Source organism: Meles meles, chromosome X (assembly GCF_922984935.1).
Source record: "Meles meles chromosome X, mMelMel3.1 paternal haplotype, whole genome shotgun sequence".
NCBI lineage: Eukaryota > Metazoa > Chordata > Mammalia > Carnivora > Mustelidae > Meles > Meles meles.
The window spans coordinates 89,469,637-89,757,994 of NC_060087.1; the positions used below are offsets into that span (position 1 = coordinate 89,469,637).

The window sequence follows — 288,358 nt, forward strand, 5'->3', positions numbered from 1 at the left end:
TTATATTTACATTTATTTTCCTTTAATCATAATAACTATTATTACTTTTATATCCATCCTAGTGGTTGTGATTTAATATCTCATTATGTGGTTTTTAAATTATTGAAGTATAATTGACAAATGTTATATTAGTTTTAGGTGTACTACATATTGATTTGACAATTCTGTATATTACTCAATGCTCACCACAATAAGTGTAGTCATCATCTGTCATCATACAATATTATTACAATATTATTGACTATATTCCTTATGCTATGGTTTTTATCTCTGTGATATTTATAACTGGACATCTGTACCTCTTTATCCCCCTTATCTATTTCATCCATCCCCCAGCCTACCACATCGCTGGCAACCACCAGCTTGTTCTCTGTATTCAAGAATCTGGGTTTTTTTTGTTTGTTTGTTCATTTGTTCTGTTTTTTAGATTCCACACATATGTAAAATCATGTGGTATTTGTCTTTGTCTGACTTACTTCACAGCTTAAAATACCTTCTAGGTCCATCCATGTTGTTGCAACATTCATGCATTCATGGTGAGGGTATAAATTGGTGCAACCACTATGGAAAATAGTAAGGAGGTTCCTTGAAAAATTAAAATTTAAAAATAAAATTTTTAAATTAAATTAATTTTTTTTAAAATTTATTTAAAAAATTAAAAATTAAAAATAGAAATACCATATGCTCCAGTAATTCCACTACTGGACATTTACCCAAAGAGAACAAAAGCACAAATTTAAAAAGATATATGCACCCTTATGTTTATTGCAGCATTATTTACAATAATCAAGATATGGAAGCAATGCAAGTTGCCACTGATAGATGAATGGACAAAGATGTATCTATATAATGCAAGATAAGAGTCCAAATTCATTATTTTGCATGTAGATATCCAATTGTCTCAGCACAATTTGTTGAAAAGGATACTAAATTGAATGGTCTTGGTATCCTTGTAAAAAATCAATCGACAATAGATGTATGGATTAATTTCTGGGGTCTCAATTCTAGTCCATTTATCTGTATGTCTATCCTTATGCCAGTAAAATAATGCCAGTTTTTATTACTGTAACTGTTGCAAGTTTTGAAATTGGGAAATATGAGTCCTCCAACTTTATTACTCTTTAAGATTGTTTTGGCTATTCTGGGTGCCTTATAATTCCATATAAATTTGAGTATCAGCTTTTACATTACTTTAAAAAAGGCTATTTGCATTTTCACATGGATTGCATTAAATCTGCAGATTATTTTGGGGAGCATTGCTACCTTAACGATATTATGTCTTCTATTCCATAACCACAGGATGTCTTTCTATTTATTTTGGTCTTTTACTTATTTCAGCACTGTTTTATGGTTTAAATTTTACTAGTCTTGTACCTCTTTGGTTACATTTACTTCTAAGTATTTTATTCTTTTTGGTGCTATAATAAATTGAATTGTTTTCTTAATTTCCTCTGGATTGTTCATGCTAATATATAGAAGAAATACAGTGAGTTTTTCTGTGTGTTTATTTTGTATTCAGCAAATTTGTTAAGTGCATTTGTTGCTTCTAACAGTTATTTTATGTGTGGATCCTTTAGAGTTTATATATCTATATAGATATAGATATATTTTTTCAATATATAACAATATTATTACTATCTATCTATCTATATACATAATACCATGCCCCATCTGTAAAGATATAGTTTTATATCTATTTTATACAGATAGTTTAACTTCTGTTCCACTTGGTAAGTCTTTTTATTTCTTGTCCAATTGCTTTGGCTAGAACTTCCAGTATGCCATTAAATAGAAGTGGCAGAAACCGGCACATTTGTCTTGATCCTGATCTTAGAGAAAAAGCTTTCAGTTTTTCATCATTGAGCATGATGGTAGATGTGGGATTTTTGTTTTTGTTTTGATTTTTTATAATGTTCTCTACTATGTTGAGGAAGTTCCTTTCTTTTTTTTTTTTAAAGATTTTATTTATTTATTTGACAGAGAGAGAGAACACAAGTAGGCAGAGAGGCAGGCAGAGAGAGAGGGAGAAGCAGGCTCCCCAGACATGGGTTTCCATCCCAGGACGCCGAGATCATGACCCGAGCCGAAGGCAGAGGCTTTAACGCACTGAACCACCCAGGTGCCCCGGGAAGTTCCTTTCTATTCTTAGTTTGCTGAATGTTTTCATCATGGAAGTGCATTGGATTTTGTCAAATTATTTTTTTGTCATAAATTGAGATAATCATGTAGTCTTTTCCCTTCATTCTATTACACTGGTGTATTACATTGATTTTCTTTTTGTTAATATTTTATTTACTTGAGGAGTGAGAGTGTCAGAGAGAGAATGAGTTGGAGTGGGGGAACAGAGCAAGAGAGAGAAGCCAACTCCCCACTGCACAGGGAACCCAATGTGGGGTTAGATCCCAGGAACCTGAGATCATGATCTAAGCCAAAGGCAGATGCTTAGCCAACTGAGCCACCTAGGCACCCCTGATTGATTTTCATATGTTGAATAGGCTTTTGCATTCTTGGGATAAATCCCAGTTAGTCATAGTATATAATACTCTTACTATGCTATTGGATTTGGTTTGCTAGTATTTTGTTGAAGAGTATAGCATCTACATTAATAAGAGATGTTGGTATATAATTTTGATTTCTTGTGGTGTTTTTTCTGGCTTTGGTGGCAGGGCAATACTAGCCTTGAAGAATGAGTTAGGAAGTCTTCCCTCCTCTTCTATTTTTGGAGGTGTTTGAGAAGGATTGATGTGTAAATTTGCCTTAAATGTTTGGTGGAATGTACCAGTGAAACCTTCTGGTCCTGGGCTTTTTTTGTTGTTGGGAGGTTTTTATTTACTGATCCAGTCTCTTGCTACAGGTTTGTTCAAATTTTCTAATTCAATTAGCCAACATATAGTATATCATTCAGATGTAGTGTTTAATAATTTATCACCCAGTGCTCATCACATTATGTATTTTTTAAAACAATTTTGGTAGTTTGTGTGTTTCTATGAACTTGTCCACTTCATCTAAGCTATCTGATTTGTGGTTTACAATTATTCATAGTATTCTCTTTTAACCCTTTTCATTTTCGTAAGGTCAGTGGTAACGTCTCTACCTTAATTTCTGAGTTTAGCAATTTGAATTTTTTTTCTTAGTCTAGGTAAAGGCATGTTAATGTTGTTGATCTTTTCAAAAAACCATGTTTTTTTTTGGTTGATTCTATTGTTTTTCTATTTCCTATTTTATTTATATTAATTCTAATCTTTTTATTTCCTTCCTTCTGCTAAATTTGGGTTTAGTTCTATTTCTAGTTCCTTAATGTGTTAAGTTGGATTATTGATTTTAGATCACTTTTTTAAAATGTAGGTGTGCACAGCTTATAAATATTCCTCTGAGCACCCTTTTTGATATACCTGATAATTTTTGTTATGTTGTGTATTTGTTTTCATTTATCTGCATGTATTTCTAAGTTTTTTTGACCCACTGATTGTTATAAAGTCTGTTTAATTTTCACATATTTGTGGATTTTCCAAGTTTTTCTCTTATTGATTTCTAGTTTCATTCCATTGTGGTTGGAAAAGATACTTGATGTTATTTTTTTTTAAAGATTTTATTTATTTATTTGACAGAGAGAGAGGTCACAAGTAGGCAGAGAGGCAGGCAGAGAGAGAGGAGGAAGCAGGCTCTCAGGGAGCCCGATGCGGGGCTCGATCCCAGGACCCCGAGATCATGACCTGAGCTGAAGGCAGCGGCTTAATCCACTGAGCCACCCAGGTGCCCCAGATACTTGATGTTATTTTAATAATTTTACATATACTGAGACTTGCTTTGGCCCAATATATGGTCTATCTTTGAAATTTTTCATGTGCACTTGAGAAGAATGTATATTCTGCTGTTGTGGGATGGGGTGTTCTATAAATATCTGTTAGGTTTAACTGGTTTATAAATGTTGTTCAAGTCTTCTATTTTCTTAATGATCTTTGTCTAGATGCTATATACATATCATAGGTGGGATATTGAAATATCCAACTATTATTGTTGAACCATCTACATTTCCCTTTAATTCTGTCAACTTTTGATTCATATATTTTGGAGCTCTGTTGTAAGATGTATATACATATATAACTTTTATATCTTGATGAGCTTATCTTTTCATCAGTATCTAATATTCTTCTTTGTATCTTGTAACAAAGTTTTGACTTAAAGTCTATTTTGTCTGATATTAATATATCCATTATAGCTTTCTTTTGGATATTATTAGCATATAATTTTTTTTCCATCTTCTACAGTTAACCTATTATAGTCCTGGAGTCTAATGTGTGTCTCTTTTAAACAGCATATAATTGAATCATGTATTATTATCCATTCTTCAAGTCTCTGCCTTGGATTGTTGGAGAGTTCAATCCATTTACATTTAATTTCTGGTAAGAAAGGACCTATTGCTGCCATTTTGGTTTTTCTTTTCTATATGTCATACCTTTTTTCTGTATATTTTTAGTTATATTCTTAGCAGTTACTTTGATAATTATAATTAACATCTTTTTTCTTCTTTCTATATTATAGCTTGATTGACATATAGTTCACATGCCATACAATTGCCCATTTAAAGTGTACAGTTAGCACCTTAACTTTGTTATTTTTTTCTGAATTAATACCTACTTTGTTCGATAGTATACAAAACTCTGCTCCTATACATTTTCATCCCTCACCTTTGTTATTACTGTCACAAATTACATCTTAGTACATTTGCGCCTATTAACATAAATTTATAAGTACTGTTTAAGCAGTTGTATTTTAAATAATATCTGAAAGGAGTTACAAAGCAAAACTACAATACTAGACTTATATTTACATACATAATTATTTTTCCAGTGTTATTTATTTCTTCATATGACTTTGTGTTGCTGTTGAGTATCCTTTCATTTCATTCTGTAAGACTTCCTTTAGCACATTTTATAGGATAAGTCTATTTGTAACAGATTCTCTCAGCTTTTATTTATCTGGAAATGTCTTCATTTCACCATCATTTTTTTTCCATTTTTAATTTATTTATTTTTTCAGCATAACAGTATTCATTGTTTTTGCACAACACCCAGTGCTCCATGCAAAACGTGCCCACCCTATTACCCACCACCTGTTCCCCCAACCTCCCACCCCTGACCCTTCAAAACCCTCAGGTTGTTTTTCAGAGTCCATAGTCTCTTATGGTTCGCCTCACCATCATTTTTGAAGGATTATTTTGTTACATCTAGAATTCTCAATTGACAGGGTTTTCCTTTCAGCACATTGAATAAGTCACCCCATAATATCTGATTTATATGGTTTCTGATAAGTAATCAGCCATTAATCTTATTGAAAACACACACTTGTACCTGATGAGTTGCTTCCCAGGCATTTTACATGATTCTCTGTTTTTGAACAGTTTGATTATGGAACTTTCATTGTGGATCTCTTTGAATTCATCCTGCCTGATGTTTGTTGAGCTCCCTGGATGTGCAGATTCGTATCTTTTATCACATGTGATAAGTTTCCAGGTGCAATTGATCTTCAGATATTCTTTCTGCCCCTTTCTTTACCTTCTAGGACTCCTATAATGTATATGCTGTACATTTTGTGGTATCCCACAGGTCCTTTAGGCTCTGTACATTTTTCTCCATTCTTTCATTCTGCTCCCCAGACTGGAATTTCAACCATTCTCTCTTTAAGTTCACTGATTCTTCTGTCTGTTCATATATGCTGTTGAATCTTTCTAGTGACTGTACTTTTTAGTTCCTGAATTTCTATTTGGTTCTTTTTTTATAATTTCTTTCTCTTTATTGACATTCTCTATTTGATGAGATCTTGTTCTACTTGTTTTCTTTGGCTCTTTTTGCTTGGTTTTTGCTTTAGCTTTTTGAGCATATTTAAGACAGTTGTTTTAAAGTCTTTGTCTTGAGTTTAATGTCTGGGCCTCCTCAGGGGCAGTTTGTAATATTTTTTCTTAAATTTTCTTGTTTCTTTGAATATCTTATAATAAAAACCGGATGTATTTTAAAGTATAACATGATAACCTTGTAGAGATTCCCTCCCCCCCACACACACCAGTTTCTTGGTGCTGTTTATTGTGTGCTGTTTATTTAGTGATTTTTCTAAGCTATGTTTATAATGACTGTGTTTTTTGTCACATGTGATCACTGAAGTCTCTGTTCTGTTATCTTAGGGACTTCTTTAAACATCTACAGCCAAAAAACAAAGCAAATAACAAACAAAAATACCATTTTGGATCTTTATAGATTGGCTTTAAATTGGAGCATTTCTTCAAAATTTAGCCAGACATTTACAACTCTGCCTTAGCCTAAATAGAAATTTAGCCTATTTCACAGAGGCTAAAGACTAGTCACAGGTGAAAACTTAGGGTATCTGAAGTATTTTTTGAAGATGAGTTTAGCTCTGAGCATTCACCTGGTCTTCTAGATCCTTCAATATATGCAGGAAATTTCCAAAGTTCTTATTACCTGCTTGTCCCTTATTCCCAAGTCCCTTCCTAGTCTTTTCAGTCTGTCTACTAATTGTCCATTTGCCCCTGCCTCAAGCAACTGCAGGCTTTAAATACTTTCAAAAAGTGCCACCCAAAATAAAAATCACAATGAGATACCACCTCCCACCCATTACGTGTGCTACCATTTAAAAAAAAAGAAATAAAAAAGAAAAGTTTTGACAAGGAAGTGGAGGAAATGAAACCCTAGGTATATTTTTGGTGGTAACATAAAATGGTGCAGCCACTGTGGAAAACAGTTTTCTGGTTCCTCAAAAAATTAAAAATGAATTATCATATGGTCCAGCAGTACCCCTTCTAAGTATATACCCCTCAAAATTTAAAGTGTTGTTTTAAAGAGATATTTTTCACACATGTTCACAACAGTATTATTCACAATAACTAAAAAGCATAGGCAATGCAAGTGTACATTGATGAATGAATGGGTAAACATAATGTGGTATATACTTACAATGGAATATTATTCAGCCTTTAAACAGGAAGGGGATTCTAACATATGCCAGAACATGGATGAAGATTGAGGACGTTATACTAAGTGAAATAAGTCTGTCACAAAAAGATAAATATTATATGATTCCACTTATATGGGGTTCTTAGAGTAGTTAAATTCATAGAGATAGAAAGTAGAACAGTGGTTGCCAGGGGTTGGGTGGATGGAGGAATGGGGAATTATTGTTTATAGAGTTTCAGTTTTGCAAGATAAAAGACTTCTGGATATGAGTGGGTGGTGATGGCCTCACAATAGGAATGTATTTAATACCTCTGAATGGTATGCTTAAAAATCATTAAGATGACAAATTTTGTTAAGTGTATTTTACTACAACAAAAAAAATGGGGAAAATGCTGCCCAGGAGGCTACTCCATCCTGAGATAACCTGGGGTGAGGTGGGAAAATCAAAAGCCAGTTCCTGAGCTGATCCCTTAGGGAGCCACCAGGCAGGTCAAAATGCAAAACTACGAAGGAGTCAAGATGGCGGAGAAGTAGCAGGCTGAGACTGCATCAGGTAGCAGGAGATCAGCTCGATAGCTTATCTAAACATTGCAAACACCTACAAATCCAACGGGAGATTGAAGAGAAGAAGAACAGCAACTTTAGAAAGAGAAAATCAACCACTTTCTGAAAGGTAGGACTGGCGGAGAAGTGAATCTAAAACGACGGGAAGATAGACCGCGGGGGGAGGGGCCGGCTCCCGGCAAGCGGCGGAGGAACGGAGCACAAAATCAGGACTTTTAAAAGTCTGTTCCACTGAGGGACATTGCTCCAGAGGCTAAACCAGGGTGAAGCCCACGCGGGGTCAGCGTGGCCCCAGGTCCCGTAGGGTCACAGAAGGATCAGGGGTGTTGGAGTGTCGCAGAGCTCGCAGGTATTAGAACAGAGAAGCCGGCTACAGAGACAGAGCCAAGGACTGAACTCTCAGCTCGGGGTTACCTTGAATTGGTCGCGGGCTGGGTGAGCTCGGAGCGCGGCTAGAGGCTGGGGATACGGGAGTGATTGGGTGCTGTCCTCTGGGGGCGCACTGAGGAGTGGGGTCCTGGGCTCTCGGCTCCTCTGGGCCGGAGACTAGGAGGCCGCCATTTTCATTCCCGTCCTCCGGAACTCTACGGAAAGCGTTCAGGGAACAGAAGCTCCCAAAAGCGAACCCGAGCGGATTACTTAGTCCCGCCGCCGCCGGTAAGGGCGGTGCAATCACACCTCGGGCAAAGACACTTGAGAGTCACTACAACAGGCCCCTCCCCCAGAAGATCAACAAAATATCCAGCCAGGACGAAGTTCATCTATCAAGGAAAGCAGGTTCAATTCCGAAGACAGCTGCGCAATTCCAGAGGAGGAGAAAGCAAAGCACGGAACTCATGGCTTTCTCCCCGTGATTCTTTAGTATTGTGCCTAATTCAATTTTTTTTATTTTTAAATTTTTTTTCTATTTTTCTTTTTTCTTCTTCTGCTAAATTTTTTAAAACTTTTACCCTTTTCTTTTTTAACGTTTTTTGACTAGTTTATCTAAATATATATATATTTTTTCTTTCTTTTTTACATTTTTTCTTTATTTGTTTTATTTTTTAAATTTTTTTCTTTTTTTTTTCTGAACCTCTTTTTATCCCCTTTCTCCCCACCACAATTTGGGGTCTCTTCTGATTTGGTTACAGCGCATTTTTTCTGGGGTCTTTGCCACCCTTTAGTATTTTATTTGATCCTTCATATCCTCTTATCTGGACAAAATGACAAGGCAGAAAAAATCACCACAAACAAAAGAACAAGAGCCAGTACCAAAGGCTAGGGACCTAATCAACACAGACATGGGTAATATGTCAGATCAAGAGTTCAGAATGACGATTCTGAACATTCTAGCCGGGCTTGAAAAAGGCATGGAAGATATTAGAGAAACCCTCTCTGGAGATATTAAAGCCCTTTCTGGAGAAATTAAAGAACTAAAATCTAACCAAGTTGAAATCAAAATAGCTATTAATGAGGTGCAATCAAAAATGGAGGCTCTCACTGCTAGGATAAATGAGGCAGAAGAAAGAATTAGTGATATAGAAGACCAAATGACAGAGAATAAAGAAGCCGAACAAAAGAGGGACAAGCAGCTACTGGACCACGAGGGGAGAATTCGAGAGATAAGTGACACCATAAGATGAAACAACATTAGAATAATTGGGATTCCAGAAGAAGAAGAAAGAGAGAGGGGAGCAGAAGGTCTATTGGAGAGAATTATTGGAAAGAATTCCCCTAATATGGCAAAGGGAACAAGCATCAAAATCCAGGAGATGCAGAGAACCCCCCTCAAAGTCAACAAGAATAGGTCCACACCCCGTCACCTAATAGTAAAATTTACAAGTCTTAGTGACAAAGAGAAAATCCTGAAAGCAGCCCGAGAAAAGAAGTCTGTAACATACAATGGTAAAAATATTAGATTGGCAGCAGATTTATCCACAGAGACCTGGCAGGCCAGAAAGAGCTGGCATGATATATTCAGAGCACTCAATGAGAAAAACATGCAGCCAAGAATACTCTATCCAGATAGGCTATCATTGAAAATAGAAGGAGAGATCAAAAGCTTCCAGGACAAACAAAAACTGAAAGAATTTGCAAACACCAAACCAGCTCTACAGGAAATATTGAAAGGGGTCCTCTAAGCAAAGAGAGAGCCTAAAAGTAGTAGATCAGAAAGGTACAGAGACAATATACAGTAACAATCACCTTACAGGCTAATAATGGCACTAAATTCATATCTCTCAATAGTTACCCTGAATGTTAATGGGCTAAATGCCCCAATCAAAAGACACAGGGTATCAGAATGGATAAAAAACAAAATCTGTCAGTATGTTGCCTACAAGAAACTCATTTTAGACGCAAAGACACCTCCAGATTTAAAGTGAGGGGGTGGAAAAAAATTTACCATGCTAATGGGCATCAGAAGAAAGCTGGGGTGGCAATCCTTATATCAGATCAATTAGATTTTAAGCCAAAGACTATAATAAGAGATGAGGAAGGACACTATATCATACTCAAAGGGTCTGTCCAACAAGAAGATCTAACAATTTTAAATATCTATGCCCCTAACGTGGGAGCAGCCAACAATATCAACCAATTAATAACAAAATCAAAGAAACACGTCAATAATAATACAATAATAGTAGGGGACTTTAACACTCCCCTCACTGAAATGGACAGATCATCCAAGCAAAAGATCAACAAGGAAATAAAGACCTTAAATGACACACTGGACCTGATGGACATCACAGATATATTCAGAACATTTCATCCCAAAGCAACAGAATACACATTCTTCTCTAGTGCACATGGAACCTTCTCCAGAATAGATCACATCCTGGGTCACAAATGAGGTCTCAACCGGTATCAAAAGATTAGGATGATTCCCTTCATATTTTCAGACCACAATGCTCTGAAGCTAGAACTCAATCACAAGAGGAAAGCTGGAAAGAACCCAAATACATGGAGACTAAACAGCATCCTTCTAAAGAATGAATGGGTCAACCAGGAAATTAAAGAAGAATTGAAAAAATTCATGGAAACAAATGATAATGAAAACACAACAGTTCAAAATCTGTGGGACACAGCAAAGGCAGTCCTGAGAGGAGGAAAATATATAGCGGTACAAGCCTTTCTCAAGAGACAAGAAAGGTCCCAAGTACACAACCTAACCCTACACCTAAAGGAGCTGGAGAAAGAACAAGAAAGAAACCCTAAACTCAGCAGGAGAAGAGAAATCATAAAGATCAGAGCAGAAAACAATGAAATAGAAACCAAAAAAACAATAGAAAAAATCAATGAAACTAGGAGCTGGTTCTTTGAAAGAATCAATAAGATTGATAAACCCCTGGCCAAACTCATCAAAAAGAAAAGAGAAAGGACCCAAATAAATAAAATCGTGAATGAAAGAGGAGAGATCACAACTAACACCAAAGAAATACAGACAATTATAAGAACATACTATGAGCAAATCTACGCCAACAAATTTGACAATCTGGAAGAAATGGATGCATTCCTAGAGACATATAAACTACCACAACTGAACCAGGAAGAAATAGAAAACCTGAACAGGCCCATAACCAGTAAGGAGATTGAAACAGTCATCAAAAATCTCCAAACAAACAAAAGCCCAGGGCCAGACGGCTTCCCAGGGGAATTCTACCAAACATTTAAAGAAGAACTAATTCCTATTCTCCTGAAACTGTTCCAAAAAATAGAAATGGAAGGAAAACTTCCAAACTCATTTGATGAGGCCAGCATCACCTTGATCCCAAAACCAGACAAGGATCCCACCAAAAAAGAGAACTACAGACCAATATCCTTGATGAACACAGATGCAAAAATTCTCGCCAAAATACTAGCCAATAGGATTCAACAGTACATTAAAAGGATTATTCACCACGATCAAGTGGGATTTATTCCAGGTCTGCAGGGTTGGTTCAACATCTGCAAAACAATCAGTGTGATACAACACATTAATAAAAGAAAGAATAAGAACCATATGATACTCTCAATAGATGCTGAAAAAGCATTTGACAAAGTACAGCATCCCCTCCTGATCAAAACTCTTCGAAGTGTAGGGATAGAGGGCACATACCTCAATATTATCAAAGCCATCTATGAAAAACCCACCGCAAATATCATTCTCAACGGAGAAAAACTGAAAGCTTTTCCGCTAAGGTCAGGAACATGGCAGGGATGTCCCTTATCACCACTGCTATTCAACATAGTACTAGAAGTCCTAGCGTCAGCAATCAGACAACAAAAAGAAATTAAAGGCATCCAAATTGGCAAAGAAGAAGTCAACCTATCACTCTTTGCAGATAATATGATAGTATATGTGGAAAACCCAAAAGATTCCACTCCAAAACTGCTAGAACTTGTACAGGAATTCAGTAAAATGTCAGGATATAAAATCAATGCACAGAAGTCAGTTGCATTTCTGTACACCAACAACAAGACAGAAGAAAGAGAAATTAAGGAGTTAATCCCATTTACAATTGCACCCAAAACTATAAGATACCTAGGAATAAACCTAACCAAAGAGGCTAAGAATCTATACTCAGAAAATGATAAAGTACTCATGAAAGAAATTGAGGAAGACACAAAGAAATGGAAAAATGTTCCATGCCCCTGGATTGGAAGAATAAATATTGTGAAAATGTCTATGCTACCTAAAGCAATCTACACATTTAATGCAATCCCTATCAAAATACCATCCATTTTTTTCAAAGAAATGGAACAAATAATCCTAAAATTTATATGGAACCAGAAAAGACCTCGAATAGCCAAAGGAATATTGAAAAAGAAAGCCAAAGTTGGTGGCATCACAATTCCGGACTTCAAGCTCTATTACAAAGCTGTCATCATCAAGACAGCATGGTACTGGCACAAAAACAGACACATAGATCTGTGGAACAGAATAGAGAGCCCAGAAATAGACCCTCAACTCTATGGTCAACTAATCTTCGACAAAGCAGGAAAGAATGTCCAATGGAAAAAAGACAGCCTCTTCAATAAATGGTGCTGGGAAAATTGGACAGCCACATGCAGAAAAATGAAATTGGACCACTTCCTTACAACACACATGAAAATAGACTGAAAATGGATGAAGGACCTCAATGTGAGAAAGGAATCCATCAAAATCCTTGAGGAGAATGCAGAATGCAGGCAGCACCCTCTTCGACCTCAGCCGCAGCAACATCTTCCTAGGAACAACGGCAAAGGCAAGGGAAGCAAGAGCAAAAATGAACTACTGGGATTTCTCCAAGATCAAAATCTTTTGCACAGCAAAGGAAACAGTTAACAAAACCAAAAGACAACTGACAGAATGGGAGAAGATATTTGCAAACGACATATCAGATAAAGGGCTAGTATCCAAAATCTATAAGGAACTTAGCAAACTCAACACCCAAAGAACAAACAATCCAATCAAGAAATGGGCAGAGGACATGAACAGACATTTCTGCAAAGAAGACATCCAGATGGCCAACAGACACATGAAAAAGTGCTCCACGTCACTCGGCATCAGGGAAATACAAATCAAAACCACAATGAGATATCACCTCACACCAGTCAGAATGGCTAAAATTAACAAGTCAGGAAATGACAGATGCTGGCGAGGATGCGGAGAAAGGGGAAGCCTCCTCCACTGTTGGTGGGAATGCAAGCTGGTGCAACCACTCTGGAAAACAGCATGGAGGTTCCTCAAAATGTTGAAAATAGAACTACCCTATGACCCAGCAATTGCACTACTGGGTATTTACCCTAAAGATACAAATGTAGTGATCCGAAGGGGCATGTGCACCCGAATGTTTATAGCAGCAATGTCTACAATAGCCAAACTATGGAAAGAACCTAGATGTCCATCAACAGATGAATGGATAAAGAAGATGTGGTATATATACACAATGGAATACTATGCAGCCATCAAAAGAAATGAAATCTTGCCATTTGCGACGACATGGATGGAACTAGAGGGTATCATGCTTAGTGAAATAAGTCAATCGGAGAAAGACAACTATCATATGATCTCCCTGATATGAGGACGTGGAGATGCAACATGGGGGGTTAGTGCAATAGGAGAAGAATAAATGAAACAAGATGGGATTGGGAGGGAGACAAACCATAAATGACTCTTAATCTCACAAAACAAACTGGGGGTTGCTGGGGGAGGTGGGATTGGGAGAGGGGGAGGGGGGTTATGGACATTGGGGAGGTTATGTGCTATCGTGAGTGCTGTGAAGTGTGTAAACCTGGCGATTCACAGACCTGTACCCCTGGGGATAAAAATACATTATATGTTTATAAAAAAAAAATTGGAAGGGGAGGCGAACCATAAGAGACTATGGACTCTGAAAAACAACCTGAGGGTTTTGAAGGGTCAGGGGTGGGAGGTTGGGGGAACAGGTGGTGGGTAATAGGGAGGGCACGTTTTGCATGGAGCACTGGGTGTTGTGCAAAAACAATGAATACTGTTACGCTGAAAAAAAATAAATAAATTCAAATCCATTCCAAAAAAAAAAAAAAAGAAAAACTACAACTCTTTGAAAACAAGATCTGCATTGCCTCCTTTGGCAACTGTAAGCCCGCGCAGTTCCATGGCTATCGCTGAGCTATTGACTGGGGGATGTTTGGCAGGTAAGTAAAAATGTCATAATGCTCTCTTACTGAAAATCAGGAGCTTCTTTCTTCATAAGCACTACCCTGGTTGTTGTAAGCTGTTTTTGTTTTTGTTTTTTTAATTTCAGAATTCCAAAAAAGTTGATTCTAACAGTTTTTTCCTAGCTTAAACATTGCATTAGTAAAAGGATAAATCCTTGGCTTTCCCTACTCCTCCATTTTTAGTGACATCACTCTCTGGAGTTTGCTTTTCTTTCTTACTAATGTGGAAAGTTGTTAAAGGATTTTAAGCCAATTAGTTACAGGATTACAATTTTTATATATATATATATATTTAAATTTATTTATTTATTTTCAGCATAACAGTACTCATTGTTTTTGCACCACACCCAGTGCTCCATGCAGTACGTGCCCTCTCTATTACCCTCCCCCTGGTTCCCCAACCTCCCACCCCCCCGCCCCTTCAAAACCCTCAGGTTGTTTTTCAGAGTCCATAGTCTCTCATGGTTCATCTCCCCTTCCAATTTCCCACACCTCCCTTCTCCTTTCCATCTCCCCATGTCCTCCATGTTCTTTGTTATGCTCCACAAATAAGTGAAACCATCTGATACTTGACTCTCTGCTTGACTTATTTCACTCAGCATAATCTCTTCCAGTCCCATCCATGTTGCTACAAAAGTTGGGTATTCATCCTTTCTGATGGAGGCATAATACTCCATCGTGTATATGAACCACATCTTCCTTATCCATTCGTCCGTTGAAGGGCATCTTGGTAAGATTCCTCTCAGGGTGCCAGGGTGGTTCAGATGGTTAAGTGCCGCCTTTGGCTTAGGTCATGATCTCTGGGCCCTGGGATCTAGCCCTGCATGGGCCTCCCTACTCAGCAGGGAGTCTGCTTCTCCTTCTCCCTTTGCCCCTCCCCCAGCTCATGCTCTCTCTCTCTCTCTCTCCTTTCTCTCTGTCTCAAATGAGTAAATTTTGAAAAATCTTTAAAAGACTTTTTAAAAAATAAAAGATTCTATGCTCTTTGAAGAATGGATTGTAAAGAGATAAGAGTGGAACAAAGGACACTAGTTAGGAGGCTTAAGTGGTAGTTCATCCTATGGGTTGGTCTAGGATAGACTGGATTGGTAGTAAACTTTTTTTTTTTAAATGGGTGATTCTTCAGTCAGAATGGCCAAAATTAACAACTCAGGAAACAACAGGTATTGGTAAAGATGTACAGAAAGGGGAACCCTCTTATAATGTGGGAATGTAAGCTGGTGCAGCCACTCTTGAAAACAGTATGGAGTTTCCTCAAAAAGTTGACAATAGATCGACTCCACAATCCAGCAACTGCACAACTAGGTATTTATCCAAAGGACACAAAAATACTGATTCAAAGGGACACGTTCACCCTAATACTTATAGCAGCAATATCCCCACTAGCCAAAATTTGGAAAGAGCCCAGATATCCATCAACAGATGAATGGATAATGAAGATATATACAAGATATATATATCTAGATATATATATATAATGGAATATTAGCCATCAAAAAGAATGAAATCTTGCCATTTGCAATGATGTGGGTGAAACTAGAGGATATTATGCTGAGTGAAATAAGTCAGAGAAAGACAAAAACCATATGATTTTACTCATATGTGGAATTTAAGAAAGAAAACACATGAACATAGGGGAAGGGAAGGAAAAATAAGATAAAAACAGAGAAGGAGGCAAACCATAAGAGACTCAGCTATAGGAAATAGAGGGTTGCTGGCAGGGAGTGGGTGGGATGATGGGGTAACTGGGTGTGATGGGCAGTAAGGAAGGCACTTGATGTAATGACCTCTGGGTGTTATATGCAACTGATTAATCACTTAATTCTACCCCTGAAACTAATAATACACTATATGTTAACTAAATTGAATTTAAATAAAAAAAATAAAGAAAAAACTAGGTGATTCCTGGTATATTTTTGGAAATTAGCTCTAGGTAATCTCCAGGATTGCTTATGAATATATGTGGAAAGTGAGAGGACAAAAACAATGAAGAACATACTTAGAACTTGGATAATAGTGCAATTTTACCAATGAGGGGGGCTAAAAAAATGACAGGTTGGGGAGGTAAATATGCAATGTTACATTTGAGATGGCTTTTGACATTCAACTGGCTTTGTCAGGAAGTCAGTTGGTATAAGAATCCAGAGCTCAATAGAAAGATCTGAGCTGGAAGCAGATTTGGCGTCATAAACCTATAGCTAGTAATATAAATTTGTGAAACTAGGTAAGAACTTTTAGGGAGAACATGAAATCAGAAAATAATAGGCTAGGTAAGGAACCTTGGGGCCCAATAATATTTAGGCAAGCAGAGAAGGGGCCATAAGACAACTGGGAATATATTAGTGAAGTAAGAAGAAAACCAGGATTATGGTGTTACAGAAGCCAAGACAACAGTGTTTCAAGAAAGAGAAAGTGGTAAACTGCATTGAATGCAGTTAAGAAGTTGAGATATAATGAGGACAGAGAAATTACCATTGATTTGGCAAGATGGGGTAGGGGGTGTTACAAAAGACCTTGTCAAGAGTAGTGCCTTACTGAAACAGATTTAGGAGAAAATGGGAAATATGGATACAATGACTATAGAAAACTTCAAGAATTCTGTAAAGAATAGAAAAATGGAGCAATAGCTTGATGGGAATGTGAAGACATGGAAGTTTTGTCTTTTTTAAATGAAGAGGATACACAAGAATATGCTTATATGCTAATAAAAATGAAACTGTTGATGTAGAAAGAGAGTATACTTATATGTGTTAGGTCCTTGAGAAATCAGGGGACTGGAATCCAAAGCACAAATAAAGGGGATGGCCTTAAGGATAGGATAGGAGCAAGGATACTCCATCCATTTTAATGATAATCTAATATCTATTGAGCTCTATGTACCAGGTACTACTTAAAACACCTTACACATATTCATTTAATGCAACAAAACTGTGAGGTAGAAACTTTTACTGCCCTCATTCATTTTAAAAATGAAAAAAAGCTATAGCCTAGTACGTTTAAATAGTTTAGGCAAGTTCACACAACTAGTAAATGGTAGAGTCATGATTTGTACCCTGGGAGTATGGCATTAGATCCTACACCCTTAACCACTATTCTATACAGTATTACAGTATATGGAGAAAGCTAGAATGTGCACACAAATTAAACAGATGGTAGATTTGGTTAAAAAAAGAGGAGGAAGTTCTCATCTGATTGCTTTTATTTTCTCAATAATATGAAGCAAGGTCTATATCAATATCTATAGCTGTCTCATTCCTTTTAATGCCAACATAATACTTTATCATATAGTTGTACCACAATATAGTTATTTAACTAATGAGTTCCCTATTGATGAAATTTTGTTTTCAGGTTTTTGTTATTACAATGCTGCAATGAATATTTCTGTGCATATATCTTTGAGCGTATATATAAGTATTTCTGTATAATGGATTTCTAGAAGTAGATTTTCTAGTTCTTCACCATTAAAATTTTAATAGATATGGCCAAATTATCTGCTCAAAAGATTACCCTTATTTATACTTTTATCCAAAGTACATGGAAGTGTTTATTTTCCATACCCTTGGAAACATTTCCTGTTATCAATCTTTATAATACTTGATACTCTCATGGGTTGCAAAAAGAACACCTAGTGCTGAGGTCTTGGTTTCTAAATACTGTTTTTCCAATCAAATGAACTAGGGCTCCATGTAGAAATGGTTGATCCCAGCACTGGGTTAGGAAAAATAAGATTAATCTGGTACAACATGTGGTGCCAGAAAGTAAGGAAGTAGTCAAATAATGGGGACCTGTCAAAATGACATAGAAGCTCTCAGTGGCCAAAGTTGAAACAATCTGAACAAAATAATGGTAGTATTAGGTTATAAGTCAGAGCAAAATAAACATCCATCTAGGAATGCATCTATTATAAATGAGTAAATAAGTGGGGGAGATGAGATATCTTATAGAATTTCAATTAATACATATAGAAGGAAAGAAAGAAATTAAAAACATCAACATTAGGTAAACAGTCATAACTGTCACTATCAAGAACAATTGATGAATGCTAAAATTAGTGAGCAAAAGTATGATGAGAAAGGTATTTGAATAGTCTCAATGTAACGTCCTACAAGATGTTTATTAATTATAAATAGGAAAACAGTAACTTTATAGTGAAACTTACCAAACACTACCTTAACCAAATGATAAGGTTAATATCACCAGTAATAAGACATATCAGCATTAGCTATCTTCTGATATGATGCACTAAAGAGGACAAACAATGGGAAGGAGTTAAGATGACAGAGGAGTAGGAGACCCTAAGTTCATATTGTCCCTAGAATTGAGTTAGATAGTTGTCAAATCCTTCTAAACACCTGCAAAATCAACTGGATCTGAGAAAAGAAATGCTACAATTTTACAAATAGAAAAGTGACCACATTTTGGAAGGTAGGAGATGCGGAGACTTGAATCTGGGGTGATGTCAGAAGATACTGTGGAAGGGAGGGAGCCAGCTTAAGGAGGTTACCACAAAGTAATATAAGCAGTGGAGTGCAAAATTGGAATTTTAGACGTCTGCTATGGGGACGGGGTGGCGGGGTCGGACATCCCTGGCTTAAAGGTGCCCAGGTGGTGAAGCAGGGTGTAATCCCAGGTCTGACAGTGTGGTCTCAGGATTCCCAGGGTCACAAGAAGAAGAGGCGTGCCTGAGTGCAGCAGTTTCCAGGCATCAGAGCACGGAAGCTGGCTGAAAACCATGAGTCTAGGTGCAGGCTTTCTGCTTCGTGTTGCCATAAAATTTGAACTGCTGCACGGTCATATGACCATTTTCCTGGCAGGGGCCTGACAAAAGGCAGAAGCCTGGTGAGACACCCATCTTCCCCCAGGGAGAAGAGTGCAGGTGTGTGCTGCAGGAGCCCATGAAATTTGGTCTTGAAATTCAGTTGTGTGCCTGAGATAAAAATGCTCAGTCACAGGCTGGGTGAATACAGAGTTAGAATGGAAACTGAGGAGACAAGAGTGATGATTGCTTTTCTATGAGGGCTCACTGAAGAATGGGGGGCACAAACTTTTACCTCTGGGACTACAGAGCAGGATGCAGCCATTTTCATCCCCAATATCAGTGCTGAAAATCTTCAGGGAGCAAAACAGTGCCACATAGTGGAATCCAGAGCTGCTTACACTTAGCCCAGCTTGCTGGCAAAAGCAAAGCCACATGAGAATCAGTGGATTAGGTGCCTACACTAGAAGGCCAATAGGAACAACAGGCTAGCACCAAGTCTACTGATCACAGAAAACTGCAAAGCCTCAGCTCTTAGGGAAAACAGTATACAGCATTCGTGGTTTTCTTTATTCTCTCATCTTTCAGTATTATTTTTTCAGCAATTTTCTTATTTTTTCAATTCTTTTTAAATTAATCTTTAATTTTTATTTATATATATTATAAATTTCAATTTTTTCTTTCCTTTCATTGTATTTTCCTATTTTTGAGTTTATATACGTTTTTCTTTCTTTCCTATTTGGGGATCCAGTTTCTTTTAACAAGCAGACCAAAACACTCCCAGGACCTAAGATATTTTTGTTCTGTTTCTTGTCTGATTTTTTTCTTATTTTGTTTTCTGTTGTTGTTATTACCATCTTTTTCTTTCTTTTATTCTTTTCTGAACAAAATGATGAAATGGAAAAATTTACTCCAAAAGAAAGAATAGGAGGTAGTACTCACTGCTAGGGATTTAATCAATATGGATATAAGTAAGAGATCTGAACTAGAATTTAAACCAATGATTATAAGGATGCTAGTGGTGCTTGAAAAAAAGCAGAGAAGACACTAGAGAATCCCTTACTACAGAAATAAAAGAACGATAATCTAGTCAGGCCAAAATTAAAAATGCTATTACCGCGATGCAGTCCCAAATGGAGGGTTTAAAAGCAAGGATAAACAAGGCAGAAGAGAGAGTCAGTGATATAGAAGATAAAATAATGGAGAATAAGGAAGCTGAAAAGAGGAGAGCAAACAACTACTGGATCACAAAAGGAGACAGAAAACTCAGTGATTCTATAAAGCAAAACAGTATCTGGATCATAAGGGTCCCAGATGATGAAGAGAGGGAGAGAGGGGCAGGTTTATTTGAGCAAATTATGACTGAGAACTTCCCTAGTCTGGGGAAGAAAACAGACATTCTAGTCCAGGAGGCACAGAGAACACCCCTCAAAATCAACAAAAACAGGTCAACACCTCAACATATAATAGTAAAGCTTGCAAATTTCAATGATAAAGAGAAAAATTGAAAGAAGCTCAGAACAAGAGATTCTTAACATGTAACAAGGGTAGAAATGTAAGTCTGGCAGCAGACCTGTCCAGAGACCTGGCACTCAGAAAGGACCAGCATTCAACATGCTAAAGGGGAAAAATATGCAGCCAAGAATATTTTATCTAGCAAGGCTATCATTTAGAATAGGAGAGATAGTTTCTAGGACAAACAAAAACTAAAGAAATTAGTGAAAACTTAATCAGCCCTGCAAGAAATATTAAAGGGGATCCTTTGAGCAAAGATAGAGTCCCCAAAATAACAAAGATCGAAAAGGAACAGAGACAAACTATAGAAATAGTGACTCTACAGGTAATACAAAGGCACTAAATTCCTATCTTTTAATAATTACTCTGAATGTAAATGGACTAAATGCTCCAATAAAAAGACATACATTATCAGAATGGATAAAAAAAAAAGACCCATCCATATGCTGCTTTAAAAACACTCCTTTTTGACAGAAAGACACCTCCAGATTGAAAGTGAGAGGTGGAGAACCATCTATCATGCTAATGGAAATCAAAAGAAAGCTGGAGTAGCCATACCAATATCAGACAAACTAGACTTTAAAACAGAGACTGTAATAAGAAATGAAGAAGGATATTATATCATAATAAAGTGGTCTATCCAACGAGAAGATCTAACAATTATAAATATTTATGCCCCAACTTAGCAGTAGACACATATATAAAGGAATTAATAACAAAATTAAAGAACTCATTGATAATAACACAATAATAGTAGGGGATTTTAACACCCCACTCACAGCAAAGGACAAATCATCTAAGCAGATCAACCAGGAAATGATGGCTTTGAAGGACACACTGGACCGGATGGACTTCACAGATATATTCAGAGCATTTCATTCTAAGGCAGCAGGATACACATTCTTCTCAAGTGCACATGAAATATTCTCCAGAATAGACTACATACTGGATCACAAATCAGATCTCAACTAGTACCAAAAAATTAGGATTATTCCATGCATATTTTCAGACCACAGTGTTCGAAAATTTGACATCAAACACAAGAAAAATGTGGAAGGAACACAAATACATGGAGGTTAAAAAGCATCCTACTAAAGAATGATTGGGTCAGGCAGGAAATAAAAGGAGAATTTTAAAAACTACGTGGAAACAAATGAAAATGAAAACATGACAGTTCAGAACTTTTGGGATACAGCAAAGTGGTCCTAAGAAGGAAGTACATAGCCATACAGGCCTATATCAAGAAACAGTAAAAGTCTCAAATACACTACCTAACTTTACACCTAAAGGAGCTGAGAAAAGAACAGCAAATAGAGACTAAATCCAGCAGAAGAGAAACTAAAGAACAGAGCAGAAATCAATGATATAGAAATTAAAAAAAAAAACAACCCAGTAGAACAGACCAACAAAACTAGGAGCTGGCTCTTTAAAAGAATTAGCTAAATTGATACACCACTAGCCAGACTTATTAAAGAGAAAAGAGAAAGGAACCAAATAAATAAAATCATGAATAGAAAAGGAGAGATCACAACACCACAGAAACACAATTATAAGAGAATATTACAAGCAAGTATATGCCAACAAACTGGGTGTTCTAGAAAAGATGGACAAATTCCTACAAACATATAAGCTAGAAAAGCTGAAACAGGAAGAGAAGGAAAATTGGAACAGAAAAAGTGAATTGGCGCAAATCAGAGGGGGAAACTAACTATGAGAGACTGGACTCTGAGAAATAATCTGAGGGTCTGTGGGGGATGGGAGGGATGGGCGAGCCTGGTGTTTGGTATTAAGGAAGGCATGTATTGCATGGAGCAATGGGTATTGTACATAAAAAATGAATCTTGGAACACTGCATCAAAGACTAATGATATGTTTTATGGCGATATAACATGATTAAAAAAGCAAAAAAAAAAGGATGAATAAAGAAGTGGTATAGGGCGCCTGGGTGGCTCAGTGGATTAAGCCGCTGCCTTCGGCTCAGGTCATGATCTCAGGGTCTTGGGATCGAGCCCCACATCGGGCTCTCTGCTCCGCAGGGAGCCTGCTTCCTCCTCTCTCTCTGCCTGCCTCTCTGCCTACTTGTGATCTCTCTCTCTGTCAAATAAATAAATAAAATCTTTAAAAAAAAAAAAGAAGTGGTATAGACATATAGATAGATATATAGATATTATAATGGAACATTATTTAGCCATAAAAATGATAGAATCCTGCTGTCTATGACAACATGGATAAATCTTGAGGGCATTATGCTAGATAATATAAGCCAGACAGAGAAAGACAAATACTATATGATCTCCTTTATATGTGGGATCTCAAAAAATTTTAAAAACCAAACTCATAGAAAAGGGGATCAGATTTGTGGTTACCAGAGGCAGGGGGTGGGGGGAAGAGAATTGGGGGAAAGGTGGTCAAAAGGTAGAAACTTACAGTTACAATGTAAATGAGTAGTAGGGATTTAATGTACAGTGTAACAACTATGGATAAAACACTTCTATAATATATGTGAAAGTTAAGAGGGTAAATCCCAAGAGTTATCATCACAAGGAAAAACAATTTGTGGTTTTTTTTTTTTTTTTTGCTTTCTCTTTTTAGTCTATCTCTATGAAATGACAGATGCTAACTAAATTTATAACAGTGATCATTTCACAATATATATAAACCAAACTGTATGCTGTATATCTTAAATGTATACAGTAAGAAATGTCAGTTATATCTCAATAAAACTTGGGGGGGGGAAGAAAATTTGAACAGATCCATAACCAGCAAAGAAATTAAATCAGTAATCCAAAATCTCCCAAGAAACAAAAGTCCAGGGCCAGATGGCTTCCCAGGGGAATTCTACCAAATATTTAAAGAATTAATAACTATTCTTCTCAAATTATTCCAAAAAATAGAAATGGAACAAAAACTTCTAAATTCCTTCTATGAGGCCAGCATTATCTTGATTCCAAAACCAAAGACCCCACTATAAAGGAGAATTACAGGCCATTATCCCTGATGAACATGGATGCAAAAATTCTCACCAAAATACTAGACAATAGGATCCAACAGTACATTAAAATGATTATTCACCACAACCAAGTGGGATTTACTCCTGGCTGCAAGCATGGTTCAACATCCACAAATGAATCAATGTGATGTGCCACATTAACAAAAGAAAGGACAAGAACTGTATGATCCTCTTAATAGATACAGAAAAAGCAACTGACAAAATACAACATCCTTTCTTGATTAAAGTTCTCCACAGTATAGGAATAGAAGGAATATACTTCAATATCTTAAAAGCCATATATTGAAAACCCACAGTGAATATCCTCCTCAATGGGGAAAAACTAAGAACTTTTCCCCTAAGGTCAGGAACATGAGAGGGATGTCCATTCTCACCACTGTTCTTCAACGCAGGGCTGGAATTAATAGCTTTAGCAATCAGACAACAAAAAGAAATAAAAGGCATAAAAATTGGCAAAGAAGTCAAATTCACTCTTCACAGATGACACGATTCTCCATGTAGAAAATGCAAAGGACTCCACCAAAAAATCACTAGAACTGATACAGGTATTCAGCAAAGTCACAGGATATAAAATCAATGCACACAAGTCAGTCGCATTTCAATACACTAACAATGAGGCAGAAGAAAGAGAAATCAAGGAGTCGATCCGATTTACAATGGCACCAAAACCCCTAAGATACCTACGAATAAACCTAGCCAAAGAAGTAAAAGACCTGTACTTTAAAAACTATAGAACAATTATGAATGAAATTGAGGAAGACAAAGAAATGGGAAAACATTCCATGCTCATGGATTCTAAGAATATTGTTAAAAGGTTTATGCAACCCAAAGCAATCTACACATTCAGTACAATCCCTATCAAAATACCATCAACATTTTCCACAGAGCTGCAATAAACAATCCTAAAATTTGTATGGAACAGAAAAGACCCCAAATAGCCAAAGGAATGTTGTAAAAGAAAAGCAAACCTGGAGGCATCACAATTCTGGACTTCATGCTGTAATACAAAGCTGTAAAATCATAAAGACAGTATGGTACTGGTATAAAAACAGACAAATACATCAATGGAACAGAATAAAGAACCCAGAAATGGACCCTCAACTCTATTGCCAATTAATCTTCAACAAAGCAGGAAAGAATATCCAATGGAAAAAAGACAGTCTCTTCAACAAACAGTGTTGGGAAAACTGGACAGCCACAAGTAGAAGAATGAAACTGGACCACTTCCTTAAACCATACACAAAAATAAACTCAAAATGGGTGAAAGACCTAACTATGAATTCATCAAAATCCTAAAGGAGAACACAGGCAGCAACATTTTTTTTTTAATCTCAGCTGCAGTAAGTTCTTGTTAGACATGTCTCCAGAGGCAAGGGATACAAAAGCAAAAATGTACTACTGGGGCTTCACCAAGGTAAACCGTTTTTGCACAGCAAAAGAAACAGTCAACAAAACTAAAAGTCAATCTACAGAATGGGAGAAGATATTTGCAATTAAATGTCTTATCAGATAAACGACTCATGTCCAAAATCCATAAAGACCTTACCAAACTCAACATCCAAAAAACAAATAATCCAGGCAAGAAATGGGCAGAAGACATGACCAGACATTTTTCCAAAGAAGATATAAAAATGGCCAACAGACACATGAAAAAATGCTCAACATCACTAGACAGCAGGGAAATATAAACCAAAACCCCACACCTGTGTCTCACCTGTGAGATGAGATACCACCTCACATCTGTCAGAATGGCTAAAATTAACAACTCAGGAAAAAACATTTTGGTGAAAATGCAGAGAATGGGGAACTCTCTTACACTGTTGGTAGGCATACAACTGGTGCAGCCACTGCTGAAAACAGTATGGAGTTTCCCCAAAAGTTAAAAGTAGAGCTACTCCACAACTCAGCAACAGTACTACTAGGTATTTATCCAAAGGATACATAGTGATTTAAAGGGGCACATGCATCCAAATGTTTATAGCAGCAATGTCTCAAATAGTCAAAATTTGGAAAGAGCCCAGATGTCCAATGGCAGATGAATTGATAAAGAAGTGGTATAAATGTAATATTACTCAGCCATCCAAGAGAATGAAATCTTGCCACTTGCAATGACATGGATGGAACTAGAGGGTATTATGCTAAGTGAAGTAAGTCAGACATGGATGGAACTAGAGGGTATTATGCTAAGTGAAGTAAGTCAGTCAGAGAAAGACAAATACCATATGATTTCACTCATATGTGGAAATAAAGAAATAAAATAGATGAACATAGGGGAAGGGAAGGAAAAATAAGATGAAAATTGAGAGGTTGAGAGGAAGGCAAACCATAAGAGATGCTGACCTACAGGAAACAAACTGAGGTTTGCTGGAGAGGAGGTGGGTTGGGGGATGAGGTAATGGGGTGATGGGCATGAAGGAGGGGTTGATGTATTGAGAACTGGGTGTTCTATGCAACTGAGGAATCACTAAATTCCACCTCTGAAACTATTAATAAAAGGGGGGGCACATCACTTCTCTGGTATTCTTTTTTTTTTTAAGATTTTATTTATTTATTTGACAGAGGGAGATCACAAGTAGACAGAGAGGCAGGCAGAGAGAGAGAAGCAGGCTCCCCGCCGAGCAGAGAGCCCGATGCGGGACTCGATCCCAGGACCCTGAGATCATGACCTGAGCTGAAGGCAGCGGCCCAACCCACTGAGCCACCCAGGCGCCCCACTTCTCTGGTATTCTTAACAAAAACACATAACCTCACTCTGATCACAGGAAATCATCAGATAAACCCTAATTAGGACATTCTACAAAATAAATGCAATAAATAATAAATGCAATGTGGGATACTGGACTTGAACCTGGATCATAAAAAGGCATTAGTGGGACAAGTAGAAAAAAATCAAATAAGGTCTGTAAATTAGTTAATAGTACTGTAGTGATATTATTTTCCTGCTTTTTGATAATTATACTGTGGTTATATAAGGTGTTAATATTAAGAGAGACTGAGTGAAGGATATATGGTAACTCTTGCTATTTTTCTAACTTTCCTATAAGTCTAATTTTTTTTTAAAAGAGAGTTCATTGTCCTAATTTTTATTACTATTCTGAATATTTTTAATTAGTCATTTATATTTGTTTCTATAAACTTTTTACCCACATTTTTCTTGCACTGACTTTTGTATTTTAAGAAAATCATATATATTGTATATTAAGGAAATTATCTCCTTGTGCATGGCAAATTATTTTCTAGTTTGTCTTCTGATCTTTTTATGGTGGGTTTGTGTGGGTATATATATACACAGATGTTTTTAACTAATGATTTCTGTTGACCTGTGTGCAAAAAATAAGGAATAGTAGCTAAGTGGCTTTAAGTTTTCCATGTAATCAAAAGACCACAGAATAGGAACAATACTTTATGACTTCTCTCCATTAAAAATTACATTTATTTAAAAATTCACATATAGTAAAATTCATCCTTTCTGGCATATAATTCTAGTTTTGACAAATGCATACACTTAAGTAACTATAATCAAGATACAGAAACTTTCCATTATTAAAGCAAATTCCTTGTGCTACCATTTTGTAATCAGTCTGCCATTATTAACCCCTGACATCCACTGATTTGTTCTCTGTTCCTACAGTTTTGCCTTTTCCAGAATATCATATAAATGGAATCAATCTGTAAGTAGCCTTTTGAGTTTGGCTTCTTTTACTTAGCAAAATGCATTTGAGATTCATCCAAGTTGTTTTATGTATCACAGTTCATCATAGTTTTTATTGCTGAGTAGGATTCTGTTTTATGGATATACCACAGTTTGTTTATGCACCAGTTGAGGGACATCCTCCATTTTTATTTTCCTCTATTGTTAGAGATCTGCAGGTCTAGCAAAGGGCAGAGGCGAGATATTCCACTCAACAGAACTAAGTTTCTTCTGAAAAGTCCAGCTTAGAAGTATGTTCCTGGGTAACATGTGCAAGAGGTTATATCAGGATAACTTAACTTCTTCCTCTTACACTGTATTTAAAATTGAAGAGTTAATCCTAAGTGAGCACTATATCAAAGGAATAGGAGTTTGTCCTGAGTATAGTTAGATGATATCCTTAGAGCAGGCCTGACAAGTATTCTGGAAGCCAAGTCATTTGTAGAGTAGTAAAAAAAATTTTTTTAATTAAAAAAAAACCTGAAAAAAGTAAAAATTGCCCCCAAATCATACCACTTTAAAAATTTTATAAAGCAAAAAGTCCCCTTTCAGTCTATCTAGTCTCACTTCTAAAAGGTTTACAATTTGGTATGTATATTTCCCAGCTTTTTCCTACATTTATTCAGAAATACCTATATACACATGTATCGTACATATACAAATGCTTTTGTTTACAAAATGCATTCACATTATACCATTTCTTGATTTTTAAATTAATACAAAATTCTGCATATCATACAGATCAGAATGTATTCACAGATATATCCCATTATTTTAATGGATGCATAGTATTCCACTAAATGAATGTGTCATGATTTATTTATTCATTTTCCTATTGATGGACAGTTAGGTTTTATCCAATTCCTTTTTTTGTGACTTTGAGATATAATTCATAAAAAAATTCACCTATATAATGTATACAATTCATTATTTATAATATATTGATAGAGTTGTACAATTTTCACCACAATCAATTTCAGAACATTTTAATCAACCTCTAAAGAAACCTCATACAATTCAGCTATCACCCCCAGCCCTGAGCAACCACTAATCCACTCTCTGTCTCTACGTATTTACCAATTCTAGTCACTTCATATAAATGGAATCATATATAGTCTTTTGTGACTGGCTTCTTTCATTTAGCATGCTCTCAGGTTCAAATTAGAATATGAACACTTGTTTGGAAGAGTATGCAAAGAATTTGTATTAATTCCTTTTTAATGTTTGCTAGAATTTATCTGAGAAGCCATTTCAGCCTAGGTTTTTTCTTGTGGGTATTTTTAAGAGTTATTTATTAACCTCTTTGTTATACATATTTTCAGATTTTGTTTTCTATTGGTTCCAGTAGTTTTTGTGTTTCTAGGAAATTTTCCATTTCATCTAAGTTATTTAATTTATTGTTATATAATTGTTCATAGGGTCCCTTCATAATATTTTTTATTTCTAGAAGGTTGGTAGTAACCTTCCCTCCTTCACTTCTGATTCCAGTAATTTCAGTCTTTTTTTCTCCCTGGTTAATCTAACAAAATGTTTGTCACTTTTGTTGATCTTCTTTTATAGAACCAACTATTAGTTCCATTGACATTCTCTACTGTTTTTGTATTCTCTGTCATTTATTTATCTAATCTTTTTTTAAATTTTATTCCTTCTGCTTACTCTAAGCTTAATCTGCTCTTTTCCCAGGGTCTTAGGCATAAAATGAGATTATTGATATGTGATTATTCTTCTTGTTAAATATAGGCATTAGTATTAGTATTTATAAATTTTTCCCCAAGCATTACTTTAGTTGCATCTCACATTTGGTATGTCAGGTCTTCATTTTCATTCATCTCAAAGGATTTCCTAATTTTCCTTGTGATTTTTTATTTGACCCATTGGTCATTTAAAAGTATGTCCAATTCATGTTTCTGAGTTCCTCAACTTTCTGTTATTGATTTCTAATTCCATTCCATGGAGTCAGAAACATACTTTGCATTAAATTTACTGAGGATTGTTTTATGGTCTATGATATGATCTATTCTAGAGGTATTTCATGTGCTCTTGAGAAGAATGTGCACTCTGTTCATGCTGGGTATAATGTTTTATAGATCACTTTAAGGTCAAGTTCATTATGGCACTGTTCAGGTCTTCTATTTCCTTGTTTATTATCTAATTGTTCTATTATTGAAAATGGGATACTGAATACCCCAATTCTTATTGTAGACTTGTGGATTTCTCCCTTCATTTAAATCAGTTTTTGATTCATGTATTTTGGCACTCTGTTGTTACTGCATATATAATTTCGCTCTTTCTGATGGGTTGACTCTCTTATCATTGTAAGATGTCACTATGTCTAATGACATTTTTTGTTTTAAAGTCTATTAGATATTAGTACAGCCACTCCAGCTTGCTTACAATTGCCATCTGACTGATAATTCTTTCTATCCTTTTACCTTCCATCTGTTTTTACCTTTTTTAAAAGATTTTATTTATTTATTTATTTGACAGAGAAAGAGATAGCAAGGGGGGGAACACAAGCAGGGGGAGTGGGAGAGGGAGAAGCAGGCTTCTCACTGAGCAGGGAGCCTTATGTGGGGCTCGATCCCAGAACCCTGGGATCATGACATGAGCCGAAGGCAGACGCTTAACAGCTGAGCCACCCAGGTGCCCCTGTTTGTATCTCTGAATATAAACTGTGACTTCAACAAATAGCATAGAGGTAAATCTTGCTTGTTTTTCCAGTCTAACACTCTCTTTGACTAGATTGTTTAATCCATTCATATTTATTGTTACTATTAATATAGGTGGACTTGAGACTGCCATTTTACTATTTGTTTCCTACATGTCTCTAGGGTTTTTTGTTTTTGTTCCTCTATTCATCCTTTTGCATTGAATATTTTCTAATGAAAAATTGAAATTTCTTTAATAATATTTTTACTACATATTTTCAGGTAGTTTCATAGTGGTTGCTCTAGGGTTTACCATACAAATCTTAACTGAATTGACTTCAGATACATAGAAACTTAATTCCAATGATATAAACACCTTATTCCTACATTAACCTATTTCTTTCCCCACTTTTTTGTACTATTATTGTTATACATATTATTTCTACACATTATTAACCCAACAATACACTTTTATAATTATTACTGATATAATTTTATGTCTTTTAAAGAAGCTCAGAGAAGAAAGAAGAGCAAATAAATATTTGATGTTTTTTTATATTTACTTTCTTAATTCCCATTTCTTGTTCTCTTCACTTGCTCCTGTAGATCTAAGTTACCATCTGGAGTCATTTCTATAGTCCAATACAGCCCTGCCTCACCCACCTCCTATGGCCTATTATTGGCAAATATACTGCAGTTTTATATGTTATAAACCCAACACTGCAACTATGTACATATTATTTTATAAAATTACTTTTTCAATCAAGTAAGAGAAGAAAAATGCATTTAGACTATCTCTTATGTAATTACCTTTACCCATGCTACTTTTCTATATGTGTAGATTTAAATTATTATCTGAGGTCAATGATTTCCACCTGAAGAACTTCCTTTAGTATTTCCTGTTAAGTCAGGTCTGCCAGCAACAACAGCTTATGATATGTGGGAAGACTTACATTTTATCTTCATTTTTTAAAACACGGCTTTATTGGATACAGGATTCTATAATGACAGTTGGTTTCTTTGAGCACTTTGAATAAGTTATTCCACTGCCACCTCCATTGCTTCTGATGGGAAGTCAGCTGTTGCTCTGATTGGGGTTCTCTTGTAAGTAATGATTCATTTTTCTCCTGTTGCTTTCAAGAGTTTTTCTTTGTCTTTGACTGTTAGCATTTTTATTACGATGTGTCTGTGGATTTCTTCTTTATCCTACTTGGGGTGTGTTGAAATTCTTGGATGTGTAGGTAATGTTTTTCATCAAATTTGGGACATTTATATCCATTATTTATTGGAATATTTTTTCTGCTTCTTTCTCTTCTCTTTTTCTGGTCCTTTCATTACAAGTATGTTGGAGTGATTAATGGTCCTACTCTCTGTTCAACCTTCTTCATTTTTTTTTCTTCCTGTTCTTCAGCCAAAATAATATCATCTCATTTAATACTTATAACCCAATGAGGTAAGTAGTATTATTATCCTCATTTAATAGATGAGAAAACTGAGGCTCAGATAGTGACTTCCCAAGGTCATGAAGTGATAAGTGTGGCTGTAAAGTTCAAACATAGGTCTGATTCCAAAGTTTGTACTACATCCTCTATATCATATTTCCTTTCTATTCTCCAGCAACTAGAAACACACAACTGAGGGATTTGGGAATGGGTGGCGCTCTTCTAGAGACTGCTTTCTTCCCATCCTCCTTTAGGGCAAATTCATATACCTAATGGTAAATTCATATACCTAATATATAACATATATTAAATAGTCATTCAATGTTTATTGCTTTGAATTCAATGATTACTCAATGGTAGCTAGCTTAAATGACTATGAGAACATCAATATTTTGATCTAAATGATTTCATTAGAAAAATATATAGCTTTTTGAAGACACTGATAACTTTATGGGGAAGCATTCATTAAATATGTAGATTTATGAAAATACATATTGTCACTGCTGATAGTTCTCACTCAACAGCATTTGTTGATGTTTAGGCCTGGGGTGTAGTCCTTTATTTACTAGGTGGTTATAATTAGGGATAATAGGGACCTCTAGTAAATAAGTATTTCAACATTTAATTAGTTTTTTAGTTCTGCATATAGGAGGCGATATTGGAAAGAATGTTATCTTTATGGACAAATACTGAAGACCCCAGATAAATTACAAAGATTTAAAAAAAATCCTTAGAAATAATCATTTGTAATTTGTCCTGAGAAAATGATACTTTTTGTATCCTAAACCTCATACTTGGCATGTCTGTCCTATATAGTCTTTGATTATAAAAAGTGTTTTCTACCAATTCATCCTGAAACTGAGAGGGATTATCTTAATTTTTCTCTCCCTCAGTTTCTCTTCTTCAAATCCAAACAAACTCTATCTATACACAAATTCTAGATCCAAGATTCTGATGCAAGGAAGACCTCCTGGGACTCACCATCTATATATCTTTTAGCTACCACTGATTTCTGTCATGTTATCTGTAGCAGATGATATGAGAGAAGCAGCCTGGAGATCTGACCGTTGCTTTTTGTTCTTTCCAAATTCTATCACCAATATTTTCCCACGTAGTTTATATCCATTTACTAGATATAATGCTTGTCTTGCTATCTCCTTATCTAAAAGAGAAAGAAAAAAAATATCAATTTACATAGGGCTCAATTCTATTCCAAGTCTAGTTTATTTTGTTTTGTCTCAGAGTTAAATGTAGGCTATAAGGTTATATAGTTATTTAATTTTATTCTCTTTTCCATAATTTCAAATTTGTATACTCAGCAAGATTAAACTAATGGCTAAGAATAATGACAATAAAAACTTAAAATGGATGTATGAGAGTACCTCCTAATTCAAAGATAAGGTTAAAGAAATAAGAACATAGACAGTGTGCCAAAGAAAGCTACGCTAAGCTATAAATAATAATATATGAACTTCTTAGATAACAGATTACAGGTATTGTGATAATGAAATCATTTTCAAAAGAGATGACATGAATAAAAGATGTTATCATGTTAACATTTTGTTACTTTTTTCTTTTGATGGAAGAGTGGGAACCCTCATTAGGATAAGTTTAAGAATTCTTACACCCAGGGGCGCCTGGGTGGCTCAGTGGGTTAAGCCTCTGCCTTCAGCTCAGGTCATGATCTCAGGGCCCTGGGATTGAGCCCCGTATCGGGCTCTCTGCCCAGCAGGGAGCCTGCTTTCCCCCCACCCTCTCTGTCTGCCTCTCTGCCTACTTATGATCTCTCTCTCTCTGTCAAATAAATAAATAAAATCTTTAAAAAAAAAAGAATTCTTACACCCATATGGATGCTTGAGGTATGGGAGTATACAGTATATAGCAAGAGTTTTCAATTTATGGGCCTCAGAGCCTGGATGTGGGAAATTTGGAAGTGGAATTATTGCCCAGAGTCTGTGAAATCACAGGCAAATAAACAATGTCTTTAGACTAAACCAACTTATGTCCCACATATGTATATACTGAAAATTTTCAAATGTTAAACTGCTGTTACTAGTAAAACAGCTATTTACCTTAAAGTACTTAGTTTATAAACTCTTTTTATTATATATTTTTTCAATTAATGGGTCATATTAGCTTGAGATGAATAAAATATATTTAAGTTTAAAAAGGGCCCTCATACCTGAAAAGACTGAAAACCACTAGTATAGAAGATCCACAAACCTCCAACATGATAGGAAAGATGGTATAAGAATGTATGAAAAAAGTGGAGGGGAGTTTTGGTACTGCTTACATGTAAAAGCACTTGCCTATACACGGACTACTGGGCTGTTTATAAGTAATGATAGTTTAGGAATAATGAAAGGTATAGCTCCTACCCAGATTCCACCAAAATAAACAGTCTGGTCTGTTATAGAAAATGAAATTCCTATATCATTATTCTCTTTTAATTAGATTACTGAAGTCATGTATTAAGATAGAAACAATTGTTAAAATAATTTAACATCATTTACTAGTTAATTATGGATTATTAGTGAATTAGCACGTTAACTTATAGTCTCTTAGTCTCAAAGGAATAGGGCATAAGGCAAATACAAGTATTCTGACCAGAATATCAATATATTAATAAGTAATATAACTTCAACTAGAAATACTGCCATCAGCAAAGGGAAGGTACATTTTGATAGAAGTGCCAAGACTAGGGAAAACTGAGGACAATGGGATACAGTGGTCAGTCATGTATTGTCAACGGAGGAAAGGAAGCACAGAAGGGAGGATAGAGGAACACTGAAAACACATTTCCCTTACTTCTCTTTCCTTCTTCCCATGTGCTTGTTCAAGCACATACTTCTTACGTACTATGGAGAAATCAAAGGGCTAGGTTTAAATTAGAGGGGGTATAAATAATCTCCAATGAACTGATGCTATAATTAATTGTCCAGATAAGGCTACTTACTAGGAAAGGTGATAAAAGCCTGCCCCCTCATTCGTCCAGTCATCATTCGGAATTGAATTGGAGGTCCTTTTTTCTCCTGGAACCGAGCGAACAATGAGACAAGATCTCTTTCGGTCACTCGAGGGCTAAGGTTCTTCAAGTATAACACCTAATATAAACCGAGGATCAACAAAAATATCACATGAGGAAGGTAAGGCAACTATTTCACTTTGGTCAGAATTAGTTCCAGATAAAGATGGCAGATTGAATACATGCACCTAATTTCACTCCCTCCAGAAAACTCTCTAAAACTATAGGGACTTAAACACACAAACACACACACACACACACACACACACACACACACCAGAAAGAACAAGGAAATGAAGCAATTAGCAACAATATTCTGGAAACTGAAAAATAATTAGATAAGTGTACTAAGAAAACTGAATCTTAAACCAGTGTTGAGGAAAGCCAGAAACCAACCCAGTACACACCTAAGAATCCTCAAATAGTTTAGATAGCTTCAGGTACCTCTGGGAATGAATGTACAGGGATAAGGTTAAGATAAGGTAGGTAGGTTGAACGTTGTTTAAAAGTCAACTAGATCTTGAATGCCTTTCCCTAAAATTAGCTACTAGGTAAAGGCCAATCCCAACCCTGGTGAATAGTGGTAGCTCATTTGCTGAATATGGGGAATGCCAGACACAGATGAGGGTGTAAATACTATAACTGAACACAAGGAGATTAAGAGAAATAATGCACACTAAATATGATGAGCCCCAAGAGAAAAGATAAAAAAAAAATACTGGTTTGGCATCGGAAATTTCTCCAACAAATAGACCAGCCAGATCATTTTAAAATGAAGCTAAAGGTCAACAAGGACTGCTCATGTGCTCAGAACTTCCAATCTGCTTTTTGGCCCCCTACTCATAAATATGGGCACGGATTACCAGGAATCTGAGGAAAGCCTCTAATGTCAAAGAGAGAACAGAACAAACCGAAATGAAGCAAATGAAAAAAAAAAAAAAGCCAACAGATCATGCAGGGTGAAGAAAACTTCAAAAAATCATCACTAATACTCTTAGAGAAATGAGACAATATTCTATTAGGAATGGGATGCTATTAAAAAAAAGAACATTCAAGAAAACAACAAAGAGTCCTCTAATGCAATTTAAGTTCTGATCAGCTTAAAATGATTGTTATAACTATGTTTTAAGGAAGCCCCATTGTAACCCTAAAGAAAATACCTATGTAAGATATGCAAAACAAGAAAAGGAAAAAAGCACATCACTACAAAAAAAATCAATGAAACACAAGGAAGACTTCAAGAGAGGAAAAGAGGGACAAATGAGCTACAAGACAGAAAACAAATAATAAATGGGGATAGTAAGTCCTTCCCTATCAATAATTACAAGTAAGTATGTTAAACTCCCCAATCAAAGACACAGAGTGGCCGAATGAATAAAAAAACAAGTTCCAACTATAGCTGTCTACAAGAAACTCACTTTATATTTTAAGGCCACATATAAACTGAAAATGAAAGGCTAGAGAAAGATACTCCATGCAAATGATAACCAACAGAAAGCAGGGTTGGCCATACTTCTTTCAGACAAAATAGACTTCAAGTCAAAATTGTCACAAGAGACAAAAATGGATACTATACAATAACAGAAGGGTCAATTCACCAAGAACATATAACAAGTATAAATATATATGTACCCAACATCAGAGCACCTAAATATATGAAGCAAATATTGAGAGAACTGAAAGTAGAAATATATAGCAACACAATAATACTAGGACATTTCAGTACCTCAATTCCAATAGCAGAAGGAAAAGAAGAAAATTTACAAATATGTGGAAATTATATGTCATACTCTTGGGTCAAATGGGTCAAAGAAAAATAAGAAGAGAAATTAGAAAATATCTTTAGACAAATGAAAATGAAACCACAACGTAACATTAATGGAATGCAGCAAGAACAGTACTAAGAGGTAATTTTTTAAAATTTAATTAATTAATTTATTTTTTCAGCATAACAGTATTCATTGTTTTTGCACAACACCCAGTGCTCCATGCAATACATGCCCTCCCTATTACCCACCACCTGGTTCCCCCAACCTCCCACCCCCGCCCCTTCAAAACCCTCAGGTTGTCTTTCAGAGTCCATAGTCACTAAGAGGTAATTTTATAGTCACAAATGCATAAATTAAAAAAGAAGATCTTAGGGGTATCTGGCTGGCTAAGTCAGTCAAACATGCAACTCTTGATCTCAGGGTTTTGAGTTCAAGCACCACCTTGGGCTTTGGAGGCTACTTAAAAAAGATAAGAGGAAAGGAGAGGAAAAGAGAGGGGAGGGGAGGAGAGGGAAGAGAAAAAGATCTCAAATAAGCAACTCTACAACTTAAGGAACTAAAGAAAGTATCAAAATAAGCTCAAAGTTAGTAGAAAGAAAGAAAGAAAGGTTAAAGCAAAAATAAACAAAAGAGATTAGAAAAAAAAACAACTAAGATGCTGTTTTGTTTAAAAAAAGATCAACAAAATTGACTACCTTTAGCTCAACTGAGAAAAAAGAAGACTCAAAATCAGAAATAAATGAAATGTTACACCTAATGCTACAGAATTAAAAAGGATTACAAGAGACTACTACCAACAACTATATGCCAATAAATTGGATAACCTAGAAGAGAAGGACAAATTCTTAGAAACATACAACATACCCAGACTAAATCATGAAGAAAGAGAAAACCTAAAAAGATTTAGAATTAGCAATGAGACTGAATTAGTAATCAAAAACCTCCCAGCAGGGTGCCTGGGTGGTTCAGTGGGTAAAGCCTTTGCTTTCCGCTCAGGTGGTGGTCCCAGGGTCCTGGGATCCAGCCCCACATCAGGCTCTCTGCTCCGCGGGGAGCCTGCTTCCTCTCCTCTCTCTGTCTGCCTCTCTGCCTAATTGTGATCTCTGTCTGTCAAATAAATAAAATCTTAAAAAAAAAAAAAAAAAAAACGCCTCCCAGCAAAGAAAACCCCAGGACCAGATGGGTTCATGGGTGAATTCTACCAAACATTTAAAGAAGAATTACTGCCAACCCTTCTCAAACTCTTCCAAAAAACTGAAGAGGAGGGAACATTCCCAAACTAACTTTATGAGGCCAGCATTATCCTGATACCAAAAGGAAAAAAAAATGACACTATGAGAAAACTACTGGCCAATATCCCTGATGAATACAGATACAAAAATTCTCAACAGAAACGCAGTAAAATGAATTCAAAAACACATTAAAAGGATCATATACCATGACCAAGTGAATTATCTCTGAGATGCAAGGATGGTTCCACATACAAAAATCAGTGTGATATGCCACATTAACAGAAGAAAAGATAAAAATCACATGGTCATCTTAATAGATGCAGACAAAGCACTTGACAAAATCCAACACCCTTTCATGATAAAAATGCTTAAGAAACTAGGAATAAAAGGAATTTACCTCAACACAATATAGGCCAAATATGAAAGGCCCACAGCTAATGTTATGCTCAACAGTGAAAAACTGGAAAGCTTTCCCTCTAAGATCAGGAATAAGGCCAGGATGCCCACTCCTGTCACTTCTATTCAACCCAGTTCTGGAAGTCATGGCCAGAGCAATTAGACAAGAAAAAAGAAATAAAAGGCATCCAAATGGGAAAAGAAGAATTAAAATTATCTCTGTTTGTATATGACAAGATCCTATATGTAGAAAACCCTAAAAACTCCACAATTAATTGTTTTAACACAAGTAAAACGAATAAATTCAGTCAAGTTGTAGGATGCATACGAAAATTAGGAGCAAACAAAATCAGCAAAGTGAAAAGGCCATACACAGAATAGGAAAAAATATTTGAAGATCATATATCTGATAAAGGATTAATATCTAAAATATATAAGGGGCTCCTAACATGAAATAACAAAAAAAAAACCCCAAATAACCCAATTTTAAAAATGGGTAAAAGACCTGAAAGACCTGAATAGTCATTTCTTCAAAAAAGACATACAAATGGCTAACAGGTATATAAAAAGATGCTCAATATCACTAATCATCAGGAACATACAAATCAAAACCTCAATGAAATATTACTTCACACCCGTTAGGATGGCTATTACCAACAATAACAACAAAAATAAGTGTTGGTGAGGATATGGAGAAATTTTAAACCTTGTATGCTGTTACTGGGACTGTAAATGAGTATAATCACTGTGGAAAACAGTATGGAGTTTCCTAAAAATATTAAAAATAGAACTAAAATATAATCCAGCAATCCACTTCTGGGTATATATCCAGAAGAACTGGAATTGGGATCTGGAAGAAATATGTGTATTCCCTTGTTCACTGCAGCATTATTTACCATAGCAAAGACATGGAAACAACCTAAATGTCCACTTACAGATGAATGGATAAAGAAAATGTGTATAAACACAATAGAATATTATTTGGCCTTAAAAAAGAAAATCTTGTCATTTGCTACAACAAATCTTGGAAGACATTATAAATAAACCAAACACAGAAGAACACATACTATATGAGAATTTGTAGAATACTAAATAGGAATTTATATCAGGCATCTAACATAACCAAACTCATAAAAGCAGAATAGAATCATGTTTTCCAGGAGGCTAGGAGGAGGGGTAACTGGGAAGATGTTCATCACAGTGTACAGTTTCACTTATGCAAGATGAAGAAGTCCTATACATCTACTGTACAGCATAGTGCATACAGTTTTCAATACTGTATTAGATACTTAAAATGTATTAAGAGGGTAGATCTTAGTTAAATGTTATCCAAGAAAAAGGAGGGAGGAAATTTCTAGAGGTGATGGTTAAGTTTAGGGCATTGTTTTGGTGATGGTTTAATGGTGTACACTTATTTTCAAACTCATCAAGCTACATAAATTAAATATATACAGCTTTACTGGGCATTATATGTAAGTGATGAATCACTAAATTTTACTCTTGAAACCAACATTTCACTATATGTTAACTAACTAGAATGTAAATAAAAATCTGGGGCACCTGGGTGGCCTAGTTGGTTAAGTGTCTGCCTTTGGCTCAGGTCATGATCCCAGGGTCTAGAATTGAGCCCCACATTGGGCTCTGTTCTCAGTTGGGAGCCTGCTTCTCCTTTTCCTTCCCACTCATGGCCTCTGTTACTATCTCTGTCTCTCTCTCCCTCAAATAAATAAACAAAATCTTTAAAAAAAATTGATACTAAAAAACCCAACTGAACAAAAAAATGTACAGCTTCTTATACATCAATTATACTTCAGTTTAAAAAAAACAATGAAGGAAGTTAAGGACTTGTACACTGAAGACCACAAAATATTGCTCAAAGAAATTAAAGACACAAATAAATGCAAAATTGTCCCATATTCATGGGATGGAAGACAACACTGTTTAATTTTACACATTACCTAAAGTGATCTACAGATTTAATTCCATCCCTATCAAAATCTCAATAGTATTTTCTAGGGATAGAAAAAAAAATCCTAAAATTCATGGGGAACCACAAGAGACCCCCCAAATAGCCAAAGAAATCTTAAAAATATAACAAAACTGGAGACTTCACACCTCTTAATTTCAAAACATATTACCAATCTATAGTAATCAAAACAGAGAACTACTATAATGACAGTTATATAGACCACTAGAACAGAACAGAACCCAGAAATAAACCCACACATTTACAGTCAACTGAGGGGCAAGAAACACAATGGAGAAAAGATAGTTCCTTCAACAAGTGGTGTTGGGAAAAGCTGGTATACACATGCAAGAGTAAAATTGGACTCTTAATTTGTATCACACACAAAAATCAACTCAAAATGTATTAAAGTCTTAAACATAAATCCTAAAACTCTAAAACACCCAGAAGAAAACATAGGGGGAAAGCTTCATGACATTGCCTTGGCAATGATTTCTTGACTATTACATCAGAACCACAGGAAGCAAAAGCAAAAATAAAGTGGGACTTTATCAACTGAAACACTTGTGTACAGCAAAGGAAACAATCAGCAAAGTGAGAAGGCAATGTACAGAATGGCACAAAATATTTAGAAACCATATATCTTATTAGAAGTTAATATCCAAAATATATAAGGAACTCTTACAACCCAACAGCAAAAAGACTACACAATTTTAAAAAAATGGGCCCAAGACCTAAGCATTTTCCCAATGAATACATGTAGGAAATAAGTTGAAAAGGATGTAGATAAATCAGAATTCTTGCACACTGTTGGCAGAATGTAAAATGGTACAGCTATATGGAGAACAGTATAAAGGTCCTGCAAAAAAGTAAAAACAAACTACTACATGATTCAGCAATCCCACTTCCAGATACTTATCCAAAGAATTAAAATCAGAATATCAAAGAGATAACTGAATACACACATTCGTTGAAGACTGTTCACAATAGCCAAAAGGTAGAGACATCCATCGTGGATGAATTGATAAAGATATGATATACACACATACAGTGGAATATTATTCAGCCAGAAAAAAGAAATCTGGTCATATGCTAAAACATGGGTAAATCTTGACTGCACTATGTGAAGTGAGATAAGCCAGTCACAGAAGGACAAATACTATGTGATTTCACTTGTATGTGGTATCTACAGCAGTCAAACTCATTGACGAAAAATAGCAGTGGTTGTCAGGGACTGGGGAGAGGGGGAAATGGGAAGTTGCTGTTCAATATTTATACAGTTCAGTCATGCAGGATGAAAAAGTTCTAGAGATTTGCTATACAACACTGTGCCTATAGTTAACAATACTCTAATGTATACTTAAGATTTTGTTATGAGGGTATATCTCAACTTACATGTTTTACTACTATAAAAAAAGATGGAGGAAAAATCTCTATGTGTTAGCTGGAATAAATTATATCCTTTATAGTTAAATGGAACTTGAGAAGAATTCAGACAGAAGCAGCATAAGCAAACAGAAAACAGAGCCCACTTAAATAAGTTAATCACTGAAACATGAATAAATATATTAAACACTATAATAAGCAAGAGACTCTATGTCTCATAGACTTTAGAAGCTAGATAGTTACATATTTAGCATTTAACGATACTTGTAACTTAAAGGCAAAGGCACAGATTAAATGACCTGTGATTCACTTAAGTAAATTCAAGTGTTCTAGAGTTTTGGCTCTGAAATACTTAACGTAAAAGCATCATCAAATTAAATAACTATAGAAAGGAGTATGTGGAACATACTGCAAGTTTCTCACCAAATAGGAAAGATCCATACTAAGATTGTTCCCTTTGATATGAACACTTTTAAAAAAAATCAAGACTTCTGGTTGAGGTGGCTTGGTCACTTCTTGCTTGGGAGCATCTTCTTTGCTCCAAACACACACACACACACACACACACACACACACACACACACACACATCCATCTACATGGATATAGATGTATGTATGTATTAACAACACACATATATATTCATATATATAAAGGTATGCACAACAATACAGCTAAGTTCAAAAACAAGATAAACATTTCTGTGAAACAGAAAAACATATTCCAAGTGATAATACAAGATGAAACTTCTGGGCCTCCTTCTGCAATATACAGTATTATTTTGTATGTTTTGAACTGTATATAAATAATATATTGTATGTACTCTTCTGCAGGTATCTGTTTTAATGTTTAAAAAGGAGACTATTTTTAGGACAGTTTTAGATTTACAGAGAAACTGAGAAGATAGTACAAAGAGTTCCTGTAACTCCACATCCAGTTTCCCCTACTACTAACATCTTACATTACCATGGTACACTGTTAAAATGAATGAATGATTACTGATACCTTATGATTAACCAAAGTCCATAGTTTATTTAGATTTCCTCAGTTTCCCCCTAATGTCTATTTTCTGTTCCAGGATTCCATCCAGGGTACCAGAGTACATTTAGTTTTCTTGTGTTTTAGGCTCCTCTTTGGTTGTGGTAGTTTCTCAGAATTTCCTTGTTTTTAAAAATCTTGACAGTTTTGAGTACTGGTCAAATATTTTGTAGGATGGCCCACTACTAGGATTTTTTTGTTGTAGTTTTTCTCACGGTTAGACTGGGGTTATGGATTATGAGAAGGAAGACCAGAGGGGAAAGTGCAGTTTTGATCACATATCAAGCATGCATGCTATCGACATTATTAATGACTGTTGATGCTGGCCTTGATTACCTAACTGAGGCAGTGTTTGTTAGGTTTCTACACTGCAATATTATTCTTTTGTCCTGCCTTTCCACACTGTACAGTTTGAAAGTCACTCAAGAGCTCAGAACTAAGGAGTGGAAAGTTATGCTCCCCTAGTTTGAGGTGGAGCATCTATATAAATTATTTAGAATTCTTCTATGTGGGATATTTGCCTTCTCTCCCCTAGTTATTTGATTTACTCAATCATTTTTATTATCAGTATGGAGTCATAGCTATTCATCCTATACTTTAGGTTATAATCCAGTATTAATTTACCCAAGTTTGCTGCACAAATTGTTCCAATTTTGGTCACTAGAAACTTTCAGTTGGCTCCTGTGCTTCTTTGATGTATACCCAACAATGTTTTTATGTTGGTATGTTCAGCACTTTCCTACTTCCTGTCAGTACAAAATGCTCAAGTTTCATCTTGTATACATCCTGCCCCAGTTCTAGAGCCAGTCATTTCTCTGAGAAACCCTGGTGACTATATATATGTGCACACATACATACATAGAGTGCAAGCAGGGGGTAGGGGGGCAGGGGCAGAAGGAGAGGGATAGGGAGAGAGAGAATCCTAAGCAGGCTCCATTTCATAACCCTGAGACCATGACCTGAGTTGGATGCTTAACCAACTGAGCCACCCAGGTGCCACCTTGATTCCTTCATTAGAGAATGGCATTACAAACTACAATTTGGGTGCTGAACGTGCTTGTTGCTACTGGAGTATCACTTCATTTAGAAGTAACCTCCTGAGAGGTCAGCTGACAGAGAAAAAATCGTGTATTTATACTAACCTGTGTGTATATACATATCAATAAATATTTTATATGTAACCATCTTTATCTATGTCAAGTTAAACATGATTTCATACTGATGTCTCTAACTCTAAACCATTGAATGAATCATTCCAGCTTCTTTCTGTAAAATTCCACCAGTGAGAAATCTGGCTCCCAACACCTGCCATTCATTTACTTAATTGCTCCATCTCATTATACACATGAATCAGTATCAGGATTGCTAACCAGTACCCCCATGAGACGCAACCTTTTTAACTAGGGTACAGTGATTATATGCAGTTCTGTTTTTAGTCTTCTAGACTCTACATATTTCCAAAGATGCTTAAGTCAGTAACTTTCACCCCCCCATACCTTCACTGAAGTTGCTTCACGTATTTGTAACATAGATTCTCTTGTCAGAGTCTGCATTCTTTCCTGGGGTTCCCCTACCTCTCAAATGGTTTTTAATATTTGTGTACATTAAGGGTCACTCTTTATACTGTACAGTTTTATGGGTTTTGACAAATGTGTATCTTGCGCCCATTATTATATTATCATATAGAGTAAGTTTACTACCTTAAAAATCCCCTGTGCTTCACCTATTCTTTTTTCCCAACCCCTTAAACTCCTGGCAACCACTGATCATTTACTGTATGTTTTTGTGTTTTCTGGAATGTTATATAATTGGAATTACATAATATGTAGTCTTTTCAAACTGGTTTTCACTTATTAATATACTCATAGTTCCTCTATGTTTTTTTGTGGTTTGCCAGATCATTTCTCTTAATTGAAGAATTATATTCCACTGTATAGATCCAGCACAGGTGAATGTCTCCATTCATCTACTGAAGGACATCCTGACTGCTTCCAGTTTTGGGCAATTGAGTAAAACTATTATAAACACTCGCATGCTGGTTTTTGTATAAATAATAGTTTTCAAATAAATTGGGCAAATAACTAAAAGTGTAACTTCTGGATTATATGGCAAAACAATGTTTAGCTTGGTAAGACTACACAACTGACTTCAAAGAAGTAGTACCATTTTGGATTCTCAAAAGCAATGAATGAGTTCCTGTTGCTCAGCATCCTCAATAGCCTTTGATATTGTCAGTTTTATTGTGAATTTTAGCCATTCTAATAAGTGTATAAAGGCATCTCATTATTGTTTTATTTTGTAATTCTCTGATGACAAATGATGATGAGCTCCTTTTCATATGCTTATTTGAGATGTATATAACTTCCTTTTTGAGGTGTCTGTTCTTTTGTCATTTTTTAATTGGGTTGTTTTACTACTGTTGAGTTTTAGGAGGTCTTTGTATATTTTGGATACAAGTCCTTTATTAGACATGTTTTACAAATTTTTTTTCTAGTCTGAGGCTTGTCCTTTGATTTTCTTTAAAGTGTCTTTCACCTAGCAGTAGTTTATAAATTTAACAAAGTTATGATTTTTCAATTGTTTTCTTTCATAAATCATGCTTTTGGTGTTGTATCTATAAATGTATCACCAAACACAAGGTCATTTAGATTTTCTATTTTCTTCTAGAAGTGTTACAGTATTGTGTTTTACATTTGGATCTATGATCTATTTTGAGTTAATTTTTTTTAAAGAACGTAAGATCTGTGTTTAGATTCCTATTTTGCATGTGGATAACCAGTTAGTTATTATAGCACAATTTCCTGAAAAAACTATCTTTCCTTCATTGAGTTGCCTTTGCTCCCTTGTCAAAGATTAGTCCATTATATTTGTGTGAGCTTATTTCTGAAGTCTCTATTCTGTTCCATTTCGGGAGTATCTTTTTTTTTTTTAACCAAAACCATCCTTTTTGATTACAGTAAATCTTAAAGTTGGGTAGTATCAGTCATCCCACTTTGTTCTTCTTCAGTATTGTGTTGGATATTCTGGGCCTTCTGTTTTTCCATACAAACTTAGAATCAGTGGTCTATATCCACAAAATAGCTTGCCAGGATTTTATTGGGATTGTGTGGAATCTACATATCTACATATTGGGAAGAACTGACATCTTAACAATATTAGGTCTTCCAATTCAAGGACATAGGATATCTCTGCATTTATTTATGCCCTTCTTTAATTTTTCAGCACAGTTTTGTGTGTATAGATCCTATACATGTTTTGATAGATTTATAATTTAGTATTTCACTTTTTGTGGTGCTTTCATAAAAAAGTATTGGGTTTTAAATTTCAATTGTTCATTTCTTAGTAGAAAGAAAAGCAACTGGCTTTGTATATAAACCTTGTATCCAACCTTGCTACGCTCCACTTATTAGTTCCAGTAGTTATTTCACATTGTTGTTATTGTTGATTCTTTGGGATTTTCTACATAGACATACATGTCATTTGTGAAAAAAGACAACTTTATTTTCTCCTTCTCGATCTGTGTGCTTTTCCTTTTCTTATTTTACTACATTAGCTAGCATTTCTAGTACAATACTGAAAAGTAATAGCGAGGGGATTTATTCCTGATCAAAGGGGAAAGCACTCAGTTTCTCACACTAAGTACAATGTTAGCTGTAGGGTTTTGTAGATATTCTTTATCAAATTGAGGATATTTTCTTCTATTCCTAGTTTGATTAGAGTTTTCTGTTACGAATGGTTTTTGGATTTTGTCAAATACCTTTTCTGTATCAACTGAAATAATTATACGATTTTTCCTCTTTCATTTGTTGATATGGTGGATAATATTAATTGATTTTCAAATGTTGAATCAGCCATAGGTACCTAGAAAACTCCTACCTGATCATGGTACATAACTATTTTGATACACTGTTGGCTGTGATTTCTTAATATTTTGATTTTTCAATCAAAATGTTTTAATCAGGGGCGACTGGGTGGCTCAGTGGGTTAAGCCTCTGCCTTCGGCTCAGGTCAGGATCCCAGGGTCCTGGGATCGAGCCCTGCATCAGGCTCTCTGCTCAGCAGGAAGCCTGCTTCCCCCTCTCTCTGCCTGCCTCTTTGCCTACTTGTGATCTCTATCTGTCAAATAAATAAATAAAATATAAAAAAAAGAAAAGAAGCTTTAAAAAATGTTTTAATCAAATATTTTTATTTTCCTAAAATTTAGGATTTTTGCATCTATGATCATGATATTGGTCTGTAGTTTTGCTTTATTCAATGACTTTTTTATCTGGTTTTGGTATTAAGCTAAGGCTGGTTTCATAAAATGAGTTAGAAAGTGTTCCCTCTGTTTCTATTTTGTAGAAAAGATTGTAGAGAACAGGTATCGTTTTGAGATTCCATTTTCACCCCTTTCAGCATATCAATTACACTTCATTTTATAATTTTTAGTGGTTGTCTTAGAGTTTACAATATTCATTTACAACTAATCTAAGTCCACTCTCAACATTACACCATCTCACAGGTAGTACAGATAACTTGTAACAGTTATATACGCCAAATACTAATTCCTCTCTCCTACTCTTATAACATTACTGTTTTATAACATCCATTTTCCCATATGCTATAATTGCCTAACATACTGTAATTATTACTTTGAACAGTCACCTTTTAAATCACTTTAAAACGAGAAAATAAAAGATTTTATTTTATCTTCAGGTGTTCTTTCTCCTATACTCTTCTTTGAAGAGATCTGATTTTCTGACCTATATCATTTTCCTTCTCTCTGGAAAACCTTTTTTTAAAAAAATAAATATTTCTCACAAGGCAGATTTACTGCTGACAAATTCCCTCAGTTTTTGTTTAACAAAGTGTTTTTTTGTTCACTTTTAAAGGATTTTTTTTGCTGGATATAGATTTCTAGGTGGATGGGTTTTTTTTTTTTCCTTTGATACCTTAAATATTTCACTCTTCTTGCTTGCATGGTTTCTGACCAGAAATCCAATGTAATTCTTATTGTTCTTCTATAGGTAAAGTGTTTTCTCTGGGTGTTTTCAAGATCTTCTCTTGTCTAAGTTTTCTGTGTTTGAACAAGATATGCTTAGGCGTATTTGGGGGTATTTACCCTGGTTGGTTGTCTTTCCAGATCCTGAATCTGTGGTCTGGTGTCTGTCATTAATCTTGGAAAATTCTCAGCTATTCCTACTTCAACTAGTTCTTCTGTTCATTTCCTTTATTCTTCTGGTATTCCAATAGCATGTGTGTTACAGCATTTGAAATTGTCCCACAGTTATTAGCTATTATTTTCCTTTTTTTACAGTCTTTTTTCTCTTTGCATTTCAGTTTGGGAAGTTTTTATTGACATGTCTTCAAGCACACTGACTCTTTCCTTGACCACTCCCAGTTTACTGATGAGTGTATCTAAAACGTTCCTTTTTAGTGTTGCTGATTTCTTGTATCTCCTTTTGATTCTGAGTTTCTATCTGTTTACATTACCCATCTGTTCTTGCATATTGTGTATTTTCTCTGATAGACTCTTTAGCATATAAATCATAGTTATTTTAAATTCCATACATCTTGTAATTCCAAAACCTATATATCTGAGGAGTTTGGTTCTGATGGTTGCTTTGTCTCTTCAGAGTGTTGTTTTTCTTTTAGCATGCCTTGTAATTTTTTTGTTGAAAGCTGGACATGACGTATAAGTTAAGAGGAACTAAGGTAAACAGGGTATTAGTACAAAGTTTTGTTACTCTGGCCAGGAGTTGTCAGTGCTACACTCTAGCTGTAGGTGACACAGGTTTCAATTACTTCTAATGTCCTTGTTTATTCTCCCCCTCTTTTGGGGGGTTTCCCTAAAAACTCCTTAAAGTCTGAGCCTTGCAAGTCTTTTACCTGTAATCCATAGCTATTGCACTGAAGCCCTATTGATGTAGTGGTAAAGTGTGGAGCAAGAGAAACATTCTGTAATCTCATAATTAAGTCTCAAGTCTTTTACTATGCCTGTGTCCCCAGCCTGTAACCTTCACAAGCGTTTCATAGCTTTTTTTCCTCTCTCTTAGATGAGACAGGAAGGCTAGAGGCATCTGGAGTTGGGTAATTTCCCTTCTAGCAAGCTGAAGGCTTTGGCAAAGTTGTTTCACTTGCTGGGTATCCCCCTGTTAGTCGAACCTCTGGATATATTTCAAAATGATTACTTTTTCCTTCTCCATGCCAGGAACAGGAGATTGTTTCTTGGCCCTTCCCCCCTTGAGAACCTAGTGGAGTTCCTGCAGCTAAAAGTAATGCAAATGTGAGGGCCCTCACAGACTGAGGCCCCTAGAGTTTGTCAAACAATCTACATTCTGCTTCCAGAAATTTGTCGAGGTTACCACTTGTTCCTACCAGTTCATGGCGCCAGTGCTTTTTCATCCTGATAAGCTGTGGTTCTCTGTAATTGCCTGCCTCACCAGATTTGGGGGTTGCAGTTTGCTCTGTGACTTCAGTTCTCTGATGGGTCCAAGAAAAATCATTGCTGTTTCCTTTGTTCAGCTGTTTTTCTTGTTATAAGACATGAGTGACAACTTCCAAACACTTTACATGTTGGAGCTGAAACCAAGTAGCTTTTTTCATTCAATATTGTTTGTGAGTTTCATGCATGTTGATACCTGTAGTTCTATTTTATTCATTTTCTATATTGTACAGAATTCTGCTTTATGAATAAACCATGCTTTACCCATTATCCTGCTGATGAACAAGTGTGTTGTTTATAAACAATGCTACAGTGAGTGTCTTCAAAGTATCTCCTAATGTGCATACTTAAGAGTTCCTCTAGGATAGATACCTAGGAGTGGGACTGTGGCCTTTTAGTGTACAAGCATCTTTTATTTTACTAGGAATTGCCACAACATTCATAAAAATGATTGTCTTCATTTATATTCATCCAGCAGCATATTAGAGTTCTTACTACTCCATATGTTCACCAATACTTGGCATTGTCAGGCCTTTAAAAGTATGCCAACCTCCTGGATTTGCCAACCTCCTAGGTTTTCACTGTAGTTATATTCTGCATTTCTCTGATCACTAATAAGTTTTGTAGTCAATTGGCTATTCATGTTTTTTCCCCTGTGAATTGCCTGTTCACATCTTCTGGTCATTTTTATTGGGTTGTTTGTATACTTCTTATTGGTTTGTAGGGAAAGATTTCCTTAAAATGACTCAAAAAGCACAAACCATCAAATAAAATACTGATGGCTTGATTACATTAAAATGACAGACTTCTATTTAACAAAAGACATCAGAAATAATGTTCAAAAGATAAGCCACCCATTGGATGAGTATATTTGCTAAATAAGCAACATATGTTTGCATCCAGAATTTAAAAATAATTTCTTGGGGCACCTGGGTGACTCAGTTGGTTAAGCATCTGACTCTTGATCTCAGTTCAGGTCTTGATCTCATAGTCCTGAGTTCAAGCCCATGCTAAAAAAATTTTTTTTTCTGTAAATAATATGACAAACTAAACAATCAAATAATAGGCAAAGAAAATAAACAGGCAAAACACACAAGATTACTAAAAAGCTAACAAATGTATGATTACAAGCATAGCTTCATTGCCAATCATAAACATGCAAATTAAATCAATGAGATACCTTCAAACATTTTATACTGGCAAAAATAACAAGTCCAATACTGAAGAGTCTTGGCAAGGATATGAAAGAGATTCCTGAAACCTGCTCATGGTGTTGAATATATACATATATATATATCATTGTAATTCCACTCCTAGGAATGTAATCTAGAACGGTAATTCTTAAATAGTCACTCTTAGGCCAGTAGCATCAGCATCTCATGAGAACTTGTTGGAAATGCAAATTCTCAGGCCCTACTCCAGGTCCACTTAATAAGAAATTCTGAAGGTGGAGCCCAGCAACCTGTCTTTTAACAAGCCTTCCAGGTGATTCTGGTGCATACTAGCATTTGAGAATCACGGCAATAGAACAAGATTTTTCCAACTTTTTTGACTGAAATCTGTAGAAAGAAATGCATTTTACATTCTGGCCCACATACATACCACACACACACACACACACACACACAAACACACACACACAAAACCAAACCAAAAGCTCTTTCCAGAAACAGTAATCACCCTTACTCTCTAGAATGTACTTTGATATTTTCTATTCTATTCCATTTTGTTTCATTAAAAAATTGCTTGCTGTGACCTACTAATTCTAACCTAAAGTTTGGAAAACTGTTCTAGAGAAACTCTTGTACATGTACAGTAGGAGGTACATACAATGTTTGCTGCAGAATTGTCTGTAATAGCAAAAATAAAAAGAAAATATCTTCAGGAGAATGCATAAATTATAGTATATTTCTACAATGGAATACTGCATAGTTCCTTATATTATTAAAATAAGTTTCAAAAACATTTTGTATATTGAGTTAAAAAAGCAAGTTGTAAAAGGATATGTAGAGTATGATATCATCTATATAGTTTTAAAAGATGTAAAACTATATGTTGCTTATTAATATATAAATATGTAGTAAAAATATAAAACATGCATCAGAATGATAAGTAACAAATTCAGGATAGTAGTTACCTCTGGAGAGGAGATCGGGAAATGGGATTGGTGAGGGATACATGGAAGTCTTCAGGTCTATCTATAAGGTTATATTATTTTCCTAATTAAGCAACTATGGAAACTACCAAGAACTGATGAAGATGGTTGGCTAGGTATAAGGGTATTGCTATATTATTCCCATTTTTAGTATATGTGCTGCCGAAGCGAGCACGCTATATTATTCCCTATAACTTTTTGTATAGTAGAAATATTTTATAATAAAAAACACAAATCAAGCTGCCCTTGAACTAACAGCAAGAATATATTAGAATTGTAATCACTCAAAGGAAACTGCTTTAATATCCCTCATCTACAATGTATTTTTTTCTTTTTTTTTAATTCAGGGATAGCCAGAAGCTAACATTATTTTGTTTTGTTTTGTTTTTTAAAATAAACACAACCAAGTATATGCTCCAGGGGCTTGTGCTGCCTCTTTGAATGACACAACAATAAAGTTTTCCATTCTGGATGTAACATACACCAGTAATGTGAAATAATGATGTGATCAATAAAACAAGGATTATTTGCAATTCTACTTATATATTTGTTAATTTCTCAAGACTTAGAGATCCTGCACTTTCATTTTGCTGCTTAGTATCAGAAATTTAAAGTCATGTCATATGAAAGTCAGGGGGAGCATTCTAAAGAAAAATACTCATGTAGTAACAGTAGACCCTACTCACAACCAGGTGGCCACTTATTTATTGACTAATTACAGAGGCACAATGGCTACCTGATACAGTGATCCTATGAATATTACTTGATTTATTACTAGCCTAGGAAACTGGAAGTTACTTTTCCTTCAAGACTCTAGTAGATGAGGACTAGAGTCTCATCAAGATTTCTTTAAAATTCTAAGGGTAGCTTAGGACCTTAGGAAATCACAAAGAACATCATAGGAAATATGCTACATATATAGTTCGCAGAGAATTAATAGTCAAAGTCAAGGAAAAACACAATCACAGTGTCTATGTCATGATTCCTTGGTATAACCAAAGCTAATTTAAAAGTGTTAATTTAGGTAGAGGTAAAGAAAAATGAAAACAACCCATGTTTTTTTTTCTTGGTTTGGCCTATACCTTGTTTGGCTCCCCTGGATTATATGAAGAAAACATAGGAATTTTTCGGATCTCTTCCTCTGACAAACGATTTCTCTGGATCTCATCTTCTGGGACAAATTCTATTGGCTGCGTCAGCTTCTTAGGCCCAGTCCAACACTGCTCAGGTGAATTATCAATAACTTTTGCCACATGGAGACTGGGACCTTTACCCTGTGCTGCCTGTTTTCCCTTGTCCTGGAGTAATGACGGGTTCTCAGCTGTGCCACTATCTCCCACTGATGTAGCTGAGACCAGTGAGTGGGAAGCAAAGGGTTCACCTCTCATAAGTTGGAACTCTTCAAGACGTTTTTTCATTATCATCTCTTGGTAAAAACTTTCCAGGTTGTTCATGGGATCACCTTTGTTCTTCTTTTGGGGTTCATCTAGATCAAGACAAAGAGATAGGGAAGTTCTACAAAGCCTACCAACACAACCTTTGACAAATAAATAAAATTAAATCTTGGATCTCAGACACAGAACTTCGCTGGGGCAAGTTTGACAAATAACAATAGTATAAAGCTATTTTAATGTGGTGCATCTCAAGCAAGGCTGGAACTACGGTGAAGCAGGTGAGGCACCTCAGGTGCAAAATTTAAGGAGGTGCTCACTCTCAGATTCATGCAAGTACATGCACCTAACTGATAAAGACATTAAAAATGTAACCAGTATGGCATTATTGCACTTGACAAAATTAATTCTTAGTATCATCTACTACTAAGTTCATATTCAAATGGCTCTGATTATCTTAAAAGGTATCTTTTTACACTTGGATGTTTGATGCAAAATCTAAACCAGGCTTTGGCTGTTTTATCTTTTAAGTCTCTGATTTTAAAACAGTGCCCCGTCTTTTCTACCCCTCCAACTCATTTTTTCTCCATCTTATTGAATTATTAAAGGAACCACATCATTTGTTCAGAGAACAAATGTAAATTGACATTGTTGCTCACATTATTGTTTAACTTGATCCCCAAGTTAACTTGATCCCCTCTATTTCTTACAACTGGCAGTTAAATCTAGATCTATGCTGTCTAATACAATAGTCACTGGCCACACAAATCTATTTAAATTAATGTTCTAGATGTCAGTTCCCCAATTAAACTAGTCGCATTTCAAATGCTCAATAGCCATATGTAGCTAGTGGATACCATAATGGGCAGAATAGATAGAAACCATTTACATCATTGTGGACAGCTGCATTAAGGTAGTGCTGATCTAGAGATTTGATTAGATTCAAGTTCAGTATTTTAGGCACCAATCATCCATAGGTAGAGGTGTACTCCCTATTACATCATGTCATAAGGCACATAATGTGTGGCGGTCTCACTTTAATGACACTAAAGTTGATCAGCATATTCAGGTGGTATTAGTCTAATCCCTCCATTATAAAGTTTTCCCACTCAACTAATGGGTTTTGTATCCATTAATGACCATTGCCTAGATCTGTTATTTATTATAAAACTGCAAAATGGAGGTCCCCAAATTATTTTATTTTGTATTTATTAATTCTATTATTTCTTTTGTATTTATTATCTGGAAATCTATAATGAACTTACTGTCAATTATTTGGTTTCCCCATATATAGCTCATATAGGAAAGGCTGGACAAATGCTTGCTTTTTTTCCCCCCAGTATTTACCAACTACAAAAGTAATGAGTTGGTACCTTAGAAATTTCCAATGGTGACCAATGATTATTTTTAGTATAACTGTAAAATCATTTTTATATGTTGGATGTACTTCAATTAAATGTAATTTATTTCTTTTAGTGGTCAAATTATCCCACTTGGGACCAATAAGTCCCTTCAAATTGGCTTCTATGTTTTCCTGTTTTTTGGCACAGAAAGATGTCACAAGTTCATTTTGAATATTTCCTGACTCAAACCTAGATTATTTCTCCAAGGATCCCTGGCTCCTTTTAATTGGAAATAGTATTTAGAAACCACAATGTGTTGCTAGTTGTGTTCATAGCTGTTGAGTTGTTTTGTTGCTTTTAGGCCTTTTCAGAGGAAAAGCTAGGAAATTCTTTTAAAAGAAAAATAAATCATGAGTTCCTACTGGTATTTCCACTTTAAATTTAAGATTACGAGTTTTTTACTCAAATGCCTTGATTTTAGACTTGTATCTCTTTTCACCTATGCTTAAAATATGGGCTCAATGATATTAACAAACTTATTTATTAGCTTTTTCCTATAACATATTTATAGAATTTTAAAATATCAAAAACAATACTAAGATAACTATTAATGATAAAACTACTAAATGCAGTTTCATACATCTTTGCAGTTATTTTTGTCCTTAAAATATATCAAATTAGTAATGTACAAATGTTGTTCTAAAGTCCCTTTACACAGTTGTTTTTTTCTATATGGTTACGTTACCTATACCTATACCTATACCTATACCTATACCTACGTTATAGGTAGGTTTATTTGCTTTGGGTTATTTATGTATTTTAGGAATTGATTTTTCCCTTTTCATTATTATGCAGAACATTTATATGAGCTTAAAGTGAAAACTGTGTTATACGTTACCTTCACAGAAGTCTCACCTCCATCTCTGTCCCCTTCATCCCATTCCTTTCCTTCTCCATAAGTAATCATTTTTATTAGGTTTTGACATTATGTTTCCATTATTTCTTTTTTTAAAATATAAGCTAATAGGGGTGCACACGCAACACCTATATGTGTGTATTTATATCATTCGTTATTTACATCACTTTCTTACATAAAAGGTAACTTATTATAAATACTGTTCTACAACTTACTTTTTTGCACTTAACAATATATCCTGGAGATAACATATTAACATACAGAGCTCCTCCCCTTCCTCTTGATAGCTCCATAGTACTCTATGAGTACTATATCAACTACTAGTTTATTCTAGTTTATTCAACTACTCCCCTCCTGAGGCACATTACTGTTATATCCAGTCTTTTTTGCTTTTATGAATAATACCCTAACAGCCTTGTGCATACATGATTTTATATTTTTCCAGTATATTTCTGAAACAGATAATAAGAGGCGGCATTGCTGAGACAAAGGGTAAATGTGTATGTAATTTTTCCTAATATTGCTAAGTTCCACTCTGTAGGAGTTGTATTATTCCTCATTTCTACCAGCAAGGTGTAAGAATATTTATAGCAGGATTTCTTAAGACCTCATAAGCATTAACCATTAAGGAAAATATTGACAAATTCAACTACACCACAATTTAAAACTTCTGTTCATTAAAAATATTATAAAGAGAAAAGTCATAGAATGGGAAAAATATCTGCTGCACACATAACTGGTAAAGAACCATTAAGAAAAGGGGCAGACAACTGAAAAGATGCCTCACAAAAGAGAAAATATACATGGCTAATAAATATACACAAAAATGCGCAACCATACTGGAATTCAGGGAAATGCTTAAGAATGGGTTGGGATATTAATAGGAAACTGCCAGACTGACAAAAGATTAAAAAGAACACCAATATCACATGTCAGTGAAATTGTAGACAAATGACACTCTCATACATTGCTGGTAGGAATGTGTAGCCACAGCACAAATCACTATAACATTATCTACTGATGTTGAATATATCATAATATGACCAATCAGCTCCATTCCTACAAATATACCCTAGGAAACTTAGGCATATGTGTACCAGGATACAATAATAATAATGTTTAGATCAGTGCTATTTATAAGCAGCCTGAAACTGGCAAAAATATAAATGTCCATCTAAGAATCAATTATAAAACTGTAGTCAGTTCATATAATGAAATACTATATTCTAATGAAAGTGAACAAATTTCAGCTACATATGACCAAGTGGATAAATATTCTAATGTATACATTCAAAAATATATATTCAGTGACTATTATGATTCAGGTACTATTCTAGATTCTTGGGATATATCAGTAAATAAAACAAAGATCCCTATCTTCATAGAGCTCAGTGAATTATATAGTATGTCAGAAGGTTATGAGTGCTATGGAAAAAACAGAGCAGTATAATGGGTGATTGGAAGTGCTAGGGGGTTGTAGTAGTAGTAGTTGGAATTTTAATGCTGGACTCAGTGTCTCATTAAGAAAGTGACATCTGAGAGATATGACTTAAAGAAAGTGAGGGAATCTATCATGCTAATATTAGAGTGAGAGCCCCAAAGTGAGGAATACATCTCAAAAAACTTAAAAAGTCTGAAATCATATGAGTACATATGAAATCACATATGAAATCTGAGAAAACTCAAATATTTAGAAATTAAACAACACACTTATAAATTACTCATAGGTAAAAGAACTCATAAAGGAAATATTTTAAAAATATTTTCAACTAAATGAAAAGGAAAACATAGTGTATCTAAATTTATAGATGCAAATCAAACAATGTTAAGAGAGAAATTTATAGCTTTAAACACCTGTATCAGAAATGAAGAATGTTTTTAAACCCACAATCTGAGCTTCCAAACTAAGGAAACTAGAAAGAGAACAAACTACACACAAAGCAAGGAAAAAGAAGAAAATAATAAAGATTAGGGAATAAATCAGTACAATAGAAAATAGAAAAAGAGAGAAAATCAATGAAACCAAAAGCTGATTCTTTGAAAAGTTTGGCAAAATGGCAAACCCTTAGCTAGACCAACCAAGAGAGAAGACAAAATTGACTAAAATCAAGAATTAAAGATGAGGCATCACCCAATGTTCATAACAGCAATGTCCACAATCACTAAATTGTGAAAAGAGCCGAGATACCCTTCAACAGACAAATGGATAAAGAACATGTGGTCCATACACACAATGGAAAATTACTCAGCCATCAGAAAGGACAAATACCCAACTTTTGCCATCAACATGGATGGGACTGGAGGAGATTATCCTAAGTGAAATAAGTCAAGCAGAAAAAGTCAATTATCATATGGTTTCACTTATTTGTGGAGCATAAGGAATAGCATGGAGCACATTAGGAGAAGGAAGGGAAAAATGAAGGGGGCGGAATCAGAGTGGGAGATGAACCATGAGAGATTATGGACTCCGGGAAACAAACTGATGGTTTTAGAAGGGAGGGGATAGGAGGATGGGTGAGGGTAAGCCCGGTGATGGGTATTAAGGAGGGCATCAAAATGAAACAATATTTAAGAATTAGTAAAAATATAATACCTATAAACTTAAAACTATAAAACATAACTGAAATAAATTATAGAAGAGCTAAATAAAGGAAGAGACATTCCATGTTCATGGACTAGAATATTCAATATTATTAAAATGGCAGTTTTCCCCAAGTTGAATTACAGATTCAACACAATCCTTATCAAATATCAGCAGACTCTGTTACAGAAAAGTTGACAAGTTGCTTCTACAATGTACATGGAAATACAAAGGGCCTAGAATAACCAAGGCCATTTTGAAAAACAGGAATAAAGTAAGGAATTACACTATCTGATTTCAAAACTCAAATAAAGGTAGACATTCAGAGTATAAGGATAGGTGTATACATCAATGGAACCAAAACAAGTGTCCTGAAATAAACCCTTACATTTATGGTCGATTGATTTTCTACAAAGGTGCCAAGACAATCCAATGGAGGAAATAATCGTCTTTACAATAAATAGTGCTGGGACAGTTGGACATGCATATTTAAAAATATGAACTTAGAATCTTTATCTCACACACAAAAATGAATTAAAAACAGATAACAGATCTAATTGTAAGAGCTAAAACTATATATATTCTAGAAGAAATCACAGGAGACTATCTTTCTGACCTTGAGTTCAGTAACAATTTCTTACACATGATACCAAAGTGCCCAAGTCATAAAGAAACAAATCGATAAGTGGAAACTTCATTAAAATTAAAAACCTTTGTGATTCAAAAGACACCATTAAGAAAATAAAAAATCAAGCTACAGACTGGAAGAAAATATTTGAAAATCATGTAACTTATAAAGTACTTATATTCAGAATACATAAAGAACTCTTAGCACTCAATACTAAGAAAACAACCCCATCAAAAAATGGGTAAAAGAATTCAATAGACACTTTATCAAAGAAGACATAAAAAAGGCTAATAAACACATGAGAAACATTCATGATTATTTGCTATTATAGAAATTCAAGTTAAAGCCACAATGAGATATCAGTACACACCCACAAGTATGGCTGTTAAAAAAAGGGGAATAACAAGTGTTGGTAAGGATGTAAAGAAGTAGGAATGCTCATACATCACTGATGAGAAAGTAAAATGATGCAACCACATTGGAAAACAGTTTGGCAGTTCCTCAAACAGTTATATAGAGTTACCATATGACCTAGAAACTCCATTCACTCAAGAGAAATGAAAACATATCCACACAAAAACTTGGACATGAATGCTCATAGTATTATTCACAGTAGCCAAAAAGTGGACAATAACCCAAATGCCATCAGCAGCGAAAGGATAAATAAAATGTGGTATTTCTATAGAATGGAAAAGTATTTAGTAATAAAAAGGAATGATTGCTGATACAGGTTACATGATACCTGAAAGAAGCCAAATTCCAAAGATCACGTATTGGTAAGATTCCATTAAATGAGACACCTAGATACAACAAATTTATAGAGATAGAAGGCTTGGGGAAGGCACGGGAGTTATCTACTGCAAATATGTTCATGGGAATTTTGCAGAGTGATGGAAATGTCCTAAAGACTGGATTGTACCAATGACTGCATAAGTCAATAAATTTACTAAAAATCACCTCATCAAATACCTACAATAGGTGAATTTTACCACATATAAATTACATACCTCAATGAAGCTGTTTAAAAATCAAGAAAATAACCTATTCGATTTCACAAAATGACAGAACAGAAAATAAGGAAAATATATTAAAAGACATAAAAGAATAATTAAATGAATGAGAGGATATAGCATATTCACCTTTGAAGATCTGAAGATTCATACTGTAAATATGTCAATTGTCTTCAATTCATTTAAATACTTGATGGCATCTCCGTCAAAATCACGTAAGAGAATGTGTGTGAGTATGAGTGTGTTTAACTTGCCAAGCTGATTCTAAAATTTCCATGGAAAAGCAAAGTATCAAAGTATACAAAACACTTTGGAATAAGAACAAGGTGGAAGGAATTGTTTTTTTTTTATTGTACCAGAGATCAAGACATTAAAAAAGCTAAACTGTCATACTAGTTCTGATATACTGATAGCCGAAAAGACCAAAGGAACAAAAGAGAGAACCCATAAAAACACCCATGCATATGTGAACACTTGATATATGACAGAACTAGCAATATAACAACAGTGCAGGGACATTCTCAAAATATAGTATTGGGATAAAGGGTTATTTATATGGTAAAAAACAAAACAAAACAAAACCTGAAATCCTATTTCATACCATATACAGAAATCAATTCCAGGTGGATCAAAGACTTAAATGTGAAACGCAAAAACATAAAGCCTTCAGAATAAGGAACAAAATCTTCCTGAGCTCATGTAGGGAAGGATTCATTAATCAAAGCACAAAAATTATGAAGTAGAAAGAAAAATTAATAGATTTTTATTACATACAAATGAAGAACTTTTTTTCATCAAAAGACACCATAAAAGGAATGAAATGAGAAGCCACAAAATGGAAATAGGCATTTTCAACACATATAGCCAACAAAGAGCAAGTATCCACAATAATAAAGAACTTGTACAAATTTATAAGAAATGCATGTAAGATGAGAGACGGAATTTGAAAATAGAATATTCAGGACATAAATCACAACACTTTACTACTAGCTCCCATTTCTCTGTAGCACTACTGAAGGTAAGTAGTGATCACTGAGATCTGCCATATCCCAGGGCTTTGGGGCTGAGCCACTGCTTTGATACAGGCCTAAAATGACCTCTGAACCAAGACTGCACCTGGACACAGATATGAACAGATGGAAAGATATTCAAGCAACATTTGTTAAATGGACAAAAGAACTGAACAGTCATTTCACAAAGGAGGCTATCCAAATGGTCAATTATGTGTGAGAGGGTTTCCAACCTCAATAGGTATCAAGGGAAGGAAGTTAAAACCATAATGAAACAAACAAAAACAAACTGAACTTAGACTCCTAAAAAATATCAATGCCTGCAAGACTGACAGACAGACACACACACACACACACACACACACACACACACACACAGAAGAACTGTCATAAAGCAAACTAAATGCAATATGTGATCCCTGATTACAACCTAAATTTAAAATTGAGAAATCTAATTAGAAACTGTATTATTAGATAGTATGTGTAATGTTGCTAAATTGCTTGAGTGATCATAATACCATGATTATACAGGAGAATATCTATTTTCTTAGAAGATACGTAATGGAAGTATTTAAGAGTAAAACCGCTTAATGTCTGAAATTTATTTTCAAATTGTTTAACAATACACAAACTACACAAACACGCATTCTAGTGTAGAGGAAATTGGTAAATGTACATGAAGGATGTGGGTGTACTATTCTTTCACTTTTTCTCTATATTTGAAAGCTTGAGGCAAACAAGACCTTACTAAACCCTACTCAAATAAGAAGTCATATAAGTGAATGCTAATTAAGAAAGGGAAAGATAATATGCTGAAATATAAGTAAATACCCATCAGATTGGAGTCTGACAATACCCAGTGTGGACAAAGACATGGAGCAACCTGAACCTTCTTCGCACGTGGTTGGTAGGTTTTTAACTTGGGACAATCCCTTCACAAAAGAGGTAACATCTATAAAGTTGAACAGGTAGGAATTCTTCACCCCTCAAGTCTACTCCTAGGTATATATACCAAGAAACTCCTGTACATGTGTCCCAAATACATGTACAAAAATGATAACAGTAACAGGACTGATATTTACAGCACCCCCCAATGGAAACAACCCACATGTCCAACTACAGTTGGACAAATAAATGCTGATATAACCATAGAAAGGAATACTATACTACAGTGAAAGTCAATGAACTATGGCTATACATTGCAGTATGGATGAATCTCACAAATTTAACAGTAGGTAGAAAAGGAAGACCCAGTAGAATACGTACAGTACAATTTATTGATATAATGAATGCTTAAAGACAAGCAGAACTAACGTCTAGCAATATGTATGGTTGGTAAAAATAGAAAGACATTATTATCACAAGTCAAGACAGTGGTTGGATCTGGAAGGTAGGGAGATGTGATTTCCAAAGAGCATACAGGGACTTCTGGAGTATTGGCAACGTTTGACTTCCTGACTTGACTGACCCTATGTATTACCTACTCTCTGGCATGATCCATTTCATTATTAGAAATATTGTTTTAGGGACACTTGGGTGGCTTAGTTGGTTGCATCTGCCTTCAGCTCAGGTCACGATCCCAGAGTCCTGGGATCAAGCGCCCCATGTTGGGCTCCCTGGCCTGCTTCTCCCTCTCCCTCCGCTCCCCCTGCTCATGCTCTCTCTCTCTTTCTCAAATAAATTTTTAAAAATCTTAAAAAAAATTTTTTTAAGTAAGTGGTAAAGAGGAGATAACTCAGTATACCAGGTTGAATAGTATCCCCCCAAAATTCATGTCCACCCAGAACCTCAGAATGTAACCTTATTTGGAAATAGGGTATTTGCAGATACAGTTGGGACAACCCCTTCACAAAAGATGAGGTCATACTGGATTAGAGTGGGTCCTAAATTCAATGACTGGTGTCTTTTTAAGAAGGCCACGTAGAGATGCAGACACACAGACATACATGTCACCTAATTGTAGAAACAGACACACAGACATACATGTCACCTAACTGTAGAAACAGAGATCGGAGTGATGCATGTACAAGGCAAGGATAGCCAGCAACCAGTAGAAATTGGGACGGGGCAGGGAACAGTTTCTTCCTCAGAGTCTCCAGAAGAACCAACCCTGTCAACATCTCAGTTTGAACTTCTAGCCTCCAGAACTGTGAGAGAATGCATTTCTGTTGTTTTGAGTCACCTAGTTTATGGTACTTTGTTACAGCAGCCCTAGGGAACTAATACAGATTTTGCACTGGGAAATGGGGTGCTGCTGTAACATATAGCTAAAAATGTCTAAGTGCCTTTGGAAATGAGTAATGGTTAGAGGTTGGAAGAACTTTTGAATTGCTTGACAGCAAAAGGTCAGTTACCTTAAAGACTGTCAGTAGAAATATGGGTGTAAATAGCAGTTCTGGTGAGTGCTCAGAAGTACAGAGGATAGTAGAGAAAGCTTCTACCATCTTCGAGAATACATATATCATCATGAACAGAACACTGCTGGAGATATGAGCATTAGAAAATGTACTTCTGGTGAGGCATTAGAAGGAAATGATGAACATGTTATTGGATGCTGGAAGAAAGGCAATCTTTATCATCAAGTGGCAGAAACTTGGCTGAATTGAGTTTTGCTGTTGGGTGGACTTCACTTAAAATTGGATATTTAGCTAAGAAGATTTCCCAGCAAAGTGTGGAAGATGCAGCCTGATTTCTCTTTGATGCTTATAATAAAATGATGAGAAAAGAGAGATAAATTGAGGAAGGATCTGTGAAAAAAGAAATCAGCACTTGATGATCTAGAGATTCTCGTGTATCTAAACAATGTGCTCTGGAAACAGGCCAATGGTGTGTGGCTGGACAGACTTTCACTGAAGAGGTTAGGTGTGTGACTCATGGATGCAATCAACCATCTCATCAGAAGCCAGCAAGAGAGGGTTATCCAGAAAGGACTGGAAACCCTTATAACTGATTATATAGGGTTTTTTTTTAAAGATTTTATTTATTTATTTGACAGGCAGAGATCACAGATAGGCAGAGAGACAGGCAGACAGGCAGGGAAGCAGGCTCCCTGCTGAGCAGAGAGCCTGATGCGGGGCTCGATCCCAGGACCCTGGGATCATGACCTGAGCCGAAGGCAGAGGCTCTAACGCACTGAGCCACCCAGGCGCCCCAGGTCTCTTTTTTTTTTAAGATTTTATTTATTTATTTGACAGACGGAGATCACAAGTAGGCAGAGAAGCAGGCAGAGAGAGCGGAGGAAGCAGGCTCCCTGCCGAGCAGAGAGCCTGATGCGGGGCTCGATCTCAGGACCCCAGGATCATGACCTGAGCCGAAGGCAGAGGCTTTAACCCACTGAATCACCCAGGCGCCCCTATATAGGTCTCTTGACATGCATGAGATCAACAAGGTTTTTAGAGAACTGCATACCAGCAGAAACCCCAGCCTGGTGCGAAAGTAACAAAGATGGGACAAGATGAAGGATGACTGCAAAGGCAAAGCCACACATGCAAAAGCAAATAAGGGTGGGGCTACAGCCACCTGGTAGTCTGAGAAGGTGGGGCTATCCCAGAGGACCCAGAGAACAAGACCACCCCTGGGGGCCAGAGGACAGAGCACTGAGCCCATTTCATTATTCTCAGGCTCTGAGACCGAGCAGAATTTGCCCTGTTAGGCTGTTAACTTGCTTTAGACCAGTAAACCCTTTATTTCTTCCTTTCTGCCCTTTCAGAGCAGGAATGCCGATCCTCTGCCTGTCTCACAACTGTATTTTGGAAGCAGATAATCTATCTGGTTTCACAGGTCTCTGGACAGAGAGGAATTCGTCTTAGGGTGGAACATACTCAGGGCCTTGCTGACACCTGGTTTTGATTATTTAGATAATGACACTTGAGACTTTTTGAGTTGATATTCAGATGAGCTTTCAGACTTAGACTTGATGCTGGAATAGGTTAAGACTTGTGTGGATGTTACAATGGGGTGAATGATTTTGTGTGTGAGATGGATATGAATATTTGGAGGCGAGAGGGCAGACTATACTGGGTTGAATAGTGTACCCTCAAAATTCATGTCCATGCCAAGCCTCAGACATGACTTTACTTGTAAAGGGGGTCTTAGGAGATGTCACGAGTCAGGATGACATTACATTGAATTAAGGTGGGCCCTAATTCAAATGACTGATGTGCTTATAAGGAGGCCATGTGAAGGAACAGAGACACAGACACATACTGAGATCACCATGTGATGACAGAGGCATAGACTGGAATGATGCAGCTAGCTAGAACGCCAAGGAATGCTGGTAAGTGCCAGAAGCTAGAAGATACAAGGAAGGCTTCTAGAGACCTTTGGAAAGAGCATGGCCCTGCCGACACCTTGATTTCAGACTTCTCACCACTGTGAGAGGCTAAACTTCTGTTGTTCTAAACCACTAGATTTGCGGTCATTTGTTATGGCAGTCCTAGAAAAAGAATCCAGTGATTTTAGAAAATTCTTCTAAGAAATTTTGTTGCAGAGAGAAGGAAAAACGACTGACGTACACAATAGGAATGGATCTCAAAAACATATGCTCAGTTAAGGAAGCCTTACAGAAAGAACACAAAGGATATCATTTCAATTATCTGAAGTTCTAGGACAGGAAAATCTATAGTAAAAAAAAACCAAAACACCAGTTGCTTCTGGGAAATTGCTGACAAGAAGTATGATAAAACTTTCTGGAATGGTGGTAATCTTCCACGGATTAGGTTACATAGATGCAGTGGTATGCTAGAAATGGCCCAATGATTAGACTCATGTCTTCCAGACTCCATTTTCAGTGATAACACTTTGGTAGCTTAAAAGTTGCCATGCAAGTATATACACCATGGAAACTGGCAAATGGAACAAATCAGAGCCTTTTTACTTTCTGGAGAGCCGGCTGTTAAACATTTGCCAATACATCACTACAAAAATGTATACACTGGTCAAAAGTTCACGGATGAACACTTGAAATTTGTGCAGTTCATGACATGCAAATTTTACATCAAAAGAAAAAAATTTAAATATTTAATTCCAGTTAACAATATGCATACTGAAGCATTTAGGGGGATATGTATTTACATTGGCAATTTCTTTTTATTTAGTTTTAAAAAGATTTTATTTATTTATTTGACAGACAGAAATCACAAGTAGTCAGAGAGGCAGGCAGAGTGTGTGGGGGGGGAAGCAGGCTCCCTGCTGAGCAGAGAGCCCAATGCAGGGCTCGATCCCAGGACCCTGGAATCATGCATGACCTGAGCTGAAGGCAGAATCTTTAACCCACTGAGCCACCCAGGCGCCCTTGGCAATTTCTTTTAAATACATCAATAAAGTAAGATGGATTGATAGATGAATGGAGGGATAGATATGTGATAAAATATTAATGATAGAATCTAGTTGGTGATATAATGGGTGTTTGTGATAAAATTTTTTCAACATTTCTGTGTGTTTGAAAATTTTCATTAAAGACTACGGAAACATCATTTCCTATATAGATATCAAAACAATATTAACATATGTATTTAATTCTATCATTTTAGTATTTCAATTTTTAAAACAAGTGCTACTCATTACAGTACAGTGAAGGCAGAGAATCTAACATATTGTTAGCTCAAGTAGCTAAACAACTGAAGGGCATTTTTGTCTTTATCAATTTTTAAAAAATATTTTATTTATTTATTTGACAGACAGAGAGATCACAAGTAGGCAGAGAAGCAGGCAGAGAGGGCGGGGGAAGCAGGCTCCCCGTTGAGCAGAGAGCTCGATGCAGGCCTCGATCCCAGGACGCTGAAGCTGAAGCTGAAGGCAGAGGCCAAACCCACTGAGCCACCCAGGAACTCCTGTCTTTATCAGTTTTTTAAAGATAGCTCACGGTAGGAGTATGCACACTACGGAAACCGTCAGGTAGTAAAAAGCATATTAAAATCCTGAAAGGAGGGGCTCCTGGGTGGCTCAGTCAGTTGGGCGTCTGCCTTCAGCTCAGGTCATGATCCAAGGGTCCTGTGATCAAGCCCCGCATTGGGCTTCTTGCTCAGCAGGAAGCCTGCTTCTCCCTCTCCCTCTGCCTGCTGCTCCCCTTGATTGTGCTCTCTCTCTGTGTCAAATAAATAAATAAAAGCCTTTTAAAAAATCCTGAAAGGAAAGAAGCAATACTGGGGATAACTGACAGATCCCTTGGGAGATAATAGGGCTAGGATCCAGCACAAATGTGTAAAGATTAACTTCAGGCACAAAGGATGTACCTATACCACTGAGTTGAGGTGGAAGAAAATAAAGACTCAGGATGCAGAAGTTAGCAGAGTCAGGCAGAAAGCAGATGAAGGCTCTTATCAATGACAATTGTTCCTTTGAAATAGGAAATCTATCTGCTAAAAATGATGAAACAGTAGGATGGAAAGAATAATGAATATCTAAAAGAGTATATGGAAGGAATGAAATGGAGAGCAGACCAGGGACCAGGAGATAGACTGCTGAACAAGGAAGAAGGCTCTAGACAAGATCAGACATGAGGAAACTGCAGAGGCATTAATCAGTAAATTATACAATTGTTCTCTGGTAATGCTGGAAAACTATCCTGCAGAAATAAAGAAGGCAATTAGTTGGATTGATTCAGGGTTGAGGTTTTTGCCAGTCGGGTATGGCACACAGACAAGGAAACAAAAAGAATGCTTCACTGGCAAGAACATGAGTAAATAATGGGTGAGGGGGTCTAAGTAAGATGTGGAAGGAAAAGGAGACAGGAAGGGAATGACAGATTGGGAGAAAATAAAAAGGTCAAGGAACTGGAGATTTCAACAGGGTTGAAGAGAGTTACAAGGGCCAGAAGTATAAGAAAAAGGCTGTGGTCAGAGTAATATACTGGGGTTAAGAATTCAGAGGAAGTTTATTTCTAGAGATGATGTATATTGTTTTCCCACTGACTTAAGGTTAGAAGATGGGATATGTGTTACTCCCCCAAAAATGTTTTTCTCAAGATCAAGCAAAATCAGAGGCAGCTGGGTGGCTCAGTTGGTTGAGCATCTGCCTTCAGCTTGGGTCCTGGGATCAAGTCCCATATCAGACTCCTTGCTCAGCTCCTTTTCCCTCTCCCTGCTTGTGCTCTCTTGCCCTCTCTCTTTCTCTGTGTCAAATAAATAAATAAAAACTTAAAAAAAATACCACAAAATCACACTTAATAAACCAAAAAAATCTTCTCAAATCCCCTACACAGATGCTATGATCAAGACCACTGATGTTCACATAAGAACAGACCTAGATTTAAGTCCTAGCATGGCCACTTATCAACTGACCTTGAGAAAGTTGCCTACCTCCTCAGAAGCTCAATTTCATTATCTGTAAAATGGGTATAATACTGCCACCATCTTGTAGGGTTATTATGAAGGTTAAATGAGCAAACATACAAAATGCTTAGCACAATGAATGGCACAAATAAGCCCTCAAAAATTATTAGCTATTAGGAATTCTGTTTCTATGTAAGAAGTAACCATACCTCACCCCTACCTCTGGCACTGAATACAATTCTAAAACCTGGCAAAAATTCAGGGAACATTTGATGACTGCAAAAATTACATAGTAGCAGGTGGAACCGGTGAGAATTCGAAATAACAAAGAACCCATGCCCAGACACAGCATGATCAGTTTGCTGAAAAGTAAACAGAAAGAACAAAAAAGAGTAGAATAATAGAGAGCATTTAAAAACCCTTATATTTAGGGCGCCTGGGTGGCTCAGCGGTTTAAAGCCTCTGCCTTCAGCTCAGGTCATGATCCCAGGGTCCTGGGATCGAGCCCCGCATCAGGCTTTCTGCTCGGCGGAGAGCCTGCTTCCTCTTCTCTCCCTCTCTGCCTGCCTCTCTGCCTACTTGTAATCTCTGTCTGTCAAATAAATAAATAAATCTTAAAAAAAAAAAACACCCTTATATTTATAGTCCACTGGTTTTCCACAAAAGTACTAAGACAATTTAACTGGGAAAGGATAGTCTTTTCAACTAAAGGTGTCAGGACAATTGAATACCCATAATAGATTAATGTAACCCTAACTTTATATGACGTGTAATTCAGCAATTAATTCAAAATGGTTCATAGACCTAAATGTACAAGCTAAAACTGTAAGTCCTGCAAAAGAACACATATGAGAAGATCTTTGCAACCTTGGGTTAAAAAGAAATCTTAGTTATAGGACCAAAAGCAAAAGTCATGAAAAAAAGTAAATTTGACTTCACCAAAATCACAAACTTTCAAGCTTCAGAAGATATTGTTAAGAGAGGTGACATCAGTGAAAATGGCAGAGTATGGACCTCCTGATATTTTCTCCTCCATAAAAGCAATGAGAACACTGTCAAAAACCATCAGGATCAGCTTCTCCAGGTCTCTAGAAATTAACCAAAGGCCTGCAGCAATCTGGGAAATATGTATTCAATAAAAATAGCTAAACCTCAGCAAGAATAATAAATTTTGTGGCATTTTAACTCACCCTTTCCTTGTCCTTTTTTTTTTCCAGGTCCGTGGTAACCTTGAAAACCAACAATGTGAAATCACAGTGAAAACCAGCAGCCTGGCAGCTACCAGAGAGGGAAGAACGGGGCTGGAATTCCTCCAAAGCACCACTGTCAGAGAACAGTCATCTAGGTGGCCTTTCTCGTGGTTTCCTAGAAGATTCCACAGGCAAGGCTCTCCTTGATGTAACTCAAAGTTCACCAACCAGTGCTCAGGGCCTTCTTCCCCAGAACTTTTGTTAAAAATAAGCAAAGGCAGGAGATGCCTGGGTAGCTCAGTCCATTAAGCATCTTCATGCTTAATGTAGATGACCTTCAGCTCAGGTCATGATCCTGGCGTCCTAGGACCAAGTCCCACATCAGGCTCCTTGCTCAGCAGGGAACCTGCTTCTCCCTCTGCCTGCTGTTCTCCCTGCCTGTGCTCTCTCTCTCTCTCTCTCTGACAAATAAATAAATAAAACCTTTAAAAAATACTCAGAGGCAGTTGGTGAATTCTTCCCCTACCTGAGTTGGTGGAGTTGGGATAAACAACAGGTTAACCAAAAACGCCTAGACAGAAATTTCAGGGAATGGAATGTCCTTAGAGGGCAGTGAAAAGCTCCAACATATTCCCAGGAATCTAGAAGGCCACACACGTGTACATGCCTGTCCTCATGGCTGGAGCTGTATGCATGCTCAGGAAAAACTAGAAAAAACCCTAAGCTCTTACCTGACTAATCTTAAGTCTCCGCATAAGCAGGAAGTGAGGGTTAAAATGGAGTTATAAACTGCTTGGCTGACTATGGAAGATGTGCTCAGTTTGCATACAAATCCTCCAGGACTAGGAAATCCCTTAGTTCTGGGAAGAGTACTAGTTCTAGGAATAATTAAAACACTGTGTTAGGTAAGTTAAAGAAGGTCACATGGTCCCATTTATAATGAAATGTCCAGAATAGGCAAATCCATAGAGAGGAACAATAGAATAGTTGCTATCTGGGCTGGGAGAAGAAAAAGGGACTGAGAACCATCTCTCGGGTGATGGACATGTTCTAAAACTAGATTGTGATGATGGCTGACCAATTCTGCAAATTTACTACAAGTCACCGAATTGTACATTTAAAATTAGTGAGTTTAATGCTATGTCAATCATAACACAATAAACAAGTGGGGGGAAAAAACGACCCAACTACATTCTATAGTAAACTCATTAAAAAAATGAAACTTACTTTCAAATATAGTAATATAGATAGGATAAAAGTAAAATGGACAGAAAGTAGTTCTAGAATGTTGGAGTAAGGACCTTGAAAATCCGCTCTTCCATAAACCCAAAACTCATTAAAAATTAAACTTTTGATAAGCCTGGAAATTAAATAGAGGCATATAACAATAGGAAGAACAGTTACTCAAGAAAAACAGCTGATTCTCACTAAGAACAGTAAGATTTACTGCATTTCAAAATTTCTGTAATCATGATTTCCTCTCTCCAACTTTGCAGTAGCCTTGAAAGCCAACAATCTTGCAACTGTGGTAACTGTAAATAAAACAGCAGCTTAGCTGATATTATAGGAAGTAGAGCAGTTCTGAAGTTCACCAAAAGCCCCATCCTAAGAGAACTGTCACTGCTTGACCAGCCTAGTACTTCACTGAAAAGCTATAATCCGAGGGTTTGTCTTTGACTTGGTTCACATCTCACTCTGCAGGAACAGCCCAGCCCTAAGGCATTTGTCAAAAACGTGAGGGTTGTTCAACACTGTAGCTGCTTGAGAAAGCATTACCAGTTGGGGCTAACAAGAGAGGATGACAAAAAAGTTAAAAGAAGACACAGGGAATGAGCACACACTTACGGTTTTCAAAAATATACTACAAAGCTATAGCAATGAAAACAGCATGGTACTGGCATAAAGGCAGACATACAGACCAATGGAACAGACTAGAAAGCCCAGAAATACACCCTCACATATATGGTCAACTGGTCTTTGGCAAGAGTGGCAGGAATACACAATGGAGAAAGGATAGTCCCTTCAGCAAATGATGCTAGAAAACTGAATCTCCACATGGAAAAGAATGAAATGGGGCCCTTATTTTATACCGGTTACAAAAGTCAATTAAAAATGGATTGAAGATTGGGGGCACCTAGGTGGCTCAGTGGGTTAAACCCTCTGCCTTCGGCTCAGGTCATGATCCCAGGGTCTTGGGATCAAGCCCTGCATCAGGCTCCCTGCTCAGCGGGGAGTCTGCTTCCCCCTCTCTCTCTGCCTGCCTCTCTGCCTACTTGTGATCTCTGTCTGTCAAATAAATAAATAAATAAATAAATCTTAAAAAAAATTTTTAAATATTTTAAAAATGGATTAAAGACTTAAAAAGAAGACCTGAAACTCTAAAACTCCTAGAAGAAAACAGAGGAAAATCGTCTTGACATTGGTAGTGGTGATGATTTCTTAAATATAACTACGTAAGCACAGGCAAGAAAAGTGAAAATAGAATAGAATAGAAAATATATCAAACTAAAACCTGCATAGCAGAAGACATAATTAACAGAGTGAAAGACCATATATCCAATAAGGGGTTAATATCCAAAACATATAGGGAACTCCTACAACTCAACTTAACTATATTGGAATTCAAAATTTTTAAGATTCATTTATTTGAGAGAGAGAGAAACAGAGAGAAAGCGTGAATGGGGGGAGCGGCAGAGGGAGAGACTCTTTAAGCAGTCTCCCCACTGAGTACAGAGCCCAATGCAGGGCTCAGTCTCACAACCCATGAGATCACGACCTGAACCAAAAGCAAGGGTTGGACACTTAATCTACTGAGCCACCCAGGGACCCCTGGAATTCAAATTTTTTAAAAATATTTAAAAATTAAAATAAAAAAACCTGGGGCACCTGGGTGGCTCAGATGTTAAATGTCTGCCTTCCGCTCAGGTCATGATCCCAGGGTCCTGGGATAGAGCTCCATATCGGGTTCTCTGCTCAGCAGGAAGCCTGCTTCTCCCTCTCTCACTACCCCTGCTTAGGTTCTCTCTCTATGTCTCTCTCTGTGTCAAATAAATAAATAAAATCTTAAAATAAAAAAAATTAAAAAATTTAAAAACCTGATTAAGAAATGTGCAAAATATTTGTATAGACATTTCTCCAAAGAACATATACAAATGGCCAACAGGTATATGAAAAGGTGCTCAAGAGCATTAATCATCAGGGAAATGGCAATCAAAACCACAATGAGATATCCCCTCACAACTGTTAGGATAGCTAACATCAAAGAAAACAAAATATAACAAGTGTTGGTGAGGATCTGGACAAACTGGAATCTTCGCACACTTTCAGTGGGAATGTAAAATGGTGTAACTACTACAGAGATCATTTAGGTTTCTGCAAAAGATTAAAAATAGAAATACCATGTGATAAAACAACCCTACTGCTAAGTATTTATTCAAAGAACTGAAATCAGAGCCTGCAAGAGATATCTGTACTTCTGTATTCAGCGCTATACTGTTCACGACAGCCAGGATGTGGAAATAACCTAAATGTCCATCAATGAATGAAGATAATGTGGTATATACATACAATGGGATATTATTCAGCCTTAAAAAAAGAAGAAAATCCTGCCACCTGACAACACAGATGAACCTTGAAGACATTCTGCTAAGTGAAATAAGCCAGGCACAAAAGGACAAATACTGCCAACTTATGTAAGGTATATAAAATAATCAAACACATAGAAGCAGAGAATATAATGGTGGTTGCCAGGGGCTGGGGGAAGGGGAAAATGGGGAGTTATTATTCAAAGGTTATAAAGTTTCAGCTGTGTAAAATGACTAAGATCTAGAGACCCACTGTACAACATTGTGCCTATATTTAATAATACTGCATTGTATACTCAAAATTTTGTTAAGTGTTCTTATAAAAAAGAAAGAAAAATAGGGAATGAGATGTCCATAAGGGACTTTGAGAAGTTCAGACATACTCCTAGGACTCTAGAAGGTAACAAACATGTGCTGGGCTATGTGTGTGCTTAGGAAAGTTAGAGCCTGAGAAGTCACTAATCTCTCACCTCTGGCTAACCTTGAGGCTCTGAACAAGTAGGAAGTGAAGTCTAAGGCACAGCTGCAAACTGCCTGGTGGGGCACTGAAGGAGGGACCCAACACACACACCATCAACAAAGGCTGGTAGAACTTTTTGGTTCAAGGTACTTAAGGAAAACTTTCTCCACTCATTAGTGGACCACTCTGCTAACTGAACAGACTTCAGCAGCTGCACATGACAAAGAATTCAAATTTACAGCATTAGTCTAGGACAGTCACTATACAAATATCAAGAACTAACCCTGGGTGTGTGAGGGAAAATGATTTTCAGAATTGTCACATTACATTATTTTAACTGACTCATTTGCACCAAAAAAAATGTTAGATTGCTATGGACTAAATATTTATCCCCCAACCCTCAACAAGTATTTTGAAACCGTACTGGTGATGTGATGGTAATAGGAAGTGAAGACCTTTGGGAGGTAACTGGGATTAGATAAGGTCATGAGGGCTCGGGATCAGTACCTTTATAGAAGTCAAGAGAGAACTTGCTTCCCCTCCCTGTTCTCTGACATGTGAAGGTTCAACAAGAAGTTAGCAGTTGCAACTTGCAGCTGCAACCCAAAAGAGGGTTCTCACCAGAACCTGATCATAATGGAACCCTGATCTCAGACTTCCGGCCTCCCGAACTGTGGGAAACAAATCTGTTGTTTATAAGCTACCCAGTTGATGGTTCTTTGTTACAGCAGCCTGAGTTGATTAAGACAAAGACATTGAAAAAAAGGGAAAGAAAAGGAGAATATGGCCCATACACAGGAAAGAGAAACAGTCAATAGAAGCTTTCATGAGATAGCACACTGGGTTTCTCAGACAAAACTTTTAATCAGTTGTTGTTAAGTTCTTCAAACAATTAAAGAAAACCATGTATAAAGAACTAAAGGAATGTTTCAGAATGCCTTACCAAGTAGGGAATAAAAATAAAGAGACAGAAATTATAATAAAGAACTAAATAGAAATTCTGGAGTTGACAAGTACAGTAACTGAAATGAAAACTATACTAGAGGGGCCCAACAGAAGATCTGGGCTGATAGAAAAATCAGCAAACTTGAAGGTATGTTGACTACTCATCTAAAGAAGATTACTTAATCTGAGGAGCAAAAACAAGAAAGAATAAAGAAAAAATTACAGCCTTAGAGACCTGTGGGCAAGCATCATGCACACCAACATATCCATAATGGAAATCTCAGAAGAAGAAAGAGCACAAAGAGTATTTGGAGAACTAATGCCTGAAAACTTCTTAAAACTGATGAAAAGCATTATCTACACATTACAGAACCTTGACAGAATCCAAGTAGGAAAAACTCAAGGGACCTATTTGGAGTCTGTCCAAGAGACATTCAAACATGTAGCCAAATTGTCAAAATCAAAAGATGAAGATTGAATCCTGACTGTAGCAAGAGAGAAGAAACTCATCATGGATAAGGAGTTCTAAATAAGATCAACAGTTGGCTGCTCAACATGGCCAGAAGGCAGTAAGATGACATATTTGGTGTGCTAAAAGAAAAAGACTACCAACCAAAAACTTCAGTCTGGCAAAAAACTATACTTTAAAACTAAAGGAGAGGGGTGCCTGGGTGGCTCAGTTAGTTAAGCGTCTGCCTTGGGCTTGGGCCATGATCCCAGAATCCTGGGATCGAGTCTCAAATCAGGCACTCTGCTCAGAGGGGAGCCTGCCTCTCCCTCTCCCTCTGCCTACTTGTGCTCTCTCTCTCTCTCTGTGTCAAATAAATAAATAAACAGACAAACAAAAAAACTTAAAAAAACAATGGACATTGGGGAGGGTATGTGCTATCGTGAGTGCTGTGAAGTGTGTAAACCTGGCGATTCACAGACCTGTACCCCTGGGGATAAAAATACATTATATGTGTATTAAAAAAAAAATTTGGAAGGGGAGGCGAACCATAAGAGACTATGGACTCTGAAAAACAACCTGAGGGTTTTGAAGGGTCAGGGGTGGGAGGTTGGGGGAACAGGTGGTGGGTAATAGGGAGGGCACGTATTGCATGGAGCACTGGGTGTTGTGCAAAAACAATGAATACTGTTACGCTGAAAAAATAAATAAAATGGAAAAAAAATAAAGAAGAAATTAAGACATTCCAAGATAAGCACAGACTAAAAGAATTCATCACTGTAAGACCTACCCTGTGAGAAAAACTGTAGGGAATACTTCAGGCTGAAATAAATGAAAGCTCTTCAGGAACTCAAAAAAAAGAACACTATAAAAAGTTGACTATATAGGTAAACATTAAAAAAAAACACATAGTATATATGTATTTGTCTTTGCAACTCGATTTCTTGTCCTGACTTAGGAAATAACTACATAATAAAATAATTATAATACTACGCTGATGAGCTTAAAATCTATAAAGATGTAATTTGTGTGACAGTAATAGTACAAAGGAAGAAGGAGAAAACAGATAAACAGGACAAAGTTTTTGAGTATTTCTGAAATTACATCAGTATTAATACAAACCTTTTTTTAAAAACTAAGATGTTAATTATAATCCCCAAGACAACTATTAAGAAAGCAACTAAAAAGATAGTAAGAGAAGCAACATGTTAATTAAAATTATATACTGGAAAAAACTATTTCATGTGAAAGAATAAATGGAATAACAGAGGGGAAAAAAAGAGATCGAAGACATGCAGAAAACAAAGAGTAAAATGGCAGACCAAATCCTATTTTAGCAAAAGATTCCAATTACATAGATTAAATATAAATGAACTAAACACTCAATTGGAAAAGTAGATTTTAAAAAATGGAAAACACAACCTAACTATTTGCTGTCCATAAGGGATACACTTTAGGGCGCCTGGGTGGCTCAGTGGATTAAAGCCTCTGCCTTCGGCTCAGGTCATGATCCCAGGGTTCTGGGATCAAGCCCCACATCGGGCTCTCTGCTCAGCAGGGAGCCTGCTTCCTCCTCTCTCTCTGCCTGCTTCTCTGCCTACTTGTGATCTCCATCTGTCAAATAAACAAATAAACTCTTTTAAAAAAAAAGAGAGAGATACACTTTAGGGGCGCCTGGGTGGCTCAGTCAGCTAAGTATCTGCCTTCAGCTCAGGTCATGATCCCAGGGTCCTGGGATGGAAGCCCTTGTTGGGCTCCCTGCTCAGCCGGGAGCCTGCTTCTCCCTTTCCTCCCTGTTCGCTTGTGATCTGTTGCTATCTCTGTCTCTCTCTCTCAAATAAATACAATCTTTTCAAAAAAGAGAAAAAGATACACTTTAGACTTTAAAAAAAGTTGAAAATAAAAGGACAGAAAAACATGTTCCATGCAAATAAAGAATCAAAGTAGAGCAGGGTATAAGAAATTCTTCATTTTTCTTATTTCCTTGGTAAGTCTAGCTAAGGATTCTGAATTTTGTTGATCTTTCTGAAGGACCACTTTTGGTTTTGCCTATTCTCTGTATTTTTAAAAATTATTTATTTATTTATTTATTTATTTATTTATTGCTCTAAGCTTATTATTTTCTCCCTTCAGTTTGATGTGGGTTTAGGTTTCTCTTTTTTTTTGTAGTTTCTTTTTTTTTTTATCAGGACTTTACGTTTTTGGAGAAGTTACAGGTTCACAGCAGAATTGAGGGGAAGGTACACAGATTTCCCACATAACCCCATTCCCACACACGTATAGCCTATCCCATTATCAATATCCCCCATCTGAGTGGTACAGTTGTTACAACTAATGGATCTACATTGACCCACTATGATTACACCAAGTTTACAGTTTACATTATGGTGCACTCTTGGCATTACACAGTCTAAGGATTTGGACAAATTTTTCTAGCTTTTTAAAAAAAAAATTACAGGTCTTAAGATGAAAGTTTTTGGTTATTAATTTAAGAGCTTTCTTCTTTATTAGTATTTATTAGTATAAATTAAATTTATAACTATAAATATCCCCCTAAGCCCTGCTTTTACTGCATCACATAAGTTTTGGTATGTTAAGTTTTGTTTTCATTCACCTCGAAGTATTTTCTAATGTCCCTGGTGACTTCTTTTTGATCCATCAGTTATTCAGTAGAGTGTCATTCCATTTCTGCATATTTGTACATTTTCTAAATGTCCTTCTATTACTGATTTCTAATTTCATTCAACTGTGAATAGAACTGGCAAGAGTGCACATCTTTGTCTTATTCCTGATACTGAGGGAAATATTTCAGTCTCTCACCATTTATTATGAAGTTAATTACTAACAGAATTATTAACACAAACATATGGCCAATTTATTTCTGACAAAAATATGCAAAGGCAAATAAATAGTAAATAAAATAAATAAAAAAATACTCTCTTCAACATACGGTGCTGAAACAACTAGAAACTCACAGGCAAAAAAGTGAACCTTAACCTAAACCCCACACTTTATATAAGCATCAAGACAAAATAGATCATAGATCTAAAGGTAAAATATACAACCATTAAACTGTTTAAAGAAAAATCTTATTCATAATCTGCTGTCAGACAAAGAGTTCTTTGACATAAAAAAAGTATGATCTATAAAAGAAAAAAACCTGATAATTGGATAACTGGATTACATCAAAATTTAAAACATCTGCTCTGAGGCAAAAAAAACCTTGTGTACTAAAAACTACAAAATGTTGCTAGAAGAATTCAAGATACAAATAAATGCAAAGATACCCCTTGTTCATGAACTGAAGACATAGTGTATCATTAAGATGTCAATATTACCCAAAGTGCTATACAGATTCAGTATAATCCCTATCAAAATCCCAATGACATTTCTTCCAGAAATAGAAAAATCCATCCTACAATTCGTATGGTGTCTCAAGGATTCCTAAATAGTGAAAATCTTGAAAAAGGACATAGTTGGAGGTCTCACACTTTCTGATTTCAAAACTCACTACAAACCTATGGTAATTAAAACAGTGTGGCACTGGCAGAAACACAGATATACATACCAGTGGAATAGAATGGATAGCCTAAGAACAGACTCATATTTATGGTCAAATAATTTTTGGAGAGGGTGCTAAGAACATTCAATGGGTAAAGGACAGTCTCTTCAACAAGTAGTATTGGGAAAACTAGGTTATCAACATGCAAAAAACAAAGTTGGATCCTTACCTTATAACATATATAAAAAATTAACTCAAGATGGACCAAAGACCTAAACATAAGGGCTAAAACTATAAAATGCTCAGGAGATAACATAGGAGAAAACCTTTATGACATTAGATTTGGCAATGATTTATTGGCCATGACACCAAAAGCATAGGTAACAAAAGAAAAAAACTGACAAATCAGACTTCACCAAAATCAAACTTTTGTGCATCAAAGGACACTATCAACAGAGTGAGAAGGCAATTCATGAAATGAGGGAAAATACTGGCAAATTATTGATCTGATAAGGGAACTAATATTTAGAATATACAAAAAAAAAATCCGACAACTCAACAAAAAATAAACAACCAGTTTAAATAATGGGCAAAGGCCATACACAGACATTTTTCCAAAGAAGGTACACAAAAGCCAAAAAGCACATGAAAAAGATGCACAACATCACTAGTCATTAGGGAAATTAAATCAAAACCACAACAAAATACCACTTCACACCTATTAGGATGGCTGTCACAAAAAAGAAGAAAAGAAATTAAGTGTCGGGCAAGGGTGTAGGGAAATTGGAATCCTTCTTCATTGCTGGTGGGAATGTAAAATGATACAGCCTCTGTGGAAAACGGTATGGTGGTTCCTCCAAAGATTGAACACAGAATTGCATATGATCCTGCAATTCCACTTCGGGGTATATATGCAAAAGAACTGAAAGCAGGGACTTGAACAGACACTTGTACATCCAGTCTCACAGCAGCATTATTTACAATAGCCAAAAGGTAGAAGCAGCGTAAGTGTCTACGGACAGACAAAGGGATAAACAAAATGTGGTAGGTACATATAATGGAATATTATCCAGCCTTAAGGAAGGAAGGAAGTTCTGACACATGGATGACCTCGAAGACATGAAGTGAAATAAGCCAGACACAAAAGGACAAATGTATGATTCCACTTATATGAGGCACCTAGGGTAGTCAAATTCACAGAGACAAAAGGAATGGTGGTTGCCAGGGGCAAAGGGGAGGAGTATAAGGGGAAAGGTGTTTAATGGGTACAGAGTTTTAGTTTGAGAAGAGAAAGAATTTCTGGAGATGGATAGTGATGATGGTTGCAGAACAATGTGAATATACTTAATGCCACAGAACTGAAAACATGGTTAAAATGGTCAATTTTGTATTAGGTATATTTTACCATGATTTTAAAAGTTTGTTCTGCAAAAGACACTGTTCAGAGAATGAAAAGATAAGCTACAGACTGGGATAAAATATTTGCAAATCATATATCCATCAGAGAACTGCATTTAGAACATGTAAAGAACTCTCAAAAGTCATGAAGAAAATACACAACCCAGTTAAAAACCAGCACAAGATTGGAACAGACACTACAGCAAACAGGATACAAAGATGGCAAATAAGCACATGAAAAGATGTTCAACATCATTAGCTACTAAGGAAAAGCAAATGAAAACTATGATGAGATACCACTGCACGGCTACTAGAAGAACTAAAATAAATACCAACAATACCAAATGCCGACAAAGATGTAGAGCAACTGGAACTCTCATACATTGCTGGTGGGAATGCAAAATGGTTCAGCCATTCTGGAAAATGGTTTGGCAGCTTCTTATAAAGTTAAACAAACACTTACCATATGACCCAGTAATCCCACTCCTTATTTACCTTAGAGAAATAAAAATTTATGTTCACACAAAAACCTGTACAAAAATGTTTGTATCAGTATTATTCATAGTCACAATAACCTGGAAACAGCCCAAATTGCACTTCAATGGGTAGGTGGATACACAAAGTCTGGAATATCCACACAATGGAATGCTACTCAGCAAAATGAATGAACTATCAATACACACGACTTAGATGACTCTCAAAGGCATTAGACTAAATGAAAGAAGCCACACTTAAAAGATGTCGTGCTGTATGATTCCATCTTTATGACATTCTTTAAAAGACACAACCATAGTGATGGAAAATAAATCAGGGATTGCCAGAGATTATGGGTGAAGTTGGGGGTGACCATCAATGGATGGGATGAGGGACTTTTAGAGTGATCGAGCTGTTCTCTATCCTGATTGTGGTGGTGGTTACATGAATTTACATGATTTACATGATTTACAATTCATGGAATTGTACACCAAGAAAAAAAAAAGAAAGAAAAACAGACAATTTTATTGTAAGTTCATTTTTAAAATAAAAGAGAATATTGCTATTATACCATCATCATCATAATAGTTCTACTTTAGTGATTAATAAAAATATTCAGAATTAGTTGTGAAATAGAATCCAAAAATCATTAAGGTCATTTTATGTCTGGTACAATAACATAAAGGTATAGAGAAAAAAATCAACAACACTAAATGTAAAAGTTTTGCAACTAATAACTCCTCTCTTTAATATTCTTTATCAGGATAAATGGCTCCCTCTGGATCATTTCCTATAAACATTGTCATATACTGAATATGGAATTAAATAAGCACTCAACTCAGAAGTCTGGGACCCTAAGTTACATTCCTAAATCTAACACTGTAAGAAAACTCTCGACTTGCCTTTTGTGCCTAATTTTATCTTCCTCTTCATTGAGGTCATGTACTTGTCTGCACTTGTCTTTTTGTGGTATGCTGTGAAGGTTTAAAGCAAGGAGTTTCAAAGATAGGAAACAGAACAGATTCATATACCACCCACCCACCCCAAATACCAGGTACTGCTCTAAGTGAGTTACATGTATTGCCTAATGTAGGTATTATTAATATTCTCATTTTACAAGATGAAGACACTAAAGTGGAGGGTGGTAACTTGCCCAACATCTTACAATAAGCTAGCTAAGTGGGGGAGCCAGGATTTTTCCAGCAGTCTGCCTCCAGAGCCCATGCTCTTAATCAGTATACTAGGGCTCTCCACAAGAGGCTGTTCACTTGTTGTTCTTTCATTCCTTCCTTCACCACTGCTCTTCCACGTCTGTGGTCTCTGTCTCTAACAAAGCATTCATTCATGCTCACGGCCTTTACCTGCCTGCCACCTGAGTGTCCGTGATTCCCACGTCTATGCAGCCAGCTCTGACCATTCCACTGAGCTTCCCTGCTGCATTTCCAACCGCCTTCTCAATATGTGCATTGAATGATTCTGCCATTCTTACCATTTCTTACATGTTTCAAATTGAACTCATCTTTCATCAGAAACTCCCCATAAAGACTTTCTTAATTTTGCCAGTTGTTAAAAAGTCACACAGGCTTGAAAACATCTGGGTTGTCTCTGACCTCACCTTCGACCCTCCTCCTTCATTCTCAGGCAGTAAGTCTAACCAGTTCTTCCTTTGTGATGTCTCTTATAACCACATCTACCTCTCTTTCCAATACCACTGCCATCATTCTAGTCTAGATCTCCATGCCTAGATGACCATAATGCCTCCTAAATCATTCTCGCTGCTTTCAGTTCTTTCTCTGTCTCATCCTGGTTTTTTGGCCACCAGATTCATCCTTTTCAAATACTGCTTTTATCTGGTTACTCCTGGCTCAGAATCCTTTCACCATATCCAAACTACCTGAATAACTGACTCTGTACAGGTCTCTACTACCCACCAAATAAAGTCTAAAACTTTTAGCTACCTTACTAACCTGGTCTTTCACAAGAGCCCCAAACATGCCATAGTGTTCATACCATCTGCTGCATATGAATTGCCTTTCCTTCTCCTTACTACAGAATAGGTAGTATTAAAAGAGCACTGAAATCTTACCTCCTCTGAGAGGCCCTCTTCAGTTATGCCAAAGCACGGTGGCCTTTCTCTCCTCTGAACTCCTGTAGCACTTAACAACTATATGCAGTGTTGTCGCCAAATGTTACATGGCTCTCTCTCCAACCAGACTGTAATTGCTACAAGGTCAGGAACGACTTCCTAAACTTCTGAGTGCCTCCCACAGTGCCTAGCAAAACTTATCTGTTAAACTAATACTTTCTGGTTAAGATGCATACCATTTATCTATGTATTTTGTGCTCATTTACAGTTCAGCCCAAAGACCCTTCACAATCAAGCCTCACCTCCCTTTCCAGTGTCACCCCCTCTCATCCCCCGCTGTGTCCCATACTTCCTGCCACAATGAACTTCTCATTGTTCCCTAGATGCACCATGTCCTTTCGCAGACCTGTTCCTGTTCACCTACTATCTGTAATGCCCTCTTACCTTATTACCTGACAAATGACTGTTGCTCTATCAAGGCTTAGTACAAATGTCAACTCCTGACTCCCCACAACTCGACTTCCATGTTCAATGTTCTGTGCTCCCTTAGCATTTTATTCACATCTCTGTATCAGTGATTTCCATGTGGTATCACAACTAACTATGTACGTATTTGTCTCTGCCATGGGCATATACATTCCTCAAGGAGACTGATCGTTTGTCCTTCCCCTACTCCCTTCACTAACTCTTCATATTTAATGTCCTGCTGTTAAATCTTTCTCTCAGTGAAAGAGCACATTAAAGTCAGTGGCAATCACATACCTTGGTAATAAAGAGCCTTGAGGAAGGAGTGCCGATCGGCTCCCTGAAATAAAGACTTTTCGATTTCCATTTCTCGCCGGGTCAGCTGTTTGCTCTTGGCAAATCTCTGTGGTAGGCAGAGGATGCGCTGACGCTCCGAGATCTTTTCTTCAATATCTTGAAGACGGTTCTGGATTGCTTCCGGGGTTGCCCTCAGTCTTGTCCTCTGAAACCAGAGAAATGAGATGGCATGTGTCATAGAGAACACAGCCTGAAAGTGATGGTCTAATGCCTCAGATAAGAAAGAAGCTGGTGAAGGACCAGAGGTGACTATTCATAGACATGTTAGTGAAAAAGTCAAGTAAGACAGTCTCTTTGCCAAGACCCCTATCACAGAAACCAAAGAAAACTCACATGCAGAGCTCAGTTTTGTAAGAACTAAAAATGAAAAGGCTCTCAGTGTTAAAGGAAGTGATCTTCCCCTTGACTCTTTAGGAAAAATAAAAATGGCCCCACTCACCTTTTCACCTGAAACATGGCTCTTCCAGATCAAGATTTCTGTTTCATTGAGCCCTAGTTCCCTGAGAGAAGCAGTTTCCTGGTCCTTCTCATGCAGTGTCTGGAACTGGGACAAAGTCATAGTCCCAGCTGCTTCCTTCCCAAAGGGCTTGTACATAGTACCAGGAGCAAAACTCTCTTTCTTAGACACACATCTGCAAAACAAGCAGGAAGCAAGTTAAGAATATCTTCAGGTTACCACAATTTACAGAAATGGGGCTAGCCATTAAAAGAGGCACAATGAAACTTACTAGCGATTTCTCTCTCATGTCCTATTTCTAGGCTGAAAGCACCACTGCCATAACATGGAATTCCGTCCTTATTCCCCTCACCCAGGACCAATAAATGAATGAATCAAATATTTACTGAATACCTACTATACATCAGCCACTGGGCCAGGTACTGAGGATTTAACGGCAAAAAAAGATAAAAATGGTTTCTGCTTTTGCAGAAGAGAATCAAGTAAACAGGCAATGATCTTATTGGGTTTTAAGTATTATGTATGTTAAGGGAAGACAGGAAAGGCACCCAGCCCAGACTTAGTGGGATATGGGAGGCTTCCCAGAGGAAGAGACACAGAAGCAAAATGCTGTCCAATAAGTAGAAGCTGGCCAAGGAAAAGGGAGTGGGAGAGGAGTGTTCCATCCTGGCTTTCAGAGGCCTCCGCCACCTGGAGGTGAGGGTCTATAATACTCTACCTGTTTGCAAAATCAATACCTACTCCTCAATGGAGACAGAAGTATCAAGTTGATGCTGAAGGAGGCTTTTCAGCTGCCTCTCCCCTTCTGTTTCCAACTCTTCCAGGACATGCTCACCACTTTTCACACAGCTATTTACCCTGGAGCAGATATAAGAATGTATACAGAAAGAAGAAGAAATAGTCAATCTCAAAACATGTTCTTTAGCTTTTATTACCTACCAGTAGTGACCCCATTTGTTTGAAGACACACTTCTGTTTGTTGCCCTTCATCATTCATTCATCCTACAAATGTTTACTAATTACCCACTTCCAAGCAATGCACTGTGCTAGGTACTTATGCAGTCAAAGACATTCAAGGCACAGTCCCTATCCTCAAGAAGCTTGCAATTTATTTAGGGCCTGTGTATATGTGTTGTGTTGTATGCCTATGCAGGAAAGGAGGGAGAGGGCAGGGGAGAGAGGGAGGAAGAGAAAAGTAAGAGATAACTGGGAGCTAGGATGGTAAATGAAGACTTTGGAAAGGTAATTCTTAAACTGGCATTTGAAGGACGGGGTATGATGAAGGAAAGAACAGGGAGACTGAGTAAGAAGAGACAGAAATATGTTCTGGGAGATAAGTTCACTTTAGTCGGCATTCACATATAAGCACTAGGAGATAATCTTGGAGGGGGTAATTAGACACAGATTATGAATGGCCTTAAATACTCCAACTAAGGGGCCTAGGTCTTCATGTATAGGTGTTAGAAAGCAATTTATTAGGCAGTTAAGTGGCAGGGTACAAATGATGGTTTAGGAAAATGAATGTGGTTATACTATGTCTTGTGGATTCATAGGAAAGAAACCAGAAGAATGAGTTGGGAAACTCTTTAAATTTGTCGAGCATAACACAAAGAAAGTTCAAACTGGAGTAGTAATAGGGGAAACAGAAATGGAGAATTAGATGAGCGAGGCCTTTTGAAGGTAGGAGTAAGGAAGAAGTCAAAGATAACCCTGAAATTTCAAGCTGTATAACTATGAGAATAATGGTACCAATGAAGGACAGAGGAAAATCCAGATGGAATAAATGGTTTCGGAAGGGGAAAGTCAGTATTGTCTTAGCCATGCTGAGTCAACTACCTATTACAACTGACACACCAGCATGAAATATCAGGAATGCCACAAAGACATACTGAGTCTGAGGTGACAGTATAAGTGATACTGGCTAACAGGAAACCGAGAGATGGAAGAATGTACAGGTGAGAGTCTGAGGCTGGATATGGAAATCTCGAGTCATCTGTGTTGGCAGGATCTGGAGCTGTGAAAGAGGTGATCTCCAGAGAGTATAGAAACAAATGCAAAGAGGGTCATGACACTTTATAGCTGAGGCACTACTCTGTAGAAATCTAGGTAATGCTATAAACTAGCCAACCCTAAGTAACTGAAAAACTCATACTAGAATGTAAATAGCAGGACCAGTAGAGCATGCAACAACAGGTGATAATAGACAAAAGTGAAATGAGTTAATTCCAAGAGAAAAACAAGTATGAAATACCTTCTTTATAAAATAGTCCTTTACCATCTGGGTTATGAGCAAGATCCCCATACTCTAGAAAGACTGAGGCCTATTTTTAGAAAATTTTAAAATATCCTTCCATAGGCTCATGGTTTTAAAAAACTTCCTTCTAAGTATCTCAATTTTTATTTATTATTTAAAATTCTGAAAGTTCTTACTCTGTTTAAAGTGGCTTTGAAAGGAATAAACCCTAGGTAACTACATCGGTACACATGAATCTCAAAAAGAAATGCTGAGTGAAAAAAGCAAGTCACAGAAAAATTCATACAATCTGTATCCATTTACATAGAGTTCAAAAATGGATAACACTAGCAACATTTTGTTTAGAGATAAATTCATCTGCGGTGGACCTATTTTCATTTATTTATTTATTTGTCAGAAAGAGTGAGCACAGGCAGACAGAAGTGGCAGGCAGAGGCAGAGGGAGAAGCAGGCTCTCCGCCAAGCAAGGAGCCCCATGTGGGACTCGATCTCAGGACGATGGGATCATGACCTGAGCCGAAGGCAGCTACTTAACCAACTGAGCCACCCAGGCATCCCGGACCTATTTTTTTTTAAAGCAAGGCAATGATTAAAGCCAAATTCTGGACGGTGATCCCCTCAGGGAGAAGCAATCAGGGAGGGGCACACAGGGGACTTTAAAAAATTTTTTATTTATTTGAGAGACAGACAGAGGGAGTGAGAGAGAGAGAGCACAAGCAGGGTGAGGGGTAAAGGGAGAAGCAGACTCCCCGCTAAGCAGGGAGCGGGATGAGGGGCTGCATCTCAGAATCCGGGATCATGACCAGAGCTGTAGGCAGAGGCCCAGACGAATGAGCTACCCAGGCGCCCCCAAGGGACCTATAAGATACTGCTAATGTTCTATTTCTAAAGCTTTAGTGGGTCCGAATCTATTATTATTCTTTAGATTGTATATATACATTATTTTGCATGTATGAAATATCACAATAAGCATTTTTTAAAAGTCATTTTGAGGCAGGGAAACGGTTTTTATTTTTAAAGATGCAGAAACCAACAATACAGGAGAGCATAATATCAGAACTTTAAAAGCACCGCTCTATTCCAGAGTGATTATTCTACTTTGCAGTGAATCCAAAACTAATTTAATGAGGATCCTTTAAAAAGCCATTGTGTACTGTCAACAACTGTGAAGCTCTGGCTTTCAACAATGACCAGCCAAGTTAAAGCTGCCATTTCCTGCAGAACCAGTAGGGGGAACTGCTTACAGCGCTGCTTTTCTTTTCCTATGATACATTGAGCCCGCTTTGTACTTTCCGTCTAAATTTTTAGAAACAAAGTACCAGTAGCTTAGGTTAAGATTTGAAAGCTCTACATGTTCTCAGGGCCCGAGAAAATCTTCCTTAGTAAACAACACTGCAAAAAAAAAAAAAAAAAAAGACACCCCCCCCCCCGCCCCCACCGTGCGCCTTTCCTAGGATGAGATGGAGATAGGGCGGGACGGGGAAGAGCTGGCCTGGCTTTCACTGGCACTGGGCATCAGCTGGCCAAGACCCTTTTACCTGGGTGGGTCCGTCTGAAGTAGTAAGAAGCCACGGCATCCGTGCAGCTCCCGGGGCCGGAGCCGTGGCCTAGATGCCTGTGCTGCCAAGGCATTCCTACGGGAACCGGCGACGGAGGCCCTTCCTGAACTTCGCCCCACAGGCCTGTCTAGCCCGTCTCCCCTCCTCCCTCCTCCTTTGTCTTCCCGCTCACACGAAATCGCATCCCGACAACGTGACATACCCCAAACACAAAGTCATAAAAGCCATTTTCAAAGTTAAAAGGTAGATGAGAGCTCCCTTCGCCGCCTGCTCTCAGACAAGCCCTTACCTCTTCATGTTTCCACAGGCCCCTATCTCTAACTTGGGTGAATAGGCCGCGGACTTCAAGTCCCAGAACTCTGTGCGGCCGACTCTAAGGGGATTGTGGTGGAGTGCGGGGCTCTGGGAATTGTAGTCGCTCAGAGCTAAAGAAACGGAGAGTACGTACTCTACTGAGTAAGGTGTTGTAAGTTGTTTAAATATTTCTCCTACGGGTTAACGGCAGCTCCCAAAATATCCAGCTCATAAAGCTAGGAGTCAACTGAGACTTCTTGACTGTCTCATTCAAAATAGCCAAATCCTGGCTCCTCTACTTTTCCTCCAATGTATGCCTATTAACCCTGCTTCTGCTTTCAAGGACTTAGTATCAAGCCTACCCACTGTTTCCAGCTGGGCCGCTGATCCATCCTCTGCAGTGTAGTCCGTGATCGGACACAAGTTTGACCAGATCACCTGCACTAACGGTTTTCCTCTAACTGTAACAGAAGCTTAGGAGATGTTGTACTTCCTATCCTGAGAATCAGAAGTCCATATGAATGTTTTGTTGAAAATTAGGTTGAATCAAGAGAGAGGTATAGCATAGTCGTTAAGACCATGACCTCTGAGCTCCCAGAAATGGAAATACAAACGTCCCTAAGTGTATGAAAAGAAGTTTAATCTCACTTAATAAGTGCGATGGAAATTTCAAAGTACAAGGACTATAAAATATATGACCTGTACTCCTCAAAACTGTACAGGTTATCAAAAACGTGGAAAGTCTGAGAACGTGTCAGCGAAAGGAACCAAATGAGACATAATGACTAAATGTAATGTGGTATCCTGTATGGGACTCTGGAACAGAAAAAGGGCCCTAGGTAAAAACTAAAAAAATATGAATAAACTATGCACTTTAGTTTATAACATTCATTAGATGTGACAAATATACCAGAATTATATAAGATGTTAACTAACACTAGAGGTTAAATGAGTGGAGGTATATAGAACTCTGTACTATACAACTTTTCTATATATCTAAAACTGTTCTAAAAATAGTTTATTTTATTTTTTTAAAAAGTTTATTTTTTAAAAGTACACTAAAATAACATTTTCACCTACAAGATTAATAAAGATCCAGAAGTTTGAGGGCACATTACTTTTGTTGAGATTGTGGGAAAATAAGAACTCTTATTACACACTGCTGGTAGGAACACAAATTGGTACAATCTCTATGGAAGGTAATAGGATACAGTTGAAACCATAAATCCCCATTCCCTTTAGAACAGAAATTCAACCTCTCTGAATAGGATCCTCAATACTATATGTCAAGTGTGTGTGTATAATATGTATATATATGTACATATGTATTTTGTGTGTATATATTTCATACACATATACAGGTATATATGTATTTTACATGTAAAGTTATTCACTGCAACATTGTTTATAACAACCAAATTTTGCAAACATAAAATACCCACAAATGTAATAAATCTGTTCAATGTAAAACTATGCAGCAGTCCTAAAGATGACAGAATTTGCTGTGGGCTGCTACTGAACAATCTAAATTATGTTTAGTGGAATAGCCAGGTGCAGAATAGTATCAATAGTGTGCTTCCATTTGTGTAAAAAAAGGGGGGGATTATATGTATGTATTTGCTTGTGTATGCATCAAATACCTCTGGGAAAACATAGAGACCAGTGATAAATGAATGCTTCCAGGTAGGGGAGCTGGATGATTAGCAAAAAGGGTGGGGAAAAACTTCACTTTTTGTACCTTTGATTTTTGAATCACATGATTATATTTATTACCTAGTCAACATTTTTTTAATTAAAGGTAACTCTTCTTATACCACAAAGAATCAAAAAAGAAAAAGATCATGTGTTTGGGGGGCACACTGTTTTGATTTCTCAGTTCCCATAGTTAGAGAGAACATAGTGGGCAGTTTAGACTTGATCTTTTGCTTTGGCAAGTTATAAGACTATATGAGTTTCAGTAAGTGTCTTTAACTGGCCTAGGACAGCTTCCTCATCTGTAAAATTGGGAGAGTACCTATGAATATGGTGACCATAAAGTGTTACATAAAAGTATGGTTTTAAAGTCACTTGATAGGTGGTCATCTACGAGCAAATATTCTGTCATCTGGTAGAACTTGTTCAAACTTTCTGTACTCCCATGCTCAAGTTAGAGGATAAGACAAAGAGCAGCTCCTGGAAGACACTGTACTTCCTAAGAACTTCTTACAGATTGAAAAGGTCACGGAAAGTATCTGAGTTATCCAAAACCTGTTATATGCCAGTGAGTATGTTCTTGAAGGACACGGGTGAATGAATGCTGGTATAACACGTACTATTTTGTGGCTCCGGCAGAGAGCACAGAAAGAATGTAAGCGTGCACAAAGTGTGGGTCATACCAAAGCCTGTACCAGGTAAACCCTATATGATGGTGAGGCTGAATTCTGCTGCTCAACCAAACTGTCCAATGGATGCATCAATCCATAAGTAGATGGGAAAATCTGCCAAAGCTGCTGGTGTGTTTGTCCCCTGGGAAAGTGGCAAAGGGTGGAACAAATGCTATACCAGACATGTGTACAACTTTGAATAAGACATACATCCTATTGGCCCAGAAGAGATACACACTTCATTAGGAATCCACTAGGTGGGATGAGTGAAGAATAAATGGCTAAAAAGACATGTAGGGTGGAACTGCAACTCAAAAGCAAGGGCATGAGGAAGTACTCTCTGTACCTATGTATAACTGTAGCTAGTCCCAGTGGTTGGTAGCCAGGGACAAACATTCAGAAAATTGCACTAGAAGGAAAAACAGGCTATTTCAAGCTCTGCCAAACTTATTAACTGTGGAATAATAGCTATTTCTTTTCCCACAGCATGCCTTTCCCTGCTTTAAAAGGAGACAGTGTATAAAAGCTTTGAGACAGTTCACAAAAAGCTTTGAGAGTTGTAGATGTTATTCATGGGCACAGAGATCTTACCATGAGGTAATTTCACAATTTCATCCCAGAAGAATTTATGACAAACTGAAAAATATGCCTCATTTGTCTTTCTGACAATTTAATAAGGTTCATTTAATTAAGCCAGAAGTTCTTCCTTAACATAGACATATTTTCAGTGTTTGTCCTTCTCAGATGCTTTATTTGCGGCACATTTCTGATGAACACATTATGAAACAATGAGAATTTCCAGATATGGAAGAAGATGCTAAAACCAAAACTCTTTTCTAGAAGAGGGCTAACATCACTCATCCAATATTAAGAGAAATCAACTGTTCATGTCTTTCAAATACCCCAAATGAGATAGCATAAATGCTGTTATAGAGAAAATAAATACAGCATCTTTTTCAAAGGACAAAGAAAAGTCTACAAGTGTCAAATTTAAGAACATGACAAATTTAAGAAAGTTTCCTTCAGCTAAATCCTAGCTGGTCTTGAATAATGGTTAGAAGAGGCTCAAGACTCCAGTACCTAACAAAAATGTTGCCTTAAAATGGGTTATTTGCGATCTTTTAATTAAGATTTGTTCAGCAATGTCATGTTCTCTAGATGCATGTTAGAATCCAAGTCAGAAGGAACCTTAGAGATGAATTAATCCAAGGCTCCAGATTCCAGTACACTGAGATTCTGCCAGTAAATCTTATATTGTTAACTGCATTGATCTGGAAGCCACTCTCCACCCACCGTTTTTCCAGCTCTTGGGGAAAAAAAAAACCCTAGAACTCTCTGTACAAATCCAGCAGGAGTACTTGAGCCTCTCATTTCACTGAGGAACATTAGAGTAAGCATGTATCATTTGTGAAAGGACATAAAGGAATCACAAAACTTCAGAGAAATGAAAACTCATTTCTTTTACTTAGAAAGACCTTATTCATATGGTTAAATGCTTTCATGGGATAGATGAAAGATGATACTCAAAATGAAATTATCTGTCCAGTTAATTAAGTAGGGACAAGACTAAATCCGGTGTTTCCACTAACATACTATGTATCTTTTACTGAGTGTAGAACTTAATTCATACACCAACTACTTTATAAGAGTTAAATCTCCAAAAACAATAAGGAATATGTCTTTATCTACAGTATAACAGAAATAACACTAGGCTCAAAAATTGGATATTACTCAAAATTATAGCCAAAGGCTCTTTGCCTACAGAAATCATCCACAAAATTAAATGGTCTCCGGATTATTTTCATATTCTAAAGTTTTGAGTGGTAATAAAAGCTTACCTGATAAGTTGCTACTTTGAGAAGTTTGGGTAGGAATGAAAAGGCCATGTAAGTTGATATTTAGTTTACTTATAAGGTGGTGAAAATCACTAGTATTCATTTCAAAGATATTTTCTTCCTGTAATAAGTGCAGGACCCCCCAGAATGCTCATGTGCAGTCACAGAAATTTAGCTCAATAATCATAGTCGACTAAGCTCTAGTCACTTAAGAAGTAAGTAAGTTTTAAGTAAGTTTTTAAGTAAGTTTGCTTTCACATTTTACATTTATTTTTAAGAATATCACCTTTATTTATGACAGGTAAAACATGTAACACAAGAGATCAGACTGTTCCCAAGCTAAGAACAAGCATTTTTCTTGAAAAACAAATACCCAAAAGTCAGCAACTATATGCTAAAACCAAATAAAATAACAGACTATCTGTACATCAAAATTAATGAATTGCCTGAACCTTACCCTTTTAAACATAACCTAATTCAAGAACTAAATCCACTCTAATGTTTCTTCTTCTCTGAATTTCTATAGCACACTTTCTATACTTTATACCACACTTCTTTGTATTATCAATACTGTTTTCATACAGACGGGCATTAATTATACCTCAAACTAGACAGTAAGCTCCTTTGAGGAAAAAGACTACAGTACCTAGCACTACATGTTGAAAGCAGGCACCCAGTAAAGACTGGCTGGATTCTATTTCTTGATGATCTGGTTAGAGGAAGAAGGACAATGTGTGCTGCTGGTAGAATATGGGATCTAGGAGAGTTTAAGATACAAATTACACACACGGAGTCAACATGTAATAGGTTACTGCCTATACAATCATGATTTGCTACTACTAAATCCAAACTACAGTATAATTCTCAACAGCACAATATTTAAATGAAAAAAAAAATCAAACCAACCACAAGAAAACTTCATTGCAACCAAAGACTAAGTAGTTAATTGTGAATACTACTCTATTTCATATCATAACAACTTGTAGATAATGTATAATCCCAAAACAGCATGCTGAATATATGGTCGTTCAATCAAAAGCAATTCTGATATTGCGTTCTTGCTCTGCACGACGATGATCCTCAAAAACACGTGTTACCTCTTCTACCTTCTTCTGCAGCATGCCTATAGGAGGAAAAGTCATGCATCATTAATCCGAGGTCAAAATGTCCAAGGAACAGGATAGCTTACATTCTCACTTCAACATGACTTGTAGAACATCAGTTTTATTTAATAGCTTTAACTATTAGAATATACAGGAAAAAATAATCTGTCTGTTTAGAAACTATGAAAACAGTGGACAAGACTGTTCTTGATTTGCTCTAATTTTCTGGTAAATAACTGTCTACTTGACATTTATGTTTTGTTGAAGAGAAGTGAAAACTGCTTTTTACTCATTATAGCTTAAAAGTGCTATACAAGGTGGTCATTAAATTGAGGGTATAGGTTCTGGTAGAGGTCTTTGCTGTCCATAAGCAAGTTAGTACACGTAGTATATTCACATTTCTGTTCCTTTCTAATGGTTTATTTAACTTGGTGGTCCTCAATTTGCTCAGGGGCAGAGCAACACAAAATACCATTAATTTTACCATATAAAATGGCAATATTCTATAGTAAAAATAAGCTGTCAAAGTAAGAACGATAATCTAGATTTTTCTATTAATGTGCAGTTGGTCATTTGTTTTAGTGTTCATTAATGCTTACTAGTCAATAAGCAATAGCTGCTACCAAAGATTAAAAAAAAAAAATCTCAAGAGAAACACGAAAAATTTGAAACAACATACTTCAGTTTTCTTCAGCCAACTGGAAAAGCCCCAATGTTATTCCATTTTAAAGTATAAGAATACATCATTCTATCTTATGACATACAGACATTTTACAAGATTACACCTTAAGAACAAGTATTTTAAATGATGGTTGTATACTGAAAGGCTAGAAAAACAGTGTACAATGAGCCTGGCAAAATACATCTCCTTTTTGTTCTAATAACTGCAGGGTGCAATTTTTTTAACCACTAAATAACATTTTTCAGTGTGACAGAGGCACAATGAGCACTATAACAAACCATTAACTTGAGGCCAGAATTGTCACCATAAGCAAAATCTACTTAATTTGCTGATTGATAATGTATTAAGGAATACATTTATAAAAATTTTTAAAAATCAATGAAATGTTGAGCAACACAAGCCAGCATTATTAAGAGAGCTTTACTATAAATATTTTGTCATGTCTTCAAATTAAATTCTCAGGACTATTTCTATATTAACATACTTTATATTTTTTAGGAGTTCATTATTTGAGGGCAAAAACTGCTCCTACAATTTAACTGCCCAGAGTTCAGTTCTGAAGATATGCATTAGGGACTGGTTCCTGTAGGCCTATGAAATTACATACCATACTAGAAGATAAATGCCAGGAATAGTCAATATTTGGGGGAAATACACCATATACATTTTGAGATTAAAATGAACTGTACTGGGCACCTGGGTGGCTCCTCCTCTCTCTCTCTGCCTACGTGCCATCTCTGTCTCTCTGTCTGTCAAATAAATAAATGGGAATCTTAAAAAAATAAAATAAAATGAACTGTACTGAGCAATATGAAAATGAAATTAAGAAAACAATTCCATTCACAACAGCATCAAAAAGAATTAAAATGCTTAGAAATAAACCTACCAAATGGAGTATAAGACCTGTACACCAAAACATACAAAACATTGCTAAGAGAAATTAAGATCTAAAGAAATGAAGAGGAATCCCATGTTCATGGATTGAAAGACTCCATAGTGGTAAGATGGCAATCCCTCACAGGCTGATCTACAAATTCACTGTAACCCCTATGAAAATTCCAGCAAGCTATTTTTGTAGAAATAGAAAAGCTTTAAAACTCCCATAGAACAGACCCAGAATAGCAAAGCAATCTTGAAAAAGAATAATAAATTGCAAGAATTACACGACACAATTTTAAAACTTACTACAAAGCCACATTAACCGAGATGGTGTAATACTAGCATAGGATAGTCATAGAGATCAATGGAATAGAAATTCCAGAAATAAAACCTTATATTTATGGTCAATTCATTTTTGATGAAGGTGATAAGGCAATTCAGTGGGGGAAAACATAGTCTTTTGCAACAAATAGTGCAGAGACAACTGGATACCTACATGAAAATGAAGTTGAATCCTTACTTCTTAACTATGCACAAAAAACAACTCAAGGTGCATTACGGACCTAACTTTAAAGGAAAACTATATTTGGAAAATAAAACACAAATGTCAATCAGTTGATGATCAGATAAGCAAAATGTGGATGTCTATACACTGGAATGATACACAGCATAAATGGAATGAAGTACTGATATGTATTACAACGTAAATGAATTTTGAATCCATTTTACCAGACAGCAAAGGCCACATATCATATGACTCCATTTATATAAACTCTCCAGAAAGTACAAATCTCTAAAGACAGAAAAAGTAGACTACTGGCAGGAACAGGGATCAATTGCCAACAAGCAAGGGGGAATTTTTTAGGGTAATAGAAATGTTTTCAAATGTTTTGTCTAATGTTTGCGCAACTCTGAGCTTTAAACAGCCATTGGTTAAGATGATAGATTAGTGTGTTTAAAATATTTCCTAAAAATCACTTGCACCCCCCAGAAGATTCTGGTAAAATTGCTTCTAGCCAGTCCTATTCTGTGTATGGGACAGATGTTTTCTTCATCTAAACCTACTTGCAAATATTTTAGGTAAAGATTAAAAGACATTCATATAAAGTTATGAAAATAAGTGAGTTGATCATTAAACCCTAACAGTGCTCTACTATAATTGTTTTTATTTTAAGATACACATATAAAAATTAATAGATAATACTAAATCATGGTCAAAGGAAACAATGTACTTTCATAAACACTGCTATAGTACAACTCTTATTTTCCTTTTAGAAAAACAATTGGGGCAGTTGGAGGGGAAAACATACTGAAAAAATGGTCAAAAGATACAAATAAGCAGCTTAAAAAAAGGAAATATAGATTATTTGTAAATATTTAAAAATACTCATCTTCACTGGTAACCAGAAGAATGCAAATGAACAATGGAAATATTTTCACCTATAAATTGTAGAAAGGAATGATGACTGTGGGTAGAATTCTAAAAGGATTTGGAATTAGCAGAACTAGGTAATTCAAAGTAGTGCTGAAAGTGGGACTGTAAGCAGTCAGTAAGAGGCAGATCTCTCCATTCCGCCACATCTGGGTGATTCTCCCTAACCAAGCCTAGCAGAGGACTTTTTGTTTAGAGAGGGTAAACCAGGTGGGCTGTGGCTCAGAGTCACCAGGGAGAGCTGAGGACAAGGTATCCGTACCAAAAATATAAGTGAAAGTTTGCAAGGGATGAAGTAAAAGTCTACAACCTCAACACTGAGCTCCAATCCCTTCTTTAACAGCCCCAAGAACACTGGCATACCACTAGGTTTATTAGTCTCTAGCCAAAAGCTGAAAGATTCTTCTTTGGAGAAATGACCAACTGAAGAGACAAACCCTAAAAATTCTAAAAGTAATGGCTGGAGATCCTCCAAAAAAAAGGTCTTGCCAAATTATCCTACAGTAAATTAGCAAGATCCAGCTATGGTTTAATGTCTCATTCTTGAATATAAATGGAAAACCAAGAATTGCCAGAGAGTTGAAGAATATCTTTAATATAAGAAAGCCCAGGGACACCTTGGTGGCTCAGTAGGTTAAGTGTCTGACTCTGGGTTTCAGCTCAGGTCATGATCTCAGGGTTGTGGGACTGAGCCCCATGTTGGGCTCTGTGTTCAGCATGTAGTCTGCTTGGAATTCTCTCTCTTTCTCTCCCTCCCTCCTTTCTCCTCTCTCTCTCTCTCTCTCTCTCTCTCTCACACACACACACACACACACACACACACACACAAATAAATAAATAAATAAATAAATAGAAACACCAAAAGACTAAAACAAAACAAAGATAAAGAAAGCTGGAAGACAGAATCCAGGAAAACTAAAATATTTGTTTAAGATTTTTTAATTTGAGACAAAGAGAGAGCATGAACAGGGGGAGGGGCAAAGAGAGAGGGAGAAGCTGACCCCTCACTGAGCAGGGAGCCTGACATGGGGCTCAATTCCAGGATCCTGAGACTATGACTCAAGCCGAAGGGAGACACTCCAGAAAGTGAGCCATTTAGGTGCCCCAGGAAGAATAAAACATTTTTAAAAATCAGTAATATCATCATAGAGAAGACACTGAATCCATGAAATAAGAACTGGATGCTATTTAAAACATACACACACACACACACACACACACACACACAATAAAACAGTACTATAAGCTCTTGCGAACTAAAAAGTGTAACAGGAAGCAAAGATCAGTAGAAAGACTGGAATAAAAAGCTGAGTACTTATCTGAGAAAATTTAACAAAAATACAGCAGAAACCTAATTCCAGAAAATTCCCCCAAACTGACAGAAATCACCTTCTTGATTGGAAAAGCTCATTGAATACCATCTCAGTGTATGAATTAAACCTACACGGAGGCACATCTGAAATTTCAGTATTGTGGGAAGATCCTGAAAACTTCCATATGGGAAAAAAAAACCCAATATGAAAACGAAGGGGTCACATTAAAGGTTCAGGAGTCAGAATGGACCTCAAATCTAGAAGACAACAAAATTTTCAAATGTTTAAGAGAAAATTATTTCCAAGCTAGACTTTTTTTTAAAAAGATTTTATTTATTTATTTGACAGACAGAGATCACAAGTAGGCAGAGAGGAAGGCAGAGAGAGAGATGGGGGAGCAGGCTCACCGCTGAGCAGAGAGCCCGATGCAGGGCTCGATCCCAAGACTCCGGGATCATGATCTGAGCCGAAGGCAGAAGGCTTTAACCCACTGAGTCACCCAGGCGCCCTCCAAGCTAGACTTTGATAGCCAATACTATCAATTGTGAGGGTAGAATAAAGACCTTTCCCCAAAGAAAACAAAAAAAGTAATTTGGTTTTTTTTAAAAGATTTTATTTATTTATTTGACAGAGAGAGATCACAAGTAGGCAGAAAGGCAAGCAGAGAGAGGGGGAAGCACGCTCCCCACTGAGCAGAGAGCCCGATGCAGGGCTCGATCCCAGGACCCTGGGATCATGACCTGAGCCGAAGGCAGAGGCTTTAACCCACTGAGCCTCCCAGGCGCCCCCAAAAAAGTAATTTGAAAAGACATATGCACCCTTATGTTTATTGTAGCATAATTTACAATACCCAAGATGTGGAAGCAACCCTAATGTCCATTGATAGATGAACAAATTTTTAAAAATGTGGTGTATATATACTCTGGAATATTACTCAGCCCTAAAAAAAAAACCCTGAAATCTTGCCATCTCCAACAACATGGATAGTCCTAGGGTATTATGCTCAGTGAAATCAGTCAGAGAAGGTAAATATCATACGATTTCATTCATATGTGGAATTTAAGAAACAAACAAACAAATAAAAAGAAGAGACAAACAAAAAAACAAGACTCAACTACAGAAAATAAACAGGTGGTTGCCAGAAGGAAGGTAGATTGGGGGGTCGAGGTGAAATAGATAAAGGGGATTAAGAGTATACTTACCTCTTACCTCTTTTTGAAAGATTTTATTTATTTGAGAGAGAGTATGAGCAGGGGGAAGAGCAGAGGGAAAAGGAGAAGCAAGCTCCCTGCTGAGCAGAGAACCCAATGTAGGTCTCAATCTCAGGACCCCAGGATCGTGACCTGAGCTGAAGGCAGTCGCTTAAACAAATGAGCTACCCAGGCACCCCAGACATCACTTCTCTTGACTGGGCACTTAGAAATGTATGGAATTGGGTATGTGCTACGGTGAGAAAAAAATATATATAGAATTGTGGAATCATTGTATTATATACCTGGAACTATTATAACATAGTATGTTAATTATACTTGAAATAAAAAAGACCTCAGATAAGCAATGTCTCAAAATATTTACTTCCCATGCATTCTCTCAGGAAGCTGATGAAATACATGTTATACTAAAACAAGGGAATAAACCATAAAAGGGGAAATATAAGAGCCATGAAAGAAAAAAGAGATAGAATACAAGATTGCTGTAGAGGGAAGAACCTAGCTGAGTAGTAAACCAAGAGAGCAACAATACCAGATAATAGATTAGGGATTCAGGATTAGAGGGATTAGAGGGTTTGGGAGAAAGGAATCCAAGAAGGTGAAATTGATGGATTTAAAGAAAAAGCATAGAATCAGAGAATGAACTACTTACTGGTAAGAATATAGAAAATTTAACAAATGATGAAATAAACTTCAGAGGAAAACAGAAACTTGTAAAAGAAGTAAGATAGTGGTGCCTGGGTGGGTCAGTTGGTTAAGTGCCTGACTCTTGATTTCAGCTCCGGTCATGATCTCAGGGTCCTGGGATGGAGCCCCACATTGGGCTCCATGCTCAGTGGGGAGTCTGCTAGAGATTCTCTCTCTGCCCCTCCCCCTGCTCGCTCACTCTTTCTCTCTCTCTCTCTCATATAAATAAATAAATAAATAAATCTTTAAAAAAAAAAGAAAGAAGACAATATAATATGCTACATGGCCAGGCTGTGAATAAAATTTATGCAATGTTAACTCAAAACAATAAATATTTTTTATGTGTACTTTATGATATGGTTATATTGGTAAGATGACAGAAAAGTGTGTTTACATGCATATATTTATATGCTTCTGTAAATGTAATATGTACATATACTGGGGGGGCAGTATGGTGGTATATTGTATTGTACACACATACATGTATACACAAAATGAGGGTGGTATAGAAGAATTAAATCCTTACTTCCCATTTGGGGAAGCCAATACAGAAGCCCTAAAATGGAAAAACTAAAAAGTGAAGTATACATAGTATTTAGAGATCTAGAAATATTTAAAAAAAAACAGCTGAAATAATTGAAAGTGATTGCTTCTAGGGGGGTGGGAAACAGGGTATGGACAGAGAAGCTGATATTTTTCATAAACCTTTTTTAAAAACTTTAACCTTGGGACGCCTGGATGGCTCAGTGGGTTAAAGCCTCTGCCTTCAGCTCAGGTCATGATCTCAGGGTCCTGGGATCGAGCTGCGCATCGGGCTCTCTGCTCAGCAGGGAGCCTGCTTCCCCCTCTCTCTGCCTGCCTCTCTGCCTACTTGTGATCTCTCTCTGTCAAATAAATAAATAAAATCTTAAAAAAAAAACTTTATCCTCTACTTTCAAGGTGGTAGATGAAAAAGACCTGAAATAAGACAGTGATGGTAATCTACTGAAAAGAAGATTCAGGAGCTATTAAGAAGTATAATCATCATCACTTACTGAAGAAATAGAAATAGTCTACCATAAGTCCCTGAGCAAATAATAGCAACTGTTAGCTGAGAAAGAAAAGTTGAAGGAGTTGGAGTTACTGATCTGGGAGGCCCAGGAGAGAGTGAAGATAATGAGTTTAGCTTTACACAAGTTTAATTTGAGGCGCCTTTGGGGTATCTATGTGCAGATGTTTGTTAACATAGAGCTTTATAATGCAAAGTAAAAAAAAAAAACATTAGTAAAACTGATGGTTAGAGATGACAACTGAGGTTTAAGAACTGCTGATATTCAGAAGAGCCTTAAAAGAGAACACTATTAGAGATAAGGGGAGGTCTCAAATCAATAATCTAAGTTCCTACCTTAAGAAAATAGAATATGAGCAAAATGAACCTGAAGCAAGCAAAAGGAAGGAAATAATAAAGACTGGTTATTAATGAAACTGAAAACAGAAACAGTATAGAGAAAAATCAATGAAACAAAAGCTGATTCTTTGGAGAAAAAAATTAATAAAAATTGATTAACCTCTACCAAGACAGAAAAAAATAAAAATAGAGAAAACACAAATCAGCAATATAAGGAATAAAACAGGGCAGATCACACAAACCCTGTGGTCATTAAAAGTATCAAAAGGAAATCCTAAGAACAACTTTATGCTTATAAATTCAACAACTAAGAATTGTACCAACTCCTAGAAAACCATAAATTACGCAAATTCAACCAAGATAATCTTAGGAGAGAAGGAAACAAGCCATAACTGACGCTTAAGGACAGGGAACAAACTGAAGATTGATGGAGAGGTGGGTGAGGGGTGGGCTAGATGGGTGGTGGGTATTAAAGAGGCCACTTGTTGTGATGATCACTGGTGTTGTATGTAAGTGATGAATCACTGAATTCTACTCCAGAAAGTAATATTGCATTATATGATAACTAACAAAACTTAAATTTAAAAAATGTATCAATGCAATCCACCATATCAACAAGTTAAAGAAGAAAAAAAAACACATGATTATATCAATTGATGCAGAAAAGGCATTCAACAAAATCCACTATCCATTCATGATAAAAATTCTCAGCAAGTCAGGAAGGGCATGAAATTACATAAACTTGATAAAGAGCATCTACAAAAAGTCTACAGCTAACTATAGTTAAAGTGAAAGACTGAAGGCTTTCCATGGAAACTTAGGAACATGACAAAGATGTCTGCTCTCATAACTCTTATTCAATATAGTACAGGAAGTTCTAGCCAGTGCAAAGTGAGGAAAAGAGATAAATGGTGTACAGATTGGAAAGGAAGAAATAAAACTTCCCCTATCTGCAGATGATATAACTACCTATGTAGAAAATCTCAAGGAATAAACAAAACAAAACAAAAATTCCTAGATATAAGAAGTAAGTTCAGCAAGCATACATATAAGAAAGCATACATACAAGAAAGGCTAAAATTAACAAGACAGGGAACAACAATGTTGGAGAGGATATGTGGAGAAAGGGAAACCTTCTTACACTGTTGGTGGGAATGCAAGTTGGTATAGCCACTCTGGAAAACAGTATGGAGGTTCCTCAAGAAGTTAAGAATAGAGCTACCCTATGACCCAGCATTGCACTACTTTGGGGTAATTACCCCAAAGATACAGATGTAGTGAAAAGAATGGGCACCTGCACACCAATGTTTATAGCAGCAATGTCAACAATAGCCAAACTGTGGAAAGAGCTGAGATGTCCTTCAACAGATGAATGGCTAGAGGCGCCTGCATGGCTCAGTGAGCTAAAGCCTCTGCCTTCGGCTCAGGTCATGATCCAGGACCCGCACTGGGCTCTCTGCTCAGCAGGGAGCCTGCTTCCCATCCACCCCTCTGCCTGCCTCCCTGCCTACTTGTGATCTCTATCAAATAAATAAATAAATAAAATCTAAAAAAATTTAAAGAAAGATTTGGTTCGTATATATTACTTAGCCATCATAAAGGATGAATACCTATCATTTACATCGACATGGATAGAACTGGAGGGTATTATGTTAAGTGAAATAAGTCAATCAGAGAAAGACAATTATCATATGGTTTCACTCATATGTGGAGTATAAGAAATAACACAGAGGATCATAGGGGAAGGAAGGGAAAACTGAATGGGAAGAAATCAGAGAGGGAGACAAATCATGAGAGACTCTTTTTTTTTTTAATATTTTATTTATTTGACAGAGAGAGAGGTCACAAGTAGGCAGAGAGGCAGGCAGAGAGAGAGGGAGAAACAGGCTCCTCACCGAGCAGAGAGCCCGATGCAGGGCTCAATCCCAGGACCCTGAGATCATGACCTGAGCTGAAGGCAGAGGTTTAAACCACTGAGCCACCCAGGTGCCCCCATGAGAGACTCTTGACCCCAGGAAATAAACTGAGGGTTGTAGAAAGGGAGGTGGGTAGAGGAAGGTGGTAACTGGATGATGAACATTAAGGAGGGCACATGATGTGATGAGCACTGGGTATTACACACAACTAATGAATCACTGAACACTACATCAAAAACTAATGATGTACAATATGTTGGCTGTTGCATTTAAATAAAAATAAATAAAAACAAATTGCATTTTTATGTGCTAGCAATGAACATATGGAAACCAAAATTTAAAACATAATTTGTAATTACTACAAATAACATAAAATAGTATAAATCTAATAAAACCAAAACATATATAATGTGGATGCTGGGAGTTACAAAATGCTGGTGAATAAATAAAATGGTGGGCTATGCCACATTCACGGATGGAAAGATTCAACATGGTAAAAATGTCAATTCTCCCCCAAACTGATCTATAGGTTTAATGTAATTTCTATCAAATCCCAGCAATTTTTTATGAGAGGACAAAGGAATTAAAATGGCCAAAATAATCTTGATGGAAAAAAAATAATGTGAGAGGAATCCCTCTACCATATATTAAGGCCTACTATATAGCTACAGTAGTGAACACAGTGTGATATTAGTGGACGGAAACACACATAGATCTATGGGATAGAGAGCCCAGAAGATCCATATGCCAAACTAATATATGACAAAGATACAAAAGCAATTCAATTGAGGAAGGATAGTCTTTTCAACAACTGGTATTGAAACAACTGGCTACCCATAGGCAAAAAAAATAAATAAATAAATGAAAGAAAAAAAGAACCTTGATCTAATCCTCACATCTTAAAGAAAAACTAACTCAAAAATGGATCACAGCCTTAAATGTAAAATGTGAAACAATAAAACTTACAAAAAAAAAAAAGGAGAAAATCTTTGGGATATAGTGCTAGGCAAAAAGTTCGTAGATTTGACACCAAAAGCATAATCCATAAAAAAATGGAGAAACTCAAAATTAAAAACTTTTGTCCTATGAACAGCTCTATTAAGAGGAATAGACAAGGGGCACCTGGCTGACTCAGTGGGTTAAAGCCTCTGCCTTTGGCTCAGGTCATGATCCCGGAGTCCTGGGCTGGAGCCCCACATTGGGCTCTCTGCTCAGTGGGGAGCCTGCTTCCCTTCCTCTCTCTCTGCCTGCCTCTCTGCCTACTTGTGATCTCTGTCTGTCAAATAAATAAAATCTAAAGAGGAACAGACAAATGACAGACTAGGAGAAAGTATCTTCAAACCACAGAGCCAACAAAGGACTAGCATATACCCTAGAATATATAATAAAGTCTCAAAACATTAAAACAAATGAACAAGGGGCATCTGGGTAACTCAGTAGGTTAAGTGTCTGCCTTCAGCTCAGTAGTAGTGAGTAGCCAAAAACTAGAAACATCCCATATATCCTACAACTGGTAAGTGTGTAAAATAACCTGTGGTGCATACATGCTATGGAGTAATTAGTCAGCAACTGAAAGGATCAAACCATTGACACATTTAATTTAGATAGATTTCAGGGGAATTACACTGAGAAAAAAAAAGCCAACCCCATGTGGTTATATGCTGTATGATTCCATTTATATAGTATCTTAAAATGATAAAATTTTAGAAATGAGTGAATAGATTGGTGGTTTCTAGCAATTAGGAACTGGGTTAGAGATGTGGGAGGAAAGTGGGTGTGGCAATAAGAGGGAAATAGGAGGAATTCTTATGGTAATGGAACTGTTCTGTATTTCAACTATGGTAATGCATACAAAAACCTACACGTGATAAAACTGCGGATAACGAAACACACACAAATGCAATATAAATAAAACCAGGAAAATCTGAACAAGACAGATTATGCCAATGTCCATGTCCTGGTTACTGTACTACAGTTTTGTAAGACATTAGCACTGGGGAAAACTAGGTATTATTTCTTCAGTACCTCTTTATGATTTCTTACTAGTACATGTGAATGTATAACTCAAATTGTAAAATGTGTAAAAATTTCAAGGATGAAGACTAACACACACAAATAAGGTTTGGATTCCCTACCTCTTTTCCCAGAAGTGCCTGCTCAATAGGCACATAGTATGACCCCCAGTTTACATGATGTGATAGTTTAACAAATCTGTTCTCGCTATTTAATATGGTTGGCCATCTTTTTAGCTTTATGATCTAGGTTTCCTCATTATTGCATGCCTGTTAAGCTAAAGCCATATATTAAGGTTTTATATTCAGTTAGGATGCTGTTTAAAAGTAACCTTGAAATCTCAGGAGCTGAATATAATTAAGGATTATTTTTCATTCATAAAGGGGAAGAACGAGATAGGAAGGGGGCGAGGAAAGAATAGAGAGAGAAGACACTGTCCTTCTATTTGTCTTAGGTACTTTTAAGAAGATTCCCAGCTTATTAAAGTTGAAGTAACACTCAGAATAAATATACTTGAATTCTCAGTACTATGGTTTGATGGGAAGAAGAGTGCTTGTAGAGAACAAAGCTCTCATCTCTGCTATGGGAATGCTCATCCCAGTCTTGCTACTGACACATTAGGTTGGTGATGTGAAGATACTCTGCTTGTGTATAGCACTACCCCTCACACAAAATTAATAAAATATACATTTCAAGGAAAGGCATAAAAAGAAAAGATGGTGAAGGTATCCTGAATTCTTGGAGACGACATGGCAGAAACAAGGTAGTAGAATTATTATTACATTACATCCTAAGTGGTCCTCAGACAGTCATCTTATTGAAGTATCACTTACTATTCAAGCCTTGTTTCAATTCTACTTCTTCCAGGAAATCAGCTGAAGATTAGGTTTCTCTTTCTTTGCTGCCCCCACCCCCGCACACTTTGAACCTGTTCAGGGCAGTGCGCCATTGATGTTTATACCTCCTACACTGATTAACAGTGCCTCCTCCCATAATAGGTGTTTTGTATTTAAGAGTCACAGCTATGTGGTTTTAACTTGTATGTGAGAGAACACATTCCCATTATACAGTACTTCAGTTTTCAAAATGGCTATACCTATTACCTTATTTGAGTCCCACAATATCCATCAGGATAGAGAGAATTAAAAAGTCAAGAAGGTAAGGTTCAGTAGCTTCCCAAAGTCCAAAGCTCATGAAAAATCATATCAGGATTCATATCTTCAGACTCCCATCTATGAGTGCTTTTTCTATTACAGTGTGCCTGTTTGTCAAATGCTGTGAGGGGTTTAAAGAAAAATACTACGCTGAGCTAATAATTGCCACCACAGAATAATACTATTTGTTGTCCATTCAAACACTGAAGTGCTCAAAATAAGGCAGGCCTATTTGAACCCCATCTAGGGAGAAACTTCATCGGTGAAATACTATCAGGCCATTTTATCTATGAGATGGTCATAGAGCATGGTCCCAAAAATAGCATTATAGTAAGACGCCAGCATATTTATAGTTTTTAGTCACTAACAGGAAGAAAATTGCTTTGGAGAAAAATCTGTATATCTCACAAACAATATAAATCCTGCTATTTGGGAGTGATTTAAATCATGCTACATATAATTCATCTAGGGAGGCTCTCCTGCTGAGGAAATTCACTTGGGCACAAAATGTACATAAGCAGGATTAGTGAGAAATCTAATTTTGCAGATGCATTGAGTGTATTTCAAATCTGGATTTACATATGGAAAAGGAATTGTAGAAGTGGAGCTCTGAGAATGTTAACCATCACGCACTATTTCCTAACAGGAGCTAAAGACTTCATCATTTTTAACCTTCACACCCTAATCTTACCTACAAGAGATTATTTAGGATCAGGGAACAATAATGTGATGATAAATCTATCTTGTCTGTAAAGGGCGGTGGAGACAAGGAGGTAGCTCATTAAACAATGGAAAGACATAAAATACCTTAAGTTAACTGCAATGGGAAGAAGCAAGTACCTGTCTCTGTTGAACTCAAGAGACCCTTAGAGTGAGTAGCCACATCTCTGGCAGATCAAGAGCATTTGCTTCTCAAGTATCTGAAGTGGAACGCTACACTCCAGAGCGCAATAGATGAACTCACTGATCAACCAATGTCACCAATGTCACCAAGACTTCTCAAAGAATTTAAGAAAAAGATGATGTAAAAGAAGCCACCAGATTTTATTTTAGAGGATGAAAGAGAAAGAAGATATTTTATTTGGAATTCAAAGGCATCTTTTGGCATCTCAGGATTTAATGCTCTTCAGATAGAAGAGGGATCAAAGTAAACTAATAAAAATAGTTTTAAAGCATTTATCTGGACCAAGCTTCTTTAAAAAAAATATGGCACTGTGAAATATCAAATTGCATATTTGAAAGTTCCTAAGAGGGATGCCTGGGTGGCTCAGATGGCTGGGCCTCTTCTGCCTTTGGCTCAGGTCATGATCTCCAGGTCCCAGGATCGAGTCCCATGTTGAGCTCCCAGCTCCAGGGGAATCTAATTCTCCCTCTCTCTTTGCCTCTTCCCCTGCTTGTGCTCTCTCTGTTTCCCTCTCTCTTTCTCAAATGAATGAATAAAATCTTTCCAAAAAAGTTTCTAAGAAAGCAGATATTAAAAGTTGTCATCACAAAATTCTTGTGATGAGAAAAAAAACTTTTTTGTAATTATGTAAGGTGACAGATGTCAACCTAATTGTAGCAATCATTTCACAATATATACAAATATTGAATCATGGCACTGTGCACCTGAGAATAATATAATGTTATACGTCAAATCTTCCTTCATTTTGTCTTAAAAAAAAGGTTTAAAAATACCCAACCCTGAAAACTCTAATTTAATATAATCCCCTCAAATAATAAATATTAACCTTGGGTAAAAATGAATTACAACTGTGACATATCACAAAAAACTGCTTCTCTGAAATGATCCTGAAGGCATTTTATTCAAGAGTTAGTCACACCACACTAGATAACTGAGAATGTTTTACATCGAAAAGGAAAAACAGGGTGATCAGAGACCCGGTGCTAATGGGACTGTCTTTTGGAAAGAGCACAAAATTCCTTATGGCATTTTTAGTTACTCCAAGGAGTTTTCTCTTTCTTCCCTAAATAGCAGTCAAAGTGTTGTGAGTGACTATAAAATAATTATAGTCTGCAACTATAAGAGACTGCAAAGATCATGGGTGAAATATATTTTAGTCGTGATACGTTTGGACACCTCACCAAAAAAGCAAAATGCCATGAAAATATTCAAGGAACTTCTAAATAATGATAAGTTTAAGATTTTCATGCTGTCTATCCTTTTATTGTGGCATGTGGTAAATATTAATGTTATAGACAATGGTTTGGTATAAGGAGAAACAAAAAATGTCTGTCCTTCACCCCTACTTCCCCCACTCTCTAAGAGAAGGAGCTCCATATATTTAAAATGAATAGCAAATTAGCCCAGATTGATTGTCAACTCTGTCCTAAGTGGTCCCAGAAGAGCTGGAGCTGCTGCAGTTTCAGTGACTGCCAACTCAGAAGACAGATGTGTGACTGCAGCATTGCCATCAAGCAAACCTTGAAATAAGGCCATAAATTTATACAGAGAAAGACAAGAGAGGAAAGTGGTATTTGACTATTGCTACTCTTAACTCTCAATTATCTATACTGATTAGGAAGAAAAGGCACAAAGATGATGTTAAAAAATGGATGACTATCAAATTTGAGAACAGGTCAATATCAGCACATGTTCAGACATTCCCTGACTCATTGCTCTTGTACTTCTCTCTGACCACTTTCCAGCTCAGTCCCATCACGGTTCTATGGAGGTTAGAGGGGAAAGGGGGCCTGCTTCTTCTCTATAATTAACTCCTGAATACTGAACAGTTGATTGGACAGTGCAATCTTTTAACATGTTTAAAGTATACTGTGATAAGCCAATTCTTAAGTTAAATACATGATCCTATTAACATTACAGTTGCTATGTCTTACAATAGGAAAAAAATTCATACCAATGTTAAGGATATTAAATCACAAAAACATTTTCCAGAAACCTTTTAAGATACAGATTTTGACATTAAAATCATTTTTAAAAACCTATATAGTTATGGGCGTCTGCCTGCAGCTCAGATCATGATCCCAGAGTCCAGGGATAGAGTCCTGCCTTGGGCTCCCTGCTCAGTGGTGAGCCTACTTCTCCCTGTCCTTCTGCCCCTTCCCCTGCTTCTGCTCACTCACTCTCTCTCGCAAATAAACTCTTTAAAAAAACAAAACTACACAGAGATTTTTCTTCAGGAAAAAATATATTATTTCCACTGTTAAAATGACACATTAATTCATTTTTCTAGAACTATTACTTGCATGTGAGTAAAAGGACTTATTGAGAAGTTTAACCTTAAACTTCTCAGTCCATAGACCATTTCAGCAGATATGATCTCATTAACTATTAAAAAGCAAAATAAACCACTACTACCACCAAGAACAAAACAAAACTCTCTCAGTATAATTGAAGCCTGACACTCTCAATTACTTGATCATGTTGTTTCCTGATATGAAAAGAAAGATTCCTTGGGTAGAAACAGCAAAAAGGACTCCACAGCATCAGGAATTACTGGGCTTTCCCCCTCTCTTCATCATGACCTCCACTGTCTCAGTTGAAAACATAGGGAAAACCTCATTGTGTCTCCAGCTCAACTTAATTTTAAGCAAAAAAGTAACTCCCAGAAATCACTACCATCCATAGTCTTACTCTTTTTACCCTGTATTGACTAGGAAATTTACCTAGACACTTAGAAAATATGTCCCACACAAAGTACTACCACTATCATACTTTTAAAACCCTTCTCCTCTAATGTTGGTACATGATTAAGATTTTTTTTCACATCCAGTGATGCCTATATTAGAATTGTTTTGAGAGCATAAGGACAAAAAACACTGTTCTGGTAATCAGGAAATTTGGATTCTGATCCTTGCTTTGCCCGTAACTGTGTGTTCTTAGAGAAGTCATTTAACCTGTCTGGGCCACAGTTTCTTCATTTATATAAAGTAAGTCCTCTGCAGCACTAGCAACCTTAACTTTATTAGTAGGAAAGCACTGGCTGAGAGTCTTGATATTTTACTTATGACAAAGAATATCCCAGCCAAGAGAAAAAAATTACTGTTATCTCTCTTTACAGCATATTTACATTTTTTACATCCCCTAACTCTACCCAAGATGCACTGCTCATTGTAGGAAAACATGCAACATACAGGAAGACAACAGAGTCAAACTCTGCATAATCTTATTCCTCAGGGTTTTCCAGTCACTGACATTCTCCCACACCTCAGCCATTCGTAAGTTGTAAAACTTCTTCAAGGTAAGTAATTTTGAGTGATAATCTTCCTGGAACTGCCTCCTAGGCCAATTTAATAGCTACCTTTTGAATCAAATGGGTTTGTTTTCTTTCTTTCCCTCTCTCTCTCTCCTATATACACAGTAATCTCTGATAACCAGTTCTGCCACTGTTATTTACTGACTGCCAACCTGGGCCAGGCACTGCTTAAGGAAAGTTCAACATTGTTTCTTTTAGTCCTTATAAAAAAAAAAAAAAACCCAACCCTGAAGGGTAAATATTCTCCCTCATTTTTCAAATGAGGATATAGACTCAGAGAGATTAAGTAACAGTTAAGGTCACACAACTATTAAGTGGTAATGCCTTGACTTGAACCCATCCAGAAACTTCTCCCTATCAGGTAATGAATACTAAGGCAATACAGAACTCAACTCTGTTAAGTTCTATAGAACTCTGATGATTCAAAAGAGTTTAGAAAAGGATAGTTTCTATACCTAGCTGAGGATGGTATAGGTATGTCTAGAAAGGAAAAAAGGTAAAGAAGTTCATGGTTGATGTCCTCTATGAATGAAGAGAGTGAGGATTCGGGAAATGAGAAATGAGAAAATTTGTATTATTTTCATACTACATCTTCAAAAAGAGTAACAACTGATTGCCTAACTAGCCTCCATTTATCTCAATTACTGAGGTCTCACTAATATTCCATATTTTAGGCAAAAGCCTATAAAAATTATTTCCCCCATATTTTTATTTTAAATCTATAGAACGTTGAGAGAATAGTAAAAATCACAAACTTGTATATCCTCTATATAGATTAATCCCCCGTTACTATTATGCCTCAAATTGCTCAATCTCTTTCTTTTCACAAGATTTTTGTTGAACCACTTGAAAGAAAACTAGACATGACACTTCTCTAAATAATGCAGTATACAGCTTCTAAGAATAAAATTGTTTTCCTATACAACCACAGTAACACATGTAAAAAAATAAAAAAATCATTAATATCATTTAATACACAATTCTTATTCAGTTTCCCCAATTGTTCTAAATAACATCTTCTTGAGAAAACATAGGTGATAACCTCTTGACATCGGTCTTGGCAATGATTTTTTTGGATCTGACTCCAAAAGCAAAGGTGACAAAATAAAACAACAACAACTACAACAACAAATAGGACTATATCAAACTAAAAAACCGGCACAGCAAAGGAAACCATTAACAGAATGAAAATGCAACCCACTGAATGGGAGAAGATATTTGCAAATGACATATACAATACAGGGTTATTATTCAAAATATATAAAGAACTTATACAACTCAATACCAGAAAAACAATCCAATTAAAAATGGGCAGAAGACATGAATAGATATTCTTTCAAAGAAGACAAACAAATGGCCAACAGACATATGAAAAGATGCTCAGCATCAGTCATCATCAGGGAAATGAAAATCAAAATCACTATGAGGTATCACCTCCACCTGTCAGAATGCCTATTATCAAAAAGGTAAGAAATAATAAGTGTTGGAGAGGACGTGGGAAAAAAAGGACCCTCATGCACTTTGGTGGGGCTATAGGGATATAAGGTGGTGCAGTCACTATGAAAAACAGTATGGAGGTTCCTCAAAAAATTTAAAAAAAGGACCACCAATGATCCAGCAATTCCAGTACCACGTGTTTATCTGAAGAAAATAAGAACACTAATTTGAAAAGATACACATGCCCTATGTTAACTGCATCATTATTTACAATAGTCAAGATATGACCCTAATCTTTAGTGTCCATTGCTGGATGAATGGATAAAGAAGATTTGGAACACAGACAGGAGGTAGGTGGGGGGATGGGTGAAATACGTGAGGGGAATTAAGAGTACACTTATGTACTCATGATGAGCACTGAGTAATGTACAGAAATTGTTGAATCAGTATATTATACATCTGAAACTAATACAACATCATTATTTATACTGGAATTAAATTTTTTTAGAAAAAGATTTGGTATACACACCACACACACACACACACACACACACACAATGGGATACTACTCACCCATAAAAAAATGAAATCTTGCCATTTGTGACAACAAGGATGGAACTAGAGGGTATTATGCTATGTGAAATAAGTCAGACAAAGACAAATACCATATCATTTCACTTATATGTGGAATCTAAAAAACAAAACAAATGAACAAACAAAACAAAACAAAACCCATAAATACACAGAACAGCACAGTGCTTGCTAGAGGGGAGAAGGCAAAATGGGTGAAGGGAGTCAAGAGGTACAAACTTCAATTATAAAATAAATAAGTCACGGGAATGTAATGTACAGCATGGCGACTATAGTCAGTAATACTGTAGTGTATATCTGAAAGTCGCCAAGAGAGTAAACACTGAAAGTTCTCATCACAAGAGAATTTTTTTTGTAATTCTTTATGATTGGTAACTAGACTTATTATAATGATCATTTCACAGTGTATATATAGAATCATTATGTTGTATACCTGAAACTAACATAATGATATAGATCAATTATACCTCAATAAAAAATAAGAAGAAAGGAAGGCAGGCAGTAAGAAAGGAAGGGAGGCAAGGAAATAGAGGAGGAAAGAAAGCGAACAAGAAAGAGAAAGAACAAAAGAATGAAAGAAAGAAGGAAAGAAGAGAAGACAAAAGAATAGAGAAAAAAGTCTTCTTGGTTTTGATCCAGTATCCAAAATTAACATAATAGACTTAATTGTTATGGTTCTTTTAATCTGAGACAATCAATCCCCTTAACTTGGCTTTCAATTCTTTTGTTTCCCATGACTGACTTTTTTTTAAAAAGTACCACATGTTTAACAATGTGTTACACATAGAATGTCTAATTATTTTCTTGTGATTTTATTCAGTTAAACTTTTTTTAATAAGAATACTACATTATCTTTCAAAATGTCTCACCTGTAGAATGTCTGATTGTTTTCTTAAGATTAGATTCAGATGAACCGGTTTTGATAAGAAAATTACATATATGATATTATATATTTCTTATCATGTCAGATCAAGAGGCACGTCGAGTTATTCCACTGTTAGTGACATTAAACTTTATCACCTGGTTAAAGTGGTACTTGTCAGGTATTTCTGTTGTAAAGGTGTTCCTCAACAATCTTAAACTCAGTAGTATTAGCATTCACTGATGACTCTTGCTTGAATCATCATGATGCTGGGGAGGCAAAATGGTGACTTTCTCACTAAACTATACAATTAGAATGGGTGAAATTTACGGTATGTAAATTGTACTTCAACAAAACTGCTTTTTTAAATTAACTCAGTAACATGCAATTTGTACTTGGTCCATTCCTTCTGGCATATTTTTTCGGCCAAGAAATGACTGACAGCTGAAACATTTTATAAATGAGGCAAGGCATTCAAGACCAGGGTAGGCTTAATAAAAATGCTCTGTTAAAAATTTTTTAATTGCAGTTCTCTAATTCTATCATTCTCTCTACAATTATTAGCTGGCACACTTCTATAAAGGCTTTTCCCTGCACATCCCATTTCTCTCTCTCCCTCCCCTCTGACCCCCCATCACTGCAGATTCATGGGTATCTCCCCTCACTGTATTACAATAATCCATTACTGATATTCTTTTTGATGTTCAAACTATCCTAATTTGGCCAACATAAGCCCATTCAAGCACAATGGGCTTGCCCTGATATAACCCCATTAGTGTTGAACAATCTATTTGCTTGCATAAAAGGTTCCCAGGGTACCTGAGTGGATCAGTCAGTTAAGCATCTGACTCTTGATTTCCACTCAGGTCATGATCTCAGGGTCATGAGATCAAGTCCCAAGTCAGGTTCTGTGCTGAGCATGGAGCCTGCTTAAAATTCTCTCTCCCTCTCTCTTACTCTGCTCCCTCCCCCCGTGTTTGCTCTCTCTCTCTCTCTCTCTGTCTCTCTCTCTCTCAAAAAAATAAAACTTAAAAATTTCCAAACTCACCCTGCACATTCCCTGCCTGAAATCTGAGATTAGATATTTCCCCAAGAAGCCTTGGTTACTTTTAATGGAAATGGTATTTAGAAACCAAGACTTAGGTGCTTGATGTGCTGTTCATTGCTAGTGGGTGTCATTGTTTCTTGGCCCTTTCTATAAACAGAACAAGGGAACAGGAAGTCATACTAATATTTGCATCAAATTTACGATACAAACATAAAAGAAGGAACAGAATAATATCTTCTATTTTATCTTGTCTTCCATTACCATCACTATCCTTATGCCTCTGTTTTATCCTACAATATATAGGATGGCAATAATACTGTTATATTAGAATATATAGAAACATAATATAATATAATTCTGAAACTACCAATAACTTTTTAAGAAAGTTTAAGATTTCTTTGTAGTTCTTTCTGTCCTTAAGATTATATCCTAGTAAGAATGTACTATCAAGAACACCATGTTCAAAAGTTATCTGAGCTGCATGATTATGTTACAGTTATATAAGTTTGTCTGGTTTCAATTTGTATGTATTCAATTTAGCATTTGTCTTCCTTCCCAGTATTTTTGGCTTAATTCTAATTTTTGAGTATTTAAACTTTTATGTGGGCCAGAAAGTCAAAACTATACTAAGATATAAACATAGGGAAGTCCTGCTTCTGTCCCTATCTCCTCCAACTCATTCCTATACAGCCCCTATTTTCATTAGTTTCTAGTTTATTCTTACCATGTTCCATTTTATAAAAACAAGCAATTATAGTTCTTCAGAATTAATGTAGACATACTGTAAGTTAAGTAATACCCCTATAACCAACCTCTCATTTGAGCATGGTCACGGTGCACAAAACCTGACTTGCGTCACATCTTCTTTTTTTTTTTTTAAGATTTTGTTTATTTATTTGACACAGAGGTCACAAGTAGGCAGAGAGGCAGGCAGAGAGAGAGTGAGAAGCAGGCTCCCCACTGAGCAGAGAGCCCAATGCACAGCTCGATCCCAGGACCCTGAGGTCATGACTGGAGCCGAATGCAGAGGCCTAACCCACTGAGCCACCCAGGCGACCCTTGCATCACATTTTCTAACTGCAGTAACAGATAGCTTCACATACAAACAAACTCCTACCTGAATTCTGATTAATCCACTGTAGAGAGTCCATATGAGCATTCAGGATCTTGCAGATCTGCTGGAGCTAAACACACATACAAAATTTTTAGATTATGATAATTCTGATATGATAAATAAAACAAACATAAAAAATTGAAATTAGGAAGTGACTTTTCATTTTTTTTGGTAAGAAATGGACTGAGGATATATAAAATATTAATGGCTTTTTCTGCTATTTCATATTTGTAATGTTCATTACATCTTTATATTACTTCAATCTATTTTGTAACTGTTAAGAATTTGATTCCTATAATTTAATAAGACACTGACTACCACAGTATAAAAATAACTAAAAACAAATATTAAAAGACATTTCACAAGACAAGAAATTCATAAAATTCATAAAATTGAAAACATTACTTTTTTCAACCAAATCAGCAAATTTTGTTTATTAGTTTCAGGCATTTAACACAATGGTTTGCTATTTGTATATATTGCAAAATGATCACAATGTCTTTGTTAACATGCATCACCATATGTAGTTAAAAACATTTTTTTCTTGTGATAATAACATTTAAAGATCTAATCGCTTGGCAATTTTCAAATATACAATACAGTATTGTTAACAGTAGTCATCATGTTGTACATTACATCCCTGTACCTTATTTTATACCTGGAAATATGTTCCTTTTGACCCATTTCATCCACCACTCAACCCCTGCCTCAGGCAACCACCAATCTGTTCTCTGTATTTACAAGCTTGTATTTTTGGTGCTGGCATTTTTAAATTCCACACATAAGTGAGATCATATGGTATTTGTCTTTCTCTGTCTCACTTATTTCACTTAGCATAATGCCCTCAAGTTCCAACCATATTCTTGCAAATAGCAAGAGTTCCAAGTCAGCAATTTTTAATAAATGGTAATACTCAGTTGTCAACTGTGTGGAGAAAATAGGTGCATGCCTATACAGCCTATAGTAATAAAAATTGACCCAGCCCTTCAAAATGTAAATTTTTACAATATATATCAACAGTCTTAAAATATTCATACCTTTTAACTCAATATATTCTATTTCTAGGTATCTATCCAGAGGAAATAATCAAATCTAAACATAAGTGGTCATTAGAGAACAACTGTATAATGGTGAAGTACTGGAAATGATCTTTTTACCAATTTAAAAAAGTAATTCAATATATTATGGTAAAGTCACCACTAATGAAATATAGAGTCATTAATATTTCAAAGATTTCCAAAGTTTTCAAAGAATGCTTCAAATTTTAGGAAAACACTGTGAAAGAATATGAAATGAAAACAGAATATAAAACTGTATATATGTATGCTTCCAATGCTATTTAAAACAAAAGGATAATTTTTACCAGCATAGCAAAAAGACTTGGAAAAAATATACTAATATATTAGCAGGGTACTGCTAATAGAGATGATTTAATTTTCTTCACAGATTTCTATATTTCCCAAGCATAATACATTGAGTAAGTATATGTAATAACTTTGTAATAAGACACACTAGACATTCAAAATTTTAAAAAATACTTTTGATGACTATTCTAGTAAAGTCCAGGATAATAATGAAAGTAGGAGGAAATGAAAATGTTACTACACTTAAAAGAACAGTATGTAATGAAAACAGAAATTTAATGCATTTTAACATAACAAATAGAAATACAACTTGTAGCGGGAACAATGAGTTTTTGTAAGAAAATATAACTGAAGACCATATACCATAATATGGATCTACTTAATAAAAATTTTAGGTGTCAGGTGGTCTCTCCCATCTCCTCCGTACCCCCTCCCCTCTACCCCTTCCTCCATACCCCCTCCCTCCATCCCCGCCCCCGCATAAAACAGTAAAAATAACAGGTAAATCCCATCATTGTGAATACTATTAAACACTGTGGCTATTTTTCTACCCTGGTGTATGCCCTATAGTAAGGAAGCTTTGTTGATCTGGTTACAATAAATTATCTTCAGGAATATTATTGTTCAGCAAATGTTTTCTCTGCTTCTCACCCAATCATTTATGCTATCTGAGAAAAGAGATGATTGTTGCTGATCTCTTGCTTCTTTTTTTTTTATTTTAGATTTTATTTATTTATTTGACAGAGAGAGAGATCACAAGTAGGCAGAGAGGCAGGCAGAGAGAGAGAGGAGGAAGCAGGCTCCCTCCCGAGCAGAGAGCCCAATGCGGGGCTCAATCCCAGGACCCTGGGACCATGACCAGGACCCTGGGACCATGACCTGAGCCGAAGGCAAAGGCTTTAACCCATTGAGCCACCCAGGTGCCCCCTGATCTCTTGCTTCTTTTGTCCTGCTATGGAGCAGCAATTATCTTTAATTCACTCATCTTAAACATCTCAATCACCCTTGTGACAGAAAAACAAAAACAAAAGACTCACACCATTTACTCCCACTACCAAAATAAAATAAAACAATCCAAGGCTAAGTAGAGAAAAAGGATAAGGAGAGGATTATAGTCCCTTTTCACTTACTATGTTCAGAAACTTATTTTATTTCAACACAGAGAGACCAGACATCACCTCTGCCTCATGCCTAAACCCGCATGTATTTATTTACACATAAAAATTGTTTTATAAAATAATTATGGACTTTATAATTAGAATGGTGAGCTAATATTTCATAAAAAGAAAACTTATATTCTGTCAACTCTTTGATCATCTATATGAACATAAGAAGATGGTAGCATGGATAATCCCAGACTAATTTATATTTATCTTTATTCAATTTTAGATTCACCCAAAGTAGAGAATGGCATAATTTTTATAGCTAGAGGGGACTTCAAGATCATTTAAGTCGACCCTTGACATTTTGCAAAAGAAGGAGCTAAGATTCAGAGAGATTAAGTGACTTAAATAAAATTCTAATGCTTTCTCAACTATACCATGCTGTCTCTTTATAATTAAAAAAGCTAGTAATGTGTAAATAGATAAAGAACCATCTGTACAATTGGACAAAGAGCTTACTAAAGAATAATCACAATACATACCCTTTGTCCTCACCAACCCAGATCTTGGTCCCATTCCGAATTATACTCAACAGACAGAATGTACAATGGCAATTCCTAAAATGGGAAGAACTCCCATGGAGTGAGAGAGGGGAAAAGAAGAACTCCCATTTAGTTGCTAAGACAACTTGGAAAGGTAGAGGAAATAAGCTCTTTAATTAGACCATAGATAAAGGGGAAAAGTACCAAACGTTTCTTATGGCCAAAGTAATTCAAAACATCTCAACTCTAATTGGAGCCTCAGTTTTATTTTCCCATGCTAAAATACACTTACATTATGAGGTAGGTAGATCCTATGAGGCAGGTGGAAACCTAATAACCATATCTAACAAAGTCTCTATGAAAAAATGTATTTTAAGACTCAAGTAGTTGACTTATCAAATTTTTAAGACATAACCCGGTCGTAAGTTCAGGCCTGCCTGGATATACCTAATAAACCCAAACACATATACTCACAATTATATGAATACACAGAAAAATATGTAAAAGGAGGAATGAATTAACCAATGAGTAAGGGAACAGAAAAATAAATACAGAGACATATTTAGCTTTGTGAAGAACAGGGAGAAACCCCTGAAAATTTAGGGAGGAAAGTCCTTTATTTTACCCTCCTGGGAATAATCACAAAAATTCATAACCTTAGGGTGCCTGCGTGGCTCAATTGTTGGGCATCTGCCCTCAGCTCAGGTTATGATCCCTGGGTCCGGGGATCAAGCCCCTCATGGGGCTTCCTGTTCAGCAGGAAGCCTGCTTCTCCCTCTCCAACTCCCCCTGCTTGTGTTCCCTCTCTTGCTGTCTCTCTCCCTGTCAATTAAATAAATAAATAAAACCTTAAAAAAAAACTCATAACCTTTTCTGCTCCTAAATATTTCTTGCCCCACTTAACGATACCCCAAGTACATACCTACAGAAGCAGGTAAGGAGCACAAGATGACAGGAGAAGGTGACCAGCTAAAGGAACTCACAGAATGCTAATTTCATACTAAATCTTGGTTGTCTGAATAGATAAAGTAGTTCACACACCGGGTCAGTAGAGTCAGCAGGACTTCCAACTGTATTCAGGTGCTCAACAATGTCCTTGAGATCTTGGGCCATTCGTTTAAGCTGAGCATCTATATTTTCTGCTAATTTGTAACTGAAAAAGCAGGTAAAATAAAGAGATTAAAAAGAAATGCTTTCTCCATTATGTCTTGTTACTGACATACAAAGATGATACTCCCAGCTGGATTTGCACCAATTCCCCCTGCCTTCTAAGTAGGTCTCAGTTATGACAAATGGCACATTTTTATGTAGGCAGCATTCATGACCTTATTATTACCATATTCTAAAAAGACTCCATAGGTGAAGGCTTTTAACCAACTTAGCATTTTTATAGTCACCTATTTACCTTCTGGATAATGTTCCAGGGACCTCCGAAGCAACAAAGCTCTTTTTAGCTCTTAAAATGAACTCATAAGACATTTAGATACATAGTAAGTTATTTGGTGTTTAGGTGTATTCAATAAGTGCTGAGATGTCTTCAATGATTTTAAATAAATTTTCAAAGTAAAACCTTACATAAATATACTCCATCATCCAACAAAAGATATTTTGAGGAATGAGATTAACAGTAATCCAAGGTAGAAAAATATCCTAAGTACACAGCAAATATTAGTTGGCTAAATTCCAAACTAGATTTCCACACAAACTATTTACACACATACATACACACTTAACCTAGTCAATAATATGTTTATGAATTAAAGTGATCAGAGTTTTTCAACTTTAATATCTATGAAGATTAAAGGATTCAATGAGATTTATTGTTAACTATTTATTGCCTTTCTGTCCCAGAGTATTTAAAGGTAATTAGTTTCCTTGATTGCTGAATATCTTACTGAAGATTCCATCACAATATAAATCTGACTACATAAAAATAATTGAAAAGAACTACGTTTCTATTATTCCTTCAAATTACACTTAAGTACTCATGTCCAAAAATGTAACTCTCTAGGCTTCAAAAAATGATAAAATGCATAGAAACCAATGCAGAGGAAAAAAAGATTCACAAAGGGTGAAATACAAAAGCAGAAATAGAACTAGAGTCCAGGATAAAGAAGATGTGGTATATATATATAATGAAATACTATGCAGCCATCAAAAGAAATGAAATCTTGCCATTTGCAATGGCATGGATGGAACTGGAAGGTATTATGCTGAGCAAAATAAGTCAATCAGAGAAAGACAATTATATGATCTCCCTGATGTGAGGAATTTGAGAGGCAAAGTGGGGGGCTTGGGGGATAGGGAAGGAAAAAAATGAAACAAGATGGGATCAGGAGGGAGACAAACCATAAGAGACTCTTAATCTCTCAAAACAAACTGAGGGTTGCCGGGGAGGGGGGTCGGGGGGGATAGGGAGAGAGTGGTGGGGTTATGGACACTGATGAGGGTATGTGCTATGATGAGTGCTATGAAGTGTGAAAACCTGACGATTCACAGACCTGTACCTCTGGGGCTACTAATACATCATATGTTAATTTAAAAAAAAAAGAACTAGGGCCCATACAGATTAGCTGTATTTGCCATATTTCATGCAACTACAAAAAAGTTAATTTGCAAGCCTTTAGAAAATAAGCTGTCTTAACTCACTAATAATCCATTACCAAAGGGAGTCTGATTTGGTCTCAGTCTGGTTTATGTAGCACATTTAGATAATACTTCATTATTTGGCCTGATTACCAAATTTCAGTTCCAGAGAAATAAAGTTACTGTGAGGACACTTGCTTGGTAATATTATCAACAAAAAGACTGAATCACACATGTGCGCGCATCGGCACACACACACACACACACACACACACATTCAGCCCAAGACACTGACAAAATCATTCAATTTTTGAAAGCTATGCAGTCTGCCCCCAGATTAACAAATTGCCTTTAAAGTAGCCAGTGATTTATCACTGAAAGCAACTGCATGAACATTAGGTTTAAAAGAGTCAATATAAACAGAAGACCATAAATATCCCATGGTACTATGACACCACACACATAAAACTTGTATTTCTAATTTAAGAACAAACTTAACAAATATAAAAACTTTACAGTGGTCATGTATAAGCTTGAGATTAGTAAGTGTACAAAATGCTATAAAACAAAACTGCCAGAATGATTACTTCATTTTTAAGCACCCTGAAAAGATAATTGGAAAACAGCCAAGTAAGTTGATAAATGGCAACTTCGAGAACTTGTCCTTTTCTACCAATTTTTATTCCCTGCCCTTCAATTCTATTTTTTCCTTTTTTTAAGTAGCTAAGTCTTGCCCCATTCCCTGATCTTTATTCAGTTACTTACGTTTTCCCATGATCCTCATCTGCTAGCTGCAGATAAGGAGCCCCACTGTGGTCCTTCACAAACTCCTCTAAAGGGGTCAAGAGATCTTCCAGTTCCTTCTGCTGTGATAGGATAAAATCCAATTCTTGTTCCAGCCTGAAAAAACAAGTCAATGGAAGGGCTGATGAAAGGAACTTGGAGTGTCATAATAAATGTCAAAAACTACAACAAGGAAAAAAGAATGAACAAAGAAACAGATCTTTAATCTTTCAACATAGGGAGTCTAAGGTTCTACCTCTGCTGATCCAGTTTCACTTTTTCCACTTCTCCATGTAAAGTAGTAATCTATAAAGGAACACAAGAATATGATAATGTAAATATTTGAATTTATGTTATAATTTTAAGGCAATACTAATTTTTCTCATATACACTTCAAATATCAACAATTTCCTAATTCAGGACACTCATTACATAAGGAAAACGTTTTTCAGTTGATCACCAATATTGGGATAGAAAATTAACCACAAAACAGGTCTGCGCTCTTATACAATGCAGGCAGACTACTGAGACTTTGAAAATACTTGTACAATACAGGTAGATTAATGAGACTATCTTCTTACCTTCTCGCCATTCTCAATCAAGGTACGATCCCAAGCATTGACCTGAGTGGCCTGGTGAAGAAAGTACTTCTCTTGATCCTCTAAATCAAGGTTCCATTTGTTTATCAGACCATCCAGTTGACCGTAAGTCATCACGGGAGTTACAATTGAACTAAAAAAGGATATAATAAGACTATATGATCACATTTTTAAAAGTATAACCATATTTTTTAAATGAATAACACAGGAGGACTTAGAGAAGAAATTATCACATGAATTTTACAGAACTGCTTCCCAACAGAACCAGCATAGGTAGTCAAGATTATTTTTAAAACAACCATTTTAAAATCTTTGGAAATTATCCTAAAGGAATACAGCAAATAAAAAAATCTATTAAGAAATCTAACAAATTTCAGTAAGAACAGCTAAATTCTGTGCCACACCTGCTAGCTTCCCTTGCCCTCAGCTCAGCATGATGCAAGTTTCATCCTGGGTGCATGTGGCCAGAGATAGGACTCCCTCTCCCCATAGCTCTTAGTGAAAATTATCCATTCCAAATCCAAGTAGCATCCACAAAACAAAGTAGGCAGCTGATCGTCCAACCTCCACTGGGCAGAACCAAGTAGAACTCTGATTCCCCTGCCAGGTGGTATCAAATAAGCTAAGCAGGTAGCTGAAATTCCAGCCTGTGATTGGCAGAACCAGGCAATGCTCTGATTCCTTTGCTGGGGCAGTGTCAGCAGGGCTAAGCAGAGAGGTAATCATCAATTCTCTGCTCAGGAGAGGCAGGTAGTGTTCTATTTCCTCTACCAGCGTTATGTCAGCAAAGGCCAGTGACAAGCTGAATCTAAATACCCACCCAACGGCAACAAGACTTAATAAAGCAGATCGAGAAAGGATTAGTTACCATTAGGCTTCACCACTTGTCTTCAGTGTCAGTGAGACCCAATGGGGAGCTTAACCACTATACCCACCTGGCATCACTGAGACAGCACAAAAAGCAATGCAAGCTGGAGCTAGTAAGGACTCCATTTCCCACCACCCCTGGTGTCAGCAAGGCTCAGTGAGGAGCTTAACCTCCACACCTACTGGAGAAATCAAACCTGAATGAGGCGGGGCAAAGCAGAGCTAGTCAGTACCCCAACCTCCTTCTCCCCAGAGCCTGTGTCCGTGAGGCCTAATGGGGAGCTAAGCTTCCATACCAAACCAGCATCAAGAGGCTGAATGAAGTGATAAGATGCCGAATAGTTGATATCCTGCTTCCTCACTCCTTTTCCACCAGTGGTGCCCAAAAGGTAGTTGAAATTCTGCCTCTGCTCTGCAGCAACTAAGCAGTATGAGTTAGTCTCCTACTTCCTCTTGTTGTGGTGTCCCAGGGACCCAGCTGAGGTCTGAGCTTACATCCTCACTTGAGGCAATGAAGTGGTGTAACCAGCTGCCCCACTTTTATGGAGAATGAGTCAGCTGGGTTGAGGGGGTAGCTGAACTTCCATACCACTCATCTGCATTGAGGCAGTATGAGTCAGTACTCCACTTGTCCTGGGGTGGTATAGGCAGGGTCTAGTAGGAAGCTGAAGATGCAAACACACCCAACCCTTGTACTATACCCCAATGAAAGGATTACTTGATATGAAAAAATTAAAATTGGACCCAGGCTCCCCTAACATAATAGACATAAATGTCTAGGATACAACTTAAAATTATCCGTCTTATCAAGAACCAGGAAAATCACAACTCAAAAGAGAAAAGATAAGCCAAAGGCACTGACACTGAGAGGTATCAGATACTGGAATACTCTAAAAGAATTTCAAAGCAACCATCAAAAAAATGCTCTAACACGCAATTATGAGTTTTCTAGAAACAAATGAAAACTAGAAAATGTCAGCAAAGAAACTCAAGTTATGAAAAACAATCAAATGGAAATTATATTATAATTATATTAATTATATTATAGAACTGGAAACTAAAAAGCTCACTTAGATGGTTTGATACTAGAGTGAGAATGACAAAGGACAGAATCAGTGAACTTGAGAGTAGATCAATAAAATTTACAGAACAGCAAAGAGAAAAAAGACACAAAAATGAAAAAAAATTAAAAGAACCTAGAGGACAATAACAGAAGAGATAACATTTGTACCATCGGAGGATGATAGATTAGGAGGAAAAGAGAAAATGGGATTGAAGAAGTATTCTGAAAAATAAAGGTGATAACTTCCCAAATTTGGCAAATGACATAAATCTACAAATTCAAGATGTTGGGCAAACCCCAAACAGAATAACTCAAAGAAATCTGCACTAAGACATATAATACTTAAATTTCTGAAAACTGAGGATAAAGAAAGAAAAAAAAAATCTTGAAGGTAGCCAGAGAGAAACAACACATTACTTAGAAGGTACTACCAATTTGAATGACAGCAGATTTCTCATCTTAAACCATGGAGGCTAAAAGAAGTGTCACAACAGTTTTCAAGTACTGAAAGAAAAAAAAACAACTTGTTGACCACAACTTCTCTATCTGGTGAAATGTCCTTCAGAAGTGAAAGGAAAATAAATATATTCCCTTGCAAGATTTTTGTTGCTGGCAAACGTACCCTTGAAAATTGGCTAATCAGAAAATAAAAATGAAAACAGAAGAAGGCTTGGAACTTCTTAAAGGAAAGAAGTCAAAATGAGCAAAAAGGGTAAGTATAATAGACTATCCAACTTCTCATGAATTTTAAAGTCATATTTGATGGCTAAAGCAAAAAGTATAATAGCACATAATGCGGTATTCAATGTACACAGAGGAAATACTGGAGACAATTAAAAGGTAAGAAGAGATAAGGGTGCTAAATAGAATTATCGAAGTGGTAAAATGTCAACATGAATAGACTATTAGAAGCTACATATGTATACTGTAATACCTAGAGCAACAGTAAGAAAATTATATAAAGCAATATGCTCAGAAACACTATAAAAATAGAACAAAATGGAACCCTAAAAAATGTTTGAGTATCCCACAGGGAAATTAAAAAAACAAAAGAAAAACAAAAACAGAAGTAACAAACAAAAGACAAATAATAAAATGGCAGATTTGAGCCCTAACATATCAACAATTAGCTTAAATGTAAATGTGCCAAATATATCAACTAAAAGGCAGAAACTGGATAAAAATTATGATCCATCCATATGCTATCTACAAGAAACTCATTTCAAATACAAAGACACAAATGGGTTGAAAGTAAAGTGATAGAAAAAGACATACAGGGGTGCCTGGGTGGCTCAGTGCATTAAAGCCTCTGCTTTCGGCTCAGGTCACGGTGCCAGGGTCCTGGGATCAAGCCCCGCATCAGGCTCTCTGCACAGCGGGGAGCCTGCTTCCCCCTTTCTCTCTGCCTGCCTCTCTGCCTACTTGTGATCTCTGTCAATTAAATAAATAAAATCTTCTAAAAAAAGACATACAAGTAAGATTAATTTTTTAAAAGAGATGGCTATATTAATAGCAGATAAAGTAAATTTTAGAGCAAAGAAAATTACCAAAGAGGGACACTGGATAATGATAAAGGAATCAAATCACCAGGAAAGGCCAACAATCCTAAACATGTAGGCAACCAAACAGCAGAACCTCAAAATACAAAAAGCAAAACTGTTAGAGCTAATGGGAGAAACAGAGCATTCCACAATTCTAGTTGGGGATTTCAAATTGCCACTCTCTACAACTGAAAGAAGGAATAGAGAGAAAAGCTGCAAGGATACAGATCTGAAAATACAATGAAGCAGGAACTCATCATCACATATAGAACACACCACCCAATACAGAAAACACAACTTTCAGGGACCTGTGGAACAGCGACCAAGAAAGACTCTTATCTTCATCATAAAATGAACCTGAACAAATACAAACAGACTCAAGTCATACAGAGCATGTTCTCCGGCTATAAAAGAATCAAACTAGAAATCAATATTGAAAGAAAACAAGAAAATCTCCAAGCACTTGGGAATTAAACAACATGTTTTTTTTTTTTTTTAAGATTTTATTTACTTATTTGACAGAAATTACAAGTAGGCAGAGAGGCAGGCAGAGAGAGAGAGAAGGAAGCAGGCTCCCTGCCGAACAGAGAGCCCGATGCAGGACTCGAGCCCAGGACCCTGAGATCACGACCTGAGCCGAAGGCAGAGGCTTAACCCACTGAGCCACCCAGGTGCCCCTAAACAACATGTTTCTAAATAATCTATGCATCAAAGAGGAATTCACAAAGTAACTTGAAAGGTAGACAGAACTGAATGAAAAAGAAAATAAAACATAATAGAACATGTGGTACACAGGGCACTGAGGTGGCTCAGTCGGTTAAGCATCGACTTCAGCTCAGGTCATGATTTCAGGGTCCAGGGATCAAAACCCTTGTCTCTCTCCCTCTGCCCCTCCCCCCACTCATGTGCACTCCCGCTTGCTCCCTCACTCTCTCCCAAATAAATAAATAAAATCTTTTTTTAAAAAAAGGATATGTGGTACACAGCTAATGCAATGGTGAGGATATTTATAGCATTGAACATTCGCGTTAGGAAAAGGGAAAGGTCTCAAATCAATAATCTAAGTTCATGCCTCAAGAAACTAGGAAAAGAGCAATATGAAGCCAACACAATCAGAAGGAAAGAAATAATAAATAGTAGATATCGATGCAACTGAAAATGAAAACAATAGAGAATAATCAGTGAAATAAAAGCTACTTCTTTGGGAAAGGATGAATAAAATTGATAAAAGATAGGTACAGAACACCAACAGAAGAAATGAAATAGCTATTAAAAGCACAAAAAGCAAATACCAACAACTTTATAGTCATAAATTCAACAACTTAGAAAACTAAACCAATTCCTTGAATACCACACACTACTAAAATTTACCAAAGATGAAACAGATAAACTGAATAGTCCTAGAACCATTAAAGAAATTGGTTTGTAACTTAAAACCTTCCAAAAAAGAAATCCAGAGGTTTCACTGGAGAATTCTGCATACATTTAACAAATACAATTTTTATACAATTTTATACAAATCCTTCTATAAAACAGAAGAGGATACTTCCCAAATCATTTTATGAGGTTAGAATTATCCACATACCAAAAGCAAAGACAGAATAAAAAATTAAAGAAAACAAAGCTATGGACTAATATCTCTCATGAACTTAAATAAAAAAGTCCTAAGCAAAATACTAGCGAACTAATCCAAAAATATCTTAAAAAAATTGTATGTCATGACCAAGTCAAATTTATCATATGTATGTAAGGCTGGCTCAACATTTGAAAATCAATCAGTGGAATTCACCATATCATTAAGCTAATGAGGAAAAATCCTAAAATATTGTATCAACTGAGGCAGAATAAACATTCGACACAAATATGTCCAACTGATTTTTGACAAAGGTATACAAGTAATTCAATGGAGGAAGTTGAAGACTGTCTTTCAACAAATGATGCTAGAAAAACTGGACACCCCAGACCAAAAAAAAAATGAACCTTGCTCTAAAACTCATACTTCATACAAAAATTAACTGCAAAATATAAAACTGTAAAAATTTTAGAAAAAAATAAGAGAATCTTTGGTATCTAGAGTTATACAAAGAGCTCCTAAACTTGACATTAAAACATGGTCCATTAAAGGAAAAGCTGATAAACTAGACCTCATCAATTAAAAGTTCTTGTTTGGCAAAGTACCCTATTAAAAAGACAAGTTACAAATTTAGAGAAAATATTTATAAACCACGTATCTGACAAGACTGAACCTAGAATATATAACTCTCAATACTTGAAATTAAAAAAAGAAATTCAAGTAGAAAACAGACAAAAGACATGACATGAACAGACACATCACCAAAGAGGATATGCTGGCGGCAAATAAACACATGAAAAGATGTCCAACATCATTCCTCATCAGGGAAATGCAAATTAAAACCACAATGAGATAACATTTCACATATATTTGAAGGGCTAAAATAAAAAATAGTGACAACACCAGATCCTGGTGAGACTGTGGACAAGCTGGATCCCTCATACATTGCTATCAAGTGTGTAAAACGGCACAGTCACTCTGGAAAAGAATTTGGCATTATCTTAAAAAAATAAACATGCAACAACCATACCACCCAGTAACTGCACTCTGGTCATTTATCCAAGAGAAATGAGACTTACACCCATAAAATAAAAAAAACCTGAACACAAATGTTCTCAGCAGCTTTATTCATAACAGCCAGAAACTGAAAACAACCTAGAAGTCCATCAACAAGTCCATCAACAAGTGAACTATAGTACATCTACAATACCATGGACTACTATTCAGAAATAAAAAAGAACAAACTATTGATGCACATGACAAACTCAAGGAAGTACGACTAGAAAAAAAAAACAATGCCCAAAGATCACATAATTTAGAACTTATTTGTGTAACATTTTTAAATGTCAAGATTATAGAAATGGGAGAACAGATTCATTACTGCCCAGGGTCAGGCAAAGAAGGGGATGGTAGTGAGTGTGGCTATAAGAGGGCAAGAGGAAGGATCCTTGTGCTGATGGAACTGTTCTATATCTTGATGGTATCACTTGTACCAACAGCATTGCAAGATGTTATTATTGGGGGATACTAGGTAAGGGACACACAGAATTTTTTGTATTACTTCTTAGAAGCACGTGTGAATCTACAATGATCTCAAAATTTAAAAATTAATTAAAAACCCCAAACAATTAGAGAAGAACATGGCATAGATTCAACTGCCTGAATTTTAATCTGGGCTCAACCTTTACCAGGGACAGAGTATAAAATTGCTATGTGCTCCAGTTTTCTCATCTATAAAATGGGAACAAAAAAAGCACCAACTTCATAGAGTTATTGTGAGGATTAAACGATATGATGTTTGTAAAGCACTGTCACTTAGCTAAACATACAATAATTGCACAGTGAATGTTAGCTAATTAGATAATTAGATAATATTATTAGTAATTAGTAATTAGTAATTAGTAATTATTAGTAATAATCATATTATAATGGTAATAAAACAAAGGTGCGCTATCATTCCACTTCCTAAGCTACAGAAATCCATTATCTGCTCCTTCGACTGAGTCATTTACCTAACTTTCAAACACTATTCTAAAGCTGTACAAGAAAATTATACCTTGTACATGATAAATAAAATGAAATTCACATAGATTTTCAAAGAAACAGTCTTACTTAACAGTCGAAGTAAACGGTAGCGAATTAATACCAACTGGAACAATGTTATTAATCCCACATGACGTCAGTGACCTTAGGTTCAAGGTAAAGCCACTGGTGGTTGTGGTAGTGGTGGTGGTGGTGGTGACAGTAGTGGTGGTTGTCGTTGATGTTGTAGCTGGAAAATAAAATGCAAGTTAGTAAGAAATAAGAGACTTATTTTACTTAGTCCTTGATCACTCAGGATAAAAGCTATGGAAACATTTTTTTAAATGTGAAATTAAAGTTGTGTGGATTAGCATTCAACACTGTTGTAACATGAAGTGATATACAGCAGGCCAGACATCCGGATTAACCTTTCTGCTAAAAATTTAAAATCCTGGATATGTGTGTTGAAAAAGAAAATTTACAACTTAACCAGACCTATAATCACTAAAGAAACTGAATCAATCCTCAAAACTCTTCCCATAAAAAAAAACCTTCAGACCTAGATGACCTCACTGACAAATTCTACTAAACTTCCAAGGAAAGAATAATTGCAATCTTATACAAACTCTCTGTACATCTATGTCTATGCATACTTACATGAATGTACCTGTGTGATTAATTCCTAGAAATGAAATTGCTGGATCAAGAGTCAGCATGCTATAAATTTTAATATATCTTACCATATTGCCCAACCAAAAAGATTTTGCCAATTTACATTCCTATCAGTAAGGGAGAGTTCCTGTTTCTCAACGTTATAGCCCATACTAGGCATATATCTTCACCAGCCTAATAGGTGAAAGTCTCTTAAATTTTCATCTACAGCCCAGACCTCTCTCTTACATGTCTTCTTCCCTGTACGCCTACTAGAATACCTAGCCCTCTCTAGATGAAATCCTCACTATATTTCATGGCCTAACTCACATTCTTCCTTCCCTCATATTTGTCACCCACTTCTCTTCTACTCCATCATCATCCCTTGGTTTTCTGAACTTCCATAGCTCTTTTGGTTTTTCCTACACACTGAGCACTTAAAGAATAATTCTCAGAAAACTGTAGTTGGTGGGGACTGCAAATGTTTTCTTCTTTTTGGTACTCTGTGTTTTCAAATGTTCTTGGTTATCAATAGATGCTGCTTCTGTAACAAGAAATTTGTTATAAAAATACATTATAACATGTACACAATTGTTTGTTTTACATTAGCCTTGCTTTCCCCATTAGCAATATTTTCAGGGTAATGGCCATATGAGATAAATACATAAATCACGCTGCCTGCCAAAACAGGCACAGCCTATACTGAGGGAAACTGGTCTACTCCATTCCTGTTCAGAGATCAAGCTCAGATACTTTTTCTTTATTCCAAGAATTCTGTCCTTTGCTCCTGGTTCACAGCTGATTGGGACAAGGGTGGGTATCCAAAGCATGGTATCCATCTCACATACTACTGGCAGCCTACACAAGTCTGGCACAGAAAGCTCTAGCCAAGCAGGGATAAAATAGGTCAGAATCTCATTTTTAAAAATTTAGAACTATGGAAAGAATCAGACTATAGGTAGAAATACAGAAATATTTCCAGAAATATGGTAAGAATCAGATGGTAAGCAGAAATTTGGAAATGTTCCCAAAAGTGTAGAAAGAATCCAACTACAGGCAGGGGGGTTGAAAGAACCAACAGAGAATGGATATGAAGTAGAATTAAGGCTTCTGAGCAAGTCAAAATGAAGAATAAGCTAAGGGGCACCTGGGTGGCTCAGTTGGTTAAGTGTGTGCCTTCTGCCTTCAGCTCAGGTCATGATCTCACGGTCCTCGGATCCAGTGGCTGCATCAGGCTCCCTGCTCGGCAGGGAGTCTGCTTCTCCCGGTCCCTCTGCCCCTCCTGTCGTCATGTTCCTGCTCACGCATGCACTCTGTCTATCTCTCTCTATCAAATAAATAAATACAATCGTTAAAAAAAATAAGCTAAAATAGTAAGGTAGAAAAAGAGGTAAGGAAACCAATGGGAAGTTAGAAAAGAAAAGACTAAGGGAATAGAACTGAATTATGTTTATCCAATAGATTTAGGTCCCTATTCCTTTAGAATAACTCCTAAATTCCATTTCTTTAAAGTTCAGTGCGATGATATTACCTGTGTTACATTTCCAAAAGATTCCATTTCCCTTTTGGCCACAAGAATCCTTACAAGAATTCTCTGATTCCTTTTTTTTTTTTTTGTAAGATTTTACTTATTTATTTGAGAGAGAGAGAGAGAGAGAAAGCATGAGCATGAGAGGGGTAAGGTTAGAGGGAGAAGCAGACCCCCCAACTGAGGCAGGGACCCTGATGCAGGACTCAATCCCAGGACTCCAGGACCTGAGCTGAAGGCACTCAACCAACTGAGCCACCCAGGCACCCAAATTCTCTGATTCTTTGAGTTAGCCTTTGTGAGGGTGGAATGAACACCACAGGGAAAGAGCATATCCAGTCACAAAGGAATGATTCCTGGGGTCACTTAATCACTCAAAACACTGGGAAGATTATAGATTGGATTCCATGTGGCATTCTTTACAGTCCTATGTCATCAGTCTTCATCTGAGAATAAAGTCTTATCTGAAAAGAAACCCTCCAGAAATACTGAAACTTAATCACACTATGGAGACCCCTCCTTTATTAATTCATTCAAAAACGGTGTAACTACTACATTCAAGATGGAAAACAGAAAAACAACTAAGAAAGAGTCCTTCTTAAAAGGCTTTTCTTCACCCAAGGGTTGTTTTTTTCTTTTTTTTTTTTTTAAGTAATCTGTATTTCCTAGCATGGACAGATGTGCAAAGATGACATGTAAGAAAATCGCAGATTCTAGGATTATATGTATGTGTATTTATAATGATCCCATTTTTGTAAAACAAATTCAGTGCATGTTTGTATGTGTTTGGAAAAAAAGGCTGGAAAGATAAACACCAAATCATTCACTCTAGATACAGTGATATACATGTGTACATGATTTTTATTAAAAAAAAAAAAGCAACCACCATCACTACCAAAACATCTCCACAAAGATGATGAATAATACCTTCAGGAAATTAATACCTGTCAACCTAAACACAAAAGAATCTTGAGTCATAAAAAAAATGGTATGATTATTTTAACCTTTTTTAAACAGTATTTATCTTTGTTCTTTATTTTTTACGGTATTTTAAAAGGTGTAAATTAGCTCTGGCATAGAAGATAATACTCAAATAACAAAAGTATTTCAATTAATAACAAAAAAGCAATGGATTTAAGAATGAAAGATTCCATCCCAGTTTGATTTTGCGGTATGACTTTGATCTAAACTAAATACAGTCAACTCTACATTATGTGCATAGTAAAAAGGAAGCACAGTTCTATAAAAAATACAAAATAACTGCATACCACATTTGCATTTAAATAAATCTCATTCTGATGGTCTTAAAGATTGTTATATAGAATAGGGAAAACATCCTTTAAAACATCCTACTAACCAATTTTCCCATCCAAACAAACATCTTCCACACAAAAGATATAAGACTGATAACAAGCAACCTTCTCTTAAAACTTGCTGATTATACTTAGGGCAGAGAATAATCCCAATTGACAATAAATCTGCAGACACAGACACTTGAAAGCTGCCCTACAAGGTTGATTTGTGAGGTGAAGAGTCTGAGCAAGAAAATATGCTTGGGGAGAAGGAAAGGTGACTAGGGGGAAAAAACCAACTCCAGGTTAAGGGTGTCAAGTTGAGATACATCTAACAGGGAGATGGGTATATAAATTAATGGTGGATGGAATGGCCAGGAGGGATGGGTTAGTAGCAAAGGTACCAGTTTGCAGGAAGGAATCTGAGACCTAGCGGGGGAGGGGTGGGTTATGGCAGAGTCACTGAAGAGCCTGCCAATTCATACTTGAGTGACTTAACCCATGGCTGAAAGAATCAGTTTTGTTCAGCATTTTACAGAGAAAATTATGGGTTATGGTATTTGCAAATATGGTAACCTGTAAAGTCCTCAAGACACACTCTTCACAACTCTCATAGGTTGGCCAGCTGCCTAGTACACAGCAGACTGAACTAAACACAGCAGACACAGTACATGGATAAGCATCACTCATGCAAAAGAATAAAAAAATAGATAGTGGACATCTCTGTTTAGGAATAATTATTTTAAAATTAGAAAAGAGTGACTTTTAATTTATACCAGGTTTGAGGAAAGACTTATTCAGCCTTCTACAAGCTTTTAAAATAAAACAAATAAGACTTTCCCAGAATGGAGAATGACTTAAATGGTAGGTTTGAGTAGAAACTGACCCCTAACCACCCAGCTCACCATAAGCTACAAGGCTACAACTAGCCATGTTCTCTTCAACCTACAACCTAAGTAGCTCCTAACTGGCAAAAACAAATTTAGGATGGGAACTCCTGTAATCAGCTTTAGGATACGGTCAACTTTAATACAGGTCAAAACTTAAATTATGTTTTAGGGAAAAAGAACTATCAATGCCAACATACTGGATCGATGTAAACACTAAGATCAATACTAAAACTTCTTCAATTTAAAAGTTGACAAGAATTTGATAGCAGTGTTGAGTATGGTCATCTCAAAGAAGCAGCATCATTGGTATCAAATGTCTCACTATACTTTGGCAGTCATCACTACTGGTGTACCTTTTGCATACTCTGATTAAATGATCACAACTTACTTAGACAGTCCTAAAAGCTATGGAACACAACTTACTGCTTGTTATACAGTGCATTTCCACTGAGCATCCAAACACATCACACACCCCAATAATTCTCAAATCTTACTAGAAGCAGTATGAGCTGCTCCACCTGCTCCAGGGACTTTTAATCCAAATCCCAAAGTTATGCCACCAAATGTTCCAGTCGAAGTTGTTAGAGCACCAACTGCAGAGAATAACATAATAGTACCTATTACGCTTTAATTTAAAAACAGTGAGCAATTTAGATATAGTCTCTTTCATCTGAAGAGTCCTTTAGAAACTTTTGGCTGAACTCCAAAATCCTACAGTCAATCCATTTATAAGAAATATCCAGAAAAGGCAAATCTATGGAGACAGAAAATAGATTAGTAGCTATCTGGGTGGGGCTAAGAGATCTTGTTTGGAGGACAGAAATGTTCTAAAACTGGATTACAGTTTGAGTGGTCGTTATGCAATTCAGCCTATTAAAATCACTGAATTATTACATAATTCATTTATTACATAATTCAATTATTACATATTACACTTAAAATAAGTTAATTTTATATGTAAGTTATACCTCATTAAAGTTAATTTTAAAAATACTATGGTCAAGATTTCTTTTCATTTGGTAGGCAAACATCAAAGACAGAAATGAAAACAAGCCTGTCAAAGGTCAGAGGGCAAGTCTGATTGAAAGTGGAATGCATTAAACTTCCAACCTCAGACATGGTCATATTCTCAAAATCTGTTGTATTGGAGAAGGACATCACTTACATATATCAAAAGGCTTCCAGAATCCCGGTCACATCTCAAAATTGGAAGTCTATTTGGTAGAAAATACAATTCAAGTGGTAACCAGCAATTCTAACTAATGTTTGCCTATTCCAACTTCACAAGAGGACAGGGACAACAGACCACTATTTTTCATCCTTAAATAGGCATGAGCAATTCCTGGCAAGTTTTATTTCTAGGAATGGTGACAACCTTGCTCTAATAGGCCTGTGGGGAGACCATATTACAGCTAGAGTTACAATAACAAAGTCTAATGATAAATGGCACAGCACTGTGAAGATATCTCAAAAGCAGAATCAATTATATGGACCTGTAAGAAAGAACTGCTCAACACTTACTGTTATTGTACTAATGGAAGATACATAGCAAGGAAGTTGGGGTTACAAGATAATTAATATCCCACTTCTCAGCTCAAGGCATCCAGATGTTCCTCTTCAAGGAGAGAAGCCACAAGGCAACACATGGTGTTAATTAAAACCCCAAACTGGTCCTTTTGTCATCCATCACTTCTGAGAGGTAAAATGTAAGGACCACAAACCTGGTCTATCTAGAAGAATACATGATAGCAAGGCTCCAACATTTAATTCCTATTTTATCTTACTCACATAGATAATAAGACTTCTTCTCTTCAGACATAACTTGGCAAAACTCCCACTCTTCTTACTCCCATTAGCTTCAAGAAGTTGTTTCAAAATATTACAGCATTAATGAATTACATGCTTAAAATTATCACTTTAAGCAGGAATAATCATGTTAACATAAAATTCACAGCTAAAGCCATGACAATTAGGTTCTTAAGCAATGCTACTATTGATAGCAGCAGTTACAGATGGGTTCAAGCATAATGATAATTTATGAGATGCAAGAGACCCATAGCTTATATTGGCAAATTGAGTTAAGTGGCCTGATGCGAAATAAGGGTATTTTCTTTGCAACCAGTAACTTACAAGAGAGCCCAGTAGCAGCAGCGGAAGTCGAAGCATTTGACATTGCAGTAAACAGCATGGTGCTTGAACAAGTAGTGGCGTCAGCAGTCGATGCTGAAGCCAAACCTAAAAATCAAAGTAATAAACAGAAAAATATGTCACCAAAGAACAGTTCTTTAAAAAATAAAATACCATTATAACAAGGTCCATTTATAGGAGAAACTGAAACAGAGCAAGGAAAATCAGATACTCTAATATCTAATAAATAAAACGTAATAAAAGCCTGATTTAGGGTGCCTAGGTGGCTCAGTTCACTGCCTTCAGCAAGATTCAAGATCAACACAGAAAAATGAATTACAATTCTGTATACTAGCAATGAACAATCCACAAATGAAATTGAGAACGTCATTCCACTAATAATTGCTCAAAAAAATACTTAGGAGAAAATCTAACAAAAGAAGTGCAAGACTTATAACCAGGAAAATACAAAACATCACTGCAAGAAATTAAAGACAGACATCCTAAATAAATGGAAAGATCTCATTTTTGTGGATCAGAAGATTTAGTATTGTTAAGATGGTATGGTAGGCAGAAAAATGGTCCCCAAAGATAGCTGCCTCCTAATACCCAGAGCCTGCAAACGTATTACCTTACTTGACAAAAAGGCCTTTACAGTTGTGATTAAGGTTCAGCACCTTGAGATATGGAGATTATCCTGGATTATCCAGGTAAGAAAAATCTAATGATATAAATCCTTAAAAGTAGAGATTCTTTCCAGGCTGTGGCCAGAGGGAGAGGTGACTACAAAAGAATGGTCAGAAAGATGCCAAGCTGTTGATACGAATGGCCATCTAACACATGAAAACAAACTCAATGTCATTAGTCATTAGGGAATTGAAAATCAAAACCACAATGAGAGTCTACTTCATACTGACTAAGATGGCTATAATCAAAAAGCCAGAATAAATCAAGCGTTGGTGAGGATGTGGAGAAACTGGGAACCTCAAACAATGCGGATGAGCACGTAAGATGGTACAGCCACTTTGGAAAACTGTCTGGCACTTCCTCAGTGTGTTAAACATAGAGTTACCATATGACCTGGTAATGCTACTCCTACGTATCTACACAAGAGAAATGAAAACATATATCTGCACAAACACATGTGCGTGAATGTTCACAGTAGCATTACTTAAAACAGACAAAAAGTAGAAACAACCCAAATGAACATGGACTGATGAATGGCTAAATAAAATGTGGCATATCCACACAATGGAATTTTATTTGTCCTTAAAAAGGAAAAGCAGCACTGATATATGATAAAACATGGATGAGCCCTTAAAAACATTATGTGGAGTGAGAGAAATTAATCACAAAAGAGCACATATAGTTTGACTCCTTTTACATAACATGTCCAGAACAGGGGACTCTAGAGCCAGAAAGCAGATTAGTGGTTGTCAGGAATTGAGGCAGGGAGGAACGGACAGTGACTGCTAATCGTTATAGAGTTTCCTTTGAGGGTAATAAAAATAGTCTAAAATTGACTGCAGTAATGATACACAACTCGGTGAATATACCAAAATCCAATTAACTGTACATTTTAAATGTGCAAATTATATGGTATATGAATTACATAATATTTTATGAAAAATAATACTCATATAATATTTTACGGAAAAATAATAAATAGAAGTCTGAAATAAAGCTTCAGAAAACAGACTACCTGCCTCTTGCTTTAAAATTTCAAATAAAAAGTATAAAAAAATAAAGCTAGAGAAATGAAGTATATAAAGACACAAATGAGATTCACTGGTTAACTAAAAACAAAGTTTATCTTTTCATCCTCATTGTAGATAATTGTACATGGCATGTGGTAATAAGTACTCAAAGCTTCTGCTTAATTGAACCCACTTTTTCCAGACTCCAATACATAATGACATTCTATTTCCTCTTCAAACGGAAAAAGTACTTAATAAGTAACTGCACTTGAATCTGTTGCTGCCTACATCCAACTGCTGAACAACTCTTGGCAATATATAATGTAAGACTCTGCTATCCAAAAGATCTAAGGCCACTGAGGGTGAAGGGTACGAGGAGGTGCTGGGAAGGAACCGGGAACATTACAACATACCTTCAGCTATCTAAAATGTGTATTGTCGAATATCCCCATGTTTCATCTAGAAAAAGCACCACATGTAGTATATTTTTAAAGAGACGATCAGTTTTATAGCAAAGGTGTTTTAATATTTGTAATTCATTACTAACACGTGAGGCTTTATTTTTACTATGGGTTTAATGGCTACTTTAATTTCCTCATCCAAAACTGCCTATTTATGTCATCTGCTGATTTTCTCACTAGAGTATTATCTTATTATTGAAGTGTATATCAAGGCTATTTATTTAGTCAAATGTGGTGGGGTGCCTGGGTGGCTCAATCTGTTAAGCAACTGACTCTTGATTTCAGCTCAAGTCATCTCAGGGTTATGAGATCGAGCCCTATCCCTCTGCCCCTACCCCTCTCTAAAAAAAAATGTTGCAAAAATTTCTCAGCCCCAGTTTGACATTTTTTTAAATTTTGGTTTTCTTTTTTTATGTAGTCAAATCTTTCCATCATTTTTTTCCTTTATGGTTTACGTCTCCATGATATGTTTCAAAGGCTTCCCCTCTTAAACATTACAAAAGGTGTTCAACCTCATTTTTAGGAGAAAATCACAAATTATAACTATATTGAGAATGAGTTCACCAAACAGATGGGAGAAATAAAAAACTAGTAACACACTCTGTTAAGGACACTGTGAACAGACAAGCAGCCTCTGAGGGTCCTAATGTAAGATTTGTAAGTATAAATCGGGTACAGCCCCTCTGGAAAACAAGTGGCCAATGTTTGAAAAATTCCAAATGAACCTAGCTTTTGGACCAATAATATTTCTTCTCACAATTTATCCACAAAGATCTACCTGCACACCTGTAAAATGACATGTAAAATAAGAGCCATGACATCACTGTTTGTACTAACAAATGAGGAAACAACCTAAATGCCCACCAGCAAGGGACTGAATAAATAAATTATAGCACATCTAGACCATGGAATTCTTTGATACTACAAAAAAATACTGAGGGAGTGGTCTATATACTGACTGATATGAAAAGATCTATCTCCAAAATATTTATAGTAAGTGTATAAAATTTGTAAGTTTAGGGCACTTGGGTGGCTCAGTTGGTTAAGCAACTGCCTTCGGCTCAGGTCATGATCCCAGGGTCCCGGGATCAAGCCCCACATCCAGCTCCCAGCTGCATGGGGAGTCTGCTTCTCCCTCTGACCTTCTCCAGTCTCATACTCTCACTCTCTCTCTCTCTCAAATAAATAAATAAAATCTTAATAAATAAATAAATAAGATTTGTAAGTTTAAAAAGCAAGGTATCTTGGAACACTGAAAAAATAAAATTAAATTTTAAAAAAGAATGAGAAATATATAGAAAAAGCAAAGTACAGAGCACTGCGTATACTATCATTTATGTAAAAAAATAAAGGTAGAGGGCTAAGAATATTTTTTATTTGCTAGCAAATTCATGAAGAAACTCTAAAAGGATACATACAGTCACAGTGGTCAGCTGAATGGAAGGGGTGGAGTGGGTAGGGGTAATGCAGGGTAGATGGAGTCCGGTATACCCATGTATACTATGTATAGTCTTATTTGTAAACCATCTGACTGAATATGTTACATATTTTAAATTATACAAAGGTTCTTTCCCCAACCTAAGATATGTTATTTACATATTTTCATATTTACCTGAGCTTTTTAAATGTTTATGGCTTCATTTTCTACCTCTAATTCAGTATTTCTTTTGGTTGACCTTATTAAAAAACAAAACTCAGTTGAGTAAATTTGAAGATCTAACTGGCTTTATTAAAGAATTCATGAATCTGGAAGTAACCCATCTAACAAGCAGAGGGGTGCTCACAAGAATTACATAAAGTGGAAGGTTTTTATAGGAAGGAAGGTGGGGCAAGAAAGTTATAAGCAAAAGAAGAAAGAATTGTTTCTGGCAGGATCACCTTCTCTTATTGGGAAGGGCAGAGAGTCTTATTATGCAGATGCCCATGTGACAGATGACCTCATTGGTGCTTATCAGAAAATTCCTGACAGACCAGTTAAAACTTACATTTCTGGGAGATTAAAACTGCAGTTAGATTAGGTATTAAGCCCCGGTTTACTGACTTGGGGCCTTAACCTAAATGACACCATTTTGGACCCGTGGTGGTTTTCTTTCTAATGATCTTCTCAGACAAAAATTTATCCCCATTCCCCCAAATCACCTGGCTAGCCAGCTACTACAATTCATTTACTCACTACCCCATCCTCTCTCCCCACAGATTTGAAATACCATCTTCACAGACCCAGGTTTGTTTCTAGACTTAAAAATTTTTCTATCACTGTTCCCCAAGGAAGTTTCAATTACTATAGCACGAGAATTCATGTGCTCTTATATTACACAACATAAGAGAATAAATTTAACATAAATTTTCATGTATTTTCCTTCAAGTACTCCATCATTACTTTCCTTAGAAAACAAAAGAGTTGAGGGGCGCCTGGGTGGCTCAGTCGGTTAAGAGACCAACTCTTGATTTTGGCTCAGGTTATGATCTCAGGGTCATGAAATCGAGCCCCACACTAGGCTCTCTCCGGGGCTGGTGTGGAGCCTGTTTAAGATTTCTCTCTCTCGGGGCACCTGGGTGGCTCAGTGGGTTAATAATCCTCTGCCTTTGACTCAGGTGGTGATCTCAGGGTCCTAGGATCGCCCCCCCCCCCCCCCCCCCCCCCCCCCCCCCCCCCCCGACATCGAGCCCTGCATGGGACTCTCTGCTCATCTGGGAGACTGCTTCCCCCTCTCTCTCTGCCTGCCTCTCTGCCTACTTGTGATCTCTCTATCAAATAAATAAATAAAATCTTAAAAAAAAAAAGATTTCTCTCTCTCCCTCTGCTCCTCCCCACCTCACTTGCAGCACTCTTTATCTCTCTGAAAAAAAAAAAGAGTTGACTAAACTCGTGCATTTATTCCCCCAAATTCAACTATACTCAAGTCCCTCTTTCCTTTCCTTCCTCAAAAAAAAAAAAAAAAAAATCCATTAAAAAAAAAAAACAAGCCCAATTTGGGAGTCACTTGTCCCCCACCACAGGAAACCACAATTTAATTACAGTTCCAATCTATTCCAGAAATATGACCTTTCAAAAATCGATCTGAAATTTCCTGATCGGCACCAGGAAAGTAATCTGCATGATAAAAAAAAAAAAAACCCTGCTGTTCCCTACCACCCAAAAGTCCGGCCAGAAACAATCCTTTCTTTTCTTTTGCTAATAACTTCTTGCCCCACCCTCCTTCCCATAAAAACCTTCCATTTCGTACAGTTCCTCACAGCATCTCTCTACTTGCTAGATGGGAAGCTGCCCAATTCATGAATCAATTAAAAAGCCAATTAAATCTTCAGATTTATTCGGTTTAATTTTTCTTTTTAACAATTCCAACTGTGGTTTTATAAGAATTACATTAAATGTGTAGGTAAATGTGGAAATATATGACATTCTTGTATATGGAATCTGCACATTCAGTGGGTATCTTCATTTATTCATGTCTCCTATTCCAAGGTAGAATTTTGAAGTTATCTTCATATAGGCCATGCACATTTTAAAAGTTTATTGCTAGACACTTTAAATTTTTAGTTGAAATTGTTAATGGGACCTTTTCCCATTATATATATTTACCAACTACTACTACTTAAACATGGGAACACTTGATTTTTGTATTTATAACTTGCCATATTATGGAAACTTCTTCACTAGTGCTAATTGAATTTGCACTTGATTTATTCCCATATTTTAAATTCCTGATTTGTCTTGGGTACTGGCATAATTTCAGGGCCTGACCCTCAATTACATATGCAGAGGTAAGGAAGGTAAGGAAGCAAATGCCATTTAACATGATTTGCTTTTAAGTTAAAGGAATCTTATTCTTAAAGGATTTAAGAGACAGTCTTGTTTTCCTAATCATAGAATTACAGCAGGGTTTTTCAACATTTGGGGTCACATAATTCTTTGTTGTGGAGGACCAGCCTATGCTGGGATATAGTAAGAATTGAGTATTTGGTCTGTGTCCCCTTTCCTGGACAAATCCTAAAACCCTTGGAATTTCCTAAGTGGTAAAATTGTTAGAGGCATCTTTTGTCATAATATTTGGTTTTTGTCTCGAGTTCCTGAAATAGCTCCAGGAACAATAAAGGTGAAAGGAGCCTATGATTATTTATAACAAACCCTTAACAACCAAGCCTGATTTATGTTAATAAGGTAAAGTTTAAAGAGCCCTTAAAAATGAGAACTGGTTACAAGACGGACCAACCAAGTGATTACAGGTTAGAACTTTCACCCCACCCTCTGACCTCCGGAAAGGGGGAGAGGCTGAAGATTGAGTTCAATTACCATTGGCCAATGACTTAATCAATCATGCCTACAGAGTAGAACTTCCATCAACACCCTAAATGAAGGGGTTTGGAGAACTTCTGGGTTGGTGAACACATGGAGGTGCTAAAAGGGTGACCGTGCCTGGAGAAGACTAGGAAGATCTGGGCTGCTCCCCCATACTCGCCTATGCATCTCTTCCATTTGGTTGTTCCTAAGTTGTATCATTTATAATAGACCAGTAATTGTAAGTAAAGTGTTTTCCAGAGTTCTCTAAGCTGGTCTAGCAAATTATTGACCCAAGGAGAGGGTCGTGGGAACCCCCAACTTCTAAACAGTTGGTCAGAAGTACAAGTGACAACCTGGGGCTCCCAATTAGTATCTGAAGCAGTCTTGTAGGGCTAAAGTCTTGTAGGACTAAACCCTTAAAATGTGTGGTCTGTGGTAACTCCAGGTAATGAGCATCATAACTGAATGTAGGAAACCAAAATCCAGCTGGTGTCCTGGGTTATGGAACTGGTTGGTGTGGGAAGAACCCTCCATATTTGGTGTCAGAGGTACTAAGTGTAGGGGACACAAGGTTTTCTTTTATATGCACTGCAGGATATTTTGCACTGTCAAACGGAACAAAGGAAACCGCATTTAAAATGGGGTTGGGAAAAAAAAATAAAAAAAATAAAATGGGGTTGGGAGGCCAGAAGGGGGAGCTCTCACACCATATCACTTGTTGCAGCCTTTTGCAGGCGGGAAGAGGGGGGAAAAACCTTTTACTACATGAGCAGGAGGAAGATTTTCTCCTGGCTTAGCAACAACTTGGCCAATGAGACAATTCACAACTCAAGCAATTAAAAGCCACACTTCCAACTCCCATTTTACTCCAGTGGACTTTTTGTTTACAACAGCCCTTCCTAACTCCCCCCCCTTCCTCTATAAAGGAGCTTTCTTCTCTTTTTGTTCTCCAGACTTGTCTGTGGCTTTAACACAGCTTGCTTGTCCGAAATTGCAATTGCTCTGCTATTCAAACAAACCTATTTTGCTAGCAAAATAACTGGCTGTTTTATTTTCAAAGTCAAAAGCAGCATCCCCAGGCTCTATCCACTAGGTGCCAGTAGTACCTCCCCAGTCTCAACAACCACAAATGTCTTCAGAAATTGCCAAATATCCTCTAGGAGAGGGGGCAAAACCATCTCCAGTTGAGAACCCCTAGACTAGAGGAAGGGTTCAATATAATTTTCTCCATCCAGTGCTATAAGGATACGTAAATGAGCCTTAATTCCTCGATGTTTAAGAACATAAGAAAATGCCAACTATTTTAAAGATTTTATTTATTTGTTTGAGAGAGCATGAGGGAGGTGGGCAGGGGCAGAGAGACAAGCAGACTCCCTGCTGAGTGGGAAACCCGATTGGGGCTGACCAGGACTATGAGAGCAGGGACCTGAGCTGAAGTCAGGTGACTGACTGAGCCACCCAGGCAACTTGCCAACTATTTTAATAAATTATTGGCCCTAGAAAATAGCCACAATTTTTTTAATAGGATTTTTTAAATAGGATTGGGAAAGGTGGCCCTACACTATAAGATAGTGGGGCATGCTACAATAACTAAAATGGTGATACTAGAACAATAAATGGCAGATCAATAGAACAGAATAGGAAGTCCAGAAGCAGAAATAATCATATATAATAATTTTCTGTATGTGGAAGGCAGCATCTCAAATCAATAGGAAAAGAATGGCTATTTAATGAAGTATAATGGTTTTACTCACTAATCATTTAGAAAAAAAAATGATTGCTATAAATATAAACCCAAATAAAAGTACAAAAAGAATTAAGAATCTTGAGATGGAAAAGTCCTATTTGTCCAGAGAGAGAAACTCAGAAGAATAAGAGATATGATGATATAAAAATTAAATTAAGGACATCTAGGAAAATGGGATATATGTACTTTTCCATATTCAAATAAAACTCCTATTCAACTAAAACATTATACATAAAACAAACATAAGAAGACCCCAAAAAGTTGTAAGAAGCAGGCAAACCAGATAGGGATCTTGAGACCCAAGGAATGATATATGGTGGTGGGTTCACAGGATTTCTTTTTGCTTTGTATTTGCCAGGCTTGGGGCTGAATAGGCTAGCAACCCAGAAATACCAAGGGATATAGACCCTTCTCATAAAGGTCCCAACAAAAGCCTGATTAGTATACAAAAGACAAGTAAAGGGGCAGACTAATAGGACAGAAAACCTTTAGACAATAACCACTCTAATATAACCAATATCACATAAAAAACTGTGGCCCCATTTCCACATACTAAGCACTAAACACTAAGAAAGGAGCCTAAACTTCTACCCATGTGAGACTGTAATGAAGTGTCCTAATACCCCTACCAGAGTGGTCAAGTATCAGAGAAGGTCAAGTAGGGAGCCAGGTTTTTATCTCTGCCAGCAGTTTATGAACCCTTTCCTTACAGTGAAAATGGAAACCACACTGGGAGCTAGAACTTCCACCTTTGCCCACCAGTAACTAACTGGAAAACCCTTGCCTTGGGTAACAATGGAGACCAAGGGGGAAAATGAAGTTCTACTCCCACCTTAGGGTAATGAAGCAGTACCTCTTTCTTCCTTTGCTACAGCAATGTCAAATAAAATCAGCTTAAGGAAAAAAAAGGTTTAAATCAGATTCAGTCTCATACTATAATAAGAAAATGTCCAGGTTTCAATTAAATACTCATCCTAAAGAACCAGGAAGGTCTCAAGCTGAGTGAAAAATGACAATACCAAGATGACAGAAACGTTCGAATTAACTGACAAAGATTTGAAAACAACCATGACAAAAGTGCATTAACAAGAAATTATAAACCCACTTGAAACATGTGAAAAGAACAGCCTTACCAGAAAAAATATAAATGACAAGAAAACCTTAGCAAAGAAATAAAAGATATAATGAACCAAATAGAAATTTGAGAACTGAAAAAGACAATAACCTAAACACAAAGCTAAGTCAAAGGATTCAACAGCAGAATAGAGCAGATAGACTAGAATCCGTGAAATGGATGACAGACCATAGAAGTCTACACTAAGACATACAGAATAAACAAACTTCTGAACACTAAAGATAAAACTGTCTAACTTATAAGGGGGAAAACTATTTAAATGACAGATTTCTCATCAGAAACCATGGTGGCAAGAAGAAAGTATCACCGTATTTTTCAGGTAATGAAAGAAAAGAACTGCCAACCCAGAATCCTATAGCTAGTGAAAATATCCTTCAGGAATGAAGAGGAAATTAAGATACTGAAAAGGAAAACTCAGAATTTGTTGCAAACAGACCACCTTAAAGAACAGCTAAAGGAAGTTCTCTAAACAGAAAAGGATTGACAAAAGAAAGAATCTTGGAACTTCAGGAAGGAAGAAACAACAAATAGAAAAGCAGAAACATGGGTAAATACAATAGGTTTTCCCATTTGTCTCAAGTTTTTAAAATTGTCTGATGGTAGAAGCCAAAATTATAACCCACCCTGATATGGTTCTAAATGTACGTAGACAGAATATTTTAAGACAATTACATTACATATAAGGGTGAGTTAAGGGACATACAGAGAGAAAGGTTTCTTTTTTTTTTTTTAAAGTAGGCTCCACCACCTGTGTGGAGTCCAATGTAGGGCTTGAACTCACAACCCTCAGATTAAGAGAGTCAGATGCTTAACAGACTGATCCACCCAGGCACCCTGGGAAAGGTTTCTATACCTCACAAAAACAGGTATGATGACAAATAGACTATTATATATATATACACTATACTATATATGTTATATTACATACATATATATATAATATTTAGAGCAACCACTAAAAAAGCTATACAAAGCTGTACTCTCAAAAATACTATAGTTAAACCAAAATAGAATTCTAAAACATGTTCAAGTAATCAATAGGAAGGCAAGAAAAAGAAAACAGAAGGATGACAAATATAAACAAGTTTCTAATCAATCACCCAAATTCCCACCTGAAAACCTAATAAAAGAGCAAAATAAACCCAAAGCAAACAGAAGAAAGAAAATAATAAAGAGCAAAAATCAATAAAATGGAAAACAAAAATAGAAAGAAATCAATGATACAGAGTTGATTCTTGAAACATCAATAAAATTAACAAACCTCTAAGATTGAAAAAGAAAACAGAGAAAATGCAATTACCAATATCAGTAATGAAACAGGATATCATGATACACCATGTAGACATCAAAAGAATAATACTATGCCCACAAATTTGATAATTTCAAATAAATGGTCCAACTCAAAACATACAAATCACCACAAGTCACTAATATAAAATAGATAATTTGAGTAACCCTATAACTTAAGGAATTTATTCATAATTTTAAAACTCCTAAAAATCAAATCTCCCAGTCCAGATGGTTTCACTGGAGAATTCTACCAAATGTTTAAAGAAGAATCTCTTTCAGAAAATAAAACAGGAGAAACACTTCCCAACTTAATTTATGTAACCAGTATCACACCCTGATCGAAACCAGACAAGCAGTATAAAAAAGAAAAACTGCAGGTCAATATCCCTTATGAATATGAATGAAATAATTTAAAAAATCAAACAAAATATAAGCAAATAGAATTCAGCAATGCATAAATTTAAAAAATCAAACAAAATATAAGCAAATGGAATTCAGCAATGCATAAAAAGATTAAAGACTATGACCAAGTGGGATTTATTCTAGGGGTGCAAGGTTGGTATAATATTTGAAAATTCAATCAATGTGATCCATATGACCATATCAACTAATGAAGAAAAAGCTTTTACAAAATTCAACACCCAGTTATAGTAAAAGTCTCAAAAAATGAGGAGTAGATAGGAACATCTTCAACATGATGAAGGGCATCTATTAAAAAACTACAGCTAACACCATACTTAATGAGAAACTAGATGTTTCTCCTTAAGACTGAGAAAAAGGAAGGATGCCTGCTCTCATCACTCTTATCCAATACAGTACCAGAACTGCTAGCTACTGCATTAAAGCAAGGGAAAAAAACTAGATTGAAAAGGAAGAAATAAAACTGTTCCTATTTTCAGATGACATGTCTGCCTTGGTAGAAAATCCTAAGAAATCTACAAAAAAAAAAAAAAAAAAACCTCCTAGAATAAATGAGTTCAGCAAGGTCACAGGACACAAGATAAACATACAAAATCAGCTGTATTTCTACATACTAGCAATAAGCAAGTGAGTATGAAATTAAAATACAATATCATTTACAATCACTTTAAAAAAGAGAAATACTCAGGTATAAATCTAACAATAAGAGAAAAAAAAATCCCAGTTGATCAGCACTTCTGTCTTTTGTAAAACCCTATTATTCACTGAAATTTTCCAAGTCCCTATGTAAAAAGAACCCATATAATACATTACTATTTTTTAATGCTTTTTTTTTTTCAGACTCTAAACGACATGAACAGATTGGATATACAGATGACAAATAAGCACAGGAAAAGATGTTCAACATCATTAGCCCTTAGGGAAATATAAATAAAAACCACAATATGATATCACTATTTGCAAGAATGGCTAAAATGAAAACTAATGATAATACCAAATGATAGTGAAGAGCAGAGAAACTGGATCACACATACTTGCTGATGGTTATGTAAAATGGTACAGCCATTCTGGAAGACAGTTTGGCAGTTTCTTATAAGACTGAATATACAACTACCATACGATCCAACAATTGTATTCCTGGGCATTTATCCAAGAGAAATGAAGACTTATGTTCACAAAATAACCTGTACATAAATGTTCATAGCAGCTTTATTCACAATAGCCAACAAGTAGAAACAACACAAATATCCATCCATGGGCAAATAGTTTACATAAACTGCAGCACATCCATACCATGGAATACTATGCATCAATAAAACAAACAACTGATACACACAACAATCTGAATGAATCTATGAAAAATTATGCTGAGCTAAAAATAGCTATTCCTTTAAAATAAATAGCCATTCCTAAAATATCTCATATTGTATGGTTCCATTTATATAACAGTTACGATGTTACCACTAGGAGAAAATGGACAAAATGTATGTGGAATTTCTATTATTTCTTACAACTGCAAGAGAATCTATAATTATGGCAAAATAAAAAGCTTAATTTTAAAAAATTAGGATTTTTAATGTCTATAAAACTCATAGAAAAATAAAATGCAAACAGGGAAAACACTTCTTGTACAAATATCAAAGACTTAAGATACTGTAACTGCATTATCAAAAAAAAGACAAATGTCGTATTAGAAAACTGAGGAAAAAATACAAACAAGGAATTGATTTAATTCTCACACACATACACAAATATAATTACTCAATAAATAATGTGAAAAGGAGTCATCTTACTAGTAATCAAAGAACTGTAAATCAAGATAATGCTGATATTATTTCCACTACAAAGCTTCTCCATGTCCTCATATCAGGGCTATCAAATCAAAAAACACACAAAAAGGAATAGCCAACATACATAACACTCTAAGGAAATGTACATTCTCACAAAAATGATAGTTACCCATGAGTGCCTATTACATGTCAGACAAGGTTCTAGGCATTTCACCTATATTAACTTATCGAATCCCCACAACAACCCTATGAGGTAAGTGTTGAGCACTTACATATGAGCAAACTAATCATTGAGAGGGTAAAATAACTTACCCAAGGTCATAGAACTAGTAATGAACAGAGCTGAGACTCAAACATTTAATTCCTAGATTTTTAAAATAACAGTTATGCATTATAACACCAAAAATTCACTTGTATACAATTACAGTGAAGCTCCCCCCCCAAGGCAGTGACCAAATATTCCAGCATCATAATTATTTCAATGTTCCACTTCATCTCTTTATATCCTATAATGTTATACCAACCAAACTTGGTTTTATCATTACTACAAATTATAAATAAGTTAGTTCTATATTATCTGTAATTTAAAAAAATTTTTTTCCATTTTGGTTGTTTCCCAAAGCTCTGAAATTATTACTATGAGTATCTAATTTAATAAAATACACTATAAAATAAAATGTATTAATATCTTACTCAGTGTATTTCCCAAATTCTAAAATATCTGAGGCACCTACAATAAAACCAAGTTTATATGGCTTATAAACCAGAACTCTTTACTAAGCGTGTTTTGGTTTAGCAAGATCCTAAATGCCTTCTCATTAATGTTCAATATAGGTTAAATGTATTCTACTCAATCTTAATTATTTGGAAACTGGTAACCCACACATGTAAGCTGTTTCTACCAGTCAAAATATTTCACCATCCCCCAGCCATGCCATATAAGTGACTTATTGCATTATTGATATTCTCTAAAATTTTATATCGCCCTAAAGATATTTTGCTGTTCTATTGTACCTCCTGATAAATTTTATTTCAGGAGTTTTATTTTCAAAACAGAAAACAGAACATACCAACAGATTATGAATAAAAATAAAAATGCTAAACACAAGCATTAAATAATTGATCAAAACATTTCAGTATAACTCACATTACTAAATGCAGAATTATCTCGACTGCTGGTTTCTCAGAAGGTTGTAACTTTTTCCAAAACAAACATTCTTTGGTTCTAAACCTAAAACACCAGAAGGAGCAGTGTGGACTTAATTTCTATCACATTCATCAATAACATTAAACTCCAGCAAGAGAAATGAGTCATATTTGGATTTGAAGCAATCCAAACAAGAATCTCAAAATCGGTCTTGAATGCTGTGCTTCTCCACTGGAGAGCAGAGTTCCAGCCTTACCTGTCAGCCGTCCACGGATACTGAAAGGCACAACTGGTTGTGTAGCAACTGTGCCACCAGAGGCAGAGTAGCAGGAGTGAGTGGTAAGCCTGCAAATGCTATTGGTTGAGCTGCATTCTCCACAGCAGAGACAGCATTGAGACTGGCCCTCCCAGCCTGAGGTGTACTTCCACTGATGAAGGAGAAACCTGTGGCAGTTGCAGTCCACGGATACTGAAAGGCACAACTGGTTGTGTAGCAACTGTGCCACCAGAGGCAGAGTAGCAGGAGTGAGTGGTAAGCCTGCAAATGCTATTGGTTGAGCTGCATTCTCCACTGCAGAGACAGCATTGAGACTGGCCCTCCCAGCCTGAGGTGTACTTCCACTGATGAAGGAGAAACCTGTGGCAGTTGCAGACTGAGTAGCAGAGCCAAAAGCAAAGGGCTGGATGCTGTCACCCAGTGTGATGGGATACTGCTTGGCACCCAGCCCAAAGCCCCTGTAACCACTGCAGGCTGTGTGAGAGCATGTGCTGCTCAAGTGTAATTTTTTTTTAATATTTTATTTATTTGACAGAGAGAAATCACAACTCAGGCAGAGAGAGAGGAGGCTCAAGTGTAATTTTGGTGCATTTATTTAAATAGGAGGAACAAAATCAATGTAATAGTTCTCTGATACATTGAATGGCAGCTAGATAATGTAGTTCCCACCAAAAGAAGTTTTAAATATAAGCAGTTTATGAGATTTTGTTAATAGGTTTTATCTCAATACAGAAGGAAAGATGACCAAATATTACAAGTTGTTAGATAACAGAATCAGGGAGAATTCTAGAGAAAATACTCCAGCTTTCATTGGACCACCAGGTACTACCAAAAGAAATGGCTGGATCCATCTGGATTTACATAGAAAGGCATGAAAAGTGTGCTCCCTTTAAAATTCTGAAATGCTTCTCCCTCTCCCACTCCCCCTGCTTGTGTTCCCTCTCTCGTTGTCTCTCTCTCTCTCTGTCAAATAAATAAATAAAATCTTAAAAAAATAAAATTCTGAAATGCAGGAGGGAAAAATGTACATTCAAGGTCATTACAATGATCAATAAAGATCTCTCGAGAGAGACTTAATAAGCAAGTAGCCTGATTTCAAGATGAACTATGTCCAAAACTCAGTGAGTACTCTTCCTATGGCTCACATAAAATGAAGAGAAATCAAGATCAGAATTCGATGTGTCTTGTGCCTTAAATCTCAGATGGTTTCAATTTGTAAGACGATCTTGGGAATGAGTAGCATAATTCCAAATAGTTGACTTAGAAATGCCATACCATTTCTTTGGCCTTTCCATACTCTAAATGGCAAGTTTGTCATTGAGAGATGATTACCTTTGTCACCACTAAAAGAATCAAAAGGTACTGCTCTTACCCTACAGAAAACCCAGTTGCTTCTGGGGCAGGAGTTGATACAACTGGTATTCCTAAGCTGAATTCTTTAGTCTGTGGAGCTGGAGCTGTGTTACTGAATGAGTACAGGCCAGTAGAAGAGGTACTCACCTATAATCAGTTGAGGTGGAGTCTCAAACTTCAACCCTCCTGCACCAGGTACAGAGAATGTAAACCCAGTAGTTGAACGGGTAGCTATTGTCTGCAGAGCCAAAAGTGAACCCACCTGGAGGGATACCAGTTCCTCCAAAATGAAACCCACTTAAGACTCCAGACACTAGGGGCACCTGGGTGGCTCAGTGGGTTAAAGCCTGTGCCTTCGGCTAAGGTCATGATCTCGGGGTCCTGGGATCGAGCCCCGCGTCGGGCTCTCTGCTCAGTGGGGAGCCTACTTCCCTTCCTCTCTCTCTCTGCCTGCTTGTGATCTCTGTCAAATAAATAAAATATTTTAAAAAAAAAAGACTCCAGACACTAAATGTGGGTAGAGAGGCATGGAAGAAAACAAATTTCGGAAATGTCAATGATCCCTTCGAGTCAAGATGTTAGCTAGAAGCCACATTGGAATCACTCTCTTGTACTCCAAACTCCTAGAAGTATCGGTTAAAAAGCACTTCATAAAAATGTTTTTAAAAGCACAGAGCAGAGGTTTTGAAGACACAGGACAATTTTTCTGGGACCAGACAGAGAAGGAATTCATATCTATAAGCAAAATCTGAAGCTGCTTAGCCCAAGGGGGAGACCTGAATGAGGTATGTGCCTTAACAGCTAGAAATATGCTGGGTTATGGGTACGATCTGAGGCCACAGGGTAAGGCTCCTCAATCAGCAGAGGCCTCGTGAAGCTTAAATCTGGGAAAGATCTACAAGAGAATGGAAAAGGCAAGGGAAACATGTAGGAATCCCAAGCTGGTGAAGAAGACATGCATAGATGGCTCAAATTCCATTTATCTTTATCGAGTAGAAATTTCAGGCTCAAAGGATAACATAAAAACTGATTAGGAGCTGATGAAACCTGCAGGGCCAAGTAGGTTGCTCAGACATTATACAACAGAGGTGCCTCCTCTACTTCCTAGGTGACACAAGGTCAGAAAAAGCCCCCAAAGAATTAACTCATAGACACGAATTATAAAACCTCTATGTAGGCAGTCTATAGTCCTGAAAAATGAGAGAAGAGATATGAAAACAGAAGAAAAGTTTCAATATGTATCCAGAAAGAATATAAGAAGGAAAAAAAAATAGAATGGCAGAGACAAAACTGAAAGAGTTAATAAAGGAGTTTGCTGGAACTGAAGAAAAATGAGTCCTCAGGTTCAAAAGGCCACCATGTGCAGGCAGGCAACCCCTTCCCACCATCACCACCAACACACACATACACACACATGCACACCCTTTATATACAATATACTGAAATATTAGAATATTAAATACAGAGAAGAAAACCTGAACATCGCCAGAGAGAAAAAAACAAATTTACCTAATAAGGACTAACAACCAGTTTGACAGAAGGCTCTTCATTAGCAACAATAAATTTTAGGAGATGATGGAATATCTTTAAAGTGTTAAGGGAAAATCACTGTGTACTTAGAATTCTATTCGAGCCAAGATTTATAAAATGGGATGTGTCTAAAGATCAATTTTTTAAACAATAGCTCTGAAAGGCAATTCTAAGAAATCAGTTTCAAAAAATATTTCATCAAAGTTAAGAGCCCCATTATTTTATGCACCAGTAAGAAGAAAAAAAAAACCTGTCACAACTCTTTATCACTAAAATTTTTTTATACTTCTTGAAAGAGCTCTTTTCAATGTAGACAGATTTTAATCAAACACGCATACCTTAAGAAAAAACTATTCAGAATCCAATTTTCAACTCAATTTTTTTGATGTCTTCTGTGCCACCAGGAATACTATTGACACAGTATTAAAACCATGGTGATGGGGCACCTGAGTGGCTCAGTTGGTTAAGCATCTGCCTTTGGCTCTGGTCAGGATCTCAGTCCTGTGATTAAGCCTCACATCAGGCTCCCTGGCCTACTTCTCCCTTTCCCTCTGCTTGTTGCTCTCTCTCTGTCTCAAGTAAATAAATAAAATCTTTTTAAAAAAAATATGGTGTGTGCCTAGGTGGCTCAGCCGGTTAAGGGTCCTGGGATTGAGTCCCGCATTGGGATTTCCTGATCAGCAGGGAGCCTGCTTCTCCCTCTGCGGCTCCCTCTCCTCCCTCTGCTGTTCACTTGATCTCTCTCAAATAAATAAATAAAATATTTTTTAAAAATGGTGACAACAATGAGTTTTTTAATCAAAATTTATGATATTATCATATAACTTTATATCATAAATATGTAATAAATAATTATATGCTATATGATATGTAAAAATATGCTATTATAACATAATTTGGGGAAACATAACACTTAAAACCTCAGCAGGGTGGTACCCTTGGGAATTTAAGATTAAATACAGCAAAGGAACTCATTAAGAAAACTAAAAGCCATTTAACTATGCTTTCAAGTCAGCTTTGCAAATATGTAAACTAGCAACATTTTGTCTTTCATTTTAGCATAATCAGTAACTAGATCTGGTTAACAATCTCCACCATTCTCTCCCCACAACCACTGGTTTCTAGGAGTTAAAGGTGAACCCCCGTTGTCTCAGGGCTTCCACCCAAGCCGCCCATTAGGAAAGTTTTGATCCTAGATATTTTGATATTACGTGTGCATACAGGAGCAACTATGATGCTGCAACTGCCACCTGGCCAAAAGGGATTGTAAAACACCAACGACCATTCAGACTCTTTTCAACTTCAGAGATGTTAAAATATGAAAAACCATACCTCTTAAAATGGATGAAATATGGTATCTTGAGTAGTATTTGTGGCATGGATATAAGTTAACATATACCCCAGGGTAATGCTGAAGGACAATATTTAACTGAATGGGTTAGTTGCAACATGCTTATTTTAAAGCCATATATACATCTTAAACCTTTTAAAATGTAAGCCCCAAATGGTCATTTCAAGTGTAATCACTCGGTTCTAGAAGGCACAGGAAGAGAGGCACCTTGAGCAGAGGAAGAGTTTTTGCTGTATTTATTCTTACGTTCCCAAGGGTACCACTCTCCCAAGGTTTTAAGTATTGTGTTTTTATAACCTATATTATAATAATATATTACTATTACATGATACAGTTATATGTATTATATATTTATGAAATATAATTATATGATATTATAAATGTTGACAGAAAAATTGTTTTGTCAAGCCCTGGTTGTAAGGCTGTAACAGAAATCGACACTTTGGGATTTATGTATTGTCAATGTCACGTTGCAGGCCAAAGGAGTCCTTTCTGGTAGGCAACAAAAGGTGGAATGTTTCTTCCTTTCCCCTTGCATTTGTGGACCTTCTATTCTTTTGGAAGTAATTTAAGAATCTTCCTGTTAAATGTAGCATGTACCTTTAAATCTTTCTTACCTAAAAAATTTGAGAAACAAAAAAAAGGGTCAGGGGTGGGAGGTTGGGGGAACAGGTGGTGGGTAATGGGGAGGGCACGTTTTGCATGGAGCACTGGGTGTTGTGCAAAAAGAATGAATACTGTTACGCTGAAAAAATAAATAAAATGGAAAAAAAAAGAGTCACATTTGCACTAAAAATGCATTTTTGTCACTAAGAATTTGGCATCAAAGATTCTCTCCCTTCCATCTCATTTAGATCTTAAATCTTTCATATTATACCTTCTCATTTTTCAATCTATTTTCCTTAACCATTTTCTGACAAAGGTGTTTTAAAAGTCTCCCTTTATTATTAGGGGCTGTCAATTTCTCCTTACAATCCCACTGCTTTTTGTTTTATGTATTTCAAGACCATGTTGTTATGGGCATAGGTTCGTGGTTGATAGCCTCTTGGAAGGTTTTCTTCCTTTCATCAGTGTGAAATGTCTGTTTATTACCAAATTGTCTTTTTTTTTTTTTTAAAGATTTTATTTATTTATTTGACAGAGAGAGATCACAAGTAGGCAAAGAGGCAGGCAGAGAGAGAGAGGGAAGCAGGCTCCCCGCTGAGCAGAGAGCCCGATGCGGGACTCGATCCCAGAACCCTGAGATCATGACCTGAGCCGAAGGCAGCGGCTTAATCCACTGAGCCACCCAGGCGCCCCATGTTTATTACCAAATTGTCTTAAATAATATTTTGTCTGACATTAATGCTGCCTCCCAATTTTTCTTTTGGTTGGTATTTGCCTATTGCATCTTTCTCCATTCCTTTGTTTTCAACCTTTCTGAATCATTTTAAGTATATTTTTGTAAACAGCAAAGCTGCAAAATTTTAAATTTAATCTAAGAGTCTCTTAATGAGTGACTTTATTCACATTGATTTTAACTATTCAGACTCTTAGACTTACCTCTTTCATCTTATTTTATGTTTTTTATTTGCCACAGTATACATCTTTTATCTTTGTTTATGTACTTGGATTCATGGAATTTTTATTTCTTCCATGCTTGGAAATTGCATATTCTATTAATTTGTATGAAGGGTTTTTTTAATTCTTCCTTTTAACATACAGACTTAAATTCATGTTTTTCTAACAGTCTGAAATTAATCCATATTCCCTATCCTTTTTAACAGGACCTTAGCACACTTTAGCTTCCCTGTGTATATCACAGCTTTATTAAAAAATGGAAAACAAGTCTGTACTTCCTATATATGGCTATGAGGGGACGTAGCTGTCTCTGTCATTGATGAGTTCCTCCAGCCAACCTCTATTTCTCTTCATCCACACTACCTGATGATAGGAGTTTAAAGTTGACAAAACTACAGTTTCTTCTGTTGAGCCCAGCTCACAGTTCTATCTTGGATGCCTTAAACGCAAGCACACATGTTCAAAGAAAGAAATACCGAATGGTAAAGGATTTCTGCAGAAAACCCACTAGGCCCAAAGAAATCATCAGAGCTCACTGAAAATGTTTGTAGAAATGGGCAGATGCTCCCTGCCAGACAGTCCAAACTCAATGGGGCTTACTCAATTAACTCAACAGCCGAATGGGAAGAAAACCATTCAGTGAGTACTGTTGCCCATCAGATTGTACTAGTCACTTAAAAACACTGGAGCCTCAGTTTGCAGACCTTGACAATTCGGGCAGGGCTATTGGGAAACTGGGCATCTGGGCAGAGGGACCCAAGAGGGCAGAACACTGAGTGGGGTGGGGGGATTTGAGGAAGGGGGAAAGAACAGGGTTATGGGGAGGAGGGAGGAGAAAGAGAAGAGAGTAAAACACTAGAGAGAGCTAGTCAAACAAAACAAAACAAAACAGAGGAATGGCATTCAAATGCAAAAAAAAAAAACCAACAACCAATCCAGCCTCAAAGGCATACCATCTCCCCAAAACACTGGAGAAGTAGAGCAAAACAAACAAACAAACAAAAACCCATAGGCTTCTGAAGCACAGTATGCATAAAAACCTCATACAAGTCTGCAAGTAATAGCAGTCATTTAAAAATTTCAAAAACTATCATTTTACAATGAAAAGTAGATCTGGCTAATATCACTTAATTAAAGTTCATTTTTTAAAAAGATTTTATTTATTATTTGACAGTGAAAGAGAGAACACAAGCAGGGGGAGCCGCCAGCAGAGGGAGAGAAAGAAACAGGCTCCAGCTGAGCAGAGAGTCCCATGCAGGGCTCAATCCCACGACCCCGGAATCATGACCTGAGCCAAAGGCAGACTTTTAACCAACTGAGCCGCTCAGTCATCCCAATTAAAGTTCATTTTTAAGAATAAAACTCACTTCTCTCAGTGCTTCACTCCACATAAAACAAGGCAATCAAGTATATGCCTTTGAAAAATAAGCATAATTCTTAGGTTTGTCATTTGTGATTGTGGTAAAATATACATAATTCAAAATATACCATTTTAACCATTTAAGCACACAGGTCAGTGGCATTAAATAAGCTCACAATGTTGTTCGACTATCACCACTATCCATTTATGAAAGCTTCTCAATGCCAGAGTTGGGCACTGAAAAATAATTCCCCTTTCCCCACTTTCACTTTATTTTTTGTCTCTATGAACTTGTCTATTCTAGGAACTTCATATTAGAACCATATAGTATTTGTATGGCTTATATGAATATTTGTATACTTGAAACAACCTAAATGTCCAACAACAATAAGGGAATAGAGATTTTTTAAAGTGGCATAGTTACATGATGGAATACAGCAATATAAGATACTTTATCTTTATCTATATTTAGCAATTTGGATAAATCTCAGAAACAATGGTAACCCAAAAAAGTTGCAGAAGAGTAAGTAAGTTGAGAAGACAAGTATGGAACACTGTTGATGGAAATGTTAAAGGCACACAAAAGAACAGATTATAAATCAGAGGCGCCTGGGTGGCTCAGTTGATGAAGCATCTGCCTTCAGCTCTCTCTCAAATAAATAAATAAAATATCTTTTTTTTTAAAAAAAAAGAACAGATTACAAATCATTTATGGCCATCGATATTTGAAAACATTTAACACAGATTGGGAAAATAGACAACAACTTCAGAAGGACAATTATCTCTGGGATGGAAAGAAATGAGACTGGGAAGGGGTACAAAGAGTTAACTATATAATGTTTTAGTTCTTTAAAAAAACAATACCGAGGGGCGCCTGGGTGGCTCAGTGGGTTAAAACCTCTGCCTTTCGCTCAGGTCATGATCCCAGGGTCCGGGATCGAGCCCCGCATCGGGCTCCTTGGCTGGGAGCCTGCTTCCTCCTCTCTCTCTCTCTGCCTGCCTCTCTACTTGTGATCTCTGTCAAATAAATAAACTCTAAAAAAAAAATATCGAAAGAAAATATGGCAAAATGTTAACAACCATTAAATCCTTGGTAGGTATGTGGATGATGGTGTAGAATAGTCTCTGTACTTTTGTCTGAAATACTTTATAATTTTAAAAAGGACTAGTTAAGTGTTCAGAATGACAGAAAATAAGATAATATGTGCACTTTGAAAAGGGAGATGTGCTAATAAAGGCCAATTATAGCTTTTATTCTCTCAGTCAACTTAATTGGCTCCTTTATAAAAAAAATTTTATAATTACAAATGAATACACACTCATAATCTTTGGAAAAGATATTCATAAAGAAAGCTAATCAGAATGAGTGTTATTATGGCACTTGAATCTGCTTGAATCTGCTATGATTCATACATCTTTTAAAGTAAATCATTTGAAAATTATTTAAAATGTCTATACCTATTAAATATATTTATAAAGATAAAAATGTCTATACCTATTACACAAAAAATACATTCAGTCTAATTCATATGCACAATAGATATCATGGTTGATCACTGCTGCTCTAGCAACAGAAAAGTAGATAGGTAAATTCATACATCTAACTGGAGCCAAAACTAGCATCTCAGGTCCAGATCCCTGGCCATCCTGTTAGGATTCCTCTTGAGTTTCATGGAAGGTAGAAGTTATATAAATGATTTTAAATAACTCAAATTTTACAGCGTTATTGATAAGGTGGAATTACCGGAAATAAATGTTCTGTTGTTGGATTAGTTAGGCTGAGTGAATCATGGGGCCGTCTTACTCTATGGAACATTAGGAGGCTATTACCAATAAAAATTTGAAAACTATCAACCACATAGAAAAACTACCCAGAACAGTATTAAATAAAAGGAACAAAACTTATATAAGAAAGGATTAAGATAATTCAAACATATGGGTACATATGGGGTGCCTGGGTGGCTCAGTCAGTTAAGCATCTGCTCTCTTTTGGCTCAGGTCATGATCCCACAGTGCTGGGATCAAGCCTAAGTGGGCAGGCTCCCTGTTCAGTAGGGAGTCTGCTTCTCCATCTCCCTCCGCAGCTCCCCCTGCTTGTGCTCTCTCACTCCTTCACTCTCTCTCTCAAATAAATAAATAAAATATTTTTTTACTTGGGGCGCCTGGGTGGCTCAGTGGGTTAAAGCCTCTGCCTTCGGCTCAGGTCATGATCCCAGGGTCCTGGGGTCGAGCCCCGCATCAGGCTCTTTGCTCCGCGGGGAGTCTGCTTCCTCCTCTCTCTCTGCCTGCCTCTCTGCCTAGTTGTGATTTCTCTCTGTCAAATAAGTAAAATATTTAAAAAAATATTTTTTTACTTAATGTCTTTTAATGCTGGCTTAATGAATTACTTAACTAGTGTTTTAAGACAGTCCTATATATTATAGAAGAATTAGGTAAACTAAATCCCTTTTTCATAGCTATAACCCACAAAAACTTTTAGGTGTATTTTTTACTTTTTAGATCTCTCAAGTTTCATTTCATTAAAGCGTGTCAAAGCTCGAAATTCTGTAGACTCTGCAAGTCAGAGAAGCTCTCTTCCTGTTTCAACTTCTGCCTCTAGATCTGACCTGCTATCAAGATTAATCTTCAAAAAAAAAAGAATATTAGACTTCATTAAGTGAGTTCTATCTCTGCAATCCATTTACTGACAATGTGATCCTGGGCTAATCACTGAAATGCTGTAATGTTTGTATTCTTCTATCTCTAAGTTTCTGTATTTACAAAATTCTCCATGGAAGTCAAGTACTCTTAAGATTCATCTCAGATCCAGGACTCATTCCCTAACTTTCCTACCTCCTAAACCTCGGGAAAAACAGCGCTTAATATCAATTGCATCTTGTTAGGGGCAGACCAAACCTTGAAGAGGGAATTGTATCCCCAAAGATAAATAGCATTTGTTTCCCAAAAAGTAAACTATTATTTACCCAATACTTGAATATCTGGCACTGTACCAAGCACTTCAAATATGTTACATGAACCACCTTCCCAACCACAGACACAGAACCAATTCCTGGAGCCAGTGAAATCTATATATGCAATTTAGGGGCGAAGGGTAGACTGCCCCAAGATGAGCCGCTTTGGCATGAAGATTATGCTGAGCTGAAAACAAAGTCCAAAGACTCAGGAAGAAACTGACCTTCCCCCCCACCACAGCAGCCTAAAAGATTTTAGATAAAGGACCTGATCCGGCAAGAGAGCTATCACCACAGATAACATTATAATATGAACTAGGTGTAGTAGTAGACAGGAAGGAACCTAGCAAAACCTGTTTGATTAAAGTCCTCTCTAAGTCCTACAGTTTCTAAATGGTGCAGCAAACCTTTGTTTACCAAACATATATTCCTTTTCATCTTCTTGTGAGTTGTGTTCCTTCCCTTTGAAGTCCCTTTTTCTCCTTAGTTCTGGATGACTTTTATACCTCATTTTTCCTGTCTGAAATTTCATCTCTGTAGATTCCCCTTATGTATAAAATTAAATTTCATCATCTCTCCTCTTAATCTGTCTCATGTCAATTTAAGTCTTAGTCCAGCTAGAAGAATCTTGAGGGGGGTGCCTGGGTGGCTCAGTGGTTTAAGTCTCTGCCTTCGGCTCAGGTCATGATCTCAGGATCCTGGGATCGAGCCCTGCATGGGGCTCTCTGCTCAGTGGGGAGCCTGTTTCTCCCTCTCTCTCTGCCTGCCTCTCTGCCTACTTGTGACCTCTCTCTCTGTCAAATAAATAAATAAAATAAAATGAAAAAAAGAAGAATCTTGAGGGACAGAGAAAATTTTTCTTCCTCCCCCAAAGTGAAAAACATCCTATGGGCTTCCTAAATACATACAAGTTTGAAAACCAAAAATGGAAGGCCAGTGTTTTTCAAACTGTGAATAAGAATTCATTAGTGGATTGTGGTCTACATTAAAAATACATGTATATAATGGAGAATACCAGAGTGAATTGCATGTAGTAAGCATTGTTTTTGTGAAATGGCTGTCAATTATATATTGTATACGTATATACTTGGCAACAACATAAAATTTATTTCTTACTGTGGTCACAGAAAAAAGATCTGAAAAGTACTAGCCAGGCATTACTGACTTAGGATAATTCACAATGAGGCAGAACAGTAATAAAAAAAAAATCAAGAAAGGGGCACCTGAGTGGCTCAGTGGATTAAGCCGCTGCCTTCGGCTCAGGTCATGATCCCAGAGTCCTGGGATCAAGCCCCACATCCGGCTCTCTGCTCAGTAGGGAGCCTGCTTCCCCCTCTCTCTGCCTCTCTCTGCCTACTTGTGATCTCTCTCTTTGTGTGTTTGTGTGTGTGTGTGTGTGTGTGTGTGTGTCAAATAAATAAATTAGTAAAATCTTTAAAAAAAAATCAAGAGAGAGCATAATGGGCGCCTGGGTGGCTCAGATGGTTAAGCCTTTGCCTTTGGCTTCAGTCATGGTCCCGCGGACCTCGGATCAAGTCCCGCATGGAGCCTCGCACAGAGCCCTGCCTCTGGTCCCTGCGCTGCGGGAAGCCTGCTTCTCCCTCTACTTCTACTGCTCCCCCTGCTTGTGCTCTCTGGCTCTGTCAAATAAATAAATAAAATCTTCAAAAAAAAAAAAAAAAAGAAAGAAAGAAAGAGCATAGCATGTAGAAAAGTTCCACAAATTTCTAGAGAAACAGAAAAACTTAAGAGACTTAAACTCTAATCATCTATAGTCATAAGGGATATTGTGGTATAATTAATTTGGCCAAAAAGCCAGTAACTTTACTTTTAGCCAATAACTTAAATATTTCTTTTGTTTGCTGTGGTAATAACAAGTAGAATGGACAGAGTATTCAAGCTTGACCGTCGCCTTTACCAGAAAAGGTGGAAGCTAGAAAAACATGACAGCCAAAAGAAGGAAAGCAGTTTAGTTAACTCATTAATCAAATTCCAATCCGTGAATAATCAAAAGTAACCATCCATTAAAGCCACCCTGTCTCTCTTTGATTACAACACTCAAATAATGAATTAGGGGCTCCACCATCCAACAAAACTAATCACTTCCGAAAACTCCAAATGCTTATTAAGCCATCTCTTTTTCCCCCCCTTTTGTTTAAAACCAAACCACGGAATTCACGGGAAACCAGTGTCACAACTGTACCTCTACGTGAAGTGAAGACACTCAGATTGCCAAGCAGTGGCAAGCCGGCAGCGCGTCGGCGTTTCTCCACTCCAAGGCGGGAAAAGAAGCGCACTGGGTCCTCTATGTTACTGAGTGGGCTGTAGGTCTGGTGGCCGCAGGGATGCACCCCTCAAGGGTTCGGGCCCAGAAGTCTTGCCCGCCGCAGAGAAAAAGAAGCGCGATCCCACCTTACACACACACACACACACACCCTCACGCGAGAACGCGCGCACACACACACACACACACACACACGACGAGCTAAGGAAAAACGCGATCCTAACCTACCCAACACGCCCCCTCCCCACACACACAAGCTGGGCTGAGGAAAAGAAGCACCATACCGCCTTACCTGCGCGCGTGGGTATAAACACACACACATAAACACACACACACACACACACACACGCACACACTCTCTGAGCCGGGAAGGAACCACAAAACGTGTCTCTGTCGCGGGGTGGGGAGGGGGCGTGGGGAGCGCGTGCAGAGCTACAGCAAAACCTCAACCCCCTGGCCACCAAGCCTATCCTTCCACCCCGGCTGTCCCAAATCCACGGGAGGAATTGTCCAGTTTGGAATTCACGTAAGGGAAAAGCGTAATGAGCGAGCCTGCAGAGGACTGGGACAAACAAAATCCCCGCAAACTTACCTTTGTGCCTGCCGCCGCCGTTCGCCGTCACGGACCCAAAGTAAATGGGTAGGACCTCCAAGACTGTCTTGCAGCCAGAGAGGCGGGCCTCGGCCTAATCCGAGCAGGAAAATAAAAACGGCCTCCACAGCGGGCAGGGTACCGCTGGAGTGACGCTGAGACAGACGCTTAACTGGGGTCCAGCTAGTTAACTAGAGAGGGCGGCCATTGACCCTGACTGGCACGCGATCGGATTGGTTGATTCTCGGGCTGTTTCAAAGGAAACTCTTCTGTGATTGGCCAGGAAAGTCAAGCGGGAACCCGGAGGTGCTGGGTGGACGGGGCAACAAAATTGTTACCTAGGCAACAGAGAGACGCAGCACTCTCAGCTGTCTATTTTCGGAGCCCAGCCAGCGACCCGAAAACTGACCCAGGTGAGGAAACCTGAACCTTAGGAAGGGGAAAGAAAGGGTCCCCAAATGCCCTGGCTATCGGGAAAACTAGAATGAACTCTAGAGTAGTTACGACTCTGAAAGCTACCCAAAAAAAGCCACAAGTCGCAAAGAGTACACACCTTTTCCCTAAGTTTCCCTTCCCTAGACACTAGAAGCAGGAGGCAGCTATAACAAAACTCAGTCTATTCAAGATGTGAGTGAGAGATGGGTCAATTTTACCATACAGGGGAATAGATGCTGTTCGACCGTCTGAAGGCCAAAATGAACACACGAAGGCTTCCCAATGCCTGTGTCAACTCGCACACACTTATGGTTTTAACTTTGAGAGTGAAAACTGTCCTTATAGGTGGATCTGGGTGCCCCAAGGCACCCACTGTTCCTTTTGTTTTACACGTACAGGCATGATCTACCCAGAGTGCCTTGGTTAGGATATAGATATAGATATAGATATAGATAGATATCTATGTAGATAGATATATATCTAAGTAGATATGTAGATAGATATCTATATATGTGTAGATATGTATCTATGTAGACATAGATATATATATTTTTTAAGGGGTATAACGTTGTTCAAAGTAAAAAAAAAAAATGGCCGGTGCCACTTTCTTCGTGGACAATATCCTACGTGCGAGAATGTGAACACTGTGGCCTGAGGGTTCCAACGGCCATTTGTCAGATCCGTTGAGGATGGAGAAGCAGTCAGACTATGCTTGAGTGGGCTAAAGCGTCGTGTGCAAAACTACTTGTACTTACTTCAGCGAGGCTGCTACTCACCTACAGTTGATCGGAGAGTGAGTATTCTATGTCGTGGGACTATACCTGTTAAAAGGTAAGAAACAGTGTCCAAAAAATAAAATCTGTGTATGAGGAGAGAACAGAATTTGATCAGAGAGTTAGGGGTCACTTCTCCCCAGAGCTTCCTATTGTGACAAGAATTCAGAACAGAGACTGTTTCCCAAAGAAATTAAACAAACAAGCCTTTTGATTTAGGGAGAAAATTTCAAAGTACTGAAGGAAAATTTGCTGTCTCAGCTCCTTTTTAAAAGATAGTGGTGGAGTATGAGAATGAGAGAAAGATTACTGCCAAGTGTATTAAGTCTGTCTAAAATAAAGAATAATAGAGGAAGTATTAAATCAAAAGAAGGTCATATATGAAATATTCCAGGTATTTCCAAAAATCATCTTCTATTGAATACATTTTAAATTTGTAAGAAAACCCTGTTAAGTCCTCATAGTTACTTAAGATTTGGTACATTTTATGACATTCCTAAAAAAGGAAATCGTTCTTTGTATTATAAAGACAAAGTCAAAAATGAATTATTTTTACTAATCATTGATGTGCATAGATGTCAAAAATGTTTTTAAAAAATAGCCAATACACTCCACAGCACTCACGATAGCACATATACTGTAATTTAATTCAGACATAGGCAGCATCTCTGTTTTCAAAAGAAAATTTTTGTGTTTTCAGAAGAATTTTAATACAGGAATTGCCAAATGAGAACTATGTAAATAAAGTTGCAGAAGAAATGCCAAATATACTTAAGAGAGTAAATCGATTTTGAATAATATGAAATCATCCAGCTGTAAACAGTGCTTTACATAGGGGTATGTGTTTACCTATTAAACAAGTTCCCAAAGGATATTATGTGGTAGTTCTTTATGACCCTGTTTTTATTTACTATATATATTTGAATTAATAAAATATTTCCTTTTGAATAGTCTGTAATTCAGGGTTTTCACTAATTTCACCTAGATTTTTCTCCAATTAATTCAGGTCAAAGAGCCATTCCTACAGACACTGTGGGTGGAGGCAAATGAAAAAGAAGGCACAGCCCCAACCCTCATAACCAGAGTCTGACTTAATCTCTGGTTACTGATGCTGCTTCAGTGCCAGGGGTCTGGAGCCATCCTGGTTGAGCTTGTTTAGTCCCTAACTGGTTTCTCTGTTTCCATAACAAGCTGTTTCTGAAGTGTCTGTCTTTTTAGCTCTTTGTGGCTGGTACCAAGAGAGATTCCCCCAATCACACCTTTATGTATGAAGGCCCTAAGGGCTGAAGTTGATATGGGCAAATCATAGGCTCTATCTGGAAAATGTTGCCTTTGGAATTTGCCTAGCAAAGGAGAGTGAGAGAAATAAAAACAAAGGGCCTAGAAAATTTATTTTCTTCATCTTTTCTTTTAAATTTTTTTTTAATTTTATTTTTTCAGTGTTCCAAGATTCAGTGTTTATGCACCACACACAGTGCTCCATGCAATATGTGCCCTCCTTAATAACCACCACCAGGCCCTCCCAACCCCCCACCCCCTCCCCTCCAAAACCCTCAGTTTGTTTCTCAGAGTCCACAGTCTCTCATGGTTCATCTCCCCCTCCGTTTACCCCCAACTCACTTCTCCTCTCCTTATGGTCCATATATACAATGGAGTATTATGCCTCCATCAGAAAGGATGAATACCCAACTTTTGTATCAACATGGATGGGACTGGAGGAGACTATGCTGAGTGAAATAAGTCAAGGAGAGAGAGTCAATTATCACATGGTTTCACTTGTGGAAAATTTATTTTCTAAGAACCAAATCTCAAATCGATTTAGCAATATATTTTGTTTTTAATGAAATTACTACTTAAATTTTTTTTTAATTTCAATTTATTCTTGGCCTATTTAAGTGGTAATACCAGATTCAGGCAGTGGCACTGTAGAATCTTCTCCTTCTTCTTCTTCTTCCCTTTTTTTTTTTTTAATCACTACACTACATTGAGTAGGCAAAAGGAAGAATACATTAGGTATAAAGGCAGGAGACTATAAATTCTTTTTTTAAGATTTTACTTGGGGAGTGGGGAAGGGCAATGGAAGAAGGAGAAAGAATTCCAAAGCAAATCCCACAACCTTGAGATCATGACCTAAACCGAAATCAAGACCCGGACACTTAACCAACTGAGCCACCCAGGCGCCCCACAGGGTATGTTTAATAAGCACTTCAGTTTTTAACAGAACATAGATTGCATGTAGAAGAATAAGTAAGAAGTGGCAAAATTAGGTTGGGTTGATATCTTACAGGACCTTGATTGCCAGGCTTAAGAGGAACCTAATGCATGTCAAATTTCCAGGTGAAAGATATCCCTACAAATAAATAACACTGTAAAAAGGCATCTTGCTTTAGTTTGTCCAGTTGATCTGTTTCTGCCAAATAAATGTTTTCAACAAAACTTAATAAATTATTGTTAATTTTTAGATTTCTAAAAAAGGTGGCAGAATCTGTATTTCTATTAAATTTAGACTATTTTTTTTCCAAAAGTTCACATCACTGTTTTTCTCTTGATCCTTTGAACTATTTAGTTATTCACAAAGTACTGGTGATTCATTTATTTCTCAAAATATATCAACAAGCATATCTTGATTTCTTATTTTGTGTTTGCAGGTTAATATTACAGTTGATATAGTAAAAATATTTTTGCTAGAGAACCAATTTCATTATGACATCTCTACACCCATTTAGCTACATATGAATCTGTGCCATTTTATGCTGGCCTAATTTGGAATTTAAGAAGTCTAAGTCCTAATGTGCTTGGGATATATAGAGTGTTACTATAAATTATTGTGAATGATTTGCTATATACTCAAACATACATCCCAAGAAGGGGCATCCTTTGAAAGCAGTCACTTTGGGAGTCTATCCACTTGCTGTTGCTATGGCTTAAATTACCTTTGACAATACTCTTAGAATCGCCTTGAGGCCTGCAGCACATTCTTTTGAATCTCCTCAAAGTAGCAAATCTTCATATTTTGAAAGTAGATGTGATATCTTGATACATCTAGAAATCACTTGGAGACAAATCTGTTGTATAATCAAACTGAGTGATACCATAATGATACCTGTTTTCTTGGTGATACATATGAAGGCAATTCCAAAATATTTTGAACACTGATAGCATAATTTACATCAGCGTATAACCTTCTAAGGTGACTACTTTGAAATACAATAGCCGTGTGAATTTAATCATGTTTCATTCAGTATTCATAAACTGCTGACTCTCTGCCAGCTCTGGTTTTTGAGACTCTCGGTTTAAAGGGATGGCTTCCCACTGTCCACACTGCCCTGCCTCTCACCAGATGAGAGCCAGGTCAGAGCTACTTCCCAGTTGGTAGGGATTTAGAATAAATCTGCTTTCCCTAAACCTAATATCCACTGTACCCACTGAACGACAGACTCACTTCATAATGTAGCTGCCCAGAGTAACATGAGAAAGCCTATGATTTGGTACCTAGATTTCTTTTCCTGCTGTGATGTTGAGCCCTGCCCTATTCTGAACCTTCATCTAGCTGCCAGCTCCTCAAATATCGTCAAGAGTCAGATCCTGCCTCCTCTACCCCCACCTATGGACCAGGGTTCTTCTGTTCCACCTAAACAGACCTCCCTGCAACCATGCTTATTCAATCTTTCTGCCCCGAAACACTGCTCATTTCCCCAAACTGCTGCCATGTCCCTGCCAAGCAGATGAAAATATACGAATAGGAGTTCTGATTGCTACCTCAGACCTGGTATTTGGGACTTCTGAATACCCTTCTTCTGGGTTTGCTTTACCGGTTCCAGTTTATTCCCCTCTCACCAGCCCACCATTAAGCTCTCACAAGACTTATCATCAACTATCTGTGTATGCAGGCACAATGTATGTGCCAAATAATAATGATAATTTTATGCAGTTTTTCATATTTTAGCAAACTCTCTCACCTACATTGCTATTAATAATAAGGCCATCACAGGGGCGCCTGGGTGGCTCAGTGGGTTAAAGCCTCTGCCTTGGGCTCAGGTCATGATCAAGCCTGCTTCCCTTCCTCTCTCTGCCTGCCTCTCTGCCTGCTTGTGATCTACCTGTCAAATAAATAAATAAAATCTTTAAGATAATAATAATAATGGTAAGGCCATCACAACAATTTTGTAAGGGGGGGAATGCTGGAATGATAAAGCAGTTTCTGCTATATTTGTTTTATAAAACCTCATTGTTTGTGCAATCTCAACTCGAAATACTGTTCATATTACTGCATCTGAGACCTGGATCCATTTCCCCTTTTGTTGTCAAAGGTAGAAAATGTGTCAATAAATTTTTTGCTTTTAATGTTCAGTAAATATTTAATGAACACATAATCAACTAGAACTTTTGAAATATAAACAAGAGCCTCTTTGTTTAATTTAATATGTGTCAATTATTCATTTCCATAGCAGACTACCAGACCATACTGTGAGAGAAGATTGTTTTATCACCATTTATTTCACCTTTTCCAATTTAATGAGTTTCCAATGTAATGAGTTTTATTATTAACTTATTTGACTTTATTAGAAGTGATATTCATGCTCAGCAAAATTAAACTTTTAAAGGACCAATAATAGCTAACATATGTTGAGGGCTTACGATGGTTAGAATGTGTGCGAGGCACAGTTCTAAGCTTTTTGACGTGTGTGAAGCTACTCAATTCTTGTAACAACCCTATGAGGAAGCACTACGATTATTCCTATTTTACAGGTAAGGAGGATGGGGTGTATAGAGTTTAAATGATGTGCGCAACGTCACAGTGCTGGAAAGTAAATGATAGATACATATCTAGGCAGCATGACTCCGGAGACCTTACTCTAAACCACTCTGATATACTGCCTCTACACTAGACATACAAGGCTATTTCACATGTGTTTCATACTCTTGACATCTTAAATAAGCATTAAGATCAGTTTTCCATTTAAAAAAGAAGGTCAAAATAATAGTAAAACATAATAAAACAGAAGGTTGGTAAAACACCATCTGCGTGCAGATTGATTTTGACAGGTGATTTTGTACCAGCACACATTTGAGAATCCATTTGTATTACTGTTCTAGGCACAATGCAGAAATTTTAGTGGATCATTTAATAGCAGCACTAAAGAAGTGTTTTCTGTGAGTTAGTTTTATAAAATTATGTTTGAAAAATATGAGCAGAGATGTAGAAAAGATTCCTATTATATTTATGCCCAAATCATTAACAATAAGCATTAGGCAGGTCACTCATTAAAGTCTGTGACATTTCCAAGATGTTTAAAGACCCTGAATTCCTACCCTAAATGTGACTATAAGGATTATTTTTTTTTAAGATTTTATTTATTTGACATACAGAGATCACAAGTAGGCAGAGTGGCAGGCAGAGAGAGAGAGAGGAAGGGAAGAAGGCTCCCTGCTGAGCAGAGAGCCCAATGAGGGGCTCCATCCCAGAACCCTGGGATCATGACCTGAGCTGAAGGCAGAGGCTTTAACCCACTGAGCCACCCAGGTGCCCCTATAAGGATTATTTTAAAGGCTGAAGGTTGGTAGGATTATAAATCATGGTGATCTTATTTACGTTTTTAATGTGTTATTTCCTAAAATTTCTGTTATAGACGTATATAGTATCACTATGATAACCATAAAACAGTTCATTTATTTTGTGTGAACTCTTCACTAAAGCCAATGAACCAACCCACTAGAATTCTCAGATAGCGGTATAATGCTAGGCATCATCAAGGGCTGACTAAAAATTTAATCTTTGGTCTTCAATGAAACAGAAAACCAAAATATCTCTTTCTGATTATCTTCCTCAGAACATGGATTCTGAAAATATGGAATCTGAAAATGCAAAAACCAAAAATATGGAAACTGAAAATCTAGAATACAAAAATATGGAAATTGAAACCATTTCTTCAGTTTCAGCTCTGCAAGCCCTCTCTAAGCTACTTTATCCCGAAGAAGAGGATGATTTTGAGCCTGGACAGGTGGTTGTACACTTACAGATGAATTAGTTCTATTCATGTTAAGTTGTTAAACTGTATTTGAACAACTCGTTCCAACCTTGCTGTGGGAGCAAGGTTGTGTCATCCAACAGGAGGTTGCAGGAGTGATTATACATGAGAGTATAACCTCTGGTTCATTCCTAGCAAACATAATTATCTTTTTTCTAAATTATCTGAACACTCAATAGGAAAACAGTTCTGTAACTATGGTAGCAATAGCCACATTTCAAAATGTTTGTCATTTATATTTATGGCCAAAGAATGCTTGACAACCATTGCAGAGAGTGGTAACTTGGGATTTTAAGCCTAGACAGTATTTCTATAAAACAAATAATTTCCATGAGACAGTGTTAATTAGGCCCCCACCAACCAGCTCCCTTAATTTTTAAAAATTTGTCCACAAATGACAACAGAACAGAGAACAATGTGACCCAAATAATGGGATAAGCTACTATAATTTTAGCTTATTAAAATTGACTTCCGGGTATATGCTCACACATAGCTGTGGAATCTAATTTGTTGGATAGTGTTTGGGATCATGGCAGGCAGCCCCAGGGAGGCTTGCTGCAGCAAGGTGGGCTTCATTTTGGGTAGGATAGTTCCATAAACTGACCTTCAGTCACTGCCCATATTCCCAGAATAATCAAAATACTTCTATGTAACCCCTGCTCTCCATTCTCCTGCTCCTTAGGTATCAGCAAACCTCAGCTATCAGACTGCCTACATGAAGGCAAACAAAATTTGGGCCAGAAATCTCACACAATGACAGAATATATCAATTTGCTTTACATGATCTTAGTGAATTTGTTATTATGACCAATTTTCCATGAATAAACCATCTCCAGTGTGCTCCTCCCAAAAATTCTTTTCTGTCATTGTGTGGAAAAACAAATGTAATCTGAATAGGCAGCAGTGGCTCAGATCAACACTCGATGGAACTTCCACCCTCCAGGAAGAGTTTAGGTGAAAGGCACAGAATCAAGGAAGATGTGCAATGGGAATAAAAATTTTAGATGGAAACTGAATCAGCTTGGAGCCAGAATCCAAGAAGTGTTAGTCAGGGAAAAGTTAGTGGAGGCCAAACAAAAATCAGGACATTAATGATAGCATTGAATATATACGACACACAGGACACTGGAGAAAAATTTAGGAGCAAAGTACCAATGAAATTGGGAAGGCAAGTTCATTTTGGTTACATTAAGCTGAAGTAGAAGGATACATCCTGGGAAGGGTAGGATTATGTCTTATGCAAAAGGCATATTAAATATTTGAGAAACAGCAATCTTGAAGAAAGGTGAGTGGACCTTGTAACTGGGACAGATTCAAAGATAAAAGATTTACCCTGGTTACAAAGCCTGTTCTCTTTGGCCTTTACATATGGAGTTTTTTTTTATTTTTTTAATTTTTTTTCTACGTATGGAGTTGTTTATTTGCATCTAGAGGTGATTCTAGGAGAAAGATGAGTGATTATGAGAATAGACGAGGATAATTTTATCAAATTGTACAATTCATAGAGGAAAATTACTGTAATAATGTATGATTCTGTATATCTGGGTTACCAGCAATTTTGAGGTAATTGGTCACTCAGACACTGGAGTATAGATATCATTAGAGGATATAGAATTGGAGTATCAGAACAATGGGGAATAATTAATGTTTCCAATGAACTCTTAAATTTTCCAGGAGAGAAATTATTTTTCATTTTTTAACATATATTAATCTTGGGAACTGGAATGATTACAAGAGTGATCTGTTTTTGAAAATGCTCTCTGAAAACAACATTAGAACTGTTGTATACACATTGGCTTATTTACATCGTCTCTACCATGAATTGCTAAGAATCTGGGAGACTAGGAAGAGAGTGTTTTTTAAACTCACACGGGAATCTTAACACCTGTAGGAAATAAGGTTCACCACTCCACAGACACTGTAACCAAGTTGTTCTAACTCTCTTACCTATTGCAACGTGGCATGAACTGCAATGATAAATTTCTCAGATAATGGGATGTGGCTCCATGGTAAAGGCTGAAATGATATTTTCATGGAAAACATTTGCAAGATGGTTTTTAATATTTTTATTATCCTCATTTTTCATTCCACTTGAAATTTGTTTTTAATCATTTATTTTCATTAAGTTAATAAACTGAGACCCTCCTTCACTGACCCAATCATCACTGTGCATGGAGAGAATACCAATTTTTGTTAGGAATGTTCAAGTTTTCCTTACCATGGATTTTAATTTTCCTTGGAAGGAGTCACTCAACAAAACAAGAAGCCCTCATGTTCCAAGAAATGCTTTGCCCTGATTGACTATTAGTATTCTGACGATTAATAACTTAGGGAAAGCGCTACTGGTTTATATGACCTTATATGACCTTATATGACCTTATATATGACTGGTTTATATGACCTTATATGACCTTAGTGATTAAAACAAAAAAAATGTGGAGTACCATTTTGGGATTTCCACATAAAACTGCCTGTAACACATTAACCAGAGACATTGCACTTTTGAAGCATCTTTTAGAAAGGAATGGTTACTGTCTTAGAAGCCATTGAGATGTTACAGATTAATTTCTGAATTATAGCTGTTGGAATAGTTTAGCATAATAAAGACACAGGTGAGTTTTTCCACCAGCTTTCAAGGACAGACACTATTCCTCTTGCCCAAACAGGACATTGTAACTCTTGTACATACCTGAAGTCTTGGGAGATCCAGGCAGGGGCCTGAGAAAAGAGAGCCTCATGTGCTAGTTTGCCAGGATCCAGGGAGAGAACAATGTTTTGACTGTCAGCAATGGAGTAAACTGGAGCTTCAGAGTCTGGCATCAGCAAGAACATTTAGGAAAATATTGGGATTTCTTGAATTATCAAAAGACTCCTGAGAGGGACCAATGAGGTGGTTGCCACTATTCTGATAGTGTAATATGTATCATACTTAGTTGAAAAAAGGAAAATTGTTCTAGTACTGGTGAATAGAGGGGCAGTCCTATGGGGGTGTGTTTGCTTGCACAGGGGATGGCAAAATGAATTTTCATGATGACTGAAGTGGTTCAGCATATATTTGACACTCTTAATTTGGGGTTGCTGTTTAAATCCATTAGTTCAGTGTCATGAGGTGGCGTGACAAAGTGTTTTAGGTCCCCAGAGGAAAAAAAGTAAAATCAGTTACCAGGAGTTTCGAATGAGTCCTTTGATACCTAAATACTTAAGACCCTATTTAGTGGTTTGTTTTTGTTTCTATGAAACTTTCCCATCCTTTTCCATCCCCCATCTAATTCTGGCAAGACACTGCTGAAACCCAAAAGTGTTGGTGCTTTTATACTAATACTTGGTTCTGACCTTCAAAGAGATGAATGCGGTTCATTCCGCTATCCGCAGGGATACACAATTCACTGGGCCGGAACTGGGGATTTTGTCTGATCAAAGATCAGTTCTGCCTTTGGGTCTATTAAACTAAATACCTTTTGAAAGGAAAAGGAAAACACGTTCTAAATAATACTTGGCATCTGTCGCTCTGTTGTATAACAATGATGATTAAATGAGAAGCTCTATGAAATTTTATATGGAAAGCTTATCAATTTAAAGCATTACTGGTCATAAAGGTTACACAAGTAATAATTACTTGTTGGACTTTTTTTCTTCTCTCCCAGCCAAATTGCTCATCTGTCCTTGGAGCCATGGGTCCTGGGAATATTGGACCACCAACAACAGAAGAGCTCCAAGGTAAGTTATTTAACAAAGCATATAGATCAGTATAATCAGTAAAATCTTTTCTCTGGGAGCAAAAGTATAAGGAGAGTAATACTAACACTAGAATTTGTCAGAGATGAACTCAAATAATTGTGGAAATGATGAACGGCCATTTACATATAAAGATGCTGTTTTTACTCTACTGTTACCGGTAAGTTGTTTTTATATTAATGGAAATTAATTTGCCTTGAATTATTCACATTCACTTTTTGGTATATTTCCTGAGAAATAAAACCAAGAAAATCATGTGTGGTTAAACAACTTTTTTGTTACTTAAAGTCTAGTTACCAAGATGCTTAGTTTCTTCATCTTCTACCCTGCTATATTCTGGCAATTTCACAGAATTCATTAATTCATTCAACAAATATTTATTGAGAGCCTGTTGTGTACCAGGTAGTAGGACCATCTCTGCAGCTATGAGGAAGATCAAAATAGAAAGGTCTCTGCTCCCATCGAGTTAATAGTCTTTTGGAGAACACAATAAATAACTACACAATTTTATCTTATATCAAAATGCTTATAAATTAAAGCCCATGAGGCGATGTATATAGTCACGGCTTCTATAAACTAGAATAACTATTTGGGGGAGATTTTCCCCAGCGTTTTGGCCCATACGTTTTCACAGAGTTGAGCATTTTATACATCTTCAAAAATATAGAAAGCTCTAATTCTGTCATGATGACAGTTACCAGAAGGTGAACAGGGAAAGGAAGTGAAGTTCCTTCATCAGTTTAGCTGATTGTTAAAGATTTTATCTGGAAAATGTTTAAAATAATGACTAAAATGAGGTCTGAGGGGATGATGTTAAAATTTCAGTTATTATCCTCTACATACTCAAGAGTCTCTTTGCCTCATTTAAGAGATGTTGGAAGGCTAGTTCAAATTTTGATGTGTTTCTATGCTGCCTGAATTTCTGATAGTGTATGTCTAATATCCTCTAAATTCTGAGAAAAATGAGTCATATGCAAACTATTTTATATGAAATCTGTAATTAGGCTTTGCAAAGCTCATGCTAGACAGAAGCAGACAATTACAAAAGATTGGCAGTATTGAAAACCTGGTAATCAGGTGCATTTCTGGGGATGCTTAAAAGGAGAGCTTGAAATAATGTTCTGCACCTAATGTTGGAACAAATGTAAGCTGGGCTTTTCCATGCCTCACTTGCTTTTAAATATTTAAAGATGGCATGTAAGAACCCAGGTATATGCTTAGTCCTACATAAAGGAGAAGTGATAGAGATTTTCTTTGAGGCTCACATCTACATGAGGAAAATACTAGATTAAAAAATTATCACTGGGGTGCCTGGGTGGATCAGTGGGTTAAGGGTCTGCCTTCAGCTTAGGTCATGATCTCAGGGTCCTGGGAAAGAGCCCTGCTTTGGGCTTGCTGCTCAGTAGGGGGTCTGCTTCTCCCTCTGCCTCTTCCTGCTGCTCCCTCTGCTTGCGCTCTTTTTCTCTCAATCTCTCTCTCTGTCTCTCTTTTTCAAAAGATTTTATTTATTTATTTGAGAGAGAGAGTGAGAGAGAGCATGAGAGGGGAGAGGGTCAGCTGAAGAAGCAGACTTCCTGCTGAGCAGGGAGCCCAACTCAGGGCTTAATCCCAGGACTCCAGGATTGTGACCTGAGCCAAAGGCTGTTAGTTGCTTAACCAGTTGAGCCATCCAGGTGCCCCAAATAAAATCTTCTTTTTTTAATAAAAAAATGATCATTATATCCACTCTTTTCAGTTTCTATAACTGATGTTTTCTAAGAATTATGTCATGCTTTCATGGCACAGGTATCAAAGTGTTTAGATAGTAATACACAAAGCAAGATAAGACATTGGCTCCCCAGATCAGATGATTGTATGTTTGATTGGTTCTTTTATGTAAATGTTGGACATAAGATCCTATTGATGTTTCTGAAAAAATGTGTAATTTTTCTTTACATATGTAGGTTATATATAATGTTTCTTATAAAGTGTTCTTTCACATACAGAGTATGTGTTATATGTTACATGTGTACACACACAGAGGCTAGAAAGATATAGACCAGAATGCTATCATTGATTATCTCTGGGTAGTTGGATAACAGATGATTTTTTCTTCTTTTTGCTTACATGTTGTTTCCAAATTTTTTACAACTGTTATTACAATTTTACAATGTACTGGTTGTGGATTGATTCAAAAATTCTACATTTTTTTTTTTACTAATTTAGCTTATTTGGACCAAAACACAAACTAGTAATTACAAATAGAACATGTTTTACTTCGATGATCCCAAACTGAGCATGAAGAATAGAAACAGCCTCAGCTTTATCTTCCCTTTCTCCACAGTCATCCCTCAAAGCAGTGATGAAAAGGGCGAGGATATCTGGAATTCAGAAGAGGTTCCAGAGGGAGCAGAGCATGAGGACATGTGGGATGTTAGAGAAATACCAGAGTAAGTCAGATGAGGCCAGGAATGTGTTTGGGGCTTAAGGTAGATGTGTCATCTGATACCATTCTATTTTTGACAAGATTCATAAAGTAACTTCTACCACATAAAAGATAAAACTATGGTGACACACAGAAGGCATGTGTAATTGATGATTTTTTTCCTTCTGAAGCAGAAACAAATAGTGAAATATAATACCTTCCTTTCAGTTATTATCAAACAAAAACTGAAAAATACAGTTATTTCCATTACATATTTATATTTACTATTGGCTAGTTGTTTAATGTGGAACTAACACTGGGAAAGAAAACCCATTAAGTTACAAGCATTCATACAGGCTAAATTATTTTACCATGTTTATGTGTCAAAGACCTGGTTTTAATTATTCAATGCTCCACAATTGTGGTAAAAGGCTGTGTTTTCTCTCCAATTATCTATTATTACCTGGACCTATTTACTAGTTATTTTACGATTATGTTTAACATATTTTGCAAGCGGTCTTGAAGCCTCACTTTGTAGCTTTTTCAATAGGAATTATGAATATGAATTGTAAATATGAAATTTAGGATTATTATCATGAATAGCCCTTCACTCTGATGAAATAAATCACCCACAGTTTCAAGGAGTTAAAAGTATGTTCACATTCATAATTGAAATTAATGGTTAAATACACTAAGCTTTAAATATATGTATTCTAAAATAAAATCTTGATTGAGTATTTAGAATAACTTGAAAAACCAAGGCAGTACTTACTAAATTATAATGTATTTTATGAATTCTTGAAGACTTCTATGGTAAGTAATCTGACAACTTATCTAATTCTGACTATAAAATTGTGTCCAAGTTTTTTTTTTAAACCCATCCCTCTCTTTTGTCCTCTACATCAATTCTGAAAGTAGAAGCAGTGGGAGACTGCAGATAATTAACTGGAAAAATGTATCCAGCTTTCAAATAAACAATGTCAAAAAACCCCATAAACCTCATAAAAAAGATCAAAGCGGATTTTAAAACATTTCTGTGTGTACCTTAAAAATGAAGAGTAAATCTCAGGTTATGTTTATACAATGCCCACACATCCAATGAAAGGTATGAAGTAAGCCACTCATTCGTCATATTGTCTAATGAATGTCAAACATCCATATGTGGCAAGTTCCAAATTTGAGTAAATTTTCACTTCTCATCCTGATGTTTGATGTTCTGTAGAAAGAACATCCATGAAAGTTTTAAATGAATAAGAACTCCAGTCAGGATATGAAGAAAATTATAAGATTTTTTTAATCTTTATTATCTATCTTATGCAAGTACATTTCAAAATGTCCCAGTGGGTAAAGAGGAAATTGGGAAAAAAGGGGGATAGGCTGCTCACACACACAAAAAAAAAATCACAAGTGACCAAATAAAAAGTAATAAGGACCTGAGCTAAGTCACTGGCCTTGGGAGAAGTATGAGGGCCTTTGAGAGATTCTTAAAGGAATATATATTATTTGATTAGATATAATGAATGACAAGAAAGCATCAGAAATGATGCTGAGGGTACTGACTAGGGTGAGTGGGTGAATAGTGAGGCCATTAACTGTGACTGGGAATGAAGGTAGAGAGAAAACAATGAGTTTGGTTTTGGATGTGTGGACTCTGAGGTGCCTTTGGGACGTCCAGGCAAATGTATATAGTAGACAGTTGGAAAATTACATCTGGAGATGGAGAGAAGAGCAGCAGCTAGAGCAAATCCATTTGGGAGTCATGGGCATATGGATCAATACCTTTCTGTTTTGCTTTAACCTGTCTTCACCTTTGTAAATATCAGGTACATGTTATAGTCTATTAAGAAAAAAGTGCCCCATATCAAATAGCTACTTATTGTTAGTCCTGTTCAAACTCAGAGAAATCCCTTTTCCATCCTTGGGCTTTCCTATTTGCAAGCAGAAGTTCAAGGTAGTCCTTTAGTCTTCCTATCCAGAGAGTTACTGTTTCTTCATTAGGGGAGAATTAAAGGGTAAAGATCATCTGTAAATGTTTGCTCACTTCATTCCTTCTAAAAAGATATAGGGTACATTATGGCTGGGTGCTTCTTTCTATAAACCACTCTATCCCTAGGGACCCAAATGTGGGGGCAAAGAAAGATTTGTGAATTATCTTCTTCTGTGAGGTGAAATACCAGGAAAATCTTTCATCAGGGTAAGAATTCTGTAGGCCTAGATTCTAAATACTGCAATGTTGTTGTGCTGACCACATTACCAGTGTTTCTATTGTAGACTTTTAGACCTGGATAAAATATTGTAGAGATCACTGAGTTCAAACCTACCTCTCTTCCATAAATTGTACAAATCTGGAAGCAGAGAACCCCATGAGTTTGTTATTTGACCAAGGGCACACAGTTAATGACAGAAAAAGAACTACACCTGGATTTTCTAACTCTACTCTGTGTCCCAAATTTAGCAGACAAGGATTTCTATCTATCCATCAAACTCTGGGTTATGGGCCTACTATTTTTCTGAGCCATTGTTTTCCAAGAAAAAAGACCTTTTTTTTCTTGTGCTTTTAATCTTACTAGAAGTTCCCTCAATCCATTTTATTTGTATAGCTCTGAAACAATTACACTTAATTTTTCAAAAAGAAGTAGATACAATATAAATCCTGCTTTACAGTATTAGGTATATATATATTTTCATGTTAGGTATTTTTTTACTGAATTTTCTAGACTTCTATTCCTTTATGATTCTGCTACATGCTTGAAGAAATGGTCAGCACCTTATTTAGTCCTTTTATTTTTTGTAATAGCATTCATCATAAGTTTGTAGTTTTGGGGGGTTGTTTTTCTTTTCTTTTTCTTTTTTTCTTTCTTTTTTTCGCTCTGGGATAGAAAATTGCTTTCTTTTGAGTCTCTGTATCATTGACTTTTTTTTTTTTAGGTATGAGATAATATTCAAACAGCAGGTGGGAACTCAGGATATTTTCCTAGGATTTTCGAGAAAAGACTCTTCAACTGCATGTTGTGAAGATCTAGTGGTGAGCCTCTCTATCTTCCCTATGACCATTCTGGCTACACTGACTGGCTTTTATATGCATAATACCGTAGGCAAGGCAGTAAACTTTTTAAAAATGTGGTTGCTATGTTTTAGGTACTAGGGAATAATGGGATTGACGATTTAAAATTGACTAATACATACAAAATAAACTAAATTTACACAATTTACACATGTGGATAAGATTTATAAACAAAATAGAATCATAAGATATAATACACTATTTCTAGTCCTGTGAAAACTGTCCTTCCCTGAATCTCTCTTATCTCTTATATCTATATTTCTTCTAATGACTCAGCTTACATCGTGCAGTTTAAAAAGGGTCTTTTTCTTAATTTTTGGACCCAAACTTCTGATTTAAAACTCTAAAAAGACACTAAAATGTTATCTTGTTTCCCTTATCGGAATGACACTAATTCTATGTAATAACAATAGCAATACCAATAAGATCAATGAGATCTCCTTACTTCTGCTTATTTAAGACTCAGAATGATCCTGTTGAAAAGTCTGGGCTGAACCAAAGAAAGAGTGGATATAACTGGTTTTGGCAGCAAACACTGGTAATTCTGGTGTGGAGAATTCTTTTCCTGAGATCAGTGGCTGTGCATCTATCTTTTCCCCTCTCTGTCTCACAACACTATACAGTATGGAGTACTGAGATGCCCATTGGAAATGCTTAATCTTTTTTCCTTAAGCAAATGATAAATGGAATCTCTCTCTTGCATGAACTTCAGGTTTTCTTTTATTAGCAAAATCTAAGACATCCAATTGAATCAAGTAACATAATGGGAGTAGTGAGTTTAAGTAGCGTGGGAGATTTTTCAAACTCTAATGAGTTAAGGTTTCAAGTGATCTAGAAGTAATTAGCTCCCAGGGTTTTACCAGTAACATTGCAATTCCTCTCTTTTAAATAACTGTAAAATAACATTTTTGATGTCTAGTGTTGAGGATTGCTATAAACTCTGGAGAAATTCTGGGCCCTAAGTAAATAACTGTTGTGAGGCTTTCCATCTCTCTCCCTTTTAAAGTGCTACTAGTATTAATAATAAAGGTGTCCTGAATGAAGGCTCTTGGAAACCAAATTGTACCTAAGAGTAGGAGTACACAGTTTATGTAAAACTCAACAAGTATGTACTGAAGAAGACTTGATCCCCCCTTTTAATGCAATTCTAGTCGACTGGGGAGACAGAACTCACATAAATGAAATCAGCTTCTTATTAACAGTTAAACTCAGTGTTGACAGTCTACCAGGAGTTTAGAGGGTTTGGATAAGGTATGGACAGCACAGAATGGAAGCTATGTGTAGTATTTTTTGGTGCTATGGCACTTCACAACATGTATACTGTTTTTTTTTTCTCTTGCATTTTCTTCATATATTCAATGTTCTTAATTCAATTTAATACATATAGTACATCATTAGTTTTTGATATAATGTTCAATGGTTCATTAGTTGCATATAACACCCAGTGCTCATCACATCACATGCCCTCCTTATTGTCCATCACCGAATTACCCCATCTCCCCCACCCATCTCCCTTCACCCACCTTCCTGACTCCAGGAAACAGAGGGTTGGAGTCAAGCGTCTCTTATGGTTTGTCTCCCCCTCTGATATCTTCCCCTTCAGTTTTCCCTCCCTTCCCCTATTGTCCTCTGCACTGTATCTACCATTTACATTGACATGGATGGATTATGCTAAGTGAAATAAGTCAATCAGAGAAAGATAGTTATATAGTTTCACTCATATGTGGAACATAAGGAATAGTGCATATATTCAATTTTTAAATACTTAGTGAGTACTATTACACACCAGGCTCTGTTCTAAGTACTAGGGATACAAAGGTAAATAAGATACAGTCATCACCCTCAAGGAATTTACAATAAAGGAGGCAGACATGTAATAAATCATTGCAATTCAGTATGGTAAGTATATACTAGAGGCATATATGTGTGACACATATGGTGTCATAAAGCAGAAAGAGATCAACATTAGGTAGACAAGATTTTTCCAGTGGACAACATTCCAAGAAACAGAGTAAAGCACATGGGGCAGTATCCAGGCATGAAATAGCCTGGCTTATTTGAGTAAGCTCTGAGCATAAGAAGAATAAAGAAGAGTTGACAGTGGTGTACTTGTAAGCCAACTCTCAAAAAAAGAAAAATAACCACTGATTTGTAGCTTGAATTTTATCTTCTCTTGTAGGCATATTAGTGATGATATCCACAATCATTGCTTAACCCCACTGGTAAGACTCAGACTAAAGAGGTTATTGACCACATCTCAAGTATTTCTTGCTCAAATTTATCAGCTTACTATTCCTATTGATAATATGGCATTTTCCCAGATCTAAGACATCATCAAATTGTCATTTATTTAAAACAAAGGAACAATAAGTGTGCTACCCCATTGATTGTACACATTGATTGCATGACGCACCCCAGTAACAGAAACACTAAAATGTGGGGGAATTACATCTTAGAACTGGCTAAATTTGCTATTTGGGGGCTGGACCTGGTCTATATGTAACAATCCAAGACTTTAAGAAGACCTCTGTTTAAGTTGAAGAAGATAGTAGCATGAACAATCTGTTTAAGTACAAGGAGTGATTTGGGGTTTAAAAATCCACAAGGACTGCCCTTTCCTTTACCCTCCCCAGACTCCAAATAAGAAAGCAGGATTCATGAGTCTTAAATCAAAGCAATTGTCCTAAACAAAATTCTCAGTTACGATTATGTATGTCTTCAGTAAATCTTCTGTTCTTTCCTTCTAACCTCAAGCCGAAGAGCTTCATTATCTAAATTCTGCCTACTGCTCCTCTACTGGGTTTGTAGCTACCAAGCTTCCATGGCCTTAATCTATAATTAGGCATTTTATGTTTTAAGTAAAAATTGTATGTAAAGTGTACAACATGATGATTTCATACACATATGCATATTGAAATGATTACTGCATTATTAACATAACCTCTCCTCACATACTTACCATTGTGTGTGTGTGTGTGTGTGTGTGTGTGTGTTGAGAGCACTTGGAATCCACTCTCTTAGCAGATTCCCAGTATTCAATATGGTATTAGAAACTATAACCATCATGATGTACATTTCAGAGCTACAGCTTTATATGTCAGCTTTTTGCAGGTTTGTTTTGTTTTTAGCTGCCAACCATTTTCTTCAAACCAAATTCTGTGAGAAAGCCCAACACAAAGAACACATAAAAGTACCACTGCCTTGATTAAAAGGGTACTGTCACCCATGAGGCAGCTCCTAGGAGAAAAACTGGGGCTCTTTGGAACACAGTTTGAAAGATGCTTATCTAGCCTTTCTCCTTGTATTACGGTTGAGAAAATAAGGTCAAGCTTGTAAAGGTATCAAATATTCATATAAATTAATGGAAGAATAATAAGAGAGCTAGAAGGTGTTTTCCTCCTAGGTAACATGTCTGTTTTACTTTAAACCTCATGAGTATAATGCCCGTCTTGTTCTATTTTACTTTATTTGATTTTACTATTTTTTTATTTTCTTTTTTGTTCTCTATACTTTCCATCGCTCCCCACAAAGATCCTGCTATAATGGGTTTGATCTAAATCCTTGACTATATAACCTTGAATACATATTTACCACTCTTTGCTGTATTTTTTAATTCAACAAATACTTATTGAGCACTTACTATAGGCCAGATACTTGATATACAGTGTTGAATACAATAGAACAGTTTCTCTTTCTCACAAGGAGCTTACTATCAAGAGATCAGGCAGTGTATAAGCAGCAGCACAGTCTTCCATTAATCCATTCAATAAGGAAACAGTGAACCCATATGGATAAAGGTTATTACTTACCGACAGGATAAGCAAGATCAGCCTGGTGTCAATTCCACATGTCCCTTTGCCCCACAGGAAAACCATTGAACTAAAGGGACCAGATAATAGGTGACATGAGCGGTGGGGCACTCTGTTGCTGAAAAGCCAACTCTAGGCTGTAACTGGACTGTTTTATAGCCTGTATCTACACCCAAGGGGAGGGAGGTAGAAAGCTCTTATGCCTTATTGGAACTAGGGAGGAGGGTGAGAAACTGCTTCACTGGTAGCCTCCTGCAAGATAAGGAGCCTCCCACAGAGTAGAAAGGCAGATAAGAAACAGCCTTGAGGCAGCTCCTCACAAGACTCTATCTCCCCCTGTTCTGGGAGGATCACAGGATGTTCTGCCAAGACTTGGGGCCGACTGCAGTTGAGCTTTGCCTATGTGGCCAACGTGGATAGCACAGGTTCACCAGAGTGCCATAGAGGAGCCATTTTCCTACATTTACAGCCTATGAATAAAGGTTTTTTATCCTGCTTGTTTTTACTTAAAATGATATAATAATAATAATAATAATAATAATAATAATAATAGCCCTTGGGATGCGGTCAATATTCAGAGGAAGAGTTCAAACAGAGGCATCGGAAATTCTCACTCCAGTTCCAAGCCAGGTATCAAAACCCAAGAGGAACTGGATCAATGAAGTAAGGTTGAGACCGTGTCATGGCTTTAGAGATAAAAACAATGATGATGGGGGAAGCCAAAAAGCTGTCATAGTGCTCGCTTCGGCAGCACATATACAAAAAGCTGTCATAGAAACAAGGTGGGAAAAATAAGAACTTGCCTACCCCTGAGAAACAGGGCTGACCAAAGTACCTGACCTCTTGGGTGCCAGCTGGGGAGCATAGAAAAAGGAAATTAAGGTATCAAGGATATGTAGGAAGATAGCCTGTCTTCTCCATAGGACTGTTTGTGGCAGGAAGGGGGATGGGTGCAGTGGGGAGTAGGTCAGTGGATTCCTATTTTCACCCATGCATGTTTTTTTTTGTTTTTTTTTTTTTTAGATTTTTTTTTTTTTATTTGACAGACAGAGATCACAAGTAGGCAGAGAGGCAGGCAGAGAGAGTGAGAGGGAAACAGGCTCCTTGCTGAGCAGAGAGCCCGATGCGGGACTCGATCCCAGGACCCTGAGATCATGACCTGAGCCAAAGGCAGCGGCTTAAACCACTGAGCCACCCAGGCGCCCACACCCATGCATGTTGAACAGCAGATTCTCTAAAATCCAAAAGTGAATGGGGCGAGGGTTATTGATATTCTGCCAAGTGACCCATCATTTGTTCTAGAGGAGGGGAAAAGCAGCCTGCATATAACTTGATACTCTTTTTGACCTGCAATGGATTAATAATATTTTGGTTCTTCTGATTTAATGTATCTGTATCGATAAGGGGCCATTCTGATGTTACCTATAAAGCAAGGCATTACGCCTGTTTCTCTTTCATCATCACCGTGTCACTGGGATATGAGCCTTACTCCATCTCTAAATCTCACTGAGAATGGGGTGAGAGTCAAGGATGGGATAGGAGTCAGTCACTATCTGGCAGATACAACCAGGAGTCACATGTTTATCACACATTCTCATCTCAAAAAGGGCTATCAATCATTCTAAGCAAAGTGTCTCCCTAACTTCTGAGAATTCACTTGTTTCTTGAATGGTCTACTTCTCAAGTCCTGTTTTCTCTCTTAGATTAATTCAGTCGTATTCATTTACCTTTAATGAATAAATGGATTTGGCTGCTTGGTAGTAGAATAGATTCTCCTTTCCATATAAATTCTAGAGGATGGACACGTTTTTGGCAGGCTTTCTGATTATGCTAACCTTATTTGATTGGTTATATATCAGACTGTGTGTCAGAGAGAAGGATATTTGAGCTGTAATACAATTCCTTATTATCAACTCCAGGCAGCACAGTAAACCTTCAATTCAATTTCTAATGGTTCTCTCGGTAATATATGTACACTTATAGTTAATATCATAACATTCTTTCATAATGATGGTAGAAGGATGAACACCTCCTTAAAAGATAATCTAATTGTATAGATTTAATACATTTGTGATTACAAAAGTTAGATGTATTTAAAATTTTAAATAGTAACAAAATTGGTAGAGTTGAAAATATAAGTCCCCCATAATGAGAGATAGATGCAGAGTGCATGTGGGCAGGGAGAGAGAGAGATGGGGAGAATTTGCAATGGCTAGGGTCAGGTATGAAATAAGAGTGAAAGGTGTCTTTTTTTTTTAAGATTTTGTTTATTTATTTGACAGAGAGAGACACAGCAAGAGAGGGAACACAAGCAGGGGGAGAGGGAGAGATAGAAGCAGGCTTCCCGCTGAGCAGGGAGCCTGAAGTGGGGCTCCATCCCAGGAACCCAGGATCATGACCTGAGCTGAAGGCAGAAGTTTAATGATTGAGCCACCCAGGTGCCCAAGTGAAATGTGTCTTACCCATATTACTTGGTTTAAAAAAATCAGAAATTTTACATTTTGATGAGCTTTCATCAAAATATCTGAGTCACATGGTCCAGAATCCTTGAATGAGAACAGGCAGAAACTGAATCCACGCAAGCAAGAACAGATTGACCCTAAGAAAATGCCAATATTTGAGGGGTGGATAAGTGAAGAGGAACTAAGAAAGATATTCAGAGATGGGGGAAAGCCATAACAGTGTCCAGTGCTATAGAGGGGTAAACCAGGAGTAGGGTGCAGAAGGAATTTTTAGATTCATCATTTAAGAAGTCTTTGGTGACCTTTGGAAGACAGCAGTTTCAGTGATGTGCTGGGAGCCAACACCAGATTGTAGAAAGTCAAGAAGTGAACAGGAAGCCAGGAAGAGAAGGCAGCAAATGTAGATCATTCTCTGAGGAGGAATAGCAATGAAGGGGAGGAGAGAGAACAGGTGGTTGTTGAGGAGGAGGCAGGATTTAGGGGTAATTTTTTTTTAGGATAAAAGAGAATTAAGAATGCTTTTCAGTTGATGACAAATATCCCTTCATTTGCTTATGTAATATTTATTGAGTGCGTACTGTGTGTCACTAGAGTGAATGAACAAATAGTAAAAAGTAGTTATGGTATGTGCCCCCAAAGGACTTTTAGAAATGGGTGGAGGCATTTTTGGTTATAGGATGTTATTGACATGTAGTACTTAGAGACTAGAGGTGCTCTAAATCCTGCAATAAGAGGGACAATCCTAAAAATAAACAGTTGTCCTACACAAAATTAGAAAAATAAGAGTTGAAGATATGAGGATGGACCACCTAGTATTCTACGTTTTTTATTACTTCTTCTTAAAACATGTTTTTCTCTTTAATGACTCCCCTCTCTCCTGGTTTTGGCTTCCTACACCACTTAGAACAAAATCCAAACTCCTGATCTTGACCTATGAGGCCTTACATGATGACACCTGCCTACTTTTTCAGTTTCATTTGACACCACACTTTCTTCCTTGTTCATTATATTCTAGCCACCGTGGCCTTAATAGCTGCATTTTTAAAAGTGGGCTCTATGCCCAATGTAGGGCTTGAACTCATGACACTGAGTTCGAGTCACATGCTCTACTGACTGAGCCAGACAGATGCCCCATAGCTGCAATTTTTTTAAAGTTTTTTTTGAAGATTTTCTTTATTTATTTGACAGACAGTGATCACAAGTAGGCAGAGAGGCAGGCAGAGAGAGAAGAGGAAGCAGGCACCCCACTGAGCAGAGAGCCCGCTGCGGGGTTCGATCCCAGGACCCTGGGATCATGATCCGAGCTGAAGGCAGAGGCTTTAACCCACTGAGCCACCCAGGCACCCCTGCAATTTTATATAGTATAGTCAGGGAAGGACTCACTGACAAGGAAATATTTGTGCAAAGACTTGAAGGACATGAGAAAGTGAGGGTAAGAGATTGGAAAGTTATCTAAGTGGATATATAAATCATCAACACTGAAGAAAGAAATTTAATGTTAGAAATATCAATAAAGAACAAAGAATTATTATTATTATTATTATTATTATTATTATTATTATTATTAAAGATATGAAGATGACTACCCAGCAGTATTTTACTGTTTTGATTACTTTCTCCTTCTTAAAACATGTTTTAAGGAATTGGTCGATGGTTTCCAACAAGAAGGGTCATTGGTGGTATAGTGTAAAGACATGAGACTCATTTTTTTTTCCCTGAAGTCACTCTGTATTTATTCAGATTTGACACACCTCAAGGTACATTGTTCATGGGCCAGTTTAAGAAATTTGACCTTAGATCCATTATACTGATGTACATTTAAAATAAAGTTTCTCTCTGCTCTTCCTTCCCTATTCACCATCATATTAACTTCCAGCCAGATTGTGGCTGGACGATAAACCACGATGAGCAGCCATCATCATGGTCCGAGTGATGACATGACCCCGCTCTCTGTCGCCCCACCCCCGCTCTGAGAATAGAGCCAGGCACATCGATGGCCCTCAGCAAACACCTTCATGAGTCTCATTTTTAAAAGCTAGAGGAAAGGGGGAGGCCCAGGGATACAAATGCAATGGGAGGAAAAAAAGAAAAACAGGCACCAATGGTGAAGACTGGGGAAGCAATGTCATCAAGGGAGATCCAGATTTCAAGAAACTGAAAGGAATACTCAGAGCTGAGATAAAGGATGATGGACTGTGTGTTCCAGAGGAACTATGGAAGTGTTTCATAGTTGGTGAGGGGTAGGAAATGGAAACAAAATAGAGGATATGAAGATCCAGATGGTAATTATTAGGCGATAAGCAAGGACTTGGGAGTCTGAGGCTTCTTGTGTTCTTGACAAATAGAGATAAAAAAAAAAGTATAATGGATTGTGTTCTGGTAGTCTCAAGACAGTTACTGGTAGTGAGGCTGTGAGTGTTTGGGGGTGATTGTGGGGGCCAATAGAGACATGGAGGTCCTATAAATTCTTCTTATTTCAGAGTGAGCTGAGCACTCCTGTGAGAGAAGAGGTGCTATGCTTCTATGATCTCATAAGACAGGCATGACACTATAATACTGGAATGTTTCAAAGTGGCAACATCAGGGGTGCCTAAGTGGCTCAACTGATTGCATTCGGCTCAGGTCATGATCTCAGGGTCCTGGGGTCCAGCCTCACGTCTAGCACCCTGCTCAGTGGGGAGTCTGCTTCTTTCTCTGCCCCTCCCCCTGCTTGTGCTCTCTCTCTCTCTCTCTCTCAGATAAATAAATAAAATTTTAAAAGCCAAAGTGATAACACCATAGAAAATTTATCCTTTAATTTAAAAAGATATCTATTGGTTTTGTGTCTTGGTTTTGGAGAACACATACCTCTATAGTTTTATTCTTCAGAGGTAAATATATTATTTCAAAGTAGGGATCCATCACCTTTTTTTTCCATTTTCCTATAGATCATTAATATTCATGAAGATTTTTATAAAATACTTAGATGGCTGCAATAGGAAAAATATCTCCATAGTTAAGCATGGGTTTCCATAGTAAAACAATGGGAAGTTAAATTACTGAATTCAGAATGAGACCTACCCAAACTTTTTCTGTTAATCAGAATTTCCTAACATTAAGTTTCAAATTGAAACTCAAATAGACTTAAATTCCTTGCTAAGAATCAAATATGTTAGAGGTGGTTCCTGTATTTCTGTCGATTCAAAAGTATTTTTATAATATCCTGAATCCACAAATTAAGTATCTTTTAAATTTTCAGCCCAAACCCTTCTGCATATCTTGAGCTTCAATAGAATTTCAGTAAATAGCATACATAGACTGGCCAAGTTAAATATAAGATATATTTCATTTATTCTTCCATTCTGGTTGTCAGGAAGTGACAGCTCAAGAGGAAACGTAGAATGGATGACCTCTATGGAACATTCGCCATTTGGCCTTCTCATTTCAATTTTCTAATGTCTTATAATATGATCACAGACACTTGTCTGAGGAGCTAAGGAGCCTGTATTAATCATTTACAGATTATAGGAATGTTATCTTTTCAGGAACCATCTTGTCATATAAATCTGTTGTAAGAACAAAACAATAAAGAGGAAATTTAAAACTCAAAATGATAATCCTACATTAATGACCTCCCCCTCCCAAGTACTTTGGTATATTAAGCCAGCTCTGTTACAACACATAGAGGAGAATAAATAGAGGACCATGAAAGCAATTTGACTTACCTTTACCTATTTCCAGGAAAGCCCCAAAGTGCATTCCCAGAGACAGACTAAGAGACAAGCTGAAAGTGGAAAGAAGGGCTCACACAAACCTTAAAGTTGTGGACCTTTTCCTGCTACATTTTTATTCACAAGGCCAGAAGACAGAGGTTTGAACTGAAGTTGGTAATATGTACTGTGGTAGCCAGCCTAGGAGATGGCCCCTAATGATTTTCACTTCCTGATATTCTTCCCTTTGTGTGGTCCCCTCGAACTCTGAATAGGGCTGCCCTGTAAAACCAATAGGATATCATAGAAATGAAAAAGCACAATTTCTGAGGCTATGTAAAAAAGGCATTGCTTTTGCCTTGCTCTTTTGGACAATTCACTCTGGGGAGAAGACAGCTATTGTGTCATAAGGACAATCAAGCAGCCTTAAACCCTATGGAGAAGTCCATGTGGTGAAGAACTGAGGCCTCCTGCCAATAGACATGTGAGTGGGCCACCTTGGATGCAGATCCTCTAGCCCCAATGAAGCCATCAGATGTATGCAGTTCCAGTCAATATCTTGGTTAGAACTTCATTTTAGACCTTAAGCCAGAACTACCTGGCTAAATTACTCCCAAATTCTTAACTCACAGAAAATGTGTGAGATAATAAATGTGTATTGTTTTGAGCCACAGATTAGGAGGGGGAGGTGTAATTGGTTTTGGTTGTAAAACAATAGATAACTATAATCAATTAATACCTAATAGGTGATAGAAACAGAATTCATACCCAAGTTTGACTCCAAAGGTTGAGCTCCCAAAAGTTTGAAAAGTCCCCAGTGAAATTTTTAGTTTTCCTTAGTTTACCTATTAAGATAAGTAAGTCTTTGAAATAAATCAATTTGCATCCTATGTAAAGAGAGGAACATCAATTCCCTTAATTGCTTGGCCAGTGACGTACTGTACTTATTAATGTTGGACTAGTTAGATCTTGGGTACAATCAGAAGTCAATAAATAACCATGTCTCTTTTCTGGGAATTCATTAAAAGTATTTCTAAAGAAGTCTGATTCATGTTTTAGGAGTTTTTCTGTTAAGATTCCTATTGAACCTTCTATCTTATGAGAGATTAATGCATATGATTCCACTTAATTTGTTTCTTCCTGTCCCTCCTCTGAAAACATTTTTGTACACAATTTCAATTTTCTCAAGAGAAAAAATCAGTGAGTTGTTTCTGAATTACCCTTCACTAGAGTTGCCAATGATTTTAAGAACCACTGTGACGTTCTACCCAGAAGTTGTATCTAAATTTCACATAAGTTATAATTTTTTTCCTTCCTCAAATGTCATTTCAACCTTGGGGAAATAATCTTTTACCTTGAAAGAACTAAATATTTCAGACTAATGAAATAAATATTTATATCCCTTGGTCCAGGTGATATGAGTCATCCTGCAACTAAAGAACATCTCAACTCTCAGATCTGAAGTTATTATAAAAAATGGGTCTTTTTTATCCAATAGAATGCTCATTTACTTTGAGGTAGAGCATCTGTAACTACCTCTTTAAGAAATGCTCTATTTCTCTCACTTAAAACATCTATCATTATGAACATCTGAATTTTCAAAATATAAATTAGGAGGCAATTCTTTCTTTAGTGAAAATACTAGCCATAGGATATATTTAGATAGTAGGACTTCTAGAGTTCTATTTACAAATATTTTTATATACAGATTTAATAAAGTAAAATATAACTCACAGACATATATTTTATATTGTAAAATATTAATAAAAATAATAAAAAATGTAAAAAATATTGTCTACTTTAAACTTCTTACAAGGAATTCCATTTTCCCCATTATTTATTTGATATGTATTTCCCTCATAACCTGGTACTTTTATCCATACCAGTCAAGTTCTTAAAGCACCCAATGTCCGATATTTCAAGTCTCATAGCTCATTTTAGAGAAAGCTTCATAATTTACCTTAACCTTAAGGTAAATTTTTGTAGGTTTTTTTTGTTTTTGTTTTTGTTTGTTTATAGAAACCATATGCCATGGCATCTCAGATAGATGGGTGGATAGATAGATGATAGATGATAGATGATAGATAGATAGATAAATGATAGATGATAAATCAACTTCCATCAAAAAAGGAATTAATTAGAGTGAGGGATCAGACTTTGTACTGTGGTAAAATACACAATACAAAATTCACTAAGAGTGACACCTAGTACATTGACAATGTTGCGCAACCATCACTATCTAACTCCAGAACATTTTCATCAACTCAGGAGGAAGTCTATACTTGCTAAACAGTCACTCCTCTTTTCTCCCTCTCCAGCCTCTGGCATTCACCAATCTGTCTTCAGTCTCTGTGGGTCACCTACTCTGGATATTTCATATGAATATATTTCCTACAGTATGTGCCTGGATTCTTTCACTTAGCTCAATGTTTCGAGGTTCATCCATGTAATAGTATTTCATTGCTTTTTATGGCTGAATAATATTCTATTGTACGGATATACCACAATTTGATCATCCATTTATCAGTTGATGAAAATTTGGGTTGTTTGTGCCTTTTATTCAAGTTATTGTGAATAATGCTGCTGTGAAAAAAAACATCATATGTTTAAATGCTCTTGGGTATGTACCCAGGAGAGGAATTGCGGGGTCATGTGCTATTTGAGATTAGACATTTTTAAGTAAAATCTTACCAAACCAATGAAGAGTCCCATTTTGTGTGTGTGTGTATAGGGATCATGTTGTTATTTATCTTGTGTTATGTTAACTTTTATGAACTCCTACACTTCTCTAGGAATTGTGGTATGGGAGTTTACACTGAGATACTATAGGTGGAATCACCAACCCAGACCCAACATGAGAACTAACCACTTTTTATTTAACGTGTCTACTGATATAAAGCCAGTTGAAAGTCCCCAGCCCTAGCAGGTGCACTAGTATACACCTTCAGACGATGAAAGTTACAGGCAACCAACGTGTTTCTATATAGATTTGGAGTCAGAGAGACCTTAGTTCAATTACACACAGTTGCCCTCAGGCCCTCATTAAATTTCTCTGTATCTCAGTTTCATCATCTTTAAAATGGGGGTAATCCTGTCCCTCAAGACTGTTATGAGGAAAGGGTCTAGGCTGGCACATAGCTGGAACTTAATAAATATTAGTTCTCATTTCCCCATATTTCACTACACTCATCATATTAACTGTTCCTCAAGACAGCAGTATTTTTCTTCTCATTCTCTCTTTCAGGTTAAAATTAAACTGCCAAATACAAACCCTTCCGAAATTAAAATTGACATCCAAGAAATGGTTCTTGACCTCCGTACTCCTGATAAGTGAGTAAAACTCAGAACTAGAATAATGTATTACATTAACAAAACTTTAGTCGATATTCTTAAAGTATATATAGTTATTCTGCATTACCCCTAAAGTCTGAAGAAAAGTGAAAACGTCACTCAGATGTTTGATCTGCATAATAGAAATATAAATATATTTGGAAACACCTTATTTTTTTCTGCTTTGCCTCCATACATTGTGAGTAGGTTGACACCACCAAAACTGTGTCCAAAACACAGTCATTTACATTAAGATACAGTTTGCTTATCTGTGAGGAAAAAGAACTAGAGGTGAAAATCTCATAAGTTGTAAGTCTCTCATGTGGTTTTTTTATACAGTGATGGTATAAGAGAAGCAGTATCTTTAAACTTTTTGGTTATTGTGCAGCTCTAAGGCTAAATTTGATTATGTTTATTTAAAGATTTATAGAAAAGTCTTGTCATCAATTACTTAAAATAAAAGTTCTAATAATTTATCACTAGTTCCTCAAGTAGTGTGACTACACTGAAAAAGAATACAGGTAATAGTGGAATAATTCAATTAAACATTTTGATATTTTCAAAATATTCTTCTTATTACACAAGTTCAAATTATCTTCCCCAAACACAACACATACAGTAAGATTCTGATGTCAATCTTTATCCTGACCTGGACAAATCAGTCCTGTCTCTCAAAACCAACTCCGTAAAGAGAGAATCCGTGGAACCCGATGTGCGTCAGAAAAAATATCTAAATATCTCACTGCTTTGTTCAGTTTTCATCTGAATGTATAGCAGTGAGCACACCTGGGTTGATTGCAATGGTTCATTTTCTGTAACTCATGAACATTTCAGGCTGCGTGTGGCGAGCAGTCAGCTGCTGGCACCTGTTCTTTCTTGCATTATCAGTATCAGTACTTCTCTGTTGATCTTAGGACTTCAAAAAAATGGAAAGTAGATCCTTCATACCAAAGACCTCTATGTGTAAACAACCCATTGTACATATGTAGCTTAATCTTGATTTCCACAGTAGATGTATTTAACCCCTAATGAACTAGAGATGAATATATAGAAAATATTTTCTCATCATGTATATCATTTCAAAACTATTTTCTCACAAATTGTTTCATGTTATTAAAATTACATCCACTATTCCTACCATTCACCTCAAGGAGTATTGTTCTTTTTAAATTCATATTATATATGCTTTTACTCTTCCACACAAACTCTGCAAGGAAGATTGCTTACATGAACAGTTAATCTTCCATGATATTGGTGTGCTTGTTAAAAGCACATACATATCTACACATCATGGAGTTAATTTCCGTTCCCCTAGCAGTTCTCCATCAATCTTTAGGCAGCTGCTCTGGCTATGCTGTCATTCCAGATATCTATCAGGGCCCGCTAAATGAAAGACTCATACAGAGATACCTGTCCACATAGAATGTGGGCTACACTAGAATTTTTGGATCATACTGTTTTAATATATTAAGTGCTCTGTGCAGAGAGGTGCTGTCTCTTAGGGAAAAAATCATGAATTATGGTAGAAGACTGAAGAGAGGCTTATATCATTTTTACCATTTTCCCAAACACTTGAGCATTTTTGGAGCCATGCTATTATAGGAAATTGTGTTATTGGAAGTGTGTCTTGTTTTTGAATTTATTGATATTTACAGTAACTTTCTTTAGTTTCCAATTTTGACATCCTCTAACACTGTTTACTTACCCCAAGAAAGGTAAGAGAAAATATCCTGTTCGTCTATGTATAAGGCAGAATAAGTGAATCTATTTTAACTGAATGGACTAGAAATATCAGTCAAATGATAGTCAGTTGCATTAGAATTATCAATAGAACCCAGATTTTTTGGAATTATACAACCTAAAGAAATAAAGCAATTTCTTGAATTCTTCATTTTTAAAAAACTGGTTGTTTTGGCATGTCGATTCCCAAAATGGAGTAGATAGAAAGGAGGAAAGTTAGGGGAAATTGGATAATTACCCAAGGATTTTTGTCTTCATATGAGGTTCCACTATTTTTTGAAGTGAATCCTAAGCATGTCATAAATGAATTCCTTGAATGGGATAATAAGAACATATTGTAAATACAAGTATGAGTTAAATTTTGGTTGAATGCTATTTAGATTATTCTCACCTTTGCTGTGCTCCTTTCACTCAGACTGATTGAGAATTGACTGATATTCGAACTAAAAAAATGCTTTCAAAATGAAATAGTGAAGTTCAGTTCAGTAGCTATTTCTGTACTTGCTTTGAAAATAGTTATGGCTCCAATAGAAAACCTTTAAAAAGTCATGTATATTTTAACCCAGATATTTAGATAAAATAATTTATTAACTACATAAGATAAAACTACCTTATGTGAATATGCACAGAACAAGGTTGTCTTGTATTTAAATTTCTTGCAACATCACCTTGACTTTGCTAATATAAATGTAAGTATGTAAGTCTTAAATTAAAATTCACTTTATAGTTTTTTTGTCCTTACTTTCATATATTATAGTTCACTTTTAAATAAATGCTAACGAAAATTAACACTGGATAAACATTTAATCAGTGCCTAAACTGCACCTTCTTAAAAGCAAGTATACTATTAATGTAAAGGCTGAGGGATTGGGCTTAAATATTTATTTATATGTGATAGTACTAATCTATAGTAGGTATTCAAATATTATTTTGTGGTGACCTATTTGCTTTTCATTCATTTATTTATTCCTTTAACAAACATTTATAAAGTTTTCTGCTAAACACTGGGGGGACACGAAAATAAGATAAAGTCCTGTACTTCAGTGAATTGTACATGGATAAGTATTTGTAGAATTTTATTTTGTTTCAATGTAAATCTCAATTCAGATAACAGGCAGTGAAACAGACTGGACAAAAATACTTCCCTTCTCCTAAGAGCCTAAATAAGTTGCACCATTTCTGTTCTTCAAAATTTTAGTATGTGAAGCCATACTATTAAGGACTATACAGAAATGCAGAGATGGATGGATCATCCAAATGGCCACTAACTGTCCTTTCTGAATTTATTTCTTTCTGGACAGAGAGGTGCACATTATCATTGGAACTCCTTCTTTAGTTGATTTATAGTTGTCTTTTAGTGCAATGAAACTACCACCACTGAGCTTTGCTTTATTTTTGAAGTGAATACATTATCATTTGTAGAATAAGGGATAAAGCAAATCTAACTCCAGCTCAACCTATATTGTAAACAATTTTAAAAAGATAGACTCTAAACATTTTTTGCACCCACTTTCTGGAGATACCAAATATTACAGCCTATATTAAAATACATCATGATAGCACTACTTCTGGTAGAGAAAGCTGTTTTTCCTACCCCAAATATCTGGAATGGAACAAGAGTCACAGAAAATTTCTCCTTTGGTTCCAGAGATTTGTGATAAATATTTTTAATCAGCCCCATTTCTTTAACTTAGGTCTTTGCAAATGAGTAAAGAGGTAATTGGTTTTCAAGAATTAGTTTTCAAACACTACTTTTACAAATATTCAATAAGTAGCCCTAAAAAAAATACCAGATTACTTTACTGATTTGGACCTTATACCTTCTAAAAGAGCTTTTCGGCCCACTTTTTATAGAGATACTCAAGCCTTCTCTATGGAGAATGTGAGGTAACAAGAGTTTCATGCATTTAATTTTCTGCAGATACCAGCATGTGCCGACCCCATGCATAATTCATATTCATATCCCTATGACAGAATTATGGATGTCTCATCCCAGCAATGCATCTAAAGCATACAGCTATCCTATAACTGAGACACAACGGCAAAATAAACCCAGCAATCTCTCATAGGGCTTTTTGTCAATGTATAGTAGAAAGAACCAAAAGCAAGCACAGAGCACTTTCATTGATCTTGTATTAAAATCATTCCAGGCTTGAATTTCAATAACTATACCTGTAGTGGATACTCAGCCTGGGATTGCGCTAGCAGAATTATTATAAACCATTCCAATTTTCAGATTTGTATCAGTCAGTCACATTCCATCTACACCTAAGCATGGCTGGCAACTGATCTATCCAGCCAACTTAGAGTTGCAATGGCTCTATTCCTCTACCTATAAATCAAGGCCGAGACTATGTGTCTATAATGCAAAATGGGGTCAAATTTGAAAAAAAAGAGTAGGGGATCAAAGCCCCTGCTTGGATTTTTAAGGCTAAAAAAACTGGTTCATTATTTGTGTTATTTAGGCATATTTTTGACCCAGTACTTATACTGTCTAAATATTTTTTGGTTCCCAATCTTCTGATGGTATGTATTGCTTTCCATTACCTTATTAAAAGTGATGTCTTTTTTTTAAATTTAAAGTTAATTAGTTAACATATAGTACATCATTAGTTTTGATACAATCTTCAATGATTCATTAGTTGATATATTCTTGATATCTCTTTAGGAAGATGATTCTAGGTTTTTATCTTGTCTTGGTTTGTTTTGATTTTTAGGAAGCTGTTGATAACCCTTCCCCACCCTGTGGAATGCAGCAGTGCCAAAGCTTTCTATATTCTGGAGACTGAGACTCTTGAAGTCACCACAACTTTGAAAAGGGAGTTGGATTTCATTAATTTCTTCTAAAACTTCATGAGTAAGGAGGAAAAGGGGTACATTGGAGTGACAAAAAAATAAAACTTTGGAAAACATTAGTTAATGTTTTCTATCTTCTTTATTACTCTGACATATTTCAGAAAGGGTTTCAATTCAATTCAAGTGAGATCCTGATCTTTTGACCATCATTTCTATTACTCTGATGGAAGATATTGTTTTCTCATATTCATAAGCTATTTCATTTTTTAACATTATTTATTTATTTTTTTAATAAACATATAATGTATTTTTATCCCCAAGGGTACAGGTCTGTGAATCGCCAGGTTTACACACTTCACAGCACTCACCATAGCACATACCCTCCCCAATGTCCATAACCCCACCCCCCTCTCCAAACCCCCCTCCACCCAGCAACCCTCAGTTTGTTTTGTGAGATTAAGAGTCACTTATGGTTTGTCTCCCTCCCAATCCCATCTTGTTTCATTTATTCTTCTCCTACCTCCCTAATCCCCCATGTTGCATCTGCTATTCCATTTTTTTAAAGATTTTATTTATTTATTTGACAGACAGAGATCACAGGTAGGCAGAGAGGCAGACAGAGAGAGAGGAAGGGAAGCAGGCTCCCTGCTGAGCAGAGAGCCCGATGTGGGGCTCCATCCCAGGACCCTGAGATCATGACCTGAGCTGAAGGTAGAGGCTTTAACCCACTGAGCCACCCAGGCGCCCCTGCTATTCCATTTTTATAGCAATAGCTGGATATAGCTGACAGGTTATCCAGTTAGATTACTCCATGGTCAATTAAAACTGAAATATGACCATGAAATGGTCCACTTATTTCAGGAGTCTGAAGAACTTAAGCTAATTAAGTATACTATGATACAATCAGTTTCATTGCAGTTGGTCATTATTATTACCAGAAAAGTTTATTTAGTTGCATTTTCATTGATTTGATCAAATGATTTACAGTGTTCTCTGGTTAGGCTTTCACAATTCTGGAAGATACAAATAACAAAAGATTATAAATAGTTTGGTGTACAGTACTAACAAGTTTTACTTGAATAAGAAATGCTCTAGAGCACACAGCATTATTTTGCTTCCCCAGTCTTGCTCTCCATGTTTGGATCTAGTTGGGTTAAAAATAGTCTTCCTTTTGTGCATTAATAATTACTAACAATGCCTTTTCGGGTACTATGTGTATATTTAGTATCAAAATCCTTGACATTTGAAAGGAATATAAAGGAAAGCATAGTGAATTTACAAAACCTGTTCTTTCTCATTTCCTATCTTTATTTGTAATTGGCCATACCTATTTTTATGAATTATGACAATGCCACCTGCCTCTTCTGGACTGTATTGCCTGTTTATTTCAGAATTATTTATGAATAAATCACATTTTAAAGCTCATGTAACTAGGTCTCACACCTCACTGTAGAACTATGAAGGTAATTGGGAGTGAAATTTTGAGAAGAAATGAAAAATTGAAAGATGTTTATCACTTCTATATGAACTAGTAGGGGACTAAATACTCAAGCAGATGTTTTCTAGACTTACTTCCATAGGTGACTACCAAGCATCTAGTTTGTGACTAGATATAATAGAAGGAAAAGACCGAGACTTGGGCCAAACTAGTTGTGTAAATGTCTTGAACTCTTGTAGAGAATTTGCCATTGAAATTAGCACCATGATTTCCTCTATGGGGGCAAGAGTTGAAGGTAGGATTAACTAAAAGAAACTAGTGTCTGTGAATTTAAGTCCATGATGTTGCAGGAACAGAAGAGTGTCCTACTTTGCTTCCTCAGCATCTTTTTTAAAGGCTATATTTTAAGAATTTAAGATTACACCCTAAAGTGTAAACTCGGGAGCAAGCCTAAGAAGTAACCACTTTTTTTTCTTCTAGAAAGCAACAGTGAGTCAGTGGAAAATATATCTCTTTTTCCTATGCACCAGCCCTAATTATAAAGACCATTATTATTCAAGCTGACTGAATGTGTACAAGTTGTCCGGGGAAGAGAAGATAGAGCATATTCAGGCCAACTTGAATTGGGCTTTGGTTATGTGGTACTGTATCAATTATATAATGAAAGAGAACTTCAAGACAATGAAATGTGATTCAGTAATTTAGACCCATCTGTACAGGATCCTACTTCACTGTCCTTGGCCTCAGAAATAACAACTTTGTTGTCATCGTTTTGTTTCAAAGCTAATTCATAGGACTTCCCTTCTTTACAGGGGAATAGGCCAATAAAGCAGATGGAGAAAAGAGAATTAAAAAAGGAAATTTATCTTGTCAGCCCCTTTCAATGAATCTTAGCCATGACCAGGAGACCTGAAAGTTAAAACTGCCATTGTGGCATATCATTAGCTTTCTCCTTTATGAACTTCTTGACTTCCTTTTTTGGTTCCATTAATCTCCAGGAGCATTCAGGAGAATTCAGTCTTACATTCATTCACTCATTTATGCTTTCTTTTGACAAATATCTACTGAACACTTACCACATGCCTGGCACTGTATGAGGTGCTGGGGATAGAGCAATGAGCAAACCATCTGTGGTCCCTGTCCTTACAGAGCAAATGGTTTCTCAAGGGAGACAAACAATAACCAAGTAAACACATAAACGTTTATTTTCAAGTTTCCTTTTACTGTTATGATGGAAAAAAATGGGTGCTTTGAGAATATTGACCAGAGAAACCAAACTTAGTGTGGGAAGTGAGAGAAGAAAAGGCTTCCCTAAGGATTTAATACTTCAACTGAAACATGAAGGATACTTAGGACTTGGGCTGGTGAAGAGAGTGTTGGGGGAAGGAGAACAGCAGAGCTTCCAGGTTCAAGGAGTAGCAAATGGGAAGACCAGATGAAAAGAACCTGGAGAATTCAAGGAAATGAAAGCCCATGTTGCTGGATTAGCATGAATCTGGGGAGTGCACCCACAAGTAAGGTCAGAAATGTAGGTTAGAGCAATGTCTGTCATGCAAAACCTTGCAAGCTGAACTTGGGAAATTGAATTTTATTCTCAATGCTTTGGGAAAGAGATTCAACTAGGCCAGCATGGAGATAGGGGGACCAATTATGAGGCTATGGCCAAAATCAAGCAAGTTATTATTCTACACATTACCTGAAGTACAATTCATTGTTGATTTTTTTTTCTAATTAAGAAATATATGTGTGTGTGTTTGTGTGTGTGTGTGTGTGTGTCTATTTGCTTACATGCTCCATGCAAGAAAATTTAACAACATAGAAAAGCTCTTTAAAAATAAAGTGAAGCTAAAAAAATAAATAAATAAAGCAAGCTAAAAATCACTTATAAGCCAACAAACCGTAAATAACCACTCTTACCAGTTTTAGTGCCTCTTTTTGATCTTTTTTTCAATGCATAACATAGCTACTCTTTTTCTCCAGAAGGGATAATATTGCACAAACTGGTTTTATAACCTACTTTCTTTTAATTTTGAAATAAATTCTTTTTTTTCATTTTTGCTTCTTGGAATTCTAATTTTATTGCAATGTGATAAAAGATCTATGTGTATTTGTAAAGAATGAATATTTTGTAATTATTTGGTATAGAATTCTAAATGAAACAAGATGGGATTGGGAGGAAGACAAACCATAAATGACTCTTAATCTCACAAAACAAACTGGGGGTTGCTGGGGGGAGGTGGGATTGGGAGAGGGGGAGCGGGCTATGGACATTGGGGAGGGGAGGCGAACCATAAGAGACTATGGACTCTGAAAAACAACCTGAGGGTTTTGAAGGGTCAGGGGTGGGAGGTTGGGGGAACAGGTGGTGGGTGATGGGGAGGGCACGTTTTGCATGGAGCACTGGGTGTTGTGCAAAAAGAATGAATACTGTTACGCTGAAAAAATTAATAAAAAGGGAAAAAAAATAAAAAAATAAAAAAAAATAGAATTCTATATATATCGATTTAAGTGGGTTTTTTTTAAAATTGGGCTGTTCAATTCTTCTACATTCTTGTTAATTTTTGGTCTGCTTTCTCTATCAACATGGAGAAGTGTATTAAAATTTACCTCCAGGGCACCTGGGTGGCTCACTGGGTTAAAGCCTCTGCCTTCGGCTGGGGTCATGATCCCAGGGTCCCAATGGGCTCTCTGCTCAGCAGGGAGCCTGCTTCCCTTCCTCTCTCTCTGCCTGCCTCTCTGCCAAATTGTGATCTCTGTCTGTCAAATAAATAAATAAAATGTTTGGTGGGTAATAGGGAGGCCACGTAATGCATGGAGCACTGGGTGTGGTGCAAAAAAATGAATTCAGTTATGCTGAAAATAAAAAAAAAATTACCTCCAATGATAAATTTGTTGGTATCTCCTAGTAATTCTGTCAGGTTTTCTCTTACATGTTTTGAGGCAATGTATTTGGGTGCAGACAAACTTAGAACTGTTATATCTTCCTGTGAATTCTTTCTTTTATAAATATACTATGATACTCTTTATCCTTAGTAATATTTGTCACTTTGTATATTTTATATGCTTTATATGTTTCATATGTTTAACTTTAGCATAGCCACATCAATTTTGGCTAGTATTTGGACTTTTCCCATCATTTCTTATGCCATTATGTTTTAGGTGACTTTTTTTTTCCATTTTATTTATTTTTTCAGCGTAACAGTATTCATTCTTTTTGCACAACACCCAGTGCTCCATGCAAAACGTGCCCTCCCCATTACCCACCGCCTGTTCCCCCAACCTCCCACCCCTGACCCTTCAAAACCCTCAGGTTGTTTTTCAGAGTCCATAGTCTCTCATGGTTCGCCTCCCCTCCCCAATGTCCATAGCCCCCTCCCCCTCTCCCAATCCCACCTCCCCCCAGCAACCCCCAGTTTGTTTTGTGAGATTAAGAGTCATTTATGGTTTGTCTCCCTCCCAATCCCATCTTGTTTCATTTATTCTTCTCCTATCCCCCTACCCCCCCATGTTGCTTCTCCATGTCCTCATATCAGGGAGATCATATGATAGTTGTCTTTCTCCGATTGACTTATTTCACTAAGCATGATACGCTCTAGTTCCATCCACGTCGTCGCAAATGGCAAGATTTCATTTCTTTTGATGGCTTTCATCAAGATCAAAAGCTTTTGCACAGCAAAGGAAACAGTTAACAAAACCAAAAGACAACTGACAGAATGGGAGAAGATATTTGCAAACGACATATCAGATAAAGGGCTAGTATCCAAAATCTATAAGGAACTTAGCAAACTCAACACCCAAAGAACAAACAATCCAATCAAGAAATGGGCAGAGGACATGAACAGACATTTCTGCAAAGAAGACATCCAGATGGCCAACAGACACATGAAAAAGTGCTCCATGTCACTCGGCATCAGGGAAATACAAATCAAAACCACAATGAGATATCACCTCACACCAGTCAGAATGGCTAAAATTAACAAGTCAGGAAATGACAGATGCTGGAGAGGATGTGGAGAAAGGAGAACCCTCCTCCACTGTTGGTGGGAATGCAAGCTGGTGCAACCACTCTGGAAAACAGCATGGAGGTTCCTCAAAATGTTGAAAATAGAACTACCCTATGACCCAGCAATTGCACTACTGGGTATTTACCCTAAAGATACAAACGTAGTGATCCGAAGGGGCACGTGTACCCGAATGTTTATAGCAGCAATGTCTACAATAGCCAAACTATGGAAAGAACCTAGATGTCCATCAACAGATGAATGGATAAAGAAGATGTGGTATATATACACAATGTTTTAGGTGACTTTTATGAAAATTTAGCTAAATTTTGGATTTTTAAAAAAATTAAAGATTTTATTTATTTATTTGAGAGAGAGCACAAGTAAGGGGGAGGAGCAGAGGGAGAGGGAGAAGCAGACACATGGCTGAGCAAAAAGCAGGATCCTGGGGCTGATCCCAGGACTCTGGGATGATGACCTGAGCCAAAGGCAGATGTTTAAACAACTAAGCCACCCCGGCACCCCTAAATTTTGGATTTTTAAATGCAAAGAAGAGTATGTCTTTAAACTCCTTAGTTTGAGGGGCGCCTGGGTGGCTCAGCGGGTTAAAGCCTCTGCCTTCGGCTCAGGTCATGATCCCAGGGTCCTGGGATCGAGCCTCGCATCGGGCTCTCTGCTTGGCTGGGAGCCTGCTTCCTCCTCTCTCTCTCTCTCTGCCTGCCTCTCTGCCTACTTGTAATCTCTATCTGTCAAATAAATAAATCTTTAAAAAAAAAACAAAAAAAAACTCCTTAGTTTGAGTCCAACCACATTAAATATATAATTTATATTATATATAATAATTAATAATAAAATAATTAAATAATGATACATTTGGGTTTATTTATATCACAATATAAGATTTCTTTCTTATTCTGTTTTTTCCTACACTTTTTTTCTTTTAGGCCTTTATTCCATTAGTCCATGTTTTTTTTTTTTTATTTCTTTTCAGCGTAACAGTATTCATTGTTTTTGCACCACACCCAGTGCTCCATGCAATATGTGCCCTCCCTAATACCCATCACCTGGTTCCCCCAACCTCCCATCCCCCGCCCCTTCAAAACCCTCAAGTTGTTTTTTAGAGTCCATAGTCTCTCATGGCTCACCTCCCCTTCCAATTTCCCTCAACTTCCTTCTCCTCTTCATCTCCCCATGTCCTCCATGTTCTTTGTTATGCTCCACAAATAAGTGAAACCATATGATACTTGACTCTCTCTGCTTGACTTATTTCACTCAGCATAATCTCTTCCAGTCCTGTCCATGTTGCTACAAAAGTTGGGTATTCATCCTCTCTGATGGAGGCATAATACTCCATAGTGTATATGGACCACATCTTCCTTATCCATTCATCCATTGAAGGGCATCTTGGTTCTTTCCACAGTTTGGCGACCGTGGCCATTGCTGCTATAAACATTGGGGTACAGATGGCCCTTCTTTTCACTACATCTGTATCTTTGGGGTAAATACCCAGTAGTGCAATTGCAAGGTCACAGGGAAGCTCTATTCTTAATTTCTTGAGGAATCTCCACACTGTTCTCCAAAGTGGCTGCACCAACTTGCATTCCCACCAACAGTGTAAGAGGGTTCCCCTTTCTCCACATCCTCTCCAACACATGTTGTTTCCTGTCTTGCTAATTTTGGCCATTCTAACTGGTGTAAGGTGGTATCTCAATGTGGTTTTTAATTTTAATCTCCCTGATGGCTAGTGATGATGAACATTTTTTCATGTGTCTGATAGCCATTTGTATATCTTCATTGGAGAAGTGTCTGTTCACATCTTCTGCCCAGCTTTTGCTATGGTTATCTGTTTTGTGTGTGTTGAGTTTGAGAAGTTCTTTATAGATCCTGGATATCAACCTTTTGTCTGTACTGTCATTTGCAAATATCTTCTCCCATTCCGTGGGTTGCTTCTTTGTTTTGTTGACTATTTCCTTTGCTGTGCAGAAGCTTTTGATCTTGATGAAGTCCCAAAAGTTCATTTTCGCTTTTGTTTCCCTTGCCTTTGGAGACATATCTTGAAAGAAGTTGCTGTGGCTGATATCGAAGAGGTTACTTCCTATGTTCTCCTCTAGGATTCTAATGGATTCCTGTCTCATGTTGAGGTTTTTAATCCATTTCGAGTTTACCTTTGTGTACGGTGTAAGAGAATGGTCGAGTTTCATTCTTCTACATATAGCTGTCCAGTTTGCCCAGCACCATTTATTGAAGAGACTGTCTTTTTTCCATTGTATATTTTTTCCTGTTTTGTCAAAGATTATTTGACCATAGAGTTGAGGGTCCATATCTGGGCTCTCTACTCTGTTCCACTGGTCTATGTGTCTGTTTTTTTTGCCAGTACAATGCTGTCTTGGTGATCACAGCTTTGTAGTAAAGCTTGAAATCAGGTAACATGATGCCACCAGTTTTATTTTTGTTTTTCAACATTTCCTTAGCAATTCGAGGTCTCTTCTGATTCCATACAAATTTTAGGATTATTTGCTCCAGCTCTTTGAAAAAAATACTGGTGGAATTTTGATCAGAATGGCATTAAAAGTATAGATTGCTCTAGGCAGTATAGACATTTTAACAATGTTTATTCTTCCGATCCAAGAGCATGGAATGGTCTTCCATCTTTTTGTGTCTTCTTCAATTTCTTTCATGAGTGTTCTGTACTTCCTCGAGTACAGATCCTTTACCTCTTTGATTAGATTTATTCCCAGGTATCTTATGATTTTTGGTGCTATAGTAAATGGAATCGATTCTCTAATTTCCCTTTCTGTATTTTCATTGTTAGTGGATAAGAAAGCCACTGATTTCTGTACATTGACTTTGTATCCTGCCACGTTACTGAATTGCTGTATGAGTTCTAGTAGTTTGGGGGTGGAGTCTTTGGGGTTTTCCATATAAAGAATCATGTCATCTGCAAAGAGAGAGAGTTTGACTTCTTCCTTGCCAATTTGGATACATTTTATTTCTCTTTGTTGTCTGATTGCCATTGCTAGGACTTCTAATACTATGTTGAACAAGAGTGGTGAGAGTGGGCATCATTGTCGTGTTCCTGATCTCAACAGGAAGGCTGCAAGCTTTTCCCCATTGAGGATGATATTTGCTATGGGTCTTTCATAGATAGATTTTATGAAGTTCAGGAATGTTCCCCCCATCCCTATACTTTGAAGCGTTTTAATCAGGAACGGATGCTGGATTTTGTCAAATGCTTTTTCTGCATCCATTGAGAGGACCATGTGGTTCTTCTCTCTTCTTTTGTTGATTTGTTCTATCACATTGATTGATTTGCGAATGTTGAACCATCCTTGTAAACCAGGGATGAATCCCACCTGGTCATGGTGGATAATCTTTTTAATGTGCTGCTGGATCCTGTTTGCTAGGATCTTGTTGAGAATCTTAGCATCCACATTCATCAGTGATATTCTTCTGAAATTCTCCTTTATGGTTGGGTCTTTGCCTGGTTTGGGGATCAGGGTAATGCTGGCTTCATAAAAAGAGTCTGGAAGTTTTCCTTTTGCTTCAATTTTTTGAAACAGTTTCAGGAGAATAGGTGTTATTTCTTCTTTGAAAGTTTGGTAGAATTCCCCAGGGAATCCATCAGGTCGTGGGCTCTTGTGTTTTGGGAAGTTTTTGATCACTGCTTCAATCTCATTACTAGATATCTGTCTATTCAGGTTGTCAGTTTCTTCCTGGTTCAATTTTGGGAGTTTATAGTTTTCCAGGAATGCATCCATTTTATCTAGGTTGCTTAGCTTATTGGCATATAACTGTTGATAATAACTTCTGATGATTGTTTCTACTTCCGTGGTGTTAGTTGTGATCTCTCCCTTTTCATTCATAATTTTGTTAATTTGAGCTTTCTTTTCTTTTGGATTAGTGTGGCCAATGGTTTATCGATCTTATTGATTCTTTCAAAAAACCAGCTTCTAGTTTCATTGATATGTTCTACTGTATCTCTGGGTTCTACCTCATTGATCTCTGCTCTAATCTTGATTATTTCCTTTCTTATGTGTGGAGTTGGTTTGATTTGTTGTTGGTTCTCCAGTTCTTTAAGGTGTAGAGACAGCTGGTATATTCTGGATTTTTCAGTTTTTTTGAAGGAGCATTGGATGGCTATGTATTTCCCCCTTAGGACTGCCTTTGCTGTATCCCATAGGTTTTGGACCGAAGTGTCTTCATTCTCATTGGTTTCCATTAGTCCATGTTTTTAAAAAGATTCTTCATTTATTTGACAGAGAGAGACAGACAGAGAGGGAACACAAGCAGGGGGAGGGGGAGAGGGAGAAGCAGGCTTCCTGCAGAGCAGGGAGCCCAATGTGGGCTCGATCCCAGGACCCTGAGATCACAACCCGAACAGAAAGCAGATGCTTAACAGCAGAGCCACCAGGCGCCTCTGCATTAGTCAATTTTTTTTAAGTTCTTTTTTTCTTCTAGTGGTTTGGAAATTACACATTTTGGTTCTTTCTTTCCCTTTTATTTAAAATGTCTAAAGTTTCTCAGTAGTTCTGTCTTACCTTAAACAATTTAAGGACTTAGACAATTTTAACCAAATCATGACTCTCCAACTTTGTTTTCATAGCCCCAAATTATTCATCATCATCATTTTTTTTTGTTACAGTTAATGCTTATTAGATCTACCCACATGTTTGCCAGTATTTTTGCTTACAATTCCCTTTCCCACATCAGTGCTTCCTTTCAGAAGTGAATACTTCAGTATTATTTCAGCAAGGATTTATGAATTCTTGATCTTCTCCGTTCATTTCTGGAAATGTTTTTGCTGCCCTCATTCTTGAATAATAATTTAGCTGGGAGGTTGCCTGGCTGACTCAGTTGGTAGAGTGTGGAACTCTTGATCTTGGGGTTTTGAGTCCGAGCCACACAACTTAAGAATAAAATCTTTCAAAAAATAATTTAGCTGGATTTTGAAATCTAGGTTGACAGATATTTTCCCTCAGAACTTTGAAGAGATTACTCACCTCTGCCCTGGCCTATACTTTATAATTTCAAAGTCTGCTGTCTCTCATAGTTTTTTTTTTTAAATTTATTTATTTATTTTTATTTGCTTATTTACAGCATAACAGTGTTCATTGTTTTGGCATCACTGGGTGTGATGCCAAAACAATGAACACTGTTATGCTGTAAATAAGCAAATAAAAATAAATAAATAAATCTCTCATAGTTTTTAAGAATTTTCTGCTCATTTTTGGTGTTCTGCAGTTTGACCCTAACATATCTGAATATAGATTTAATTTTATTTATTTATTGTTTTGGCACTTGCACCTCTTAAGTCTTTTTTATCAATCCTGGAAAATCCTCAGGCATTTTCCCTTTGAATGTTGCCTTTCTCTGATTCTATTTTCCTTCCGGAATGCATCTTAGATTAATGTTTCACCCTTCATTCTCTCTTCCTTGTTGTTTTGCCTCTCTGTCATACTTTCCATGTCTATTTGTTCTTCGTGCTGGGTAATTTTCTCAAATCTAACCCCCACCCCGGCTCAGTGGTTCTCAGGATTCTGAGCTTGCTGGTGTTTGTGTCTACTTGTACTCACTCATGTTAGATAATTTATTCTTGTAGTTTTTTATCATGATGTCTTCTTTAATGGGGTTTGTAAAAAAAAAAATTCTGTGAAGACTTTTGTGGTTCATGTTGTGGGAACATCCATTCAAAGCAGTTCTACTTTTGCTTCTGCCAAAAGTATCAGGGTAAAGTTCCTGGCAATGCAGATAGTATAAATTAGAATAAAAAACCCACATGAGTTTCAGGCCTGTGCTTTAATTCACAGATATTTTTTCTTCCATCTAGGACTTGGACACAGACAGATACACGTCCTTGTAATTTCCCTCTGTTAAAGATGTAGATTTTTTCCTAGTCCACCTTTTATGGAGCGTACAGCCCTTCCAGGGGAACTTAATGGGCTCAAGACCTTATCTCCTGCCCTGTGGTTCTTTTGGTTAACTTTTTATTTTAATTCCAGTTAGTTAACATACAGTGTTATATGAGTTTCATGTATGCAATAGAGTGATTCAACGTTTCCACACAACACTTGGTGCTCATAACAAATGTACTCCTTAATCCCCATCACCTCTTTAACCCATCTCCCTCCACACACCTCCCATCTGGTGACCATCAGTTTGTTCTCTGTAGTTAAGAGTCTGCTTCTTGGTTTCTCTCTCTTTTTTCCATTGCTCATTTGTTTTGTTTCTGAAATTCCACACATGAGTTAAATCATATGGTATTTGTCTTTCTCTGACTAACTTATTTTGCTTAGCATACTACTACTCTCTAGCTCCATCCACAGTGTTACAAATGGCAAGATTTCATTCTTTTTAATGGCTGAAGCATATTCCATTGTGTATATATACCACATCTTTTTTTTTTAAAGATTTTATTTACTTATTTGACAGAAAGAGATCACAAGTAGGCAAAGAGAGAGAGAGGGAGAAGCAGGCTCCCTGCCAAGCAGAGATCCCGATGCGGGCCTTGATCCTAGGACCCTGAGATCATGACCCGAGCTGAAGGCAGAGGTTTAACCCACTGAGCCACCCAGGCGCCCCTATATACCATGTCTTTATCAACTCATCAGTTGATGGACATTTGAGCTCTTTCCAGAGTTTGACTATTGTTGATAATGCTGCCATAAACATCAGGGTGCATGTGCTCCTTTGAGTCTGTACTTTTGTAACCTTTGGGTAAATACCTAGTAGTGCAATTGCTGGATCATAGGGTAGCTCTAGTTTTTTAAAAATTTGTTTTGTGACCTAATCTGTGATCTATTTTGGAGAATGTTCCATACGCACTTGAAAAGAATGTGTATTCTGCTGTTTTACCGTGGAATGTTCTGCATATATATCTTCTAAAACCATCTGTTCCAGTGTGTCATTCAAAGCCATTGTTTCCTTGTTGAATTTCTAATTACAAGATCTGTACTTTGATGTAAGTGGGGTGTTAAAGTCCCCACTATCATTACGTTATTATCAATTAGTTCTTTATGTTTGTATTAACTGTTTTATGTATTTGGGTGCTCCCATGTTGGGTGCATAAATATTTACAATTATTATATCTTCTTGTTGGATTGTCCCCTTTATTATGATATAGTGTCCTTCTTTGTCTCCTGTTACAGTCTGTTTTAGAGTCTATTTTGTCCGATATAAGTATTGCTATTTCAGCTTTCTTTTGACATCCATTTGCATGATTGATGTTTCTCCATCCTCTCACTTTCAATCTGCAGGTATCTCCAGGTCTAAAATAAGTCTCTTGTAGGCAGCATTTAGATAGGTCTTGTTTTTTATCCATCCTGTCACCCTATGTGTTTTGGTTAGATCATTTAGCCCATTTACATTCAAACAATTATTGATAAATTTCTATTTATTGCTATTTATTACTTCTTTCATTGTTGTTTCTGAAGGTTTCCTCTGATCCTTTCTTGTCTTTCTTTCATGGTTTGCTGGTTTTCTTTAATGATATATTTGGATTTCTTTCTCTTCATTCTTTGCATATTGATTAGTGGGTTTTGGTTTCTGGTTACCATTAGATTTATATATAACATCTTATGCATATAGAAGTCTATGTTAAGTTAGTGATCACTGAAGTTTGAATCCACTGTTTCTCCTCTCCTCCTTTTGTTTTAGGTATATGTTGTCATATTTTACATCCTTTTATATTGTGAGTTCTTAGACTCATTTTTTTACAGATATATTAATTTTTACTGCTTTTGTGTTTCCTACCTTCATACTGTCACTTTGGGTCTTTTCTTTCCACTCAGAGGGTACCCTTTAATATTTCTTGCTGGGATGGTTTTGTGGTTAGGAATTCCTTTAAAGGTTTTTGTTTGTCTGTGAAACTCTTTATTGCTCCTTCTATTCTGAATGATACCATTGCTGGATGGAGTATCCTTTGCTGTAGATTTTTCCCACTTATCACTTATCACTTATCATTGAATAGATCATGCTTCTCCCTCCAGGCTTGGATAGTTTCTGCTAAAAAAAAAAAAAATCCCCTGATAACCTTATGGGATTTCCCTTGTATCTTACTGTCTTCTTTTGTCTTGCTGCTTTTACAATTTTTTTCTTCTTCACTATATTTTTCCAATTTAATCACAATATGTCTTGATGTGGATCTGCTTTTGTTGGTTTTATGGGGGGTACTCTGTGCCTCCTGAATTTGGATATCTGTTTCCTTCTCCAGGTTAAGGAAGTATTGAGGTATCATTTCTTCAAATAACTTTTTTTAAAGATTTTTGTTTATTTAATGGACAGAGAGAGATATTACAAATAGACAGAGAGGCAGGCAGGGGTGGGGGAAGCAGGCTCCCAGCTGAGCAGAGAGCCCAATGAGGGACTCGATCCCAGGACCCTGAGATCATGACCTAAGTCAAAGGCAGAGGCTTAACACACTGAGCCACCCAGGCATCCCTCAAATAACTTTTCTACCCTTTTTTTCTCTCTTCTTCTTCTGGGACTCCTATAATACAAATGCTACTATATTTGAGGGAGCTACTAAGTTCCCTTAGTCTATTCTAGTTTTGCATAATGCTTTTTTTTCTCATTTGTTCAGCTTGATTACTTTCCAGTTCTCTGTCTTCTAGTTCATTCATTTGTTCCTGTACTTCTTCTAGCTGGCTATTCATTGTATCGAGGGTGATTCTAATCTCATTTATGGCACTCTTCATCTATGATCTGTCCTTTTTTATCTCTATATTAAGGATCCCACTGATGTCCTCCACACTTTTCTGAAGTTCCAAGAGTATCTTTATGATCATTACTTTAAACTTTCTGTAAGGCATGATACTTATATTTGTTTCACTCAGACTTCTGGTCATGGTCTTGTTCTGTTCTTTCATTTGGGACATATTCCTCTGTCTTCTCATTTTGTCTAAGTCTCTGTGCCTGTTTCTGTGTATTACGAAAATCAGCTACATTTCCTATTCTTTTTTTTAAAGATTTATTTATTTGAGAGAGAAAGTGCGCAGTGGGGGAGGGGTAGAGGAAGAGGTAGAGAATCCCCAAGCCAACTCCTCACTAAGCACACAGCCCAATGCAGGGCTTGATCCCATGACCCTGAGATCATGACCTGAGCTGAAATCAAGAGTCGGATGCTTAACCGACTGATCCACGCAGTCATCCCATATTTCCTGTTCTTGAAGATAATGGCTTTATGAAGAAGAGGTCCTATAGTTCCCTGCTATGTAGTGTGCCCTCTTCCCCAGGGCCTGGCACTTCTGGGATTGTCTCCAATGTGTGCTGCATGTGCTGTGCTATTTTATCCTGGCTGCTTTATTCTTCAGGCCAGTCATCTGCAGAGGCTGTCTTTGCCTATTGTGGGCAGTGTTTGGCCCTTGTCTGAACGTGACTCATTTTAACTAGGTGTACTCTGCTTGTGAAATGAGACTTATTGCCAACTCTGCCAGAACTAAGGCTCTGGAAAACTCCTGGGTCAAGAGATATGGTATTGGCAGAGGTTTAGGCCAGTCTTCTGGAGGACAGGGCCTGCCATGCTGGGACTGGGGCAAACATGACTGGGGAGGGTGGTTCCACTGAAGTAAAGGGGGGCAGAGCTGGTTAGGTAAAAGGTGTCAGCACGGGGCTGGTTCTTGCAGGTGGTCCTATGCTTATGCTGAGGGTCAAGGGAGGGAAATGGTGCCTGCCAGTTCCTTTGTTCCCAGAGGGATCTCTCTGTGAATGCTGCCACTCTGGGACTCACTATGAGAGGAACAACTAACCTCCCCACTGTGTGCCCCAGGCACTCTTCAGATCACTGTTTCCACATGGTATGTTCCACAGGCTGTTTGCCCTGTCTTGTCTCCAAGAGTAGTCCCAATGCCCTCTGGGCTCTTATCTGAGCCAAGCCCACCGATCTTTAAAGCTCCAGCTTTTAGCCCCACTGGTTGCAAGAACCCACAAAATTCAGCCCCTCTTGCTTTTCAAGGCAATTGCTATGGAGATTTGTTTTCCCCATGCATTCCCCTGTGTGCTAGCCTGTTTCTCACCCTTCTCTGTAACTATTGCTCCCTCACCACCACGCTAGCCACAATCCACTTCTCTCCCAAACCATGTCTCTGCACTTCTACCTTCTCAAATGTGACCTGTCCTCTGTTTTAAGTTGTGGAGTTTTCTGCTAGTCTTCAGGTCAATTTCTGGAGTATTTAGGATGATTTAATAGTTATCTAATTGTATTCATGGGATGAAGTGAGCCTAGGTTCCTCCTACTCTGCCACCATCTTTCCCTACTCCCCATGTGGTTCTTAAAAGCTGAAACTCCTTTCTCAGGGCAATCGCAACTTCCACTCACAAGATTACAACTTTGATTTTCAGTTTCCTCTTCATTCCTGGAATCCAGGGGTTTTCCTTTATTTCTTGTGAGCTCAGTTATAAAATTTATTTCATTTGTGCAATTAAAAGAGTGTTTGTATATTTTATCTTGTACTTATTGAAGTTTGTATCAAAAGGTTTTTCAGTTAATTTAGTGGGCCATATTATTGGAAATGGTAGTCTGCTTTCATAACTGAGCATAATATTTTGAATATTTCTACATGTTAATAAATATTCTTAGCACAATTATAGACTGAATTTCCCAGAAATCTGTCTCCAAGTAAGGCAAGAGTATATGAGAGAATGCTCTTGCTGGAAGTGAAATCACTAGATAAATGCATTTTTAAATATTTTGATAGATTTAGCCAATTTGCCTATCAAGAAGTTTATACTTGTATATACTTCCCCAAAAATATATGAGTACTTATTTCTCTGTGCTCTAAGAAACCCCAATTATCATCATCCTTTTTCATTTCCAATTTCATAAGGAAAAAATAGCATCATATCACTTTTACAGACTACCTTCTTTGACATTGTTTTGTGTTGGTCTCAGCCTGTCCCTACTGATACTAACAGCTAGGAATGCCTGGGGCCACACACACATTTTCCCAACCACAGACAATGTGTGGCTGGACTGGCCCTTATGCTTCCTATTGTGATTGTAAGACATTTCTCCACAACAAGCTGCGGGGAACTCTGGAAAAACAAGGATTATTACTTACATATTCAGGATGGTAGACAACATACCAGTGCCACAGAGAGGTCACAGGTAGAGAGTTTGTGTTCTGCTTTTATCGGGTTAAGGGTGAGGTGCCTAGAGTCTCCTGGGTTCATACTTCATTGGTGAATTTAAAACACAAAAGTGGGAATTAAAGCACAGGAAGGGAAAAACAGTCAGTTACCTAGGTCACCCAGGGCTTTCTAAAAGGGGAACTTCGTTGGGGCACCTGACTGGCTCCAGATGGCTAAGCATCTAACTCTTGATTTCAGTTCAGGTCTTGAACTCAAGGTTGTGAAATGGAGCTCCCTGTTGGGCTCTGTGCTGGGTGTGGAGCCTGCTTGGGATTCTCTCTTTCCCCTTCCCCTCCCCACTCCCTCTCTAAAAAAATAATAAAATAAAATGGAAACTTTGTAGGTGTGGGTGGCTTGTCTCTTTATCTACTTGTGTAGCTGGTAATGTGTTTATTTGAGATGGATATTTCTGAAATGGATGCCTCAGCAATCAAAAGTTTAATGTTAGACTCAATCAAAAAAGCTAATTGTCGGGTACTTACATTACAGATGTACTAGTGAGGTTGAACATTTCTTATATATTAATTAGTCATTTATGTTCTCGTTTTGAGGACTGTTATTTCCTTTTGATCATTTTTGTTTCAGAATATTTAACTTTTTCTTATTGATTTGTAAAAGCTACTTATATATTAAGAATATCAAATCTGGTTATCTGTAATATATTTTACAAATATTTTCCCCAGGATGTTCTTTACTTTTACTTTTGTTTATAGTATTTTTAAGAGGAAGTTTTTATTTTTATGTAGCATATTTGTAGACAGATTATCCACTTATTTTTATTTTTGGTAGTTTTAAGGCCTCAACTTCTACTTTAAACTGTATGCATCTGGAGCTTATTTTAGAACAATTAATTTTTAGCCTCATAATACTAGACTTGAGCTTTATAAAATACATTTAAAACATTCACTGTCACACTCTGACTTCTTCCATTTAATTTTAACCATGAAATCATCCATAAATTATACTGTTAGAAGAGCAGTTGATGATTTGTAATATATTATAAAGTAACAGGATTTGAGTGTCATGCACTTTTAGTCAACTCTTCTGACAAGATAATTTTTAAATGTTTCTATTTGACTTTAAAATATGTTTCATATATATGAATAGGTCTTACACTGAATTTATACCAGTGCAGATTTAAGAATTCTCTTATGAACATCCAACTAGAGATGATTTGGAAAGCACCTGTTTTCCTCACCCTGCTAATCTGTTTTATTTTTGCTTGTTTGTTTCTTACTCTATGCAGAAAAAGACAGTATGATCTTTCAACTTAAGCAGTGTTTTTATCTAAATATCCTGTCTGAATATTACCACATTCAGGATAGGAATATTAAACATGTGGATAGTAAGGGCAAAGGTTAATTTTTTTGTTTCCAAACTTTACCTTGTGGATAACTAAGAGTAAAGGGAAAGGCAAGCCCAAGGTTAACATGGAATTTTTCTGCAAGAAAGAAAAAGATTTCCTCCACCACACATTGACAAAAAAGGCCTCCCAAAGGCACCTTCCACAAAGAAACCAACAGAAAAAGGCAGACCCCTCAGAGGCCAACTAGGAAGAGGCACTAAACAGTGCTATGCTGAACTTTGGCCTCAACTTGCTCCCTTTTGCTCAGATACCTTAGGCCCTACACAACTTTAGGCAGTCTTTGTCTGCATCCTCCATTTTTCCCTTCTACAGCCTTTGCTGCACTACAGACTTGAAAAGCCAGTTGAGGAATCCAGATAAAGTCTCTAGCTTGGTTAGTAGAGTTCTCAGTTTTGATTGATATAGTTATGCAAGATAATAACATTAGGGAAAGTGGGATGAGCTGTAAGAATGCTATATAAATTTTGTCACTTCTGGTAAGTCTACAATTTTTTAGAATAAAACTTTGCTTTGAAAAGTTGGAGGAGGGCACCTGTGTGGCTCAGTCATTAACCTTCTGCCTTCGTCTCAGGTCATGATCCCAGGGTCCTGGGATTGAGCCCCACATCAAGCTCCCTGCTCAGTGGGAAGCCTGCTTCCCCCTTTCCCGCTGTCCCTGCTTGTGTTCCCTCTCTCACAATGTCTCTCTGTCAAATAAATAAATAAAATCTTAAAAAAAAAGTTGAAGTCTGTCAAATAAGTAAATAAAATCTTAAAAAAAAGTTGGAGGAGTGGGGCGTCTGGGTGGTCCAGTCAGTTAGGCACCTGACTCTGGGGTTCAGCTCAGGCCATCATCTCAGGGTGGTGGGATCAAGTCCCATACCAGGCTCTGCGCTCGGTTCAGAATCTGCTTTAAGATTCTCTCTCCTTCTCCTTCTGCCCCTCTTCCTCCATGCTCTCTCTCTCTCTCAAATAAATAATTTTTTTAAATAGGAGAAAGCTATAGAATTCTGGTCATAACATCACTACTCTGTCTTTCTTGGCAGCTTGGAACACTCTTTAGTTTTTGCCATGCTCATCTGTGATGTGTTTCATACTTTGCTTCATATACTCCACCAAGCAGGGAATCTGTTTGTGGGTGACAGCTGGTTTTATTTCCTAAATACAACCTGTTCAACATAAAGATATAATCTTGAGCTTAGTCTTAATTCTAATAATGCTGATTAATGAATTTCTTTACTAAACACTATGGAGGTGATATACTGAAATACACAGTAAAAAAAAATCTATAGTTTAGTTTGGGAAACATGAGTAACAAACAATACAAAAGCAAACAAATAAGATGGTATATAAATGTTAAATTGTGTTCATAGGACATTAACAAAAATGGTGGAGTAAGAACCACCAGAAGAAATCCTCTTCTCCATAAAAGCAGTGAGAAAACTAGCAAAAACTCTTAAGAATTAACTTTATAAGACCCCTGAAAATTAACCAGAAGCTTGCAAGAATTCAGGGAGTGCTTATTCAAGTAAAAGGGATGAATCTGAGTAAAAACAGCAAGATTTGTGGCATTTTAACTTACCTTATTCCCACTTCCAACCTCTCCCTAGTTCCATAGTAACTTTGAAAACTAGTGGGCCACAATCATGATGAAACCAAGCAGCCTGGAAACCACTGGAGGGAGCAAAATGAGACTGAAGCTTGTGATGGTTAATTTTATGTGTCAATTTGACTCAGTCACAAAGTGTCCAGATAGATATTTGGCTAAACATGATTTCTTGGTATGTCTGTGAAAGTGTTTCAGGATGAAGTTAGCATCTGAGGGGCTCCTGGGTGGCTCAGTCAGTTAAGTGTCTGTCTGCCTTTGGCTCAGGTCATGATCCCAGAGTCCTGGGATTGAGTCCCTCATGGGGCTCCCTGCTCAGCGGGAAGTCTTCTCCCTCTGTCCCTCACCCTGCTCATGTTTTCTCTCACTCTCTCTGTGTTGCTCTCAAATAAGTAAATAAATAAATAAGCATTTGAATCTATGAACTCAGTCAAGCAGTTTGCCCTCTGTATTGTGGTTGGTCATCATCTAATCTCTTAAGAGCATAAACAGAACAAGAAGATGAAAAAAGTTTTGGTCTTTCCTGCCTGATTGCTTGAGCTAGAACATTGATCTGCTTTTGTCCCTGATGCTCTTGGTTCACAGGCCTTCAGAGCCAGACTAGAATCTATATCTTGGTTCTCTCAGTTTTCAAGCATTCAGACTCATACTAAATTTCACCACTGCTTTTCCATGTCTCTAGCTTGCAGATGGCAGATCAAGGGACTTCTCAGCTCCATAATTGTGTGAGCCAATTCCTTATAATATATATATATATTTTATTATACATGTATATAAAAATAAATATAATAGTTTATATTTATATATAAAATAATATATAACATATACTATATTATATCTAAATATACAATAAATATATTTATATAGTATATGCAATATATTATGTGTATATAAAATATGAACTATAATATTTATAAATATAATATTATCTATAAAGTGATATATCTCCTATTGGTTCCGTTTCACCAGAGAACTCTAACTAAAACAGAGTTCCTTCAAACTTTCATGCCCAGCATTACTCTAATACCTAAATAAGACAAAAATATCACAAGAAAACAAAACTAAGGCCAATATTCTTTATGAATATAGATGTAAAAATCCTCCACAAAATAGCAAACTAAATCTAGCCCTATATAGAAAGAATTATACACCATCATTAAATACTGTTTATCCCTGGAATGGAAAGTAGTTTCAACATATGAAAAGCAATCAATGTAACACAGCATATTAATAGAATAAAGGACAAAAAACACACGATCATCTCAATAGATACAGAAAAAAGCATTTAACAAAATTAAATATGCTTCATGACAAAAGCATTTAACAAATTAGGAATAGAAGGAAATTTCTTCACCCTAATAAAAGCATCTATGAGAAATCTAAAGCTAACATACTTAATGGTGAAAGGCAGAAAGTTTTACCCCTAAGATCAGGAACAAGACAAGGAGGTCCACTCTTGTAACTTCTGTTCAACATTTTACTGGAGGTTCTAGCCAAAGCAATTAGGTAAGAAAAATAAATAAAAATCACCCAGGTTAGAAAGAAGTAAGACTAACTGTATTCTCAGATAACAAGAAGATTTTGTATATTTAAAAAAATCTACAGATTTCTGCATATAGGAAAACCCAAAGAACCCTAAAAAATTCCTCTGAGAGCTAATAATTGAGTTTATCAAAGCTCTAGGAAACAAAATCAACATACAAAAATCAGTTGTATTTCTATACAAAAATCAGTTGTATTTCTGAAAATGAATTAAGAAAACAATTCCATTAGCATCAAAAATAATAAAATCAGAAAAATAATAAAAAGAATTGTAAGACTTGTACAAGGAAAACTATAAAATATTATTGGAAGAAATTAAAGATGACCTAAGTAAGTAGAAAGACATCCCATGGTTGTGGATTGGAAGACTTAATATTGTTAAGATGGTAATATTCACCCAAATTAATCTATTAGATTCAACACAAGCCTTATTAAAATCCCAGGTGGCTCATTTCTAGAAATTGGCAAAATGATTCTGAGATTTATGTAGAAATGCAAGGAACCCATAATAGCACAAAGAATCTTGAAGAACAGTTGGAAAACTCAAAATTCTCAATTTTAAAACTTACTACAAAGGTATCACAATCAATGTTTTAGAATAGGCAAATGCACAGAGATAGAAAGTAGATTTATGGGAAAAGCAGAATATGGAGGAATGAGCTAGTGGCCATGTCCCCACTTTTTGGGGTGACAAAACTCTTTTAGAAATAGAAAGTAGTGATGGTTTGTGGTTCAATATTATGATGGTTCAATATTATGATGGTTCAATATTATGTACGACTTTGACATTTGAAATGAGAGGGAAGGTGTGGTTCTAATGGCCTAACTGTAAGTCATCATCCCAAATCTACTTCTGTGGATAAGGTGCCCAAGCCAAACAACATTCTTTATCATGGGGGCCAGGCAAAATTCCTGTTTATCCTTAAGTCAAAGATTTTAGTCCCCTGCCAGTTTGTGAAATTAGTCAAACAAATCAATCACATCCTCTTGGGGGAACCAATGATTACTCCACTCTCCTGATATTACAAATCCTGCCTCCTAGAGCTCCTGCTTATTCACACTGCTCCTGAGTATAATTCCTATATGACCCTGTGTGGCAAGCTGTGTACTCCCCCCCAGGATTTGAGTATATGTGATTAACAAATCACTGTCAATCTCATCTATTCAGTGTCAGGTGTCATGAGTTTGGCCATCCCTACAACCTTAAAGTGGGACTCCATCTCTCACCATGGGGTGAAGAGCAGGCAATAAAATATGACTGCACATCTTTGTGAATACATTAAAAACCACTGAATTGTACACTTTAAAAGGGTGAATTTTATGTTTTGTAAATTAAAAGTCAATTTAAAGATCATGAAAAAATTATTTGCTACAGATAATAAGTTCTGTAGATTTTTAGAGGAATAGGAGATTGGGAAATGCCCCATACAAGAAATGGGTCTTGATCTGGCTTTTGTAGAATGGCTTAGATTTGGGCACACAGGGTAAGTGAAGGTCCAGAATAAGAAATGAATATGACAGATTTGAAATTCAATATGGAAATTAATCTGACTAAATTGGATGATTGCTTTAGGGATTAGCAAAGAATAAATCTGGCAAGGTAGGTGAAGTAAAAATTAGAGAGGACCTTGAAAATCAGCAGAGGAACTTAGTCTTGATCCAGTAAATCCAGATTTTTTCCAGATAATTGACACAATACAGAGACGAAAGGAAATATATAGCCTAGTAATTAAAGAGCATAGGAACTATAGTCAGACAGAAATAAGACTGAATTTTGACTCTATTTCCATCATGACCATGGTACCTTTACTATTTCACAGCTTTAAAGTTAGTTAGTAACTCTGAATCTTGTTATGGCAAGGCATCATTGTCACTTTCTCTTATTAACTGTGCTAGCATTCTCCCACTTACTGCTTGTTCTAAATATTCTTTCTTTTTTTAAGCCTAGAATGATTGAGCACTAAGACTCTGGAAAGGCTTGCTAACCTGATCTTCCGTTACATTTGAATTGCTTAAAAAATTGTATTGTTTTGAAATAGTTTGACTAGAACTGAGCTAAAATTTATCTTTCATTGAATTTATAGGAAATAATGTAAACAAAATGGTTTGTTGCTTCAAAGTATAAGAAATTAATTTTGTGAAGACTTCAGCTAGTGTTTTTTTTTAATATTTTATTTATTTGACAGAGAGAAATCACAACTAGGCAGAGAGGCAGGCAGAGAGAGAGGAGGAAGCAGGCTCCCTGCGGAGCAGAGAGCCTGATGCGGGGCTCCATCCCAGGACCCTGAGATCATGACCTGAGCCGAAGGCAGAGGCTTTAACCCACTGAGCCACCCAGGCGCCCCTCAGCTAGTGTTTTAATGGCACAGATGCATGATGTACTGGATAACAGTTGGGGTAAACAATAGATTACCTAAAAAGCTTAAAAAGAATACATGAAAATGAGTTGTCCATAGAGACTTTGAAAAGCTACTATATATTCCTTGTAATCTAGAATACCAGGTACCAGGTAGGGCTGTGCACGCAGTCAGAAAAGACCTAAGCTTTCACCTTTGGCTGACTTTGAGGTTCCATGCAATTAGGGAGTGCAGGCTAATGCAGAGTTGTAAACTGGCTTGGAGTTGAAGGTATGCCCAACATGCTTACAGAGCCCCTTGGCAAAGACTGGAAGATAATTAGTTCTAGGCATTTAAGGAAATTGCTAATAATTAGCTTTCCTCTAAACTAACTGAGCAGAGACTTTATGGCCACATATGACAAAGAAGGCAGAATTTACTGAATTAGTTCAGAAAATTTACTGAACAAGCAAACAACAACAAAAACCAGCAATAACGACAAACCCTGGGGGAAGGAATGACATAATTTCCAGGGTTGCCCAATTATATTTTAAAAAATATCCTTTATTTGATGAAAAATTATGAGAAATGAAAAAAGGGGGGAAAAAAAAACCATGGCCAACACAGGAAAAACACCAAGCAATACATCTATCCAAAAAGAAACTCAGACGTCAAAATTATTAGATGTAGTTTTAATTATCTCTTGTAAATATGTTTAAAGACCTAAAGGAAACTATGTCTAAAAAACTAAAGGAGGGCTGCCCCTGTGGCTTAATCAGTTAAGTCTCTGACTTCTGATTTCTGCTCAAGGCATGATCTGAGGGTTGTGAAATTAAGCCCTGTACTGGGCTCCACGCTCAGCTGGTAGTCTTCTTGAGATTCTCTCTCCATCTGCCTTCGCCCCTCCCCACCCCACTCATTCTCTCTCTCTCTCTCTCTCTCTCTCTCTCTCTCTCTTTCTCTCTGTGTGTGTCTCTAAAATAAATGAACCAGATGGAAATACTGGAGTTGAAGAGTATAATAAATGAAATGAAAATTTCACTAGAGGGGCTCAACAACATATTTGAACAGAAGAGTTGTGAACATAACAATAGATCTGTTGAAATTATCAAGTCTGAGAAACAGCAAGAAAAAAGAATAAAGAAAAATGAACAGAACCTCAGAAACCTGTGGGGTATCATGAATTATACCAACATATATATACAGTCAACCTCAGAAGGAAAAGAGAAATAAAAGGAAGCAGAAAAAATATTTGAAGAAGTATGACTGATAAACATCCCAAACTTGATGAAAAACATTACATATAAAAGGCTCAGTGAAGTCAAAGGAGGACAAACTAAGAGATCCACACTGGGACACATCATAATCAAACAGCCAAAAGACAAAAAATTTTGAAGGCAATAAGAGAGAAGTGGCTAAGTATACAGAAGTCATCTTCAATAAGATTAGCAGTTGATTTCTTCTCAGAAACCATGGGAGCTAGGAAGCAGAGGAACATACTTAAAGTGTTAAAAAAAAAAGCTTTTAAAGGTCAACCAAGTATTCTATATCTGGAAAAACTGCCTTCAAAATGAGGAAGAAACCAAGACACTCATAGATAAACAAGAAAAGATAGAATTAATCTCTAGCAGAAGTATACTCCAAGAATACTAAAGGGAGTTTTTCAGTCTGAAATAAAGGATGTAAGATGTTAACTTGAATCAACATGAAGAAATATAGAGCACTAGCAAAGGTAACTACATAGAAAAATATAATAGACAGTACAAATGCCTTTTTGTATGTAGCTCCATTTTCTAATATCTGACTTGAAAGATAATTTCATAAAGCAATAATTACAACTCTATGTTGATGGATACAAAATATAAAGATGTACTTTGTGAAAATTATATAGACAAAGAAGGAGTAGATAAAGCAATATAAGAGCAATATTTTTTTAATTTTTTTAAGAGCAATATTTTTTATACTATTGAAATTCCTTTGGTTTTAATCTAAACTAGATTGTTATAAATTAAGATGTTAATTATACTCCTAGAGCAATTACAAAGAAAAATACTCAAAAATATTAGTAAAAACAAAAGACAAGGAATTAAAATGGTACACTAGAAAATATCTCTTTAATATGAAACAATGCAGTAATTGAGGATTAGTAAAGGGAAAAAAACATGGCACATGGAAAAAATAGCTAAATGGAAGGCACAAATCCCGTGTTATCAGTTATTACATTAAATGTAAATGGATTTGGACTCCTGGGTGGCTCTAAACATCTGCCTTCAGCTTGGGTCTTGATCTCAGGGTTCTGGGATCAAGCCCTGCATTGGGCTCCCTGCTCTCCCTCTGTCTACAGCTTCTCCCTCTCCCTCTGTCTACAGCTCCCCTTGCTTGTACTCTCTCTCTCTGTCAAGTAAATAAATAAAATCTTTTTAAAAATATAAATGGATTAAACTTACCAATCAAAAGATAGAGATTGACAGAATACATAAAAATCAAAATCCAACTCTATGGTGTCTTTAAGAGACTCATTTGAGAATTCGAAGGTATAAATCTGTTTAAAGTATGGAAAAAGATATATCATGCGACAGTAATCAAAAGATTGGTAGAAGTGTCTAGACTAAAAATATACCAATAGACATGAAGACAAAAGTTGTTTAGAAAAACAAGAGTAGAACATTTTATAAGACTAAAATGATCATCAGGGATGGGGGAAGTGAGGAATAAGGATTAAAAAGTACACTTATCATGATAAAAAATAAAATAAAATGTTTTTAAAAAGATTAAAATGACCAATTCAGAAAGAAGATACAAATATTAAAACATATATGTGCCTAACAACAGAGATCCAAAATACTTGAAGCAAATACAGGCAGGATTAAAGAGGAAAATAGACAATTCAACAATAATAGTTGGATATTTTAACATATCAGTAAGGGATAGAACAATTAGACAATAAGCAGCTAGGAAATAGACTTGTACAACAGTATTAACCAACTAGAAATGACAAACATCTAAACAATATTCCACCCAATAACAAGAAAATACACATTCTAAGCTGCACATGAAACATACTTCAGGAAAGAGGATATGTTATGCCATAAAACAAATCTTGGTAAATTTAAGAGCTTTTACATCATACAAAATATGTTTTCAGATCATAAGGGAATGAGATTAGAAATCAATAACAAAAGGAAATTTGGAAAATTCACAAAAATGTGGAAATTAAACAACATATTCTTAACTGCATCAAAACAGAATCACAAAGCAAATAAGAACATACATTGAGATGAATGAAAATTAAAACACAACATTGAAAAACATAGGAGATGGAATGAACCCAGTGCTCAGAGGGAAATTTATAGCTGTATTTACCTTCTACCTTAAGAAACAACAACAAAAGAGCAAACTAAACCCAAGGCAACTAGAAGGAAGGCGATATTGAAGATCAAAGGGGAAATAAATAACATAGAAAATAGTAGGGAAAAATCAATGAAACCAAAATTTGGTCTTTGAATAGATTAGTTAACAAACCTTTAGCTAGACTGGCTAGTTAAAAAAGGAAAGGCTGAAATTACTGCAATTGGAATGACAGAAAGGCCATCGCTGGCAACCCGTATAGAGATAAGAAGTATTACAAGGGAATTCTATGAACAATTGTATGCTGGCAAATTAAATAGCCCAGATGAAATGGACAAATTCCTAGAAACACACAAACTACTGAAACTGATTTAAGAAAAAATAGAACATTTCCCACAAGGGATTGAACATAAAACATTTTGCACAAAGGAAAACTCCAAACCAGATGGCTCCAAAGGTGAATTCTACCAAATGTTCAAAGAAAAATGAACACCTATCCTTCACAAACTCCTCTGAAAAAAATAGAAAGGAAGGAAAACTTCTTAATGCATGTTATGATTTATAACCCTGATCCTAAACTTAAAGACATAACAACAACAAAAACAACAATAAAACAAAACTAAAGACCATAAATATATGGTCTCTGTGGACCTATGAATATAAAAGCAAAACACTTAGAAAAATACTAGAAAAATATGAATCCATCAACATACAAAAACAATTACATACTATGACCAAATGGGATTTATCCCATGAATATAAGGTTGTTTATTTTTATTTTTTTATTTTTAAATTTTTGTTAAAGACTGTATTTATTTATTAATTTGACAGAGAGAGAGAGATCACAAGCAGGCAGAGAGGCAGGCAGGAAAAGAGGGGGAAGCAATCTCCCCACTGAGCAGAGAACCTGATGTGGGGCTTGATCCCAGGACCCTGAGCTCATGACCTGAGCTGAAGGCAGAGGCTTAACCCACTGAGTCACCCAGGTGCCCCTATAATGTTGTTTTAAATACTCAACAAACTAGAAACAGAAGGGAAATCCTTCAACTTGATAAAGATCATGTTTGAAAGATTCAAAACTTACATTATACTCAATGGTGAAAGATTGGCAGGTATTCCTTGGGGATCAGGAACAAAACAACACAACTATGTTCACTCTCACTACTTCTATTGAACACTGTGCTAAAAGTTCTTACCAGAGCAATTAGTCAAGAAAAATAAACAGAACGCATGCAAATTAAAAGGGAAAAATAAAACTAACTCTACTCACAGATGGCATGATCCTATACATAGAAAAGGCTAAATAACAACACCAAAAAAACTTCTAGAGCTAAAAAGTGAATTCAGCAATGTAGAAAAATACAAGATCAATGTACAAAAATCATCTGTATTTCTATACACCAGAAACGAACAATCTGGTCAGGAAACAAACCAAAAAAAAAGACAATTATACAGGATCAAGAAGAATAAAGCACTTCAGAATAAATCTAACCAAGTAGGTACAAGACTTGTACACTGAAAACTACAAAACATCTTGGAAGAAACTAAAAAGACCTAAATAACAGGGAAAACATCATGTATTCATGGATTGAGATACAAAATATTGTTAAAATGACAATACCACCTGAAGCTATCTACAGACACAAAGCAATCCCTATCAAAATAAAACTGCCTTTTTTTTTCCAGAAATGAACAAGATTATTTTAAAATTTATATGAAATTTCAAGGAACCCTAAATAAGCAAAATAATTTGAAAAAGAACAAAGTTGGAAAACTTACACTTCTCAATTTCAAAACTTACTATAAATAATAGTAATTAGAACAGTATGGTATTGGCATAAGGATAGACCTATAATCAATAAAATAGTCAGATAGAAACCCATATACTCAAATTCAATTGATTTTCAAAGTGGTGCCAAGATCATGAAATGTGGAAAGAACAGTCTCTTCAACAAATGGTGCTGGGACAACTGGATATCCACATGCAAAGGAAAGAACCTGGACACTCACTTCATACCATATGCAAAAATTAACTGGAAATGGATCAAGAACCTAAATGCAAGAGCTAAAATTATTAGCCTTTGAGAAGAAAACATAGGGGTAACATCTGCATGACTTTGAGTTTGGCAATAAATTCTTATTAGATATGACAAAAGTACATACAGCAAAGGAAAAAGTACATAAATTCAACTTAAAAAATCAGAACTTTTGTACATCAAAGGATACTATCAAGAAAGTGAAAAGACGGGGCGCCTGGGTGGCTCAGTGGGTTAAAGCCTCTGCCTTCGGCTCAGGTCATGATCCCAGGGTCCTGGGATCGAGCCCCGCATCGGGCTCTCTGCTCAGCAGGGAGCCTGCTTCCTCCTCTCTCTCTTTCTCTCTCTCTCTGCCTACTTGCAATCTCTCTCTGTCAAATAAATAAATAAAATCTTTAAAAAAAAAAGAAAAAAGAAAGTGAAAAGACAACCCATATATCAAAAATTAATGATATACAATTTGTTGGCTAATTGAACATAATAAAAAAGACAAACCATAGAATGAGAGAAAATATTTGCAAATTATATATCTGATAAGATTTTATTACAAATATTATATAAAGAACCCATATAACTTAACAAAAAAGACAATTCAATTTTAAAATGGGCAAAGGAGTTAAATAGACCTTTATCCAGACAAAATATACAATGGCCTACAAACACATGAAAATATGCTCAACGTCATTAGTCACTAGAGAAACGCTAATCAAAAACCATAATGAAATACAACCTCACACCCACTAAGATAGCTATAATAATAATAATAAAAAAAGAAAATAACAGGTGTTAGAAAGGATATAAAGAAATTGGAACCCTCATACATTGCAGATGAAAATGTGAAATGAAACAGCCATAGTAGAAAACATTTTGGCAGTTTCTCAAAAAGTCATAGAATTACCATATGACCCAGCAATGCCATTCCTAGAGAAATGAAAACATATATCCACACAAAAATTTGTACATGAATGTTTATAGCAGCTTTATTCAAAATGGAAAAAAATGTAAATAATCTAATTTCCCATCAACTGATGAATGGATAAACAAAATGGGGTCTATCCATTCAATGGAATATTATTCAGTTGTAAGAAGAAATAAAGGAATAAAGTATTGATATGTGTTACAACATGGATAGATCTTGAAAACACAAAGGGTTACATACTGTATGATTGCATTTACATGAAATGTCCAGAATAGGAAAATCTATAGACACAGAAAGATTAGTGGTTACCAGGAACTAGGGGGAAAGCCATTGAGTTGTGCACTTAAAATGGTTACAGTGGTGTATGATGTGATGTGAATTTTCTCTCAATATGTAAAGGATACGTGGTACTGTCATAAAGACAGAGATATAGATAATTGAGATGAATTATAAATTGAGATATAATTGCAAATTCAGTAATAAACCCATACATTCGCAGTCAGTTGATTTTCTACGAAGGTGCCAAGACCAAAAAATGGGGGAAAATAGTCTTTTCTAAAATTAGTTGTCTTGGGGCACCTGGGTGGCTCAGTCGGTTAAATGTCTGCCTTTGGCTCCAGTCATGATCCCAGGATTCTGGGATTGAGCCCTGCATAAGGCTCCGGCTCAGCGGGGAGCCTGCTTCTCTGTCTCCATCTGCCTGCAGCGCCCCCTGCTTGTTCTGTGTGTGTGTGTGTGTGTGTGTGTGTGTGTGTGTGTGTGTGTGTGAAATATATAAATAAATAAAATATTTTTTTTCATTAAAAGAAATAAAATTAGATGTCTATCACACTGGTACACATGAATGATGAAGGTGGGTTTAGGACTGAGGTAACTGGCACCAAGAAATAGAAAAAAGTTTTTCGGAATGTGGTCCTTGAACAACAACAGAGTTTACAATCAGTTGGGAATTTTAGTTAAATGCCAATTTCTGGGCCCCATCTACTGAATCAAATTTTCAGGTGTTAGGCCCTGGAATTTACATTTAACTAGCTTATTTAACTAGCTCTTTAGTTAATGTGGATGCATACTGAAGTCTAAGAACAACTTATATAGAGGGGGGCATCATGAGTTTTCGAGTCAGAAGAACCTGGGTTCAAATCCCAGCTCTGACAATCAGCAGTTTTACCTCTGTTCTTAGGTGCTACATCCAGCTTCCTACCTTCACCCATGTGTTTCTGTCTCTCTGGCTAAGCTCTTACCATGAGAATCTTGGGTTGGTTACTTTGTGTTTTATAGTAACTGCAATATAAATGAACAAACCCAGGTACAAAATCTTAATATAAAACCTAAGTCCTTCCTTCCAGCACTATCCCATCTCTTTTATCCCAGTGCCTCCAACAATGCCCTGCACCCCAGGTCTGGTGCCCCCATATCTCTCTTTCACTGCAATATGAATGGTTTCATCTTACTGTTGAATATGGGAGACATGAAAACAGAGAAAACTTCATCAAAGGGACTTTAGTCTGTATTGAGCCTTGAAGGCAGAATTTCCACATGCAGAAATGGAAAAAGAATGCTCCAGAAGGAGGAAAGGCCATTAATGTAAAGGTAGATGGGAAAGCTGCTACATGGTTTGTCACTGAAACCAATCAGGGGGCTAGGCTTGGGTTACTTGGTCATTGATTTCCTGGTTTCCCTTCGATTTGTAGTTTGTGTTCATTTTTCTGACCAATCAGGGGGCTTGCCTTCACTTAACTTCATTGTTGACTGACCCTCAGTTTCCTGCCTTTGTTGCAACCCCAAGTCCTGTGTGCAAACTCCGAATGCAAACCTGTAATCCTTCCTGACATTTCCAGCCTAGCTGTCCCTTCCTGGCACCAATATTCCCTTGAACCCTAGCACTAATGCCTCTACATAACTCCTCATAGTCCCAGGAAAGGACACTTCTGTTTAGGGTGAAGGACATGAGATCTGGAAATGCTTCACAGAGGAGGTTGTGTCTATCCAAAGTTTTAAGGGATGAAGGCAGGATTTCCTCAGGAATGGAGGGGAAAGTCATGTCATAAAGAAGCCACAATATGAATTTATTAATTCAAAAATATTTATTGAGGTCTTCATCTTTTCCCATCAGTCAATAATGGCAACACAATTCTTAGAGCACCTACCATATGCTGTGCTGGGCTTCTACATACTTGTTCAGTCACTCAAATTTCCACTTAACAAGACTTGTGCTGATTACCTGCCTATCCATGTACTCTGTAGCATGTGGAAGTGTGCTCCAAGGACTACCTTCATGACTCACCTGAGTAGCATCTCATATACCACCTTCTGCATCCTTCTTGCAGAGTTCCAGACCCTAGGTAATCCTTATCTTCAAAGCTGCAGACTTAGCAGGCAACTACCTTCAAGGAATCAGGCTCCTCATTCTCTCCTGCAACCCACTGACATCCTCAACTTCCTAGTTCCTACTTGTTATCAGGTCTATTTATTATTATATATATAATTTCAAACATTAATCTTTTTAAGCATACAACCCAGTGACATCAATTACATTCACACTGTTGAACAATAATTACTATAATTTTTTTTAATGTTAAGTAATCTCTACACCCAACATGGGGCTCAAACTCTCAACTCCAAGATCAAGAGTCGCACACTTTGCAGACTGAGCCAGCCAAACACCCCTACAATCTACTTTTTTAAAAAGTTTTTTTTTAAGATTTTATTTTTGAGTAATCTCTACACCCAACATAGAGCTCAAATTCATAACCCCAAGATCAAGAATTGCATGCTCTAGTGACTGAGTCAGCCAGGTATGCCACTACGATCTACTTTAAAAATATTTTCATCAGGGGCGCCTGGGTGGCTCAGTGGATTAAGCCACTGCCTTTGGCTTAGGTCATGATCTCAGGGTCCTGGGATCGAGCCCGCATGGGGCTCTCTGCTCTGCAGGGAGCCTGCTTCCTCCTCTCTCTCTGCCTGCCTCTCTGTCTACTTGTGATCTCTGTCTGTCAAATAAATAAATAAAATCTTTTAAAAAAAATATTTTCATCAGCCCCAACAGAAACTCTGTACCCATTAAACAATAATTTTTCTCTTGTCCTTCTGTGTCTGGCTTCTTTCATTCAGCATGATGTCTTCAAGTATCATCCATTTTATAGCATGCATCTGATCTGTACTCTGAGTGAAGGATTTCACTCCTTTAATGGAGTGAAATCAGATGCTATATATATATATATATATATATATATATATATATTCCACAGTTTGTTCATCCATCTATTGATAAACATTTGGGTTGTTACCACCTTTTTGCCTCTGTCATAATGCTGCTCTGAACATTTGCATACAAGTATTTGAATCTCTTTTTTCAATTCTTTGGGGCATATCCCTAGGAGTAGGATTGCTGGGTCATATGGTAACTCTATGTTGAACTGTTGGAGGAGCTGCCAGCCTGTTTTCTGCAACAGCTGCACCACTTTACATTCTTACCAGTGACGTGAGGGTTCCCGTTTCTTCACATCCCTGCCAACACATACCATAAACCATAAATAGTATCTATATTGAAAATATTCCTTTACTTAGGTAGCTGGCTCTCTTCACCCTGGATTTTTTTTTTGAAACCAAAGGTTGTGTCCTTAATTGTATATACTTTAACTATGAAATCTAAGGTGAAGAAACTAAAATAGATTTCAAGTCACAGTGATAACTGAGCAGAAAATCTTTGAAAGAATTGGAGATGATTGAGGAAAGAGAGATTGGTGTCCTTTGACACCTTTTCATCGACTGAATTCAAATTTATTCTGGTGACAGCATCTGCAGCCATGAGAGAAAGGTTAACATTTCATAGATCGCTTAACAACTCTGCCCATAGCCATTGAAGTGAAGAGGTCAGCAGACTGGGAAGAAATGACACTATGCCACTCACATTCTGAGTGTTTCCTTTTAGTTGATTATTTTAGAACTTTTTGGGTGAGACAATTTGGCCATTTCTCCCTATTTTTAAAGTACTCAAGCAATTTTGGCATTTAAATGTTCTTCCATCTGTAAGAGTTTTAATCACTTAGCCCTGCATTTTCAATCTTTTTGAATCAATTGAAGCCTCACAAAGTGTTCTTTTCAGCTAAGGCTGGAAAGAAAACAGCAGGGCTGAGCCAACCCTATTATTTGGTATCAGAGTGGAGATCAGAGTTGGTAAGACAAATTGGACTGCCACCAAGACTTAACCTATGTTGCAGTGTCTTCAAGCGTGGCCTGGGGATCACTTACCTTAGAAACACCTTGGGGGGGGGGGGTGTATTTATTTATTTATTTATTGTTTCAGGATAGAGTTTAGTGATTCATCAGTTGCAAATACACTCAGTACTTATTACATCAAGTGCCCTCCTAATGCCCTTCACCTAATTACCTCATTCCCCCGCAACCTCCCTTCCAGCAACCCTGTTTATTCCCTAGAGTTAAGAGCTTCTTATGGTTTGCCTCTCTCTCTGTTTTTATTTTTCCTTACACCTGGAGGTGTTTTAAAATAACTTACTCAGAACTAGGGTGACCAATCATCTAGGTTTTCCCAAGACTGAGGATTTTCCTCAGACACTGAATTTTCAGTACTAAAACTGGGAAAGTCTCAGACAAAAGAGGATGGGTGGTTACCCTCATCCCAGATCTACTGAATCGGAATCACTGCTCTCTTATAACTACTGAAGTTTGAGATATGCTGAAGTGGCCAAAGCATTCTGCCTTCCCCACTTCCCACTGAGGACCACATTTAGCCTGCAGCTGTCTCACTCTATCACTGCTTTTGTAACCACTTTAACTGTTACCTTCTTCCATTATTACATTTAGAGAACCCTCTTACTTCAGTTGGAGGGTAGTGCCTTTAGGGCAACGTAATGGCTAAGCAAGTATCAGGATCATCACTGTTGTTTGTATCTATGTGCTAGGTGAAACAGGGAGGAGGTTATAGAAGTTCATTCCTTCATTTATTCATTCTGTGAACATTTACTGAACACATTTTATATATATATATAATTTATATTTATACATATTATTAAACATAACACATTTTATATATAAATATATAAATATTATATATAATATGTATTCCATATATATATATACATATATATGTATATATATATATAATATATGTGTATTGAGCTGAAAGTTGCTTAGAGAAGAAAACAACCTAAAGTTAGGTATGAGCATAGGCAGGCATGTAGGGACATACCTCTGGCATGTATCAGCATATAGGTGAAGAAATAACCATTTTCCAAGAACTACAATGATTTGAGAATATTCATTAATTCAGCAAATATTTATTGAGGGCCTTTTGTATGCCAGCACAGTGCTAGACATTGGGATACAGCAGTGAGTAAGATCTACAGGTCCCTATTCTCATGGATCTTACATTCTAGTGCAGAGACAGATAAACATACAAACAAATAGATAATGACAGGTGGTTTGATAAGTGCTATATGATGTGATTGAGATGGAAGGTCTAATTCGATTGGTTGGTAAGGGAAAGGCTCTGAGCAGGTGACATTAGAGCCAAGATCTAAATGATAAAAAGCCAGCCATTCACAGACACGGGGGAGAAATGTTCTAGGCAGAAGAAATAGCTACTACAGGAGATGGAAGGCAGGAAGCAGCTTGATATTTTAGAGAAATACAGAGAAAGCTGGTGTGATGGAAGTGTCATGAACAACAGGGAGAATCATGTGAGAGAGGCTGGAAAGGCAGGCAGGATTTAGATCAAGGCCCCCTTATGGGCCTGGGTCAGGGACCCAGATTTCATTTTTATTCTGAATACTTGTTCAGAGAAGATATTGGAAGGTCTGGAGCAGAGGAGTAAGGTGATCAGATTTATAGTCTGAAAAATCCGATAGTTTTGGAGAATAGACAGTAATAGAGTGCAGAAGTGGAGGAACCATAATAGAGAGCAGAAGCAAAGAAACCAATTAGGAGACTATGTAGTATGTAAGTAGACAACATGAGAGAGTGGTATCTTGAAGTAAGGTGGTGGGAAGAAGAGACAAGGACAATTTTGTGTTTATTTTGGAGTTAGGGCCAACAGGTTTTGGTGATGGTCTGAATATAGGATATAAAAGGAAAGAGAAGACTCAGGGGCATTCCCAGGTTTCTTGATTTGGGTGGGTGAATGGTGGGATCATTTACTAAAATGGGGAAGACTCAAGAAAGGACTGGTAAGGTATCAGGAGTTCAGTTTTAGACATGTAATGGTTGAGATGCCTAATAAAATTCCAAGCTGAAGTGTAAAGGAGATATACATGTCTTGAGTTCTGGGCCCTGTCAGAGTCAGGAATATAAGCTAATTTTGGAGTGAAGAGCACATAGATAATACTTAAAGCTGTGGGACTGGATAACATTATCTAGGGCGATAATGAAATAGAAAAGAGGAAGATGTACCTGGACTGGGCCATGGAACCTCCAACATTTAGAGGTCAAGCAGAGGACAAGAAACCAGCAAAAGAACCTGAGGGGCTGGTCAGGTATAAGATAAACCAGGAAAGTGTAGTTTCAAGGAAATCAAGAGGAGAAAAGAGCAGGAGTTGAAAGGAGCGAGTACTATTATTCCTATATTACAGATAAGGAAACTAAGGCAAGAAAGTGTAAATAACTTGCCTAAGTTTGTACAGCTGGTAATGGAGCCACAGGGAATTAAACCCAAGCAGTCTGACTTCAGAGTCTGTGCTCCTAACCACTACACCGGTGGCTCTCAAGCTTTAGTGTTTATCAGAATCATGTGGAGGGCTTGTACACACACAGATTGGTGGGTGGGTCCCACCTCCAGAGTTTCTGATTCAGAAGTTCTGTGATGCGGCCCAAGATTTTACATCTCTAACAAACTCCCAGGTGATGCTGATGCTGCTGGTCTGGAGACCACCTTTGAGAACCACTGCCCTACTCTTTATTAGCTTTCATGTAGAAAGAAAGACTTGTGATTATGTTAGTATTGCCTTTTCTTCTCCAATTGCTTTGAAGATTTTCCCTTAGGTTGAGAAGGAAGAGTTATTCCATTGCCCTTTCTAGAATTATTTGGGTAAAACAACCATATTTCTGACTAGTGCAAAAGAGATCAGTTGAACTCTAGGGCTTAAGGGATATGGTGGGACCAGAAAAAGGGATAAGACTATCAGCTTCTTGATGTTTACCCCACAGATATGGTGGCCTAGATTGGGCACTGCTAAACGCAGCTAAGGGCTGAGAAGGCAAGAAGACTGCAGGACCGTCTAACTTCAGGACTTTAACAAGGGTGAGACTGAACCTTCAGATATCTCTGGTCAGTAGCCACATTCTTCTACAGTCATTTGTTTTAGCTTTATAAAGGCATTATGCAGCAAAGGCATGCCGGGCATTGGGAAGCAAAAAACTGGAAAAATGGATCCTGGCCTTGGATACAGAAAAAAGCCTTGGGGTGTGGACTTTGCTGTGCTATCAGGTCTAAGGACAGAAAGAGCAGGAGTAATGGAATAATAACCAATAAGCATTTATTGTATGCTAGGCATTTGATATTCATTATCTCATTGCATCCTCACAACAGCCTATGAGGTGGATATTATTATTATCCCCATTTTACAAGTGAGATATTATTATTATCCCCATTTTACAATAGACCCAGTAGATTAAGGTCAGAGCTACTAAGTGGCAAACCCTTGATTCAAATCTAAGCCTAATGCCAAAGCTTATTATTTTTTTTAAAAAAGATTTTATTTATTTATTTGAGGAAGGGAGGAGCACAGGGAGAGGGAGAAGCAGACTCTGTGCTCAGCCCCCACCCCCACACACATGGGAGTCAAACTCACAACCCTGAGATCATGACCTGGGCCAAAACCAAGAATCAGAGACTCAACGAACTGAGCCACCCAGATGCCCCTCCAAAGCTCTTGTTCTTAACCATCACACTCTGAAATGACTAAAATGTAAGACTTTTCTAGACTGCCTCCCCATAAATAAGATGGAGGAGAGTGGCATAACTTAAGGAAGGCCTGGCTTAGAGAGCAAAGTGAAGCTACCAGATCAGACAGAGATTGACAGTGCAAATGCCCTGAGCCAATGTCTCGGGCACACTATTGTTTTTATTTTTTTTTAAGATTTTTATTCATTTACTTGACAGACAGAGATCACAAGTAGACAGAGAGGCAGGCAGAGAGAGAGGAGGAAGCAGGCTCCCTGCTTGAGTAGAGAGCCCGATGCGGGGCTCGATCCCAGGACCCTGAGATCATGACCCGAGCTGAAGGCAGAGGCTTTAACCCACTGAGCCACCCAGGCGCCCCATCGGGCACACTATTGTTTTTAAATCACCAGATCTATAAAAAGACGAACAGTTCAGCAATAAGAACACTATATATGAGAAGAATTTATGTGAGATGAGACAGGAAGGAATGACCAAGGAATGCTATGTGTGATACATGCAATACACACTAGCAAATTTTGGGCAAGTCAAAAAGTACAGGCATTTAAGTAAAGACATGAATGGAGAAAAAAGATGAGACATCTGGTGGAAGCAAATAGATTAAAGGCCTTTTCACAATGGAGGACTCTGGGGTCCAGGATCTTATTTTAGTCTTTCCTTTTTTCAGTGTTCTCTCCTCTCTTTTTCATTGAAATTTTTATTCAGAATCATATGTTCATAAGCAGTTGTAAGGAATAATACAGGTGGAGCCCTTGTAGGCTTTGCCCAGTTTCCCCAAATGGTAACACCTTATAAAACTGTAGAATAATATTACAACCAGGATGTTAACATTGATATAATCCACCAATCTTAATCAGATTTCCCTTAATCAGTACAGTGTTGCTTGTACTCTGTGTGTGTGTGTGTGTGTGTGTGTGTGTGTGTGTGAAGTTCTACACAATTTCATTACCTAGGTTCATGTATCCACCACCACAGTCAAGACACCGAACAGTTCCAACATCACAAAGATCCTTCATGTGGCTGTTTATAGCAGAACTGACTTCCACTTTCCACCCTATCCCCATCCCTGAGCCCTGGAAACCATTACTAACCAGTTCTCTATCTCTCTAATCTGTCAAGAATGTTACATAAATGAAATCATATAATATGCACATTTTGTGATTGTCTTTTTTTACTCAACATAATTTCCCTGGAGATTTCTTCAAGTTTCTGCATGTATTAATAGCCTATTCCTTTCTATTGATAAGTAATATTCCATGGTATGACTGTACCATGGTTTATTTAACTACATTTATCTGTTGAAGGACATCTGAGTTTCCAATTTTTGGCTGGTATGAAAAAAGCTGCTATGAACATTTGTGCACAGGTTTGCGTGTGAATATAAATTTTCACCTCCGTGGGATACATGCCCAGAAGTGCAATTCCTGGGCAGTTTGTTAGTGGCATGTTTAGTTTTTTAAGAAACTGCCAAAATGTTTTCCAGACTGGCTGTACCATTTTACATGCCCATCAGCAATGTATGAATGATTCAGTTTCTCTACATCTTCACCAGCATTTGATGATGTCACTGTTTTTTTTATGTTAGTCATTTTGATGGGTAGGTAGGAATATCAAATATCAATCTTTTATTTTTAAAAGAAGGAAACTAGAGAGGAGAAACTTGTGAAATTCCTTTAAGACAAGATCTCTTATTGCTTCAGTTTAACCATCCTGACTAGTTTTGCCTGGAAAGCCATTTTGAACTTTTGCAATAAAAGGTCTCCACTCATCTGGGAGCCTGGTCGCCCTAAACCACAAATTAATTGCTTATCTTCTCCTAGACCCAAAGAAAAGCTGAGAGAGCTATAGGAGATTCGTCTGAAGTAGTCAGAAGAGTTAAGCAGAAAAGGAATATATAAAGAGAATTTCCATGACAGTGTTTACAAATAATCACTTCATTTTGTTCTATATTCCCCTTTGACAGAGGCAGTGGTCTGGTTTAAATGTCCAAGGACAGAGCTGTGTTGTAAAAGTGGTATGAAGAGAGCTGATTCTGTGGATCTATTCCCAACTCTGAGGTCAGTGACTTTAGCTTGGTTGGTGGCTTAGCAACTTGGTGGCTTGAAATCTGCCACGGTTAGAGTATTTACATCACAGAAACTGGCAAACATTAGAAATCAGAGCACTTTTTATCCAGGGTTTGGTTGGCAAACATTTATTATCACAAGGTTCTATATTTCTTTCTAAAACATGTTCTCCACCATTAAGAGGCAGGAGGTGAGGATCTATCAATGGAGTGCCTGCTACATTTATTAGCCCATAAAATTCTCATAACTTTTTAAGGTCGGTATTATTCTATTCATATTGTAGATGAGGAAACTGAGATTTGAGATGAAACATTTTATCAATGTTGCATGTCAAGGAACTGGCAGAGTCCTAATTTGATTTGGGGTCTAAGGTCAATATAAACCTTGTTTTTCCACCATACCACACTGGCTCTCTAGAGGGGAAGAGATACTACATGCCAGAGAGAAGTGGTGAGGCAAAATTAAAAAAAAAGAAATTATCTCCTAGACTTTAATTAAAAGAAAAGAAAGTTAAAAGAAATTACAAGACTGCTTCTGGCATTGTGTAGCACTTCAGCTTATCTAAAGCTTATTTGTATTCTTATCTAAACTATATGTACATATGTATAGTCTAGCCTTAGTGGACAGAGTAACTATGGCTTTTGTTTTCCTGCAGTCTTTCTAACTTCTCTTCCTGCTCCCCTGGAGAACACTTCCCTCTCCCCATCTGACACTACCAAGCAGGCCCACAGAACCTGGCCTCCCCCAACCTCCTCAGGACTTGTGTCCTCAGAGTAGGGTCCTCCTCAGGACTTGTCTAGTGAAACTAGAAGAAAAGAGACTTTTTCCTGCTTGGGTTGCTTACCTAGGACATTAGGAGTTTGAGGCTCAATTGTTCTTTTCACATGGTAAATGAGATGGCCTCCTATAGGTCTGAACCTACCCTGTAGATTTCCCAGTTAATTGAGCCAATAAAGTAACCCCTATCTTTTGTGTGTGAGTGTTTGTGTGTTTAATTAAGCTGTCTGAGTTGAGTTTTCATTATTTGTAACCAAGAGTCCCATCTCCTCTGTGGCTGTTCCAGCTCATTAGTCTTTTCATTCTATGAATTTTTACGACATTTAACAATCTATACCAGTTCCATTCAATAGAAAGACAATGAGAGCCACATATATGTAATTTTAATTTTTCTAGTAGCCACATTTTATAAAGTGAAAAGAAGCAGGAGAAATAAATTTAAATAATATATTTTTATTTAACCCAACATATAAAAATATTATCATTTTAACATATAATCAATATAAAAATTCTTAATGAGATAGTTTCCATTCTTTTCTTTGTCCTAAGTCTTTGAAAGCTGGTGTGTGTTTTACACTTGTAAGCACATCTTAATTCTGACTGCCTACACTTCAGTTGTTCAATAACCGCATGTGGCTAATGGCTATGGTATTGGACAACACAGATTTATACCATACATATTGGCACCAAATCATACATCATCATGTATTGCTACTTGAATGTTTCATATGTAAATGGCTAATCTTTCCACCTATCATAAGCTCCTCGAAACCAGAAACCTCACCTTAAAATTCTTCTATGGCCCTTAAGCTTTAGCACAGTGCTATACTACAAGTAGGTAATAGTATAAGTAAGTGATCTCATTTATATCATTCAATAAGCAGAGGATTGCAATTCACACCCTAGTAAAGAAATGTGAATGAGAAACATACTGCGAGTCTGCTGGAGATATGTCAGGTATCTGCATATGATGTAGTAAATGTTTCTCTGATAACAAACTATCAGGCCCGAGGCAGAGATGATAAGGACCAAAGTGATAAGAATGCTTTATGATTCTCAAATGAAAAGTGCTAAATTCAAAGTGTAAAATGAGTATCCTTTCCCAGTGCCATTCTATCTTAGGGATGAGAGTACTAAAGAGCAAGATGAGTGATTTCTACTTTTGGTAACACATAACTAACAAATGGTTAGCATCTGAGCAAGACGGAGACCATTTCTTTGGCCCTCCTATAGCCACTGCTTTTTGAAAAAGGCAGTGGTAAGTGGGGGGGGGGTCAAGGTGAAAGACTGAAAAAGAGATTGGGGAGATAGAGAATCAGCTTACAGGTTTTTTTCTCCAAGTATACATTTCCTCTCCTCACTCTAATACACACACACACACACACACACACACACACACACACACCCTTATCAGTGTCTCATCAGAGTCTGAAAAGAGTTCAAGATGTCTAGTGCTCCTAAATCCTACTGGACCTCCCGGAAAACATAGACTTCACTGCAAATAGCCTCTCAGATCACTTGGTCATTCATTTTTTTCACTAATTTATTTGGTATGTATGATATGCCAGTCACTATGGGACTGTAAAGACTAAAGATACACAATCTCTACTCTAATAGAGCTCAATCTACTGAGCATGCAATGGGGGGTGGGGGTAGCAATCATGACAGAAGAATTGTTAGCTACAATGCTACATGATAAACACAATAGAAGGGGTAATATACCACATCCTATTGTGGAATGCTGTGCAGCAGTTGTAAGAATGAAATGTATTCATGAAAAGATCTCTAGGAAAAAAAATTGTAAAATGTAATATACAGTATTATACTATTTATATTCTTTTTTTTAAAGATTTTTATTTATTTATTTATTTGACAGATAGAGATCACAAGTAGGGAGAGAGGCAGGCATAGAGAGAGAGAGAGGAGGAAGCAGGCTCCCCGCCAAGCAGAGAGCCCAACGCGGGGCTCGATCCCAGGACCCCAGGACCACGACCCGAGCAAAAGGCAGAGGCCTCAACCCACTGAGCCACCCATTCTTAAAAACAGTACCTGTTTTAAAGTATATCTCCGTATATGTGTTTTTATGTGCATAGAAGAAGTCCAGAAGGAGACATACCAAACTGTAATAATAGGAGTTACCTTTGAAGAGGGGATTAGGTTTGCAGGGCAAGGAAGTAGATAAATAGGTCTTTATCTTTTTCTGCATCATTTGAATCCTTTAAATAAGAATGTATTTGTAGGGACCTCTGGGTGGCTCAGTTGTTAAGCAACTGCCTTCAGCTCCAGTCATGATCTCAGGGTCCTGGCATGGAGCCTCACATCGGGCATCGGGCATTGGACATTGGGCATCGGGGTCCCTGCTCCACAGGAAGACTGCTTCTCCCTCTCCCACTCCCCCTGCTTGTGTTCCCTCTCTTGCTGTGTCTTTCTCTGTCAAATAAATAAATAAAATCTTTTAAATAAAAGAAGAATGTATTTGTATATTAACTGAGTAAATAAAAATAAAAAAAATAATATTTTAAGGTTTTCTTAGGTCCTCTGAAAACACAAAGGAAAGAACCATTAAATCTTCCCAGAGGAGGTCGCCTTTGAACCAGGCTTTGTGGCCAGCCCAGTCCTTGCTCTCCATTCAGTCCCGTGGCTCTCCCATGTCTAAGACCTAACTCAGATTTTTGTATTCTGATCCTTCCGGATGAAGGAGGTATCTCCAGAGAAGCTACAATCTTGAGTTCTGAAATAGTAGAGTGGACCACCCACTCTTCCCCTAAACTTCAAGTCTCAGAGAAAGTACTAAGCTAAAATCCTGAGTTGAAGATTGAACTAGAAAGAAAATGTGACTGTCTTCCAATATAAAGAAACTGCCTTCCACCCTGTCTTTTAACTGTGATGTTGCTCTAAGAAACATATTAGGGTGGATGAAAAGCATAAAGCAAAGATCATTATTGATTCACCCTGGGCCAGGCTCATTCAAATTCAAGATGGAAAGCCCTAGAGAGCCATCCATGTCCTTGTCTTCCAGTGTCCAGTGACAAACCATTTTGGGAAAAAAGCCATGCCCTTTAGAAGGCCAAGACCTGCATCCTATTGACCTACTCTCTTTTGCAGTCTGTTTCTGGATTTTTTAGTTGATGAGACTGGTGGGAAGTGACATAGGAAAGACAACAATGGTAAAATTCACCCAGAGTCCTTAGCATGAACATGGCCTTTTCAAGTTATAAAGATAAATAACTATCTAAGCAGCATTCTGGGGAGTTTGTTTCCAGTAAAGTGAATCAGAGGAGAAAAGAAAGTAGTGTCACATTAACCTCTGACACTGCTTTCCAGGCAAAAGCCTTCATAACTAAAGGCCAATAATATGATGGCAGGAAGAAACTCCATAGAATAAGTCAGGTTCCCCTATATAATCAAGAGGGGTAAGGAAACCAACAGCCTGGGGAGGAGCCCCTATCATTTATGATCACTTTCTGACAGCCTGGATACTAGAAGGATAGTCTGGTGCATTCCAACTGGGTTGATAGGCTGGAGAGAATGGACAAGTACAAAATTTCTGTTACTTCTGAAAAGGTCTGAGAGGGAGAATCAGCACAATGTGCTGGGAAGTTTGACTCTGAAATCAGGGTTGTTTGGGATAAAAGAGTTTCTAGGGCTTTTGATATAGCAGGAGGTAACTCTGGATTAATAGAGAGTAGTAGGACTTGGAGACAGAAGGGTTCCCCTTGAAAGAGAATTTCTTTGATTTGGGTCAAGAATTTTGCTCCATTTTGAGTTTTATATAGGACCCTTGCTCTCTGCTGAACCATGTCAAAGCTTATAGCTGAACTCAGAAAACTAATTATCACTCAGATTATTTGCCTTGACATGGAGATGCTGGAAGAATTCTGTCTAGTTTTTAAGATAGAGATTATTGTCACACTACAGATTCAAAGAGCGTGTATTGGATATCTCCTATGTGATAGCGCTGTGTTGACTGTTATAACAACCACAAAGAAATACATGTCAAAATATACTCTCAAGGAAAATATAGTACAATTAGGGAGGGGCAGTAGAGGATGAATTGAGTTGGCATACATGAAAAGTTAACACTGCAATGGTACGGAAGCAATTATGATTTAATGTCAGAATAGTGACACAAACAAAAATTGGGCTAAAGGTAGAGAAATCTTTGTAGATTGGACAACTCAGGAAAGTCTTGGGGAAAAGAGATGAAATTAAATGAGGTCTTACTAAGAAAAGGATCTTTTGCTTTTGCTATCTGGGCTTTTGTGTACTTAAGAGGCGTTTTGTGGAACTAAGTCATAAGTGGTGGCCACTGGTGATTGATCTAGGACAAAATTATAAAGTAAAAATGTCTTTCCTGCCTTCTCATTCTACCCCTGTCCTTAGGCAGTGCTCTAACACTTCTGAAGTTGCTTAAGAGCTAAGGAGTAGCATCTAAGTTGCTTTCCTCTACCTAATCCAATTTACCTGTTCTATGTTACATTTTTCTCAAGATCCACCTTCTCCTTGGAAGCCAACTACAGTTAAGGTGGTAACGATCTATAACTGTTCAGTGTGATACTCTTTCCAAGTAGTATCTTGGAAAATAGATACTGCTAGTCTCTTGCACCAGATTGCTCTATTTAATTTTCACAACAACCTGGTGGGGTAAGTTGTATTCATTCTATTTATCAGATGAGGAAACTGAAGCCAGAGAGATGAACAATTTAACTTGTTCATTTTAACTTCTTTATTTTTATCTAATGAACATGTTAAATTAAAGAGCTAGGATTTGAATCCAGGTTTGTTATATGATAACCATTATTTGATGACTTATCACATCCAAAAGCCTGTATGCACTTAAGGATTCATAATTCCCTTTTAAAATTATGTATTCAAGGGGCACCTGGTTGGCTCAGTGGGTTGAGCCTCTGCCTTCAGCTCAGGTCATGTTCTCAGGGTCCTGAGATCGAGCCCCGCGTCAGTCTCTCTGCTCAGTGGGGAGCCTGCTTCCCCCCCTCTCTGCCTGCCTCTCTGCCTACTTGTGATCTCTGTCTGTCAAATAAATAAATAAAATCTTTTAAAAAATTATGTATTCAAGTAATATCAGTGAAAATGGCAGAGTAAGGAATTACAACTACCCAATCCTCCACAAAAAGAGTGCATAAGTGGGCAAAAACTATCAGAATCAACTTTATTGGAACTCTGGAAACTAATGAAAGTTTTACAGTAACCAGGAAAATGCTTAATCATGAAGCTGGGTTGGGGACAGAATCTTTGTAGGAGAGCTTCATGACTTTTGACTCAATAACTGACCACTGAAATAACTGAGACTTCAGTGGCCATATACAATAAGGAATACAGTATATAAAATTAAAGAGAAGTCACTAAACAAACAAGAGCAAACAGAATAAGGAGCAATAGAAAACTATGCAGATGGAAAGACAAAGCAAATAGAAGTAAGGAAATAAAAAGAACAGTAAAACAATTAAGAACAACAAAAACAACAAAAAGCCCAGAAGTTAGTTCTTTGAAAAAATCAACAAAATTGACAAACATTTTGCTAGACAGACCAGGAAACAGAGTAGACTCACACCACTAAAATCAAGTAAGAAAGTTTAGACATTGTTTCTGACCCTACTGAAATAGAATTATAATAGAAAAGCCCAGGATCAAATGGTTTCACTGGCAAATTCAATCAAACATTTAAAGAATTAAAAGAAATCCTCGTCAAATTCTTCCAAAAAATAGAAGAGGGGAGAACACTTCCTTATTCTAAGGCTGGCATTACTCATACCAAAGCCAGACAAAGACATCATAAGAAAAGAAAACTGAAGGGGTACCTGGTTGGCTCAGTCAGTTAAACGTCTGTCTCTGGCTCAGGTCATGATCCTCAAGCCCCGTGTTGGGTTCCCTGCACAGTGGGGAGTCTGCTTCTTCCTCTCTCTTTGCTCCTTCCCCTCTTCCTCACCCGCTCATGCTCGCACTTTCTCTTTCTCTCTCTCAAATAAATAATAAATAAATAAAATCTTTTTTAAAAGAAAACTAAAAACAAATATCCCTTATGAATATAGACTCAATACTTATCAACAAAATGCCAACACAACAATTCTAGCAGCATATTAAAAAGATTATACAACATGAACAAGTGGGATTGATCCCAGGAATGCAAGCATGGTTCAACATATGAAAATTAATCAATATAATATACCATATTAAAATAATGGGGGTAGGGGTGCCTGGCTGGCTCATATGGTAGCACATGAGACTCATGATCTTGGGGTCATGAGTTCAAGCCCCACATTGGGCATAGAGCCTAATTAAAAAAATAAATAAACTGGAGCACCTGTGTGGCTCAGTCGGTTAAACCTCTGCCTTCAGCTCGGGTCATGGTCTTGAAGTCCTGGTATCGAGCCTCGCATCTGGCTCCCTGCTCAGTGAGGAGCCTGCTTCCGCCTCTCTCTCTCTGCCTGCCTCTCTGGCTACTTGTGATCTCTGTCAAATAAATAAATAAAATCTTAAAAAAATAAATGAAAATAAGATGAGGTGGAAAAGCACTTTGTCATTTCAGTTAATGCAAAACAAGCATTTGATAAAATCCAATATCCTTTCATTATTAAAAATTCAACAAGCGAACAAAAGGAAACTTACTCAATCTTATAAAGAACAAGTAATGAATCATTGAACACTACATCAAAATTGGAAGGGGAGATGAACCATGAGAGACTATGGACTCTGAAAAACAACCTGAGGGTTTTGAAGGGGTGGGGGTGGGAGGTTGGGGAACCAGGTGGTGGGTAATAGGGAGGGCACACATTGCATGGAGCACTGCGTGTGGTGCAAAAACAATGAATACTGTTACGCTGAAAATAAATAAATAAATAAAAATTAAAAAAATTTTTAAAAACTAATGATGTACTTTATGGTGGCTAACTGAACATAATAAATAAATAAATGAATGAATAAATAAGTAAACATTTTAAATGACAAATAAATAAATAACCCAAATGTATCATCATTCTTAATTGTGAAAGATAAAAAGCTTTCACTCTAAGATCAAGAACAACACAAGGATATGTTATCTTACCACTCCTATTCAACATTATACTGAAGATTCTAAACAGGGCAATTAGACAAGAAGAATAAATAAAAGACATCAAAATTAGAAAGGAATAGTTAAAACTATCTCTATTTACAGATGACATGATCTTATATATAGAAACCCTTAAAGAATCCACATACAAAGAAAATATTAGGTTTAATAAATTAATTCAGCAAAGTTGTAGGATACAAGAACAGCATAAAAAATCAGTTGTATGTCTATACACTAGAAATAAACAATCTGAAAAGCAAATTAAGAAAACAATTCCATTTATAAAAGCATTATAAAGAATAAAATTCTTAGGAATAAATCTAACCAAGGAGGTACAATACTTTTAAACCTAACAAAATTTTGTTGAAAAAAATTGAAGATTTAAATAAATGAAAAGACATCTCATGATTATGGATCCTAATATTTAATAGTATGATGCCAGTAGTACCCCAAATGATCTACAGATTCAATGTGATCCCTATAAAAATTCCAACTGTCTTTTTGCAGAAAAGGATACACTGATCCTAAAATTCATTTTGAATTACAGGGGACTCTGAATAGCCAAAACAATCTTGAAAAAGAAGAGCGAAGCTGGCAGACATTTCCTGATTTCAAAACTTAGTACAAAGATACAGTGATCAAAACACCATAATACTGGCATAAGGATAAACATATAGATTAATGGAATTTTACAGAGAGTTCAGAAATAAACCCATACATCTATGGCCAATAGATTTTTGATGCTTCAAGGGTAGCAAGATCATAAAATGGAGAAATAAGAATCTTTTCAACAAATGGCATTGGGACAATTGGATATCTACACTCAAAGGGTGATGTTGACACTTACCTCATACAATATATATTAGGATTTTCCAGAGAAACAGAATGAATAGAATAGATAGATAGATAGATGATAGATAGATAGATGATAGATAGATAGATAGATAGATAGATAGATATAAATCTATGGTTCTCTCTATATCTATCTATCTATCTATCTATCTATCTATCTATCCATCAAAAGAGAGAGGTGAGGAGGGGTTTTGCTAGAGACTCAGGAAACTGTAGTTCCAGTCTAAATCTGAAGGCCCAAACACGAGGAGAACCAATGGTGTAGTTCCAGTTCAAAGGCAGCAGGTTTGAGACCCAGGAAGAGCTATGTTTCATTTTGATTCCAAAGGCAGAAGAAAAGGCAAAATCACAGTTTGAAGGCAGGAAGAATTCTCGCTTACTCAGGGGAGGGGTTAGCCTTTTTTTTCTATTCACGTCTATCCACATGAGGGAAAGCAATCTGCTTTACTCAGCCTATCAATTTAAATATAAAACATATAAAAACACACTCACAAAAACTTGTAGAACAATGTTTGACCAAATATCTGATCTTCCTGTGGCCCAGCCAAGCTGACACATAAAATTAATCATCACACCACGTTAAAAAACACAAAAACAAAAACACCTCAAAATGGATCAAAGACCTAAATGTAAGAGCCAAAACCTATAAAACTATTAGAAAAAAAACTTAGGTGTCAGTCTTTGTGATCTTGGATTTGGTGATGGATTATTTGATATTACACAAAAAGCAAAGTAATAAAAGAAAAAAATAGATAAATGGGACTTCATCAAATTAAAACTATGAGCATCAAAAGGCATTATCAAGAAAGTTAAAAAAAACAAAACATAATATGCAAAAAATATTTGCCAATCATATATCTGAAAAGGGCCTAGTAAACAGAATATATAAAAGAACACTTACAACTCAACTCTAGAAATAGAAACAACCTAATTTAAAAATGGACAAAGGAGTTGAATAGACATTTCTCCAAAGAAGATATATTAATGGCCAATGAACACATGACATCCTTAGTCATCACAGAATGCAAATCAAAACCAAAATGAGAGACCATTTCACACCCATCAGCATGGCTATGATTTTTTAAAAACAGCAATAGAAAATAACAAGTGTTGCTGAAGATGTGGAGAAATTGTAACACTCACATATTGCTGGTGGAAGTATAAAATGGTGCAGTCATTGTAGAAAACAGTTGGGAAGTTCCTCAAAAGGTTAAACATAGAATTATCATATGATCCAACAACTCCACTGTTAAGTATATACCCAAAGGAAATGTAAACATATGTCCACACATAACTTGTACATGGATATTCATAGCTGCATTATTTTATTAGTCAAAAATGAAAACAATCCAATTATCCACAAATTGATGAATGGATAGACAAAATGTCCATACAATGGAATATTATTTAGCCATAAAAAGAAATGAAGTAGTGATGTGTGTATGTTACAACACTGATAAACCTTGAAACCATCATGCTGAATGAAAGAGGACAAACATAAAAACTCACATATTATATGATTCCATTTATATGAAATATCCAGAACAGGCAAATCCATAGAGACTGAAAGCAGATTGGTGGTTGCCAGGGGCTGGGGGAAGGGGAAAGAGAGAAGTGACTGCTTAATGCTATGGGTTTCTTTTTAGGGTGATCAGAATGTTCTGGAGTTAGATAGTGGTGATGGTTGTGCATCATTGTGAATGTATTCAAAGCCACTAAATTGTATACTTTAATATGGTTAAAATGGAGAATTTTATGTTGTGTGAATTTTACCTCAATAAAAAATGGAAAGATTCAGATAATTCTTACAGTCTTAGAGTCGAGGTAGTAGACCTTCTGGAGAATCTTACAACATACAGAGAAGGATGGATCATCAGTCCCAAGGTATGTCGATAATCTGGAACAGACATTGGTCTTCTATAGTACACAGGCCACAGCTGGCCAGTGGCCTGCTTCATAAGGCCCATGAGCTCAGAACTGTTTTTTAAATTTTAAAGGTCTTTTAAAAGCAACAATAACAAAGAAGGATATGTGACAGAAACTTTTGTGGGCCATAAAATTGAAAATACTTATTATGTGGCTCTTAACACACATACACACACACACACACAAAATAGAAAGAAAAAAGAAAAAAAATATGGTTGACCCTGATCTATGGTGGTGATAAATGATAATCCTTCACATTTATAAAGTTTACAAGGCCCATCTATTTTCTCTCTGTTGACTTTCAAAACAACTTTGTGAAGTAGATGAAGTGTTATTTCTCTTTACAGAGGGGCAAACTGAGGCTTGGAGAGGTCAAGCTACTCATATCTTTTGCCATGTTATTTGAGAGAACTCGATGGCCCAAAAGTAATTACTTATTCTACCCCTACAGCCCACTTCCTCCCTGAACGTTTTGGAAGAACAACTAAAGGCTCTGTGAAAACACAATACAACTTAGACTTGACAGATCATCCCAAGGTTGAGAAAAAGACCAATAGAGCTTTGGCTTACTGCTGCCGGGGTCTCTCTCACAGCTTTATATCTCCTCTGGCAATGGTCATATATCCTTCTAAATGAAATGCCACCCATATTGAAGGTATCAGGAACTGTCAGGCCAAAACCTTTCAAGTGTCATAGAGTTGGACAGTCTGCTATATTTCAAACACATCAGATCCAACAATATGATAAAAATTGACTCCTTCGTGATATGTCCCTTTATAGGAGCAATGACGTTCCCTCCTTCTCCTGATGTCCTGCATCTAACCTGCAGGTTCTGGACAGCATATCATCCAGTTGCCATTCTGCCTTCCCACCAATTTACCAGGTGTCAGATTTCCGGAGGCTGAAGGAGCTCGGCAATAAGTTGAAGAAGAGGGGTGGGTTGTGATTGGTATGAGTATTTCTCAGTAGGCTTTTGGCACCCGAGTAGTCAATCAGCAACTTCCAAAGAAGGGTTCCCCACTTCTAGGTCACTGTTTTCTCTCTCTGCTCCTCATCCCACATGTGCCTGGCTGAGTACATTGTCACACACTACTCATTTACGATCTGTAATCTTCTCCAGTCAATTTTGGATGATGGTCTCATGTGGAAGGGGGAAGGAGCACTGCATGCACTGTTGATTCAGGTACTCAAGGGCTATGAAGTAAATGGCTGCCCCTACTGGAGTCACTGTGATAGAATTGTGGGGGATTTATAATTATATCCCTCCATACAAGTCAGTTAATTAATCAGCCCTTCCCACACACTTCCATTAGGTTGTTCTCACTGGGTAGGCCATTTTACTCACAGCATGTAAATCCTTCATTCAGTTCTCTTTCTGGCCTCTTCTTGGGACTTGTTTTCTAGGAAGAAGTATTTTTTAACAATTTCAGGCCCTTTCCTTCTTTGGGGGCCCCCATGTAGGTGCCAGATTACTGGATAAGATCCTTGTATTGTGAGTTTAATCTACATGGCCAAATTCCCTTGATGTTTTTAGAAACAGCTTTAATTTTCCCACCTGACATGTCAGTTGTATCCATGGCCTGGACACTTCCTTAATTTTTTGCATACCCATTAGGGGAAAGAATTTTAAACCCTGCCCTCACTTTCACTGCTGGGCTCTGATTCCCTTGTCTGTAACACCTGGATTGTAAATATCCTTTGAGAACAAATAATGTTAATTGCCCCCTTCTTCTGCCTAGGCAGTCCCAACGCCTTGTATTTTTTGTTTTCTTTCTTGTGCAAGATCTTTGTCTACCAGCATCACTAGTACATCTGGCAGTTTATTACCTTAGATTCCTAGGAGTTTGCAGGATCCATCTGGCCTTCCTGCTCATTGTCTTCTAAATCTCCCTTCTCTCTCTCTCTCTCTCTCTCTCTGGGTTCAACTGTCCATATGTATAGCTTCTAAGATATGAGGGCTGGGCCTGCCTTTCTTAACCAGTGCTCCTGCCTCTTTGTGGGGAGGGATTGGGATTAAAATGGCCTCCATGACTCCGCCCTCTCAAAATTCCTCCCTAGCTGGTGATGTTCTGTCCAGCTTGAGCTTTGGCAGACTTCTTGGTTCACTCTAAGGAAAAGCCCTAACTTCCAACAGGGTACTTCATGGGCCTCTGTTTCCATATGTCTCCCAACATTTATCTAAGGGACATTCCACATACAGAACATCACAGGGCACACAGGTTAAGTTATGGTGGAAGTGTCATCGTACCTATATTGCTCCAAATCCTACAGCTGGCAGAGAGGAGCTGAGGATGAGACCAAGCTGCTGTGTGGTTTCTCTGCAAGGATTGATCAGACAGGTGAAGTAGGTGTTTTGTGGATAGCTTCTTGCTTAGCTCTTTTCTCTTCCAGGGCTCCTAGACCTTAGCTAGGTAGTTTAAGTGGGGTTTCCAATACAGATTATTGACCACTAGAAGCGAGCTAAAAGCTACTTCATACCTTAATGTTGAAATAGGCCAGGAGACCTATTCTAGGCCATTCTGCAGACTACACTTCTTCCCTCTTCGTCTTTCAAGTATCCAACTGGAGTGGATTCTGCGTTCCTTAGTCTAAAAATCTCTCTTTAAAGGTTTCCATGACCTGCCCAACTATCTGTAAAATTGGTGTCACTCAACTAACTTTCTGGAGGATAGACTGGGCCTTAAGTTGTTTTTTTACTCCCTCCTGTATCAGTGAATCATTACACAGAGTGCTGCCTAAGTAGCAGAAATTCAGTGACAGCTTTCAGTTTTGTATTGCTGATTGGATTCGTGGTTTCTATGTATAATTATCCTGCAACAGGCTAGTGATCTTTTTAAAATGTAAATCAAAACATATCACTCTTCTACTGAAAACCCTCCAATGGCTTTCCATTGTACTTTAAATAAAATCCAGGCATCTTTCTGTGGCTTACAAAACTCTACATAATCTGGGCTCTGCCCACCTTTCTGATCTTATCTTGTACCATGCCCCTAACACACAAATTCTTCAGCCCCACAGAACTTCTTTCTGTTCTTATAGCCACAAGCCATTTCTACCCCAGGGACTTTGAACTTGCCTTTAAAAAAAAAAAAGATTTATTTATTTGACAGAGAGAGAGAGAGAGAGAAAGCACAAGCGGGGTAAGCAGCTGAGGGAGAAGGAGAAGCAGGCTTTCCACGGAGCGGGGATCCTGATGTTGGGCTCAATCCCAGGACCCTGGGATCATGACCTGAGCCAAAGGCAGATGCTTAACCAATGGAGCCACTCAGGAGCTCCATGCGTTTGCCATTTCTTCTGCCTGCTATACTGTTTGCCAGATTCTTTTTTTTTAAAAGATTTTATTTATTTATTTGACAGATCACAAGTAGGCAGAGAGGCAGGCAGAGAGAGAGAAGGGAGGAAACAGGCTCCCCGCTGAGCAGAGCGGGGGGGGGGGGGGGGGCTCGATCCCAGGACCCTGAGATCATGACCTGAGCCGAAGGCAGAGGCTTTAACCACTGAGCCACCCAGGTGCCCCTGTTTGCCAGATTCTTGAATGGCTGACTCCTTATCGTTATTGACTTATCAGATCAAATGTCTCTCACTCAAAAAGGCTTTCCCTGACCAAGCAGTCAAAAAAAGAAACAAATAAGCCTTTTCTCTGAATCACTTACTTTCATGTCACCCTGTTGTATTTTCTTCACAATAGTCGCTGCAATCTAGAAATTATTTTAATTACTATGTACTTATCATCTACTTCCCCCAGTAGAATAGAAGTTCCACAGAATAGAGGCTTTATGGGTTTTGCTCATTGCTATTTTCCCAGTACTGGGCACAAAATATTTGTTAATAAATGATATCATATAAGTTTATAGCTCTCTCTCATATATAACTTATTTGGCTCCCCACACAACTTTGCTAAATGACCCATGATGATTTTCTATCATATGTCTTTCAAGACTAAATTTTTCAAAATATAACACTTCCTGGATGCTCGGCTACTGGACTTTGGGTAATTCATTTACTTAATTGTTACTGAGAGTTAGACATTATGCTAAGCTCTGAGAATATAAAAATAAGTAAGACTATAGCCTCTTCCCTCAGGGATCTCATAGTCTATTGTGGGAAATGGACATGCAAATAATTGTAGTACCGTGGGGTATATGCTGTGATAGAAGTTTGAATTAGGTGTGTGGCAGCACTAAGAAGAAAGACTCCATATCTTTGGTGCTTGAGTAGGAATAGAGGTGGTTCAAGAAAGTAGTCCTAGAGGCAGTGATATATGAGCTGGATCTTGAAGAATGGATGAATTCATTGGAAAATGAGGACAAGAAGTGCATTCTAGCATGTGTGGAATTTGGGGAAGAGAATGAGCACTGACTACTCTGGAGATGACAAGATGAGAGCTGTTACTGGAACACAGAGTGACTGTGGAAGATGAAACTGAAAAAGAAGTAAGAAATCTGTTGAGTTGAAAGTAGTTCTCATCTCAACATGAGTTGGGGGGAGAGCTATATGATGCTCCCTATATACACTTTATTCCTTCCCACAAAAAGTAAATGAGGTTGCCACAATGGAAGTTAAACTAGGAAAATCCACTGCAAAGGGATAGGATTAGAGATATCTGGGAATCAACCAGGAAATTATCTGTAAATGTGCAACTGGAAGTTTTGGAAACTCTCAAAATTCTGCTCAAGGTGATCTAGGACAAATCTTAAGGAAGCAGAACTGGAATGCAATTGTAATTCTGTAAGTGGAAACCAAATTAATTGTATTATACACTGCTTGGAGTGAATAGAAAGTGGTTGGCCAGCTAGAAGCAAAGAAATGACTGTAACAAGCCAGCTCCATCCAAATAAATGATCTTGGCCAAGTGAACCCAGTATTATGGGTTCATTGGCAAGGCTGTCTCTGTAGTTGATGAAAGTGCTTCAAGTTGACTAATCCGAAAGATTCTTACAATCAACTAACTCCCATCATTGTGATTTTATGCTCACCAAGCAATCTTTTGATAATTTATTTGGCTCCACACACAACTTGCCTACAGGAAAAGAATACACTTATCTGCCTACTCAAGCATTTGACCTGTTAACAATTGTGTCTCTCATTGTAAATTAATAGATTGGCATATATGTGTGTGTGTATATATATATATGTATATATATATATATACATATATATACATATATATACGTATATATATACATATATGTATATGTAATATATATGTATACATATATGTATATGTATACATATATGTATATGTAATATATATGTATATATATGTATATATATGTATATATGTATATATGTATATATATATGTATTTATATATTCATATATATATATCTGTCTGTTCTCTCTTTCTCTGTGTATGTGTATATATATATACATATATATACATATATGCATATATGTATATATATACATATATATATGTGTATATATATGTATATATATATATACACATACACAGAGAAAGAGAGAACAGACAGATATAGATATAAATATAAATTTTTTTAGAAGTCTCATATATCAAAAATTTTTTTATTTTTATGTTATTATATAACAAATTTTTTTAAGAAGTCTCATATATCAAAAAGGCATGTAAGCCTGCTTAAGTTGACTTTACCTTCTTGAATTCACTCAGTCCAGACTCTGGTCTTTAGCCTTGCAACTCAGAAAGTTACCTTTGTCTCTACACTGTGAGTCCAGTCTATCTCAGGTAAGGTTTTTAGAAGCAGTCAACCGGCATTCCCTTGGTGACTGAACCCTCCGCACTGCTGTGTCTGCCCTCCAAAATTTACTAAGAAGATAGTGTTCACTTTTCTATGTTTGTTTTCAAATGTACCATCTGCACTGAGGAGTTCAATTTGAGAGAAGGAACATTGTGGTAAAAAGGTGTGTGGACAGACACTGTTCTTGTTTATTTTTTCTTACTTTCAGTTCCAAAATAAGACTTGGAGAAAAGGATTTGGATACAGGAGGTTTATTGGGGAGGCAGTTCATGAAGCACAAAAAGGGAATGGGCAAAGTGAGACAAAGAAAGGAGAAAAGCTAATAACAAATATGTTAATGAGCAAGTTTCTCTGTGGGCAGCTGGGACTCAGTTCTGCCGGAAACTCTCTGAGAAACCATGTAGGACATGTCTCCGATTCCTCCCACTGGAGGACAGGGAGTCTGTGATATTTATGCACAGACTTCCATCCCCACTGATCAAAGGTTAGCCCCACTGGTGTAAACTATCCTGTACTTCCAGGTTGCACCTGGTGGAGGCAGAGCAAGTTTTCACTGTGTCAGAGAAAGCCTCAGGCAGAGAAGAGAAGCAATCCACTTGAGGTGGAAGACTATGAGGATGCTGGAAACTGCAGCTGCAGGTGAAATCAAGTGGGCCAGAATATGGGGTGGCATCAACAGCATCCAGTGCATTATTAGAAACAAATCTAACACACTTTGAGACCCCAGTGGACACATGAGTAAAGGATGTGACCTGACAAGTTGTACAAAAAATGTAAATGCCCAATATCTATATTTTTAAGCATTTAACTTTCGTCATAATCAATGAACTGTAAAAAAAATGAGATGCTATCTTTTTTCACCTGTCAAATTAGCAAGACTTTTTTTTTCAATTAAAAAAAAAAAACATGTTTGATGGAGATACACTGCAGGTGGGAATGTAAATTGGCAAAATCTTTCTGAGATGCAGTTTTTCAATATGTATCAAGAGCCTTAACAATTTTTGTCTTTCAACTGAGTAATCCCTGATAAAAGATAGGGATGTTGACCTAGTGTTATTTATCACACTAAATGTCTAATAATAGGGGAATGGTTGAAATATATCATAGACATATAAAAATTAGCAAGCCATAAAATCATGCTTAGTGATTTTAGCATTTAGTGACATTGAAAATGCTTACAATATATTCAGTTAAAAAGCATAATCCCAACTGTATGTCAGACAGTGTGAGCCCAACTATTATTTTTTGATTCAGAGATGACATAGATCGTAAGACATTGGTTCATGAATAGCTTTAAGGAAAATAAACACTACCTTTGATATACCTAAATTTTAATCTGCTGGGTAGCATACATATATCTACACAATTGTATACCACTTTCTTTTTCAAGAACAGCCCCAAAAGGAGAGTTTAAGCTTTCTTCACATTCCAGAGTTTAAAGACTCTTCAGTATTACTTTTGGCCATTGGCAATGAAGCAGCATATTGTGGTAACATACAGATGCTTTTCATAACCTCAGCTAGTAACGATGTGACAGAGCCTTATTGAAGCATGTAGAAGAATCCTAGGAGTTCATCTGCATTTTCTGTTTGGTTAAACTCATAACTTCTTTCTGGGGTGCCTGGCTGGCTCAGTCCTTAGAGTGTACAACTTTTGATCTCAGAGTTGTGAGTTCGAACCTGAGGTTGGGTGTAGAGATTACTTAAAATCTTAAAAAAAAAAAAAAAAAAACTCATAGTTTCTTTATTATTTTCTTTGTTTTTTTTTTCCAATTCAATTACATTAGCTAAAAATCAATCAGTTTTTCTTGAAAGTCACTCAGAAGCTTTTGACAGATAGATGTTTAGTGTCTGAGTAATAGTCCCTCACAATGCATGCAACGGTCACACCAACCTTTCCTAGCTTTGAAAATTTTATGATCTATTCCAAGAGATTTGGCAATTTCTACTGCCTTTAATTGTATTGTCTGGCATATGACAGGCAATCTTGTGCAGACACAATAATTTTTCATTTCAATGATGCATCATCGTGTAATTTTGAGGAGACATTTTAAGTGACAATGAGGGAGAAAGCCAAATTTAAGTTAAAAATTTAACCATGAATAGTGTTAGCAATACAAATAATTCAACTAAAGTGACAATCAGATGAATAGATGCCCTCTATGCCCAGCTAAGTCTGCACACACATCAGCAATGATGATAATATCACAGTGAATTCCTCTGCCTGGCTATTTGCAAGTCACTTTTGACATCCATTATAAGATGCATCCTGATTTCAGAAATGAAGAATGTGTATCTTAGAATGCAGGAAATATGGTATGAAATAGGTACACATTGGGTGCCAGGTGGCTCAGTTGGTTGGGAGTCTTCCTTCAGCTCAGATCATGATCCCAGAGTCCCAGGACCAATTGAGTTCTGCATCAGGTTCCCTGCTCAATGGGGAGTCTGTTTTTCCCTCTGACCCTCCCCCATCTCATACTCTCTCTCTCACTCTGTCTCTGTCAAATAAAGAAATAAAATCTTTTAAAAAAGAAAAATAGGTACACATTTCGTACACAAGCACACATAAGCACACGGAAAAAAGACAAAAAGGAAATGCACCAAAATGCTTACAGTCGTTGTGTCTGGGTGGTAGAACTGCGGGTTGTATATGTTTTTGCTTATCCTCATTTTTTAAATACCAGAAATACGCTTGTATTACTGTTAAATTGTGGCAAATAATAGATTTCTTACAGGACTGGTACTTGTATTTTGAAGGCTATTGCTCTCTATCAGGACATAAAAAGTTGGAAGAGAGACAGGCAAGCTTGAATCTGAGTTGGACAGATACCTGGAAGACCCCAGTAATCTCTGGCTCTGCCTGGCCCAATGGAACAAATAAACAAGTACTCTCAACTCAGAGCTGACTTAAAAGTGAAGAAACAAATCGGAAGCTTTAAGGCTACGTTTGTCATGCCAGTCCAGTTTCTGATTTGTGACATAATTTGAAAAGTCACTTACCTCTCATACTTGTTTTCTCACCTATAAATGAAGAGAATACCTTCTATCTTTCCTCTTCCAGGCAATGGCAGAAATGCAGTTAGGAACATTGTTTGTGTTCCCACAAGCAATGCAAATATTGACCAAGAATCCACTTATTAGCCAGTGACTATTTGAGACCTGATGCTTGAGGACCATGTTTTGTCCTTATAGCCCACTTATTAGGAAGATCTCACCAGGAAGTTTCCCTATGGTGTGTATGTTGTGGGATATGGTTCAGGAGGGGGAAGAAGGTAGGGAGTAGAGGTGTGGGTATGTCTGGGGGATGTGGGGGGATGGGGAACATGGGAGGGGAACTGTATGTGGGTTGTGGCTGTGTGTGTGTGTGAGCATGTTCACACACACATGATGGGAAATAGGAGTGGGAGACAGTCTGCACACAGGTCTGTTTCCGAGGCCTGAGGAAAATGCCAAGACTTGTGTGATTTCTGTCACCATGCCCAGGCAGATGAATTCTGTACTGGTAGCCCTTAGAGGCACTATCCAGCTTAGAGAATTTAATTTCAGCTAATTCACACGGCCCCAGTCTCCCACTACCTGCTGATGGGGGAGAGGGCCCAGGAAATTTGCTCCACCTTGCATACTCCTACTAAGTCTTACTCCCAGGTCTAACTCCTAAAGTAAAGTGGGGGTGATGGGGAAACAAGGCTCTCAATGTGGAACACTGGCTATAGGGAGCAGAGCTGCAATGCAAGATGATGAGAAGAAGCAGAGCTTACAGCATCTCACCCAGTTTGGCCCTCCGAAAATATGTGTTGACAGGCTACAATACCTTAGTTTAGTTCATCTTTCCAGCAGCCTGAGATTGTCACAGCATGATTTGGAGGAGTCTGGACTGCTTGGTTTATGTCTAGCACAGTCGATATATACAGTCAAAACCCAGTAACTGCTATTATTCCCATCACTATCATCATTATTCCCACCACAGAAAGGGCCTGCCCATTAACACCCTGTCTAGGCAGGGAGTCTACTGTCACCCCACCCCAACCTCCCCTGTACTACCCTGCAACCTTAAGCCACTCCTTTGAGGCAAAGCAATGAAGACCCTATTGAGATGCAGTACTCTCTGGGAGATGATCCACCCCAAACCTTTCTCATCCATTAATATCTTTGCAATGGGAAGGAACCAGGCAGCTGGACTGGGGATCCAGGGATCTCTGTGACTCAAGGAGGGGTTCAGAAATGAGGTTGCTGGGCCTCTGATAAGACCAGCTTGTAGTGTAGGTAAGGAGGGAATGGAACCAAGACCTCAACCCAGGCTGGCTCCCTGCCCAGGTCTATAGGGGTCAGAAGCAGGGGAGAGGGGGAAGGAGTATAAACCTGGAGGGGCCTCAGACCTCAGCCTCAAAGCCCAGAAGACCCTGGGTTTTGAGAAGGAAATTTGATTGAGACTGGTAGAAAGAATATGGCCTTCCCCTCCCTGAGCTCATGAGTGCCATGAAGTATGTGGATGACTAGGTAGGGAGGGAGGGTTTTGCTCACCAGAAGCAAGCTAGACGCTGCTTTGGACAAGCCAGCAGGGCACAATAATTGATTGCCTTCTTGCTGCAGAATCAAAATGGCTTTTGATGTTCAGCCATTCATTGCCGTAACTGGAATAATAACACAATTCATTTTAGCTGCAGCCCTGCAAATGGATGGCTTTAATAATGGCTAATTTGGGATGATGAATGTGCCATTTGGGGGTGACGTTAGTACTGAATAAGGAGAAGGGCGTGCAAGAGACAGAGGAAGGAAGGGATGAACTATGTAAGACTAGCCATGCTTGCTAACTTCCAAGGCTGCCAGTCCTTCAGGTCCACTCCTCACTATTGACTTAGCAAGCACCTATTCCCTATGTAGCATTGGACTGAGCAGCAGGGGAGATTCTGAAAAGATATGTGATGAGGGTGACCATCTGTCCTGGTTCCCCTGGGACAGTCCTGGTTTATACCGGGATTGGGTACAAATATTAGTAGCACCCCTCAGTCTCAAAATTGTCTTGGTTTGGGAGATAAATAATTATCCTGTGTGGCTCACTCTCTGCATATCATAAGCATGCAGCTTTTCTGGGAAGACAAAACTTATTTATGCACACGGAGCAATTATAGTATATCAGGAGACAGTACGTAACCAATAAATGAATCAAATAAACACAAGCACCAAATCAATGCTTACAAGTTTGAAATTAATGGTGACTATGGATTATAGTACATTGAAGAAGACTTTCTCATGTATTGCAGATGATAAACCCCAATACCCTACTCACTTGATCTTCACAGCAACCTGAATGTGACCCACATCTGATAGATGAGGAGCTAGAGGCCTAGGGAAAGGAATTGATTGCTCAAGGTCACAGAGTTAGGAACTGATGGAGTGAGGGTTTGAATCCAAGACTGTTTTGACTTAAAAGCCAACTGTATCTCCCTTTCAGAACAAACAAAACTCACATCAGTGCTGGCTGGAGAGATCAAGGAAGCCCAAGAAAGTAGTATACTATTACCAAGCCACAGGTAAAAAGGAACAGTTAAAAAAGTGGAAATATAAGACTGAGAAGAGAGAATAAAGACATTTAAATGAGGTGAGATTAATCAGGGATGATTTGCAAAGGAGGTGAGTTTTGCACTAGGTTTGAAATTACTGATGAATATGGATTAACAGAGATCAAAGAAGGCTTTTGCATGCATGGGAATGATAAACTCCAAAATCAGGGTGTTATTTCTTGGGAGTGGAGAAGTGGATGGGAATAGGGTAAACAGGAGATGCCAACTATATTTGTAAGGTTTTATTTCTTAAACACAGTGGCAAATAAATGGGTGTCCATTATACCATTCTACGTATTTTTGTATATCTGAATATTTCATGATAAAACATTTTAATAAAGAGAAAGACAGATCTTTGCAGATGAGGGACATGTATTAAGCAGGACATAGAAGCAGGAATAACAAATGTCCACTCTGGTGATGTTCTAACCAAAACCCTCATATCTGGAACGAGCATTCAGAATTCTCCTTGCTGAGTGACCCACTGCCATTTCTTCCTCTAAACAAAGCACAGCATTTTAGAAGCCTGGTTTAGCCATCATTTTTATTTGATTGAAGATTTGGAACTTCTAAAAATGCCCATTTACTGCTTTCTTCTAAGCTGTGCAGTCCATGTCTCCCGTTTGCTATGGCCATTGGGAATGCTGCACTAAGAACTGGTATGTTTACTGCTTGGGGGATTTGGTGTTTAAACAAAACCTTTGTGTCCTCCCAAGAGTCTGGCCTCCTGATTGGCAGCTAGGGTCAGAGGCTGCCTCTCAGCCCCTTCCCAGCTCTGCAAGACAGAGGGATGGTCCTCAGCGGCCAAGGAGGGAGCTTCTGGAAGTTCAGGATTGGGCCCCCTCAGGGCCTTGCTGCCGCTGCACAGCAAGAAACAAAAGCAGCAAATGAAACCATACAAACCGCATCACTGTGGCTCCACAGGGCAGTAAAAAGGCCATAACACGAGGTTCCACATACTTGGCCACCCAACAGGCCTGCAGCAGCAGCTGGCACATTGTAAGGGAGCACTCCAGCGAACAGATGCTGTCAGGGGCCTGAGCATGGGTGGCGGCTGTGGAACCCTGGGTCTTGCCTCAAAATGAAGAGCAGGGAAATGCTCAAGTAGGGTGTGGTGGGGCCCTCTGACAACCTCCAGCCTGCCCCTGTCTGTCTCACCCCCATCCAGGGCCAGCCTCGCCCGAATCCAGGGCCTAGGGTCTAAAGCCCTGAGCCATCTACTTGAACTTTTTTTTATTTTTTAAAGATTTTATTTATTTATTTTTCAGAGAGAGAGAGCGAGCACAAGCAGGGGGGAGCAGCAGGCAGAGGGAGAAGCAGGCTCCCCGCTGAGCAAGGAGCTAACTCCATTCCAGGGCCCTTGGATCATGACCTGAGCCAAAGGCAGATGCTTCACTGGCTCAGCCACCCAGGTGTCCCTCCTTGATCTTTTTTATTTCTGCCTAGTCCAGGCTGAGTTCCCCTAGCCATTGTTGCAGGCAAATGAAGGAGCCCTGGGAGAACTAGAAAGGTACCTTGCATTTCCTCCCGGCTGATTCTCCTGGAATAGGTAGCTCAATTTGTAGGATACACACATGTACTTGTTACCAGGCAGGGTGCTCTTGGGGGAGGAGAGGCTTCTCCTAGCCTCTTTGACTCAGTCCCTAAGGTCACTTGTCCCAAGTTCCTGGAAGGATTTGTTGGAGAAGGAGCCTAAGAAGCATCAGTGTGGGAGGCCAGCAAATGGGGTAGAAAGGTAGAGAGGCAGAAGGACAGGTTCCTGTCCTGACTCCACTGAACTGGGCTGTGACTGTGGGGAAGTGTCACAGGCCATGCTCCTAGGGCTCCAGTTTTCTCATCTGTCACATGGGTGCTAAGGATGAGCTCTAGGGTGCCTTCCAGCTCTGGGGTTCTCTGATTCCACCAACCCACCCCCTCAGCTCTCACCACTACCTCTCATTCTCTTAAGCTACACCCAGTTTAACATTCCACCCCCTCTTACATTTTTGCAGGGACTCCTCATTGACTATGGCAAAGTACAAATTCCTTAGGTGACATTCAAAGCCCATCACGTTCTAGCCCTGACCTATCCCCTCAGTCCCCTTCCTCATTATTTACTCTCCATGGGGAACACCTTGTTTCTATCATGTTTTCTCAGAAAACACTGTCTCCTCCTTGCCTCTGGTCTTTGAGTAAGGATGTGTCCTTTATGCATTCATGAGCAGAGCCACTGAAAAGGCTACGCAGCCAGAGCTGGGACCTGAGCCCAACTCTTTTAGCTGTGTGTGACCTTAGACAGGTCACCCAAGCTCTTCAGATGAGCCTCAGTTTCCTCCTCTGGAAAAACAGGAATGTCTTCTTTTTATCAACGTCTTTTCATATGGTTGTTACGAGAAGCAAATAAGGAAACATATGAAAAAGGCCTAGTGCAAAGCTTAACATAACTCATAAATGTTCGTTCTCTTCCCTCTTCCCTTTGGTGAAATAGCTGCACCTAAACAACATCATCCAATAATTAGCTCCAAAAATAGGTAGAATGTACAAATGGTGTAAATAATTTCATATTTTTCTCACTCGTCCCTAACTCAAAAAAAATCAAGTCACTCAGAACTTTCAGTCTAATGCCCAAATAAATCCCCAGTCTCTGTTCAGACTGATCCTTGGTCTGCATCTCTCTCCATGACCAAGGCCTCTCTGCCTCAGGCACAAGAACACGGATGCCTTTTTGTCCCTTTGGCTGAGAGGTGTCAGTCAGTGTCACCTGGGGACTTGCTGGAAACACACATTCTCAGCCACCACTATCCCAGACCTACTGATAAGAAGTGCTGGAACCGTCGCCCAGCAGTGAAGGTTTACCAAGTACCCTCCTCTCCCAGTGACTCTGACGCATGCTCAGTTTGGGAGCCACCCCTGCTCTACAGCACAGCTTGTAATGGGCCACATGTCTTGGGGTTTATTGGTGCGTCAGTTCCCTCCACGGCCCAGGAAGAGAAAGGCAGGACAGCAGGTGTTAGAGGACTTCTGCAGACACAGAGCCTTTGACAGGATGTTCCAGCTGTAACTCATACTCTTCAGCCACCAAGGGTGTCCAGGAGTAGGTTGCTGAGCTCTGCCCAAGGCCTGGCCGCATCAACCTAGAAACTCCTCCAGGTCACATGCTGCAGTCCCTGTCTCTGGACAGGTCCCCCCAGGACTAGAGACTCCTGACCTTCAAGCCTACTCAGCACAGCCTCTTGAGCAGTGGTTCTCAAAGTGTGATGTCCATTACTACTGATCTCAGAGAAATAGGAAGGATTAGAAGGACTACTATGAACAATTGTATGCCAATAAATTAGATAACTTACATGAAATAGACAAGTTTGTAGAAAAACACAAACTGCTGCAACTGATTCAAGAAGAAAGTGATAATCTGAATAGATCTATAACAAGTGGACAATTTAAGAGATTAATCATTCAAAAACCACCCACAAAGGAAGCCTAGTAAGATATGGTTTCACTAGTGAATTCTATTCAATATTTACAAAACAATTAATACTAATTCTTCACAAGCTGCCAAAAATAGAAGAGGAGAGAACACTACCAGTTCTACCTATAAGGCCAGCATTACACTCATACCAAAACCAAAGACAACACAAGAAAACTATAGACCACTATTTGTATGAGTATGGATGCAAAAATATGTAAAAAATACTAACAAAATGAATCCAGTGAAATGTAAAAAGAATTAGATACTATGGCCAAGTCGGATTTACTCCAGGAATGTAAAATTAGTTTAATATCTGAAAATCAATTAATGTAATAAACCACATCAATAGAAATAAAAAACAAAATCAAATAATCATTTCAATGGATAAAGACAAAGCATTTGAAAAAAAATCCAACACCTTTTCATGATAAAAATACTCAACAATCTAAGAAAAGAGAATGTTTCTCAACCCAATCAAGAGCATCTAAAAATCACCCACAGCTAACATCATGTTTAGTGGTAAAAGCCTGATACTTTCCAGAACAGAAAAATCTAGAACAAGACAAGGATGTTCACTCTTATCATGACCATTCAACATTGTGCTGGAGGTTCTGGCCAAGGCCATTAGACAAGAAACAGAAACAAAACACATTCAGATTGGAAAGCGGCGGGGGTATAGCTCAGTGTTAGAGCATTTGACTGCAGATTGGAAAGTGGTAAAAACTACCTCTGTTTGTAGATAACATGATCTCACATGTAGAAAACTGAAGAACACACACACACACACACACACACCCCACTATTATAGTTAATTAATGAAGCCAGCAAAGTGGAAGGATATAAGATCAATATATATAAATCAATTTCTGTACACTTATAAAAACAATCTGAAAGTAAAATTAAGAAAACTCATTTACAGTAATACTAAAAAACAAAATACTTGGGAATAAGTTAAATAAATTTAATAAAACAAGTACAAAATTTATTCTCGGAACATTACAAGACATTGTTGAAAGGTATTTGAGAAATTCTAAATAAATAAAATGATAAAAAATAAATACAATTACAATCATTGGAGAGGATATGGGGAAAAAGAAACCTTTGTACACTGTTAGTGGGAATATAAATTGGTACAGACACTGCAGAAAAACACTATGGAGGTTCCTCAAAAAATTAAAAAAATAGAAATACTATATGATCCAATAATTCTACTACTGGGTATTTACTCAAAAAAGGCAAAACACTAATTTGAAAAGATACATGGGCCCGTATATATTATTGCAGCATAATTTATAATAGCTAAATTATGGAAGCACGACAGTATCCACTGATAGATGAATGGATAAGAAAGATGTGATATATATATATATATATACATATACATATACATACACATATATGTATATATGGTATATATATATAGACATATATGGTCTATATATTTTGATTTACACATATATGTGTATATATATGTGTATATATATATATATATAAATATATATATATATATATAACACAGCCATAAGAAAGGATCAAACTGTGCCATTTGCAACAACATGGATAGACCTAAGGGTATTCTGTTTAGTGAAATAAGTCAGAATGAGAAACACAAATTCCATGTGATTTCACTCATATGTGGAATTTAAAAAAAAACAAAGAAGTAAACAAAATGAGAAGCAGAATCAGACTTATAAATACAGAAGACAAACTGACGGTTGCCAGGGGAAGTGGGGAGGTTAGGTAAAATGAATGAACAGGAGTGCAAGATACAGGTTTCCAGTTATGGAATGAACAAGTCACAAGGATGAAAGGTACAGCATAGAGAAGAGAGTCAATGATATTGTAATAGCAAGTTCAAGCTTGAGAACCACCACTGGCCTAGACTGCAAACTAGATTAGTGCTACAAGATGAACTGAATTTGCTTTTTCAACCTCTCCATTCTCTAGATATTTCTTTCTTTTGTACTACACAGAAGATAAAAAAGAAAGATAAAACCATTTTGATGGAGAGAATATGTGAAGCCCGGTTTCTTCGTTAAAAGGAACTCCCTTTCCACTTTACTGTTTGGATTTCCCTTTCTGACCAGTCATTTAGAATGGGACCTGTGGCTGGTCTAACTTGATTTACATTTAGTACTTGTTTCTCCAGTGGCTACTGGAAAAGCTTCGGCACACAAAACAGCATTTGGAATACAACATGAATAAGCATTTTGCAGAGATTTAGTTTCATTACACCACTGGCTTGGTGTGTTCGACAGCTCTGATTTCAGTTCCAGTTGTGAAGACTCAGGGAAGGCAGATTCCAGAAAAGAAAGAAAGAAAATGAAGGGCAGGGGGAGGGGGAGAGATATACTCCCCACCTGGAAGATCAAGGCCAGAGGGCTAAATTAGCCAGGCAGTTTTATAGCAAGGGGAAGTAGTTAAGCTGTGGAGCCCTCACCAGGGAAGGAGGGGGCTGGGGGCAAGGCAGGGCTGGCTGAGGGCCTGGACTGGACAGACCAGGGGCCAGAGGGAGCTCTGTGGGAGAATCCCAGAGGGCACATCATGGCGGGGGCGGGGGGGGGGGGGGGGGGTTGGTGTTCAAGCCTAAGGGCCCCGGTGTGGATTACCAAAGGACTTCCCTCTCCAGCCAGGCAGAGGACTCCATAAAAGGCTCACTGAGAGAGGAGTCAGCACTCACCTGGCGTACCTGTCAGTGTGAGAGAGATGACAAGGACAAAGTGTGGAATGAGCCCCCTGCCTCCCTCCCAGTACCCCCAGGCCTCCACGAGGCTCAGTCCCTTCCCCCAGTTAGTGGACAAGACTGATTTCCCCCAGTTCATGACAGGCATAAAGCCTTCCTACAGAAAGCCGCTCTCCCTTCTGGACTTCGTTGACTTTCTCCTTCTTTCTCTTCCTGGGGTCTTACCAGGAGACTGAGCAGACCTTCCCTAGGCACCTTGGTCAGCAGAGAGCATGTGTGCTCGGTGATTTCCATGTTCCCCTCCTGACAAACACAGGCTGGCTGCTTCCAGGCTCCCACCTGGCAAGAATCCCAGAGACCTCAAGGAGAATGAGAGGGAAAATTCAGCTCCCTGGAAGGATGGGATGGGAGAACCCCTGGTGGGCGTGGAGGTGCCCTCTGATGAGGCAGGAGTGTGCTGTTAGCTCAGCCCAGGCTGACTCTTGCTGCTAGCAGGCCACAAGGCCAGTCTCCAGCTGTGAGTAAAGGCGATGCAGTCCTTGGGTATGAGGGGTTCAGAGAGAAGAAGGCACTTGTCTAATTTATGCACAAAGGACTAGCTGAGTAGCTTACTAGCTCACTCAGGTGGGGCTGGTCCCAAATGTTGCAGGGTGGGGGCACTCATTTATATGGTAGGATCTGAGGGTGCTTCAAAAATAGGGCAAAATGTTAAATTCTCACCATTGGCATCCATCCTTTGTGCACTGAGATCTTCTCTTAAAGCGCACTGTTATCTGGGAGGAACGACAATCATTTCCCAGATTTCTCAGCAGGTATTAGTAAATTAGGTTAGTGAGCAGATTCTGCCCTCACCTCCCACACACCCCTTAGAATAGAACCTTTAAAAAGCCCCTCTGTATGAACACATTCTTGAAATAAGAGAAAGGTTGGGTACAGGGGAGTAGGTGTGGCCTAGAAAGGGTGGAGACTATGGAAGGTGGAGACAAATCAGAAAGCTCCCCAGGGGGCTGTAAGAAGTGCAGTATCCCACGGTGGGGGGCGTGGCCAGGGGAGTTCGAGGGCAGGTTCTCCCAGGGGGTGTGAAAGCAAGGACCAAGTCTCAAAGGGTCTGAATTCTAGCCTGGTTTGCTTCGCTTAAGGGTTCTGTGAATTGGGGCAACTTAACTGTTCTGGGCCTCCGTTTCTTTATCTGCCAGAAGGGAATGGTAACCCCTGTTCCACTGTTTCAAAGGTTTGGGGTAAGGTTTACATGAAAACAAAAATGGAATAACACAATTTTATGTAAGCGACACCATGCAGTGTGAATGAAAGGTCTAGGGTTTTCTCACAGACAAACTGGGCATGACAGTCCCTGGATCGGTGCACACACTTGCCCACACTTTCAGTATAGTCACCTCAGCACCCCAGCCTGTCCCTGTCCTTAACATACTTCTACTTCTTCAGGACTGAGCTCTTCACCTTTCTCCTCTGGGAAGACCTGCTCTGGCTCCCAAAGCCAGGCGAGATGCCCCTTCTCATCAGAACACTGATCACTGTACGGTATTATCTGCATTCCAGCCTTCCCCCTCCCCGCCCCCAACTAGACTGTCTGCTCCTTAAGGGCAAGAACTATAAGTCAGTCTCTTACTCCTCTCTCTCTCTCTCTCTCTCTCACTCTCTCTCTTCCCACCTCCTCCCCCTGGGCCCGGTTAATAGGCACTGAGAAAATAGTTGCCGAATGAACTAGCACTCTGGGAGGTTGAGAATTGGACAGCTGGAGAACTTTGGGAGTACAGCTATGACTTCCCCGCCTCATCCCCAAAGGACACTGTGCTTATTTAATTACTTGTGTGGGTGGGGTTTCAAACAGATGTTATAACAGCTCACTTAGCAAAGGACAGCGATTAGGGTTTTCTTTTATTAACTAAATAGACAGCACCCAAGTGGAATATTAAAAGCCAGATGGCACAATTTTCATTTTGTGTCTATCTGGAAAGGGAGCACTAAAGTCCCAGCATTGTCCTGTTTAACCTTAAGTCCAGTCTCACAGGATACTGCCTACCCACCTCTTGGTTGAGGCAAATGCATTGAGCCACACAGGCCTTAACTCCCAGGGTATGTGAAAAAAGACCTAGGTGACTTGATGCATTTGCCTACACTCCACACCTGTTTCCCTGCTACCCAAGTTGGAAGAAAGCCAAGGGTGCCACATAAGATGGGGTCCATTTTAAAGCTGAATTATATCCCCTCCAAATTTATATTTTGAAGCCTTAAGGCCCAATACTTCAGAATGTGACTATATTTGAAGACAGGGCCTTTGAAGAGGTAATTAGGTTAAAATGAGGCCTTAGGGTGGGCCCAAATCCAATCTAACTGATGTACTTATGAGAGGAAATTTGGGACACACAAATGAGAGCCCAAGATCATACACAGAAAGACCACCACTCCAAGAAGCAGCAAGAAGACAGTCATGTATAAGCCAAGGAGGGAGGCCTCAAAGGAATCCAATTCTGCTGGCACCATGATCTTGGCCTTCTAACCTCTAGAACTGTGAGGAAATATATTTCTGTTGTTCAAGCCAGCCACTCTGTGGCGTTTTGTTATGGCGGTCTTAGCAAACTAAGATGGGATCTGATCATCAGCAAACCTAAGGTTTTATTCAGCTTTGGGATGCTCAGGTAGCCTCCTATCTGTCCCCCGAGCCTGAATCCTCGAAGCCCCTGACATAGAATTTGACCAGAGTTGTGCTTCTGCCCCATCTCTGGTCCCGAACCCAGTGCCCATTTTTTCATAGTTAAATTCATTTGTCTTTTTCCTCAACAGCAACCTCAACAGTTGCTGAGGTGCTAAAAGTGATAAAGCACCTTGCTCTCAAGGAACTTAATGTCTTGTAAAGGATATGTCTCTACCTTGTTGGAGATGAACTGAGTATGAGGCATCACTTCTGGCTGGAAGGATTGGATTGGTCAGTGAAGAAAGAGTATTAGTCTGTAAGAAAAAGGATCTAAGAGTTGCAATGCAAGATGGCATGGCAATTAAGAACTTAGATACTGAAGCAACTCTGGCTTGGATATTGCAGTTAAGAGGATAGACCTAAGGCTACATTGTCTGACCTCAAATCTGGTACGTACTAGCAGTATGGTCTTGGCAAGTTATTAAACCGCTCCGTTCTTCGGTTCCCCCTGCCTTGCCCCATAAGACTGGACTACACAATGTCTATCTCATTGCTATATTAAGATTAGACAAATTCAAACATGCAGACTCCTCAAAAAGTGCATGGCCCCTAGTAATCACCACATACATTTTACTGTTATAGAACTTAACGGAAAGAAGATCTGGCTTTCAACATGTCACTTACTGGCTCTGTATTTTCTATGGCTACCAAGTTCTGTCCCAGCTGGCTCCCTTCCTGCCTATCAAGGTACTTGGGACGATCGAGTGAGAATCTCAACATTTAAGGGTATTGGAAACTGGGGGAGTTATTATTGCTGTTATTGAGTTGAGCCTTGAAGGATGGAAAAGATTTAACATGAAAGTTACCATTTCCTGAGCACTTAAGCATATACCAGGAATGAGGTTGTGTATATATGGGAAACAGAGAGGTCAGATATTCCCTCTTCTAGCCCCATGGATCTGAGAGCACAGGCACAAGCTGATTTTCCTGCCTAGGACTCGAATCCTGAGGAAGTATTGAAAAGACAGAGGTAGGATAGTCCAGGAGTCCAAGGGTGGTACCAGTGGTATAGTAGGGTCAACAGGTGACATTTTAACTAGACTGGTCCTGAGATGTGAACTAGTTGAGGGTTACCCTGCTCAGCCTTCCCTGGTCTCCAACCTTTTCCGAACTGTCTATTTAGTCCTTCAGTTGATTCTTTGAGTAACCTGCTACCCTTTCAATAAATTCCTCTTCTGAACATAACTAGAGTTGTTTTTTATTGTTTGTAATAAGGTGTACTGATACTTTAAAAAAAGTATGTATTTCTCCCAACAGCCCTGAATGGTATTGTTTTCATCCACATTTACTGATGAAGAAATTGAAGCTTGGGTAGAGGGGCAATATAACTTGCCCAGTATCACACTGATATATCGTAAATGACAGGGGCCAGACTTGACTCTGAGTATGGACTGAGCAATATTTACCACTGTGATGTCCTGAGAAGAGAGATTGGTGAAGAATATTCCAAGTGGAAGGAATCCCCCAGTCAAGCCCATAGGTATGACAGCATAAGGGCAGTGGGGCAGGATGGGGGGAGTGTTCAGAGAATAGAGAGTTTCTAGGTTGATAGAAATAAAGGGTTCATTAACCTGGCTGGCTCAATAGATAGAGCATGTAACTCGGTCTCTGGGTTGTGAGTTCAAGCCCTACATTGGGTGTAGAGATCTCTTAAAAATAAATTTTTTTTAAAGATTTTTTTTTTATTTATTTGACAGACAGAGATCACAAGTAGGCAGAGAGGCAGGCAGAGAGAGTGAGAGGGAAGCAGGCTCCCCGCCGAGCAGAGAGCCCGATGCGGGACTCGATCCCAGGACCCTGAGATCATGACCCGAGCCGAAGGCAGCGGCCTAAACCACTGAGCCACCCAGGCGCCCCTTAAAAATAATTTTTTTTTAAATGTTCATACTGGAGATAATAAGAAACAAAATTAGAAAGAAAGCATGGGACCAGCAGTACAGATTTCATCTGTTGGACCTCTTGGAGCCACTGAAGACCTTGGGCTTTAGGAGGCAACTGGGTTATATGTCAACCTGAGTGTGAGATGATAGGAACTTAACTGGGGATGGGCAAAGAGAAATTCTATAGAAAGATTAGGAAAGTTTTGACTATTTAACGATGAAGTGTGAAGAAGAGCCTGGTGACTGAGAAGCCATTGACACCCTTGATAGAAATGGGGAAGTCTGGGCCAGGAGTGGTTGGGGAATTACCAGAGGATGGAGGAGCTTTGTATTCAGGAGGAAGGGGCTTTTCTCTGCTTCTACTTAGGATTAGACTTCCTTGAGTCAAGGCCACACTCATAATTTCTAGCCTTTCAGCCTCCTATCTCAAAGCTCTTGCCATTTGTCTTTTCTCTATGCAGTTTAAAAGCCAAGACCCCTGGGATAGGACTCTAGCTTCATCTTCGGAATGGCACCATTACTCACAGATGTGTGAAGCCATGACTTATTTGAAAAGTGGAATCCTAGCCAGTTGGAAGCAGTCACCTCTCTGGGCCCCCACAGCCTAGTTATGGTTATTAATAACCTGATGGCTATCCCATCTCTAGTTCCAGCAGCCCAGCAGGACCTCATCCTCTTACAGTCTGCTGCCCTTTTGCTACAGCTGTCAGCAGTGACCCAGCTGACAGTCTTTTAGCCTGCATTTCCAACTATCTCTAGGGCTTCTTGTGCCCAGCTCTTGACAGGGTTTTTCTGTCAAGTTGCTCTGTCAAGTTGTTTTGGTTAACACTAAGAGTTGAAGCTGGAAGATAGTAAAAAAAATTGGGACACCACAAGCTGAGAACATTTGAAGCTGAAGAAGGGAATGGAAACCATGTGTAAGCAGAGGATGTTGGGAAGTAGAAAGAGAAGAGCAGAGTAGACACTGGAGAAAAAGCTGCAGAGACAGAGAAAGTGAGCATGTGGCCCAAGAAAAAGATGGAGGGACTTATGTATTCTTAAAGTTGCTTCATGACCTGACAGAGTTCCCATCTGTCTATGTGTGCCCTCAAGTCAACACCCAGCCATTTGAGGATAATCTGAGCAAGTGTTTGTTTTAATTTTCTTTAAATCCCAACCAAAAGAGGAATCACCAGCATGAAGGCAAATGAGATCACGTAGGGAGAGATTAGCACATGAAAAAAGCAGTGGGTTAAGGACAGCTGTGGGGGATATGAACAGTGAGGAGACAAGTGCAGGAAGAGGAGCTCACACACAGAGACATATACACAGAGTACTACAAGGAGAATAGGAAGCCATAGAAGCCAAAAGAGTTTTTTTTTCTTTAAAGAAAGAATGATCACAAATATCAAAAACTGCAGAGAAATCTGGGAAGGACTAAGCACTGTCCATTGGGTTCGAAATGAGTAGGTAATGGGTGATTTTAGTGAGAGAATTTAGTAGAGTGGTAGGAGAGGGACAGAAGCCAGACTTCAGTTGGTTGAGAACTGAATTGAAATTAAGAATATGGAGACAGCAAATGTAGAATAACTCTTCTGAGAAAATTAGATGAGGAGAGGCAAAGAGGCTGAATAGTGGCTAGAGGGGACCAAGGGCCATAAAAATGTTTGGATTTGTTTTCACTTTGTTTTCTTTTGAGAGAGGCTCAAATTTTTAGGCTGAGAGAAAGAACCCAGTTGAGAGAGAGAGAGAGAGAAAAAGAGGATAAGGGGAAGAAGAATCATCTGACAGAGTAAGATCCTAGAGGAAGCAGGAGGGGCAGGTCCAAGACCTAGCTAAAAGTGTTGTTCTCAAACAGGAGGAGGGGACCTCATCTTCTGAAACTGAAGGATAATAAAGGAGAGATCAGTGTGGGTGGAGATGAGACTGTAGGTATGGGGGTTGAGGGAGTAGGAAGTTGGAGACATCTACCCTGAGGGCCACAATTTTCTCAGTGAGGTAAGAAGCAAAATTCTCCACCAAGAGTGAGATAAGTAGGGTGGAGTAAAGGGCTTGAGGATGGTAGGAAAAAATCTGGAAACGTCCTTGAGAGGAATGTGAGAGGGACTGGACCAAGGACAAGGGAGAGAACTGATAAGTGGGGCTGCAGAGATTGGAAATTGTAGGAGCAGAGATTGTCGTGCTGTTTCCCAGTTGGCATTTGGTTGGGTGGGGGTGGTAGAATGATGGGAGTGTCAGCAAAGGGAAGGCAATGCAGAGGGAGAGGTTTGCATGCTTAGCCATGGGGTCCTGCATGGTGGGGAAAGAAGGGAGACCAGGAAGGAACTGACAGACTGGGAGAATGGAGGGAACATGAGACTAAAGTGTTCTGTGAGGCAGAAGAGCAAGTGTTAGAAGGCTGGGGTGTGAACCATCTTGGCACATTCCAGGAACTCTTCATCATCCTGTTAGCTGGATTGTGGCACTATGGTGGAGACCTAGAGAGAGGACACCAGACAGGTAAGCGAGGCTCAACACAGGGAGGCCTCCTGTGTCACTATTAAGTTGGATGTTACAGAAGAGGTAGAAGCAAGGCAAGCTTACAGAGACAGTTTTACAAAATGAATTTTGGGGGGTAAAAAACAGATCTTTGAAGTCCTGCTGGGTTTTCCCCTGAATTCTTGTACTCTCTTCTGATGATTTCTAAGTTTACCTTTGGATTCTAAAATCTGAAGTGCAAATAACCCCCTCCTTCTCCCTATATAAAATCCGGGTGACAGGAAAGTAAATTCTTAACCCAAGGAGGGCCAGTCTGTTGCAAGGGTCCTGAGTTTGGAGTCTGAAACCCTGGATCCTAGTCCCAGCTCTACCTCCCACCAGCGGTTTGTATGCATCCCCATCTTTCTGAGCTTCTTTTTTCATTATCTATAATGACAGAGAAATATTACCTGTTCTGCCTATTTCTTATGTTGTCATAAGGGTGAAATCAAGTGGTCAATGTCAATGTGCTCTGCAAACTTGAAAGTGTATGGTGAACAGAATGGATGGTTATTAGTAGGGTCTGACCAAGTGTGTTTTGTGTCCTTCCTTTACACACTTTTGATAGCAGGGCCTACCTCCTGCTTCCTTCCCTTATTCCCAGTCCCTACATGCCTACCAGATCCCCCAGAGGTCAAGCCAGTGCTGGTGGGAGCCAAAGAAACAGTCTCAGCAGCCCTGTCTGGGATGATGAGCTAAGAAATCAAAGGCTCTTTCTTTGCCAGGGAAAGGGTTTTCTTCGCTTTCTTCCTCCTCTCCAATAAATCTGTCTGACTCTGCCGCTCCATGACGAGGCTGATTGGCCTTGCCCTTGGGACGTGCCAGCTCAGCATGGGAGAGGAAGATGCTGCAAGATTTGATGCCTCCCTTTTCCATACATGTTTAATTCATTGCTGCAAAGACTTGGGTAAGTTAAAACACTAAGCTCCCTCTGACTGGGCTTCCTGGAGAGAGGGATTCCAACAGCCTTTAAAGGAAATGTCAAACTGTTAAGAGTTCAGGCTTCAAGCAGCTTAATGCTTTATAATGTTTTGGAGTGAGTGTCTTGTGGATTTTTAATGCCTGGGTTATTTAGAATTGAAAATAACTGATCAGTTAATCAATCTGATGAACATGAGACAACCATAGTCAACTCCAGAGAAAGATGAATCCATTTTACTCATTGCTTTATGGATTCTTCCCCACCAAGGCTTCTAGCCAAGTTACTAATCAATCACTCAATATGAATTAGGCACCAACTGCATACCCAGCTTTGTGCAGGGTACCATGAAGCTGATACCAAAGCAAGCAAACAAAAATAAAATGCATGTTCCATACTATTATGGGCTGAATTGTGACCCTCCCCATTCATATGGGGAACTCTTAACCCTTGCTACCTCAAAATGAAACTGATAAGGCCTTCAAAGAGTTAATTAGGTTAAAATGGGATCATTAATGTAAGCACTATTGAATATGACTGGTATCTTTATAAGAAGAAGAGATTAGGACACAGACAGAGACACCAAACACATGCATGCACAGAGACATGGCCCTGTGAACACATTGCCAGAAGGTGGCCACTGCAAATCAAGGAGAGAAGCCCATAGCAGAAAACAACACTGCAGACACCTTGATCTTGAACTGTGAGAAAAGACATTTCTGTTGTTTAAGACACTCCGTCTATGGGGCTTGTAGTAACATGAAAAACAAAACAAAACATGTGTCTCTTTACTTATGTCTGTAATATCTAAGAAGGTATATAGATACAGTCTTTTCCCAAAAGGCCTTTTTATCACCAAACACAGTTAAACTATGAAGCTCAAAGAATGGGTCACAAAAAATTTCTCGACTTTTCCAAAACTTCAGGCCCTCTATGGGACCACACATAGGGCGTCTGGAAGGAGTATCTGGGATCTCTTCTCTCTGGAGATTCTCTTCCTCTTCTCTTCCATATACCTCTGAGGTTTTTTCTAGCCTGCTTCTCAGAACCAGGCTCCTGGCTCTACAGGATCTCACAGAGATCCTTTAGGTTCTATGGACAACTTAGGAAGACCCCATGTCAGTAGCTCTCAGACTTCAGAACCATCAGAGGTGCCAAGTGAAAATGCAGATCCAAGGACCTCACTGTTAATAGTTCAGGTTTGGTAGATTGAGCAAGGCCTAGAAATCTACAGTTAAAATTTGTCACTGTGAGACATGCATACAAAAGAGTGTGCATGATATATATGTGTAATTTAAAGAATCATAATGAGGGGCGCCTGGGTGGCTCAGTGGATTAAGCCGCTGCCTTCGGCTCAGGTCATGATCTCAAGGTCCTGGGATCGAGCCCCGCATCGGGCTCTCTGCTCTGCAGGGAGCCTGCTTCCTCCTCTCTCTTTGCCTGCCTCTCTGCCTACTTGTGACCTCTCTCTCTGTCAAATAAATAAATAAAATCTTAAAAAAAAATCATAATGAAATGAATAACCATTAAACACTGAGCTTTAAAAATAATGCATTTCTCTGTGTACCCCTCCCCAAATGCATTCCTTTTTTCCTGCAAGAGGCAAGCACTTTGCTGAATTTTGTTAATTTCTTCTTTGTCTTGCTTATTATTTTGTACATATGATTATATCTTTGAACAAAAGATACCTATTTAGCTTGCTTATTTGGGGACTTTATATAATAGCATCATACTATTTGCATTTTGGAGTATCTTACTTCTATCATTCAACATAGTTTTTGCGTGATTTAGCTATGGTTTAGTCATTTTAACTGTTATGCAGTATTCCATTGTGTGAATACACCACAATTTATCAGTTCTCCTGTTCATGGCCACTTGGGTTATTTCCAGTTTTTATTTATTTATTTTTTGTTTTGTTATTGCAAATAACACTGCCATAAACATTCTTACATATTTCTCTTGGCTCTTAGAAATTTTCTTTTTCTAACCAGCTGTCCCAGTTGAGTCTGATGTAAATGGTCCAAGAAACACTGACTTTGGTCCTTCATGCTCTTCAGAGTGATACATGTACAATATAAACCTCTCTTGCTAGTACTAACTTCATGTTGAAGCATGACTCCAGTGCCTCATTTGGGGGAGGAAAAGAAGCTCTGAATCTTTACTTTTGTTTTCAAAAAGCTTACTTGTATTAAGAGGGCAACGTGCAAGGAAAGAACGGGCAGAGTGGGAAGAAACTTCCATATATCACATATATCACATTGGAGAAGAAGACCGTATGTAATAAATGTTCAACTATGTGGTAAAGATAAGTGTATGGATACTAATGTGTGGCTATTCATACAACAATCAACTCTAGTCACATAATTAGGTGTCAACCTATTCAGTCACTAATTTCAAAGTCAAGATACATTGAAATAATTAGAAAAAGTTCCTAAAGGAAGTAGGATGAGAGCTAGACTTTGAAAGATGGGCAAGCTAGAAGTTGGGATGAGAAGTGTGGAGGGTGTCTGTTGATGGCTAGAGTTTGCTTAAGAGAGAGAAACCTAGTGGAACTAACAAGCAAATCAGATATATAAATGGTCAGGGACACCTGGGTGGCAGTCATTTAAGTATCTGACTCTTGGTTTCAGCTCAGGTCCTGATCTCAGGGTCTTGAGATCAAGCTGGGATCATCATCTGCTTGGGTTTCTCTCTCCCTCTTCCTCTGTCTCTCCTTCCCCTTCTATATTCTCATTCTCTCTCTCTCGCTCATAAATAAATGACTCTTAAAAAAATAAATGTAAATGTCCAGATCAGCGTGGGGAAGGCTATTAAAAACTGCAAATCTAGCTCAACAAAGGCATGACAAGTCTGGTTTAGTTTTAAAAAGTACTGAGAGCTCAGGGGAGTCCAATCTTGGAAAATAAGGAAGAGGGCAAAGCTTTGGAAATACAGAGTAGAGATGATGAGAACATCAGAATTAGGGTACTTCATAGAAAATTAAGCGTAAAAAGTTGATCATGGAGTCAAGGATCCAAGAGAATGGGGCTGACAGAAATAAAGGGGGAAATAATTCAACTCTAGTGTAAGTTTCCTCACAGGTTTCAGTTTTCTCCTTGTTCTTCGAGATATGAGTTTGCATGATATCTTCTCTTGTCTACATACAACCCCCTACAATCCGTCTCCATTCTCAATTGAAGACATTGCTTCACACCTCACTGAGATAAGAGAATGAATTAAGTGGGAATTCCCTTACCTTCCACAACATCTACCCACCTACCTCCATCTGTACCCTTGCTTTCTGATATGTTGGATGAACTGTCTCCAGCTAAAGGCCATTCCTTCCACTTATACACTGGTTCCCATTTGAATTAGTTAGAATTAGCTTCACTGAGAGGAACAGGGGTTCAAAATAACAGTGGCTTAAGCAAGGGAGTTTATTTCTCTCACACATAAAAGGAGGTAGGTAGCTCAGACTCGATAGAATGACCCTGCTCCACAAAATCCTCAGAAGCCCAAGCTCCTCTCATCTCACCATAACCCTTGTGTGTGAACCTTGTCCTCAAGATCTAAAAAGTTATCTTGAGTTCTGGCCATCATGTCCAAATTTTATGAAGCTGGATGGAGGAAGGAACAAAAGATGGGAGAAGAGCATTGCCAGCTGTCTTTCAAAGGAGGTTCCCAAGAATGGTCACATGAAACTTATGGTTAACTTATCTTATTGACCAGAGATAGTTATATGGTCACATCTGGCAATAAAAAAGGCTGGAAAATATAATCTTTATTCTACTGGGTTATGAGGCTAGCTGTGAATTGGAAATTTTATTGTGGAAGAAGCAGAGACAGAGGTTAGAGGATATCTAAAAGTCATTGCCACACCATCACTTCTTCCATTTTTTAAAAGATTTTATTTATTTATTTGACAGAGAGAGAGAGATCACAAGTAGGCAGAGAGGCAGGCAGAGAGAGAGGGAGAAGGATGCTCCCTGCCGAGCAGAGAGCCCGATGCGGGGCTCCATCCCAGGACCCTGAGATCATGACCTGAGCCAAAGGCAGAGTCTTAACCCACTGAGCCACCCAAGCACCCCTCACTTCTTCCTTTTGTAGGACTTTTGCCTTCTATTAAATAATGCTTAGAACACACAAAATTGAGTTAGGATTTACTATCCCCAAAATAAACTCTTCCTTGAAGCAACTCTCCCTCCAGCTGCTTCTCCACATTTCTGTACCCATTAACAGCAAACATTCTTGAATTGTCTACATATGCAATCTTTTCTTCCCTGACTTATTTATTTTTCAATCCACTCCAGTCTGGTTTCCATATCCATCAATTCAACAAAACCACTCTTGTCAAGTTCCCAAAGATGGCTGTGTTGCCAAATTCAATGATCACATTTCTGTCCTAACCATATTAGTCTTTTCATTAGCATTTGACATAGATATCACTCCATATTTCTTTGGAACTTTTCCACTCGGCTTTTTAAATACAGTATTTTTATCAATCTTTACTCTCAGTGTCTTCTACCTGAACTCTAAACATTGGAGTTACCCATACTTTGTCTTGAGCCTTTTCTGTTTATCTCTCTCAAGTCACTCCTTAAGTGTTTTCATACACACACACACACATACATGAATACATATATGAATATATATATATATATAATATATATATGGAGCTACATTAGGAGCTGGGATACAATGGTAAATAAGAAAGACAACTCTTGCACATTGTTACAACACCATTAAAGAAACCTTGATAGAAAATAGAAAAAAAATGAAAATTACTTCAGATAGGGTAGTCAGGGAACATCTCTATGAAGAAGTAACAATTTATTCAAGATTTGAGGGCTGAAGAGGAGTCAGACATTATATATATATATACCCATTCAAAATCACTACTTGGATATCTAATAGACATCTCTAACATGACACATGTAAACAGAACATGACACTCTCCTCCCACCCATGTTTTCCACCTTAGAAAATGACATTAACATATGTCAGAAACCTGGGAATCATTGTTGATTCCTTCTTCTCTCTCACTCTCCCAATAGCACTCTCCTTCTTCTCTCTCACTATCATTCCTCCTTCTCTCTCACTCTCAGCCCATTAGCAAATCCTGATCTTTCTACATCCAATATGAATTTCTAATTCATCCACTTCTCCCAATCCCACTACTACTACCCTACTCCAAGGGAAACTCATCTCTCACCCAAACTGTAAGGTAAGGTAATCTCTTAAAAACAGAGATTAAATCATGTCACTATCCTGAGCAAAACCTTCCAATGGCTTCCAATCACACTTAAAATTAAATTCAAACTCTGCATGATATAGTCCCATTGTCTGGAGGACTCTTGGTCCATTTTCGTTTCTCCTACTCTTCTCCTCTCAACTTACCATGCTCTATCAATATTGGCCTTCTGTATTTGCATTATTTGTCAAGCTCTTTCTAACCTCAGAAATCTTTCATATGTAGTTCACACTGCCTAAAATACTTTTCCACTGGGTTCTTCGTATGTCTGACTCCTCTTCAACCCTCAAATCTTGAATAAATTGTTACTTCCTCATAGAGATGTTCCCTGACTACCCTATCTAAAGTAATTTTTTTTTCTATTTTCTATCAGGGTTTCTTTAATTGTATTGTCACAACATGCAAGAGTTGTCTTTCTTATTTACCATGTATCCCAGCTCCTAACATAGTTTCTGGCACTATGCCTATCAGCAGGCTCAGTAGACACTCAACAACAATTTGTCGAAATGATAAGTTAATGAATAAGAATTGTCTGAATCCCCTCTTAGTGATTGAGAAAGGAGGAAGAAAGTACTGGGGAAGCAGTGAAGTTGGATGGGCCCAGGAGGGCTGCCAGACCAAGACTAGAGCCACTGTTGAGGTCCTGAAGGGACAGCCAGAGGAAATGCTGTACATACAACATTTGAGCTAAGACCTTGAGGAAGAATGGCACCACTAGATGGCAAAAGGAAAACTGTAAAAGAGAACAGAGCCAAGAGTCAGAGGCAAAACAGAAACCCAATTGGGAAAAACTTGTCTAGGTCCCTTCTCATTTCTTCTCAGCCAGAGAAGAAATGAGAAGGGACCTAGACAACTGTCAATAACTGGAGAGAAAGCAGTTGCTGCCTAGTGATAAGCAGAAGGATTGACTAAGAGCTGAGAGCTTACATGAGGCTGACAACCATGTCAGTAATCTGCAAGCTTGGGTAATCTTCTCAAGCAGACTTTAAGAGCAGAAAATATAGATTACAGGACTGATTCTGGGTGAAGGCTTATAGGGCATCTACATCAAGGTCCAAGAACCAGTGTCAAAAGAGTAAGAGAGCTGGAAAAGTGAGATCTTATAATTTAAGAATGGAAATTAGACCTTAGAGTTTTAGAGATAGAGTGGTTCTGGGTGATGATGAGGTCCACAGTGTGGTTAAGGCAGTGGCTGAAAGGAAGCCGAGCTGAAGATAACCTGAGATGAAGGAGTCAAGAAACCAAGATTTGGAACTTCCATATCAGGGCAGGGGTGGAGGGGGTGGAGCCCTCAGGCTAATGATAGAATTTGGGGTAAAGGAGAGTGCTAGAATCTTCCTTGGATCTGGGGTAATAACCAGGATGCAGATAAATGATAAAAGTGAAGAGGCATAGAGGGTAAATTGTGTGAGGATCAAAGAAGGAATGCGGCAGGAGAGTAAAAGTAAAAGAAAAGAGTAAAAAAAAAAATGGCAGGCGCCAAGAGGATGCTGGTGCAGTCTCTTGCTTTCAGGCTTTGGGAAAAAGAACAATGCACACAGGAGAGGGCTCCAGGAGAAATGTTTTAGTTTGAATTGTCCCCCAAATCAGACTCTGAAGTAAGGATTTCAGCATAAGTAGTTTGTTTGGGAGGTGATCACCAGAAATACCTAACAAGGAATGGGGAAAGGCCATAGGGGAAGGAAGAAAACCAATGAATGAGCATGTTATCAAACAAATTACCACTGTGGATAACTAGAGCTTAATCACGCTGAGGAATTCTAGGAAGTGGTGTAGAACATGCACTCAGAGTTATTCTACATGAGGGATAACCTACTGCTGTAAGTCACTGATTCAGAGCTGTCCTAGGGAGGTTGTTCAACCCCTGGCACTTCTGGCTTTCTCTGTGTTCAGGCCAAGAGGGCTCTGGAGACCATAGAAAACCCTCCAGGCAAAGAGACTCAAGGGCTGGCAGTTGGAATCCAGGCTGGCACAGATAGAAATGGTAAGGGCCCAGGGACGTGGGTGGAGCACCACCAGCAGTGTCTGCTACAGGAGGCAACGTGCAAGCAGGGAGCTAGGACAAAGAACCAGAGAGACCATTCTATAAAGACCACTCTGTGAGAGTGAAAGGTCTAATTTACTTCAGATGGACATTTCAAAAAAAAAATTGTGTTCATTCTTTACCTGGGCGTGCAGATTCTTTAACACCATATAATGCTCAACCCAGATTCAGATTTCCCTCAGTTATTCCAGAAACATCCTTTATGGCTAGTTTGTCCAAATCCAGATTAGGTCCACAGTCACTATTCTTCTCATGATGTCACTTAAATCTCCTTAACTTGAGAATACTCTTTGAATTTCACGTTGTGTTTATATATTGAGGAGATCAAGCCAGCTGTTCTGAAGAAATGTATCACTTGGGGGCACCTGGGTGGCTCAGTCATTGGGCATCTACCTTCAGCTCAAGTTGCGATCCCAGGGTCCTGGGATCGAGCCCTGCATTGGGCTCCCTGCTCAGCAGGAGGCCTGCTTCCCCCTCTTCCACTCCCCCTGCTTGTGTTCCCTCTCTTGCTGTGTCTCTCTGTCAAAAAATTAAAAAAAAAAGAATGTCCCACTTGAGGGATTTGTCTATGTGTTCGTTTGTGATGTTATTTAGCCTGTTGCTCAATTTCATATGTTTCCTGTAAACTGGACGTTAGGTCCAAAGGCTTGATCATATTAGAGTTAAATATCTTTAGCTAGAATACATGAATGTGGTGTTGCATCACATATGACAACACTGTTGTCAAGAGACACATGTCTGGTTGTTACCCTGGTAGTAATGCTATGATCGACCACTACATCAGCATGAAGGCAGCCAGGTCCGTTACATAGGTAAATTGGCTTCTTGGTGCCCAAAAAATAGTTGGTGGACTATTTGTTTGGCACCATACAAATGTCCAGCTTCCCATCAGCAAGTCACATAGTAGTTTTAATCCCACTTGAAAATCTTTGTCTGGATCGATGAATTCACATCAGGGTGGACAATGGTTTTCAAATTCTATCACTCATCTATATCTACTAGCCAGCGTTCTTCAGGAAAAGAGAACTTCCCTTATTCAACCATGGCTGCCCTAGTGCAGTGGGTGAGAGCGTGGACTTTAAAGCCCAGATTATCTGGATTCAAGTCCTGGACCCACCACTCACTAGCTGTGTAACTAGGTCACTTAAACTATTGGTCCCTCAATTTCTATATATGTAGAATGTGGTTGCTACAAAAATTAAATGAGGTAATATTAGCAAAGCCATAAGAATAAGACCTGGCACATGATTAGTGCTATAAAAATGTTAAATAAATAAAAAAGTAAAACTATGGCTATTTAATTATATTGAAATACAGTTCCTACTGGAAAGGCAGGATAAATGCTTAATTCTTTCCCTTTAATTACCAAGTCTCAAAGTAGGGATTCAGTTTAATAGCTGTCACAAGGGGTGACAAATAAGCAGAAGGAACATTAAAGAGCTCAGGGAAAGATTTGGGAGGGAGGGCAGCTGGGAGAGGAGCCCAGAATGAGGACATGCTGAGCAGTGTGGGGCTGGGAGAAGGAGAATACTGGAAATCGCTTTCTCCACCCTTTTTCTCCATTCCACAGAGCTTCAGTCAAAATCACACAGGTCTGGGGCAACTAATGGAGATAAGAAACAGAGCTCCTGTTTAAAGGACTGGTGCTTGGCCATTCACACACATCTGCAAAAGATAGCCATGCTTTCTCTTCATTCGCTGTTATGACAATACAGTTGTATTCTTTTAATATATTATATATTATGTATGTATTATATGAAATAGAAGTTTTCATTTATTAAAAAAACTTGGAATGAAATAACACAAAACTTACCCTAGCCCTATCATCTTGATTTTTTAAACGAAGTAACAAGTTTCCATTGGGGGATCCACTTAAAAATGTCCCTAGTTAGAGCTGGCTTCTTGGATATGGGATCTGGACAGTATCACGGAACGCCACTGGCAGTAAAGCATGGACCTGTTTAATGTCCTGCTGTCACTGTCTTGAAATTCCTGAACAAAGGACCCCCCATTTTCATTTTGCACTGAACCCTGCAAATTATGTAGCCAGTCCTCTTGCTGGGGTTTCTCTGGGCCCCTGACCCTGATCCCAGGCAAGCTGCCAGGCTGTACCTGCAGAACAGTGCAGGTAGATAGCTCTTTTGCATTTCTAAGCTCTCTCTTGTTTAATTTTTGGGCTGCTCTATGCCTTGCTCTTCTTACTGGCAACTTTTCGATTTGGTTGCTTGTGTGGCTTGTTCAATCTACAGTCCCCTTCCTTTTTCCTTCTTCAGAAACATTGATGAAATGCATTTCTCTGTGGGCGATGCTCCTTCCCCCACCCCCAGGAACACACTCTCACCAGAGCTGTGAGGATTGTCTGTCTTGTCCTCTTCCCCCTCAGTCTGAGTATTCTCTGTATTGCTTGTTGCTTGTTACTAAAATAAGCCAAATGGCCAAGAAAAGAAAAGAAACCACCCCAGCTCTCCCAGGCAAGCGTTTTATCGATGCGTAGACCAGCTCAGCTCTGAGGCTCTGGGACAGCTGAATACAAGTTGGGGCTGGGTTGAAAGAAAAGCAAAGCAAAAAGAGGAAGCTCTGAAAAGGGGAACATTATCCAGTTCCTCTCTCTGTCTCTCCATAGGAGCTGCCTCCAGCGTTATGCCAGACAGATGAAGAGCTAATTCTTAAGGAGCTCCAAGGGAAGGCCACATCATGGGGTTTTGCCTTATAAAAAGTTTGAGATTTATGCCTACTTACAGTTCATTTTGTATCGCCAAACACCTTTCCAGAAATGATCAATATCACTTCTTCAACACACCAAACTCGAATCTTCATCCTTTCCCCATCTACTATCTCCTAGCCCATATTTCATATATGTGATTCCTGCTCTGATTCCTTGCTCTATCTATCTAGCATCTATCTATCTATATACCAGCATTCTCCTATTCAGATGGGACTTTATGTCTAAGATTATGCCTTTTGCCCTTCCTCCTTTGGTTCACTCTCTTTCCTCACTGTGCAAAGAACTTTTCATTAGGGCTGAGACAATCCCCAACAGTGTATTCTCTTTGCCCGTTTTATTATTTTTTTGAATAAATCAATGGTTGAGGGGTGCCTGGGTGGCTCAGTCCAATTCTTGATTTCAGCTCAAGTCACAATCTCAGGGTTGTGAGTTCGAGCCCCGCATCAGGCTCCTCACTGGGCATGGAGCCTGCTTAAGATTCACTTTCCCCCTCTCCCTCTGCCCCTCCCCACTCTCTAAGATAAACAAATGGTTGACTAATCATAGGAAAGGTCATAGTAGCATCAGTAGTAATACTGAGTGCCTCCTATGTGCAAGGCACCATCCATGCACTGCTAATCCTAGTGACATCCCTGTGATTTGGGTTTTCTTGTCTCCATTTTACAGACAAGGAAACAGAGGCTTAAACTGCAAGGACATTTGCCCAGAGTGGTTCCCTTTGAAATGACAGAAATGAAATGCTAATACCACTCAGCTGACACCAATGCTTGGTCACCACTCTGCCAAGCTCTTCCGTTTGAAAGAGAAGATCGTGGCATCCTCTTTTGTTTTAAAGTTTTTTTTTAAATTTTATTTATTTATTTGACAGACAGAGATCACAGGTAGGCAGAGAGGCAGCCAGAGAGAGGGGAAGGGAAGCAGGGTCCCTGCTGAGCAGAGAGTCCGATGCGGGGCTCTATCCCAGGGCCCTGAGATCATGACCTGAGCTGAAGGCAGAGGCTTTAACCCACTGAGCCACGCAGGCGCCCCTCCTCTTTTGTTTTAATAAAGCCCCATTAGTTCGGTAGTCACAGCATGTCCACTTTTATTTACATGCAGACACTAAATGCTGGGGTCCCCCCGCCCCTGCCTGCACACCCTTCTTTCTACTTTGTTATATATTAGCTTTCACTAGCTGCTTGTTATGTAAGATGTTCCACATGACATCTCTGCTTTGCCCTCTTTCCTACATTCCCTGAAGCCTCGTAAAGATCTTTTTAATGTCCTCATCCCCTCATCCATCAATTTCTATTTTATGGCTTTAGCCCTCCTTTGCAATTTCTCTGTATGGCACTCTCCTGGCCTTCCCTTTGGGGTATTCGCCCTTCCTTCTTTGTCATATCCTTTCCACAGGTCACCCTGTCTGTATATCTTGTGTTCAGTGACGTGGGCTCCTCCTATTAGTTTTTCAGTGTTGGCAGAAGGAATTTGAAGTCTGCCCCCAAGTTGTCCTCTCTCAGTATCTTACTTTGAAACACAAAAGCATTAAATTGTAAATCAATTCTGCATTGATCAAGGCTGGCTCCCATCCCCACTGCCTGGCTGCGACCTCTGAATGCCAAAACTATGAGTTTGCTTCTGTGCTTGCTCTATTGTTGTACAAGGCCAAAAAAAGGTCCTCATCATTGAGGCTGCACACCCTGTTGGCAGGAGTCAGGCAGGAAAGCTGGCAGCCAAATCTTTCTTGGTTCTACCTTTCTTTTCTAATGATAACCTTAACCTCCCTAATTGGCTTCTTTTTTTATTTCCTGCTCCTCTTGCCTCTTATTCTTCCCCTAAGTGCAGTCAGGGAAGTCTTATCTTCACATTTCCATGTATTCCTCTTTTCCCCCTATTCTGCTCATTTGTCCCTTTGGTTTGACTCTCACATCGGTCTATTTGAACAATGCTTTTAATAGCCTTAAATAGTTCAATAAGCATGTATTGGATGCCTACTATGTGTTAGCTACTAAACAAGGTCCCTTCACCTACCTCGATTTACAGTAACAAAACTCCCTCTAATTCATATAGCTTGAATTTTTGCGAGGCCCTGGGCAGGGGGGAGTAGATAATGAGAAAAGAGAAAATGAAGATATATGCTCTCCTTTGATTATGGCAGTGTGAAGTGCTCTGCATGGGTGTGGTTGGGACAGTTGTTGCTTCACAGGAACTCCCTTTCCATCCCAAGACTTTCCATCTCTTTGACATGTATTTCTTCTCCAGACTTCTTCACATCTCCACTTAGATGTCTGATAGGCATCTGAAGTTTGACTGATCCCAAACTAAGCTCATGATTTCCCCAATCCTCATACCTGTGCCTTTCCCATTCTTCCCTACGCTAGTGAATGCCATCTTGATTAACGTAGTTACTTGGGCCAAAACATTTGGCGTCATCATTAACTCTTTCTCACACTCCATGTCCAATCCATCAGCAAAGTCTATTAGCTTTAATTGGTTTTGCCTTTAGAATATATGCTGAATCTACCTACTTTTCACTGCCTCTGCTGCTGCCACCCTAGTTGACACTGTCATTATCCCTTACTTGTACTAATGCAGTAATCTCCTTTCCGGTTTCTTTGTTTCCACTTTCCCCCACCCCTTACAGTCCATCATCCACACCACAGCCAGAAGGATTCTTGAAAAGGGTCAAACTCATACTTTTTGTTTTGTTTTGTTTTTTGTTTTTTAAAGATTTTTTTTATTTATTTGACAGACAGAGATCACAAGTAGGCAGAGAGGCAGGCAGAGAGAGAGGAGGGAGCAGGCTCTGTGCCGAGAAGAGAGCCCGACGCGGGGCTCGATCCCAGGACCCTGGAATCATGACCTGAGCCGAAGGTAGAGGCCCTAACCCACTGAGCCACCCAGGCACCCCCATACTTTTAATCTTCAGATCAAAACACTCTAATAGCGCTTCATCGAGTTGGGAAAAAAATGGTGTGCCTGGGCGGCTCAGTCCGTTAAGTATCTGCCCTCATCTTGGGTCATGATCCCAGGGTCCTGGGATGGAGCCCTGTGTCAGGCTCCCTGCTCAGTGGGGAGCCTGCTTCTCCCTCTCCCTCTGCCTGCTGCTCTGCCTACTTGTGCTCTCTCTCTCGGTCAAATAAATAAATAACATCTTTTAAAAAAACAAATTAGAAAAAAATATAAATGTCTTACCCCAATCTCCAAGGCCTTTTGCAGATTTGCCCATGGTTACCTCTACAGGTTGGCCTACCTTCCTACCACTCTTCTTTTAACTTACCTTTCTTCACTGGCCTCCTTTGCTATTTTCAAACACACCACACACCTCCAGGTCTTTGCACATTCTGTCCCCTTAGCCCAAAATATGTTTCTCCTAAATATCCATGCAACTCATATCATCACTTCATTCAGGATTCTTCACTCCTCTGAGGGCCTTTCCAGAACATACTGCTTAAAATAACACCATACTCAATCAGTACTTAGCTTATTAACCTGCTCTAGTTTTATTCATTATCTGATAAGATTATACTATATGTGAAATTGTTTGTTTGTTATCTATTTCTCATCAGAATGCAAGCTTCATGTGGGCAGAAATGTCTGTTTCATTCACATCTATATTCTCAGCTCCTAGAACAACATCTAGCATATAGTAAGAGCTCACTAAATATCCATTAAATGAGTGAATAGTTATATGGAAGGGCCCAACTTGGCAGCCTAAATTAGATTCACCCTAAGATTCACATACATCTGGCGTCTGTATGGGGGGTCCAAGAGGAGGGTCCACTGGGAAACTGTTTGTTTAAAAGCCCAAGAAGCTTCTCAGGAAAGATCTCATCCTAATAGAAGAAAGAACAAACCTACAAGATTCTTCTTAGACTTCAGGGTAGAAGGAAAGGGAGGATTTTGAGTACAGCTCTCAGGTTGTAATTAATCTAGACATTTTAAAATAAGAGTTAACAGCAATCTAACTCAACCCAACTTCAGCAGAAAAAAATAAGGAATGCACTGGTTCAGAAGACTAGGAAGGAGGGTTGGATTGTCAGAGGAACCAGGGTTAGGTACTCAACAGGGCAAGAACTCTCTGTGTCTCTATTTCATCTCTGCCTGTCTTTGATTCTCTTGCCCCATTTGTCTCATCCTCTCTTGCTGTAGATGGTCTTCTCTGTATGGTAAGAAATGTGGCTTCTGAGGCGCCTGGGTGGCTCAGTGGGTTAAAGCCTCTGCCTTCAGCTCAGGTCATGATCCCAGGGTCCTGGGATCGAGCCCCACATCGGGCTCTCTGCTCTGCGGGGAGCCTGCTTCCTCCTCTCTCTCTGCCTGCCTCTCTGCCTAGTTGTGATTTCTCTCTGTCAAATAAATAAAATATTAAAAAAAAAGAAATGTGGCTTCTAAGAGCTAGCACTTAACAGAGACCTTCTGTCTCCCAGAGTCCATGGATTTATTCCAAGGAACATTTCCAACTGGACTTTTTTGATCATGTGTCCATCATTTGGTTCAATCAATGTTGCTAGAACAAAGATGTTCTGTGATTGGCCAGGTTTAGTTCACATACTTATCCCTCAGGGCCAACTAAACCAGTTGAAGAGGAGGGTAAAAGCTTGTAGGGAGCACTAAAACCCAAATAATGACAACAACACGATTCCTACCAGAAGCCACTATCTTGGTTATCTTCTGATCCAGCTCCCACGGCTCATACCTGAGTGCTAAGCAGAGAAGGCTACCTAAGACTAAGTACCAATTTAAAGGATGATTTCACTAAAATCTTTGTGGGGTGCTAAGTACACAGACTACATCAGAAGCATTGACTTTTGTAGTTTCACTTGGGTGGGAGGCATTTTTTTTTAATATTTTATTTATTTAACAGAGAGAAATCACAACCAGGCAGAGAGGCAGGCAGAGAGAGAGGAGGAAGCAGGCTCCCTGCGGAGCAGAGAGCCCGACGTGGGGCTCGATCCCAGGACCCTGAGATCATGACCTGAGCTGAAGGCAGAGGCTTAATCCACTGAGCCACCCAGGCGCCCCGGGAGGCATATTTTTTACAGTGAGCCACTGCAGTGCATCAATGACTTTGTTTTGGGCATCAGAGACCTTGGCAGCAGTTTATCACCCCAGGATGCTAGAGAAAGAAAGGAGGAAATGGTAGAAGCCACCTGGGAGGTGAAAGGATTCTGTTAATTAACCTATGTGACAGACCTCTGGGAGGCTCACAGAAATAGTTGGGTTAGTGAAAGGCTTTGAAGAGATGCTAATATAGGCCGGGGCAGAGTCAGAGAAATTCCTTTTTGTGGTTATATTGTGAACTTGATTTTACTTCTAGCCTGTTTTCCAGGTCAGAAGGATGTCTCCTGACCATAGAAATGTAAGAAACAGGGGCAGGAGATCAGCCTAGTGATGCCCCATCCTTTAGAGTCCCTAGAACTGTGATGAAGTTACAAAAATCTGTGAAACTCCATCTTTTTCTGGGGAGGTTCAAAACAGGACAGAGGGTAGATATGTCCCTGTTCTGGGATCCACTGGCACATCCTAGCTGAGCTACAGTGTGGACCACCCAGAAGTTCCCATTCAGAAGATACTTTTCTTACTCTCATTTTATCTCCACCTATTTCCCTTTACTTGGCTTGGTGCACAGCCACAGGCCAACACCACATTTAGACCAAGATTCTCCTGACACTGCTTTCTGCCTGGATTGAACCACTGCAGGTTCATTCTTGCCTATTTATTCAGACTCCAGACTTTGTCTGTGTCTTCCAGTTTGGTTTTTTTTTTTAAATATTTTATTTATTTATTTGACACAGAGAGAGAGAGATCACAAGTAGAGCAGTAGACAGAGAGAGAGGGGGAAGCAGGCTCCCTGTGGAGCAGAGAGCCCGATGCGGGACTCGATCCCAGGACCCTGAGACCATGACCTGAGCCGAAGGCAGCGGCTTAACCCACTGAGCCACCCAGGCGCCCTTCCAGTTTGGTTTTACACCCTGGATTAAGACCTTGGCTTCCCCTTCATAACTCATGGTAACTAGCTCCTTGGTCAGTTCTTCTAGCTTCCCAATTCACCTGCTGCCCTGACCTGACTGTGAGTCCTGACTTGCATTGTTTGGCAGCAACACATGACCTAGCATTGACAATGTCCTTCCACCTTACTCCCCTTATCACTTGAATTGCATTCTCTACCCACCCTTAGAATATAAAGATGCTACTCACGTTGATACATAATGTCTTCATATTTCAGCAGCTTGTCTGGCTGAAGGAACCTTCATAACTTCCTCTGGCAATCCATTTGACTGTCTAATCATGCTGATAGTCAAAGTTCTTCCTTCTGTCATACCATTTAGTAGAAGCCTGAATGCTGCTGAACAATAATCATTCTAAGTGTCACCCACCTAGGAGAGATGAAAAGAGTGACCCTCAGTCCTCAGATTCTCCTATGTGCCTGAAATGTAGAAATACCTGTTTGCAATGGAAAAAGTGGTCCCCTGAGCATTTGTCATTGATGGGCCAGGGGAGCCATAATAGTCACTCCTAGTGCTTATTGGGATAAGATGGGGAATCAACTCTGAGAGTTGATGGGGATCACTCTGTGGCTCCTGGGCAACTGAGGTTTTTCAGGAAGAAATCCTGAAGCTGGAGGTGGAAGAAGTCACCCTTCTGTGGTTGGATGAAAGCAGTGAAAGTGCCTATATAATGCAACTTATAATGTCCAGTCCAGTGCCTGGCAAAACAGATCCCTATTCATTCAGTTTTACTTCCCTCCATTTCAACTGTCACTGTCTGGTCACCTTGCTCAAGTCCAGGCACACCCAACTCATTCTGCCTAGACAACTGCAAAACTTCCATCTGGTTTTCCTGCCATTATTCTTGCTCCCTTCTGTTCTATTTTCTTCACAGCAGTGAGGAAAGATCACAGAGTAATCTTTTAAAAATGTAAATCAGATCATGTCACTATCCTGCTTAAAACCCTTCAAAAGGTTCTCATTTCTCTTAGAATGAAATCCATACTTCTTCCCATGGCTTATAAGGTCCTCCAAGATCAGAACCCTGTCCACCTCTCAGACCTCTTCCGGGCCCACTATATCTCTTCCTCAGTATATTCTAGACACACTGAATCAATTTCATTTCCTCCTATGTGCTAAGTTCTTTCTTCTCTTGAGGATCTTTA

General features: G+C 37.6%; 3 protein-coding genes across 4 annotated transcripts; 1 reads left to right on the forward strand and 2 right to left on the reverse strand.

The window, feature by feature from the left end:
* Positions 1–29,677: 29,677 nt before the first annotated feature.
* On the reverse strand, positions 29,678–86,223 carry RBM41 (RNA binding motif protein 41). 2 transcript variants are annotated; one of them, XM_045996079.1, is made up of 8 exons: positions 85,932–86,152; positions 82,881–82,997; positions 82,122–82,314; positions 81,623–81,827; positions 79,677–79,748; positions 51,706–52,109; positions 34,190–34,337; positions 29,678–32,395 (listed from the first exon to the last, which is right to left on the reverse strand). In XM_045996079.1, the coding sequence occupies exons 1-8, from the start codon at positions 86,150–86,152 to the stop codon at positions 32,229–32,231; spliced, it is 1,527 nt and encodes a 508-aa protein (XP_045852035.1). In that variant the 3' UTR covers positions 29,678–32,228. The 2 variants fall into 2 exon arrangements, with proteins under 2 accessions (XP_045852035.1, XP_045852034.1); XM_045996078.1 differs by lacking the exons at positions 79,677–79,748; positions 85,932–86,152 and adding an exon at positions 86,155–86,223.
* A 4,510-nt stretch (positions 86,224–90,733) lies between these two features.
* NUP62CL (nucleoporin 62 C-terminal like) lies at positions 90,734–162,085 on the reverse strand. Its single transcript, XM_045994805.1, has 13 exons — positions 162,080–162,085; positions 161,249–161,439; positions 150,448–150,515; positions 148,247–148,741; positions 134,025–134,129; positions 132,389–132,511; positions 127,624–127,783; positions 120,450–120,600; positions 120,125–120,174; positions 119,851–119,985; positions 117,541–117,652; positions 113,494–113,560; positions 90,734–91,567 (listed from the first exon to the last, which is right to left on the reverse strand). The coding sequence occupies exons 1-13, from the start codon at positions 162,083–162,085 to the stop codon at positions 91,473–91,475; spliced, it is 1,758 nt and encodes a 585-aa protein (XP_045850761.1). The 3' UTR covers positions 90,734–91,472.
* Positions 162,086–168,290: 6,205 nt separating this feature from the next.
* Positions 168,291–195,565, forward strand: DNAAF6 (dynein axonemal assembly factor 6). Its single transcript, XM_045996491.1, has 6 exons — positions 168,291–168,458; positions 172,130–172,202; positions 174,544–174,649; positions 177,553–177,649; positions 190,893–190,978; positions 195,436–195,565. The coding sequence occupies exons 1-6, from the start codon at positions 168,291–168,293 to the stop codon at positions 195,563–195,565; spliced, it is 660 nt and encodes a 219-aa protein (XP_045852447.1).
* The last annotated feature ends 92,793 nt before the right edge of the window (positions 195,566–288,358 follow it).

What these genes read in the sequence shown, in the direction of transcription:
- RBM41 (XM_045996079.1), bottom strand. Translation starts at nt 86,152, where the DNA reads ATGTCACGTTGTCGGGATGCGATTTCGTGTGAGCGGGAAGACAAAGGA. An exon ending in GCCATGTTTCAGGTGAAAAG is followed by an intron (nt 81,828 to 82,121) that starts GTGAGTGGGGCC and finishes CTCTGGTTTCAG; the next exon opens with AGGACAAGACTGAGGGCAAC. An exon ending in GGCTTTTATCACCTTTCCTA is followed by an intron (nt 32,396 to 34,189) that starts GTAAGTAGCCTT and finishes TTTCTCTTTTAG; the next exon opens with ATAAGGAGATAGCAAGACAA.
- NUP62CL (XM_045994805.1), bottom strand. An exon ending in TATCCGTGGACGGCTGACAG is followed by an intron (nt 134,130 to 148,246) that starts GTAAGGCTGGAA and finishes TTTGATTTTTAG; the next exon opens with GTTTGGCTTCAGCATCGACT. An exon ending in GTGGATTAATCAGAATTCAG is followed by an intron (nt 91,568 to 113,493) that starts GTAGGAGTTTGT and finishes TTCCTCCTATAG; the next exon opens with GCATGCTGCAGAAGAAGGTA.
- DNAAF6 (XM_045996491.1), top strand. Translation starts at nt 168,291, where the DNA reads ATGGATTCTGAAAATATGGAATCTGAAAATGCAAAAACCAAAAATATG. An exon ending in CATGTTGTGAAGATCTAGTG is followed by an intron (nt 177,650 to 190,892) that starts GTGAGCCTCTCT and finishes TCTCTCTTTCAG; the next exon opens with GTTAAAATTAAACTGCCAAA. An exon ending in GACCTCCGTACTCCTGATAA is followed by an intron (nt 190,979 to 195,435) that starts GTGAGTAAAACT and finishes TTTGATTTTTAG; the next exon opens with GAAGCTGTTGATAACCCTTC.